Source organism: Dama dama, chromosome 9 (genome assembly GCF_033118175.1).
Source record: "Dama dama isolate Ldn47 chromosome 9, ASM3311817v1, whole genome shotgun sequence".
In the NCBI taxonomy this organism is placed as follows: domain Eukaryota; kingdom Metazoa; phylum Chordata; class Mammalia; order Artiodactyla; family Cervidae; genus Dama; species Dama dama.
The window spans coordinates 62,963,911-63,252,268 of record NC_083689.1 but is presented as its reverse complement, the minus strand read 5'-3'; the positions used below and the strand labels follow the sequence as shown (position 1 = coordinate 63,252,268).

The following is a 288,358-nucleotide window of genomic DNA, read 5'->3' as shown; positions in this document are numbered from 1 at the left end:
ATTTCACATGTCCGAAACTACTATCCTCTTTAAATCTGCTCCTCCCCTACCTTCTCATCTTCGTTCAGGTACCTCTTCTCACCCACGTGTTCATGCTGGAAGTTGGGGTGAGGGCAGCCATGATGCCCCCCCCACCCTCACAAGCTGTCAGTCCCCCCCCAGATCATCACCCTTCCTGTGGGCTCTTCTCCAACATGTGTCTCTAGTCCATTCTGAGCTCTCCATCCCTCTGGACCAACCTCTACTTACCTGGATTCTGTAACAGCTCTACCTTTTCTCCCTCAGACTGCAATGCCCACTTTCTAGTCTAACCTTCATTACTTATTGTGGGGGTGTGGAGGAGGGGGAGAAGGGGTATCCAAGTTTTGGCTCCAATTTGCCTATAAACCACATCCAAGTACTCTGCTGAAAAAAGTAGGTGTGGAGTCAGTCAGGGGCTGGAGCAGTTTCAGAGGGTTTTGTAAAGACAAGGACAAGTCTCTGAGGGCACAGTGGACAGCTGGGGTGTGGACAAAAGAATGTCCAGCTTCAGGGTCATTGATTGGGTCCCCAGGGTTTATTCCAGAAGGCCAGGGAAGTACATGGCTGTGAGGATGTCTGGCATCCAATGTCAGGGGGCAGGGCATACTCACATACTGGCCAGAGTGGAATATACACAGAGAGTCATGCATATATCATAACCGGTAAGTATGACGAATTTGCCTAAACTGGTTGTTGTGCAACCAACACCCAGCTCAAGAAACAGAACATCACCTGTATCCCAGAAGTCCCAATATGCCCCCTCCTTCAGTTTAGTTCAGTTCAGTTCAGTCGCTCAGTTGTATCTGACTCTTTGCAAACCCATGGACTGCAGCACGCCAGGCCTCCCTGTCCATCACCAACTCCTGAAGCTTGCTCAAACTCATGTCCATCAAGTCAGTGATGCCATTCAACCATCTCATCCTCTGTCGTCCGCTTCTCCTCCTGCCTTCAATCTTTCCCAGCATCAGGGTCTTTTCCAACGAGTCAGTTCTTCGCGTCAGGTGGCCACAGTATTGGTGTGTCAGCTTCAACATCAGTCCTTCCAATGAATATTCAGGACTGATTTCCTTTTGGATGGACTGGTTGGATCTCCTTGCAGTCCAAAGGACTCTCAAGAGTCTTCTCCAACAACACAGTTCAAAAGCATCAATTCTTGGGCACTCAGCTTTCTTTATAGTCCGACTCTCACATCCATACATGACCAATGGAAAAACCATAGCTTTGACTAGACAGACCTTTGTTGGCAGAGTAATGTCTCTGCTTTCTAATGTGCTGTCTAGGTTGGTCATAACTTTTCTTTGAAGGAATAAGTGTCTTTTAATTTCATGGCTGCAATCACCATCTGCAGTGATTTTGGAGCCCCAAAAAATAAAGTCAGCCACTGTTTCCACTGTTTCCCCATTTATTTCCCATGAAGTGATGGGACCAGATGCTATGATCTTAGTTTTCTGAATGTTGAGCTTTAAGCCAGCTTTTTCACCCTCTTCTTTCACTTTCCTCAAGAGGCTCTTTAGTTCTTCTTCACTTTCTGCCATAAGGGTGGTGTCAACTGCATATCTGAGGTTATTGATATTCCTCCCAGCAATCTTGATTCCACCTTGTGCTTCATCCAGCCCAGCGTTTCTCATGATGTACTCTGCATATAAGTTAAATAAGCAGGATGACAATATACAGCCTTGATGTACTCCTTTTCCTATTTGGAACCAGTCAGTTGTTCCATGTCCAGTTCTAACTGTTGCTTCCTGACCTGCATACAGATTTCTCAGGAGGCAGGTCAGGTGGTCTGGTATTCCCATCTCTTTCAGATTTTTTCCCCCCCACAGTTTATTGTGATTCACACAGTCAAAGTCTTTGGCATAGTCAATAAAGCAGAAATAGATGTTTTTCTGGAATTCTCTTGCTTTTTCGATGATCCAGTGGATGTTGGCAATTTGACCTGTGGTTTCTCTGCCTTTTTAAATCCAGCTTGAACATCTGGAAGTTCACGGTTCACGTATTGCTGAAGCCTGGCTTGGAGAATTTTGAGCATTACTTTGGTAGCATGTGAGACAAGTGCAATTGTGCAGTAGTTTGAGCATTCTTTGGCATTGCCTTTCTTTGGGATTGGAATGAAAGCTGACCTTTTCCAGTCCTGTGGCCACTGCTGAGTTTTCCAAATTTGCTGGCATATTGAGTGCAGCACTTTCTCAGCATCATCTTTTAGGATTTGAAATAGCTCAACTGGAATTCCATCACCTCCACTAGCTTTGTTGTAGTGATGCTTCCTAAGGCCCACTTGACTTCACATTCCAGGATGTCGGGCTCTAGGTGAGTGATCACACCATTGTGATTATCTCAGTCGTGATGCCCCCTGTCCCAGTCACCCGCATTACTCTCCCAGGACAATTACCATCCTTATTTCTAATATCATAGATTCATTTTGCCCCTTTTTGAACTTTACATACAAGAATCAATACAATGTGTATTTTATACCACTGTGTTTGAGAGATCCACCCACACTGCTCTCTATGTAGTTAGTTTGCTTGTGTTCGTTGTTGTATAGTATTCCATTGCCTAAATTATCGTTATTTGTTCAGTCAAACACTGAGAGACATTTGAGTGGTTTATAGTTTGAGACTTTCTCAAAGTGATGTCGATATTTTTGTCTTCGGTGTATGTCAGTATGTATTTGTGTTGGGTATCTACTTAGGAGAAGAATTGCCTCATCATAGATTATATGTATGTTCAAAGAGTGATATCTTTACAGCATAAGCAGATGGCAGCATTCCTTCACTTAAACCCTCCATGGCTTCCCATTGGCTTTAGAATAATGTCCCGACTTTTTATGTCAACTCACTTGGGCTTTGCATGCTCTGCCATCGCTTACTTCTCCCTCCCTGCCTCAAACCCTGCTCTTATACAAGGTGTTTTTCCACCAGATCAGTGTTCTAGTCCATTCTTTCACCTTGCCAAGCTTCTTCCTCTGCCAAAGGGCCCACTTGCTTGATGTGCTGCAGTTTCCAACTGGTCAGTTATTCTTTATGTTGCTGGTCAGATAGAATCCTCAGAAAAACCTCTCCTGATCCGCTAACGTAACTGAGCAATCACTGTTATTGTTTCTCATTGCCCAGCTCATAATTGCACGGAACTGAATGTGAAATTGTCTCATTGTTAATGACTGCCCCACCCAGCAGACTAGGCAACAAGGGACTGGGACTGTCATGTTCACTGTTAGATCCTCAACACTTTGCACCAGGTAGGAACATAGTAAGGGGTCAATAAGTAACAATACTCTTGGGACTTCCCTGGTGGTCCACTAGCTAAGACTCAGTGCTTCCAGTGCAAGGGGCCTGGGTTCAGGCTCTGATCAGGGAACTAGATCCCACATGCCATGACTAACAGTTCACGTGCTGCAATTAAAGATCTCACATGCTGCAATGAACAAGACTCAGCACAGCCAAATAAATAAATATTTAAAAATTAAAAACAAATAAATAGGAGCTTTCTTGGTGGTTCAGTGGTAAAGAATCCACCTGCCAATGCAGGAAACATTGGTTTGATCCCTGATCTGGGAAGATCCTACATGCCTTGGAACAACTAAGCTCATGAACCTCAGCTACTGAGCCTGTGTTCTAGAGCCTGGGAGCCACAGCTACTGAGCCCATGTGCTGCAACTACTGAAGCCCGTGCACCCTAGAGCCCATGCTCCACAAGAGAAGCCACCGCAGTGAGAAGCCCATGCACTGCAACTAGAGAGTAGCCCCCACTCTCCATAACTAGAGAAAAGGCCACGCAGCAGCAAAGCTCCAGAACAGCCAAAAATAAAAATTAATAAATAAAATTTAAAAATAAATAAATAAGAAGTAGCAACACTCTTACCTACTCTGTAGAACTGAGGCCTGGTAGTCACACAGGGATCAGGGTACAAATCTTGGCTCCATTATTCACTACTCTTGTGCAGTTAGGCTAGTTACCTAGGTTCCCTGGGCCTCCATTTCCTCCTCTGGAAAATAGGGATAATTCTGTAGCTTGAGAATGTATGTGAGTACATCACCTAACACAGTGTCAGTCGCTTGGTGCTAATTAAGCAGCAGCTTTCTATGCACCAGCTCTTTGAAGCCTCACTACAATCCCAGGGCAGGAACTATTTTAAATCCCCATCTCATAGATGAGGACACTGAGAAACTAAGGCCCAAGGAGGTTAAATACTTTGTCTAATCACTCTGGCTCTAGGCCTTAAGCCTTCCTTCATGACAGTGTGGGTGGTAGCATGTGAAAGATAATAAAAACAGAGGACAGGGGCAGAGGTGAGCTCCAAATAGCCAACCCCACTCACTCCCACCCCTTTTACATCCATTCATCCCCATGAAACCCAAAGGTTAGGACCATAGCATGAAAACCCCTGGGTTACACAAACATCCATGGTTATTAATAGCTATGAGGGAAAAAATAGAAAGATCTGATTACAGAAAAAAATTCAAAGATCTATATAACAAAAGACTTCACAAACAAGGTCAAAAGAGAAATGAGAGTGTGGGAGAAAATATCTAAACTTCATATAATAAAGGTTTACTCTGCCTGTTATGAACATACTCCTGCAAATAAACTGGAAAAATACAAATGATCCAATGGAAAAATAGGCAAAGAATATGAACAGAAGAGGAAATGACAGTGGTCAACAAACAATGTGTAAGCAGAGAAATGAAAATTAAATAATGAGCTCCTGCTTGTCTCCTAATATTAGCAAAAATGAAAAATATTGGTAACATTCATGCTGATGAAGGCATAAGAAAAGCAACACTACAATACCCATCATTCAGCTGTAAAAATATTGGAGCTTTTAGGAAACATTTTCTAAAATATTATGAAACAAGTAATATGCAACAACTTTCAGAAATTAAAGCAATAATGGATGGTGATATAAACAGATACAAAAATAGTCATTTCAACATTTCTGTAATAGCAAGAACCTAGAGACACTTCAATTGCATCAATACAGTTATATATTACATAGCTATTAAGTGAGGTAGATCCATATGTGCCAACTTAAAATTATCTCTAAAATGAATAAAGTAAAAAAGAATGTCAAGGAATAATATCTATGGCTTTAGTCTTCTGTTTCACAGAAAACAAAAATAAACATAACCAAATCACCCCAAACACTTCTTTAAGCAGTTATTCAGTACTCTGGTGACTTAAATAGGAAGGAAATCCAAGGAAGAGAGGATATATGTATACACGTAGCTGATTCACTTTGATGGACAGCAGAAATTAACACAGTATTACAAAACACCTATATTCCAATTTTAAAAAAAAAAGCAGAGAAAAAAGTAGGAAAATCAAATTTCTAATTACAGTGTCAAAGGAGTCAGACTGGAGGGTATTTGGCTTAAGACACATCTTTAAGTTTAAATTGTTGCAATGAGCATAAATTTTATTAAAAATTAATTAATAAGCCCTGATCATTAATAATGACTCAAGAAATACTGCCTACCTGTCTATTCTTATAAAAATCTTTCCTGATTTAACATTTACTTTGCTTCAATTCCTACAAATAAGCTGCTGGATTGGAGAGAAGGTGTTAATTGTCTTCTGAACAACTTCCTCTGATTAACCTTTTGGCTTACTCTGCTGCCCAGCCTCTCAGGAAAAAGAAAACTGATATCATTATTATTCTAAAAAGAAACCTATGTTCTGAACATACAGTACATGCACGCAATAGAAAATTCAAAATGAACAAAACAGTATATAATAAAAAATGAGTCTTTTTCTCTCCCTAGTATCCAGCCACCCAGTTCTACACTGTTTCCTTACCTATATTTTCAGAGATATTCTAGGCATGTATATGTATATAGTCTATTTTTTAGAACACTAATGCTATACATAATGTCTATATATATGTATAGATTTTGTGATTTCTTCTAGCCAGAGCCTGATTAGTTCCAAGGTTGCACTTCTTTCCTGCTTGAGAAGTCAAATTTCCATAGCAGTGGCAGTTTATCAATCCATTCATCCATCCATCAGTCTATCTGCCCATCCACCGTTCATCTAATAGCATCCACTGACAAGGGTTTGGTGACCACTCATTCTGTGCCAGGCACTAGGTTAGAAGCTGGAGATAAAGTGATGAAAAGATAAGGTCCTTGCTCTCACCCAGCTGGCCTTCTGTAAAACTAACAAATTATGTAGAAGACAAATAATAAAAGAAAACTAACATATTTCAGAAAATGGAACATGCCTTGGAGAGACTCATTCTCAGTTAAGAGAGGAGGGAAGGAGGAGAGCTAAAAAGGAGAGGGGAGGGAGAAACAGGGCTTATTTTAGGTGGATGGTCAGAGAAGATCTCCCTTGTGAGGTGACATTTAAGCTAAGAACTGAGTGACGAGAAGGAGCAAATGTTGCAGGTTTCCCTACTCTGCTGACTTTAGAATGAGCAATTCCAAGGGCAGAGTCTCAGCCTAATCTGAGTGGTGATGAGGGTAGGCTCTGAAGACCTGGTGGCATTCACTCGAACCCCAGCTCTGCCACTGAAAGCCAGGGGAGCCTTGGGCAAAATGCTTAAGCTCTCTGTGCCTCAGTTTCCTCACCTGTAATACAAGGTCATATAAAAATAGTACCAGCTTAAAGGATCACAGTGAAAATTAAGCGGGTTAAGCAATGTGGTCTGCCGAGGCTGGCACAAAGAAAGTGATCAAAATATGATAAACTTTTTAAAAATTATGTAAGGTATAGTTCTCAGATGAAGAGTCAAAAGCATGCTCTATAAAAGAAGACAGTGATAAAAGTTTTTATCAAAATTAGAAATATTTGCTCTATGAAAGACATTGTTCAGAGAATGAACAAAGAAGTTGCAACCTGAGAGAAAATATTTGCAAATCACTTATTGGACAAAAGGCTTATATCCATAATATACAAAGAACTCTCAAAACTTAGTAAGAAAACAATCCAACTAAGAAATGGACCAAAGACTTGACCAGACACTCCACCAAAGAGGATGCATTATACAAAAACACATGAAAAGATATTTAACAGCATTAGCCTTTATGAAAATGCAAAATAAAACCATTATGAGATACCACTACACACCTATAAGAAGAATCTGATGGGATTTCCCTGGTGGTCCAGTAACTAAGACTCTGTGCTCCCAATGCAGGGAGTAGTTCCCTGCTCAGGGAACTAGATCCCACATACCACAGCTAAAGAGCCTACAAGCTGCAACTAAGACCCAAGTGCAGCCAAATAAAAAAATAAATAGTTGTTGCTTTTTCTTAAGAATCTGACCATACCAAAATTAAAAAAAAAAAAAAAAGAATCTGACAATAGCATGTGCTGACAAGATACAGAGAAACTACAATCCTCATGTATTGTTGGTGGAAGTCCAAAGTGGTACAGCCACTCTGGGAAACAGTTTGGCAGTTTCTTATAAAGTTAAGCCTTTACTTTACATATGCTCATTCCTAGGTGATTACCCTAGAGAAATGAAAACTTATGTTCACATACAGACCTATACACAAATAGCAGCTCTATTCATAATCCTCAAAAACTAGAAGCAACCCAAAGGTCCTTTAAGGGATGAACAGATAAACATACTGTGGTAAGTTCATACTACTAGAAAGTGAAAAAAAGTACAAACTCCTGATACATGCAACAGCTGAATGAACAGGAAAGGAGCCAGTCTCATATGGTTATGTACTACGTGATCCCTTTTATATGACATTCTTGAAAATACAAAGCCACAGCAATGGAGAGCAGATCAGTGTTGTCAGGGGCCGGTGTGGGGAGGAATGTGACTACAGAGAGACAACTCCAGGTGGTCTGGGGCTGATGGAACTTACATGCATCCTGATTATGCTGATGGTTACACAAACCTACATGCACATCAAAATTCAAACAAATATACACCAACAAGTCAATTTCATCACATGTTAATTTTTTTAAATATGAAAAATAAAAAGTGATTAATGATACTGTCATTCTAACTCAGTCACTCACTCACTTCCAATCTCTCCTCCCTCCTTTCTTCTTATTTTCTGTAGCCAGAAACTTCTTCAGGAAGAGGCACTTCTGCCCTCTAAATATGTTAAGACATCCTTAATAACTTGGGCTTCCTCCTGGTGGCTCAGGTGGTAAAGAATCTGCCTGCAATGTGGAAGACCCAGGTTTGATCCCTGGGGTGGGTAGATGCTCTGGAGAAGGAAATGGCAACCCACTCCAGTATTCTTGCCCGCAGAATCCCATGGACAGAGGAGTCTGCCGGTCTGCAGCCCATGGGGTGGCAAAGAGTTGGACACAACCAAGCCACTAACGATAACTTGGCTTTGTTTCTCTGCATACAAAGGTAATACATTTTTGTTGGAAAGAAAAGAAACAGGAAGGGAAAGAGGGAGGGAGTCAGGAAGAATTCAATCATTACAGAAATGTGTGACGTAGAAAGCAAAAGGCATCAGGAATCCTGCCCTCCAGAATTAACCCTTGGGAGGAGCTTCTGCCAGAACCATTTCAAAGTGATTTTATAATGCTGTTTCCTTACAAGGTTCAGAACCCATATGGTGGGATTTCATTTGATTGATTGTTCAGGGAAACATGGAGGGCCTGGGGAGAATGACCTTGAAAGGTCAACATCCAGTCCATTCTCATACCAAGTCAAGCCTTTTCACAGCTGGATGAAGTCTAGGGTGATCTAGTTCATTAAAGGTCATCCAGTCGCTTCCTGCCCCTCTCTGCTATGACTCCTACAAGACTCCATGTCTCTCACAGCAGCCTGTTCCCCTCACCTTGAGCTCTCCCTCTGTGCCCTGGCTACCTCTTCCCTCTCACCCAGCTCCATTTGCAATCACTGTTTGGATCATCCAGTCAACGTGCAACAAATCACTCACTATCTGTTCCTTCCTCCCTTCCTTCAAAGATACTTGCTGAGCACGTGATATGTGTACTGTGCTGAGGCATAGGAATACCTCGGGAACAAGATCCACACAATTCCCACCCTACCAGAGCCTCCATTCTAGTCAGAGAGACAGCAGCCAACTACAAAATGATTCTAACATGTATTCAATAAGAACTATGCTAAAGCCTGGAAAATGCAAATACATGGCATGGTGGGAACAATCCCAGCCGGGGCAGGCTTCCCTGAGGAAGAGCGGTTAAGCTGAGACCTGCAGGAGGAGCAGGAGTTGGTCAGGTTCACAGCAGAGGGAAGGAAATTGCCAATGCAAAAACCCGAGAGGTCAAGGTGGCTACCATGCACCTTGGGGACCAGCAGGTACTGGGGTCACAGCAGTGGACAGGGCACAATGATTGCTCTCCAGGGAAATGTTTTGGGGATATTTGCCACTGGCTTTGTGGCCTTCCTTGCCCTTTCCTTCCCTTAAAGTCCTGCATCTGAAACAGAACTTTCCCTGTAGGGCTTAGGGCATGGGATTTGGAATTGGGTCTAGGCTCCATCACTCCATATGCATGGACAAACAAACAACAGCTTACTCTCTAAGAGTAAGCTCATTTTCCCCCACCTGTAAAATGTGTATGAAGCTGTAACATGGGAGGACTTCATGAGATAACCCACATAAAGTCCTATAAAGTCATGAACAGTGCTTGGTACCTAGGTTCACAGTGGCTAGTGTTATCATTATTCATATTATTAGAGGCCCTGGCTTCTCTGGTGGCTCAGACGGTAAAGAATCCCCCTGCAATGCAAGAGACCTGGCTTTGACCCCTGGCTGGAGAAGCTCCCCTGGAGAAGGGAATAGCTGGCAATCCAAGTATTCTTGCCTGGAGAATTCCATTGACAGAGGAGCCTGGGGGGCTACAGTCTATGGGGTCACAAAGAGTCGGACATGACTGAGCGACAAACACTTTCACTTTTCTTTAGAGGCACCGTGGTCCCTGACCTTGGAGGTGCAGTCTATATAGTCTAACTCTATTCAACTCTATATGGTCAAATACAGAGTTCATACAGAGCCAGGGAGGGGCTCCCAGCCTCTGGATTCCTATAGAACCAAAGTCCAAGTAATGATCCCTTTGGAATGAAATTCTGTGAATCCATCAAGCATGTTTTGGGAGTGGACTTGCATTTGGTTGGAGAGTAGAGGACAGGGAAGACCCAGAAATGTTCCTTAGATGACAAATGTGTGCCGCCAGTTGACATCAACCCACCCTCTTCTCCTCCTCCTGCCCTGAAGGCTGATCTCTCATCCAAAGGATTCCAACAATGCCATTGGTAATGAGAGCCCCAAGAAGTCCTCTCTGGGCCGAGGAGTCACGGGTTCTGCCTTCCCAGAAAAGCACCTTTGCTCCAGCAGGAGCATGCCTTTGGACTGATAAAGACTCGCCGTGTCCAGTTATGGGTAGGAATATTGCAAGGGGGTGAAGCTATTTTTTGCCACATGTTCTATCTCTCCAGCAGGCATAGTGACATTGCTTGGGATCCAAATATTCTCAGCTGTAGAAGGTCACGGAGTTGAAGGCTAGAAGGTCTGGGCCTCAAATAGCCAGGTTGTGGGTGGGGGATTATTTGCATCACTGGTTGGAGGGTCCTAGGACCTTGAGCTGTCATCCTTCCATCCTCTGGCCCAGCCCCAACCACTACCCACAGGACTTCTGTTGAACCGATTCCCCTGGGCCCAGAGGCTGGTGGCAACTGTTTATTTTTAGCCTATGATTCCCTGAGAATGCGGGTGGGCCCCTTGGAGCAGGGGGAGGGAGGAGGGAGGAGGAAGAGTAACTTCAGGGCCTGGAGGGCCAGGGAGGACACAGCCCAGTCCAAGCCCTTAGCTCAGCTCTGTGACCGGCAGTCCTCTCTTGGTCCACCCCAGCTCAGGATCAGGTTGGACTCGTGCCTCCACGTTCCCCTTTTTCTCTTCCCTGAAGGCCCTAGAGACTGTGAGCTTTCCGTTCCTCTTTACAGTCACCCTCCCCACACTGCAAGCCCTTGGTCCTTTGGGGTTCCCTTGCTCAACCACAGTGGATGCGATACAGGACTCCTCAACACCTCCCTTCCTCCTGCCTCTGAAGGGAGGTCTCAGGCCCATCTCCCTGGGCCAGCCTGGCACCAGAGTCAGTGTTTAATACATATGGGTAGACTGAAGGATGGGTTTCAGGGCTCCTCCATATAAGCAAAGGCCTGAGTAATGGAAGAACAAATAAAGGGAAGTTATAGGGGGTTAGAAACTTACAAAACCCTTAAGTCATTGTCTCTGGCTACTAGTTCCTTTCTCCTTTCTGAGAAGTTCCCTGGAGCCCCGGGGCCCCATCTTTGTCTTGTAACCTAGAGGGAAATGCATCTACCCCTTCTTCCTCTTCACTCTACCTTCAGTCATCCCTGACAAAAGGGAAACTGGTGAGCTGACCTCAATCCCGGCACACACTTGCCCTGACACCCAGGGCAAGACGCCCTGCCCCCTGCAAGGAACTATAAAGCACTCTTGTGGGATTGTTGTGAGAACTAGTGAGGGTATGTGTAAAACAGCTGGAATGTAGTTGGTGCTTAATAAATGGTGATTGTTGTTGTATTATCATTAAATAAATGGTGCAGGACACCAAGCCTTTTTTTTTTTTTAATATCTTCTTTCATGGTATACCTGATCATTCTTCTTTATAGAGTACATTAATATTTTATAAGGCACTTTCACATCCATTAGCTCTTCTGATCCCCATACAACCCCTTGAAAAGGGCCAAGTTATTATTCCACGATTATTATTCCCATTATACAGATAAAACCACTCTCATTCCAGAAAACACAGATGACATCATTGCATTGTCAGTGCCTAATGCAGAGCCTGGCACAGAGTAGGTTCTCAAAACAAAACAAAAAAGCAAAATCCATCTGAAGGAATGGCCTATAGAATGTAATCCTATATGCCATTTTGCCTTTCCTCATCTGTAAAATGGGGACTCCTGCTGAAGGATAACACAGGAAATTCAAAGTCTAGGATTCAGGGACTTCCCTGGTGGTCCAGTGGCTAAGACTCTGCATTCCCATTGCAGGGGGTCTGGGTTCTATCCCTGGTTGAGGAACTAGATCCTACCTGCCACAAAGATGATCAGAGATTCCCACATGCTGCAGCTAAAGACCCAGCGCAGTCAAATAAGTAAATAAATAAATATTTTAAAACAAAACAAAGTCTAGGATTCAGCTCCAAAGCAGGGCTTGGTCTTTTTAACAGGCAGAAGGGAGTGAGGTATGTGTGGCACATCTCTCCCAAAGGAGATATTCATTTTTTTAGTTTCAGGAGTATAATTGAGAAGCGCCTCGAACAGGGAGATGGTTATAGCTCATTCCTGGGAGAGCTCAGAAAAGATTCACCATGTCCCCGTGTCCTGAGACTTCAGTTTCTCCAGCTGGAAGCTGAATTTTAGAAAGGAGATGGGCCTATGTGCCTATAGTCATGGGGAGCAAATCCCAGAGGAAGTAGGAAGGATTCTGGAGTAGAAATTAAAATTTCCTCTAACATTGACACTATGGGGAAAAGAGTCTGCCACATTTGGAAGAGATGGGGTGAGGTGGATGAAAACATAGGAGAGAATTTACATATGCACAATCTCTTTTTAGGTCAAAAATCATTTTACTAATTTGGGGACCTAAAAATGTATTATGCATAAGTTGATTTTTGCTGCAAAGGATCACAATCAGTATATTACATTTCAAAGTAAAATCTTTGTTGTCAGGCAATAATTATAAACCTGTGGCTTATTTTTAATTTATTTAATTAAAAAAAAATATGGACATATAGCTGTTAAATTCTAGGGAATCTCTTCAGTTTGCCCATTGAGGAGAAGCAGAAGTCACTCACGCTGAATTTCAAGAAAGCCTCTAATGTGTGGGAGCTTATGGCTTAAAAGAGACCACACAACTTTAAGAAAATTACCAAGACTGTGTAGGAAGAGGAAAACTCAACTCACTGATGACAGCACAAGTCTCTTGAAACTGACCTCATCACTATGTATATATTTTATTTTCTAGTGACTGCAAATCACATTTTTTCCCTCAGAATAATTAACAACGCTTTTAGACTCTTGAAATTGGAAATAAAGTAGATGCTTATTGAGCATCTACTATGTGGTAGAAAATGTTGTGATGACTTTCCATGCATTAATTCATTTAATCCTTATCACAGCCCTATGACAGAGTGCTATGATTATCCCCATTTTATAGATGAGAAAAGAAAGTTCAAGGAAGCAAAGTAACTTGTCTTAAGGTCCCATTGCTACCAAGTGGTGGAACAAAGACTTGAACCTAGGTTGGGAGCAAAGTGGCAAATAGATCAGCATGAACATTAGGTCCCAGTCAGCGCTCTTCATTCAATCGTTACCTCCTTGCAGTGAACTTGGGCAAACTACCCACCTCTAGCCTCACCATCGCATGTAACCACATGAACACTCTTCTCCCCAGATCCTACCCCAACAGGAACATTTGTGATTTAGGGAGCTGAGGAAAACATACCAATGCTCTTTAAATACTGCTTTTTAATTTTTGTAACTCAGAGCAATTTTTAACTCTTTAAATCTTTGTCTTAAAAGGATTCTTTCTTTAATCCCTTTTATGAGGTCACGTGCGTGCTTAGTTGCTCAGTCATGTCCGACTCTTTGTGACCCCATGGACTGCAGGCTCATCTGTCCATGAGGATTCTCCAGGCAAGAATACTGGAGTGGGTTGCCATGCCTTCCTCCCAACCCAGGGATCTTCCCAACCCAGGGATCAAACCCAGTCTCCCACATTGCAGATGGATTCTTTACTGTCTGAGCCACTGGGGAAGCCTTTATGAGGTTGCAGGGATGAGAAAAAGCCTATTTCTAATTCCCTCCCAGCTCCCAACTTCTGTCGTGCTCTCAACTAATCTGTGTGAGGAAGCAGAAAGTAGGATCCCATTTCCATTCCTTCATTCCTTTAACACTTACTAATGGAGCGCTAGACCCTATCCAAGGTGGGGAAGAACACGGATGGCTCTGCCCTCACCCAGTGAACCTTCTTGTGGGTGAAAACTGACAGTAAACAAGGGCACAAAGAGATGGACTGAATTATAGTGACCATGTCTGTGCTCTGAAGGAAATCGCCTGTGTTTTGACCAGGCAATGTCAGTGCCCGGTCAAGTTCACAGTCACCACCAGGGAATGGGTGGGGGCACACCCACCACCAAGACTGAAAGTTTCTAAAAGGAAGCCCCAAGCGAGGGGGCACAGACTTCCCTGTCTTGCAACACCAGCAATTTCCAGGTCCCAGAGGAGCCGTTTCCCCTCGTTGACCCACACTCGGGCCACCCTGCCCTCAATGCCTGGGGACTGCCCAGAGACCACACCAGATACAGCTTTGCCTTCAAAACCTCCCTGTGGCTCAAGTTTCAGACATCCCTTCAGGATAGCAAAGTTTACCTGATAGTCTTTGGACAAATGATCTTAAGTGTTTTATTTGAGGGATATTATTTTTTTTTCCCCCAGATTAGTTTCTTTGAAGAGCCAAAGAGGTCCCTGAAATAAAACGGTATTCAATCGCAGTTCACCCCTCTAACTCCTACCTTCCCAGATGAGACCCAGTGGGAGGAACAGGGCGGAGGTCGCCACCTTTTCTGAGCCTGACAAGAGGACTGTCCCAAGAGCCAGCCCCCATTGGCCTGCACCGCGGAGTCCTGGAACGTTTTTCCTCTCCAAGATGTGATGTTAAGCAATCCATACGACACCTGGGAGGGGGAGGACAGAGGCTCTCATCCCCACTTTCAGAAGCAGAGCAGGTCATTTGCTGACACCTGATTTCAGGGTTCTAAATCCAGCACTCTTTTTATCATCACAGTGTTTCCCGACCTCCGTCACTCAAGTCCTTCCTCTGACTTTTGCCAAATCCCTATATCACCTGTATACCCTGATTAACATATTTCTCAAAGCTGCCTGCTTTTCCCCTTTGGCTTAAACGCCTTTGTTTAAAAACAAAGCTTGCTATCACTGTTCTAATTAGAAATCTGGTTTCACTTACCGTAAAAGGAAGGCAGCCATAAATACAAATGCAAGGAAATGTTAGCAAACCCCAGCTAGACTCTGTGGCCGGCTGAAGGCTCTGAGCCTGAGGTCTGCTCTCTCTTTGTAAAACAGGGAGCACAGCAAGCGTCAGAGGTGTTAAAGACAGGCTAGCTCCCAACTGAGGCTTTCTCCTGGAAGGATGAGGGAGAACTGAGAAAGTGATGAACTTTCTCGCCATGTGAGCCAACAAACACTAGGCCGTGCCTATCCTGAACGCTGGCCACCGGGAGAACTTGTCTTGCCCCAGGGAAAGCCCGTGGTGCAGCACCCCTTCTTGGGGGAAGGGAAGTGGCTCCCTTGCCTTGGAGCCCCTCAGTTTATTTCTCCCGAGTGCCACCCCCAGCCACCCTGACCTGTCTGGGAGGCCATCTTTGCAAATCCTTTTCTCTCTCTGCCTCCTCAGTGTGAGCTCTGTCCTAGGCCCCATCCCTACCTACTTGTGTCCTAGCACAACGTCTCTTCTCTCACCCATACCCTTGCCAGGGGCCAGAGCTTGGCAGGAGTGCTGCAACCCCTTTCGAAACACTCTCTTTTGCTTCTCAGACTTTCCACTTCAATCTGCCCACCAAGCCAGCCTACGGGCCTTTCTAAAGCTCGGCCAGACCTGTTGTGCTACTTCCCTGCCAAAAACCACTTTGTGTCTCCCACTACCCTCAGGATCAGGTCCTTCCTCCCTTACTCCTCCCCGCTTCCCTCCCCCAGTTCTAGGAATTCACCATGTTGGACTTCTTCCTTTCCTTACCAGTCTCTTCCTTGACTTGGGAATTTCATAAACAACATTCCCTCTGCTTCACCCACACATTCTTCCCATCTCCGTTTCAACGTCACTCTCTCAAGGCCGCTGCTCCTGGTCTCCCTCCAGGCAGACCCTGCCCCTTTGATGACCCGGTGTTTCTCTCCTGGCTGCCATGAGCTCATGCTCTATTGGAATCACCTGTGTCTGTTTGCCTCTCTAGCCCAGAGTCTAGCAAAGGTTCTGAACTATGTGGAGTCACATAAATGCTTGTTGATTGAATAGAAGGTTATTATTAAACCCCAGCACCTGTCAATCCCCACGCCCACTTTCTACCTGCCCTGCCTTTGTCTTCACCTAAGTTCTCCTTCTCCCAGCCTTGATATTCCAGGTCAATTCCCACCTCCCAGGAAGCCACCCTTACACTCTAGCCCAGACAAAATTTACCTTCTATAGAACCCCTAGCATTTCCTTTGTTGAATGAGACATGAGTTTGAGAAACAGATGTCATTTAAAACTCACACTCATGGGAATGACTTTATTAAAATGACATTTTTTTAAATGTTTTTTAAGAGGAAAGGCATGATTTCCATCAGTGGAAGAATAAATTTCTAATGATTTCATTGGAGAGGCTAGTGGCAGACAGAGACAACAGACTCAAATCACAAAGCCATTTTTGGTTTTCCTTTGCAGTAAAGGTGAATTCTAAGAAGAAAGTCTCGCTCAAAATGTTACTTGGTTTTTTGGAAATAAATAACAAACATGGTACAAAATTCATAGACATGAACTTGGGCAAACTCCAGGAGATGGTAAGAGATAGGAAAGCCTAGTGTGCTGCAGTCCATTGGGTCTCAAAGAGTCAGATACTACTTGGTGACTGAACAACAACATCAACAAAATTTAAAAAGCAGGTGGCCTTTCTTTAGCATGCCACATTAATGAATTTGAATGTTCGAGGAGATCAGCCTGCATAGAGGTAGAGAATCCATTGTTCCTAATGACACAGTGATAGAAACTGTATTCCTAGGGAAGCCCCAACAGGTGGAAAAGTGAACTCTAAGGGCAAGGGACCAAGCATGCAAATGTGGTTCTAGGGTCTGTGAATGGGGGTGGCCAGAGAGGAGATCTCAGGGTGGGTGACCTAAGGGCCTCCAGGCCCAGGGCTGGCCAGCGGTTAAGTTGCCCTTGCTGTCTTATCGGCTACCAGACTTTCAGCCCTCAGATCCCTGGAGGGAGAGTTCAGGGGGCAAACAAGGAAAGATGGGTCCAGTCACCCTGAAATCAAACAGGCTCAGAGAGAGCAGGAACCCAGGGAAGTCAACTACCCTGGGGACTTGCAGAAACCTTAGGAGGGCATCAGCCTTCCCACTGAGGAGGAATAGGGCTGCAGTCAATGGTATCTTATCTCAAAGGATACATGACCCCAGCTCACACTGGAGTTACAAGCAACCTTGCTTTATATTATTATCTTTCTTATTTATTGACACCAAGATCTCTGAGGCCAGAGAATGGGTCTCTTTTCCTCTGGTTCCAAACCCCATTCCCCTGGCCAATAACAGTGAGCCCAGCACTGAATCCATTTTGGTGGCCACCTGTGACATTCTCATTGAGAGAGGACTGTGATTGTGATCCATACCGACCCCCATACACACACACACACACAGCACCTGGAAACAGCCCAGGGGAGGGCAAAGGCACTGCTGGGCTGCCAGGAGCCCTGGGCCCTAGCCTGGCCCCTACTGCCAGTGTGCCAGCCACTTTGGGCAGTCTCAGGGCAAAGCCCAGGACGAATCAGCTCTTGTTGTCCACACCCGCCAATCAACAGCTCAAGGAAACACAAGGCCATTCTTATGGCTGCTGTCCTGGCTGGATTGTAGGAAGGACAAATAAGGCCATTTCTAAAGAATTCCCAACCTGTTCAGATATGAAGGTTATAACAGTCAGCGATTGGCATGAGTGGGGAAGTCCGGGAAAAGCCAGATTGCCAGGGGCCTTTGTAACTGCTTCTGTGGCTGTACTGATCAGGAACCAGCTCCAAGTCAAATATGTGGACAAAGAGGAGGCTCGAACCACTTCTCCCAGCCCGGGCCTGGCCGTCTTGCTGCCTCCACCGGAGAGATAAGAAAGCAAAGACTCAGGAAAGTTAACACAGTCATGTGAACATCAACAGGGTAGTCAAGAATGAACTCCATTAGGCCAATACTCATTCCAGGCTTCTGAAAGGCTCCAGGTGACTGAATTTCTGCCAAACTGAGGTTCTCATTACTTTCCAGGGAAAAACATTCTCCAAGTGATGTCAGCATTATAATAATAGTGTGGGAAGGTTGGGGGCTTCTGGGCAGATGAGCTAGTCATCAGCTTGGGATTCTAAATTCTTGACATAGCTCAATTTAAAGTTTTGGTTTTAATTGTTTCAAAGTGAACCAGAATTCTCATGGCATGCACTGGTATCATTTTGTTGTGCCCAAATTTAAATCATAGTTCCAGGAGGCTGGTGTCCTGGAAATATTAACAGTAAGCAAGCCCAGCCTGCTGCCCAGAGGCTACATTTCAACATTGCTTTGTTGTTGTCACATGTCATATACCCTGGAATTCTCAGGAGGTTATGTAAAAAAAAAAAAAAAAATTGACTTTTTATAAAATGTGGTTTCTTGAAAAACAAGCCAAAATGTCTTGGTGATAGAAGGGAGGATTAAAAGAAGTAAACATTCCGTTGTTTCTTAAGCCAGAAAGCAGAAGTTTTGGCTAAATTCAGAATAGGAGATTCGAACCAGTAGGAGTTCAGATCCTAAAACTGACAAATTCACCTTTTTCTCTAAACAATAATTTTTTTTAAAAAAAAAGCTATTTATAAAACCATTTCAAGTGATCAATGGCAATAGCAACAGCAACAAAAAACAACTCTTTGATGAGCAAAAGAAGAAACTTTTGAGAAGCTGAAAAAGCATTTGATGTGTAGCACGGAGATGTAACCCTTCCCACAGAAGGCTCTGTATCCGAGAACTGTCCTGTCTTGTTTAAATGGAAGATCAAAGACTTCCCTGGTGGTACAGTGGATAGGAATCCATCTGCTAATGCAGAGGACACAGGTTTGATCCCTGGTCCGGGAGGATTCCACATACTGAGGAAAACTAAGCCCAAGCTCCACGAGTACTGAGACCTGAGGGTTCTAGGGCCTGTGAGCCACAGCTGCTGAGCCTGAGTGCCTGCCGAGCTGCTGAAGCCCGTGCGCCCGTAGCCGTGCTCCACAAGAGGAGTCACGACAATGAGAAGCCCTCACACCACAACGAACAGTAGTCCCTGCTCACCGCAACTAGAGAAAGCCCAAGCAGCGTAATTATTAAAATAAACAAATAAAATAGAGGAGAACTAATTTTCCACACACACACACACACACACACACAAAACATGTAACCCTTGTTGCAGATGAGATTCTGGAGGAATGCAATGACCCGAGCAAAGTTTTCCAAACACACAGGTTTAGGGCTCATGAAGGTATCCAGGTCTTAGTCTGGAGAAGACTGGAAGCCACTAGGGAGTCTGGCCTCCCCACCAGCTAGCTCATCCTTCCATTTCACCCCCACTCCCAGCCCATTCCAATCAGCATGTCATGGTGGCATGTCACCTAGTGGGTGAAATGATCACTGCAAGTAACTGCCTCAGGCTTCCTGTTTCGATTTCCATTACACCTTATTTATTTATTTAATGGATTGTTATGGGGTGCCTGATGCTGAGACTATAATAGAGAACATAGACATGGGCTTTCCTTCAGGAAACTTATAGTCTCCTGAGGGATCAGACACATAAAACAAAATACGAAGGTAGGATCATGATATATGATAGGGAGCTACAGAACACTGACAATGGGACACCTAAACCAGATTTCATGGTTACAGAAGACTTCCCAGAGGAAGTACCATCAGCACTGGGACCTAAAGAATGAGTAGGAATTCATTAAACAAAGGAGGAGAAGAGAAGAGTTTTCCAGGCAGAGGGAACAGTTTGCCTAAAAGCCAAGTGTCAAGAGTACACAACTAGATTTGCTAAGAGTTTTGAACTTCATCCATAGGAACAATGACAGCCATTTGTTTTCTAGGAAAATCAAGAAAGCCTACAGAATTTTATTTTCTCCCAGGCCCTGCCTTACACTTCTTCTTCGAGTCACATCAGTTCACCATCAGTCCATCAGTCACTCAGCCATGTCCAAATCTTTGTGACCCCATGGACTGCAGTACGCCAAGCTTCCCTGTCCATCACCAACTCCCAGAGCTTACTCAAACTTATGTCCATTGAGTCAGTAATGCCATCAACCATCTCATCCTCTGTTGTCCCCTTTTCCTCCCGTTTTCAATCTTTCCCAGCATCAGGGTCTTTTCAAAGAAGTCAGTTCTTCACATCAGGTAGCCAAAATACTGGAGTTTCAGCTTCAACATCAGTTCTTCCAATGAACATTCAGGACTGATTTCCTTTAGGATGGACTGGTTGGATCTCCTTGCTGTCCAAGGAACTCTCAAGAGTCTTCTCCAAGACCACAGTTCAAAACCATCAATTCTTTGGCGCTCAGCTTTCTTTATAGTCCAACTCTCACACCCATACATGATGACTGGAAAAACCAAAGCTTTGACTAGACAGACCTTTGTTGGCAAAGTAATGTCTCTGCTTTTCAATATGCTGTCTAGGTTGTGGTCTGGTATTCCCATCTCTTTAAGAACTTTCCACAGTTTGTTGTGATCCACACAGTCAAAGGCTTTGGCATAGTCAATAAAACAGAAGTAGATGTTTTTCTGGAACTCTCTTGCTTTTTCAATGATCCAAGGAATATTGGCAATTGGATATCTGGTTCCTCTGCCTTTTCTAAATCCACCTTGAACGTCTGGAAGTTCACAGTTCACGCATTTTTGGAGCCTGACTTGGAGAATTTTGAGCATTACTTTGCTAGCATGTGAGATGAGTGCAATTGTCCAGTAGTTTGAACATTCTTTGGCATTGACTTTCTTTGGGATTGGAATGAAAACACCTTTTCCAGTCCTGTGGCCACTGCTGAGTTTTCCAAATTTGCTGGCATAGTGAGTGCAGCACTTTCTCAGCATCATCTTTTAGGATTTGAAATAACTCACCTGGAATTCCACTAGCTTTGTTTGAAGCTTCCTAAGGCCCACTTGACTTCACCTTCCAGGATGTCTGGCTTTGGGTGAGTGATCACACCATCGTGATTATCTGGGTCATGAAGATCTTTTTTGTATAGTTCTTCTGTGTGTTCTTGCCACCTCTTCTTAATATCTTCTGCTTCTGTTAGGTCCATACCATTTCTGTCCTTTATTGAGCCCATCTTTACATGAAATGTTACCTTGGTATCTCCAATTTTCTTGAAGAGATCTCTAGTCTTTCCCATTCTATTGTTTTCCTCTATTTCTTTGCACTGATCACTGAGGAAGGCTTTCTTATCTCTCCTTGCTATTCTTTGGAACTCTGCATTCAAATGAGTATATCTTTCCTTTTCTCCTTTGCCTTTCACTTCTCTTCTTTTCACAGCTATTTGTAAGGCCTCCTCAGACAACCATTTTGCCTTTTTACATTTGTTTTTATGGGGATGGTCTTGATCCCTGTCTCCTGTACAATGTCATGAACCTCCATCCATAGTTCTTCAGGCACTCTGTCTATCAGATCTAATTCCTTGAATCTATTTGTCACTTCCACTGTACAGTCATAAGGGATTTGATTTAGGCCATACCTGAACGGACTAGTGGTTTTCCCTACCTTCTTCAATTTAAGTCTGAATTTGGCAATAAGGAGTTCATGATCTGAGCCACAGTCAGCTCCCAGTCTTGGTTTTGCTGACTGTATAGAGCTTCTCCATCTTTGGCAACAAAGACTACAATCAATCTGATTTCGGTATTGACCATCTGATGATCTCCAAGTGTAGAGTCTTCTCTTGTGTTGTTGGAAGAGGGTGTTTGCTATGACCAGTGCATTCTCTTGGCAAAACTCTATTAGCCTTTGCCCTGCTTCATTCTGTACTCCAAGGCCAAATTTGCCTGTTACTCCAGGTATTTCTTGACTTCCTACTTTTGCATTCAAGTCACCTATAATGAAAAAGACATCTTTTGCGGGTGTTAATTCTAGAAGGTCTTGTAGATCTTCATAGAATCATTCAACTTCAGCTTCTTCAGCATTACTGGTCGGGACATAGACTTGGATTACTGTGACATTGAATGGTTTGCCTTGGAAATGAACAGAGATCATTCTGTCGTTTTTGAGATTGCATCCAAGTATTGCATTTTGGACTCTTCTGTTGAATTGACTATTATGGCTACTCCATTTCTTCTAAGGGATTCTTGCTCATGGTAGTAGATATAATGGTCATCTGAGTTAAATTCACCCATTCCAGTCCATTTTAGTTGACTGATTCCTAAAATGTTGATGTTCACTCTTACCATCTCCTGTTTGACCAGTTCCAATTTGCCTTGATTCATGGACCTAACATTCCAGGTTCCTATGCAATATTGCTGTTTACAGCATCGGACTTTACTTCCATCACCAGTCACATCCACAACTGGGTGTTGTTTTTGCTTTGGCCCCGTCTCTTCTTTCTTTCTGGAGTTATTTCTCCAATGATCTCCAGTAGCATATTGGGCACCTACCGACCTGGGGATTTCATCTTTCAGTGTCCTATCTTTTTGCCTTTTCATACTGTTCATGGGGTTCTCTGGGCAAGAATACTGAAGTGGTTTGCCATTCCCTTCTCCAGTGGACCACGTTTTGTCAGAACTCTCCCCCATGACCCATCCATCTTGGGTGGCCCTACACGGCATGGCTCATAGTTTCATTGAGTTAGACAAGGCTGTGGTCCATGTGATCAGATTGATTAGTTTTCTGCAACTGTGGTTTTCATGCTGTTGCCCTCTGATGGAGAAGGATAAGAGGCTTATGGAAGCTTCCTGATGGAAGAGACTGACTGAGGGAGAAACTGGGTTTGTTCTGATGGGTGGGGCCATGCTCAGTAAATCTTTAATCCAATTTTCTGTTGATGGGCAGCACTGTGTTCCCTCCCTGTTATTTGACCTGAGGCCAAACTATGTTGGAGGTAATGAAGATAATACTGACCTCCTTCAAAGGGTCCTATGCACGCACTGCTGCACGCAGTGCCCCCAACCCTGCAGCAGGCCACCACCAACCCGCGCCTCCACAGGAGACTCCTACCCTCGCCCTAACCGCTAGTCTCAACCCCAAGAATGCCATGAGGTTATTCTTTACTTTTTTTTCTTCCCAGGCATGAGTTGCTCATCTCACATAACCTTGAGGTCTCTTTTCCTTCTGTCAGCAAAGAAGTTTGTTTTGCATTGTAATCATTCTTAAGCCAGGGAAGAAATTCAGATCCTGCACAAATAGGTCTGGGAATGCCAAACTCCTTTCTAAGCACAAAGTCCTTGATGAGGAATCATGGCCACTCTGAGGGTGAGGTCCTGGGAAACTGTGCATCTACAGCCTCTGGGCATTTGTCAAACAGGTAACTTCCCAGATCCCACCTCAGACCTGCTCAGTCCTCACTCAGAAGAGGCCAGCCGTGGAATGGTCACCGGTACCCCATGTGACCCAGTTACCTACCTAATCAGGTAGGAAGCACAGGTACAGTGTCAAGTGCACAAACCTTGGGGTCAGTTCCCTCCATGGTTCAGCCTCAGTTCTGCCTCAACCTGCAAGTGGCTCAGCTGTTTGACCTGAGGCCAACAACTTCATCTCCCCAAACACTGCAACCTCTTCTTCAAAAGGAGAATAAAAATCACAAAACCTACCTGATAGGATATGGATAGAAGTAGATGAGGTTGTAGATCCAAGTAATTCTCTTGGCCAGGGTCTGGCATACAAGAAGTACTCAATAAAGATTAAAGAACAAAGATGGTCATGTCTTAGGCCCCATTTCAGTCATAGTGAGCAAAGAGCTTAAGGCAGCAGGCTTGGATAATCAGAAACTGGAATCTAGGATTAAACACACCCAGAGGAGTGGGTTGGTGCTGGGGACAAAGCAGGAGCCTCAGGGTATCAGACATGTGACTCTGCAGGAGGGTGAGAGCCAGCAGTCCAGACAGGCAGTCCTCCTTTGGGCAGCTGGGAAAGGGCTAAGACAGTGCCCAGCAAACAGGGTGGAAATGAAATCTCTATGAAATGGTCAGAGAATCTGATGGTCTCATAGGAGGTTTGGTTCTGCCAGCTCTGGGTAGCAGTCACAATTCTTGCCACTACAAACCAGCCTAAGCTCATTTAACCTTCGGGTAACTAATCTAGTTTAAACAAAGTCATCAACCAGTCTCCAGTTCTCAGCTCTACTTCCTTCTATGTTAGCTTTGTTGTCAAGCGGGCTTGCTCTTTAGGGTTTCCCAGGTAGCACAGTGGTAAAGAATCCACCTGCCAGTGCAGGAGATTCAGGAGACACGAGTTCGATCTCTGGGTTGGGAAGATCCCCTGGAGTAGGAAATGGCAACCCACTCTAGTATTCTTCCCTGGAGAATCTAATGGACAGAGGAGCCTGGCAGGCTACAGTCCATGGAGCCGCAAAGAGTCAGAGAAGACCAAGCTCATGAGCATCTTAGGCTTGCTCTTTATCTTGACAAAAAGTTAACCAGAAGTTCCAAAGGTAGCTCTGCATGCAACCCCAGCAGAGCAACAACACCTCTTCTGCCATAGCTCCAGCAAAAGTCAATGGTGACATTCATTAGCTTGACCTGGGTCACATGCCCATCTCTGAACCAATCACCATGCACAGGAAAATGGAGTATTCTGATTGGCCAATCAATCTGGAACCCAAACTACTGATACATGAGCTAAACATAAAAAAGGATTCCCTAAATAAAACAGGGGCCTTGATTTTGGAAGAAGGTGTCAACCTAAAAACAAAACCATGAGAGTTTAGTTCAGAGACAAGGTATTCAGTTAGGGCCAAAGAACTACAATTTGGGGTACACAGATTTAGATAGAAAAAAATTAGTGTCCTCATGACAGGAAAGGGCCTCAGGATGTTTATGGGGAAAAAGAGAGGTAGATGAAGTAAGCTGTTTTTTCAGAAGAGTTCACTGATGCAAGTCAAGGTAATTGATCAGGTGAAGTGTTCATTGATAAAAGATGAGGTAAATCCAGATTTGTATTAATACTTTACTGGTCAGGTGAAGCAGTCACTAGATAAAAGTTCATCGATGGATCGTTTCAACAGGACATTCTGGTTTTTCTGCTGATTTGGAATGTTGGTGGTTTTGTCCAGTTTAGAAGTACAGAAAACAGGACATGAAAGGCAGTTCCTCTGGAATGACTGTTTCAGCTCTATTTTATGTGGCTCCAGCTCGTGTCATCTTTCATAGAGGAATGAGGACAAGAGGTGACCTTGTTTTGTCCCTGTGTGAGACACCCCTGTGGCCAGATGTCCCTGGAACTAAGGTACTCGGTCTTCTGACCACCTGTCCAGTTCTGCTGCAGCCCCCACAGCTTGGTCCTCAGGCAGAGGATTCCAGGCAGGGTCCCTGTGTGAGACACCCCTGTGGCCAGATGTCCCTGGAACTAAGGTACTCGGTCTTCTGACCACCTGTCCAGTTCTGCTGCAGCCCCCACAGCTTGGTCCTCAGGCAGAGGATTCACAGCAGATGGGAAGAGTCCTCCCCCCAGGGAGCTATGGCACCATAGATGGCACTTGCTGAGAAAGCAGTGCTGGGGAGAATCAGGCACAGCTGGTTTGCACAAGCCCCCAGCTAGAACCCCCTAGTGTCCTTCAAGAGAGTCTGTAAAGGACAAAAAATGGGGAATCTTATCCGGAGAGGGAAGTGGGGAGATGCTAAAATGCCTCTAGCACTCTAGAAAGCTGGGTCTTCTCAACCACAGTGCCCAAAGACCCCGGGGTTGCTGGCAGCCTTGGACTGGGAGGGCATTAGGGACGGTGCTCCTGCTCAGACACTCTCGCTCTTCTCCCTCCCTTCTTCCCCAGCTATCCTCCACCCCCATCCCAGCACCTTAGGAACTATGCAGGCCTGTGAGTGCACTCTTTCCCTCCTGACACTCGTCTCCTGGGCCCTTGTATTCATCAGGCGGCTCAGCACCCGTTGTGGGCCACATCCTGCACCAACTGCTGCAGTGAGTCCCTGTATGTAGCCCACAACCTGTAGGAACACGCAGTTCTAGAAAGTGTGCATTCTTTACTTTTAATTGCACAAGTTAACATGACTCTTGACTTGACACTTGACTCCACCTTCCTCAGTCACTTGACTCCACTCTCCCCAGCCAGTCACTCCCACTAAGAAGCCTCAGTTATACATTTGATGTCTATCTGTTGAAACATTTTTCTACATATGTACATTATAATATGTTCACTTGTAGAAGCATAAGCTGGGTCAGAAGTTAGTTTTTTTTGTTTTGGTGACAGTTGAAAATTAGGTTCAGGGATGTCCCTGGTGGTTCAGTGGCTAAGACTCCACACTCCCAACACAGGGGACCTGTGTTCAATCCCTGGTCAGGGAACTAGATTCCACATGCCACACACATCTAAGAGTTTGCATGCTGCAACTAAAATCCCCCACACCAAAACGAAGCTCAAAGACCCCGAGTGCCACAGCTAAGACCTGGCAAAGCCAAAGAAATAAATATTAGGTGGGGAAAAAGGTCTAAAAGGGTTTACCATGAAAAGTCTCCCTCCAACCCCATCCCCCAGCCAGGGATGAGCAAACCCCTTTCGGAGCAGCCAGCCAGGTCATCGGTTTCCAGTGCTTCCTTCCAGATAAGCTAGGCCAGAAGTCAACAAATCTTGTCTGGAAACGACCAGATGATAAATATTTTAGGTTTGGTGAGCTTATGGTCTCTGTCACAACTACCCAACTCTGCCAGTGTATTGAGAAAGCAACCATAGACAATACACTAATTCATGAGCATGGCCGTGTGCCAATAAAGCTTTGTTTGTGAACATTGAAACTTGAATTTCATATCTTTTTTGTGTATGGTGAAATAATATTCTTCTTTTGATTGTTTTTCAATTGTTGAAAAATCTAAACATCATTCTTAGCTGGGCTATATCAAGGTAGGCAGCAGGCTGGATTTGGCCTGTGGACTGTAGTTTGCTAACTCTGGTCTATTCACACAAAAAACACAAGTACCCATAAACATCCTTTGTCCTCTTTTTTACATAAGGGGACATGCTATACACACTGTTCTGTACATTGATTTTCTCACTTGGTGATACATAATTTTTTAAAAAACAATTTTATTTATTTATTTATCAGCTGCTGGGTCTTTGTTGCTATGAGGGCTTTTCTTTTTTTTTTATTGTGCTCCACTTTATTGCACTTTGCAAATACTGCATTTTTTTTACAAACTTTCTCTAGTTGCGAGCAGACGCTACTCTCTAGTTACGGTACACAGGCTTCTTATTGCAGTGGCTTCTCTTCTTGCAGAGCACAGGCTTAGCAGTTGTGGCATGTGGGATCTTCCTGTATCAGGGATCAAACCCGTGGCTCCTGCTCTGGCAGGCAGATTCTTTACCACTGCACTAAAGAGAAGTGGCCTTATACATCTTAAAGATCATGCCATGTCAGTTCATATAGAACTTCAGTTTTGCTTTGGCATAGTATTACATTTTATTCCATGGTGGTACATTTACAGTAATTTACTTATTGATGCATATTTAGGTTATTTTCTTTTGTTATTTTAGACAAAATTTCATTGAAAAAATTTGTATTTATTTGTATGTGTGGGCATTTTGAGCTTTATTGAGATACAATCCACACATCATACAACTCATCCATTTTAAGTGTACAATTAAATGGCTTTTAGTATATTTTCAGAGCAGTGCACACAGTAGGGCGTTCAATTTTAGAACCTTGCCATTACCCCAAAATAAAACCCTTACTCTTTAGCTGTCATCCCCTACAAAGTCCTAGGCAACCACTTTACTACTTTCTGTCTCTCTGGATTTGCCTATTTGGAATATTTATAAGGAATCATAAAATATTGATCTTTTATGACTTAGCACAAAGTTTTCAAGGTTAATCCATGTTTTAGCATGTTATTGGTATTTCATTGCTAGTTATGGCAGAATAATATTCTATTGTATGGCTATACCACATTTTACTTATCCATTCATCAGCTTTCGGGTATTTCAGTTGTTTCCACTTTGCAACTATTATGAATAACGCTATGCTATGAACATTTGTGTACACATTTTTTGGTGAACATTTGCTTCCATTTGGGCTTCCCAGGTGGTGCTAGTGGTAAAAACCCACCTGCCAATGCAGGAGATGCTAGAGACACGGGTTCGATCCCTGGGTCAAGAAGATCCCCTGGAGAAGGAAATGGCAACCCACTCTAGGACGCTTGCCTGGAAAATTCCATGGACAGAGGAACCTGGTGGGCTACCATCGATGGGGGCACCATTTTATATTCCCACCAGCAGTGCCTGAAGATTCCAATTTCTCCACAGTCTTGCCAACATTTGCCATTATCTGTCTTTTTTATTATAGCTATCCCAGTGGATGTGAAGCAGTATTTCATTGTATTGCATACATTTTTTTAAGCCAAATATATTGTTCTGAGATTTTTTAAATGTATTTCTATATCTTGGGCTCCCCCCCACCCCACCCCCATATATACATGCAGATCTTCTTTGTGGTTGTTAAACGCTAGGTAGTATGCCAGAGAAAAACTGGAGCCCGGCTCAGTCATTCCCTCCTGATGGCTATCTAGGCTGTTTCCAACTTTTTATCAGTACAAACAGCATAGCGATGCACATTCTTGTTTTACATCCTTGTGCAGAGAGTAAGCATTTCTTGAGGACAGTCTTTGAAGTGGAATTGCTGGATGAAGACGTATGCACATTTGAATTTTTTAAAATGTTACAAACTATCCTCTGGAAAAACTCTACCAATTAACATTCTACCAATAGTGTATGAGAGTGTTCATTTCACTACATCCAGGCCAGCCCTGGATATTACCCCTTTCACTGGTGCCACATCTGGTTTTCATTTGCATTCCCCTCATCAATGTGAGGTTGACTACAGGGCCATATCCCACCTGTGGTTCTCCTCCTCTTTGGCACCAGAGTGCTGCCTGTTCATCTCTGTCTTCCATATTGCCAGTCCAGAGGTGAATGCAGCACCTACTGATAAATGTTGGAGTCAGGCACTGTGATTTTTGTGGTCCTATCTGACAAAAATGTGTTCTGAGACCATACAAAATTTTACAGTGTTTTAGTTCTCCAAGATTTCATTGCAGATGTTAGAGCTTCCATCTGAGCTGTGCTATCTTCTAAGCCTTAAAGAAATGAGGAATCCTTGACTCCTGGTCTAGAGTGCAATTTTTTAGTGAACAGCAGAACAACTTGAATACCTGGTCAGGCTAGAACACGGGAGTATTTCAAAACAGGACCTAGGATCCTGATGAACGAGAAAACTCTTTGGCTAGAAACCTCCTGATACCATCATTCAAATGGAATGGAAAAAACCTTAGGGGTCATTTAAAGCTATCTTATTTGTACAAATCAGGAGACCGAGGCCCCAGCTAGAGAAGTGATTTGCTCCAGGTCACATAAATGAAGACCAGAGCTGTGAGTGCCTCCAAGATTCTGATTCCAGGCCAGGGCTCTTTCCTCAAAACATGTGGAGTCAGAGGATTCACACCTAAACCCCTTCCAAAGCTCCTCTGCTCCTAACTGGAGAGCATCACCTTTCTCAAAGCAGCACAGAGTGGGGATTAAGGGCCCTGGTTTTTGAACCAGACAGTTCTAGATTTAAATCCTAGCACAGCCACCAAGGTCTAGTAACTTTGCTCTTTGATCTTTAGTGTCTTCTTCTTTAACAGTTAATACTACCTACTTCAAGAATTATATTTGTAGTTATTATTATCTACCTTACAGGACTACATCAGATTTTGTTGTTCCGTTGCTCAGTTATGTCTGACTCTGTTACCCCACAGATTGCAGCATGCCAGGCTTCCCTATCCTTCTCTAATTCCCAGAGGTTGCTCAAACTCATGTCCACAGTGTCAGTGATGTCATCCAACCATCTCATCCTCTGTCATCCCCTTCTCCTCCTGCCTTCAATCTTTCCCAGCTTTTTCTAATGAGTCGACTTTTTGTATCACATGGCCAAAGTATTGGCGCTTCAGCTTCAGCATCAGTCCTTCCAATGAATATTCAGGACTGATTTCCTTTAGGATGGACTGGTTTGATCTCCTTGCAGTCCAAGGGACTCTCAAGAGTCTTCTCCAACACCACAACTCAAAAGCATCATTTCTTCGATGATGCTTTCTTTATGATCCAACTGTCACATCCCTACATGACTTCTGGAAAAACCATAGCTTTGACTAGACAGACCTTTGTTGGCAAAGTAATGTCTCTGCTTTTTAATAAACTGTCTAGGTTGGTCATAGCTTTTCTTCGAAGGAGCAAGCATCTTTTAATTTCATGGCTGCAGTCACCATCTGCAGTGATTTTGGAGCCCCCCAAAATAGTCTGTTACTGTTTCCATTGTTTCCCCATCTATTTCCCATGAAGTGATGGGACCGGATGCCATGATCTTAGTTTTTTGAATGTTGAGTTTTAAGCCAGTTTTTTCATTCTCCTCTTCCACCTTCATCAAGAGGCTTTTTAGTTCCTCTTCACTTTCTGCCATAAGGATGATGTCATCTGCATATCTGAGGTTATTGATATTTCTCCCGGCAATCTTAATTCCAGCTTGTGCTTCATCCAGCCTGGCATTTTGCATGATGTACTCTGCATATAAGTTAAATAAGCAGGGTGACAATATACAGCCTTGATGTACTCCTTTCCAAATTTGGAAACAGTCCATTGTTCCATGTTCAGTTCTAACTATTGCTTCTTGACCTGCATACAGGTTTCTCAGGAGGCAAGTAAGGTGGTCTGGTTTTCCCATTTCTTTAATAATTTTCCACAGCTTGTTGTGATCCACACAGTCAAAGTCTTTGGCATAGTCAATAAAGCAGAAATAGATGTTTTTCTGGAACTCTCTTGCCTTTTCTATGATCCAGCGGATGTTGGCAATTTGATCTCTGGTTCCTTTGCCTTTTCTAAATCCAGTTTGAACATCTGGAAGTTCTCGGTTCACATACTGTTGAAGCCTGGCTTGGAGAATTTTGAGCATTACTTTGCTAGCATGTGAAATGAGTGCAATTTAAATGAGCCTAATTCAGTAAGCACTCATTAAACTGCCTTTAATTTTTCCCCTCTAACTGCCTCCTCTCTTGGGTGATTTGGCTATGAGGACATAAAGATTAATTTATCGTAGCATAAGGAATTCCTGGTTCAGACTGCATGCAGTTGCGTGGATCGTGTGTCCCCCACTTTGTTATTTCATCTGGGTTGGCTTGAGTTGCCACCCCCCAAGTCATTCCTTTATTAAACCAACATCACAGCAGAGGGACTGTCCACATCCTTGTTTATCTCCACCGTATAAATTAGGACGAGCTGAGAACAGTGGTTTGGTTTTGTTTTGATTTCAGGGTTCTGTCAACCTTCATAGCCCTTAGAATCATTTGGGAGCATTACAAAGCACCAGAGATGGACCTCATTCCTTCACTTACCCCTTATCCGATCAGATTGGGAGTAGGACCCAGGAGGCTTAAAAGCTCCCCTGATGATTCTCATTGAAGTCAGGCTGGAGAGCTACTGTTCTACATGAGTGCTTCTCAACTTTAACATCCATCTGAGTCACCTATAGAGCTGGGCCCCTTCCAGTCAGTCTGGAGTGGCGTCTATGAATTTGCAGTTCTTACAAGTTTCCACGTAATGTGGATGCTGCCAATCTGGGGAACAGTGCTTTTTATTTTTATTAATTAGTTATTTATTTTTGGCTGCGCTCGGTCTTCACTGCTGCAAGGGCTTTTCTCTAGTCATGGTGAACAGCGGCTACTCGTTGCAGAGCATGGGCTTCTCATTGCAGTGGCTCTTGTTACAGAGCACTGGCTCTAGTGTGTGTGGGCTTTGGTAGATGTTGCCCATGGGCTCAACAGTTGCGGTTCTCGGGCTCTAGAGCACACGTTCAATAGTTGTGATGCACAAGCTCAGTTGTTGCACAGCATGTCTAATCTTCTCAGACCAGGGACTGAACCCATGTCTCCAGCATTGGCAAGTGGATTCTTTACCGCTGAGCGACCAGGGAGGCCCTGGGGAACACTCTATGATAACTGCTGATCTAGATGAACCTGAGTGGACCTTTGGGTTTTTTTCCTTCCCGGCATCATTTTCCACTCTGGTGAGAGCTCATGACTTGCCTTTAGTGAACTACCCATCCTCATATCTTAGGCCACAGACGTAAGTGGCCTCCCAACTTCAGGGGCAAGAACATGACCAAGTCTGGCCAGTAAACAGAATCTACACCCTGGCTCCAGTGAGTGAGTAGTTCAGCAATGGGCATGTCACTTAACAGACAAGTGAGAGTCAGCCCTGGTACTTTTGCTGGAACCCTTGGGAAGAAGTGCTAAGCTGGTAAGATGAAAGCCTGGGGCTGCTGGGGAAGAACCTACCCAAGGATGAAACAGGCAAAAAGAGAGCAGAAAAGACTAGAAGTCCTGATGATAACCTGCTTATCCCCTGGATCCAGCCAAGCCTGAATTCAGAACTAAATATTTCAGTTATCTGGGTCAATAAATTCCCTTTTGGTACATCACAGGGAATATAACCAATATTTTATAATAACTTTAAGTGGAATATAATATATAAAAATATCAAATCACTATGTTGTGTATCTGAAACTAATATAACATTGTAAATCAACTACATTTCAATAAATAAATTCTCCTTTTAGCTTAAGCCAGTTTGAGGTGGGTTTTGTCATGTGCAATTCAAGAAGTGCTGGGAACTACTTGGTGGTCCAGTGGTTAGGACTCTGTGCTTTCACTGCCAAGGGCCTGGGTTTGATCCCTGGTTGGGGAACTAAGATCCCGCAAGCCATGCAGCTTAACCAAAAAAAAAAAAAAACTGCTGCCTATATGGAATATCTAAAGTGCCTTCCCACCCAGAGACTGGGTGGGACTCTAGGTTCTGTCCTGGTTGCTGCTCCCATTAGGCAATAATCTTCCAAAAGCCCCTGGAATGGAGCAGCAGAACTCCTAGAGGTCACTTAGTGCCATTCTCCTCCTTGTTTCTGTGGGGAGACCTGGGGCACAAGGAGGGGTGAGGTCGTGTCCTGAGTCATGCATACAACAAAGCCGAAAGGATATCAGATCTTGGCTCTGTCAATAAATCCACCCAAACCAGTGGGTGATAACAGCCACCAGTGTGATGCCAAAACACTGACAAGTCTCCTTCTCAAGGACACCCACACAGGGACTGAGGCTCCCTCCTTCGGCTTGAGAAAGAGCGTTACTGTGTCTCAGTTTCTCTAATTGCAATTGAACAAACACAGAGGTAAATTCTATTGTTCTTAATAACATGGAGTTTATGGAAATAGGGAAATTTTTTTCCAGGGGACAAATGTGAGCAAAAAGAGGAAAATAAAATCCCCAGTAATCTCACCACTTGTGCTAACATTGACAACATTTGGGGAGCATGTTCCTTTGTGTTTGTTTGCTTTATCTATAAAGATTTACATCAGGTAAGGTGGAGACTGGCCCTGAGACCCAAACTACCTTCAATCAGGAATGAATTGGGGTGAGTGTTGGCAGTGAAAGAGGAGGAGATTTCTTCCAGTCTTGGGGGTTGTATCAGACAGGGTTCTTCGTGTAAGCACCAGAAATGAGAGAGGAGGGGATTCTTTTGGAAGACCAATGGGAGCTTACATAATTGATAAAAGACTAGAAGAGCAGACTTGGGTCAGCAGGAGTTAAGGAAACTCTGAGGGTCAAGAAGAAGAAAGTAGGAAAACCGTCATTCACTTGATAGAGACATAGGTCAGGATGCTATCAGTGATCCACAATGGCTATTGCCACAAAGAGAATGACCAGAAACCATTCCTCTGTCCTTGCCAGAGTCAAAGTCCTGAGGAAAGAGCATTTGAGACCACATGTTCCCCACTAGTTCATCCAGGTGAAAAGAGGAGGGACCTGATCTCTTTGACTTCAACTGAAGGAGGCCAGCAGGGGAAGGAAGGATTCAAGAAGTACTGCTCCCCCAAAATAGTCAGGGAGGAACAATTTTCCTTAATCAAACTAGGGTGCCCTTAGGAGGGGGATGGGAGGTGTACAGCCTCAAACCAAGAGTTACCCACTAGAGAGCTAGAGAGGGTAAGAGCTTGGGGGCTGCTGCTTCTAGGGCCAGTTTATCACTGATGCTGCAGATCAGTCCCAACCCACTACCCCAGCACACTGTTGACATACCTGGGAAATAAAGCAACCATGTTTGAGTGTAGGCGGAAATAAAGAGCCATAACATTGGGTGTCCAAGGTATGTGTCATGGAGTGTGTGCAAGAAAAGTTTCTTCCTTTTTCCAAATCCCCCCGGGGAAGCACCTGCAGGACCAGTGAGATGGAATTTGCCTCCATCAATGAAGTGGTTTCCTTAGAGGGCAGGGGCTGTGCTTGGTGCTGGGTATTGTTGACTGTGTGTCTCCAGGCTCTGGAGATGTGTTAGAGGAGCACTGACTCTAGGCAACCCAGCCGCCCGTTTTTAACGGTGTCCCCATGTATCAGAATTCAGCAACTGCAGGATACACAATGGTCAGGCTTCCAGGTTTTTCTCCTTCAGGAGATGACAACGAGAACTGCCCCTTTGGACTAAGTAACTGCTCTGAGAGTTATCCTGGGAGGGAGGACCCCATGTTGGGGAGAGAGTCATTCTCAGAAGAGGTGAGATGGGAACTCAAGTCATTCAATTTTAGTAATAAAAATCACATGACATATCCTCCTACACAAAACCCAATTCACCAAGATCCTCTGGTACTGATTTCCTACTGACTACAATCTATCCAGCTCTCCTTGAATCTGTCTCACAGTTTTCTGTCATACATAACCATGGGGATAGCATGCATCTGCTTGTCCATTGTCTTGCTCAAGTTCAGACAAACATGCTAACTTGCTTCAGTCATGTCCAACTCTTTGCAACCCCATGGACTATAGCCTGCCAGGCTCCTCTGTCTATGGGATTCTCCAGGCAAGAATACTGGAGTGGGTTGCCATTTCCTTCTTCCCAACCCAGGAATCAAACCTGCATCTCGTATGTCTTCTGCATTGGCACGCAGGTTCTTTACCACTAGTGCCACCTGGGAAACCTATGTTGCTATCATTTCCTTGTCAAAGAGGGACTTAAGGGGCTTACTGAAGGGAAGTGAAGGTACTGAATCCCTGACTTTCAATATCCCCTTTATTTCTATGGGTGGTTTGTTGGAGACTCACATTGCACTGGAAGCTTGGAGTCTTGATCCTCGTCTCTAGCTTGGTCATTAACTTGCTGTGTGATCTAGAGCAAGTTGCTGGAGCTTTCTGAACTCCACATCCTTCCTCAAGCAAATAACTTCCACACTGCCCACTTCAGGGGCTGTTCATTGGTTTGAAAGAAGTTAACGTTGCAGAAACCTAGAATAAGACAAAACAAATAATTATTAACAACAAGTAATATGGGGAGATTTTCTGCTGCAGTACTGGCTTTTCTGTGTCTGCAGAGCTAAGGAAACAGGAAACAGGATTTTGGTTTAGAAAAACAGCTATTAAGGGATATTTCTGTGTGTTGGTGTACATGTGTTTGAATCTCTCTCTGATTCATATTTCTCTCCGGGTGTTCCTCTGTCTCTATATCTCTCCCCTTCCCCCACTCCTTCTGGACCTTTGCCCAGTCTTACCCTGGCCAGAGCTGAAGTGTTATCACGAGTGATAGTCCCCTTTAAATCAGATCTGTCCTGCCCTAATGGTTGCAGTAGGCAAGATCAGGCCAAGTCAAAACAGTACCTGGGCTTTTCTGGCTCCAGACTTGAAAGACAGAGCTTTTCAGTCTCTTGCAAGTCCTAGTTAAATAGGACCTCGGTGGCAGATCAGGGCCGAGGAACCCCAGGCTGCTGTACCAGGCTCCTGGGGATTGGGGTGAAGAGACAGGAGGGGGAGGGGAATTTGCCAGCACTTGGAGACTGACAGTTTCAGGCCAAGGTAGGCAGCACTGATGCCGCCAGCTCGGCCCTGCCTCCTGCCCACCCACTGGCCTCTACTCGCTTTCTGCCTCTAGAGCCTCTGGGATCAAGACAAACCTGGGTGCAAATCCTGACTCCCCCCACCTGCTCAGTGTGTAACCTTGGGCAAGTCATCATTTACCACTACGAATTGGGTTTCTTTGTCTGGGAAACGAAGATGATAAGAGGTAAGGTGTAAGGGCCAGTTTGAACAATAGTATGGCATAGAGCAGGAATCAGCCAAATATGGGCTGCCGACCAATTCTGGCTCACTCCCTATTTTTGTATGACCCTGAAAGCTAAGAACGTGTGTTTGTGTGTGCTCAGTCATTTCAGCAGTGTCCTACTCTTTGCAACCCCATGAACTATAGCCCTCTAGGCTCCTTTGTCCATGGGATTATCCAGGCAAGAATACTGGAGTGGGTTGCCATTGTTTCTAAATGATTGAGGCGGGGTGAGGGTGGGGGAACAAAAGAGAAAGTAATATTTCCTGACACTGAACATGATATGAAATTCAAATTTCAGTGTCTCTAAAGAAAGTTTTATTGGTACACAGCCACACCCACTCATTTTTGTGTTGTCTAGGACAACAGAACTGAGTCATTGGAACAGGGACTGTATGTGATCATAATGCCCAAAGTACTATCTGGCCCTTTACAGAAGAAGTGTGCCTACCCTGGGCACAGGTTTAATAGTACAAACTACCTGGGTTCAAATCTCTGTTCTGTCACTTCCTAATTTTGTAACTCTGGGAAGGTCACTTAATTCATATGTGCCACAATTTCTTCTTCTGTAAAATGCAACTAACAATTGTGATTAGATGTTGTTTTCAGGATGAAATGAGTTAATATTTGTAAAGCACCAGGACCAATGTCTACATGCAGTAATATGTAAACAAACAAACAAGATCATGTATATGAGGAATTAAGCAATGATTTTGTGTTTTAGATTTTGTTGGAAGGAAAATCAGAAGCAATGGTGGCTTTATCCTCAATACCGTCCTGGGCAACAGTTTTTTTTAGTCAGAAACCTCAATGAAGACGTAAGACAGTGGAATACATGGAGGGTATGGTTGGGAGTGACTGGGGGAGGATGGAATTGGATTCCTAGAGACCCTGTCAGGGACAAATGCATGAACTATACAGATAACAATTTAGAGGGCAAAGCCTATAATGTGACTGATTACTCTACAGAGATACTAATGTGTGTTTTGTCATTTTTGTTCTTTGGGTTTTTTTGGGGTTTTTTTTGCTGCTATTGAATATTAAAAAGAATGAAAGCTGGTTTCTTATCTCCTCCTTGATCACCTCACCTCTTCAAGAGCACAAGATTTTTTATTCTTGTAGTCTTAAAAAGAAATTGAAGGATGGAGGCAGTTCTGCCAAGGTGGGAGAGGGTTTGGAAGACTTGAGGTGACTGAGAAGGCATGGCCTGGTAGCAGCACATATAATATCCATTTTAATACAAAGCAAAATGTGCTACACCAAAGTGAGTACAACGTCAGGCCTCATTAATAGAAGTAGGTATGGTAGAAAGAGGGAAGTTATGTCCTTCTTCTTACTCTGGGCAGCCCATTTCCTACCCTGGGCGATTTAAGAGAGATTAGAATAGATGGGAATCCACCTGCCAATGCAGGGGACACAGGTTTGATCCCTGGTCCGGGAAGATTGCACATGCCACAAGGCAACTAAGGCTGTGCACCACATACTGAGCTCATGCTCTAGGGCCCTTGAGCCACAACTGCTGAGCCCGAGTGCTGCCACTACCAAAGCCCAAGTGCCTAGAGCCAGTGCTCCAGTGCTCCACCACAAGGGAAGCCATCGCAACGCAAAGACCATGTACCACAACAAAGAGCAGCCCCCACTCACCACAACCAGAGAAACCCTGTGTGCAGCAATGGGAGAAGACTCTGCACAGCCAAAAAGAAAGAAAGAAACAAAAGGGCTGTCTACGTTTGTTGGTATCCCCCACTTTCTTGTCAGTTGCTCTGGGTTTCTCCCCACCCTCATCATCTCTGGTGCATAGGAGCAGTTGGTAAACTCCAGTAGCTTCCGTCTTCCAAACATTCTCAGTTATGTAGAACTCACCCACTCTTTCCTGTGGAAGGCAGGCCTGGGGGATGAATCCCACTGCAGATCAAGAATTCTACTTTATCAGCAGCTACAAAGGCATTAACCTGATCCCCCGGGCTGGGGTTGGGGTGGAGGGGTTGGTCAAAGTTTAGCTTGTTCAGCAACTCTTGGAATCACCTGGCCTCAGGAAGTCCTGTGTTCCCCAGTGGTCTCAGAGACTGAGTGGCCCATCTCAAAGTCTTCAATGACCTCTGCCATGTGTCTATAGCCTAATTTCCCAGCCTTATCTCCCATTACTCCTCTCTATACTTGCATGACTCAGCCAAAGGAGAGCACAGTTCAGCTTTTTCAAAAGCACATGCTATATTAGTTGCTTTTTGGTTGCGAAGGGCAGAACGCCAACTCAGACTGGGTTGACCAAGAAAGGAAGACTCATTGGCTCATGTGACTGAGATGTACAGGGCTGTCTGGCGTCGGGCCCAGTTGGATCCAGCACCTTAGGATCTCTCTATCTCATTCTCTCGGCTCAGTGTGAGCTTCATTTGCATACCAACTTTCCCTTAGGAAATTGTAAAATGGTTACTGAAAGCTCCAGGCTCAAATCTGGAACTCAACAACCCTAGTATAAATAGAATTTCACTCCCCCAAGAGTTTAAGTTCAAGGCTCAGGAAGTGGCTCTCAGAAAACAGACTGGGGTTATTGTCCATCCCAAATCAAGTCACCTTCCAATACAAGGATTACAGGTTCAATCCCTGGTCAGGGAGCAAAGTTCCCACATGCCTCTCAGCCAAAAAAAAAAAAAAAAAAGTTAGGGGGTACAGTGAGAGTCAGTGTTGCTTACACGCATGATTTGAGAGTGGGAAAGGGTGATCCTTAAAGACAGTGTGCATTCTGTGCTTCAGAGAAGGGGAAAGGGGTGATGGGCAGGCAGTAGCACAGGCCCACAACCACACATGCTGTATCACTCCTCCTGGCAGCCTAGTGAGCTAGTCTGACAGAGAACAAGGGAAGTAAAGCCAGGAGGAGCACCTCTGGGAAAGTCCTGTGTTCCTTTAGGACACCTTGTTGGCTCTGGGAGGGGACTGGAGGGGAGGATGAGGAAGCCATGGGGAGGATTTTGAAATCTGAAAGTTGACCTTCCTGCAAAGATCATGACTAATGAAAAGAAAGACGCCTCTGGAGCCTGGGCCCAGAATCAGGGAGGAAAATCCAGGGAACTGGGGAGGAATCATGCAGCAGACACTACTCAACACACTTCCTCCCCTTCCATCCTTCTTGAAGAGCCCTCCACTGTTCAGGTGTCCACTCAGCCCAGACTCTGGGTGCATTGTGATTGGTCCAAGCCTATCACGATGCCCCACCCTTCTTGCCAACAACTGAACTAAGTCTGAATGTGTGATGTAATTCTGACCAACGACCAATGACTTTTCAGAACCATTTTCTTTACAGACAAAAAGAAACACATAGGAAGACTCAGACCATCTCCCTGTGCTGGACACTGTCATGTTTGGAAGTGCAGCAGCTATCTTGTAAACAAGAAGAGAGTCAGACTGATGGCCTTGTGACTCCTGAAGAAGACAGACAAGAAAAATGGAAAGAACCTGAACCTTTACTTATGACACTGGGCCCCAAATTAATCAATCCTGGAATCATCCTACTTTGGACTTCTTAGAGTGTAGTATGATAAATTATCCTTGTTGCTCAGGCCCATCACATTGGAGTCCTCTCTTACTGTGGCCACAGGACACTAAGTGACTCAGATAGGCTCTGATTATTGAAAGAGCTTCTGAAGAGAGAGGACATTTCCAACACTGGGTGTGGAGGCTCTAAGCATGTTGCACAGCCCCTCTGAGACATGTAGAGTTGTAGAAAGAGGATGTACTTCAGAGACTCATATGCCTAGATCTGTCACTTACTAGCTGTGTGCCCTTGAATACATTCATTCACCACCTCTCTAGGCCTCAGTGTTTTCATCTGTAAAATGGGAAGAATAATCTGTACTTCATTAAGTTGTTGTGAGGGTCGAGACCATGTACAGAGTTCTGACATACCATTATAATGGCCACACATGGAAGGATCACTTTTGTCTGTACATCACTGGACAAGTATCTCAGTGATGTCCACGTAATGATTGATGAAGTGGTGACACTTTATCAGAACCTCCTCAGAAGCTTCTTGAAGAATCCAGATTCCTGGACTCCATCAATGGGAATCAAGAGTCAATAGATCTGAGGTGGGGTCTGTGTATTAGTCTGGACTCTTTCAGTCACAAATTGCAAAAACCCAACTCAAAGTGACTGAAGCAAAAGCAAAAAAAAAAGGAGAAAGAAAACGAAAAAAGAAAAGAGCAATTTATTGGCTCATGCATTTGAATAGCCCAGAGGAATAAACTTCAGACATGGCTGGATCTAGGTGCTCAAAACATGTTATGAGCTCACTCTCTCTCTTCTGTCATTCCTTGTCACAATTTACCTCTGTGTTGATTTCATTGTTAGCCAGCAGTTCCAGTCTGACAGCTACCAGCCTAGAGCCTCTGAAAAAGAGAGCATCTTTTCCCCTACAGCTCTGCCAAAATCCTGGGGCTGCCTACTCTAGCCTAGTTTAGACCCCCTAGGCTTATTACTCTGTGATTGGCCCAGCCTGGGGAACATGCTCACCCCTGGAGACCACCCAAACTCTGTGGGGCTATGTGAGGCAACAATAGCTCTCTAAGGTAACATAGGGGCTCTTTTCAGAAGAATAGGAAATGGTGTTGAGCAGATGAACATGCTACAGATCTCACAATCTGTCTTTTTTACTAAGTCACCTGGTTGATTCTGATGCACAGGCAGATTTGGGAATGACTGCTGGACAGATCACTGGTTTTAGGACTCACTAGAGCCATGGAGGAGAAGGCAATGGCCCCCCACTCCAGTACTCTTGCCTGGAAAATCCCATGGACGGAGGAGCCTGGTCGGCTGCAGTCCATGGGGTCACAAAGAGTCGGACACGACTGAGCGACTTCACTTTGACTTTTCACTTTTATACATTGGAGAAGGAAATGGCAGCCCACTCCAGTGTTCTTGCCTGGAGAAACCCAGGGATGGCGGAGCCTGGTGGGCTGCCGTCTATGGGGTCGCAAAGAGTCGGACACGACTGAAGTGACTTAGAAGCAGCAGCAGCAGCAGAGCCATGGAAGGCGTAAAGGCAGGAGGAGAAGGGGACGACAGAGGACGAGATGGTTGGATGGCATCACTGATTCAATGGACATGAATTTGAGTAAACTCCCGGAAATAGTGAAGGACTGGAAAGCCTGGCGTGCTGCAGTCCACAGGGTCGGAATCAGACACGACTGAGCGGCTGAACAACAGAGCCACGGAATCCCTCTCTTCCTAGAAAATCTTAAACAGAAGCAAATAAACAAAATAGACCCCAAAGTGGTCCTGTTCTGGTGGAAGGACAGGTTTGAGGGCCTTCTATCATTCCCCAAGCAGCCCCTAAAGCCCCCTAAAAGCTCCTTGCTTTCATTGTTTGCTGAGGTCCCTTTCGCTCTATCCTCCAGTCTTACATTTGGTGCAGTGGACCAGGTGGGGTGGGGTGAAGTCTCAAAGAGCTCACCTAATGCAGTCCCTGCTTCCAGCCCCCACCCGTGCCTCGACAGTCAGTGCCAGAGGAGTAAATAGGGCCAGGAGGGGCCAGAGGCTGACTTGGGAGGTGCGTCAGACATGCCACATCGGATGCTTCTAGCTTTGAAAGCCCATCCTGGCCTGAGGCCAAATGGCTTCCAGGGCTCTGCAGAGCGCTGGGCCCTGGGGCTGCGTGGGCGTTGATGACCCGCCTGTCTGCCAGTGACAGAGGGGATGGCGGCAGCACTGTGTCCGCGGTGGCAGGAGGAGACGCTGCGGGGACACACTGGCTGGGGAGACGTGGCGGGGGATGAAGTCAATTTCACACTTTATTAGTCAGTCTGGGGCCAACTGAGGCCATCCTGAAACTGGGCTGAGGCCCCAATTGTCCCTCCTCCCTTTGCCAGCAAGAAAGGCCTTTATCGCCTGAAACTCTTCTTGTTGAAGGAGCAGTATTTTTTTTTTCCTCCTCAAAACCCCACAGCATTCAAACAAGGAGCTGGAATCCCTTTTGTTCTGCAAAAGACCAAGGCAGAGGGGTGAACAAATCCAATGTGTGTGTGTGTGTGTGTGTGTGTGTGTGTGTGTGTGTGTGTGTGTGTGTGATGTGAGGCAGGGAATGTTGAACCATGTTGTTTATTTATTCATGCAGTCATCCATTATCTTTTCAACAGATTTGCATTGAGAGCCTATGTGCCAGCAAACTGAGACCAGTATTTGGTACAATGAAACATAGAAGGGAATCCTCATTCATTACCCAGATTTCACTGAGCACCAACCAGGTACCTGACCCCAGGCCAAGCTCTGGGGATGCAGTGTGAACAGGCAGACACAGCCCTGCCCTCTTGGAGCAAAGGAGAGGCCCTCAAGTAAAAAGGTGATTTCAGTAGAGAGGGATAAGGACCCAATAGAGGCGCACAAAGGAAGAGCCCCTGAACCAAGAAAGGAAGGCTTTCTGGAAGAAGTGACATGTTACTGAGATTTGAAAGATGATTTGGTAGGAGGAGAGGGGAATGGGAAAGGGTGCACCACCCAGGTGAAGGAGTGAGTGCAAAGGGGACCAGAGAGAGCAATGTAGATTGAGCTCAGCCAAAGCACAGAGTTCAAGGAGGAGAAGGGATGAACAGGGGCCAGACCATGAAGCTGACTCTGGTGGTGGCTTTGTGAAGGAGGCCCCAGCCTGGGGGTTTGCTAGCAGTGGGGATGGCCAGAAGTGGGTGTCTTTGGGAGGTCTGAGGGACATCATGCTCTGGAGGGGGCATTCTCTACAGAGGTCAGAGGTTGAGTACAGGGGACAAAGACTGGACTGGCATTCAGATGAAGCTAAGTCCAGAACCCATTCATAACACCTATGTGACCTTCAGCAAGTACCTGTGCCTCCTTCATAAAATGGGACTCCATACCCATCTAATGAGATAGCAGTGCGTGGAAAGGCATGTGCACAGGGTATCTGTAAGGGACAGGAAGGAGCTTATGAAGAGAATGGGAGCTTATGAAGCTTATGAAGAGTTGCTTCACATAGTGGTCAAGCACTGCCTGGACTGGAAGCCCAGAGACTGCCTGAACATGAGCACGTTATTTAACTTCTCTGTTCCTCTGTAGAGCACACAACAGTAACACTCTTATAGAACTGTGTGAGGTGACCGCCTAAAAGAGATAGTGCCTCCAAAGAGCTTGGCCCAGTGCCTGGCACACACAAGTGCTCGAGAATGTTGGCTATTATTTTAAAATGAAAGGGGAATTTATGGGTACCTGTAAACAAGCCAGCAACAGAAAGGATGGGGTGGCACTGACTCTGGGTGGGTCACTGTAAGACGTGAACACTATCAGAGGGTGTCTACTGGTCTACCTGTGACTCTTTTGTCTCTCTCTCACTCACTCATTCTCTATTACTCTCCTGTTCTGTCTTTGCCTGTCTCTCTCCCTCTCCCCCACCCTCTCCCCTGTCTCATTTTCTCTCTTCTCTTCACATACCAGTTTCATCCTATTGGGACCATATTCCCAAGATGTGGGACCATGAGTCTCAAGTAGGGTTGCCAGTTAAATTCAGGGCACCTAGTTAAATCTGAATTTCAGATAAACTATGAATCATTTTTTTTAGTACAAGCATGCTCCATTTGGGACATACTAAACACTATTTGGATTTAGGGCTGAATAAGATGGATAAAAGGGCCTCCCAGGTAACTTAGGGGTAAAGAATCTGCTACCAATGCAAGAGACATAGGAGATGCAGGTTCAGTCCCTGGAGAAGGAAATGGCAACCCACTCCAGCATTCTTGTCTGAACAATCCCATGGACAGAGGAGCCTGGCGGGCCACCGTTCATGGGGTCACAAAGAGTCAGACATGACTGAGCAACTGAGCATGGACACATGGAAGATGGATAAAATCCTTACCTTTTAGGAGCTTACTTTCTAATGAGGAAAGCAAACAACAAACAGATAAACAAGAAAATAAGAGGGAGGGGCACGATCTATTACGATAGGAAGACAGGGTGATGAATAGTGAGTGTTGGGGTCACTCACTATTCATTCCAACTATTCAGAGGGTTGGAAACTACCCAGATGGAGTGGTCAGTGAAGGCATCACTGACCACTGTGGCAAGCTGACCTGTGTGGCAAGAAGCCAGCCAAGGGAAGATCTGGGACAAGAGTGTCCCAGGGAAGGGTAAGGCCAGTGCAGAGTCTCTGAGTCAGGAAGAAGCTTACAGTAATTGAGGAATAGAAGGAAGAAAGCAAGTGTTGGCCAAATCACAGTGATCAAGGTGGAGGGTGGTACGTGATGCCGTGAGAGGGAGGCAGGGTCCATTATACAGGGCCAGTTAGGTCTGAGCTAGTAAAGTAATGCTCAAAATTCTCCAAGCCAGGCTTTAGCAGTACATAAACTGTGAACTTCCAGATGTTCAAGCTGGATTTAGAAAAGGTAGGGGAACCAGAGATCAAACTGCCAACATCCGCTGGATCAACGAAAAAGCAAGAGAGTTCCATAAAAACATCTATTTCTGCTTTATTGACTATGCCAAAGCCTTCGACTGTGTGGATCACAATAAACTGTGGAAAATTCTGAAAGAGATGGGCATACCAGACCACCTGACCTGCCTCTTGAGAAACCTATATGCAGGTCAGGAAGCAACTGTTATAACTGGACGTGGAAAAACAGACTGGTTCCAAATAGGAAAAGGAGTACATCAAGGCTGTATACGGTCACCCTGCTTGTTTAACTTATATGCAGAGTACATCATGAGAAATGCTGGGCTGGAAGAAGCACAAGCTGGAATCAAGAATGCTGGGAGAAATATCAATAACCTCAGATATGCAGATGACACCACCTTTATGGCAGAAAGTGAAGAAGAACTAAAAGGCCTCTTGATGAAAGTGAAAGAGGAGAGTGAAAAAGTTGGCTTAAAGCTCAACATTCAGAAAACTAAGATCATGGCATCTGGTCCCATCACTTCATGGGAAATAGATGGGGAAACAGTGGAAACAGTGTCAGACATCATTTTTTGGGCTCCAAAATCACTGCAGATGGTGATTGCAGCCATGAAATTAAAAGACACTTACTCCTTGGAAGGAAAGTTATGACCAACCTAGATAGCATATTAAAAAGCAGAGACATTATATTGCCAACAAAGGTCCGTCTAGTCAAGGTTATGGTTTTACCAGTGGTCATGTATGGATGTGAGAGTTGGACTGTGAAGAAAGCTGAGCGCTGAGAAATTGATGCTTTTGAACCGTGGTGTTGGAGAAGACTCTTGAGAGTCCCTTGGACTGCAAGGAGATCCAACCAGTCCATCCTAAAGGAGATCAGTCCTGGGTGTTCATTGGAAGGACTGATGCTGAAGCTGAAACTCCAATACTTTGGCCACCTCATGCGAAGAGTTGACTCATTGGAAAAGACCCTGATGCTGGGAGGGATTGGGGGCAGGAGGAGAAGGGGACGACAGAGGATGAGATGGCTGGATGGCATCGCCGACTCGATGGGCATGAGTCTGAGTGAACTCTGGGAGTTGGTGATGGACAGGGAGGCCTGGCATGCTGCGATTCATGGGGTCGCAAAGAGTCGGACACGACTGAGTGACTGAACTGAACTGAAGGAGTTTGGGTCTTGTTCAGATTTAAGCACAGGAGTGACATTCTCTAATTTAGTTTTCCAAAGGATCACTTTGTTCTGTGGAGAGTGGGTGAGGGGGAAACACAAGGGTGGGGATCGAGAGAGTGTCAGGGGGCTCCTTCAGGAGCTCAGGAGAGAGAGGAGGGGTGGAGGGGGTGGAGAGGGGAGAAGTAGACTGACTGGGAAGGTTTTGGAAGTAAAGTTGACAGGCCTTGCTGAAGGACTGAATATACAGGGCTGAGAGGAAGAGAGGAAGTGGAGTGAATCCTGGGTTTTTGGCATGAACAGCTGAGAGAAGACTGCAGGAAGAGTGTTTCTGGGATCACAGAGGCAGATTAGGTATTTGTTGGCACTGTCCCTTACAGGCGCCCAGGGAAGTGTGACAGGCTCTTAGGGGAGAAGAGATACAATTCAAATTCTATAGTCAATTTTATTAAACATAATATATCATGTGCATATTGTAAAACACGAAGAAAGACAAAAGGCACATGCAAAAAGTGCCTTTTCACAAAACTGAAAAGTAAATCTGGACCCAGTACTTTTGGTGGAAAATCCCACGGACGGAGGAGCCTGGCAGGCTACAGTCCCATGGGGTCGCAAAGAGTCGGATATGACAGAGTGATTTCACTTTATGCTTTTTCAGGTGGGGGTGAGGACACATGACTCCTAAGGGGAAGTACCATGCGTTGGAATCTCTGGCTTGGGAGGGGGCATGGGGGGTTGGGGTAGTGTAAAGGGGAAGAAGATAGGTGTTAAGATTTTTCCAGTTGTGTGCATGTAATTGTGTTTGGTTGGTTGGTTGGTTTTTTATGCTTGCTGCTCTGCCTCATAACAGAGGGGTGGGAGAAGGGTGAAAAAGAATTTGAGAAAAAAATATTTAGAAATGTGGCAGGGAACAAAAGTCAGGAGAAAGTATATGCAAAAAGGCGTATCAGCAAGGCTATCGCTACTGTTCTGCCTGGGCTCTGAGGGAGCTTCCTGAGAGGGTGAAGTAATCCAAGATGGCGAGCTCTAATCACCATGGAGTATCCGAGGACATGGTCACATTACATTCCTATGGGGACAACCTTTGGCCTCTTAAGACATCCACTTGCTTTCAGTTTGGAAAGAGCTCACGCAGTGAAGGGGTATTTTTTAGTGCCTGAGGTGGTGAAGGGTCAGGAACACAGACATTAGAGCAAAGGTTGAATGTACTCAGAGTGTTAGCCCAGAGAAGACTCAGGCTGGGGTCACGATGGGCAAACCTTGGGAAGAATCCTTTGGAGGGGTGGGAGCCAGCAAAACTGGCTGTGTCTTCGAGGATTATTCAAGCAGTGTTCCTATGTCACAGACACAGGGCTAACGCCTCCATGAAACAGTGCTAACACCTCCATGAAAGATCCCACCTCGACATTCCAACAGCCCTTTGAGGTAGGACTATTTCCTGGTTTACCCACAAAGAGGAAAGTGAAGTTTTAGGGAGATGAAGCAACTTGTTCGACGAGGTCACACAGCTGGTGGGTGCGGAGTCGGGATTTGAATTTGGACGTTTTGCAATGTGAAGTCTGGGCTCCTGACTCCCATGGCCTCTTCGTCCCATACCCTGTCCATCCCAGCCCCTCGCCCACAGGCAACCCATCTTGCTCCTTAGGTTCAATCCTGTCCTCAGATGGGAGAGTTTCCAGCAGCTCTGGCCCCTAGGGCTCCAAATGAAGTCCCTCGTGCCCAGGGCTGAATCCTGTCTCCTGCCAGTTCCTTGGTAATTTTTAGTGGACCTGATCGCCAAGTCCCCAGAGCCTAGTACTTGAACTTCAACCCAAAGACTGGTACCCACTCTCTGACCTGGCCTTGATATCTTTCCTGTCTGAACATGAGGTGATACTTGTCCTTAAGTGCCCCACTGCAGTTCTGGACACCTACTATCTGTCCCCATATCTCTGGGGCGTGTGTCCTGGGATCACAGTGATCTCCCAACCTCACAACTCATCACCCGACTTGACCCTCTTCCTGGCCCTGGCAGCTGGGACTGTGTTGCCAGCCCCAGCCCTGCTCCGGGGAGAGGCCTGGGTTTCACTGCAAACTAGGCACCAGCCTATTCCATGAAATGCCAACAAAATAAGGTTCACAGAGGCTGGTTGCTGTTGAGATTTGTAGGGGTTATTTTTTGGTTTTGATTTTTCTTTAGCTTGCAGGTCTTGAGAGCTTCCTATGTGCCAGCACTGGATTAATCATGTAAAGTGGATTCCCTCACATCACCCTCAAACAGCCCTCTGAGACATGAACAGAAGCTGCGATGATTGCTATTACTGCACTGGCCTTTCCCTAGGCCAGAGACTCTGCTGATGTGCCCAGAATCACTGAGATCCCGGAATCAAGACAAGCAGGCTCTTCCCTGGCCAGAAGCCCCACCTCCAGATCCTATCTCACTGCCCCTCCCGAGCCTGGGCCAGACTTGAGGCCCTATGGCTAGATGGAGGTGACCCCCTCCTCCTCCTGCATGCAGCCTGGCTCTTCCCTCACACGGTCACCCGTGGGTCTCTTCTGGGTCTGCTTCTCTGGACCCTGTAGGAACAGTTTCAGCTGCCCCAAAGGTTGCCCTGCAGATTTTCACAGCCACTGACCCTGAGCCTGATCCACTCAGCTGCTGTCTACAGCTGAACACTCTTCCAAGAGCTCTGGGTGGGGAGGGCCTGACTGTTCCCTGACCCAGGGAACGTGCAGCAGACTTGATGATGCTCCCAATCTCCTCTTGGAGAGAGAGGGCAGGCTGGGCAGCCCAAGGGGCAGAGGTACCTGGAAGCCCCAGCTCCACTGTCCACCGCCCCCCTGTACCCTTAGCCACTAAGCCACACAAGAGTCACTGTCCAGTCAGAAAGAGAACCACTATGACTTGTGAACAGAGGGACATGGGGAGGGAGTTACACAGGTAAAAGAAGATCCTAGAAGCACCACAGGCATTAACAATAGGAAAAAGACACTCCAGTCTCTAGGTTGGAGGAACGCAGGGAAGCAGCAGTGTTACTAGTGCCGGTATCTGAAGCTATCTGATAAAAACTGGAAGCACACCCAGGCCTTCCCAAGCCCAAGAAGGAAGGAACATCCAGTGGAAGCCGGATCCATGGAAGAGACCAGCCAAGGCAGAGATGCTGCCTGAAACTGAGAGAGGGAGAAATACCTAGAGTTCTCCTCTCCTCCTTCCTGCCAGTGTCTCCTATTGGCCAAACATACCAGAAAATCAGAGGTCAGAGGAGCCTGGGAAATGTAGTTCTCTGTAGTACACAGCAGAGCTGGGCAGGGAATAAATGTGACAGCAAGCAAGCAAATGACTAACCTCTGGAGATGTGAGCTGCTTCGAAGGGGTGGATGCAACTCCTATACCTGCTCTGGCCTCAATTTTTCTGAGGCTCAAGGCTGTTCCAAACCTTCAGCCACTGAGCTCCCTTTCTACGCATAGGCCTCAAGGCTGCCCAGACCGCTGATGACAGATGCATGGGTCCAAGGCAGGAAACCCAGAACCACCACCCGGAGGTGCCCTGGAAGCACAGGAGCCGCCTGAGACCTAACGGAACAGCATTCACTAGCGCTCCTGACCCCAGCATAAATCAGAGCCCACAAGGACAAATCTAATCTCCCCCTCTCTTTGTTCCTGAATCTGCTACTCGAAACTCCAGCAAGGAGCCTTGGTCCCCAAAGCTGCTGGGTCCCCTGGGAGCACCCTGAGAAGATGCTTCTGGATGCAAAGCGCCCTAAGCCTATGAGCAGAGTCCTGCTTCAGTGCACCTGCATGCCTGATTATCGTCTGAATCCCTGCCTGACTTGTCCTGATGCAGTGAACCTCAGAAAGTCCTATCACTGGGGAGAGGCAGGAGAATCTAGGACAGTCCTGCCTGTGACTGGGATTGCCCTGGATGGGAACGCTGCCCACCCTGACCCAGGTGCAGCACCAGGGATCCAGACCAGGGGAAGTCCCAGGAATGCCTTTGGGGTGTGACAGCAGCCACTGAGGGAAGGGCTGGAACCAGTCTCCACCAGGACCTCAAGAGCTGGGGGCTTTATCTATATAAGGGAGTGGCCAGGCCTTGTCACCATCCCCCGTACTGAGAGAAAGACAGGCCCTGCAAACCTTCCTTCAAATGTCATGTCATCTCGCCTCATGTCTCCATAATAATGATAAGTATATTTATTGAGCGCTAATAAGCCAGGCTGTGGCTCATTTATTCCTCAAAAGAACCTTGTGAAATAGGTACTATGGAGATCCCCATGAATGGTCAGAAAATATGACCCACAGTCTAACAGAAATTTGATGACAACAATAGTAACAATAGCATAAAAGAGAACAGTGCTCCCCAGAGATCCAAGGAAGGAAAATTAATGTCTGATGAAGTAGTGAGTGAAGTGGAGACACATGAAGGGCTTTCACAGGAAATAGACATGAAGCTAATTCTTCAGAGGAGATTCTCCACCAGGGCAGCCAACCCACACTCTTGCAGAAGATGTACTAGAGGGGGACCTTCTGTGACCTGCACAATCTCCACACAGAAGAGTTCACATCAACAAAACAAAACAAAACCCTGGTATTTGACTTCTCTTGAAAAATCAGAATGCCTGGCACCACTGGGCCCTCATTCTGATGTGGCAACACTGGCTGAAGCCGAGCAGCTGCAAGCTCCTGTGGCTGCAGTGTGTTCGCGCTGGTCCATCACAGCCCCTGCCACTCCCTAGGGTCTTTCACCTGGCCCTTCCTCCCATCTGCACCACCTGCCTGGCAGCCTCTGTATTTCAATTTGACTGGGGGCGCTTCCAGGCCCAATCTCAGCTGATAGAGCCCTGCTGCCACCTAGCGATCAGAGTTCATAAGTTCCCTCACTACACAGCAGTGACGCTCCCATTGTGATCAACCACTGTCCACAAGCGTTTCCTTCAGTCCTCTCACTTGCCCTGCGAGAAGAGGAATTGTACACTCTCTACAGATGAGAAAAACATCTGGGACACTCCTGCCCATGTCTGGGATTGCCCTGAATGGGAAAGGTGCCCACCCTGACTCAGAAAAAGGAAGTTTGAAAATTACTGATAAGAAAAACAGAAGACCAAAGGGCAGGTTGGGGACCCTCATCAAACTTCTTCACATGCAGAAACTTGTAGTAAATGAGTTTGCTACTTGCCTATGGCCATGTAGGCCCTGAACTCAGGGGTTTTAAGACCAAGTGCTGGACACTTATACCACGATGCTGCTTCCCTAGGCCTGAGAAGTCTTCCCTTTCCCCTTCCCCAATCCTGTGTGCTTAATCACTTAGTTGTGTCCGACTCTTTGAGACCCTATGGACTGTAACCTGCCAGGATCCTCTGTCCATAGAATTCTGCAGGTAAGAACACTGGCATGGGTAGTCTTGCCCTTCTCCAGGGGATCTTCCCAACCCAGGAATCGAACCCAGGTCTCCCGCATTGCAGGCAGATTCTTTACCACTGAGGTACCAGGGAAGCCTGGTGGCTCAGAGAGCTCCCCAATCCTACTTATCCACAAACGCAGCACCAGCCCCACTTCCTCCAGAAAGCCTCCCTGACCCCCTCAGCATCTCCAAAGCTCCTCCTTGTCTGAACATCTAGAAGCCTGGGCCATAACAACTTCTGGGGCTGACAGCATTCTGCCTTGTGGTGCCAGGTAACTGCTTGATGCTCATATGTCCTTTATAGCTGGATGGGAGACACTTGGAGGCAGGCTTTGGTGTTCCGATCCCATCTGGGTATTATCTAGCAACGTGTATTGAACATCTATAACTTGAGGCATGTGACAGATGCCTAGGGAGATCCAGGGATGAACTAGCACTTGCATCCTAAACCACAATCCCGCGTGTGTCACTCTGCTGCTTGACACCCTTTAGTGCCCCCTGACTGCCTTCACAATAAACCCCAAAGCTCCTTACCAGGCACAACTCACTAAGCCATCTCCCACTGCACCCACCACCCCTACACACACCATGTGCTTCAGCCTTACAGCACTTCAGTTCCCCGATGAGCCGCGCTTGCTCTTATCTCTGGACCTTTGACATGCCCTCCCTCCCACCTTCATCTATTCCATTTCCTGTCAGCTTGGATATCACTTCTTTCAGGAAGCTCTCCTTAGCCACCAAGTCTAAGTCAGGGGCTGGCCTCCCCCTGGGCTCTGGTGGTACCTGTTATCACCCCTAACAACTAACACTGTGTTTAACTGTTGCCTTGCCTGCCTCCTTCATCAGACTATAGGCTTTGGGAGGGCAGGGCCCCGATCTGGGACTTCTCACTGCATCCCCAACAGCCAAGGCCAACTCCTGGAGGCACTGAAGATATGCAGTAGACACTCATTAAACGAACACATGAATAAATGAGGTGCCATTTTTATACATAGCAAGTGTCTAGTGAACAAAGGTCACACTGACTGGCCCTCCAATGATTAGAGTCACACAAATTTCAGCGACATTTCATCTTTAAGACCTTTATTCCCAGTAGTTGACATCAGTTATTCACCAAGCTAGAACTCACATTAACCAAGAATTTGCTCATCTTTTTGAGCATTGAGATATTGTAATCTGGTCCCCATGTCTAAAACTAGGTTGGAGCCCAAAAGGTTAAACTCCATTGCAGGGAGCTAGAGGCACCCTCGTGAATCAGTCTTCAACTCTTGGAAGTGTTGTTCAAGTCACAGGCAAATACCTTTGCAAGTCTAATATGTGATGGCCCAGCATTGAAATAAATAAGACACAGTGCAATGGTTCTAGGCATCTGGAGGGGAAAGGCACATTACACCGAGTCCTCTGGAGAAAATTCAGGCCATTCTCCATATTCTCAGTTGTGCATTTCCTCACCCTTCAGTGACTTTTAATCTCATCCCCTGGTATGAAAAACCACAACCCATGTGTTACTGAATACATTTTTATCTTCCTTTCGTGAGATAGATTTGGTTCCAAGTATATTTTGGTTTCCTCCCTTATGCCTACAAGAACATCCAGTTTTGTTCAGGTCCCTTTTAATGGCACTTAATAAATATACATTCTAGGACCTGAAAGAACAGGCTGTCCTGATTCAAACGTCCTCTCAAGCTTTCTGTTTAAAGCATCTCAGTAAGTACAAAGTTCGGATGGGGCACATCCCTAGGTCAGAGCTCGTGACCATTTCTGACCCCAGGTCTATCTCGACCAGCACTGTGTGTCCAGGGCAGAGGTCCCCAACCCTGGCCACACACTGGAAGTACTTGAGGAACTCTCTGAATTTCTGAGGCTGGGCCACACTCCAAACAAATTGCATCAGCATCTCTGAATGGGAACCTTGCTTCAGTCATAGTTGAAAGCTGCCCCAGTGCAAAGAGTAGGCTCTCAAAAGTACTGTAGAACCACACTGGTTCTACCACAGCTGGATTTCCTATTTTATTACCTGCTCTCCTGTGCTTGTTGTTTGCATCAGAAATCTGAGCAGGGAAGAGAAAGGAAAATGAGTCATAAGCATCTTAGAGTTAATTTTGTGCTGGGTGAAAGGTTGTGGGGACTGAGTTTCTCTTGCATTATGTATGCAGCCTTCATGCTTTCACAAGCCCAGAGGAGGTAAGTTACAGACTGTCTGACACAGACATGTATACACTTATTAAATGTTCTCCAAAAACCAGAGCTAACAATTTTAGGCACTACAGTTATAATACAGAGATGTTCTTGGAATCAAGTCTAAACTGCCACCTGTTTTTACACATAATCTAATGTGGATTTGTTCTGAAATTTGTCATTTGTTTTAAAAGGTACACTGAATCACCTTTTCTCTCTCCTGTGAATCTTACAACTTATCTGAGCCCAAAGCGACAACTTAGAAGTGATGATCCAACAGCTGCTGCACCCAAATTTGCCCCAGTGGTCAGTCTTCCTTGAACAGGAACTCTTTTGAGAGGCTTCAATTTCTAGGTTCTAGAAAGGGATGACAATTAATGTGATCTCACCAAGTTCAAATGTTTGGTTACCTAGAATGCAGCACTGGGAGGGATCATGGGTTTAAAGGAAAGGATGCCACACTGATTATTAATGTTGGTCATGGCCATGGGCATGGAGAGTGGCCAGTTGATGCCTCGGGCCATCCTGAGACCACTTCCTGCACATCCTGCAATTTTACATTTATGTCACACTTCCTGATTGACAAGGAGCTTCCACAACTTTGGCATCTCCTCATTCTCATCACAAGCCTGGGTTAGGTCTTAATAGATGTGAAAACTGAGGTTGTGTCCTATGTCTGAGGTTCCACAGCCAACTGACATCACCTCCACTGTGGCCTCCAGGCCTTAAGCACCCTTCTGAAACCACCAGGGGTTCCCCTGGCTCCCCTTCTTCCAGAAACAGGAAACCAAGGCATAACCCACCCACCAGGCCTTTAGTTACCTGCTTCACAGTTTCCTCTGAGATTTGCATGGCCCTTTGTCTCCTAGTCCAGAGAACACAGCAGCAGTGTACTACTGCTGCCAACCTAACATTCACCTCAACTGTACAACTTCACACACCCCACCTAACACACCCTCAAAAACCCCTCTCCCCTGGAGCAGCCTCTGCACTTGCCTACACACATTCCAGAATTGTGACTTGCTCACACCCACTCCAGGCCCAGCCAAAAGACTCCTGGGAACCTTTCTACTGCCCTGACAAGCCCTCACTCCCTGCTAGAGAGGGCTCCTGTGTGTTCACTGCCTAAGGTAATTCAGCTCCCACTGTGGAGAAATAAAAGCCGACTGGTCGGCTATGGTGTCTCTATGTCACAGGAAGGAAGTGAGCTGTCAGGCCAGGCAGTTCTGGACTCTCCAGGGGCCCTCCATGCAACCACACAGCACACAGGTAATGCTCATCTAGGTGACCTACTCCCATGGACAGGCTGGGGCAGGAGCACAGGTAAGACTGGCCACAAGCAAGTCCTGGCGCATCAGCTGGGACCTGCCATCCAGGGTGCTGTGACTCAGGTTGGAACGCCCTCTCCAGACAGACAGAATGAGCTGCCCTGGCTGGGGCCTTTCATGCCCACCCACACCGGGCATTTCGCAAGGCTCATTTCCCTCTTCCGGCTACCTTCTCTGTGCCCTTCACCCCGCCCTAACCTGATCTCCCTATCCACCCCCAACTTTTCTTTGCTTCCTTTCCTTCCCAGGGTCACAGCCTCTAACCCTCCTGGAACATGAACTTCAAGGAGGGCACCCTAAGAAGGCAAACTCCAGCCCCATGGAGCTGGACTTGGGGCCCTGGCCAGGAAGCTGGAAGGCACGTAGCCCCTCTGTCCGTTCACTTCCACGAGGCTCCATTCTGGGTTCCCCTTCTTGTCCTGGGCCTCCAGCACAGTCACCCGCTGGCCTGCCTGCAGACTCACTTCATGGCTGCTTCTGGCCACAAACGGGTACATGGCCACCACCTGAAACACATGGGGAACGACACAGAAGTGGTCAGGCTGAGAGGACAGATAAGCCCAACCCAGAGAAGCTGTTTACCCTCTTCCCTGCCACGTGACTCAGTGGCTGGGCAGTCACTGCCTCCCAAATGTGTCCTTTGACCAAAGATGTCAGCTACCTCCACTCTGCTAATACCTACTGGATGGCAGGCTCTTTGTCTGGTTTTGATTTTCACAGTTCTATAATTCTATTTCCTCCTTTTTTTCAGATAAGGAAATTAAGACTCAGAGACATCAAGGAACTAATTCAAAATCACATAGCAGTGACGCGGACCTGTCTGACCTCAGGAGGGGTGCTCTCAGCCCACTGCTGCCATCCTACTCAGCAGAAGACTCAGAGTCCCTTCCTCACTACCCTCCTCAGATCCAAGGGTGTCATCTGTCCAGGCCAATTTCCCAGTTTGGTGTAGAGACAGGAGGGATGGTTGGGCAACTCTGTTACTTTTTAGGGAAAGGGTCCCCCCAAAAAAATAATAATGGAGAGGAGGGCACTTAGGCTGATATTTTACCTCCCTGGGCCTCAGTTTCATCATCTGTAAAATGGAAGGATGATATCCTTCCCTCCAGATAATTGTGGGAACTTAATGGATGTATTGCCTGTGCCTGGTACATAGTAAGGGCTCAACAAATGCAGGCTGCTTTGTTAATAATATTAATAATAATATTATTATTATTATTATCTTGGTCATGCCATGCACCTTGAGGGATCTCAGTTCCCTGAAGAGAGATGGAACCCAGGCCTAATGAGTGAAAGTGCCGAGTTCTAACCACTGGATGACCAGGGAATTTGCTGCTTCGGTTATTTTTACCACGACTTTTTTTTTTTTTTTTGGCTGCGCTGGGTCTTTTGTTGCTGTGGTTTTCTCTAGTTGCTTTGTCTCTCTAGTTGTGGTGTGTGGACTTCTCATGGAAGTGGCTTCTCTTATTGCAGAGCACGGGACCTAGGATGTGCAGGCTTCAGTGGTTGTGGCTTCCGAGCTCCAGAGCACAGGCTCAACAGTTGTGGTGCATGAGCTCAGCTACCTCATGGCATGTGGGATCTTCCCGGGTCAGGGGTCACACCCGTGTCTCCTGCACTGGCAGGCGGATTCTTTACCACTGAGCCACTAGGGAAGCCCCTACCATGACTTTTATTACTATGGGCCATGAACAGTCAGAGGCAACGGGGGGCTGGAATGACCCCATGTGAGTCCCACTGAGCAGACGCACAAAGAGGAAGCAGCTAATGTCTCTGGCCTGATGGACAGCTGAGCTCTCCACATGAGCCCCTAGGTGAGGGTTCTGGGACACCATCCATGCTGGCTGGTGATGGGGTTGAGTTGGGTGGCCAGGCTCCCTTGTGGGACCTTTGTGGGTCCTTTGCTGATGGGTGGGTGTGTCTAGCTGGAGGCAGCCCTGGTGTAGCACTTCTAGCTAATTCTCCTGGAACTGGCCTGAGAACCTTCTCAGCACGTGCCAGAGCTGTACATCACAGCTTCCATGGGCTTCTATGCAGCCCTCCCTCAGCCCATTCCAGGTCCCCAACTATTCACTGCAAGCCTCTGGGCACCTGCCTCTGGGCCTGGGTCCTTTCTGCTGCTCATTCATCACCTTTGGAGCTCCTCCTCCATAACTGTGCGTGCTGCCTCCATTTACTGATGATCCCATGTGCCAGCCGCTAACTACCTAAATCAACCCTCACAGCGACCTCACTAACCTTCTTCCCCCTAGGATTTGGCTCTGCAAAGCCTTCCCATCACTTTTTGTTTTGAGATATAATTCACACACACACACTCTACCCTTTCAAAGTGTACAATTCAGTAGTTTTTAGTATGTTCTCAAGGTTGTGCCACCACCATCATTATGTAATTCCAGAACATCTTCATCATCCCAAAGAGACCCTAGACCGCTTAGCAGTCACTTTCCACTCCCCTTGCCCCTAGCCCCTGACAACCACTGATCTACTTTCTGTCCCAATGTAACTGCCTATCCTATACATTTTGAATAGAGAATCACACATTACACGGTATTCTGTATCGAGCTACGTGTGGTAGCATGTGTCAGAACATCATTCTTTCTCTTGGCTGTATAATATTTGAAATTGCATGGATATGCCAGATTTTGTTTATTCTTTCATTAGTTGATGGACATAGGTTGTTTCCACTTAGGGGCCGTTATGAATAATGCTGCGATGAACATGCATGTACAAGTTTCCCATGGCATTTTATGAGAAAGATCAACACCCTCAGTAAGGCCACAGGCCCCAATGGCTGGCCCCACCCCACCTCTTCAACAGCACCTCACTGCCCCTATCTTGCTTGCTGGCTCCACTCAGTTCCTTACTAACCGTGTCCTCCCCAGCCCTGGGCTTTACATTTGCTGGGCATGTTTTCAGGGAAGTTCTTCCCATTCACACCCCTTTATCCAATTACTTCCTATTCATCCTTCAAATCTGAACAAAAGCATGATTCTTTTCAGAAAAACCTTCCCTAATCCTCTCCCTCACTTAAGGCTCTGGCACCTATCACTAATAGGAATTTGAGATCATTTATATGATTATTTTATTAATCACTGTTTCCCCTACCTCCTAGATTATAAATTTGAGGAAGGCAAGGGCCAAGGTTGACCTCTGCTTATCATTGTATCTCTCATCTAACACAGTGCCTGGCGTATACTGAATAATGAATGCATGAATAAATGAATGAATGAAATAATCCCACTTGCTCTGCTTACTGGAGAGTAAAGGATTAGCTCTCCTCCTGACATGGCAGAGATGAGAGTCCCTTTTCTCCAGGTACACGCCTGGCCAGGACACTGGTGTGGCCACTGCACAGGGTGGTAACTCCTCCTGACAGGATGAAAATCAAAGCCCCTCTCCACATGGCCCCCACCCCTCTTCTAGGCTCACCTGGGTCACAGTTGGGACAGAGGGGACCGGGGCTGAGACGGACTCTGGTGTCTGATGTTGGAAGTCTCTGTGAGGCCTCGCCTGTCCTCTGAGCTCCTCCTCACTGGGGACCACGTGGTACACCTCCAGTTTTCCAGCTGGCACATACCCTCGATGTCCTGCAGGACATATAGAATGTTATCTGGCTGTGGATCGCCCCTTTCAGTGGTAGAGGAAGTCACCGCCATTCGTGGATGTGACTGCCTCCAATACAGCTTCTCAGCACTACAGTGGACCTTGAAAAGTCATCTCAGAACCTCACAAAACCACTCACCCCACCCTGCTCTCACTCTCTCTAGCTTCTGCTTGTTTACCCCAGTGACAGGGCGCTCATTCCCCACAGAGGCAACCCAGTTCATTTGGAACAGCTCTAGCAGAGACAAAAAGTTCTTCCTTGGACTGGAATGAAAACTGTTTTCCTGGTGCTGGCACCTCTGGTCCCCTGTCCAAGCAAGGCTCCTCCTCACTGCAGGACTGCCTTCCCAGGAGGCAGAAATTGCCTTTCCCTTCTCCAAGTGCCCCAAGTCCCTTCTTGTAACAGCTACCCCAGGGGTGTTCTGGCTGCTGTTACTGTGAATGGCTGTCACCTTCTGAGAGCTTGCCTGGTGCTGAACTGCACTGGACCACCTAGTCTTCATATCAGCTCTCAAGGTCAGTATTGTTATCTCCATTTTATTGCTGAACCAACAGGGCTCAGAGAGGCTCCATAACTCCTCCAGGATCATGCAGTTAGTAAATTGCTGAGTTGGGATCCAAACCTGGTCTTCTTGACTCCAGGAGCCTTGTTTTAATCTTCATCCAGCTCAAGTTTTTCAACTAGAGTCCAGAGTTTCCCTTTTTATGATTTTTGCCAGATCTGTACCATCTTAATTATTTAATAAACTCACTTTTTAAAACTTAGTGTTGTACTATACATTGATAACAATGAATAAAATCATGGGTTTCTGTACTAGTTATATTTTTTCTAATAAACATTAAAATACTGAATTAAAATAAAGTATCTGAAGTGGGGGGAAAACTGTCTGCAGATCCCCTCCCAATAGTTCTGTGTAACCCTCATCTGTGGATCACATGCCCCTCTGTGGAAGACAGTGGAGATGCTGGGGCATCTTGTCCTGGGTTCATGGTGCCCCTTGCTGCCTGCCCTGATGCCTCCTGGGGCACCCACATCTGAGCAGCACACCCAGGGACCTGACCAGAGCAGAGGGAGCAGGATAACATCAACTTCATTCTCGATGTCAGACTTCTGTCCCTACAGTTGGGATCCAAGTGTTCCTTCTCTACGTATTGCCATTCTTCAAGGTGATCCACAGAACTGCGTCTACACCAGTGACTTGTGAGGTCCCCAAGGCAGAGTCCTTGCGAGTCCTTGCCTTCCTTACACAGTGCCCAGCACATAGGAGGTGCTTGATACAGATGTTGCAACATAAGACAACTTCTCTTTTTGGCATCTCATACACCACACTAAGCTGGCTATGTCCCCAAGCCCTCCAAGTTCACCTGTGTTCATTCCTATCCTGGATCTGCATAGCCAGACCCCACTCACAAGAGCACCCATGTCTCCCCATTGGCTCTCATTGGGTGGTTTTCCCAAAGGGCGGGGAAGTGCCCCCTGCAGTCCCACGTACCTCCAGTGTCCACCAGCCATCGGCTGCTGTTGCCTTTGGTGTCCTTGTTTTGAAGGCGGGCTACTATGTGGCCCCGCGGCAGGGTCAGGTCCAGAGTCCCAGCCCCGCTGACGTTGCTTGTCACCTGGTAGAGCTTTCCCGGGCCATACTTGCTCAGGAGCGCCTGCACCTGGCGTTCAGCCCCTGGAAGGAGTGGCTGGGAGAGGGAGAGAGACAGACAACAGTGCTGGAGCTGGAGGGTTAAAGCTAACACCAGTGCTGGCTGACATGCTGACAGCCAGGAGTCCTGGGCCAAGTCCATCTCTGCTCCCCACAGACCCATCCCAGCCAGGGCAACAGCCTCCTCAACAACAAATGGATGGATCAGATGAAAAACACATGCTCTTGGTATCCAAAGGCATTTCAGAAGAAATGCATTCAGAAGAAAGGCATTTTAGAAGAAGCTTCTAAAATCCTTCTCTGGTCTCAATTTCTTGGGATTTCTAAAATCCTAAGTCAGTTTCTGAATCTCCCAGCTACAGAATTCCAGGACTGGGCCCTAAATTCTCCCCATAGCATTAAGCTAAGCTGTCCCACAGGAAAATGCCTTACACACATCTTTCAACACCAATGAGCAAGACTATGAGTGTCATGTCAGCACCAGCTCTTACTCACCTGGGATCTTAAATAGCCAGCACAGGGCTGACACATGTAGACCCCTCACACACGGGTGAACAAAGGAAATTCAGGGTTTTATTCTATGGGTTTTGAGTCCACAAGCCTTTATTGAGCCCCCTACCATTTACAAGGCACGGTAAGCCTTGTGAACGACAACAGAGTTTTTCCTTAATGGAAATTGCCATCTAGCTAAGGAGAATGATTCAGTGCATTTTCAGAGCATCTAGAAATTTGGCACTGTCTTTGTTTTTTCATTCACTGCTTCCAACTAAAGTATTAACAAGAAGGGACTCAGGAGATTGTCCCCTTTTGTAAAACAAAGAAGCTAAAAATATTGAATATAGACTTATTATATATTCTCTCACTAGATATATATGAGTGGACATATATTCACTATATTCTATATGGTGATTTCCAGGTGGAGAGGTGCTAGGTGTAGGGAGGTAGGCAGAGATGCCCTTCAGGGGCACTTGGGCATGGACTCTGCCATCTCCCATACCTCCAATAGGTTCCTGAATCAGGATCAAGAACCAGGAGAATCCCACGTTTCTAAACAGGCCCACAAACAAAAGTGTAGAGACACAGTAGCTCTTTTTCAGAATGGTGGTGTTAATGCAAGTATGGGGTAGCAAACGTTTGTCTTCTTTCTCAAGTCTCTGCCCCTCCCTGTGCGAAGAACAGCAGCACTCCCTGGAGGCACTGGGGAGGGCTGCAAAGATCGCACTGGTACTCTCATGCCCTGGGGGGTGACCCCATTCCTCTGGGCTCTGTACCCGTAGCCAAGTAAGTCAGGAATTTATAGGGAGGTGTGTGTCTGTGTATCTGTGTGTGTGTTGCAGGGATACATGAGAGGAGAGATGGGGAAGCTGGGGTGGGGCTGGGGTCATGGGAGTCCCTTCTCTTCCTACCAATCTGCAACACATCAGGACTATGATGTTCCCATTTCTTTCTATTTTTATGTATCTTCTCTTCTTTTTCCTGCAATCACCATGGCTTGCTTTTCCAATAAGAAAAATGTTATTTTGTCTTAAGTAGAAAAAGATAGAAGTTTCCACGGCTCACCTGAGTGGCCGCTCTGTTCTTGATTTCCTTCACCCTTCCTCCCCTCGGGTGGCAGAGCCCATGTAACAGCCCCAGTGAGTCCTCTGCTGGGCGTCTCAGTGTGGGCAACGAAGTGGGGACAGCTCACTCCCAGGTGGAGGCCACCCCACTTGAAGTGCACATACCCCTCTGATGCTCTTTGACGTCCTCTACGCTCTGGTCAGGTGCAAAGGCCACCTGTCTCTGCTCAGTTCTTCTGGGCTCCTTTAATGTTCCCCCATGTCTCTTGGGCCCCCTTCTCCCTTTGGGGGAATCTTGGACCCGTCTTCTGACCCTCACGTCACATCTCACGTGTGACTGAATACAGTTTCAGTTTTCTCAAACCCAGTTTTCATCATACTCTGAGAGCCTCTTTGCCCTTCAGCTACTTCAATTACTAAAACATACATGATATTTTATATATTCTTTTAAAAACTTTTGAAAGTTTATATATCTTTTTAAAATTATTAGGCTGATTTTATTCTTTTTTATGATTCTGTCTTTATGTTTAATTGGAAGATAATTGCTTGATAATATTGTGTTGATTTTTGCCGTACAACAATGTGTATCAGCTGTAAGCGTACATATATTCCCTCCCTCTTGAATTTCCCTCCCACCCCGCCCGTCCTACTCCATTATTTTATATATTCTTGAAGAATTCTTCAAGTGGACTGCAAGATACCCTTCCATTATATTTTAGAGAAAAACTATTTTACCACCCAAAAAAGCCTTTGGCCAGCCAAAGTTCTGTCAACCACAATGCAGCTGAAACACTGTCTTTCGCAGTTAAAAATTTCATAGCAAAAAGAAAATCTAAATTCTTCTAGTTCAAACATTTTATTTATCCTGAATGCTTGTATTTGAAGCAAGTTCTATGAGAAAGTGATGAGGAAACAAAGTTAATTTTGCTGAAAAATCTGAAGAAGTTGCAGGTTTCAGGGTGTTAATGTCACTTGCCTGTTATGACGTCATTAAGAGCAAAATGTTTAGGTTATCTTCTTAACCCGCTTTTATACTTATCAACCATGAAGAGAATGTGTGTGTGTGTGTGTGTGTGAGAGAGAGAGAGATTTCCACCCCACCCTCATCCCCAGGTCACAGAAAGGAGAAAGGGAAAGGCAATGTGTTTCTGGGATAACAGGGGACAACTGGGAAAAGAAAAGGGGAAGGAAATAGGGGGCTGATCTCACCCCACCGGCAGGTGAAGGACTGGACAGTCTTTGAGGGGGAAGGAGGGACACTTACTTGTGTGGTGGGAGGTGGCAGCACTTTCTCGAAGTTCTCTTGAAAGGAGTGAAGCTGGTGACTGGTCTGGCCTAGCGCATCCTCCACCAGCTTCCTGAAGGCCGGCTCGGACAGGTGGTGGTGGGGGAGCTGGGGAGCACAGACACTGTCATCAGAGCCCTCCTTGGCAGAGAGGAGACCTCTCTGTCAGGGAAACCCTGACAGCCACACTCCAGCCCCAGCTGTTAGGATGGGCCTTTATGTCTTTGTCCTGGTTTGACCTGGGTACTGCCCCACCTTCCTTTATGAAAGCATTCCTCTACAGGGGTCCAGTGGTATTGTCCCTCCTGGTGCCTGGCCATAAGACTGGCAGTCACAGCATCCCTTTTCTTATCTATCGTGATTGCTCAAGGAGTGGACAGTGGACTAGAGCAAGGCCAATCGGAATCTTCCTATCAGATTTAGTACATGAAGGCTGCGAGTGACAGGGTGATTCTTCTTTTAGATCCTGAGATGTTAAGGTAAACACTTGGAGCTGTTGAGAGCCACTCTCTCCCACCTTGCAGAAAACACCTGCTTGACAATAAAGCCAACCCAGAGAGGGAAACAGCCAGGAGATACAGTGAAAGCCAGAGCCTCAACAACATTGTTTGTTGGGTCTCCCAGTTATACAATTGTATAATGTGTTCTTTATGCCTAAGCTGGTTTGGAGCCCAAGGAGTTCTGAACGATGCTCCATCCTGGGACCTTGGCCCTGCTGGGCAACTCTTGCATTTTCATCAGACAGTCTAGAAGTGACCATGGCCCCATAGCTAACAGAGACATGTCCTCTCTGCTGGTCACAAAAACCACCAGGGCCTTTCCTCTGCCCCCAGGATGCAGACAGATTGAGGTTCTACCATGTGGGCCTTTCCCAGGTTCCAGAGGACTTTCCAGGAGAATGGGGCATGGGACACAGGAAGCTGTATTCAATCATTAACAGGCCCTAAGATTCTATATTACAAAATCAATCAAGAAATGCCGTCTTTCTGGGACTTCCATGGTGGTTCAGTGGTTAAGACTCAATGCTCCCAATGCAGGGGGCACAAGTTCAATCTCTGGTGGGAGAACCCAAATGCCACATAACACAGTCAAAAAAAGAAAAAGAGAAATGCCTTCTTTCTGCTCTTATGAAGTTGACCTCCCCACTACAGTATCCTAGAATACTCCCCAGCCCGTATTCAGTTAATTCAGTTCAGTCCAGTTCAGTCGCTCAGTCGTGTCCGACTCTTTGCGACCCCATGAACTGCAGCACGCCAGGCCTCTCTGTCCATCACCAGCTCCCAGAGTTTACTAAAACTCATGCCTATCAAGTCGGTGATGCCATCTAGCCATCTCATCCTCTGTCGTCCCCTTCTCCTCCTGCCCCCAATTCCTCCCAGCATCAGGGTCTTTTCCAATAAGTCAACTCTAGCCCTGCATGAAGTGAAGTGAAGTTGCTCAGTCATGTCTGACTCTTTGTGACCCTACCAGGGTCACCAGGTGACCTACCAGGGCCTACCAGGATCCTCAGTCCATGGGATTTTCCAGGCAAGAATACTGGAGTGGGTTGCCATTTCCTTCTCCCTAGCCCTGCATAGCCCAGTGTAAATACAAGAGGGTCTGGCTGCCCCAGATGGAAGACTAGAGGGTGAGAAGAGAATGAGAAGATTATCTGATCAGATTTACCCTCTGCCTTCAGGAAAGAGAAATGCTTCTTTTTGCAGATGGTTTGGGCTTAATTCAAAAACAGTGTCTGACCACCAGCCCAGGTTGGATGCATGAGACAAGTGCTCAGGGCTGGTGCACTGTGAAGACACAGAGGGATGGGATGGGGAGGGAGGTGGGAGCGGGGATCGAGATGGGGAACACATGTAAATAAATCCATGGCTGATTCATGTCAATGTATGGCAAAAACCACTACAATATTGTAAACTGATTAGCCTCCAACTAATAAAAATTAATGGAAAAAAAAAAAAAAAGAAAGAGAAAAAAAAAAAAGTTGATGTACCCATCAAAAAAAGAAAAAAAACAGTGTCTGAGGACAGGACTCTGTACTAAATGCTATGAGGGCCAAAAAGAAGAGAAGCTTAATGAGGGGAAACAGCTTCATCCATCACCCCAGCAGGATGCAGGCTCTGATAAGAGCTCAAGAGAAGCACATCCTGAGAGCTTCTGGAGTATAGAGGATGGGGAGATGGGTTCTCCCCCTAGAGAAAGGGGATTCTGAGAGCTTCATGGAGAGATTCAATTGTCCCTTATTTGTGGAGGTCTTACCACATGTCCCTGGTGGCTCAGATGGTAAAGCGTCTGTCTACAATGCAGGAGACCTGGGTTCGATCCCTGGTTTGGGAAGATTCCCTGGAGAAGGAAATGGCAACCCACTCCAGTACTCTTGCCTAGAAAATCCCATGGACAGAGGAGCCTGGTGTCCATGGGGTGGCAAAGAGTCGGACACGACTGAGCAACTTCACTCACTCACTCACTACCACATGTCAGGCAGTGTGAAAGGTATGGGGGAGATGGGGAGGGACATTCTAGGCTGAAGAAGGAGTCTATGCAAAGTGGCTGTGATCATACTCAGAAGCGGTGGGAGGCTGCAGCTGCAGAGTGAGACTATGGGCTGGGAAGGTAGTGGAAAGCGTTCAGTTCAGTTGCTCAGTCATGTCCGATTCTTTGTGATCCCATGGACTGCAGCAGGCCAGGCTTCCCTGTCCATCACCAACTCACGGAGCTTGCTCAAACTCATGTTCATCAAGTCAGTGATGCCATCCAACCATCTCATCCTCTGTCATCCCCTTCTCCTGCTACCTGAAATCTTTCCCAGCATTGGGGTCTTTTCTAGTAAGTCAGTTCTTTGCATCAGGTGGCCAAAGTATTGGAGTTTCAGCTTCAGCATCAGTCCTTCCAACAAATATTCAGGGCTGATTTCCTTTAGGATGGACTGTTTGATCTCTTTGCAGTCCAAGGGACTGTCAAGAGTCTTCTCCAACACCACAGTTCAAAAGCATCAATTCTTGGGCACAAAGCTTTCTTTAGAGTCCAACTCTCACATCCCTACATGACTACTGGAAACACCATAGCTTTGACTAAACGGACCTTTGTTGGCAAAGTAATGTCTCTGCTTTTTAATATGCTGTCTAGGTTGGTCATAGCTTTTCTTCCAAGGAGCAAGTGTCTTTTAATTTTGTCTTTTAACTAATGGCTGCAGTCACAAAATCTGCACTGATTTTGGAGTCCAAGAAAATAAAGTATGTCAATGTTTCCATTGTTTCCCCATCTATTTGCCATGAATTGATGGAACCAGATGCCATGATCTTAGTTTTCTGAATGTTGAGTTTTAAAGCAGCTTTTTTACTCTCCTCTTTCCCTTTCATCAAAGGCTCCTCAGTTCCTCTTCACTTTCTGCCATAAGGGTGGTATCATCTGCATATCTGAGGTTATTGATATTTCTCCCAGCAATCTTGACTCCAGCTTCTGCTTCATCCAGCCCGGCATTTCACATATAAGTTAAATAAGCAGGGTGACAATATACAGCCTTGACGTATTCCTTTCCCAATTTAGAACCAGTCTGTCGTTCCATGTCCGATTTTACCTGTTGTTGCTTCTTGACAGATTTCTCAGGAGGCAGGTCAGGTGGTCCGGTATTCCCATCTCTTTAAGAATTTTCCAGTTTGTTGTGATCCACACAGTCAAAGTGGTATCACACAGTGATAAGGGTAGGGGGTGTAAAATTTCAGCAGGATTTTTATGCAGTAAACTGTATGGAGAAAGCTGAGCTGGAGCACTGAGGCACAGGAAGTACCATGTGGAACGAGCAACACTGACATTTCTCCAGAGCTTAGACCCACAGGCCACTGAGCTCTGATGCTGATATCAGAGAGAGACTGAAGAAAAGCTGAGTGTTCTTTCCTATACCAACCCCAGTCTTCAAAATTCTAAAATCAAAGTTTACACTTAGAGATTTGTTTAAACCTCTCTGTGCCCTATTTATGCTTTCAGCAGATGGCTGTTTTTAACAGGCTGTCAGGCATTGTGGTTCAGGCTCTAGAGTTCACCTGCCAGGATTTAAATTTAGCCATGAGCTATACGGCTTGGGCAAGCTGCTTAACATCTGTGGTCCTGGCTTCATTTTGAAATGAGAATAATAACAATACCTCCTCTGTGGGGTTATTGTGAGGATTAAGTGAGACAATATATGGAAAGTGTTCCAAACCCAGTGCGCAGTAAGGGCTCACAGGGAGATGGCTGCTAGAAGTAGTAGCAGGGGCAGGAACACCAGCTTGAAGCATTTACAGGGGCCCTGTCTCTTGTCATCTGCTTCTAATACGCTCCAGGGAATGGCCCCAAGGCCTGTTATTTTCCCAGGCGAGCCTCCTGTGTTTCTGAGTCCCAGAGCCTGCAAGTGGCCTAGAGTCCCAGTTCTATACTATCCTTGCTTCCACGGTCTGACTCTATTAATGGAGGGAGAATAGGCATGAGAGAGATCCAGAAGGTCCGCTGGCCTCCTCTTGAGCACCTGGTAGCCTGTTTGGGAGGCCCAACTTCACTCCACCCCAGGCCATTCAAACAACCCGCTGAAGGGATGAGGAGGCCCAGCCAGGCAAGTTCCCAGACATACCCCAGCCCCAGAGGCCTTACCTGGGCCAAGCTGTCCTCTGCCCTCTGCAGCACTTGCTTTGCAAGGTCCCTCTGGAGAGTCACAAATGTGCAGAGGATCTGGCCGAGCCACCGCATGGCCAGCTGGTTAAACTGTGGGAGTTCAGCCACTAGCAGGGAGTTGAGTGCCTGGTACGTGTGCCGGGCTGCCTCCTCCTCGTAGGTCATGCTGCCCACCTCCAACAGCTTCTCTTCCACCCTCTCAAAGTCCAGTAGTTTGTCTAGACGCTTCTTGATCAGGTTCTGAGGGCCTGCCAAGGCTTTGGCCAGGCTGCACAACGGCTGCCACACCTGGGCTTCCAGCTGCTGCTTCTGTGGGAAGAGGTGAGCTTGGGAGTTGAAGAAGGAAGTGGCAGAGGGTGGCCACAGGAAGAAGGCACTTTGGAGGGAGGCTCTAGTGCCATTCTCACCAAACAGCTGTGACCTCTACCATGATATCTAACCTTTCTGAGCCTCAAGGTGCCCATCTGAGAAATGAGGACAATGCATGTAACAAGCTTAGCAGAGGGCACAGAATAAGTATTCAATATATGTCACTTCTTAATATGCTTACTGTGCAGAGATGTTGAAAAAATTTTGTATAGGATGGTGATCAAAACCATAGTCCTTGGGGCTAAGATCCTAGCTTGCCATTGATCATCTGAATAACATGGGAGGTCACCCTCTCTGAGCCTCATCTGCAGAATGGAGTTATTAACAGCATTTACCCTGTAAGCTATGTTGTGAGGATTAAATGAGTAAAGAATGTAAAGACTTTAGCACAGTGCCTGGCAGATAACATGGCTCAATAAACATTAGCTGGCGCTATTTTTATCAGGAAAATGTACTAATAATAATCTCCACCCTACTGACTACCCATGACAGTTATGGATGTAACAATCGAGGAAAGGGCCTCACTTCTAAATATTATTCTTATAGACTCTGCCACCTGCCTGAAAAAAAGAAAGGAGAAGTTCCACTCACAAACTCTGGGAAGGCCTGGAGCTGCAGGTCTCTTGCCAGGTAACAATACTGTACCACTGGCCCCCCGGGGATTTCCAGATTGCAGTCCTGGGGCCGGAAGCGGAGGAAAGCCTAGATGGGGGTCAAAGGAGAGCTCACTGAGACCATCTCACACCTGAATGCCCAGGCTGTCTGCACACCCTCCAAGTGTCTGCACACAGCTAATCTATCCTTGCACAACTTGGGTGATTAGAATGTTCTTTCTCTAAGCCCACATCTTTCTCCCTATTCCAGTGTTGTCTCCAATTCACACACTTCTCGTTATTACCTTTGTGAATTTTTTTTCTGCAATGTCTGCCCCTCATGTTCTAATAATACTTTTCCTTAAATCAACCTAGCATCCCTATTTAAATCAGTGCATTAAAACAAACAAACAAACAAAAACACCTTATGGGGAATTCCCTGGCAGTCTAGTGGTTAGGAGTCCGTGCTTTCACTGCCGAGGGCCCGGGTTCAATCCTTGGTCAGGAAACTAAGATCCCACAAGCTGCATGGCATGGCCAAAAGAAAACACCTTATGATACTTCCATAAAGGGAAAGCCCGGAGAAGGCAATGGCACCCCACTCCAGTACTCTTGCCTGGAAAATCCCATGGATGGAGGAGCCTGGTAGGCTACAGTCCACGGGGTCGCTAAGAGTCGGACACAACTGAGTGACTTCACTTTCACTTTTCACTTTCATGCATTGGAGAAGGAAATGGCAACCCACTCCAGTGTTCCTGCCTGGAGAATCCCAGGGACGGGGGAGCCTGGTGAGCTGCCGTCTATGGGGTCGCACAGAGTCAGACACGACTGAAGCGACTTAGCAGCAGCAGCAGCAGCAGCAGCAAAGGGAAAGCCAGTAATAACTGCCATAAATAAGCATGTTAAGAATAACTGCTATGAAAACAATGCTATTAAATTCTGTCTGGGCGTCATGGCCAGCTGAAGGCTTCCAGCCTGAGATTGGTTCTGCTGGTTTATTCACACGCCAGCAAAAGAGGATTTTCCTGGACTCTGAGGATTAAAAGAAAGAGTCAATTTCTTGCTATGGGATTCCATGTCAACACTGTATCTGTCATGTAAATCCTGCATTCAGGGCAACTCAGCCTTAATGCTTCTAAGTATCTGTTCTTCTCTGCAAAGCCAGACGTGTCTCTTGGGGGCTTCTGGTTTCTCTCTCTCAAGGCCCCTCCATTCTTTCTCTGAGGGCCTTCCCCTTCTCACTCACTGTGCTGTTATCTTTCCTTGGAGGCTGGGGCAAGATGGAGCAGGAACAAGCAGGGGGTGTGCCCAACACAGAAAAGCATAGAACTACGACCTCTCTTCTACACACTTCCAAAATGCCACCCCAAATCCTATTATCCAAAGAGCCTGTTATCATCTGACTGAGCTGGTCTGTGCAAATGGATGTGACTGAAAACAAAACCACGAAAAAGGGACAGAGTGGATGGAATGAGTCAGCATCGATGACAAGAACGAAGTGGGAATTTGGGCACAAGGAAAGTGATGTGCTGGTTGGGAATGCAAACTGGTGTCCTTGTGGGCTGAATCTGGCTTGCAGAAATGTATTTTCTTGGGCCCACATAACATTTAGATTCTTATTTAATTAGTTGCTCACGTGGACACATCATGAGATTTTACCTAAAGGTCTCAATTTTCAGTTTTCTTCTTCCTTAAAATCAGAAGAACAGGCAGCACTGGGTCCACACTCCCATGTAGCAACAATTCCCGTGAGACAGGGCATTTTATTTTATTTTATTCATTTATGCATTTATTCAGTCATTCAAACTCCAAATATTACTACATATTGAACTCTACCATAAAAGTCTCATAAATAGACACTAGGCCTATACACCTATACACTTCAGTCAATAATATTACCTGCCTGGTCCCTTTGAGCACCTGCTCTAGCGCCGGCCTGGCAGGGTCCTTCCAGAGGACTCTGTTTCCAGTGAATTTGACTCTGCCCAGTGGGAACCAGTCCCTGAGCACTCAGTGAGCTCAGAAGTTGCCCCAGCTGGATAACCTCTGGATTAAGGACTGCTTCCTTCTCTGGCCTCCAACCAGCAACTGTTACGATCTCTTCCAATTGGTTCTTGAGGCTGCTGCCTTTGTCAGGGGCTTGTTCAATGGGCCCCACATACCTGCCCAGGTATCCCAGCCCCGCCCCCCTATTATTTACCACAGGGCCCTCACCTCCAAATTGTCCAGGTAAGCAGCCATGTTGCTCTTCAGCTCGGTCACACACAGCGACACCCAGTGGAACCTCTCTTCTAAGTCATCAAATTCCTTGTCTTCCGTCTGAGAGTAAAGTTACGCTTAGGAGGGCCGAGAGCATCCACGTGGGGGCAGTGTACACCTCTGTCCCAAGTCCTCGCTAGGAACCACCCACACACACACCTTTCCACAGACCCGCGCATCAGAGCCATTCCTCCAGTCCCCAAACTGAGTGGGATGGTTAGAGGCAGTAAGTGCGGCTTAGTGGTTTTGTATTCAGACCATGGAATCAAACACACGAGCTCTGGTTCACTTGCTTCCTGTCTGTGTGACCTTAGGCAAGTGTTTTGCCCTCTTGGAGCCTGTTTCCTCATCTGCAACATGGAGATAATATGAACATTTACTTCATCGTGTGGAACCATTAATGCCTGGTTCAGAGTAAGTACTCAACCTAAGTTTCTACTAGTAGCTATTCAAGGCTGGTTCCTTGCCCAGACCCAGACATAAGTTCTATCTGTATCCAGGGGCTTTGCTGGTGACTAAAAGGTAAAGAATCCACCTGCAGGGCAGGAGACACAGGAGATTCAGGTTTGATTCCTGGTTAAGAAGCATTACTACGAACAAAGCTAGCAGAGGTGGTGGAATTCCAGCTGAGCTATTTCAAATCCTAAAAGATGATGCTGTGAAAGTGCTGCACTCAATATGTCAGCAAATTTGGAAAACTCAGCAGTGGCCACAGGACTGGAAAAGGCCAGTTTTCATTTTAATCCCAAAGAAAGGCAATGCCAAAGAATCTCATCTCATATGCTAGCAAAGTAATGCTAAAATTCTCCAAGCCAGGCTTCAACAGTACTTGAACCGTGAACTTCCAGATGTTCAAGCTGGATTTAGAAAAGGCAGAGGAACCAGAGATCAAATTGCCAACATCCGTTGGGTCATCAAAAAAGCAAGAGAGTTCCAGAAAAACATCTACTTCTGCTTTATTTACTACGCCAAAGCCTTTGACTGTGTGGATCATAACAAACTGTGGGAAATTCTTAAAGAGAAAGGAATACCAGAATACTTGACCTGCCTCCTGAGAAATCTGTATGCAGGTAAAGAAGCAACAGTTAGAACTAGACATGGAACAAAAGATTGGTTCCAAATAGGGAAAGGAGTATGTCAAGGCTGTATATTATCACCCTGCTTATTTAACTTATATGCAGAGTACATCATGAGAAACACTGGGCTGGATGAAGCACAAGTTGGAATCAAGACTGTCGGGAGAAATATCAATAACCTCAGATATGCAGATGCCACTACCCTTATGGCAGAAAGCAAAGAAGAACTAAAGAGCCTCTAGATGAAAGTGAAAGAGGAAGAGTGAAAAAGTTGGCTTAAAACTCCACATTCAGAAAACTAAGATCATGGCATCCGGTCCCATCACTTCATGGCAAATAGATGGGGAAACAATGGAAACAGTGACAGACTTTATTTTTTGGGCTCCAAAATCACTGCAGATGGTGATTGCAGCCATGAAATTAAAAGACACTTATTCCTTGGAAGAAAAGTTATGACCAACGTAGACAGCATATTAAAAAGCAGAAACTTTACTTTGCCAACAAAGGTCCATCTAGTCAAAGCTATGGTGTTTCCAGTAGTCATGTAGGGATGTGAGAGTTGGACTATAAAGAAAGCTGAGCACTGAAGAATTTATGCTTTTGAACTTTAGTGTTGGAGAAGACTCTTGAGAGTCCCTTGGACAGCAAGGAGATCCAACCAGTCCATCCGAAAGGAAATCAATCCTGAATATTCACTGGAAGGACTGATGCTGAAGCTGAAACTCCAATACTTTGGCCACCTGATACAAAGAACTGACACATTTGAAAAGACCCTGATGCTAGGAAAGATTGAAGGCAGGAGGAGAAGGAGATGACAGAGGATGAGATGGTTGGATAGCATCACTGACTCAATGGACATGAGTTTGAGTAAACTCTGGAAGTTGGTGATGGACAGGGAGGCCTGGTGTGCTGCAGTCCATGCAGTTGCAAAGAGTCGGACACAACTGAGCGAATGAACTGAACTGAACAGGAAGCTAAGATCCCACATGCCTTGTGGCCAAAATGCCAGGACATAACACAGAAGCAATATTGAAACAAATTCAAACAAAGACTTTAAAAATGGTCCACAACAAAAAATCTTTAAAAAACCAGCAAACTTAAAACAAAAGAATCAAGTGAGGGTGCCTACTCTGCCCCTTCCTGGTCCCAGTCTCCTCATCTCTGAAAGCAGTCTAAGACTCCGCCTTACCACCACACCGTCTTGCCACTTGGGATGGCTGGCATGCAACCCTTCCTCCAGTCCGTTGCTCACCCTGGGAACGAGCCCCGCCTCCTGCTTCAGCAGCTGGCTCAGCCGGGTGGTCTTCTTGGAGAGGGTGTGTGTGTTGATGCGAGCCAGTCGCTCCCGGAGACTCAGCGGCTCCACCTTGGTATACTTGGAGGCTGCACCAACAGAGGAAAAGGAGGGCACAGGGACCAGAGCTGACCCAGGAAAGTAAGAGTCCCTAACATCCCAGCTGGGTACCTCTTGGGCCCTCTTCTCAAACATCAGGGTCACACCCATTAGAATGGCAAATCTTGGAGGTAAAACACAGGGCTCAGAGTCCTCATTGACTGAAGAGGTTCATGCCAGCTTGACTTCTTGTGCCTCAGTTTCCTCTTCTGTAAATGAGGCCAACCACCTCCCAGGATTGCTGGGAGATCACATAAGATGATGGAAATGGAGCAAACGACTTAAGCTCTCATTTTACCCAACTGTGAAATGGGACTAACAGTGCCAACCTCAGGACTATCATAAGGATCAAACAAAATAATAAGTGAAAAAAACAAGTCATAGCTAGCCCTTAGTAAACATTAGCTAAATTATCATTACTATACTGTCTTAGTTGTGTAAGTTTTTCCTCTACCTAGGACACTGTGACACTCTGCAGATCTTTCTGTATTAGCAACTTGACAGGCAGCAATCTCCCCACTTTCTCCTCCTACCCTCATCCCTGATACATACACAACTCTTTGCCTCCCAGTATTCATTTCTCCTTAGTATAGCAGCCATGTGGTTTGGATAAGAATGATTTTACTTTAGTTCAGGGAGTGGTTGCTGACTGTTATAAGCCAATTCACACGATCCCCACTCCTCTATCACAGTGACAGGTTCAAAGAAAGGCTTACAACCCAGGCCTAAGCCAATCAGTTAGTTCATGGTATTCCCCTAACCATGGCAATTGGTTCAGGGTGAGCATATGACTCAAATGAATCCTATTAGAATGAAGCTCCAATTTACTGTTTATAACTAAGTGGAAAAAGGGTCCATGTTCTCCTGGAAGGTGTGGTGTTCAGATGTGAGTCTTAGGACAGCAATAACCACTTACTGTTATGAGGGAGGCCAGTTTGAAGAGGCAAGTGATACATAGTAAAGGTCAGAGATAAGAGAATTATAGGGAAATGACACCAGCTCCCAGAAAATCTTACTTAAAGCCCATGTTACCTCTGGACTTGTAGGTTACATAAGTGACTGTCTTCCCTTTACTGGTGAAGCCAATTTGAGGTGAGTTTATTGTTAACTAGAAGCATTCTCACTAATGTATCGCCTAAAGGCCCCAAGTCCTTACCCACTTCTTTGCGCCTCTTGTACTCATTGATGTTGGTGACCACATCCTGGAGGGCAGAGGTAGCCCTCTGAAGGGCAGCGTAGGCACTGGTATCAGGGAGTGTGTTCTCCAGAATTTTCTGCAGCAGCAATGGGTATTTGGTAATCCTCTGCAGAGGAATTACCAGCAAGAAACTGAGGCCTGAAGGTCCAGCTTGAGGCCTGAGGGAGAAGGCTGGTGTTAAGTAGGTCAAAGTCCACCCTTGGGGGCACCATGGGGCCTGAGCTCTAGTGGCAGCTCTGCTGTTTAACTCACTGTGTGATCTCAGGCAATTCACCCTCCTTTGGGGGTCCTCAATTTCCTCATCGGGTGCTGCTAGTTCTCATTTTACCTTTTTCTAGGCCTCAGTTCCCCATATGTACTAAATCCAAAGGTCAGTTCTCTGTCCTCAGCTTACTCCGTCTTTCAATAGCAGACATAGCAGACCATTCCCTCTTTCTCAAAACACTTTCTTCTTTTGGCCCCAGAGATGCCCTTTGTCCTGCTTCTCTCACCCCACAGGCCACTCTCCTGGCCTCCTCTGCTGGCTTCTCTCCAATGCTGGAGTGCCCCAGGGCCTCCTCTCTCCACTCACTCTCTTCCTGAGCTCCTTTGGTCCTATGGCTTTAAACACACGGCAAACCCAGATCTCCATTTCTTACTTCTGCCCAGAGCTCCAGACTCACACCGTCAACTAGCCTGTCTGAGATCTCCACTTGGGTATGTCTCAAGCACAACTCCATCTGCTGGACATGCACATGATACTTCATTTAATAAAATGGTCCAGCTGCTTCAAAAAAGAAGCACTTTTAAAATCACAGGAACTTGGGAAATCCCTGGTGGTTTGATGGTTAGGATTCAGAGCTTCCACTGCTGTAGGCCCAGATTTAATCCCCGGTGGAGGAATTAAGATCTCACAAGCCTTGGGGCACAGCCCCCTCAAACTTTTTATTTTTTGTAATCATAGAAATTTAATATTAGAGAGGCATATAAAGTATTTAAGGGTAAAGACTCATAGTATCTGTAATTTCCTTTTACTTAGTATAAAATTAGATGCAGCAAACAGAAGGTATTTATACTTGCTCATTTCAGGTGGTGGGTGTGTGTGTTCATTACATTATTCTATTTTTCTATGGGGCTTGAAATTCTTTTTTTTTAGGGCTTGAAAATTTTAATTTGAAAAAGGAAAATACAAAACACAAGAACTAATAATGTCAAGGTCCCTTCCATATGTATCATTTGATACATAAATGATTATTTCTAGCCCCCTTCCTGAAGATGTCTGGAAGTTTCAGAAAGAGTGCCCAAGTCAATGGTATCTGGGACAAGGCTCCAACAGTCTTTTTTGATCATGACCAGTAGCCCTCAGACCCACCTTCTGAGAAACACACGAGGGTTTCAAACCTCAATGTCTAAGTCCTCCACGAAGACTCACAAATACCTCTCATGACTATTATCTGGCCTCCTCTTCACAGTACCTTTGCCTCTTGCTCTTCTTCCTATGGAAAAAACCTCCAGACCAAATGTCCAGGAAAGATCAGCCATAAGGCCTGGAACAGACAGAGCAGGTGGAAACTACCCCCTCCCTCCCATTAACTTCGGGAGGTTGGAACACAGGGGTGGAACTATCTGTCAGGATATGCCTGTGCTGACCATCTGTTCTCACCAAGGGTTTCCTAGCGCCTGGCTGACTGTGGGCAGGAGAGGTGGAAACAGTGGTCAGGTATTTGCAAAACTCCTGTCCTCTGGGCTTACTTTTCATGGGGAAGCGACAATTGCCTCATAGGGACAACTATTGCCTCACAAATCAGAGATGACAGAGGGCAGGGGGCCGTCAAAGAGATGATTACATCTCTTTTCCACAATCATCAAGAACTACAGAATTATAGCAACCTCTTTCTTTATAGCCTTTCTAAAGTAATTTGGAGAAAACTCTTTATGTAGCCTATCAGATGGGCAATAAAAATTAATTAAAAGACTTGGGACTTCCCTGGTAGTTTGTGGTTAAGACTCTGTGTTCCCAATGCAGGGGATATGGGTGCAATCGTGACTGAAGAAATAAGATCCTGCATACCACATGGTGTGGCCAAAAAAAATTGAAAGACTCACTCAGAGTTGGATGAATATGGGGAAACCAGCCCTCTTACATTCTCTTGGTGGAAGTATCAGTTGGTGGGATCTTTTTAGAGAGTAATTTAGCAATTTGTGAAATATACAATTCCCTCAATCCTACTACAGAAATCTACCCACAGAAATATTAACTCAAGTGAGCATGGATAAAGGTAGAAGTTATTCAGGAACTCTGTGACAGTAAAATTTGGGAGACAACTCAAATATCCATCAACAGCGGATGAGCTGACTATGGAAAAGAACCCTATGTAGCCATTAAAAAAGAACATGGTAAAAAAAAAAAGGAACATGGTAAAATAATTCATGGCTATGGTTAAGTGAAAAAACAAGTCCTAGAATGTAGAGTAAGAGTCCCTTAAAAATTCATTAATTCATTCATTCTTACTATTTATCCATCCGTCCATCCATCCAGCATCTAGACTTTCCCATGGAAAGTCTATTTCTTACCTGTCTGTAAATAGACAGAATCAAATTTGGATCGAACATGTTAACTACTAGGGGGAGGCATGGGAAACAGGAAACCAAGGGGGAATGGACTTATACTTTTACTTTATATAATCTGTGTATTGTTTGAAATTTCCCTTCTTCAATAAGTATGTTACTTTCATACTTAAACAAAAAATGCCAATAAAGGAAAACAGATTATGTGTCTCTTCCCAACACTCTGCCTAAGCTGTTGTGGAACTGCAGGTGCTTTGTGTTGGACTGATCCACCTCTCCTCCCCACGGAAAGCCATGCCATTAGACTGGTCTCCCTAAGGCAAAGCTCCCTGTGGCTGCAAGGACAAGCCTCTGATTCCACTGGCCGCCAGGTGGGAAGCGCTGCCTTAAGAGCTAGATAAACTAAACACCTCACCAACTCACCCACCCAAATAAAAAGTGGGAGGTAGCATATATTTTGGAATCACAAAGATCTAATGAGATGGTGCCATTTATCCTATCTGGATATCCAGCTGGTGTGATCCTAGTCAGCCAGGCTCAGAAAGAGCCCCATGGTCTTCAGCACAGAAAGCCGGGATGACTGTTTCAGGAGGGAGGTGATTAATTGTTCTAGAGCAGCATACATAGTAGGAGCCCCTTAAAATTCATTCACCCACCATCCATCCATCCACCCACCATCCAATGTCTATACTTTCCCATAGGAAGTCTATTTCCTGTCTGCCTGTAAATACACAGAGTAAAATTGGGATGACTGAAAGGATGTCATTCCTGCTGCAACATTAGACCAGAGGATTCCACTGAGGGCAGTCTTAAAACCTGCAGGCTCTGGGGTGCTATAGGCATTTAGCGGACAGGGTCCCAGGGAAGCAGAATATCCTGCAAGGACAGTCTTGCATTATGGAGAATTGTTCTACGCTTCATATGCCCCTCTCAACATTCAGAGACTGAATGAATGCCTTGAAACAGGCTGCAATTTCAAGAACTGAGATATTTTTGTGACACCTGGACTCCATCCAGTCACATATCTTCACACTGGGAATTACTATGATACTAACTTTTGTAAATACGACACAGGCCATCTGTAAGAACATCATTCCTCATTTTCTCTGCCTCCCAGTATGTAATATTATCCCTACTTCAATTATGTTATTTCCTTCTTTCTCTTATCATACACAAGGAAGTCAAGTTTGTATCATTCCAGGGTACACATATTCTCTGCTCTTTTGGTTTTCTGTACTTTGTGTACAGAATGGCTTCTGACTCTTTTTTGCTTATAAACATGTGATTGCTAGTGTAGTGGTGCCCAAGCATTTGCATACTGAAATACATATTACATTATTAGAAATTATTTTCCTTTTATTTCTCCTTTAATTATAGCTAAGCTATTATGTTTATTTTTTTTCAATTATGTATATGGGCAGGAGAATTTTTTTCAGAATGTAACTCAGGATAATAAATTTGTTATAAAAAGGGAGCAGAGAACCACAGTGTGGTCTCAGGGAAGCATAATCCCTTCCTAACCAAGATAACTACCAGAGCTGGGAATTACTGAGTATTACCTGTATGCAATGAGACTACATCCCCAAGAGCTGTTGCTTTTACTCCCACTCTACATGTAGGGAAACTAGGTTCTGAGACACTAAATGGCTCCTGCCAAGGTGAATGAAGAGCAGAGAGCTCGATTCATTGCCAGGCTGCCTGGCACCAAAGCCCATAAGAAACGTCTGGCCTAGTTGGGAAACACCAGAGTGTAGAAGATGTGACAAAGAGCAGTCTCTGTGCCAACTAGGGCCCCCCACACAGTGCTTCTAACATGTCTGAACTAGATGCCAATATTTAACACTGGGGAGACTTACATCAAAGCTTCTGGTTTCTCTTGAAAGATCAGAGGATCTGGCCACAGTGGAATCATATTTCTACACAGCAACTGAGGTAGATGGTTTACCAAAAAAACGGCTGCAATTACTTTACTCTCTATATCTATACCCTTTGAATATGACTTTGAAGCTTCTCCCACCAAGAAGTGCGGACTATTTTCCCACCTCCTGAGTCTGGGACAGCATGCTAATTCTAAGCCAAGATCTCAAAAGGCAGAGCTGAGTCAGCTCCTATGTCCCATGTTCATAGGAAAGTCCAGCCAACATCAGAAAAGCTGACCTATGGTTGATCACAGACATGTGAGGGAGTCCAGCCAGGACTAGAAAAATCATTTACTGAGTCCAGCTAAATTGCTAACATGCATAAATGTGACCTTGAGAAATATTTGCTTTAAATTTTGGAGATGATTTATATTTTAAACTACTATATTTGGGGTGATATGCTATAGCAAAAGCTACTTGATACAACAGTGATCAGCTGAGGCTGGGCTGCAGCTGCACTCTATACAGGGACTGCTGGCTCTGATTTGCCAGAGTCTCCATCACTCCCTTTTGTCTCACAGCTGGCATCCTGCTCCCTTCATTTCTGTTACTTGCCTCACTCCTGTAGAAATGTATTTAGTGACCCTTACAAAAGCCTAAGTTTGTAAGATCCATGAAGGGATCAAAGGAATCCAAGAAGAAAATGAAAGTAGGCTTTTTTGAAGGCTGGGAGGGGCTAGGACATGGCTACTTCAAAAGAAGGCTTCAGGGGGCACAAGGGTTAAGGATAAGATGTGCTGCAGCACATGGTTCCCACCTTCTCACTGCCCTCCCTATGCTGGGCACGAGTGCTGTTAACCAAATGTTTCTGCTTTTCTACCTCTGAACACATGGCTGGAAGGCATGCCCTGGCCTCCTGGTACTGGATGAAGTCAGGTGATTAGTTCTGGACTCTGAAAATTATGAGAAGCAATGGATATTACTTCTGGCCTGGAACATTTAGTAACCAGTGTGAGACCCTCCAGACTTCTTTGTTCTTTGCCAAGTCACCGGCCATGTTCCAGACAGTGGCTGGGGTGAGCTTGGGTTCCAGAGTGAGCATGACACTGGGAAAAGCCCCAAGTTAACCCACATTGGAGCATAAGGAAGGTGGAAACCTCATTGGTTGAAACTACTAAAAGAGTTGGGGATTGTTTGTCTCTGCAGCATAGCCTAGCCTAGCCTGACTAGGACACTCCTGAAACAGTGTGAGCAGCCCCAAGTGAGGGTGAGACTTTAACAGCCCCTGACCTTGGCATCCGTAGGGATCATTCTACTCACAGCACTGCCTCAATGATGCCCTGGATCTCCCGCTGCAGCTCTGGCTCCTTCTGGTAGGTCTCTACCAGCAGCAAGGCCTGTTCATAGCTGGCACAGTACACCTTATAGACTTGTTCCAACTCCTCTTGGAATTCCAGAAATGCGTTACCTGACAGTGAAAAGGCAACAAGTTCTCAAAAGCATGTCTGCATGTCCTCTTGCTTAGAACAGGGAGGCCGTGAGTGACACAGCTAAGCACTTCAGCTCTGACATAAGACTGTCTGGCTTAACCAGCATTGTAACCTTGGGCAAGTCACCTCATCTTCCTCAGTTCCCATTTTTTCATCTCACTTTCAAAAGGCTGCTGTAGGATTAAGTGACAGAATGATGAAGTGTGTGCTTAATAAACACTATCTATAATTACAGCAATAATATTGAAAATTCTCACATTTGGACAATGCTTTATAGTTTACAAAACACGTTCACATTATATCTTTATAAATACCATGCGTAGCAAGTACAACTCCAAACCCTGTTTACAAAGACACCCTACAGGACAGCATGGATAGTCACAAATGTGGGCTTTGGAGTCAGAGAGAAGTACGGCCAGAACTCCAGCCAACCTTTTCCCAGTAGTACAGTCTAGGGTGAGTATCTGGTCCCTCTGACCCTCCATATTTTCATCTATAGACAGGAATACAAATAGTACTCACCTCCAAGTGTTCACTGGGATGATTAATTTTAAAAATGCATAAAAAGCACCTGACACAAACTTCATTTCCCAAAAACTTACCAACTACTTATGTATTGACTGTGTATAAGGCACTCTTGTAAGTTCTTTTTTTTTTTTTTTTTTTTTTGGTGCACCGTTCCTGGAAGTACTGCAACACCAGGTCGATGTGTGGAGTGGACGGAGCAAGCCCCCATTCCAACTCCTAATTCCAAAAATCCATTTAATATATTGTCCTCGGATAGAGGACGTATCAGATATTAAACTGATAAGAACAGATACTACACTTGATCTTAGCCAAAAGGCCGAGAAGCGATTGTTGTAAGTTCTTTGAATGAAATAATGACCCTGCCTCATGGGGCTGATATTCTTGTGGGGAAGACAGACAATAAATAAATATATTTATTTATATGTTACATATGCAAGGCGATCCAACCAATCCATCCTAAAGGAGATAAGTCCTGAATACTCATTGGAAGGACTGATGTTGAAGCTGAAACTCCAATACTTTGGCCACCTGATGCAAAGAGTGGACTCATTTGAAAAGACCCTGATGCTGGGAAAGATTGAGGGCAGGAGGAGAAGGGGGCAACAGAGGATGAGATTGTTGGATGGCATCACCGACTCAATGGACATGAGCTTGGGTAAACTCCGGGAGTTGGTGATGGACAGGGAGGCCTGGAGTGCTGCGGTTCATGGGGTCGCAAAGAGTCGGACACGACTGAGCGAATGAACTGAACTGATGCCAGGTAGTGGTGAATACCACAGATTTAAACAAAGCCAGATAAAAAGTTAGGTGTCACTGTGGTCAAGAAATCTGCCTGCCAAGGCAGGAGACACAAAAGATGTGGGTTCGATCCCTGGGTTGAGAAGATCCCTTGGAGTAGGAAATGGCAACACACTCCAGTTTATTCTCGCCTGGAAAATTCCATGGGATAGAGGAGACTGGCAGGCTACCGTCCATGGGGTCGCAAAGAGTCAGACATGACTGAGCAACTAAGCACATACACACAGGAGATCTATTTAGGAAAGACCTCCATAAAGATGTGGATGTTTATCACAGTCCAAAAGAATCCATCCCTGGGAAAGTCTGAGGGAAGAGCAGTGCCAGGCTTAGGGAAGGACAAATACAAAAGGCCTTAAGGCAAGTGAATGCTTGACATGCAGGTGACACAAGAAGGCAGGTGTGGCTGGAACACAGTGAGCAAGGGCACAAAGTAGAGAAAATAAACAGGAAACTGAAGCCAGATTATGTAGGGCCTTGAAGTAAGTAAGTATGGTATAGCAAGGTGTTCGGGTTTATTCTAATGGTGGCAGGAAGCAACTGGAGGGTTTTGAGCAGGAGCGACAATGATCTAGTTTTTGTTTTAAAAGGATCACGCCCATGCTCAATTTCAATAGCACTTACACTAAAGTTATAACAATATAAGAAAGACTGGCAGTCCCCTGCACACGAATGACATACCAAGTTGTGACATTCTATATTTAAAAACAAAAAACAGAAATTTATGAGATTAGTTACTTGAGGAGACAGAATGGGATGGAAAGAACGGGGAATGGGATAGGATAGTAGGGATGAGAGGGAACAATGCTTTACTGAATATATCTTCTTATATAGCTCTGATCTTGGAACCATGGTAATATTTTACATACTCCCAAAATAAATATACAGCTAAGACCAACCAGGATGTGGAAGGGGAACCTCAAATAGAAAACAAAAAATAAGGAATGAACCTAATTCTACTACAAATGAATAACATAACCACACTGAAGGGTGTAGGAAAAAATTAACATAATTATTTTTCTCAAAGGTACAGGCTAGTAATTCTAATTAAAATATAACATAACCAAAAAAAAATATTCTAAGTGACTACTAACTTCGAACAAATAAGTAAACACACTGTAGATAATGGCAACCATTTCTACCTGTCACAGAAAGATGCTGCAAATAAGAAAAGAGGAAAGATTAGAATGAACCCTGAGATACTGGACTGGAATTGGAGGTATTAGTAGAATCTCATGGTTTTATGTTTTTTAAATATATAAATATAGATGGGCTTCCCTGGTGGCTCAGTGGTAAAGAATCAAACTGCCATTGCCGGAGATCCAGGTTTGATCCCTGAGTCGGGAAGATCTGCTGGAGAAGGAAATGGCAACACACTCCAGTATTCTTGCCTGGGAAATCCCATGGACAGAGGAGCCTGGCAGGCTGTAGTCTATGGGGTCACAAAAAGTTGGACATGACTTAGCAACTAAACAACAACATAGATGGATAGATACAGAAAGAAATGTAGATATGTGTACATGCATGTGTTAGTATATAAACACGTATTTCCTACATATCAGCTAAGAGGGCCTAGAAGCAATGACCCCTCAGGAGCAATGAGCACACCAAAGTTAGGAACCAGGTCTCCCAGGAGAAAAGCTGACTGCAAGGACGGGGCAGGGAAAACACAAGATGAGCTGAGGACACCTTGTTGCGTCAGAAAGCAAGAAAGTGCTCACAAATTGTTAGAGACACGTTGAAAGGACACAGGCATCAACTTGAAAGAGCTCCCCATGGCCAAAGCTGATAAAATTTGAGCAAGAAAATGAATAACAATAGTACTGGATTCTGATTTATGGAATAAAGCAAATATCCATGAATTTATACTTGTATAAAAGTTGAATAAAGAAACGAATGGGTACAGCACAGGGAATAGAGCCAATATTTTATAATGATAAAAAGTCTATAACTATAACCTTTAAAAATTATGAACCGGTGCCACAACTACTGAAGCCCACACACCTAGAGCCCAAGCTCCGCAACAAGAGAAACCACTGCAGTGAGAAGCCTGAGCATAACTAGAGAGTAGCCACCCATCACCTCAACTGGAGAAGGCCTGCGTAAAGCAATGATGATCAAACACAGCCATAAATAAAATAAATAAATAATAAAAATTGTGAATCACTATGCTGTACAATTAAAACATATAACACTGTAAATCAACTATACCTAAAAATTTGAAAACTAAAAATAACTTTAAAAAATGAATGGAAGGGACATTTCTTGCTTATAGAATAAGAATTAATAAATGTAGGAGGAAAGGGGAGTTGGGGGCAGGAAAAATGGTTAAAGGGGGTCAACTGTTTGGTGACAAATAAAAACTAAATTTTCAGTTGTGGGAACACTGTAGTATATATAAAATCAAACGAAATGTTGTACACATGAAACTATTAATATATATTAAGAATATTATAAATCAATTTTAATGCCATCAATCAAGAAATATATGTAGAAGAAAAATAGAGTCCTAACCACTGGGAATTCCTTCTACTTAATTTTTCTGTAAATCTAAAAGTGCTCTAAAAAAATAAAGTCTACCTACAATGTGCGTAGACCCGGGTTCAATCCCTGGGTCGGGAAGATCCTCTGGAGAAGGAAATGGCAACCCACTCCAGTACTCTTGCCTGGAAAATCCCATGGATGGATGGAGCCTGATAGGTTACAGTCTGTGGGGTCACAAAGAGTCGGACACGACTGAGCGACATCACTTCACTCACAGAGTGTGAAAGATGATTCCTAGAACCAACGATTACTTAAGGTGGTATACAGCTAACTAATGAACCACATATAAGAGTTAAGAAGCTGACAAAAATAAAGTCTATTAGAGCTATACTATGTTGAGACTAAATCAGAAGTAAAACATGGGACGAGGAATAGCTATTAAAAGGCTACTCCAGGACTTCCCTGATGGTCCAGTGGATAAGAATCCGCCTTGCAATTCCGGGGACATTGGTGTGATCCCTAGTCTGAGAAGATCCCACATGTCCTGGGACAACTAAGCCCATGAGCTGCAACAGCTGAAGCCCATGTGCTCTACAAGTGAAACCATGGCAAAGAGAAGCCTGTGCACAACAACTGGAGAGTAGGCCCCACTCTCTACAACTAGAGAAAGCCCACACAGCAACAGAGACCCAGTGCAGCCAATAATAAATAAATAAATGTAAAAAAAAAAAGGTAAGACTATTTGGTTGTCTATCTAAGGGGATAGTGGTGAGGGTGAAGAGAAACGTATTAGTCACAAAAGGGCAAGTAAGTCACAGACCACAGGAAGCCCAGCTAAGCCTAAAGCCAGCTGATGCTGTGTGTTGTACCTGTAAAATGCCAGGCCCCCCTTGAGACAGGGAGTAATGAAGGTGGAGGAAAGCAAACTTCCTAGAGCAGAGAGCAGAGCTGTCCAACAGGCAGGAATGCAGGGACACCAAAGACTTATTTCTTCTCCTCTTGTCCTCCTTAGTCACGGATTGGAAAGTCACAGCAGCTAAGAGTTACTCTCAGTATCGAAAGGCCACTATACCTCTGGCTGGAGAAATGAGAAAGGGAGGCAGGATGTTGTCTGAAGGAGCTGCTCAAATCATGACTCTGCCTGGTCAAGCTGTTTGACCTTAGGAAAGTTACTTAACCTTTCTGAATCTCGGGTTTTTCTTCAATAAAATGGGGATGATAATGTTGTTGTTCAGTCACTAAGTTGTGCCCAACTCTTTGGGACCCCATGGACTGCTTGTAGCACACCAAGATCCTCTGTTGTCCACTAATAATAATAATCAATAAGTAACAAGGTCATGAGAATAAAAAGGGCTATTTCATGTTCAGTTCAGTCGCTCAGTTGTGTCCGACTCTGCGACCCCATGCACTGCAGCACACCAGGCTTCCCTGTCCATCACCAACACCTAGAGCTTACTCAAACTCATGTCCATCAAGTCGGAGATACCATCCAACCATCTCATCCTCTGTTGTCCCCTTTTCCTCCTGCCTTCAATCTTTCCCAGCATCAGGGTCTTTTCAAATGAGTCAGTTCTTTGCATCAGATGGCCAAAGTAGAGTTTCAGCTTCAGCATCAGTCCTTCCAATGAATATTCAGGACTGATTTAGGTACCCATAGTCATGGCTGGCACCAAAATGGGTACTGTTTTCATACAGATGGCATGAAACTGAAGCTCAGAGACATGAATGAGATGTGGGTGACAGAACCTTGCAAGTCAGATTCCAAAGCCCCTGCTCTAAACCACTTGACCTATAAGCCATGAGCCATATATGACTCCTGGGAACATGAAATATGGAGAATCCCAATTAAGATGTGCTGTCAGTGTAAACGACACTGGATTGCAAAGACTTTGTACCAAAAAAAAGAAAAAGTAGAACGTATCATGAATAAGTTTTTTTTTTTCATTTATTTTTATTAGTTGGAGGCTAATTACTTTACAATATTGAAGTGGGTTTTGTCATACATTGACATGAATCAGCCATGGAATTACATGTATTCCCCATCCCGATCCCCCCTCCCACCTCCCTCTCCACCCGATTCCTCTGGGTCTTCCCAGTGCACCAGGCCTGAGCACTTGTCTCATGCATCCAACCTGGGCTGGTGATCTGTTTCACTATAGATAATATACATGTTTTGATGCTGTTCTGTCGAAAAATCCCACCCTCGCCTTCTCCCACCGAGTCCAAAAGTCTGTTCTGTACATCTGTGTCTCTTTTTCTGTTTTGCATATAGGGTTATCATTATGAATAAGTTTTATACTAATTATATGTTGAAATATTACTTTGGATATATTGGGTTAAATGAGATATATCATTAAAATTAATTTCACTGCTTTAGTTTTTTTAATGTAGCTACTCAAAAGTCTTAAATTAAATTCAAGGCTCACACTGCATTTCTTTCAGATAACACTGAACTAGAACATGGTGCCTTCCAGTGACAGGAGCCCGTGGGGGAACTCCACTTGAAGTGCTGTATTTGAAATGATTCGTAAGAACACAGAACCTGACTCATTTGGGAGGTTCATGCCTGATGTCCAAAAATCTTTTAAAATGCTGTGGTATGAAACTGGGATAAGGGCCTCCCTTGCATAGCAGGGCCTGGGGGCTGAGAGAGGAACAGGGAGAGCTGGTAGAAACCAGCTCAGCCTTGATCAAGCACAAAGTTGCACCTAGGAAAAGAAAAGCCCATGTGGATTTTTTGTACCTCTTTTTGGCTAACCATAAGGGGCAGAGGATGAGAAGGCTATTTTCTGTACACTCAGTAAAGGCCAGGGGACATGCTTGCCAAAATGGGGGTGGGGGGGAGCGGGGCCGCGCGGGATATAAGATGCTCAGTTAAATTTGAACTTCAGATAAATAATGAAAGTTTTAATATAAGTATGTCCCAAGTATTCCATGGGATAAACTTAGTATAAGTTTAGTATACTTAGTAAACTTAGTATAATTTTCATTGTTTATGTAAAATTCAAATGTAATTGGGCATCCTGTATTTTATGTGGCAAATCTATCAGGGAAACAGGGAAGCCAGGGAATGGAGATGTCACCAGGCTTGGACAAAGTAGCATTTTAACTTTTTGCAGGTTAAACTGGAAGGCAGAGATGAACAAGTGAGGACCCTTAACAAGGAATTAGTTGAATCTCAAACCCATAGCAACAGAAGAAGCTGCCCTCAGAGTCCCCAAACCCCTGGAGTGTCTTCAACCTGAGGTTGTAACAATTTCTACTCAAGGGACTTCCCTGGTAGTCCAGTGGCTAAGACTCTGCACTCCCAGTGCAGGGGACCTGGGTTTGATCTCTAGTCAGGGAACGAGATCCCACATGCCACAACTAAAATCCAGTACAAATAAAATGTAACAAAAAGATTTCACTCAAATAAGTGGTCATCATTAACAGAAATATAGATAAAATGATAAAAGGTAAAAATATCTACCTAGGTACTGTTAAAAAATCTTGTTCCTTAATTTTGTATTCCTCTATCATTTAAAGGAAATAGTCGGGCTTTCCTGGTGGTTCAGTGATAAAGAATTCACCTGTGAATGTAGGAGACATGGATTCAATCTCTGGTCTGGGAAGATCCCATATGCCATGGAGCAACTAAGCCTGTGCATCACAACTTCTGAGCCTGCACCCATCTACCTTTCTCAGCCCATCCACCTTTGTCCTCTGACTCCACCTGAAAACCCCTAACCATAGACGTTTTATGAAGCAGCCCCAGAACAGGAGACGGAAAGGGACTGCAGAAGTTTGAAATTTACACCTACCCTTCCTCCTCCTTTATGTCTGGTCATCCTAACTATTTCAGAATCAGGAGTCCACCTCCATCTCTCACCTAGGTGAAGGAAAAAGCACCAGCTGATCTCATTACTTCCACTCTTGCCACTCTTTCACAATCCACCGTACACAACTACCAAAAGGATCTTTGAAAACGAAATCTGACCAAATCACTCCCCTGCTCAAAATTGTCCAATGATGCCTCATCACACTTAGGAGAAAATCCACACTCCTAGAAGGCCTTGCAGGATCTGGTCCTTCTCTGCCTCTTCTATCCTATCTCCTATACTCTCCCCTCGCTCACTGCCCTGGAGCCTCACCAGCCTTGTCCATCAAATATCCCAGGCTCATCTCTGCCTAAGAATAGGGCCTCTAAATACCTATTTTCTCTACTCTTTGTCCAGATCATCTCATATCTGGCTCCTCCCTAATAGGTCTCAGTTCAAATGTCCTCTCCTCAGGAGGCCTTCTCTTTTCTCAAAAGTTACCATATTTGTTATTCTTTAAATTACAAATTACTACTTAAAATTCTCCTGTTTATCTGTGTATCTTCTGTCTCTCTCACTCACTAACCCAAAAGAACAGAAGATCAGACCCTCTGGTTGACTGGATCCTTCTGTAACCTCAGCACACAGCACAGTTAATGGCACAGTGCAGGTGATCACTAAGTACCTATTGAGTGAACGACTGTGAAAAAAACCCTGGGATAGAGTCTCAGCCACACCACTAACCAATTATGTGTCTATCAGTATGTCCTCTCTGTCTTTAGGCCTCAGTCTCTTCGTCTGTAGTGATAGGGTTGGGCTGGATATCATTTGAGGGTCCTGCCAGCTCTGACATACTGTATTTCAGGGACTCCCAAAACAGCCTCTCATTGAGCTGCATCTCCCTGGAATGCTGGGGAAAGTACAGCAATGACCACATGCCTAGAACAATTCCACGGGAATCTCAGGCTGCCAACTGCCTGGTTTTTTGCTCACCGATCAGCTGCACTTGTTCCTCTTCCCTGGAGGCTGTCTCCTGCAGATCATGAAGCAGTCTTCTGTTCACCTTGATGATATCATCGATGTTTGAGAACAGGACATCCAGATCTCCCTGTGGCAGCTAAAAGGAACAAAGACTCTGTGGAAGGTCGCTCAGGAGTTTGGTAAGAGTGATTTTTTTTTTTTGTAGATTTTGGACAGTAGTCCAGAATAGTCATGCCATCGGGGTTCCATCTCTCTTGGGAAGACCGTTCCAGAGGAATGTTTGAAAGGACTTTGAAATTTTATAAATTAGGTATTTTTATTACTCTAAGAGAAGAGAGGAAGAGATGGAGCACTCAGCATGAAAGGAAAGCTGCACTGCATTATCCTAGGTCTGCTGCCAACTATGATTTTGCTTCTCTCATTTCCCCATCTGTCATATAAGTGTGGGAAGCTGGACTTCTCTCCAGCTCTGACACACTTGGCACCGACCACTATTACCTTTAGATATACTCTGAACTCCGCCCCTGTGGACGAAACCACACCACTGTTGAAAGGAGGCAGGGTATCGGCGTGTGTTGGCTGTGCTCAGTTGCTTTAGTCGTGTCCGGTACAGTCCGTGGACTGCATCCCGCCAGGCTCCTTTGTCCACAGGATTTTTTAGACAGGAATATTGGAGTGGGCTGCCATGCCCTCCTCCAGGGGATCTTCCTAACCCAGGGATTGAACCCACGTCTCCTGTGTCTCGTGCATTGCAGGCAGATTCTTTACTGCTGACCTGCCAGGGAAGCCCTATATAGGATATATATACAGGTAGAAGCCCTGGATGCACAATCAAGTGGGAAAAGCTAACTGTAGAAAAATATCTAGAGTATGCTTTATTTTTGCTAAAATAAGTAACAATCTATATTTGTTTGTTTAATGCCTCCAGAGGAAAAATCCCAATTTCTGGAGGGTGAAATAAGGAAGGGTTTTCATCTACATTATCTGCTTATTTCATTTATTCAATAAATACTAATTGGAGTCCATTATTCATATGTCAAGAACTGGGATTCACTGAACTATTAATAAACAGCCTTTCCCCTTATGGACCTTACATGCTAGGGGATGGTTGAAATTTTAGAAAGAGAGCCTGTGATATTTCTGAAACTGGGGTGAAAAAGATGTAAAAAATGAATACTGAACTATAAATCCATGTAATGATAACTTTTTCATGTTACCACGCTCCAAATGAGACAATTACAAATAGGTCACTTAAAACAATCTGTCCTAAACTTAATAAAGGGCTATTTTATCCATTAGCTCATTTAATTCTCTGAGGTGATTCTTCTCTGCCCATTTAGCAGAAGAATACCCTAAGACTAAGCAACTAACACTTTTTATACTAAGGCTCCAAGGTGTCAAAAGCCTTGCTGAAGGTCGCAGGGCCAGTAGTAGAAGTACCATGACTTCACATACACCACTTTCCCCTCCATCAAGCCTGCCCCAGGAACAGATGTGAGGTCTCAGAAGCTGGGACCCATGTTTGCCTCTATAAAGACAGAGTGTGGCCCCACCCAGGTACCTGCTGCAGACGGCTCCTAATGTCAGAGGCACAGAGCTGGAGCACGTGCAAGTAGGAGACCTCGGTGTCAATGAGTTCCCTGACAGCCAGCCTCTGCTGGAGCAAGGATCTGTCCTCAGAGAGTCGATCATCCCCATCTGGAGCACCAGTTCTAGAGGACAGCGCATCGTCCCCATGATTCGTCATGTCAGCAGGTTCTGGAAAGACAGACACATCCAGATTCACTTCTGGGAGCTCTACTGGAACATGCTGCCTTTAGTTCAGAGACAACTATTCACCGAGTGGCCTAAAAACATCTTTAGCTGCCTACAGAGTCAAGATGAACTATTTATTAGTATCTTAACAAATCTTAAAAGGTAGAACGCAGCTCAGATAATTGTTGACATTTTTTATTCATTTCCCAGGATTCAGACAATGTGCTTGCTTGGCTTTTTCTTCCTTTTTTCCCCCCAGCTCTCAACCCAGATTTCTTTATCTGGTTCACTGACTCTCTCTCACCCTCTTTCTCCCAAGGGTTCCCTCCTTTTCACCTGCCACTACCCTATTCAGGCCACACTACCTATCACCTTGACTATTTCCACAGCCTCCAGAATCATTTTTTCAAATCCAAACCCCTCTCCCACCTGCTGCCACCCACACCCATTCATCTTGGATATGCTTCCAGTTTAACCTTCCTGAAACAAAGCTTGTGATCTGGTATGCTCTGCCTCTGGCCTCATTCTCCCTCTTCCCTGAGGCACTCCAGTGAAAGAAAGTCACATGCTTTTCTCCCTTCCCGCATAGTCATTTCCGGCCTCTATGTTTTTGCACCTGCTGTGACCCCTCCCATGCCTCTCGGCTCTGACATTCATCTCTAAGGCCTTTCCAGATCCTCTCTGCCAGATGTTCTTTTCTCTTCCATCTCTAAGTTTAAAAAGTACAAATGGCAATATTATGGACAAGAAAAATCTCCCTACTACAAAACACCTAGAAATGCAAGATCAGCCATAACAAACTTCCTTTTCACTGGATGGCAAGTATTGCAAGAAAGTAAAGGAAATCAGCAGGGACCCCCAACCAGAGGGAATGGAAAACCACAGCATGAACAGCTAAGCTGATGCAGCTGTAGCCAAAGTGGACAGGTTGGGCAAAGAAGAAAGCACTGCCTAGCTCAGTGATTCAGAGACTTGGGCATTAGTGCCCATGGAGAATCAGGAAACAAGCTCCTTTCCTCAAGCATGCTAGCGAAATGGGGGACTAGAAAAGAAATGCCCCCCTACCTACACAGAAAATGACAAAGATGTTTCTTCATCTTGACTTGGGTCCTGAGTAAAGGAAAAGTCCTTTCTGAAAACTCATAACAGGCCTGCTTTCACTGGATCACAGGTTCAAATGTATACTACACATGTGTTCCAAGGAACTCAATGCTGAGAAATATGCCACAACAAAAAAGAAGTCCTGGACTAATGCTAGTATTAATATCCAGAGGAAAAATAAAATGTCTCCAGGAGGACATATTCTTAACCTAGGCCACATGGTACTCCAAGAGATAACCCTATCCTGAAGATGAGCTTAAAATCCAAAATTACAAGAACTCCAGTGTAAGTGAGCATCATCAGAGACCGCAAGAACAGGATTAGATCCCCAGAACATCAGACAAGCAAACTGTCAGACAGAAACTATAAAATAAGCAGGAAAAGAAAAGACATACAAAAAATAAAGACCTGTATGATTTTTTAAAGCACCTAGCAGAACTTATAGATGTTAAAAATTTAGCTTTCAAAATTAAAAATTAAATGGACACTTTAAACATTTAGGAAAAAGAAATAGGAAAGGAGCAGATAGATATGAAGAAATTATCCAGACTGCTAAAAAGAAAGTGAAAATCATGCAAAATACAAAAGAGAATTAAGAGATCTGGATACAGAAATAAGGTCATGTACCAACTCTGTGTTCCAGGGGACAAGAATAAAGAGAGTGAGAAGAGGCAATATATGAAGACATGAGACTAATAATTGTCCAGAATTTATAAAAGAGATTATTGCTTAGATCTAGGAAGTACAAGTGCCAGGCAGGATAAGTTTTTTAAAAAAATCAAATCTAAACACACTAGGAGGAAATTTCAGAATCCTGAAGGACTGGAGAATTTACCTTATAGTTTCCTTGTCAGGAAACTATGTTCTACCAAAATAAAGAAATAAATCACACAAAAAAAGACATGAGATATAGGAAACTGGTAACCTAATATGTGAGAGAGGCCAAGGAAATTCCCAAGACAGATAAAAGGAAATCCTAAGTTTGACCGTTGGTGACAGACAGCAAACAGTCTGGGCCAGATACTAGAATGTCTTGAGGACAAATTTACTGAAACAGCAGAGAATATGGTCCTTATTTAGGCAATTACACAGACAATACATGTGAAACTAAGAAATAAACCAACAAACAAAAAAATTGTTATAACAATTTTTCTAACAAGATTATGCAGAAAAGATAAAAGTAATTATGCGTCACTACCTGATTCAACTATAAATAGAATCTACACAGGTAATAATGCAAGTGATCTAATTCATATTATGTACTGAGAGGACAGAGTGTTGGAGAAGGAGTCAAAAAGAGCTAAAGCCTAATCGTCCATAGGGGAAATCAAAGAACAATGCCAAAATTGTACTGCTCAAGAAGGAACAGTACATGTGTACAATCAGCTAAAATCAACGGAAGGAACTGCCTGGTAGTGCCTGGAGCAGGCAAGAGAAGAGGACAGGGTGCTTTTTATAACAAACACTGTACAACAGAATTACCTGTTTCTCCTTCTCATCACAAATGTAGAACTATCCATCTCTTTAAATTATATGCTTTTATAGCTTTGAGGGGGCTTCCCAGGTGGTGCTAGTGGAAAGGAATCCTCCTGCCAATGCAGGAGACAAAAGTGATGTGGGTTAGATCCCTGGGTTTGGAAGAGCTGCTATAGTAGGAAATGGCATCCCACTCCAGTATTCTTGCCTGGAAAATTCCATGGGCAGAGGAGCCTGGCAGGTTACAATCCATGGGACTGCAAAGAGCTGGACACAACTGAGCATGCACGCACACACACACATACACACACATCCTGCTTTGAAGTGAACTAAAAATTAAATAATGAAGGACAGAAATGGTATGGACCTAACAGAAGAAGGAAAGTTATGACTAACCTAGACAGCGTATTAAAAAGCAGAGACATTACTTTGCCAACAAAGGTCTGTCTAGTCAAGGCTAAGGTTTTTCCAGTACTCACATATGGATATGAGGGTTGGACTACAGAGAAAGCTGAGCACCAAAGAATTGATGCTTTTGCACTGTGGTGATGGATGAAACTTTTGAGAATCCCTTGGACTGCAAGGAAATCCAACCAGTCCATCCTAAAGGATATCAGTCCTGAGTGTTCATTGGAAGGACAGATGTTGAAGCTGAAACTCCAATACTTTGGCCACCTGATGCAAAGAGTTGACTCATTTGAAAAGGCCCTGATGCTGGAAAAGATTGAAGGCAGGAGGAGAAGGGGATGACAGAGGATGAGATGGTTGGATGGCATCACTGACTCAATGGACATGAGTTTGGGTAAACTCTGGGAGTTGGTGATGGACTGGGAGGCCTGGCGTGCTGTGGTCCATGGGGTCGCAAAGAGTTGGACTCAACTGAGCGACTGAACTGAAATGAACTAACAGAAGCAGAAGATACTAGGAAGAGGTGGCAAGAATACACAGAAGATCTTCATGATCCAGATAACCAGATGGTGTTATCATCCACCTAGAGCCAGACATCCTGGAATGTGAAGTCAAGTGGGACTTAGAAAGCATCACTACAAAGCTAATGAAGGTGATGGAATTCCAGTTGAGCTATTTCAAATCTTCAAAGATGACGTGGTGAAAGTGCTGCACTCAATATGCCAGCACATTTGGAAAACTCAGCAGTGGCCACAGGACTGGAAAAGGTCAGTTTTCACTCCAATCCCAAAGAAAGGCAATGCCAAAGAATGTTCATACTGCTAAACAATTGCTCACAAAAACTCATCTCACACACTAGCAAAGTAATGCTCAAAATTCTCCAAGCCAGGCTTCAACAGTACATGAACCATGAACTTCCAGATATTCAAGCTGGATTTAGAAAGGGCAGAGGAACCAGAGATCAAATTGCCAACATCGTCCGATCATCGAAAAAGCAAGAACGTTCCAGAAAAACATCTACTTCTGCTTTATTGACAATGCCAGAGTCTTCTACTGTGTGGATCGCAACAAACTGGAAAATTCTTAAAGAGACAGGAATACCAGACCTCCTGACCTGCCTCCTGAGAAATCTGTATGCAGGTCAAGAAGCAACAGTTAAAACTGGACATGGAACAGCAGACTGGTTCCAAATTGGAAAAGGAGTACATCAAGGATGTATATTGTCACCCAGCTTATTTAACTTATATGCAGAGTACATCATGCAAAATGCCAGGCTGGATGAAGCACAAGCTGGAATCAAGATTGCCAGGAGAAATATCAATAACTTCAGATATGCAGATGACACTACCCTTATGGCAGAAAATGAAGAAGAACTAAAGATCCTCTTGATGAAAGTGAAAGAGGAGAGTGAAAAAGCTGGCTGAAAATTCAACATTCAGAAAACTAAGATCATAGCATCTGGTCCCATCATTTCATGGCAAATAGATGGAGATGGGGAAACAGTTGAAACAGTGACAGACTTTATTTTTTGGGCTCCAAAATCACTGCAGATGGTGACTGCAGTCATGAAATTAAAAGATGCTTGCTCCTTGGAAGAAAAGTTATGACCAACCTAGACAGCATATTAAAAAGCAGAGTCATTACTTTTCCAACAAAGGTCCATCTAGTCAAAGCTGTGGTTTTTCCAGTAATCATGTATGGATATGAGAGTTGGACTATAAAGAAAGCTAAGCACTGAAGAATTGATGCTTTTGAACTGTGGTGTTGGAGAAGACTCTTGAGAGTCTCTTGGACTGCAAGGAGATCCAACCAGTCCATCCTAAAGGAGATCAGTCTTGGGTGTTCATTGGAAGGACTGATGCTGAAGCTGAAACTCCAATACTTTGACCACCTGATGCGAATAACTGACTCACTGGAAAAGACCCTAATGCTGGGAAAGATTGAAGGCAGGAGGAGAATGGGATGACAGAGGATGAGACAGTTGTTGGATGGCATCTCCGACTCGATGGACATGAGTTTGAGTAAGCTCCGGGAGTTGGTGATAGACAGGGAAGCCTGGCATGCTGCAGTCCATGGGGTCACAGAGAGTCAGACAGGACTGAGTGAACTGAACTAAACTGAACAATTAAATGTAAGGCAAAGTGAAAATTTCTCAATTTTGCTGGAGACCAATATTCCAAAATGAATTATATTCCTGTGCAAACCAACAACGATTTTCAAGAGTTCATTTAAGGAAAAATAGCAGCATAAGAATAAAAAGATTCAGTAACAACGTGTTATTTATTCCTTCCTAAATATCTTAATTTAACAAAAGATGGGGAATTCCCTGGCAGCCTAGTGCTTAGGATTCCAGGTTTTCCCTGTCATGGCCTGAATTCAGTCCTTGGTCGGAGAACTGAGATCTCACAAGCCACATATACAATTAAAGAAAAAAAAAATGTACAAAATCTTTATGGAGAAAATGATAAAGTGAAAGTGAAGTCACTCAGTCATGTCCGACTCTTTGAGACCCCATGGACAGTAGTCTACCAGGCTCCTCCATCCATGGGATTTTACAGGCAAGAGTACTGGAGTGGGTTGCCATTTCCTTCTCCAGGAGATCTTCCCAACCCAGGGACTGAACCTGAGTCTCCCACGTTGTAGGCAGACGCTTTACCATCTGAGCCACCAGATGGTGGCTTTATCTAAAATATATCTAAGAACTAATCAGGAATTCCCTGGGGGTTCAGCTGCTACGACTCTGAGCTTCCACTGCTGAGGGCCTGAGTTCAATCCTTTGTTAGGGAACTAAGATCCCACAAGCCATGCAGTGAAGCCAAAAAAAATCAAGCAAACAGAAACATAATGAGATACCATTCCATGTCGAAGAGATCAGCAAAATATGAAAATAAAATGTTGGTGACACTGTATGAATGGGAAATCTCATATACTGATATGATGATATAAATTGTTGCAACCACCCTAAAGAGCAACTTGGCAATATTTAGAAAAGTTGAAAATTCACACACTATCAGGCCAAGGAGTTCTACTCCAGGATACTCCAGGATACAGTCTACTCTGAGACACTTCTCCATATACACACAAGAAATATAGATGGGAATGTTCACTGCAGTACTGATGAAATAACAAAAAAATCAGAAAAAACATAAATGTCTCAATGAAAGTGAATAAATAACTTGTATAATCATATAATGGAATTCTGAACAGTAAAAAAAAAAAAAACTATAGATTCATGTGTCAACATGGATATCCTCACAGATGTTGTAAACAGGAAAAAATACATATAAGCAAATCCCAGAAGGATACACAGTGTATGTGTTAGTCGCTCAGTCATGTCTGACTCTTTGCAACCCTATGGACTGTAGCCCGCCAGGCTCCTCTGTACATGGGATTTCCCAGGCAAGAATACTGGAGTTAAAAAAAAAAAAAAAAAAAGAAAGAACACTGGAGTAGGTTGCCATTCCCTTTTCCAGGGGACCTTCCTGGGCAGATTCTTTACCCTCTTTACCTGGGAAGCCAGTATGATACCATTTCTTAAAGTTTAAAATGTTAAAGGAAAAAAAATTCCTTTAAGTTTTTAAAAGTTTAAAATATGTGAAACAATGCTATATTTTGTTTAGGGACAAATACATGTAGCATAGGTATTAAATATTTTGTAGATGTAATTAATAATAAATCCAGGTAATTAAAGAAATTTTCACATATTGAGGTATAGGGAAGTCATTCTGGCTTATACATGATTTAACTTGATTTTCTGCTACCTAAAATGGCCTGTTTGTGACTTATCAGACACACACTGTCATATCTGCTTTAATTATTAAAGAAAATGGCACAATGACCACAAGTAAAGAATGTCTATGTTAAGGATTAAATGCCTCCTTTCCTGGAATACCAATGTTGGTATGCCTTTAATGACAAGACTCCCTCCCTAGGAGCCAAGGTCATACTGACTTACTGTGAACATGCTGATCTGTTGGATTTTTTTCTTTAATAATTTATTTAGTTTTTACTGTGCCGGGTCTTCACTTCGAGGGGCTTTTCTCTAGTTGTGGCAAGTGGGGGCTACTCTCTAGTTGCAGTGCTCTGGCTTCTCACTGTAGTGGCTTGTCTTGTTGCAGAGCATGGGCTCTGGGGCATGTGGGCCTCACTAGTTGCGGTTCCCAGGCTCTAGAGCACAAGCTCTGTAGTTACGATGCACAGGCTTAGTTGCTCTGCAGCATGTGGGCTCTTCCCAGATCAGGGATCAAACCTGTGTCTCCTGCACTGGCAGTTGGAGTCTTTACCACTGAGCCACCAGGGAAGCCCCTGATCTGTTTTTTCTGTAACCTTGAAGGAGTATATTCCTGACCTCTTTGATGTTCTTTATTCTGACATAATAATGTAAAACTGTGCTGAAAACCATGCTTCTCTGCAGCAGCTCCTCAGTTATCTGAGGGGCTGTCTCCTAGGCTAAACTTCTCAGTTTGGCTCAAATAAAACTTTTTTTTACTTCTATTATATTTTGTTTATTGATTTATTTCCATCAACATAGGATAAAAGTAACCTCTGGAAAGGGAGCTAGAGCAATGGAATTGGGAAGAGTATCAAAGGGGACTTAATAGTATCTGAGGGGCTTTTTAAGTTACAGTTTTAATTTTGAGATAATCAGAGTTTCACACACAGTTGTAAGAAATAATGCAGAGGTTCTATGTACCCTTTACCCAACTTCCCCACTGACATCATCAGGAAAAACTACAGTACATTGTGACAGCCAATATGTTGACACCAATACAGTCAAGACACAGAACAGTTCTTTCTTAAGGATCCTTCCTTCCTGTTGCCTTTTTACTCACTTGGTTGCAGCCCCATCTCATCCTTAATACCCAGCAAATAAGAATCTGTTCTCCATTTCTGTACTCTCATCAGCTCAAGAATGTATGTAATGTTGACGTATGGCAAGAGTCATCAAGATATTATGAAGTAACTATCCTCCAATTAAAATAGATAAATAAAATTTTTTTTATTAGTTGGAGGCTAATTACTTCACAACATTTCAGTGGGTTTTGTCATACATTGATATGAATCAGCCATAGAGTTACACGCATTCCCCATCCCGATCCCCCCTCCCACCTCCCTCTCCACCCGATTCCTCTGGGTCTTCCAAGAAAGTATGTAAGGAGTTCCCTGGTGGTCCAGTGGTTAGGAACTGGTGCTTTCACTGCCTGGCAGGAGTTTAATGCCTAGTCAGGGAACTGAGATCCCACAAGCTGTGCACTGTGGCCAAAATAAATGAATAAATAAAGTTTCATTTAAAAGAAAGAATGTATGTAAATCACACAGTATCTATATGTGAATTATATAATATATAACCTTTTAGGACTCACTATTCATTCAGCATAATTCCCTGGAGATTGATGTAAGCTGTTGTATGTTATTAATAGGTCCTTCCTTTTCATTGCTGAATATCTAAGAGGTTCTATTTAAAAAAAAAAAAAAAAACAACTAAAGCAGATATGACAAAATGCCAAAATTAAACAAAGCTAGGTAGTAAGAACATGGGCATCTGTTATTTTGTTCTCTGCTGTTTTCTGAACAGATGAAACAGTTCCTAATATTTAAAGTGGCATGCGTCCCACTCAGCCTTGTACTCGGGATAGCTAGGGCTATGCCTCATCTTCCTGGCTAGACACTAAGCTCTTGGAGACAAGATGTGCACCCATTTACTGCGTCTTCTCTCTGTCTCACAATGCTGATACAGATATGAATATGTATTTGCAACATGAATGCTCCTTTTCATGTATTAGTAGCAGAAGTTTCTGTCCTGACACTGACCATGGATCAGATAACTTATATAGGTGCTTGGCAAGAGCAAGGTTGTTCAGAAGGCAGAAGGCCCAGAAAGAGCCTGGAACACATCTGTCTGATGCATAGCTCTAGTCCAGCTCCTAAATGCTGCCTGTGGCTTGCTGACCTGTCCCTGGCCTGAATCACTGACATTTATCACCCAGAGCATTGCTTCTCTAGAAAGATTCCGACAGGATTTCAGGAGAGCTATTAAGGCTACTCTGAACTGTTGCCAAATTAACAAAAGCCATAAGTAATACTTCAGAGAGAACTGCTCAATATTTAAAATAGCACTTACAGTAACTGCAATCTAGACCTCCCACCAGGCCTGGGAGACTCTCACAGAGCAGCACTTTGTTGTTCTCTTAGTTTATATCCCATGTAATGGAAAGAAGCACATTTTTATTTCTTTAAAAATATTATATATTATTTGGCAATGAAAAGGAATGATGTACTAACATGTGCTATAACTACAATAAATGAATCTTGAAGACATTATGCTAAATGAAAGAAGTTAGTCACAAAGAACCACATATTTGATGACTCTGTTTCTATGAAATGTCCAGAATAGGCAGATCTATAGACATGGAAAATGGATTAGTAGCTTACAGGGCTGAAAGGATAATGATTTGGAGTGTAGTGGCTGGATTTCTTCTGGGGATGGTGAAATCTTCTAAATTTATTAGTGGAGATGGTTGTACAACTCAGCAAATATACTAAAAACCATTGATTTGTACACTTTAAGTGGTGAATTATATGATGTGAATTATAACTCAATAAAGCTGTTACCTACCCCATCAAATTAGGAAATGCTGGCAAAGATGTGGAGAAACTGCATCTCTCATACTTTGCTGATGGGATATAAAATGGTGCAGCTACTTTGGAAAATAGTTTGTCTGTTTCTTTAAAAACTAAAACATACACTTAATAGCAGTCGCATCCCAGGGTATCTATTCCAGAGGATGAAAACTTACGCCTATACAAAAACCTGTCTACAAGTGTTTGAGGAAGCTTTATTTGTAAAAGCTAAGAACAAAACAACCAAAATGTTGTTTTAATAGGATTAATAGGTGGATAGCTAAAAAAAAAAAAAAAAAAGTGGTATATCCAGTATCACAGAATACTCAGAAATAAAAAGGGATGAACTACTGATTGACGGCAACAACTGGACGGTTCTTGAGGGTATCATGCTGCCTGAAAAGAACCAACCTGAAAAGCTTACTGAGTGATTTCATTTATAAAACATCTAAAATGATAGAGAAAACAGAGTAGAGATCACCTGGTTAGGGATGATGGTGGAGGGGAGGTGGGCGTGACTATAAAAGAACAGCACAGGGAGAATTTCCTGGTGATAGAATAAATCTGTATTATTGAAGTGGTGGCTACAGAAATCTACACGTGATAAAAGGACATCTAAAATCAAACACATGAATTATATCAAAGCCAACTTCCTGGTTTTGACATTATGTTACATTGAAATAAGATGTAACCATTGGAGGAACCTGGTGAAGATACATCTAACTTCCATACTATCCTTGGAACTTCACTCTTGACTTATAATTATTTCAAAATAAAAAGTTAAAAACAAAGTATTAGATAGCTTAAGTTATCCACTATCTTTGAAAATGCAGCTTAAAAGCCCGGGAGAGCAGGATGGGTGCCTCTGTTCTACTTCTTGGTCTGGTCTGATAAAGAGACTTGTCCTGGAGAATACACTTGGGAAAATATGCCTTTCAATAGAGTCTAGTCTATGCTCAGTTCTGAGATCTACTTGATGTCCTGTGATAGACAATTAAGAACTAAAGATAAAATCAGTCTAGTACATGAAGTAAAGTGAAGTGAAAGTCGCTCAGTCATGCCTGACTCTTTGTCCATGGAATTCTCCAGGCCAGAATACTGGAGTGGGTAGCCTTTCCCTTCTCCAGGGGATCTTCCTAACCCAGGTATCAAACCCAGGTCTCCCTCATTGCAGGAGGATTCTTTACCAGCTGAGCCACAAGGGAAGTCCAAGAATACTGGAGTGGGTTCAGTTCAGTTCAGTTCAGTCACTCAGTTGTGTCCGATTCTTTGCGACCCCACGAATTGCAGCACACCAGGCCTCCCTGTCCATCACCAACTCCCGGAGTTTACTCAAACTCATGTCCATCAAGTCGGTGATGCCATCCAGCCATCTCATTCTCTGTCATCCCCTTCTCCTCCTGCCCCCAATCCCTTCCAGCATCAGGGTCCTTTCCAATGAGTCAACTCTTCGCGTGAGGTGGCCAAAGTATTGGAGTTTCAGCTTCAGCATCAGTCCTTCCAATGAACACCCAGGACTGATCTCCTTTAGGATGGACTGTTGGGATCTCCTTGCAGTCCAAGGGACTCTTAAGAGTCTTCTCCAATACCACAGTTAAAAAGCATGAATTTTTCAGCACTCAACTTTCTTCACAGTCCAACTCTCACAGCCATACATGACCACTGGAAAAACCATGGCCTTGACTAGATGGACCTTTGTTGGCAAAGTAATGTCTCTGCTTTTTTTTTTTTTTTAATTTTTTCATTTATTTTTATTAGTTGGAGGCTAATTACTTTACAATATTGTAGTGGGTTTTGTCATTGTCTCTGCTTTTTAATATGCTGTCTAGGTTGGTCATAACTTTCCTTTCAAGGAGTAAGCGTCTTTTAATTTCATGGCTGCAATCACCATCTGCAGTGATTTTGGAGCTCAAAAAAATAAAGTCTGACACTGTTTCCACTGTTTCCCCATCTATTTCCCATGAAGTGATGGGACCAGAGGCTATGATCTTAGTTTTCTGAATGTTGAGCTTTAAGCCAACTTTTTCACTCTCCTCTTTCACTTTCATCAAGAGGCTTTTTAGTTCCTCTTCACTTTCTGCCATAAGGGTGGTGTCATCTGCATATCTGAGGTTATTGATATTTCTCCTGGCAATCTTGATTCCAGCTTGTGCTTCTTCCAGCCCAGCGTTTCTCATGATGTACTCTGCATATAAGTTAAATAAGCAGGGTGACAATATACAGCCTTGGCTTACTCCTTTTTGTATTTGGAACCAGTCTGTTGTTCCATGTCCAGTTCTAACTGTTGCTTCCTGACCTGCATATAGGTTTCTCAAGAGGCAGGTCAGGTGGTCTGGTATGCCCATCTCTTTCAGAATTTTCCACAGTTTATTATGATCCACACAGTCAAAGGCTTTGGCATAGTCAATAAAGCAGAAATAGATGTTTTTCTGGAACGCTCTTGCTTTTTCAATGATCCAGCGGATGTTGGCAATTTGATCTCTGGTTCCCCTACCTTTTCTAAATCCAGCTTGAACATCTGGAAGTTCACAGTTCACGTATTGCTGAAGCCTGGCTTGGAGAATTTTGAGAGTATGAGATGAGTGCAATTGTGCAATAGTTTGAGCATTCTTTGGCATTGCCTTTCTTTGGGATTGGAATGAAAACTGACCTTTTCCAGTCCTGAGGCCACTGCTGAGTTTTCCAAATTTGCTGGCATAGTGAGTGCAGCATTTTCACAGCATCATCTTTCAGGATTTGAAATAGCTCAACTGGAATTCCATCACCTCCACTAGCTTTGTTTGTAGTGATGCTTTCTAAGGCCCACCTGACTTCACATTCCAGGATGTCTGGCTCTAGATGAGTGATCACACCATTGTGATTATCTGGGTTGTGAAGACCTTTTTTGTACAGTCCTTCTGTGTATTCTTGCCACCTCTTCCTATCCCTTCTCCAGCAGGCCAGGAATCAAACTAGGGTCTTCAGCATTGCAGGTGGATTCTTTACCAATTGAGCTATGAGGAAAGCCCCAGTCTAGCACACAGTAGGTACCAAAAGAAAAATGTTTGTTGAACATTATGCAGTGACGGCTTCTGAGTCTAGCATGGGATAAAACAGTTAATTCTCTTCTCTTCTCTCCTCCTCTGTACACACTGGCACAGAAAATTTGAGCATTCACACATTCATTCAACAAATATTTGGAGCAGCTATTTCCAAAAATCCTATTGCTAAGGAGTTTTCTGGATTGTGAGGATACAAAGTTAAAGGGGGGAAAGGGGGTTCTACAATAAAGGTAGGGCATTTAAAATATCTGGTTATTTGTTGCAAGTATCATTCCACTAAAAGTAGAGGGACTGAGTAAATGGACATCCTGGTCATTTCACCCCTTTAAAGATAGAAGTACCAGGGGAAATGAGGGACTTCACTTGAGGTCCAGTGGCTGGACTCCAAGCTCTTATTGCAAGGGGCCCAGCCAGGTTCAATCCCTGGCCAGGGAACTAGATCCCACATGCCATGACTAAGAAGTTCACACGCTGCAACTAAGATCCAGCACAGCCAAATAAATAAATATTAAAACAAAACAAAACAAACAAGGGAAATGATACTCTGAACCTCATTGTGACCAGTCAGAAGTGAATGGAGAAATGGAAGTAAGCAGGTCCCAGACGAAAGTTCACCTTAACAGTTCCTTCAGAAGCTAAAAATGTCATGGCAGGAAAAGATGAACATCCATCAGCCTTCCACTTCAAGTTATAGAGGGAGGTCAATTTAAACATTCAAGGGAGAAAAAATGGATATAAAACCTCTAGGGAGTAGGGCTCATGGGCAGACTGTCAAAGATAAAGTTAAACACCACACCAACAAAAGACTGTTGAAGAACAAAGGGAGGAAATACCTATAGAAATGAGAATGGCAACACAGGGATACTGGCTAATGAGCCTCGTTTATACAAGAGTCAGAGTGGAGGGTCCTGTACAAAGAACTTCCAGAACTCTAAAACCCAGGAGGATCTGGGATTAACAAAACTGTAATTATGTAATTCCAAAGTTCTGCCCCTACTATGACTGCCAACTAAATTTTAACATTCATGTTCAAGAAAAATAAAAACTAGGCACATTGTTTGAAGACTTTCTTTTCCTCTTCTTAGCCCTAAAGAGTGACTGCAGGGGTCACTCTTTTAAGGTTAGGAGCCCAGACCCTGGAGCTAAAAAACCTAATTTACAATTCTGATTCTGCGATCAATCAGCTGGCCTTCCTAGGACAACTATATAACCTTCCTTATAGGGTTGGTATAAGACTTCTTAAGAATCCACGTAAAGTGTTTAGCAGAGTGCCTGTTATGTAATAAACTTTCAATAACAGTAGCTGCTGTTTTTGTTCCTATTATTGTTAAACAGGAAAGAGTAGCATGACCATGGATCAGAGGAATGACGTCTAAGGACACTTGGCTGATCACACTGAAGCAGATGGTGAAAACACCTAATCATGATGATTATAATAAGTAATAAGAACTACATAGCAGAGTATCACTGATGATGTAGCTAATGCCAATGAAACAGAGCTGAGAGATGGAGAGACCATGAGACTAAGCCCTGAGAGCATTGCTTAGTCCAGCCATGCTGGAGAATGATTCCCTTTGGGGTTTTTTTTATTTTTTATATGAGCTAACACATTTTCATTCCCCACCCCACTTTGGCCTAAGCCACTCTGAGTTGGGTTTCTGCCACTCGATTAAAACAGTCTATCAGCCCTTGGAAAGGGAAACAGAGATCACTTGGAGCTACCACAGGTTAACAGAAAAAAGACAAACGGGTCATGCCAGACTATCCTCATTCCTTTCATGAAAGTCAACTAGATCAGTAGAGCCAAGGAACACCATAAGCTACTGTAACTGGACTAGGAAGTTATTGCTGATCTCTGATGAAATCCTTACAAATAGGGAATAAGATGAGATAATGAAATAAAATGTGGTGATGGCGGCTGGGGGAGAGGGGGAGGCAATAGGACAGTAATATGGACTAAAAACTGATAAAACACCAAATTCAAAGAGTGTTGATCAGTGTCAACCTCTGGGATCTTCCTTGCTTTATTAAGGATATCTGTTATTTCTTTTAGTGCTTCCCATCTCTGAGGCCACCTGAATCTAAACCTCCACCAACTTTCACCTGGATCAGTACAACAGCCTTCTGACCAATGCATAGAACCAGAGGGCAGATGTCATTCTTTATGTTTTTCATAAAAGTGACTGCTTTACTTCTCTATTGAAATCAAGACAAGTCTTCTCTGACTCCCATCCCCCTTCCAAGGAACCACTCCTTTCCCCAGTAGATGCTCTAGATGCTCAATTAATTGAATTAATGAATGAATAACCTGGATGAACACTGGTAGAACAGTGATCAAATTGCTAATGACACTGTTAAAGTGAAGTTAGACACACAACTCTTAGAAACCACCACAAAGTTTGAGGTAAGGTAAAAGAACTCCCCTTGAATTTTATATTGTAATTATATGATACATGCTTTTTTAATCTGGCTTTTTCCTTTCAGCAAAATTATTTTGACATCCATCCATGTTATAGCATGCATCAATAGTTCATAACTTTCTCCTGCAAGTAGTATAACATTATATAACTATACCATAGTTATCTAGGCACTGAATAAAAAATTGGTTGCTTCTTGTTTCTCTATTACAATAAAGCTGGACCTAGGAATGCAATGTTTATTTTTCACTTTTTTTTTTAAGGAATGCAATGTTTAGATCACAAGATAGGCATTTTTTTTTTTTTAATATTTATTTATTTATTCGGCTGTGCCAGGTCTTAGTTGTGGCATGTGGGATCTAGTTCCCTGACCAGGGACTGAACCCTGGCCCCCTGAATTAGGAGCATGGAGTCTTAGCCCCTGGACCACCAAGGAAGTCCCACTGTATATTTTTAAAAGATGTCATACTTTTAAAAAAGTGGTTGTACCATTTTCTTTTCCCACCAGCAGTGTATGAGTTCTATAACCTCAACAACACTTGGCATAGCCAGTTTTTGCATGAAGGGTTATCTGTTTGTGGTTTTAATGTGCATTTCCCTAATGATTAATGATCTTTAGCATCTTTCCAAGAGTTTATCTGCCACCAATATATTTTCTTTGGACATCATGAATTTTTTGTTTGTTTAAATTGCAAAAGACTTCCCTGGTAGTCTAGTGGTTAAGACTCTGAGCTTCCATGGCAAGGAGCACAGGTTTGATCCCACACACCATGCGACATGATAAAAAAAATTACAAAAGAGGTTCTCACTCATTACATAACTAGACAAACAATACAGATGTGTATAAATAATTAATAGTCTCTACCTCCAACCCACACATAAGCAACCAGAGGTGCACTTACTAAGCATGCAAATTCTTTTGTTGTTGTTGTTGTATATTTCTTTTTTTTAATTTTTATTTTGTACTGGGGTATAGCTGATTAACAATGTTGTGATAGTTTCAGATGAACAGCAAAGGGACTCAGCCACGCATATACAAGTATCCATTCTCCGCTCGCCACACCCCTCCCATCCATGCTGCCACATAACATTGAGCAGAGTTTCATGAGCTATACAGTAGGTCCTCACTGGTTATCCATTTTAAATATAGCAGTGTGTACATGTCCATCCCACATTCTCTAACTATCCCTTCCCCTCATTCTTCTCCGCAGCAACCACAAGTTCTTCCTTTAAGAGGCATGCAAATTCTTGCTCAACTCTTGACAACTGTGATTCAGTAGGTCACAGATGGGGCATTTTGACAAGCCCCTAGGTAATTCTGATTCAAGTGAGCTATCGTTTCTTGAGAAGGTCTGCTCTTACTCTTGTCCTCCTAAAGAATAGTTGAAGGAAGGAAGTCAGTGAGTCTGAAGAGGTACATCCCTTCTGTAACGGGTGAGTCCATGTATCCTGTACAGAAGGGGTACATGGACTGGCTTCAAATAAGAAACTTTGTCTAAGTGAATGAGTATGTGTGCTCTGTTGTCCCATAGAGCACCAAGAGTTTGGAACCTAAAGATCAAATTAAAAAAAAAAAAAAAACAAAAAAAAAACTTTCTAAGAGAGTTACTTTAAAACAAAATTAGGCAACAGAGCCAGCAAGGTAAGGAACTTGCCAAAGTCACCAAGCTTGCAGAAAAAGGACTTCTCTGGGTTGAGAAATGACTGATTGGGGGTGAAGAAGAGAGTGGGCAAGAGACAGTCCAGGCATACACATACACATTCTCTCTTTCCTTCTCTCTCCCTGAGGAAGAACTGTCCTTTACAAATACACAGTGAGGAATGTAACCACCAGACAGGTAGTGTGTGTCTTAACCCAAACTAAATAACAGCTATTTGCCCTAAGCCATACTTCCCTGCCTCTATTTGCAAGGCCTAAAATGGTAGAGAAAGGAAACAACACAGTATTTGGAAAGGGCTGTTCTTTTTATAGATAAATTTCCCAGGCCCTGTCCTCATAATTTTGGATCCATAGATTTCAAATAGCTTAATCCTGTCAATAGGCTTTGGACAATCAAGCTCAACAAAAGCCATTTTGCTTCAGTTACAGCACCCAAACAACCACCCTCCCTGATCAGTTAAATAAAAAGCCATTTATCTGTTCTAGAGCAGAATCAACCAAGGCACTGTTTTCCACAGCAAGCAACTGATCCAAGAGGGATCTGAGCCAACTGCCAAGTAACTCCTGTACCCTGGCAGAAACTCAGCTGAGCCTCCATCGCTGGGCAAGATGAGGGGGGAGCCCCGCTTCCCATGTGTGTCCTCCTCTTTTCTCTCATTTAAAAACAATTATACAGATGCTGGCTCCAGTCAAAAGGGGCGTGTGAGGCCCAATAAACAGTCCTTGTTAGAATGTCAGCTGGTTTCTACCTTCAGCATTTGACCTTGGGTCAAATATCGAGTGTAGTACATTATTCTAAATTTGTTGTTTAGTTGTTAAGTCCTGTCTGATCTTTTGTGGCCGCATGGACTGTAGCCCGCCAAGCCCTTCTGTCCATGTGATTTCCCAGGTAAGAATACTGGTGTGGGTTGCCATTTCCTTCTCCAGGGATCTTCCTGACCCAGGGATCGAACCTGTATCTCCTGCACTGCAGGTAAATTCTTTACCACTGAGCCAGCTACTAGGGAAGAATTATTCTAAATAGGTGCACTCTTATTTAGGTTACCATCACCAAGGTATGTGCAGTCATTTGTAAGCCACTATAGGGCTGACTTTACATTTGCAAATTTTTAACTTTTAACTTTTGTTTTCTTTTACTTCGGATACAGCCCATTTTCCCCCAGTTCATCACCCTTTCTTAAATGGCATGGCTTTGACTCACTGGGTTGTTTGCACCAGCCCTTTTATTGATCATCCACTACTGTCAGGCACTGGACTTAATATTCATCTGTAGTCTGACAACAACATGAAAGATGAAGCAATCTTTCCTCCAGTTTACAAAGAAAACAGGGCCTTGGAATGGGTAAACAGAGTGTCCGAGATCAGGCAGCTAGGGGCCTCAGAACGTTGTTTCAACTCAGAGCAGGAACTCACTCCTTCACCAGCTGCCTCCCTTTAAAGCAAATAAATTGTTCTGAAACAGCGCAGCCTGAGGGCCAGCCTTCAGTCATTCCTCACAGCAGGAATGCTTCATCCTGCCATCAAATCTGAAACTGTGTGCAAGGTTATGTGTGAAACCTGGGAAGGAGACTCAGATTTTTAAGGAGTCAGTGATCCCAAGAAGGCCACGAGCCACTGCCTGGGCAGGTGGTCAACTTACCCATTCTCTTAAGTTAGTGGTGCTCACTGTCCAGGGAACACTGCAGCGGGAGCCAGAAGTTCTGGCTTCCAGTCCCAGCCTTAGCACTATTTCTCTGAGGGCTCTTGGCCCAGGCAGCTCACCTACGGACCACAAATTTCCGTTTTCTTTTCCCCTGGTCTTGATTGCCTATTTATAACTATATTTTCCTTGTCAAGAATTTTTTTAAAAAACCATCGTTCGTATTATTCCATTGTTTTAACGTATATGGAGTCTCATTAAAAGTCCTCCCCAATTTTACACTGAAGCAGGGAGGGATAAGCAGACATAAGGAACAATAGTTTTTACCAAGCCAGCTTACCTCTCTGGGCCTCAGTTTTCCACCTGTAAACTGACCCGGTTGGGTCAGACGTATCAGATTGCTCGCATTCCCACTAGGCTCAAGACACAAAGCTAACTACCCAGCAATCGGCAACCCGGACGGGCATAGTCGCTCGCTCGCTCCCCCACCTCCCTTTCAGGATCTCAGCAGCAGCTGTTTTCCCGAGAGCCTCCCTGGCCCTATCCTGCCGTCCCAATCGCCCGAGTGGACTCACCGCGCTCGCAAGGTGCCAGCTCCCACGGGGAGCTCGGCTGCCCTGGGGATTGCGCAGCCAGGGTGGGAAAGGCGCAGGACTCCCGGATCCGCGCAGCACTGGAGTCTGCGCGCACTGTTCCCACAGAAGGCCGGGGCGGGCGCGGCTCTGCCCACTGCTTACGTGCGTGCGCCAAGAGGAGGCGGCCCTGGCTCCTGCCTTTGTTAATTGTCCATATGCAGGCAGGTTGTTTTCCACTGTGTGCTCCCTAGAGCGGGCCCCAGCGGGGGTGACCGGGCGACAGCAGCAACAGCCGTGCGCTGGCCCGCAGCCAGAAGGAAGCCATGTAAGTGGATGTCAGTGCTGCACCGGGTGGCCCGCCCACCCGCGGCTTCTGTTAAGGCACCTACTCCTCCCTCAGGCTCGTCAGCCTCAAAACAGGGACAATCAGTTAGGCCATCTGGTAGCAATATTGACCCTAAGATCACTGAATATCTGTGCTCTCGCCCGAATCACCAAATTTTAGGGCTGGGCCTTTATTTAATTCTCAGTATTGGCTGCCCAGGACTTCTGGGTTCCTATCCTAGCTCTTGATAGGGAGCCCTTTGCGCAAAGTTAGATAAATCTGCATCTCCTGAGAGGGTAACAGGCAGGAAGACCAGGGGTCTCCAAACAGAGGAAATAGGCTGCAAGTGTCTTAAAATTCTGTGTTGCTATGAGGACACCTGGTTCCACCTGACCTTAACTTTTCTCAATCCTTGAGCTAACCAATGCATTTTTCTTATGGAAATGTTTTTCTTAAGCTATGTTCATGAAACTATGTATTTGCTTTGGAATTTGCCTCTCTTCAAAATGGTTCCACCTAAGACTAACTTTTGGCTGATAATAGCTCAACAAACCAGTATTCATATCAATTGTTTTAAGGCTGGGGGATGACGCACCTCGTGCCATCCTATCTCAAAGCTGCATATTGTGGGAGAGGGGCCCGGTGAAACTCAGTCAGCCTTGAGGTGTCTCTCTTATCTGATTTAATAGCTTTCTAACAGACATAAAACAGCTTGCTAAAACTAGCAGGGGGGCATTTTCCGTCCCCCTTCTGATGTTTGTGTCAGAAGCATTCTCTGTCCCCTTTTCACTTTAATAAAACTCTGCTATACAAAAGCTCTTGAGTGATCAAGCCTGGTCCCTGGTCCCCAAGGTAAATCTTCTTCAGAGATCATGAATCTGACATGTTTACCGTAAACTATCACTCCCTGCACCCCAGTTTCCTTTTCTGTGACTCATAGTAGTGAGCGGGACACTGAATGTACCAAGTATTCAGCAGTCAACACCACGGACAAGGTCCCTGCCCTCTTGGGGTGAGCCAGATGATGAACACACACTTGAAAGCGAGCATTACATGAAAAGTACGGAAAGTTTCATGTCAGGGCAACTAAGTCTTGTTTATGGAGTCATGAAAGGACTAGATTAACTTTTCTAAATCCTCCAGTTCTAATATTCATTCTTATTCTCATGTGAATTTTATCATTATTATTAATGATAGCTCTAGTAATATTGCTTACTCAGTGCCAGGTACTATAGTAAACATTTTATTTGTATTTTCTCATCTATCAGATTCAAAACTTCTCTCAGAGAAAGGTATACTTTTATTATCCTCATTTAGAGAGAAAAATTGAAGCTAAAGAAAGTATAATAACTTGTCCACTATCACACAGGACCAGTACTCAAATTCAGACTGTCTGAGGCTTCTGGTTGCTTAAGCACTACTCTACACCCACAAAAATATGAAGACTAAAATGGTGTTGCATCTTGAATATGATGGATGAGAACAATAGAAGAGGAGGAGCTGGTTTTAGTCTGTAGAGGAGAAAAGCAAAGTTAAGAGCTTTCTTAAAGAGTTTTCCATGGATCAGACTTCACCTGTATGACCTTAGATATCACTAGCCTGGGGAACGCTATTACAGAGACAAATTGCAAATATGTGAGGAAGAACTTATCTACCAATGACAGTGTTTCAAAAATGACATCAGTTGCATGGGGAGAGTGGGCATCCTGTCATTAAAAGTCAGAATTCAACCAGAGAGGCTTACTGGGGATGCTTCAAAGAAGAATACAAAAGTTAAAGACTAGTTTAGGTGATCTCTAAGTTTCCTTCCAATTCAGAAGGAAATTTGAAGAGAATTTGAGTCCTAGAGTGGTTAAATGACTTTTTCAAAGTCACCCAGGGAGTGAAGACTTGATCCCCAAAACTAGTCTGACAGCTACATCAGACTTCCAGTTTGTGAGTGAGGGTCTTGTGAGTGCTCAGCACCTCACTTTATGCTCCCGTGTGTGTATGAGAGAGACCCCTTATCCCAGGTGTCTGGGATCATCTAATTTACCTGTTTTACTTTCCATTACTAATATAATACCCTTCTTCCTTGCTTGTGTTGAATATTCTGATTTAAGACAGAAGTCTCAAACCTTCTGGACAGATTACTATAATATAGGGGTTCAAGAGGTAGTGGGGTTCCTGCTTCCCTGGATTAATATTTGGTAATTTAAGGTTAATGAGAGAAGCTGGATGGTATTTTTATTTGATTTTTTAAAATTTTATTTTAGGACTTAGAGTTATCTTGAGTTAAATTTCTGATGCATTGGCACTAATTCCCCATCTTTCATCCTAGTCACAAATATTCTGATGAGCAGAAATCTAGCTGTCAGCTTCAGAAGAGGTATTCTTTTCTCAGAGCTTTTGAGAGCTACTTTGTTTTGACTGGAAACCTCTAACAAAGGAATCCAGTTGCCTTTTGGGATTGATTTCTAGAACATTTACAAAGAAATGAACATCAACTTATCCCCAGGGATACTAACTCAAAGAGTTCCCTTCACTTCTACCCTCAACAGAGTGATAGATTTTTTAATTTATTTATTTAAGAAAATATATTAACTTGTTCAAAATTTCAAAGTATACTGCCAGGGCTACAGATTATTGATCTTTGGATTCTTCTCAGTGCCGGGCATATTGCTTTGTATGTAGTAGGCACTGAATAAGTGATTGTTGACTGGGTGAGTGAATACATGTGAATTAAGTTTTAGGAGATATAGGGAACTTCCCTATGGACCATTGGTAAAGAATCTACCCACTAATGCAGGGGACATGGTTCAATTCTTGGTCCGAGAAAATCCACATGCCATGAGGCAACTAAGCACATGAGCCACAACTACTGAGCCCACACTCTAAAGCCCGTCCTCCAAAAAAGAATCCACCACAAGGAGAGGCCCACTCACAGCAGTGAAGACTCAGTGTGGCCATGAATAAATTAATTAATTAAAATTTTAAAAAGAAGTCATGGGAGGTAGAGAATAGGTGGTTTACGGTGGGGCAGCAGATATTTTCCCTGAGATGCGTGCGCTTTTAAAAGGAACCAAGACAGAACTCCCAGAACAGTTGCATATTTGACCATGACTTTATCCAGAGATATGTAGTAAAAGCAGCAGCATTGGACTCTTTGGGCTTGAGCATTACCTAAAGACAATGTACTAGCCAGAGTCTTCTGGTTGTACACAACGAAAACAAATTCACTTTAAGTGAAGCAGAAAAGGAATTTACTTTTGGGGTAAATTGGGGAGTATTGGGGAGGTCAAAGAATCAATGGAAAGACTGACTCTAGAAAACTAAGGTAAGAATACAGGAGGCACCAACGGAGGCTGGGTGGCCAGACCCACAGAAGAAACCAGGCCACAGGGAGCATGCTGATGCTGGACACTGGCAATGCCCTGGGGACTGGGTGCCATAGCTGACCCAGATGCCCTCGCTGCGTGATACTGAACGTTGCCACTACCAGAGGAAATTTCACATACTGCCTGCTTCTCTTGACTCCTATCTCCAGAATCACAGTCCTGGAAGGATGGGCTAGTCAGTCATGCTTGGGTTCCAAGCAGACAACAATCAGGGAGAACTGAGACCAGAGCCTTTTGGCTTCCGTGAGTGAGATGTAGGGGCCTGCCCCCCACTGTGGCATGTTCCCCAAACTTCTAAAGGCAATTTGGAGGCTGGACAGCCAGGAATGTGACAAATGTCCACTATACAGTCTTCTAACATTTCGTAGGCCAAAATGGAAAGAAGCAAAGAGTATAGTCTCTACAAAATGCTTAATATGGCACCTGAACTGAACTCTCAAAACCAGAAGAGGTGGCTGTCTTTTAGAGTTTCAGTCTCCTATATGTATTTTTATTTAATTCTATAAAATTTACCACTATAATTTCTACAGTAATAATAAAAATAGATGCTACTTGGACTTCCCTGGTGGTCCAGTGGTTAAGAATCCACCTTGCAATGCAGAGGACACAGTATAATCCCTGGTTTGGGAAGATCCCACAGTGCCATGGGGCAACTAAGCCCATGAGCCATAACTACTGAGCAGCCTCGACCTGTGCTCTCCAATAAGAGAAGCCACTGCAATGAGAAGCCTGTGCACTGCAACTAAAGAGTAGCCTGCACTCGCCACAACTAGAGAAAGCCCACACGCAGCAATAAAGATTCAGTACAGCCAAATAAATAAAGTGGAAGAAAAAAAAAAAAAAAGGCGCTATTTACTGAATGCCTAATACATGCTAGAAATTTTTCATGGATTATTTCTAATCCTGACATTCTATATGATAGATATTATTTGCATTTTACAGATGAGGAAACTGAAGCTCACAGAGATAAAGTAACCTGTCCAAGACATAAAATAACTGATTTACAGGTGATGCGCGCATAGCCAAGTCTACTCCTACTCCATACTTTCTCTCATTTGGTTGCTTTCTCCAAAGATTCCCATCCTCATTCTAAAAAAAATTCTACTAAATCCAAATGTATGTTTCTTGAATCACTTCTTCTATCTTCTGAGGTATTGTCAGAAAGACAAGTCAAGAAATGATTGGTTGCTGGGTCTTTAGCAGAATTAAAGGTTTTATCAAATAGCAGGTTAGTGTATTAACCTCATTACTAACATATAAAATATTTTATAACAAGAGTGTCTGCTTTATTGAGCCCTTATTGTAGGCCAGATACTCTGCTCAAGACTCAAGTGTGCACACTCAGTCATATCCAACTCTTTGTGATGCTATGGACCATGGCCTGCCAGGATCTTTCGTCCATGGAATTTGCCAGGCAAGAATACTGGAGTGGGTTGCTATGCCCTTTTCCAGGGGATCTTCCTGACCCAGGGATTGAACTCATGTCTCTTTCATCTCCTGCATTGGCAGGCAGGTTCTTTACCACTAGCACCACCTGGGAAGCCCAGATACTCTGCTAGTCAGCCCTAAAAGAAAAGTATTACCAACTTGTTTTTGTTTTTTTTTAACAAATGAGAAACCTGAGGTTTAGAGTGATTCAGAAACTTGCTAGAGGCCTTGCTGCTAGAAGTGGCAGAATTGAGACTGCAGCTTCAGCAGTATGAGTCCAAAGCCTGCATTTCTTCCAGTGTGTCACAACCTCTCTGGACCAGTTTGCTAATTTGTACTGAGAAACTCTACTCAGTACCTCTTCTGTTTCTCACTCTTCCTTGTTTCCAATGGCTTCCCCGTGGGTTCATGGCTCTTTGCAGGTATAATAACCCTTCTAAGGACAGAGCTGTTCTCTCTTCCCTTCCGGTTTTTCCAGCTCCCTCTTCCCATGGGCAAGACCATAACTTCCCTACACAGACCCAGTCTTGAGCTCTGGAATAGTCCTGTTCTTAATCTGTAGAAAAGAGTCCCTCTAAATCTACTTTGCTGGAGCTCTATAATTGATTATGTGCCTTAGTTCTAGCTATTGATTTTAACCCATTACCATCATGATTTGTTAGCCCAGTTTGGAGGAACATACTTTGCTTCTACTGTATTCTGTATATTAGTCAGTACTTCTTTGGTTTGAGTATCAGAAATCCAGTTTGTCCACAAGGTTTAATATCCATCAGAAGAAAAGACCATCTCTGCCTGTGTGTCTCTTCAAGAGCTCAAGCACTCCAAAAAGTTCTCCAGCAGACTTCGTCTACATCACTGACTAGGATAGAATGTCCATACATAACCATAACCTAAACCAATCACTAACTGGTTTATATGAATGAAGATTCAACATTGGGCCAGCTCCCTTCTGAAACATTAGTCCTGTACCCTTAACAAAATTGGAGTCTTACTGGAAAAGAGGAAAATTAAGGAGGAATGTTCTTGGGTAGGCTGCCAACAATAGATGCTGCAGGAGGGAGAGAGCAATTCTACAGGGAGCTTGGGCAGCCAAAGATAAGGTGACCCTTCCTGCTGAGTCTTTAAGGAGAATTCTTACCAAGCAGATAAACATATAAAGTTATGCCAGGTGGAAAGGACTATATGCAAGGCATAACAATATGCAACTACCTTGTGTTTTTCAGAAACTGCAATCACTTCATTGTAACTGGATTGAATGACACATATTCGGATGTGCAGTTACAGACAGAACTGGCAAGATAGGCAGGTACCAGATCATGCAAGGCATGTATGCCATGCTAAGGAATTTACTCTTTACCTGTAGGCAATGCAGGAGTCACTGAGGAATGGGCATAGTATGATATTACTAGAATTTTAGGGGACTTCCTTGGTGGTCCAGTGGCTAAGACTCTGCACTCCCAATTCAGGGGGCCTGGGTTTGATCCCTGATCAGGAAATTGGATTACATATGCCACAACTAAGAATTCACATGCTTCAACTAAAGATCCTGCATGTCGCAAATAAGACCCATCATGGCCAAATGAATAAAAATTTAAAAAAAAATTTTTTTTTTAAGAATTAAAAAAAAAAAAAGGTTGGTAGCCTTCACTAAGGAAAAACCATCCTAGAGAAGGAATAGGCTTGGAACAAAGGTTTAGGGGCAAGTAATACAACCAGTTTGGGACTAACTAATCCCTGTGGTTTAACCTAGTGAGGGTGTCCAGTGGGAAGACAGATAGAAGGTTCCAAAACAGAGAAGTTTGACTTAGCAATATAGATTTGGAGGTCACTGGCATGTCTACCTAGATAGCAGAGACATACTTTGCCAACAAAGGTCAGGCTTGTCAAGGCTATGGTTTTTCCAGTGGTCATATATGGATGTGAGAGTTGGACTGTGAAGAAAACTGAGCACCAAAAAATTGATGCTTTTGAACTGTCGTGTTGGAGAAGACTCTTGAGAGTCCCTTGGACTGCAAGGAGATCCAACCAGTCCATCCTAAAGGAGATCAGTCCTGGGTGTTCATTGGAAGGACTGATGCTGAAGCTGAAACGCCAATACTTTGGCCACCTCATGCAAAGAGTTGACTGATTGGAAAAGACCCTGATGCTGGGAGGGATTGGGGGCAGGAGGAGAAGGGGACGACAGAGGATAAGATGGCTGGATAGCATCACCGACTCGATGGGCATGAGTTTGAGTAAACTCCGGGAGTTGGTGATGGGCAGGGAGGCCTGGCGTGCTGCGATTCATGGGGTCGCAAAGAGTTGGACACAACTGAGCAACTGAACTGAACTGAACTGGCATGTCTACTGTATAGGAAGCTGAAAGGATGAATGAGATCAAACTAGGAAAATAGGAAGGACATAAAAAAAAAAAAAAAAGGAAGGCTAAGGACAAAGACCTGGTGAAAACAGCCAAGGGGCAAGCAGAGAAAAGGGAACCAGCAACAAAGACAGAAGGAGCAGTCAGATAAAGCTGGGAGGAGAGTTAGTTGTACTTTTATTAAACTTCCTTAAAAACTACTTCCTTCAGTTGCTGTGTTTCACCTAGTGTGCTTCACACTGCCAAGTAAAACTACAGTTGAAATATCTGAACAGTACCATTTCAAACATTGTTTGAATTATTGGAGTATCAGATTTTTATTCATAGGTGTCTAATAGGAGGTCCCTTTAGTCAGGTCAAAGCAATGCTTTCCTGAAAATTGCATGAGAAAGAGATCTAGGGAGAAAAGGAAACTCCCTCTCTTGCAGTATGCACTCACGGCCCTAGAGTACAGCCTCAGGGGCTTGCTGCCACATGTTTAACAATCAGCAAGGGTAAGGGTATAACCACATTGCAAGAGTATGAGCTGACAAAACCTATCTGACTCATAAATCTCACTTCTGTTAATTTATCCTACAGAAATCCACACACAGGTGCACAAAGATATATGCATATAGTAGTGGTTTGTGACAAAAAAACTCAGAGTGAAAAGCCAGAAACCACTCAAAAACTATCAGTAGAATAGTTCCAATCCAGCATGTCCACACCATGGAATATACACAACCAATTAAAAGAAAAAGGTCCATGTGGAGAAGTCCATGTTATAGATGTATTGTTAGCTGAAAAAAGGCAGGTTTCAGTCATAGAAAGAATATGTATATGTGTAAATCTATATTATATATACATATATTCCATTCAAGAATCCAACAAGTATAATTGAGGTAGGCACTGAACTGGGAATACATTAGTGAACAATACAGAAAGAATTCCTGTCTCATTGAGCAAGTGTTCTAGTAAAGGAAATAAGTCAATAAAAGAGTGTGTTTGTGTGTCAGTAGCTTAGTTGTGTCTGCCTCTTTGCAACCCCATGGACTATAGCCCACCAGACTCCTCTGTCCATGGAATTCTCCAGGCAAGAATACTGGAGCGGGTTGCCATTTCCTACTCCAGGGGAGCGCCCCAACCCAGGGATCAAATCTAGGTCACCTGCATTGCAGGCAGATTCTTTACCATCTGAGCTACCAGGGATATATATTACATGCATGCTAAAGTCACTTTAGTCGTGTCCAACTCTGTGACCCTATGGTTTGCAGCCTGCCAGGCTCCTCTGTCCATGGGATTCTCCAGGTAAGAGTAAGTACTGAAGTAGGTTGCCATGCCCTCCTCCAGGGGATCTTCCCAACCCAGAGATCAAACCTGTGTCTCTTATGTCTCCATGTTTCTTGCACTGGCAGACAGGTTCTTTACCACTAGCAGCCACCATCTGGTGGCTCAGATGGTAAAGAATCTGCCTGCAATGCAGGAGACCCAGGTTCAATCTCTGGGTTGGGAAGTTTCCCTGGAGGAGGAAATGAGGTTCCTCCTCAAGGAGGAAAGAACCCAATATTCTTGCCTGGAGAATTACACAGACAGAGGAGCCTGGCGGGTCGCAAAGAGTCAGACATGACTGAGCAATTAACACTTTCACACTTTCTTTCACATATATATATATATATATATATATATATACATACACACACACACACATATATAGTTTTAGAGACTAGTAAATGCTTGAAGGAAAATAAAGAGCTGAAAAGTAACTAGATGTGGCAAGGGGGTATGTGTAAGGGTCTATTTTAAATAATTTGGTTATGAAAAGTGTCTCTAAGAAGAGAACATTTTATTTATTTATTTATTTTAAGAAGAGAACATTTTAGCAGTGACCTGAATAAAATGAAGGAATGCATTATAGAAAAAGAACCAACAGGATGGGGTGGAGGGGTGGGGGGATGACAAAGAGAGAGATTTATTTTAATGAACTAGCTCATGTGATTGTGAAAACTTGATAAATTCAAAATCTGCAGGGTAGTCCAGCAGGTTGAGACCCAGGGAAGGGTTGCAAAGAGTTCCAAAGGCTGTCTTCTGTAACTCCTTCTTGCTTGGGAGATGTCAATCTTTTTTCTATGAAGACCTTCAAATGACTGGATGAGGCCCACTCATATTATGGAGGGTATTTTCTTTACTCAAACTCCACCTACTTAAATGTTAATTTCATCCAAGAAAAAAAATACCTTCACATAAACATCCAAAATAATGTTTGAGCAAATATCTGGGTACTATGGCCCAGCTGAGATGACACATAAAATTTATTATTATAAGTTCATCCCTTGTCAACTTGGCACACACATGCATCTCCTTAAACACACGCAGCTTAAACTTAGCAGCTGCTAAGTCGCTTCAGTCGTGTCCAACTCTGTGCGACTCCATAAACGGCAGCCCACCAGGCTCTCCCGTCCCTGGGATTCTCCAGGCAAGAACACTGGAGTGGGTTGCCATTTCCTTCTCCAATGCATGAAAGTGAAATGTGAAAGTGAAGTCGCTCAGTCTTGTCTGACTCTTAGCGACCCCATGGACTGCAGCCTACCAAGCTCCTCTGTCCATGGGTTTTCCAGGCAAGAGTACTGGAGTGGGTTGCCATTGCCATCTCCCCTTAAACCATACTTATCTCCAAATAAAGACAATATCAAGGTCATACTTCCACCTACCATGATACATCTTGTATACAATTGAAAACATGTTAACTCTTTCCTCAGAGAGGAAGCAAAGTCCTTGTGTGATGTTTACTTTTCTTGACAGTCTAACTGCTTTCTGCCATGTGAAAATATAAGTTTGCCAAGAAGGCCTTCACCAGAAGCTGACCTTGCTGGAACCCGGATCTCAGACTTTCAGCCTCCAGATCTGTGAGAAAATAAATTTCTGTTCTTTAAGATACCTGGTCTATCTATGGTATTTTGTTATAGCATCTCAAACTAAGAAAGGGAAAAGAAAGTTTTTCAACCAGTGATGCAAGAATAACTGGTTATCCATATGAAAAAGATATACCTTTGTTTTCTTTTCTCTCTTATCCCCTTAACAGGTAATATAAGATATACTGACTTTATATCATATGTATTAGTCATTCAGTCGTGTCCACAGCATTCAAATATTAACAATGCTTGATCTTGTTCAGAAAGCATAATGTGTGTGTGTGTTCAGTCATGTCTGACTCTTTGCGACTCTACAGACTGTCGCCCACAGGCTCCTCTGTCCATGGGATTTCCCAGGCAGGAATACTGCAGTGGGTTGCCATTTCCTCCTCCAGGGGATCCTTCCAACCCAGGGATCAAACCCACTGAGTCATAGAGGAAGCCCCTGGTATTTTGCAGAAAGCACAATAGGTTTGCTCAAACTCGTAACACTTATTTAGCCCCTCAAATGTTATTATAAGTTCCTCAACTCCAGCCCTTTCCTGGGCATTTAACATTTGAATGCTCAGATCCAACTAGCTGATTCTGGGCCACAGAAGCCAGCATATCCACAAGATGGCAGCATTGTATAATTATTGAAAACCATAATCTGGTGTAGACACTTGAACATACCTTTCTGAGGCATATTATGTGATCTGTTAAGTGGATATCTGCTTTTATATCTTCACTTAATCTTGAAATAAATGAGCAGTTCCCTTCCCAGGATGTTTTACAGTCCTGAGACACATGGGCTAGAGAAACAGAAAAAGCAGATTCTTTAGAGTGAGAATAAAAATTTGAGTTCAAGTATAAAATGCACTCTTAAGTCATTTAGTGCACTTAGGCAAGTTAACCAAAATCTCTGGGCCTCAGTCACGCCACCTAAAACTTAAAAATAATGAAATTATTTTCCCCAGAAAACCTTTTTTTTTTTGGCAGAAGATAATAGAATATCAAAAAGCAGAAACATTACTTTGCCAACAAAGGTCCATCTAGTCAAGGCTATGGTTTTTCCAGTGGTCATATATGGATGTGAGAGTTGGACTGTGAAGAAAGCTGAGCGCTGAAAAATTGATGCTTTTGAACTGTCGTGTTGGAGAAGACTCTTGAGAGTCCCTTGGACTACAAGGAGATCCAACCAGTCCATCCTAAAGGAGATCAGTCCTGGGTGTTCATTGGAAGGACTGATGCTGAAGCTGAAACTCCAATACTTTGGCCACCTCATGCAAACAGTTGACTCATTGGAAAAGGCCGTGATGCTGGGAGTGATTAGGGGCAGGAGGAGAAGGGGACGACAGAGGATGAGATGGCTGGATGGTATCACCGACTCGATGGACATGAATTTGTGTAAACTCCGGGAGTTTGTGATGGGCAGGGAGGCCTGGAGTGCTGCGATTCATGGGGTCGCAAAGAGTTGGACATGACTGAGCGACTGAACTGAACTGAATATGGGTAAGAACAAGACTGTATACAATGCTGTATAAACACTGAAAGTAATTATTACCTTGGCATGGGAAAGTCAATCAGAGTAGGTGCTGTCTGATAACTCAGTATCTTCAGGTTGATTAGAGGAAAGCTTCTGAGACCTTTAAAATAGCCTAGAATATTTTATTTCTGTTTTCTATGACACATCTGAAATGCCTGTGTTTGTGACCTTGTCAGAGGAATCAACTACATAAAGAATTCAGTTGGGGTAGTGTCATAGATGTTACACTTGTCTTATTTTTGGTTTGGGTGATAACTATTAAGTTCCTATTTCAGCTGACAGCCTGTCTTCCTCCACCAGAAAGGTTAGAAACACCTCTGACTTGAATTGCCTAATAATAACAGCAGGGTACATTTGTATGAGGTTTATGGCTTAAACACAGTGGTTTTACATATCCCATTTCAACTAAGCAGAAGGTATGGTAACCAGTGACATAGTGTGGGCCAAGAAAATATAAGCTAAGAAAGTCAAGAATTTGAAATTCTAAGCAACAAAAGAAAATATTAAAAACACAAGTTTCATATAGGTTAGAAGGGGCTATCATTTGCCTAGCCTAGAAGAACATGGATAAGAAACAGTCTTAGGAGTTCAGATCAGGTTCAGAGTCTGAGAGAAAGTACGGAGGGTCTGGAAAGTCTGATTGGGAACTAACATTTAGAATATGAAAGGGGGAGAGGCAGAAGTAATTAACACTGGTGAGGTAAAAGTATGCAGCACTGTCGAGGAGGGATGACTGGAGGTAAATAATTGAGGTCAGGTAGCCAGGGTCAATGAACTAGTTGTACAGCCAAAGACTATAGGATTTGAGCTGTCAGCTGGTTCACTGATTCTAGCAACTTAACATCAGACATGGAGGAGATGGGGGTCAACCCTCAGAAAGTATAGTTCAGACACAGATGGACGTCAGGACCCGGATCCTGCTTGAGCACCAAGTGACAGAACTTTGATGCTGAGAGGTCAGTTGAGCTGCAGATGGGCTGGGTCAGGGGGAGGGGGATGATTTAAGTCAACTGTACATCCACTGAGGTAGTGACTGCTAATATATTCCCTATCCAGATCTAGAGCAGGCACCAGGGTCTGAACAGGACACGCTAACTGTGAGAATGAATAGGGATTGCTATGGATCTTAGGGAGTTCACAAAGGTTAGCGCTGCTGGGTAAGTCACCAAACCTCTCCAGAGCTTCAGCTCTCTCAGACAGAAGATGAACATGTTACTAAAAGCTCAGCCTCTCTGTATGGTGCCGAATCTAATCTTGGCGACAGCTTTGGGTGAAGTAGAAAAGGACAGCTTTATTGCTTTAGCAGGCAAAGGGAGACACACTGAGCTTCTGCCTCAAAAATCTATGTCTCAACCTGGGGAGGATATGATAAAGGTTTTATAACAATGGTTTAAGGGTGAGGTCTCTGACAAGATTAGGATTGACAGTAGGGTTTGCACTCCCTTAATCTCATCTCAGGTGGTCCAGTCTCTAATCTTGATGAGATTCTCTGGTCCCTTTAATCTTGATTCAGATAGTTTCTTGGCTGCTCCTCCCTTAATTGGCAACTGGTTCGAATCTGCACTTTGGAACTCAGGGAAGGTCATGGAGGTTGGAATCTTGCCTATACAAAACAGGGGACAAAAGGTCCTCTGTGCCTAGAAGCTCCACAGGGCCTTCCTCAGTTTCAAATATAACAAGGGATGATTTACCTATCTCTAAAACTGGTCATGAAAAGTACAACTTAGCGTATGACAAATTATTTTATGAACTTTATGAGCCCTTTCTAGGGCTCTATAAATACAATTTGATTTCCTTTGCTTTGTGGATTAGGAGCCTACAATCCAGAGTTCTCCCCCGCCCCCCCCCCCCCTCCCCGGCCCCAGTCAGACCCTAGTCTTTGCTTACTGCAGATAGTCTTTTTGCAGTGGTGTCAGGCTTGGCCAAGATCAAATGAAGCAGCTGTTCCACTTTCTGTGATCAGTATCAGTGCTTCTTGGCATTAGCATGGAGAGATGAGAGCTAACAGGATGTGCTCTTAGGACCTGTTCTTAGGAATGGCAACTCAAGCATCTTCCAAACTGAGCTTCACAAAGAAAAGTAGATTACTCTAGTGAGTAATAATGAGTCATTGGGAGCGGAGTTTCATGCCCTTGCTAATGAACAATGCAAGGGAAAAGAGGCTGAGAAAAGGGACAGAGCAACCTCAGAAACCCCAAAATGCTGAAGAAATTCTTACAAATAAAAGGTAGCTATATAAATATCCCCAAATGCCATGCATGACAATGCGTGTCCAGGAATTAATAGTTTGTATTATTAAAATAGAAATTGTAAAATATAATTTAATAGGTAAATACTCCTAGGTCACATAGACTGACTGGAACAAGATAAATGGGGGTGAAGTGGGGAACTCAGGGGGAGACTAGGCCTTTCAACTTTTACAGTGCCTTTCAAGGCCTGGCCTTGGTAAGGTCTTTAACCTGTGCATTTAACATCAATGATTTGAATTTCCTGTCAGGACATATCTCTGGCATTCAATTATTACACTGCAGAATGTTCATTGCAGACAAATGAGTTAAAGCCTCAGGCACGATTTCAAAGCAACTCTGAGAGGGAAGGGTTGGGCTAGTGGAAACAGTCTTGAAGAGAATATGAAACAAGTTTTCCTTGATTTTCACTGTTGAATTTCAACCTTGCCAAGAATAAGGCTGTGTTGAAGCGTTAAATCATTTTGTGTTTTCCCTGATGAGAATCCAAGTGGGGATCTTTTTAGACTAAAAGGGACCTACAGAGGTCATTTAAGTAAGGCTCCTCCTCCACCTCCAGGGAGAATTATTTAATTCTCTTTCTTAAATATTTCAAATAAAAGATATTTCCCAAACACTTCTAATTTGGGGATCTCTTCTAGTTTCTATCTATCCATTGTCATGTGTTTCACTGTTAGAGAATTTTATTTTTCTGACAAATATTGAGGAGAACCGGTAAGGACCTGCTGATCAGGATGTTACATTCTGGATTTTAAGAAGCTAATGTTACATATTATCTGGAGTTTAAGTCGACGAGCATGTTAATTTCTTCCTTCTACTTCAAAATACAGGAGTAATCTTTAGTAAATAGTACAACAATAGGTTTCTTAAACCTATAAAGAACTTTAGCATCTGACTTCTCTTTTTAGAAACTACAACATCGAAGCCTCAGAAAACATTTAAGGTAGAGTCACAACGAAGATTCAGTTCTTCTGAATATTTAGGTCAGATCAGGATACATTTCCTTAAACTATTTAACCCAGCCCTTCAAAAGCCAAATAAATGGATATTCAATCTGGTTTCTCCTGTCCCACCCCAAATTACTTTTTAAGAATAAAATAAGGGTCCACTACTCTAGTATCGTTTCCAGGGTCTCTTGTTAAAGTTAGGAAAACTTCAGGTTCCTGGCTACTCTGAAATGTAGATGGCAACATTTTACTCATAATAGGTGGCAAAGGAGGCATTCTCTTCCAAGAAGCACAGTGAAATGCCTAACTCAGGCATTTAAAATACTTCTGTACTAAAGTCTGGGTTAATCTCACTTTTGGAATAGTGACAGTTTAGATTCTTCCCCATCTCTAAGACCTTGCGTATTTATTTTTGTGAGAATAATTTTACATCTGTGGGAATACCTGAGCTCATGCAAAATATAAGAGATCTGAATATATATGAGACTATTCTGTTTTTCATACTTGGATTCTCCTGGCAAGAATACTGGAATGGGTCGCCATGCCCTCCCCTCCTCCAGGGGATCTTCCCAACCCAGGGATGGAACCCACATCTCCCACATTACAGGTGAATTCTTCACTGTCTGAGCCACCACAGAAGCCCAACTCAAGCATTTAAAATACCTCTGTACTAAAGTCTGGGTTAATCTCACTTTTGGAACAGTGACAATTTGAATTCTTCCCCATCTCTAAGACCTGCATATTCATTTTTGTGAGAATAGACTTTTACATCTGTGGGAATACTTGAACTCATGCAAAATATTAGAGATTTGAATATATATGAGATTACCCTGTTTTTCATATTTAGTTAACTATATTCTTGAGTTTGAGGATCCTTTGATCTCTGTTACCTCTAAATTCAGTTCCATCACTTCATGGCAAATAGATGGGGAAAAGTGAAAACAAGGACAGATTTTATTTTCTTGGGCTCCAAAATCACCGCAGACGGTGACTGCAGCCACAAAATTAATAGACGCTTGCTCCTTGGAAGAAAAGCTATGACAAACCTAGATAGCGTATTAGAAAGCAGAGACATCACTGTGCCGACAAAGGTCAGTATAGTCAAAGCTATGCTGTTTCCAGTAGTCATGTATGGGGCTTCCCTGGTGGCTCAGGTGGTAAAGAATCTGCCTGCATTTCAGGGGAATCCAGGTTCGATCCCTGGGTCAGAAAGATCTCCTGGAGAAGGCAGTAGCAACCCACTCCAGGATTCTTGCCTAGGAAATCCCATGGACAGAGGAACCTGGCAGGCTACAGTCCACAGGGTCATAAATAGCCAGACACAACTGAGTGACTAACACACTCATACCTGGTTTTTCCAGTAGTCAGTACGGATGTGTTTTGGACCATAAAGAAGGTTGAGCGCCAAAGAATTGATGGGTTTCAAACTGTGGTGCTGGAGAAGACTCTTGAGAGTGCTTTGGACAGCAAGGAGATCAAACCAGTCATTCCCAAGGGAAATCAACCCTGAATATTCACTGGAGGAACTGATGCTGAAGCTCCAACACTTTGGCTACCTGATGCAAAGAGGTGACTCACTGGAAAAGACCCTGATGCTGGGAAAGATTGAGGGCAGGAGAAGGGAGCAACAGAGGATAAGACAGTTGAATAGCATTACCAAATCAATATACATGAGTTTGAGCAAGCTCCAGGAGAGAGTGAAGGACAGGGAAACTTGGCGTGCTACAGTCCATGGGGTTGCAAAGAGTTGGACAGGACTTAGCCACTCTTACAGGAAACTAATTTGCCCCCTTCCTTCAAATGAATCTACATAGCTAAAGAAAGCAATTGCTTCACCAATTGGGAACAAATGTGTCTTGCTGGCTGTGTCCATAAAAGGGACATTTTCAATCTTATGAGCACAGACTTGTAAACCACAGATTTACAAAATTCTTGAGATTTTGAAATGGATGGGGAAAGGAGTAGGGGAGTTGCAAAAAAAAAAAAAGATCCAATTAATAACAATGATTGGTCAGAAAAGATAATCTTACAACCTCTTTCAAGGACAGAATGAAATGATAAGGATTTAAACTTTTAAGATAAATCTAAATAATGAAAAGATAGGATAGCCACAAATGCTTATTAATTACTTGTTCATCACAAATGACCAAAACAGAATTAGGAGTTGTTTATGAAATAAGGGATTTTAAATGACTCTAGCATTTCTAAAAACAAATTCTAACCAATTAATTCTGGATGTGGGCAAAGATTTAGCTATAGGAATATTCATTGAAATTGTTTATACTAGCAAGATTTTGAAAATAACTAAAATACTCCTTTAAGATTGGTAAATGCAGTTCTATCAATATGATGCATATTTAATATGCAGACACTAAAAATCATATTTTGGGGTACATATGTATACTTATGGCTGATTCATGTTGATGTATGGCAGAAACCTACACAATATTGTAAAGCAATTATCCTCCAATTAAAAATTTTACAAAGTTTTTACAAAATCATGTTTTGGAAGACTAGTTATAGAGAAATATGTCTCCAACAAATCATTAAGTGCAAATCCCATCTTCAAACTGAACAGTGCACTATGACTACTTGTTGCAAGTTTTTTGGAAATAAAATATACATATGTACACATGTTGTTGTTGTTGTTGTTATTTAGTTGCTAAGTCGTGTCTGATTCTTTGTGACTCCACAGACTACATCATGCCAGGCTTCCCTGTCCTTCACTACCTCCCGGAGTTTGCTCAAACTCATGTCTGTTGAATTGATGACACCATCCAACCATTTTATCCTCTGTTGCCACCTTCTCCTCCTGCCCTCAATCTTTCCCAGCATCAAGGTCCCTTTCAATGAGTCAGCTCTTCACATCAGGTGGTCAAAGTATTGGAGCTTCAGCTTCAGCATCAGTCCTTCCCAATGAATATTGAGGGTTGATTGCCTTCAGGATTGATAGGTTGATCTCCTTGCAATCTAAGGGGCTCTCAAGAGTCTTCTCCAGCACCACAAATTCAAAGCATCAATTCTTCAGTGCTACATATGTGTATCAATAAATGTACACACATTCAAGTTATATATAAATAGACACAGAACACACTTAGAAAAAAATACTGGCCATTTATATACAGCAAATTAACATTTCATCATTATCTCTATAAATTCTTATTTTTTTCCTGATTTATCTAAATTTTTCAAATGAATACTTGTCACTTTCATAAGGAAAAGAGAATTCAACATTTGATATGTATAAAAGTTCATTGGGTAGCATATATATGGAAGATACCAACTTTAGAATCTTGAAGCCATATGGGTCAAAAGCACAGATATGTTCAAAGACTTAAGTTAATCGAAATAAATTTATGGTTAATAACACCATAAAAAGAAATGTTCGCAGAAAGTTTCAAAAGTGTTTGAATTTGCTATCATAGATGCAGCTATACACTCTCACAAAAGTTTGTGAATAATGCAGAAGGGGAGAATAGGAACTGAGACCAGAAAGGAAGATAGAAATTGCTGCCATTGTCAAGGACTAGAAAAAAGACTGAATAGATCCAATAGGACACTTCTAATGTTCTCAAGTTTCCAGTCACCTCATTAACCCCCTTATCTGATACTGATTATGCACAAAGCTGTGTAACAGTTAAACACCTGAAACAGCATTTGACATATCGTAAGGCATTCCATTTTTCTACTTATTGGTACCAAACAACCCTAAAAATGGGCAGGTCGCCCTTCTTTAAAAAAAATATTTATTTATTTGGCTGCACAGTAGTCTTAGTTGTGGCATGCAGGATCTTCGGTTGCGGCTTGTGGGATCTAGTTCTCTGACCAGGGATTGAATTTGGGCCCCCTGCATTAGGAGTACAGAGTCTTAGCCACTGGACCACCAGGAAGTCCTCGACCTTATGTTTTTATTTTCTTTCTTACTGCAGCAATCTACACCTCTTATGTTTATCTTTATCACTTTACTTAAAACATACTCTGGTTACCAGTGACCTTTCTTTGCATAAACATTGTGGTTTAAAAAAGTTTTCAATTTATCTGGACATCTCTCTGAAAACAGAACTAATCACAGGGGCATGATTGTCCCAATTCACCTTCTACCCTTTCAATTCTTTTCTTTCAGTTAGAAGTTGGGGTTCTAATCCTTCCTCTGCCACTAAGATCTGTACGATTTGGGGCAAGTCACTTTATCCTAGTTGGGCACAACTAATATGTGTGAAAGCACTGCGTAGATTGCAAAGCATTTAAAAATATGATTATTGGGAATTAGCTGGTTGTCCAGTAGTTAGGACTTCATGCTTCCGCTGTAGGAGGCACAGGTTTGATCCCTGGTCAGGGAACTAAGGTCCCACTCATGGCATGGCCAAAACAAAAATTACTGAACTAGGTGATCTCAAAAATTTCATTCAAGGTCTCATATAAATTATGAAAACATGAAAGTGATAAGTCACTTAGTGGTGTCTGACTCTTCAGTGACTGCATGGACAGTAGCCCACGAGGTTCCTCTGTCCATGCAATTCTCCAGGCAAGAATACTGGAGTGGGTTGCCATTCCCTTCCCCAGGGATGTCCCAACCCACGGATTGAACCTGGGTCTCCTGTATTGTATGCAAATTTTTTACTGTCTGAGCCACCAGGGAAGCCCACTTTACACTCTATTTTTGGTGAATTCAGTTGACCCAGGAGTCAGGAATAACATTTTGGCACATTGTAGAAGACTTCCTCCATTACATTAAAACTGCTGCTGATTCAAAACAACAGAATGATTTATTTGGAACTAAAATAGCACCCAAACAGGTAATCCTTCAATTACTGAGGCTGAAAGTTACCACAAACAACACCTCATTTTAGGAGAAGGCTGAAATTGTAGCCAATACCTAGAACTTCCATTTCTACATTAAAAAACCCCAACTTTTGCCCTTCTTAACCTAATAAATTTAAATCTTCAACTGAAATCACATCTGAAAAGGCTATAACCACTGGCAATATTTTAGTACATTTTGCAGGATAGTGTCAATGTTGGAATGGTGATTACATCAGGAAGGAAACAAGTGAGGAGACACACCAAATATACACATAAAATAACAGACTCTCCAGTTGAAAGGGCTTCTAAAAGTTATTTAGACTAGAGAGTCCCAGAGTACAGAATTTCAAAAGCTTATAAAAGTTTTAAAAAGGGGGTGGGGTGAGGCAGACATAAAGTGTGAACATTTAGTTTTGCCAAACAAGGATATTAACAAAACAACCATCTACCATCAGGACCATTTTATAAAAGGGCACTTTAACAACACATACATAAGAAGATAAAATCTCAGCAGCATAACTTGAAATAAATGAAAAAATGCATTATCCTGCTCTTTTCTAGGTATCTCATGGAAAACTTTGTTAGACTTGCCCCTGTCCACAGAGACCTCTGGGAATCCCTAATCTAGTCTACCTCACGCATATCCTTATTCCCCAATCCCCAGCTGAGCATTTGTGTCCTCACTACTTGGGGAAAAAAAAAAATCTCTTTAAATGTATACCCCACCCCTTATATAGGGAACTCTTCAAGCTGAGGAACCCATTAAATTTTGGATGGCTGTGGTAAAAAAAATCAGCAGAATAAAAGCTATCTTTGGAAACTTGAAAAATTCAAGATGCTTAAACTTGACTTTAAAACAAACACCGGAATCCTGACAGCAGAGAATTTTAAGTAGGCCAGACACACTTAGAATCACCAAAGGAAGCTGTCCAACAGTGCTGATTTGGGAGTCAGGTGGCTTGGGTTGTGTTAGTGCGAAAACTTCACGTAAAATCTTAGTCTTTTCTCCGTTATCAAATTGAAGACATTTAGGTCAGAGCTTTATGAATACAAATATTTAAGCCAGAAATAAAGTACCATGTAGGAATTCCACTTAAGATATCTTCCAGGATGAACTCCATTACTACTTGATCAGCTATTCGAGGCTGCAACTAAGTCTACATTTTTGTCAGTTTTTACAAAATTATCTTATTTGGGATAACATAGGGATAAGACCCTATGTTTTTGGGTCAAGACTGCAGTTTTCAACAAGACCAAGATACGATTTTTCAACGTTTCTTTGTCGGGGTGGGGTTTGGGGGGTTGCGAAGAGAATAACCTTTGTATTTGCAAGTTTTTTCACGGCTCTAAATCTTATTTTCTATTGACTATACACTGGCCACTAACATTACTCGGATTTTTTCCCCCCCTTTGTGTATCAAGTATCAGTGGGTAAACAACACAAAGACTTAGAGGGGCAGGGTTAATTCCTGCTTTCCCTCTTTTCCTCTCTGTTAAAATAGGGAATCCAACACTCCCTAAAGCGCAGAATTCTAGTAAGACTCCTCAGCTAGACTGCTAAAACACCGAGCCCTGAACTAATCCAGCCCGTACAGGCCTGCTTTTCTCTTTCTTTCCACCAGAGGCGACAGCCTCTTTCACAAGAGATACTGAACTGGAATGGGCCGGTTGGGGGAGTAGCCCCGGTAAAGATCAAAAGGTTAAAAACCGCCTCAAACAAAGAGCAAAGGTCAATACCCAACTCTTAAGGCCTGACGCACCATCTTCCAAGAAAAATGAAGGTGACTCCTCCCTAATACGCTCTCTAGGCCTGGGGCCGCGAGGCCTTTCAGAAACCAGGCGGGTCTGAGGTGACTAACAGGTAGTTCACACTGCCACAGTCGACGACCGGAAGTGGAAATGCGCTCGGGGCGGGGATGCGAAGAGGCCACGGCACGCTTGCGCAGTCAGCAGGGTTGCAGCACGCGTGCGCAATTGGGCGGTGACGGAGTGACGTTCAGAGCGTGGGCCGCGACTCTCACGGATCCGGTTCCGCCCTCCCTCTTGCTGTCGACCCTCCGGGGCTAGCGCTCGCGATCCCTTTCCCACAGTGCTCTGCGCTGTGAAGAAGCGGCTCCCGGGGACTGGGGGCATTTTGTGTTGGTTGGAGCCGGAGCAACAAGATGGCGGCGTCGGCGGAGTGACAGGGGTCCCTCCGGGCGGGAGCCGGCGGCAGTGGTGGCAGCGGTATCGCCGCCCTAGCTTCACCGCTCTTCTTTTCCAGCCCGCGACGTCGCCGGGAAAGCGAGGCAGCGGCGGCCGCCAGAAACAAGTGGCTCAGCCTGGTAACCGCGAGAACTCCTTCAACAATCTGCGGCCCGGCCAAAAAACCTGACAGCAGCGGTGATCAGGTTCCCCTTGGCCGATTCTTGGCCCTGTAACGCCGAAGAAGAGCCATCGTTTTCTGTTTCCTGCCGCTCTCCACAGCCTTGTTCCGTGGTCGAGCCCTAGAGGCCTCCATCCTCCCTTTAGAGGTGTCGGGGCTTAGCCCCAGCCTCCATCTTCGTCTCTCAGGATGGCGAGCAGCAGCGGCTCCAAGGCCGAATTCATTGTCGGAGGGAAATATAAACTGGTACGGAAGATCGGGTCTGGCTCCTTCGGGGACATTTATTTGGCGATCAACATCACCAACGGCGAGGTAACCACCTGGGGTGGGGTTCACGACTACGCTGAGCCTGTCCTCATTCCCCCGCCCCGCGAACTGCTTGGGCCTTTTCCCACCGCACTCACGCACTGGGAAGTCCAAAGGGAGCCAGTTTTCCTGTCTTAGGAACCTCCCCCGCTCTCTTTCCCTAAAAGGAAAGAACCCGAGAGAAAGGTTGGGTGTACTAGGAAGTTCCCTAGATTGTTAAAAATACACCTTAATCGAACTTTTAAAAAACCGTTGTTTAAGGTGAGAATGACAAAATCCTATTTCTGGGATCCCCTCGTTTTCTTCCTATGTTTTTAGTTTACTGGGGTTCTTTTTCCCATTAGGCCAGCTACCGGTCGCCTGGTTCCCTCATAACCCTCATTACGTTTTCTGGATGAATCATTTTCTTATACTTTAGAGGACGTGCCTCTTTCGTCACTGCCCCCTGAAGAGGGCTTTGAGGCTGGTTGCCTCGTTTTATAATTACAGAGATCTTTCTCTTCCCAGCCTCTCACCACCTTCTAGTCGAGAGTTGGAGATGTGCTCCTGTTTCCCCCTCTTTTCCCAAGTGACATTGAATCCATAAGGATGTTGATGCCATCATCCCCTCTTTCCCCTGCAGGAGGTGGCAGTGAAGCTAGAATCCCAGAAGGCCAGGCATCCCCAGTTGCTGTACGAGAGCAAACTCTATAAGATTCTTCAAGGTGGGGTTGGCATCCCCCACATACGGTAAGAATCCTTGAGCAAACAGGCGATCTTCTGAGGGAAATACGGAATGGGAGAAAATGTGTAAGAGGCAGGCAGTGGGACCAGCTGAATCCGGCTCTTGGCATTTGAGTTACCTGGGTTTCCTGTGAAGCGTAAGTCACCACAATCACGGTAAATTTTAGTTTGCCAACTTAGTTTAGGATTTCAGTTTGTTAACACTCTGCTCCGTTTAGCTTCCGTCATTCTTCCCGAGGCTTTCATTTGCAGTGGAAAGTATGCGGGTCATCTTTGATCCCAACGCGGAAGGGTTGCCTGCTGCTTTCTTTCACCTCAGCTGTTACTTAGGTTTGTCCAGCGAAGTGGATTTGAGGGTGCCGAAGTGACCGGGCTGGGCCAGTTCGGGTTGCTATTGGAGCTGGCTTGGGAAATGGCTGCTCTTTTGTTGTGTTTTTGTTCCAACATGTCTTCCTCCTCCGCTTAGAAAATGGCGGAACGACGTGACTCAACCACATATTCCTGCCCTTTTCACTGCTTGGGTTCATATGTTATGCTTTCTGGATTCCCTCTTTGGCAGCTCCAAGTTGAGTAAACCTTTGAAAAGCCAAGAATAAAGCCGCAGGCAGTGGTGAGGTTCAAGGAAAGAGATGGCATAGTGACAGCCTGTTTGTGATCTCTGCAGTAGATGAGATGTGAAATTAAGTTTACTATGCAAAATCCCTCATAGTCCTTTCCAGAAGTGTTAAATTAACTCTGTAAAAAATGGTAATGTTTGTTGCATTTCAGTCTGTGTACGAAATTTTGTTTGAAATGACAAAGGCAGTTTGAGCAACACTATGTTGAAATTGACTCAGTTGTATTAAAAGGAAGCTTAATCATGTAACCACAGTTTGACAAGTAACTTTAACCTGTTGAGTTACTTGGTCAATAACTCCTCACATCTGGGAAATTGTGGCTTTTTTTTTGAAGGTGGGATATTGGCGAAGGCAAATAGTAACCAGGATAGATGATGACCAGATGAAGACATTGGGTCCTTTTAAATTAATAAAGGATTTTAGAGTAGTTCGACTTTTAAGATTAAAGAATATCTTCTTAGGATAGAGACTAAAACACAGTTTAAGATCCAGCCCTTTTCCAACAATTATTTGATAATATTTGCAAAAAGATCCAGATATAGTGGAGAATTAACTGGAATGGTATTTACCATAGCCTCTTTTACTATCCTAGCTTTTATTCCTCAAATCTTGAGTTAACTGGGTTATATACATTAATTCTGATGTGAAAACAACCAGAGAGACATTATCCTTAAAAAAATATTGAATGGTCATAAACATTTTTAATGGAGAAATTGAATGATACAATTTCCTATTGGTTGGAAGTCAGAATAAATTGTTAGGAAGAAAATACCAGGTTTATCTTACGAGATAAAGATTAATGTGAAATCTGAGATGATCAGATTTGAGGTTTTTAATGGTTCTCCATTAAAAAAAAACCCTGCTGTGGAAAAATGAAAAACCTTGATTAAAATGCTATCTTTTTTCGTCACAGAATAAAAAAAATTGTGTTAGCCTTAGAATTTTAAATTTCTCTCCTTTTGCTTATATTTTCATTTCTCCGCCCTGGCTCTTGCTGATTTACTTCCCATTACTAGTTTTTCTTAGAATTAAATGGAAATGCAATCATGCAGTATGAGGTCATTTGTGTCTGGCTTCTCTAACCTAATGCATTTGAGGTTGGGAGGTTTTATAAATTTCACAAGTCAGGTTGAATTTAATGTAAAATCATTTTCACAAAAGCAGTAAGTATCTGGTATTTTCAGTGCTAGCTCCAAATTAAGTACTCACAGTTTTATTTGGTAGCTTTTATTTAAGAACAGCACTTAGGAAGACCAATGAGGGCAGTAGTTAATATGCTGATTACCCACATAAATAAATGAAATTGACCTGTGAGCAAAATTCTGAGAAGTTGAGAGCAGAGGGAGTTGTGGAGTTACAAACTGGGTGGAGCTAAGAGATTAACCTGACTTTCAAGCTAAGACTTCTTGGGAGAGGAGATGGGATTTCAGGATCTGAGTGACTCTAAGGAAGAAAGCTTGGTAAACTTGTCAGGGAGGCTGTCCAAGAGTGAAGTCTGGCTACTGGGAGTAGTTTCTAAAGCAGAATGTAGTTACTGAATGAGGGTGAGGAAAGAGTGAACTTGTTTTAGGAGTGGTATAGTCCAGGTACATAGAAACAAAAAGTGGATCATTGGTTTTAAAGTATGAGAGAGAACTGTTTGTCCACTGAAGTGGGAAGGATAAGAAAGACTTATGCATAAGGTTTCTTTTGGGTGGCAGCAGCATCTGCTCTGCTTAGTTTGTTCCCCACTATTTCCACATTAACTGTATGGGTGGGTGTGTGTGTTTAGTTGCTCGGTCATGTCCGACTCTGTCGGCCCCATGGACTCCTCTGTCCATGGAATTGTCTAGAGAAGAACACTGGAGCGAGTTGCCATTTCCTGCTCTAGGGGATCTTCCTGACTCAGGGATTGAACCCTCTCTCTTGCATCTCCTGCGTTGGCAGGCGGATTCTTTACCACTACCTGGGAAGCCCAGTAAATACACTCAATAAATGGGAAATACTAAATTAAATTGTTTGCTTAGCTAAATTAAATAAGGCAGTCTGTTCCCCATTAGAAATTTGGCACCAAGATTTTTAGACTTCACTAATATCTTCCTCCTCCCCTGATTAACCCTCACCCTGAAAATTGTCTTAAGATTCTATGGGATATTCTAAAACAAAGGCTGAAAATTACCAGGCCTATATGTTATAAACTATCCTGCTGTATCAAGTCCTTAGTTTGTAAGGACCTTATTAAGGGATCTGTTGTGCAGAAACACAGCATCCGGTGAGTATAAAGAGCAAGAGGGGGAGGATGGTATTCAGTCTCTAGGTATTTTTAAGAAACTAAAAGCCTTTGGGTCTTGTGAATTGACCTCTGGGAGTTCAAGTTACTGTGTTTCTGTTACAACCCTCCTTTTTTTGTGCTACTTTGAACTGAATTCAATTGTTCTCTAAATCTGCCATGTGGTATTGACTGAGTGATTTGGGGTCAGTCAGTCCCTTAATCTTTCTGGGCATGTCAGTTTCCTCTTTTTTGAAATAAGAGGATTTTACCAAGTTGATAATTTTCTAATTTTGTTGGGGTAGAAGTGTCCTGGACAGAAAAGTTAAGAATTTCCTACTCGTCTGTTGGAAAAAGTTTTGCACACTGAGCTTTTTGGTAGGGTTTGTTTTGTCTTTAGCATTTATTTTATTTTTTTGACTGTGCTGGGTCTTCATTAATTGCTGTACGTAGGCCTTCAGTTGGAGTGAGCAGGGGCTACTCTAGTTGCATTGCACAGGCGTCTCACTTCAACGTCTTTTATTGCGGCGCACTGGGCTCGAAGCACGTAGGCTTCAGCATTTGCCACATGCAGGCTTAGTTGCTTCAAGACATGTGGGATCTTCCCGGACCAGGGATGGAACTTGTGTCCCCTGTACTGGCAGGAGGATTCTGTACCACTGAGCTACCACCAGGAAAACCCAGGTAGGGTTTTGTTTAAACAAGATCCCCTACTTAAATAAGTCACTGGCCTAGTTGATGTTAGGACTTGTGGCTATGAAATTTTAAGATTTATTTTCAGATGATGGTAGCTAGAAAGCATTTCATCACAGTTTGGTGTTTGGTCTAGATCTTACCTTTGAATGATATTTTAGTAGTGAGATACTACTCAGGGCCTTAAAAATACTATCTGCATCAGGTAAACCATGGGTTACTATTTAGGAGGAAGTAAATTAATGGGGTACACTTTTATAGAAAATATGATAAAGAAGATGGGCAAGGGCATAGGATAATTTTGGTTGTCTTGGTTGTTTTCTTTTAACCCACCGCCCCCCCCTTTTTTTTTGCCCTCTCTGAATATCAGAGGTCCTGGGAGATATTTGTAAAGTATTAGTTAATTCTTACTGTTCAGTGTTAAAAGCAACTTAAATTTTAATCTTAACTTTTTGACACTGAGCATATATCCTGTAAATAAATTCTAATATTGTTATCAGAGAACAAAGATGACATCTACATTGGGTATTTCTTTATTAGAGAATGTTAGAGATCACCAGATACATGAGAAATGTGATTTTAATTGGTAGAGTAACTAAAACCATAAAGTAACTGTGATATACTAAATCTGTGATATACTAAAGGTACTTATATTGGCTTATGCTGGATTTCTAGTAATGGAATAATGGAATGATGCTTAGATAGCATTTGGAGCTGGATGAAACTTGAGAGATAATAGCCACACTCGATGGTACAGATTAGACTATTGAGTCTTCTAAAGTACTTCTTACTAGATGTCTCCTAACTTCCAGTTTTCTTGTGAGCAGTTTTCACCTTTATGTCAAGATCAAATTATGTCTGCTTACATACCCCACACCTTTTCACTTGGTGCTGCAGACCCATATTATGCCTCCTTCCTTTGGTCTCATACAGAAAAACTGATAAATGTAAGTAACCTATTGTTTGCACTGTTATTTTAATTGTGAAAGTGTTATGTAGCACACCAGGCTCCTCTGTCCGTGGGATTCACTAGGCAAGAATACTGGAGTGGGTTGCCATTCTCTTCTCCAGGGGAGAATGACCCAGGGATAGAACCCTGGTCTCCTGCATTGCAGGCAAATTCTTTACTGTCTGAGCCACCAGGAAGTCCATTAGATCCTTACAATTCTTATAATCCTTTCTCTCCCTTTTGAGTCCGTGGGTTCCTAGATAGAACTTTTGTGGATGTTATTGATTTGTATCTTAAAGTGGAGTGATACTTGTAAACATTTGTATAGTCCATAGATTTTACCGCCTTGGCTTTAGTCATTTTTTAGAGCTAGGTCATTTTGTTTCTGAGTATACTTAATCTGTGGGGCTGCCCTGCTGAATCTGCCTGCAAATGCCAGAGATATGGGTTTGATCCCTGGGTCAGGAAGATCTCCTGGCGAAGAAAATGACAACCCACTCCAGTATTCTTGCCTGGGAAATCCCATGGACAGAGGAGCCTGGTGGGCTATGGTTCATGGAGTTGCAAAGAGTTGGACATGACTCAGTGACTAGAGTCACTATCTAATATCTAATACTTAATATGTATCTAAGATACGATTTGCTAAGGTTTTCCCATTATCTGTCCTGTTTAGTAGAAACTTCAATGTCAAGAAGTCTGTATAAGAGAATTTGAATTTGAAGCAAATGTTAACTCATTTAATCTTTTTAACTTATTCCATTTTATTTTTTTAAATATAATTTTTGTGTTTATTTTTGGCTGAGCTGGGTCTTTGTTGCTGTGCAGGTAGGCTTTCCTCTAGCTGTGGAGAGTTGGGAATTACGCTGCAGTTGCGGCGTGCAGGCTTCTGGTTGCGGAGCGCAGGCTTCTGGGCGGGCGGGTCTCAGGCTTAGAGCGTGTGGGCTCTTCCCGGATCAGAGCTGAGACACCCGCATTGGTCTCTTGCTTTGGTAGGTGGATTCTTTACCACTGAGCTACCAGGGAAGCTGTATTCCATTTTATTCTTAAGATCAGTTCTTGAATTTTAACAGAAGTTTTTCTGAAGCTAAATGAGTACCTTAATAGCTTTCATAATATAAATGAATACCTAGTCTAAATGAAGTTTTCTGTTACTTTTTTTTTTTTTTAATTAGTTGGAGGTTCTGTTACTATTTTATACAATACAAGTGTCTCTTGAAAATTGTGAAAAAACTAGTAATCACATAACATATACTGATCCATGAATGGAATCTTTTTAATGAGGTGTGGCTTTCATACAGTGTAGTGTATATAGATAGATAGATAGATAGATAGATTAATGTATCATTGAATCAGTTTTGACAAATGCATGCACTGTAACCCACACTCTCTATTGACATAAAGAATATTTTTTTTTTTTAAATACTGCTAATCCTTGATAGGCGACATTTTGTGACAACATAGATTTTATGTATTTTTTTAATTGACCTTTTGAATTATTGTAATGTTATTTTTCTGGATTTGATGTTGATTTGTCAGTATGTACGACTACAAGTTAGTAATATGTTTATCACCGTGATGTATACTAACCATCAGTGGGGTATATTTAATAGGGACTTCAGAAGTGCTGTAGAAAAATGCTTAGTTGGATGGTACATTTTGATCCTTATATTTTATTTTTCTGATCCTCAATAAAAAGGGAAATGGAAAGAGCATTGTATTGAGAGTCAATACTTAGGTTCTGTCTGTGGTGTCATCTAGATTTGAACTTAGAATGAATTCTATCATGAATGTCAGTTTTCCTTTATAAAAGGGATTTTGTAAGACTGTCTTGGTCTTGAGTTTTTTTAAATGCAGTGTATAAATTAGTGGCATCCCTGCACGTGGGGAAAAAAAAAAAAGAACCAATATCCAGGCATTGCCCATGATCTCATTTAATCATTACAGGAATTCTGTAAGTTGAGTCAAAATAGTTAATTTGCCTAAAGTCACACAGTTAATGTGATATTTGAATAGATTTTTACTGTCTCTTTCAACAGTATCAGTGGTTCCCAAACTGAGGTGCACATTGTAATCAATTAGAAAACTTTAAAAAAATATTGACACCTGGCTCCTAACCTCAGATATTTTGAATTAATTGATTTGAGGGTATGACTTCTAGTTTAATTTAGTTTTGGGGTTTTTTGGCTGCACTATGCAGCTTATGAAATCTTCATTACCTAGCCAGGGATTGAAACTGGGTCCCCCGGCAGTGGAAGCCCAGAATCCTAACCGCTGGACCAAATCTAGTATTTCTTAAGTGAACAAATGGAAACATGGCTGTACTGGTTGATTTAGCTTTGAATCCTGATGTAGAGATACTGACATATCAAAATGCTGATATCTGTTAATTTCACAGTAAAGGCTTGCTAATGTGGACCTTTGTCAGCTTCAGTATTTATCAGTGGTTTGTTGGCCTTTTGGAATTTCTTTTGGCTCAAACTTGCAATTTTTTCTACAGGAGAATTTTTTTTTTTTTGTAAGAAAGATGGTGACAGTGACTAAGCATACATGGTATATATCACATGTTTCATTTGTGCCAGCGTTAAGTGTGCAACGACAGAGTTTGCAAATTAACCTGAAATTGAGGCTGTCCTATATTTCAGGTCCTTTGGAGGCTGCTCTGAGTGCTACTTAACCTGCTACACTTTCTTACACTGCCAGACTATTCTATCTACATCTAAGGTGGCTTTTATGGTGAGGGGAGAATGAGATCTGATTTAAAACTGCCTTGTTTGTTGGAAAGTGGTAGCATGAGGTTTTGTACATTTTGTTTCAAATTCCAAATTTTCAAAGTCTTTCAGTTGTACACTTTCCTTGTTCTGCTTTTTTTTGTTCTCTCAATTGAAATTATTCTTAGCACTAAGCTTCCCTGATGGTTCAGCAGGTAAAGAATCTCCCTTCCAATGCAGAAGATATAGGAGACTTGGGTTTGATCCCTGGGTCAGGAAGGTCCCCTGGAGAAGGAAATGCAGCCCACTCCAGTATTCTTGCCTGAAGAATTCCATGGACAGAGGAGTCTGGCGGGCTGCAATCCATAGGGTCACAAAGAGCGAGACCTGACTGAGCATCTGAGCACATATATCTACTTACTGGAAACCTAGTGTTTTCATTTTTTGAGCCTTCATAATATTAATATTTTGTATCCTTCTTAAGGAAGGGAGTGTTGTTGGCTTTTTCTCTGAAAATTAAAGTTCTTTTCTTGGAGAGTGTCAGTGAACTTTACGGTACCTTCTAGAGAATAAGCAAACATTTCTTTTCTTTTATTCAACAAATACATGTATATGTGAGTACTTAACTGTTGTGCAGTTTCAGATAATGGGCACATTTCAACGAACAGATAATTTTTGTGAGGCCTACATTCTTTTTGAATATATACCATGTGCATGACATGTAGTTGTGACTTTGTCCCTTGCTGAAAGTTAGTTGCAGAGATATCTAGATTTCATACTGTGAGGACATAACCTTTCCTTAACATCAGACAGCATGCTGAGCTATCCAGAGATTATCTTGATTGGAGAGGTCAGCAGAGACCCCATTATGTCTCCTTGTGAATCCTGCTTAGTCAACATTTCTCAAACATCAGCCGTGCATAGTAATTACATTCAGAGCTTGTTTAAAATGTAAGGTTTTCTGCCTCACCCCTAGATTTGTTTGACCAGTACTGGACTGGGCCTTGTGAGTGTATTTTCATCAAGTATATTCCTGCTAAAGAATATGAGATAATTCCTGCTAAAGACCAGAGAACCACACTTTGAGAAATACTGTGCTGAGGTTTTAACACTTCATTGTTTTGAGCTGTTGGGGGTAGTTAATGATTATTTTGCTGAGAGGACTCTGACTGTTGTAGGAGATGCTATTGTCTTGTTATTTCATAACTGTTGGGCAACTGCTTTTTGTTATGAAAGTACTCCTTATATTTGTGTAGTGCTTTTATAATCTCATAATTACTAGGAGACCTCTTGATAGATAAGTATATTAAGAATGTTTACCAGTGAGCAAAAATGGCTTAGACAGGCAAGAAAATGACAAAGGAAGAACTGGAACTTGTGTTTTTGACCATCGATGGATTCATTATTCTTTTCATTTTATTGCATGTACTGAGAGTTTAGCTAGCTTTCCATTCTCAAGTCCAACTGCTGGTTTACTGAGCCACTTTTTATTTGTTTAGTCACCGGAGGGCATTTTTATAAGTACACGTTGCATAGTTCTATATTATTAGTTTAGATTTACATAGAATTTAATTTATGAAAAGATATTCATGTGTTTATACGTTACTTTTTTCTTTCATCTTAGATCATTCTAGTAGCTTGTGTTGCCTCTTCCATTTTCCCCTTTCCTATACTTGTGTTAACATTTCAAGCCCAGACTTTGTGTTCTCTTCTATTACTTCCCCTCCTAAAAGATTATATCAAACTTTGGAATCGTTTGTTTTTTGTGTGTGTTCATTTGCTAATGTAGAGAAATTTGAGTTGTTTTCAAAATCTATAATCTGGATTTACTAAGCAAATCAATGTAGTGTGTGTGTGGCGGGGCAGTGTTTCATCCAGCCAAAATTATTTGTTCTCCTAGATCTTTATATGTAAAACTGTCTTAATACAAATGATTCCTATATTGCTAAAAGTACCTTAAAGAAAATGGTACACTATTTGGTCTCTAAATAGTGTACTGAGAGATACTTTGATTTCCGGACTTACTTGCTTTAAGACTTTAATGTGTGTTTTCTCAGACTTTCTCTTAAGGAGTGGAGGTAAGTCATTTTAGCCTTGAGAATTTGAAATTTAATTTAGGAAGAAGGAAAAGGGAACCCGATTTTGTTTTTTGTTTTTATTTGGCTGCACCATGCATAATTCCTGACCAGGGATCCAACCCATGCACCCTGCATTGGAAGTGCAGAGTCCTAACCACTGGACTTTCAGGGAAATCTCTCTGGGGCCTAATTTTGATATTTTGAAAGTAGCATTGATGGTTATATCTTTGGACATGTTGAGTTTAAGGTGATAGGATATCTCAGGCTTAGCTTTTGTATAATTAAGTTAGCAGAGATACAGACAGACCTAAACCTCAGCCAGGGAATTAGGACTGGTGTTTATTTAGATCTGAGCAAGATCAGTGTAGAAGTGATAGTAGCGAAAGGAAATTGAGAGGTAAGGACTGAATTCTTGGGTGGAAATGCAAAGGTAATCAAGGCAAGAGGAGAGTTGCGATAATGGGATGTTGCAGTCAATGGAAGCCAGTTTTAAGGGACAGGCAGAGGCCAGATTTTTGGAGTTTCTTATTGTATATGAAACTTTGCCTTTTTGGTGTATGTAACGGGAGAGGGACGTTGTTTTCACAGCAGAGAAATGGCACCACGAAACTGTCGAGGAATGACTAAAACTAGGGGACTGTAGAAAGGCATCTTTCAATTTAGCTCAGATGCCAACTTTTCTAATAAGCCTTCCCTTTTATCTACTCTGAATAAATTACTTAACTCCTATATTTCATATTTACTTTATTGTTGCTATATTGTACTTGTCACCAGTTCTTCTAGACCTTAAGATGCTTTTGGCATCCTTTTTGACAGTTCATGCACATAGCAGCTGCTTAATAAGTGTTGAGTGAGACTTGAAGAGCAGATTTTAGTAAAGGATTTTTAACAGTTTTGATGAGACTATGTATGTAAGCATCATCAACTTAAAGTGTGCAATTCATTGGTTTTTACTATATGTACAGAGTTGTGCTGCCATCCATCACCATAATCCAATTAAACAATACTTTAATCCCCTCCTGTCCCCAAAAAACCTTGAACATATTAGTGATTACTCTCCATATCCTACTAGGCCTTAGATAGCCACTTGTCTGCTTTCTATATGTTTGCTTATTTAAAAAGATTGGTATTGTGAAAACTACAGATGTACTGTCCCACTTCCCAGTGGAAAAGTATATTTTAATACTTGTATTCCCCTGGAGGTTCCAGTTCTTCACATATTGTCTTCCAGTACTACTGTATCCAAGGCTAGAGAAAGCAATGACAGCAAGAACCATTTGTGATCTTTGAAATATAATATTGGGCAGTATGATGAGGTGAGAATGATAACCGTTATACTGGGAACCAAGAAAAAAAGTAAGATGGCAGATAAAAACTAGATTTTTAACAAGTTACCTGTGAACAAGATAATAGGGTGATCTTGTCTTTTACTATGTACCAACAGTGCTGGCTGTTTTCAGTTCCTTGTGAATAGCAAAGCTTAGTGTGTACTCCTAACCCCTACCCACCTCTTTACCTGGCCATCTTCTGTTTGTGCTTCAAGAATCAACTTTACTTGTTCATCGAGAAGTTTTCCTCAGTGCTTCCCTCTAAAAAATTGATTGGGTCCCCATAATTTGTACCTTTCACCATCAGTTTCTCTTTCATCATTTGCCTACACAGACTGATATAAACTATGAGAGCAAAAATTACTTGGTTTTGTCTTGTTAGCTACCATAAATGTTGAAAAGGTAGAGGAACAGCATTTAGTAGTAGGTAGTACCAAGTATCAAGGCACAATTTTTTGTTTGTGTTTTTAAAAATTTGGAGGTTAAAGAACGTCTATGAATGTTTTAAAGCAGAGGGCAAGGAACAGGAAGACAAATATGGAAATCTTACAGCATAAATCAAAGATCTTAGGGGTCATATTGTCAGCAGAGGGTTAGTAGTAGTAGGTAGGAGGGTTAGGATGAAGAAGGAAAATGAATCATCTTAGTTAACATTATTATTGGCTGAGTGAAACGCGCTGCACAAGTTTTAGATCTTAATCTACAGTCTGTTTACCTTAAAAACAGACTGTTTTTAGAGGGGCTTCCCTAGTGGCTCAGTGGTAAAGAATCTGCCTGCCAACACAGGAGACATGGGTTCAATCCCTGGTCTGGGAAGATCCCACATGCCGCAGAGCAACTAAGCCCCAGCACCACAATTACTGAACCTGTGCCCTAGAGCCTAGTAGCTGCAACTACTGAAGCCTGCGTATCCTAGAGCCCATGCTCTGCAACAAGAGAGTAGCCCCCGTTCACAACTAGAGAAAAGCCTGCACACAGTAACAAAGACCCAACACAACCAGAAATTTAAAAAAAAAAAAAAAAAAAAAAATCTGTTTAGAGCAGGGTTCTTAACTTGATTCAGGGATATCCCTTCTTCTTTTCAAGAGGTCATTGAGTTGGATGAAAAACATTCCAAAGTTTATTTTCAAGTGCCTCACTAGTTTTGACAGTACCTGTGGCTTTGTCACCAATAGAGATCACAGATATTTTTGTATCACATTGTTGCATGTATCTCAAAATAGTCTTTATTCCAATCATACTTCAAAATTATAGTACTAATTAGACCCGCCCCTAAATTTTATTATGTAGTGCTTTAATAAAGAGCATGTATTTTACTATATCAAGATTGATTTTAAAGTAATTTTATGATAACTGAATTGCTCTAAAATTCCTTTCCTTTATAATGCTACATATTATGCTTTTAAAATATTCTGAGAAGGGATCAGTAGGCCTCATTAGACAGTCAAAGCTGTGTGTGGGGGGTCCATGACAACAAAAAAAGAACTCTTGATGTAGAACTAGTGACTCCAACTCCCACCCACCCACACATAACTTGTTTGAGCAAATTCTTGGTGAAAGTGGAAGTTGCTCAGTCGTGTCTGACTCTTTGCGACCGACCCCATGGACTATACAGTCCATGGAATTCTACAGGCCAGAATACTGGAGCGGGTAGCTGTCCTCTTCTCCAGGGTTTCTTCCCAACCCAGGGATTGAACCCAGGCCTACCACGTTGCAGGCAGATTCTTTACCTGCTGAGCCACCAGGGAAGCCCAAGAATACTGAAGTGGGTAGCCTGTCCCTTTTGCAGTGGATCTTCCCAACCTGGGAATGGAACCGGGGTCTCCTGCATTGCAGGCCAATTCTTTACCAACTGAGCTACCACGGAAGCCCAAGTTCTTGGTCATTGTGGCTAAATAAAAAACACTTGTTTGATGCAGGATTGGCCTCTCACTTGGTGGATATCCACTGTTTTGTTTTCCCCTTCTAGACTTGTTCAGTTTTTATCAAATTACTTCCATGCTTGTTAATACCCTCCCCACGGGTGTGAGATTGTAAGGATGGGAAAATTAGCCAGTTAAAGACCTGGGAGAGTTCTGGGAAAGGTTCAGTGAAGTAAAAGATAAAATTAATATCTAAAATTTCTTGAAATCATCACATCAGAATTATTCCTCTGATCACCATATCTACCTCTAAAACTGGTTCTTTTGTTCTGTCTAAACTTTAGTCTAAATTTCTTTACTAAACCTGATTTTCAGACTTCCTTGGTATGGTCCATTGGTTAAGACTCAGCACATCCAGTATACGGGGTGCGGTTCCATCCCTGGTCTGGGAACTAAGATCTCACGTGCTATGTGGCGGTGCAGCAAAGTAAAAAAACAACTTGATTTTCCAGATCTTTACAGTAGCCAAATAGCAACATAGTGTCATTCTCTAGTGAAAATCCTCTGGATCTCAAACCAGTTCAAAGATATTTCTGCAGTTGTTTAAGTCCAAAGGATTGTGAATAAAAATTTCCTGTTACTGAACTTGTGAAATATGAATTGTGTTTTAAATGTGAAATTGTGAGAAGAGGAAATAGATTGATGTTTTGATGGCAAAAGAAGTTTAGATCATTAAATTTTAGGTGTCTTGTATTCAAAATAAAATGAAGGTCACTAATCTAAGGAACAAATAAGGGCAGAGAAGCTTTCGGAGAATGATAGTTACACAACAGTCTTGTGTACCAAGTTAATAGAAAATCAGGAGATGCCCCAAGTTTAGTCCTGTGTCTGGTTCTCTTTCAGAAAGGCTGAAGAGTTATCATGAATAAAAAATATAGTCAAACTGGTACATTATGGTTCTGTTTTTGTGGTGAAAAATGCCATTAGTAAAATAGAGCTTTATAAGTACTAACAGTTTTAGGTTAAAGGAGTTACAGTGTCTTTAACACTGAAGTTCATAGATGGTTCTACCTTTCAGTCAACTATTGAATGCAGTACTAGGAGGACTGGTGACTCTTGAGACTCAGGAATTTAAATTGAGAATTGAGGGTAGCCTCCTGTTGGATTCTGGTAATTTCGGAGGACAGTGGTAGTAGGAAGTGCCTTTCTTAACTGTTGTAAATGAATTGTTAATCCCAATGCACACTCACACCAAAAAACAAAACATGGAAAGAAAAGGCAACATGGCATGATTACGATGAGAAGCAAGAAGGAAGATACAGGAAAAGATGCACTAGAATTGCCTGTAGGTAATTTTTTTGGCCCATGGTAATTTGGGTGCTATTGAAGGATAGGATAGCAAGTGTCTTGTAATTTCATGGCTGCAGTCACCATCTGCAGTGATTCTGGAGCTCAAAAAAATAGTCTGTACTGTTTCCATTGTTTCCCCATCTATTTGCCATGAAGTGCGGGGACCGGATGCCATGATCTTAGTTTTCTGAATGTTGAGTTTTAAGCCAGCTTTTTCACTCTCCTCTTTCACTTTCATCAGGAGGCTCTTTAGTTCTTTTTCACTTTCTGACATAAGGGTGGTGTCATCTGCATATCTGAGGCTATTGATATTTCTCCCAGCATTCTTGATTCCAGCTTGTGCTTCATCCAGCCCGGCATTTTGCATGATGTACTCTGCATATAAGTTAAATAAGCAGGGTGACAATATACAGACTTGATGTACTCCTTTCCAAATTTGGAGCCAGTCCATTGTTCCATGTCTGGTTCTAACTGTTGCTTCTTGACCTACATACAGATTTCTCAAGAGGCAGGCAGGTGGTCTGGTAGTCCCATCTCTTTAAGAATTTTCCAGTTTGCTGTGATCCACACAGGCAAAGGCTTTGCATAGTCAATAAAGCAGAAGTAGCTGTTTTTCTGAAACTGTCTTGCTTTTTCGATGATCCAACGGATGTTGACAATTTGACAATTTGATCTCTGGTTCCTCTGCCTTTTCTAAATTCAGCTTGAACATCTGGAAGTTCACGGTTCACGTGCTGTTGAAGCCTGGCTTGGAGAATTTTGAGCATTACTTTGCTAGTGTGAGAGATGAGTGCAATTGTGTGGTAGTTTGAACATTCTTTGGGATTGCCTTTCTTCAGGATTGGAATGGAAACTGACCTTTTCCAGTCCTGTGGCCACTGCTGAGTTTTCCAAATTTGCTGACTTATTGAGTGCAGCACTTTCTCAGCATCATCTTTTAGGATTTGAAATAGCTCAACTGGAATTCCAGCACCTCCTCTAGCTTTGTTCCTAGGGATGCTTCCTAAGGCCCACTTTACTTATTATTTGGCTTCTTTGTGTCAAAGATGAGTAGATGCTTCCTGGTGAGTTTATACTTTCAGTACAGGGAGTATTTTTTTTATTCCTTGCTTTGTTTTTCTCATCTGCCACGTCAGGTGTGCCCTAGCCTTTTAAAACCTCTGATACAGCTTTTTATTCTTTAATTCAGCAAATGTTACTGAGTATTTCCTGCTTGTAAGGCATTGTGCTGGATGCTGACAATACATAGTTGTGAACAAGACATAAAATGGCTCTTCCTGTTACATTAGGACTCTCTAAAGGAATTGAACTGATGAGTCTTATATACAGGCATATCTCAAAGTTATTCCAGGTTCAGTTCCAGAACACCACAGTAAAGCAAAGTCACACAAATTTTTTGGCAAGTATGTGTATTAATTTTGAAATACCTTATTGCTGAAAAGTGCTAGCCCATCATCTGAGCTTTGAGCAAGAGGTAATTTTTTGCAATAATAGCATCAAAAATGAAGATCCTAGATCACCACAACAATATAATAATAACGAAAATATCAAAAATAATGAAAATGTGATGGACACAAAGTGAGCATGTACTGTTGGAGAAGTGGCGCCAGTAGACTTGCTCCAGACAGGGTTGCCACAAACCTTCAGTTTGTTTAAAAAAAAGTGATACCTGCAGAGAGCAATAAAGAAAGATATGCTTGTATTATAGATAGAGTTTTGTTATGAGGGATTGGCTTACACGATCATGAAGGCCAAGAGATCCCATGACCTGTGGTCCATGTAAGCTGGAGGCCCAGGAAAACCAGTAGTGCATTTCTGCTTCAAGCCTAAAGGCCTGGAAGCCAAGGGAACCAGAGATTTAAGTCCCAGGTTGAGTCCTAAGATCTGAAAACCAGGAGCACGGATGTCTGAGAGGAGGAGAAGGTTGATTATTTCAGTGCTAGCAGAGAGGGAATTTTCTCTTCCTCTGCCTTTTTGTTCTATTCAGGTCCTCCACGCAAGGGAGAGTGATCTTCTTTTCTTAGCCTGTCATTCTGATGCTAATCTCTTCTGGAGACACCTTCACAGACACCCCAAAATAACGTTTTACAAACTTTTCCAGAATCCCTTAGCCCAGTAAGGTTGACACATAAAATTAACCATCACACTAATCAAGCCATAAGAGAAGGCCTATGTTAAACAAATGTTACCTTTTCTGTTACTATTGTTCTAGTCATAGGGATGGAACATTTAGGTGCTTTAATCTGAACTGAGTATATTTATGATGATTACACTGATTTACTATTCTTGGAAGTCGTTGGGTCTCACAGCAATATTTAAAATATTTCATTCTTTTTTAAGATACTTTTATTTTTGTAGATATTTATTAGGGAAAAGAAAGAAACCCTTAGCTCCAAATCTTCTAATTGGTCTTCATGTCATTGTCATTCCTCTTACTCCCTAGTTTCCATATTGCATACTGATTGATACCAAGGCCAGCTTTTAATATTGACTTAATTATATTAGGTCCTAGACATACCCTACTGATATTTTCCCAGTTATCTATAAAACTTAAAGCACTTTAGCCTGGCATTCAAGAGTCTATATAATATAGCCCCAAACTATCAGTCACTTTGATTCTCCCCTTTTTATGAACCTGTGTCTATTCTTGCCCGCTGCCTAAGACATCCTTTCCTACCTTCCCTATTGAAATATTATCCCTCCTTCAGGATCTGATTGGTAATAGACCATTTTCACTACGTTTCTTTCTTTAGACAGATGCAGTTCAACCCATTGATTTTTTTTTTTTTTGCTTTTCTGAATTCTGTTAGCATTTTTTGGTCAGCCCCAGTGACTTGTACATGTGTCATCTTAAGTTTGTGCTTTTTACATGTGTCGTAATTTTTTAGCTAGAATTACTTTGGGTAGGGGTTTAGAAGAACAAGATGAGATCAGAGATGGACCGTGCCTTCTGTTAGAATTTTCTTCAGACCTTAAGGGACCTTTTCTAATGCTGTCAGTAAGTAATGATGATTTTTTTGAATTGCAAACTCATTCTTTGGCCTGTTTCCTTGATTGATCAGGCAACACTGAGTCTAAAGACATTTGAAACAGGAAACGAGAACTTGTACTTTTGTTTTTACTTTCATCCATTAAATTATTTGATTTTTCTGCATGTTTTGAAACTACGTAAGGTCCAAATCAAACCAATTTTTTTTTTTACTCATAAATTATCAGAGTTACCTACAGTGTGCACATTACCATAGTGTGAAGTGAAAGTGAAGGTGTCATTCGCTCAGTGCCCGACTCTTTGCTACCCCATGGACTGTAGCCCTCCGGGCTCCTCTCTCCATGGAATTTCCTAGGCAAGAATAATACTAAAGTGGGTAGCCATTCCCTTCTCCAGGGGATCTTCCCCACCCAGGGATCAAACCCATTTCTCCCGCATTGCAGGCAGATTCTTCTCCCTCTGAGCCACTAGGGAAGCCTCTTAGCACAGTGTATGTACTTAGTAGCAACACATTGTTACGTACATTATAAAAAATGTCTAAAGATATGACCTTCAGTTTCTGGTTGAAGGCAGAAACAGGAGTGAGGCTTTCACTTTGGTGTGTTTCAGGTAGTCTACAAACTTAAGTGACCTCAGAGAATCAGGTTTGTGCTTGCTCATTAGCCAGGTTCTGTGAAGACTTATAAAAAACAAACAGTAAGCCCTATGTTACCAGGTGGAGAGTGAGTGAAGCACCAAAGTAACAGTACCTGAATATTTGTACTGTCAAGGGGTTAGATCTTGGATTTAAGCAGTGGTCAGTGGCTATGGGAATTCTGTGAAATGAGAGATCTGTGTGAGACAGGCTACTTAAGGAAGATTTCTCTGACAGCTGGGTATTAGTATGTTGCGATTGAAAATGGAGAGTTAGAAGCTCTCAGAATAAAAGGAAAACATGGAGGTGAAGGTAGAAACTGAGTGAGTATGATTTGGGTAAGCAGAAGACTGTTCCTGGCTCCTAATCTGTGTGTAATAAGGTCTGGATGGATTGCACAGGTGGAAAACACAGATGGGGAGGGTGTGAGGTCTTAGGTTTCCAGAAATTAGTTATATGTTCCTTGCCCTCCAGGCTCCTCTGTCCATGGGGATTCTCCAGGCAACAATACTGGAGTGAATTGCCAGACCCTTCTCCAGGGGATCTTCCCAAATCAGGGATTGAACCCAGGTCTCCTGCATTGCAGGTGAATTCTTTACCATGCGAGCCACCAGGGAAGCCCTGAGATCAGAAGGGAATATGAAAGATAGAAACACCTGTCACTTAGATTTAAGGAGTAAAAATACCAGTTTCTAAGCAGAAAGGCCTAAGTACTTTAGAAATGCATTGTTGCACTTTGGGGAAAAATGCCTTTGAAACATTTATGTTTTAACTATTTGTTATTGAATGTCTTCTTGACATTGAGAATAGGGGATATGTCTTAAAGTTGTGTGTGTGTGTGTATGTGCGTGCGCGCATGTTCAGTTGGGTCCAATTCTTTGCTACCCTATGGAGTGGGGCCCGCCAGGCTTCTCTGTCCATGGGATTTTCCCAGCAAGAATACTGGAGTGGGTTGCCATTTTCTTCTCAGGGGATCAAACCTAAGTCTCCTGCGTCTCTATTGCACGTAGATGCTTTACTGCTGAACCAGCAGGGCTTAAATTCATACACTTAAAGCAATAAGAAGAAAAATGCCTGATGACTTGATTTTTTTTTTTTTTTAAGTATGTTTCTAAATTCATCTGATTTTTCCTTGTTTCTAATTATTCTGAGAGCATTCTGTTAAAGGCCTGCTTTGCATATGACTTCTCAAAAAGTGCTTTTTGAAATTAGGTGATTACTTGGCAGTGTGACGTATGAATTTGTGCCTTTGACTTGTCAGATTTGTAGTTTGGGTTGGATGCTTGTAAAATTGACTTTATTGTAATTTTGTTAAGGAGCTATTGGTACAAATTTGTTGATGTACTCGTGAGATGTAGTCTTATGAGAGTTAGATTTGTGCTTTCTCTTTTGCCTTTGACTTTTAGTGACTTCCCCTCACTTCCTTAGCATTTTCTGTACTTTGTATTCTTGATTAGAGTCATTTCTTTTTCTTTAAAACCTAGCTAAATTAGATTTATGTTAAAAATCTGCCATAATTCTTAGTATTGGATATTTATAATAGTAAGAATTGGTTTTGAAGTTCCTGATAGCTTCCCAGCACAAATTTACCTCTGCAGTTAAGTACGGAAAGGAGAAAAAAGAAGGAAAACAAGAGGAATCAGGAAAGGAGAACATAACCCTATTTCATTTTGTTCATCACTTATCTTTCAGTATTATTATTTGTTTTGTTTTACCCATCTCTTCCCACGTCCACCCCTATCCCTCAACCCCCCAAAACCCACCACTGTGACCTTTTTTGTGTGTGAGAGAGCTTTTCTTCAAAGTAAATGTTGGAATGAATGTGAAGGGTATTGAATTCCTGTATGGAAAATAAAGGATTGAGAAGAGAATTTTACAGACGCTTTGAACACGGTTTTAGATACAATCTCAGCCATTAGCAGATTGGCACTTCTGTTGCTTTTCTTAGGCTAGTGGGCACAATCTCTGTAAGGTTAAAAAAAAAAACCCTCTTTCTCCACCAGGCTATCTTTTTCAGCAAAGACATGTGAAAATGAATTCCTCTTTGTGTGTTTGGTAGTTATTCATGGTTCCTGTTTGCAAAGTAGTCCTCAGGAACAGGTGAAACAAAAGTGTAGGAAACAATGTGCGCTTTTTAAGTCTAGTCCCTTTCTGATCTTTTACATAAAATTCTAGGGATAGTATTTGTTGGACCTCGATATGGGACCACACTTAAGTAGGACAGCAAGGAGATCAAACCAGTCAGTGCTAATCCTAAATCAAACCGTCTAGTCAAAGCTATGGTTTTTCCAGTAGTCATGTATGGATGTGAGAGTTGGACTATAAAGAAAGCTGAGCGCTGAAGAATTGATGCTTTTCAACTGTGGTGTTGGAGAAGACTCTTGAGTCCCTTCGACAGCAAGGAGATCCAACCAGTCCATCCTAAAGGAGATCAGTCCTGAGTGTTCTTCGGAAGGACTGATGTTGAAGCTGAAACTCCAGTACTTTGGCCACCTGATGCAAAGAGCTGACTTGTTTGAAAAGACCCTGATGCTGGGAAAGATTGAAGGCAGGAGGAGAAGGGGACGACGGAGGATGAGATGGTTGAATGGCATGAGTTTGAGCAAGCTCTGAGAGATGGTGAAGGACAGGGAAGCCTGGCATGCTGCAGGCCGTTCACAAAGAGTTGGACATGATTGAGAAACTGAATGACAACAAAAACACTAAATGTTTAAAACAGATTTTTTAAAGCATTTTTTCCCTGTTTTGAATTTTTTTTCAAATATATGTTTATTTATTTTTATTTGGCTGCACCAGGTCTTAGTTGCAACATGCAGGATCTTTAGTTGAGGCATATGGAAATCTAGTTCCCTGCTGAGGGATCGAACCCAGGTCCCCTGCATTGGGAACCCAGACAGAGTCCTAGCCACTGGACCACCAGGGAAGTCCTGAATATTTTTAAAACACGTAAACTTTTCAAATGGTAAATCCAGATATAGTTTCTTATTAGAGTTATTAAAGACATCACTTCAGTCAGCTTTAAAATAGCTTCCTCTTTTGTTTTGTTTACATTTTAAATAAAAGCCAGTTCTTTTCCAAGCTGGGATTTTGTTTGTTTGTTTTTTTGCTGCACTATGCAGCATGTGGGATCTTTAGTTCCCTGACCAGGGATCAAACCCATGCCCCCTGTAATAGAAGCAAGGAGTCCCAACCAACCATGGACTGCCAGGGAATTCCCTCAAGCAAATTTCATAATTTAGCTAAGTTTAAAATACAAATGATAGTGCATATTTTTCAGAAACTACCCTTATCTGACCTAGAGACATAGACACTTGCAATCACTTACTGCAGTGATTCCTAATCCTTAGAGTCTCTGAAACTAGCAGTTGATATTCCTAGAGTTATTGGGGATAAATGTATATACACAGAAATATAGCAGTGGATAATTAAAGCATGATCCTTCTAATAAAAAGTGAATGTCATCCTTGTGGTAATGGGAGTATTTTCTGTAATCTGGAACTAAGCAAGAATGTGACTCCTTATAAATAGAACTTGGTGGGAAGTGGAACAGGAGTTATAATAAAATGGATATTTACTCTCTGAAACATTTTGGGATGACTGATAAAAATCTCCTTCATTTTTTCAATTAAAAAGTAAGACCAGGTGAGGTTTAGAAACTTGCCCGAGGAATTAATTACAGGATTTAATGGTGCATGGATAGAGAATTCCGCTGCTGTGCTTAAGAAGCATTTTAAGGTTGCCACACAAGTACTAACTTAATGGGACAGTCGGTTGCTTGACAGAAACAAATCCCTTTATACATTATTTTGTGTTGGGCAATGTAGTCAGTAAGTGGGGTCATCAGCTAAATAGAGGAAAACAACCTTAAATAAAAACCTAGAGGGAAACTATCTTACATTTTTAAAATTTGGTGATGTTAAGTGATAATCAGCTTTTTATAATGCCTTCCTCTTTCCCTCTTTGTTAGGTGGTATGGTCAGGAAAAAGACTATAACGTGCTAGTTATGGATCTTCTTGGACCCAGCCTTGAAGACCTCTTCAATTTCTGTTCAAGAAGATTCACAATGAAAACTGTACTTATGTTAGCTGACCAGGTATGTGAAACTTATATGAAAATAAAAGCTAAGAAATACTACTGTTTAGTATTACTTAACTATAATTTCAGTGTAGAAACCAGAGTATTATAATCCTGTATATACTTTTTAAAAAGTATAGTCAAGTCTTGCAGGTGTTTTCCTGTGGTATAAGACAAAAATGAATTAAACTGGTTTATTCACCTATAGCCTGGAGAAGGCAACGGCACCCCACTCCAGTACTCTTGCCTGGAAAATCCCATGGACGGAGGAGCCTGGTAGGCTGCAGTCCACGGGGTCTCGAAGAGTCAGACACGACTGAGCGACTTCACTCTTCACTCATTCACCTATAGACTAAAAGAGTTTTCGAGCTACTCCCATCATATAGTATATTTGTTTTAGTGTTGAGTATAACAGGTTTCTTTGTAAGATTTTGTTTGAAGAAAGGATTTGGAGTGTGTGTGTGCAAATATAAACAAATATGTATATATTGAAATTTTGATTAAGCAAATTGAATGGTATTATGTGTTGAACCCTTATGAAAGGTGTATTTTTGAGGAAAATAAGGTACTGAAGTAATTTATTTATTTATTTATTTGAAGTAATTTAATGAACAGTTTTTGACCAAGTAGATGCTTCTTACAGGATTCTCAGCTATTGGTAATATTTAAGCAAAACCAAGGAAATTTTTATGTCATGAATTGGATTTATGCATTGATTAAGGTTGGATGAAATTGTTTTAAAGCCCAAGGCTAGATTTTTATTTATTTATTTATTTTTTTTAGCTAAAGTTAATAAAAAAGAAAACCAGTTTTAGAGAATTATAAGATGGGAGAATAGGGTCAGGAACAGACCTTGAGGAAACAGTTATTATGGTCAGAGATAACAGGTAAATGTCAAGGACCTTGCATAAAACATGACTTCTTAGTACACTTTAACTGACATGTGAGCGAATCTTAATAAAAGAGTTTGTATTCTGTAGACTCAGTAACATGTAGGCATACATGCAATGAACATTCAGGGTCTGCCACTGTACTTAACACTGGAGTGTACAAAAAATAAGAACTAGTTTCTTCCCTCTTGTAACATAGAGTTAGTGGAGAAAAATGGATGGGTCCTGTCATAGAAGTCTATGTGGGATACTCTGGTAACATCAGAGACATAATGTAATTTAGGGAAGGGGGTTGTAGGAAGGCATCTGTTTAAGAAAGAACCAGCTGATCTTGCTCTGTAAATGACAGGCAACACTTGAGTAGTCTCTAGTTTGTGCTGTTAATTTATCTTTTGCCTGACCTTCCCCCTGAGTTAATACTGATAGTTTAATGATAAGTATTACTTGGCTAGAACAAATACTTAAAGGCTAGAACAAATACTTTATGTACTTGACTGGTACAAAAAGTGAGACAAATGTTTTGTTTTACTTATTTAATATATGAATTACTGCTGTACCTAAAGATGGTATTTGAACATTGTATACATCTATTTCCTTGAGTGTATAGTTTAAGCCAGAGATTACAATTTGCCTTCACAAGCCATTTGCCAAGGTAGAGGAATAAGATTTAGAATTTATATCCTTGGTGATAAAAGCTCTAGAGAAAATGCAGGCAAGTAAAAATAGAATCCTGACATACACTACTAAGAAGAGGAAAAACATATGGGCAGAAAGGTAATTTGGCAGCCTTTGGACATGGAAGACATTTTCAAATACAACTTGTATTTATCCAAAAGGTAGACATAATTGATAACTTAAAAATTTAAACTATTATAGAAGAAATAGAGTTAAATGACAAATTTTTTCAAAATTTAAATCTGTTTACATAACAAATGACTGATAAAAGATTGTCTGTTGTATGCAAAGAATTCTTAAAAACTGATGAGGAAAGGACAAGCCAAAAACATAATGGATGAGTGTGGATTGACCGTGCACAGTATAGCACTAAGTCCAGAAGGTCAGTAAAAGGGAGCATGGTTTTAACTGTTAGGAACTTACAAGTGAAGTCAGTACCTGTGAAAACTGACAAGATTTAGAAAAAAGATAACTGCTAGTGGGAAAAAAACACTACTGCTGAAAAAATGAGTTATCATAGTCTATTTTGAAGGCAATCAGTTTGCCTTCAAAGCAGCAACTCTCCCTGCAATGATAGGGGATTTATAACCCACAGAAATAGAAGTGCTAGTAGATAAGGATATGTAAGTATATTGATAGTGTTACTGTTTGTGGTGAGAGGATATTGAAAACAATGAGCATTAGTACTATGAGTTAGGGGATAACTGGGGACAGTTGGGGAGTACTTCCGTCTGTGCCATAGAATATTTATCGCAATTAAAAAGAATGATAAGACCATACCACTTGACTTGGCAGAATTTCCAGGAAATTAAAAGCTTGTTAGAATGCCATGTTTGTTAGTTTTGGAATATGATCATACAAATATGGAGAAAAATCATGGGAGAGTCGGAAAAGCATGCCAGAAAGGAAACCCAGCATGTATATGTCCCCATTTGTATTAAAGTTACATGCTTACATTGTATGGTATCAACTTCAAGAAATGTTTGGGATATAATTAGTTAAAAAAAGTGAACAGAAATAAAGTGAGTGGACAACTTCTATTTTAGTTTAAAGCAATAACAATGTATAACTATATCTGTCAGTTGGTCAACACCCTGTACTCAGAAGCACATGTAAGTTTGTGTGTGTACATATAGAAGAGGATGAAAATAGATCTGAGTAATACCAGGCTGTTTTTACACAGGTACCTCAAGGGGCATAGAATTGATGTTTACTTTATATAATTTTCAACGACTGAAACAATTCTAAGTTTATTACTTTTGTAATTAAAAAAAAAAAAAAACAGTTCTATCTATCAGGTTAGGTACTGTCATGTTTATAATCATTCACATTGAAAGAATAAGCTCAAAGGAAACTGCTGGTTTATGCTTGTATATCTGTTAGTCTGAAGGTAAATTCAGAGCCTGGTTGTCCTTTTTAATTTTGTCTAGCATTGTCTTTTTGAACTCTAAATAAAGTTAATAAAGTATACTTGTGATCTTGAAAAATGATTGACATATTGAAATAATTGAGACACAATATGTTGCTTTCTTTTGTTTCTTAGTGCAAATCACTTAACTTGATTTTCTCTCCTCCTCTCTTTTTTCCAGATGATCAGTAGAATCGAATATGTGCATACAAAGAATTTTATACACAGAGACATTAAACCAGATAACTTCCTAATGGGTATTGGGCGTCACTGTAATAAGGTTAGTCAAATGTTCTTTGCATGAAAGAACAAAGAGTAAAACTTGCAAGAATTGCTTTGATGAACTTTGGTGAACTTTTTAAGTCTTTTAAAAAGTCATAGTAAGTTGAATTCGCTATTGATAATTGTTTTAAAAGATTGTACTAGAAGGCTAATCCATTAACTTAGTAACTTGAAATAAATTCTCTCCAACTTAACCCAACCAAAGTTAGTTATTTATATAGAAATATAAAATTCCAAGGGCTTTATAATGAAATGTAATCATCTATATTATTGTATGTATTTTTCATTCATTCGAATAGCGAACAAACAAACAAAAAAACCCATATACCATATACTTTTCTTCCTGAATGCTAAAAATCAGATTTTAGCCTTTCTTTCTGAAGTGTGGGTTTTTGCAATATATGTGCTGTGCCAGTGTGGGAACCACTGTCCCGCCCATCGGTCACCATAGCGTTAGCATTTGCTGACTGAGCAAGGTTGATCATGAGAATTCTTCAGTCCTTGGATTTGTGTATTCAAAAGGATAACTTTGGGGCCTGTTTCAAAAGTAGTTTGACAGTTTATTTGGGTGGGGTCTCCACCCCTCTTCTCTCCTGTTCAAAGGAAAGTGTAGACAAGTGAAATTAACTTTCATACAATGAAATTAGTGTTCTGGGGGCCACAGAATGGTTGAATTTACGGGGTGATTGGGTTTTAGCTAGTGACGCATGATTCCAGTTAGAAACTAATTGTGTTGACAATTTTCTGCAATGATTAGTTTTACTGAGTGAATTGCTTTTATTTTCAATTGTTGAGCTCGGGCAGACAGGCAGCATTGGCAATGCACTAAGCATGTTATGATCTGACGATCTGATAGAAATTCTCAACTTCAGGACAACTTGGGGGTTTTTGTGTTTTTTGTTTTGTTTTTGGAAGGAACATTACTATTTGTTTTATTTAGTCATTAGGGAATGTTTGATGTTTTTAGGTCCAGCTGTAAATGTTTACCTTTGTTTGCCTGTATGAATGCCAACTTGGAGCCATTACCATTAGAAGTGGTGTTACTTGTTAATGCGTGAGACATTAATGTTGGTCTGACCAGGTTTTAGGAGTTTAATTTTATTTTTCTTGAAAGCTGAGCTTTAAATGATAGAAGGTGTTTAAGTCTACATGTAACCTTTCTTGCCATTCCCAAATCGCATCTTTTTTCTTTTTTTAAATATTATGTGGCTTCTCTCTTTGAAGCATCCAGGTTCTTGTTATTTTAAAACCTGGTTAATTTAATTGAAATATTACTAGTCTTAATTTTGGCAGGCAGTTTTGTCAGAATGACCCTAATCTTTTGACCATTTCCCAGCCTTTTCTTCCCATTTTCTTCCTGCTAAAGACCCTCTATCCTCATGTAATCCATGTTCTGCATGTTGATGTTGCAGTACATGGTTTGTCTTAAACTTAATGATAGTCCAGATAATGTCTCTGCTTCCCCACCCCGCCCCAAATAGCTTATTAATCACTTAGTTGTGTTAGGAAATCCAGATTGCCCAGTGATATGTAAACCTTTTTAGAATCTTATGTCCTCTTTTAGAGATACTAAAAAGAAGATTGTGAAATTGCTTTGCTGTCACACAGATTCAGAGAGGCCATAGGTTTAGAAGTGCAGTGTTTTACCTAAGATTCTGAATGTTGTTCTTGAACATTTTAGGTTAGTGTTTGTTTATGTAGTTGGTTTTTAGTGTTTTCTGTATTGTAGTTTGAAATATGCCAGTTGTATGAGACTGGATTCTTGGGTCAGCTTGTTGTAGTAGTTTTCTATTTGTGGGTAGAGTTGGGGGTGGGGGGCATTTGAGGTTGATTTTTAAAATCAAATTTCTTATTTGGAAAATTGTTCTGAATTTGATATTTAGGAGTAGTCACTCCAACCGTAGTGAATTTGCTCAACTCTTCCAGTAATCAGCCCTGCATGCTTTTGGAAATAAATTTTAAGGTGACTAAATGCCTTCTACCTCTTCCTTACTGAAGATTTTTTTCCCCCTGTGCAATCTTTTTTTAGGGGAAGGGCAGATTGTGGTGCCAAAGATTGCAGATCCAAATTCCCTGTTTTGTATTAAAAATTAAAGAGCCAAATGTCACCATTGCTATCCCTGTTTCAGGCAGTGACACAATATAGTGGCATTAAAAACCTGAATACTTTCCAGAATTCAAATGTTCTTAAGCATGTGATTCTTATTTGGAAAACTGAGAAGCTACAGTGCTTGGTGGAAGAAGGATGGCATTTGGCTACCCTGTTCTTTCTCTCATGCCTCGGTGTTGCCTGTCTGCGCCGGCCATTGTTGCAATGTAAGCAATACTGTTTGATGCACTGCCACCCTCTATTGTCTGTTTAGTGTTTAGAATCTCCAGTGGGGAAGAGGAAAAGAAGCATGACTGTTAGTACTTCTCAGGACCCATCTTTCTCAGGATTAAACCAGGTCTGAAACTGTCTCCTATTCCAACCTCAATCCCAAATTCATGTGCTTTTCTTTCTTATTGTTTGATTATTTTTGTTTGTTTTAATTCTGGAGAATATAGATCTTGCTCAAGCACCTCTTACGTTGGCATTATTCAGACATACTTGGCAAACATATAACATTACTAAGATATTTCTTTATGGCTTTTGCTTAAAGCTTGTAAAACTTAGGGAAAACCTAAATGAAAACAGGATTATGTTTAAGATCTCTAACATCCACAAGAGGAAATATGTTGGTCTAACATTGATATTGTTTAGCTAGTGGTAGATTTGAGATAGACTGTTCAATTTTTAAAAAATAATTTGGAGTTGCATCACTGCTGAATGATGATATTCTGCCTCAACTCTTCCCCTTCCCTGATGAACTTCAGGAGTTAAGTGTGTATCAGATTTCAGATCTAGTTTTTTTCAGAATCGATTGCTTCAGTATGAGAATTCTCTCAACTTCAACCAAGTAGCATAAAATGCTTAAAGATCATTCTATACTCTGGAACTAGAATGCACTGCATTCTAATGATAACATAATTGAAGCACTTATCAATTAACATTAATAACACATAAATAAGATAAACAGATGTATAACCTAATGATTTATATTTGGCAGGCTAGATAAAACACTCAAATTTTCTAAATTTTTTTTTTTTTTAATGTAAGGAAACTTTTCACTCATTCTTCATTTACTATTGGGAAGCTGGCTTTATTTATTGTATGAATTTTCAGATAAACAAAGGAAAATAAATTTAAAAAAAATCAACACCACCTAGGTGCTTAATTTTTGAAGCTCCTGAATGAACGAATCTTTATCAATAGTATACACTGAGAAGTAAATGTTGACATAAGTATCAACAAAGAAAAAAATTTGCATTTGATGTGTGAGCATACTTTGTAGTTTCTTTATTAAACCGCATGTATCATCTGGGCAATCATTTAATCCTTTTCCAAACTGCCCAGCATTATATCAGGAACTATGTTCTCCTGCTGTTAAAAAGGTTTTAGAAGTTAGGTTTTATTTTTATTCACAGACAAAGAAATAACCAACTGTGTTAACTAGATCTTGACTGGGCAGAGAGAGAATGGTGGGTAATCAGGTACATTGTAAGGCAACTTTACTGCCCTATTTTTCCTTATCCGTATACATTCACACAATTTACTCATATCTTACAGCATAATTACTTATAGTGATAGGTTTTCTGGGGTATAAGGAAAAGTGATCCTGTGAATTCTTGAAAGGACAAGGAAATGTGACCTCTGGTGAAGAGAAAAATGGTTGCAAATACCAAAACCTAAAATAGGCAATAGTATTTCTGAAGAAAATACACCTCTCCTAAATGAGTTATCCCAGTATACCCAACATTAACTCATTTCCGTATGCCTTTGAAGAATATGCTGCTTTCTTTAAAACAGGCACAAATTTTTGAACATGTAGTTAAAAAATCCACAAAAAGGCAGCTTGACCACCAGAGTTTAGATGTCTTGTTTGTATATGCAGACCTATAAAAAAAATATTTTATGACATTGGATATTGACTTTTCCTTGTTTGGTTTTATATATCTGCGGCTATTTTGGTTGTATCCTTGGTATCACATGGTTTCATGTAAACATTTCCCATTTATGTATGTTTTTATTCATTTTAAATTCAATGCATGGAGAGCTACTAAAGAAGCATGCATGAATAGGTACCATTAGATAATGAACTATCAAGAGATGTAAACTTTTTAAATTTTAAGTAGTTTTCAGTTGTTTTGCTCTTCAAATGGAATACCTTTTTATCAGTGACATTACTTTCCCTGACTTACTTTCAGTTTTTATAGGAGGAGAAAATTTTAAATTCATTTGGTTTGTAATTTTTTGCTTTGATACTGAGATTCTTAAGAAGATAGTGTTTCATTTTTGTTTCCTTGATAAGTTAGATTTTGTCCTTTAGAGTTGTGGAAGGAAAGAATTCTCAGAGTCTTCCAGTTGTTAAGAAAGTGGTTATTGAGTTGCACATGAAGCTATTGAATCTAGGCATGAATGAATAACTGTCAGACTTAACCCTATCAGAGTTGGTTATTGTTTTCTCCTCCATTTTGGAGTACTAAAGAAAGCAATCTCAGAAGATAGTCCTTAGAAGAAAATCTGTCCTAATCACTTTTTATTCATAACTCACATAATTCTTAGAGATAGTTTTTAAATGCCATAAAGGTGGATGTCCTTTTGTGTTTGTTTTTCCTTTGTTTTCTTTTCGGTGTGAATCTGTAGAACTTAGTCATAATTTTTGTTTTGCTTAACAGAAATATATATTGCTCATTTTAATATTTGAGTACTGAGCCAGTTTTCATATCAAAAGAAACTTAAAGCTCATACTTTTAAGTCTTTTATTTCTCTTCGTGATTTATAACATTAACTTCTCTGTTCCTATTTTATAGTAACTCAGTTGTTCAGTCATTTAATCATACTAAAGAACTTTCATTATCCAATTACATTTTACTGAAATTTTAATCTTTATTCTTTGTAATAGACTAGATGAAAATAAGTATTTCAATGTTAACGTGGTTACAGAAGCACATATCTCAGTCTTTCCTACCCAGTGTCTTAACTGAGGCTAGATTATAGTGCCTGCCTGCAATAAGCATTTTTCATCTTTCTAAAAGAAGCACTTGGTGGTATCTTTTCCACTTAAATCAATAACTTGCTTTTTTATTTTTTGAGGCAGACCCTAACAGGCTAGGTGATCATGTTTCCCAGTACATCACACACTGTAAACTGTAGCAGAAGGGGCCCAATGTCAGCCTAATAGGAAGAAAAAGTACAAAATTGAGGTGTAACTAGAAAAGAATAATGTAGGGCCACATAGTGTAAGAGCACATAGACCTACTTTGCTTAATAAATTTTGTAGGCATAACTTTAAATAAGTGATTTTATGGTAAAGGCTAAATAAAAATTTTAGTTAAGATTATTTTGCTTTAGAAGGTAGGTAAATATGAACATATTTTGGGCTTTTTCCCCTAAAAATACTTTTGCTTCTTTTGTTCTTCTTATAAAAGTTTTAATCATGGAGAATAAACCTGAATTACTTCTAAAAATTAGCTGCATTATAAATGAGCATCTTATTCCCTGCGTGTCATATAAATGAAACAGCACTAAATGTTATTTTGTTTTGAAATACTATTAATACTTCGGTTTTTAGTTAGCTCATTTAAGCTGCTAATTGTAAGCCACCTTGACTTAAGTAATAGATCAACTTGTTATATTTTCCAGAAGCTTAAGCTGATCACATGTGTAAATGTCATTTGGGAATAAAATGAAGTGTATGCTTGTTTTAAAGTACTTATTTATTATAAATAAAAATCCTGGTTTTATTGTCAATATCAAACTTTCAGAGTTGTCTTATTTCAGATAATGAACATTCTGTTGACATACTAAAGAGTGACCTTTGTAGAATGGAAGAGTTCCAGGTGGCTTATGTCTAGTTTTTTTTTTTAACCCCATGCTTGTTCACCACTAGTAACAGGATGTCAGGCTTCATATGGCACACAGCACACTTGTCAGCAGCTCTGCTGTCGAGCACGTGTACAAGTTCTCCACTATGTTGGAGGTTCCAGAGACAGGCTTCTGAATGTATAGTGAGCTGGGCCTGTGAAATTGTTCAGCTGACAGGGATCAGCCGCTTGATGTAACTGTATTTTTTTTTTAACCTGATTTATTGATGAGGTTTAGTAAAAGCTTATTGGAATGTTAAGTTTGTTCATTATCTGTTCTGCTTACGATGCTTTATTTTGATATGGTTGAACAAAATAGAATAAATGCCATTTAATAAATAAGAAGCAGTTCGACTGAAAAAGATTGGGAATCTAATGTCTCTTTATTTTCTTTTAAAGTTATTCCTTATTGATTTTGGTTTGGCCAAAAAGTACAGAGACAACAGGACCAGGCAACACATACCGTACAGAGAAGATAAGAACCTCACCGGCACCGCTCGGTATGCCAGCATCAACGCACATCTTGGTATTGAGCAGAGGTAAGTCTGGAATGAGTGTGTTTATCAAATCCCTAGCAAAAGCCATTGATGGGTTTTTGAAGTATTTTACTTGGTTTCTTATAATATCTAAATTTGCCTCTTGGCTGAAGATTTGAAAGACACTTATTAATCCTTTACCTGCTTCTTTAGACAGTGCAGAGAAACCAATTAAATGAGGCCTTTTTTCTTTGTTGAAACTTGTCTCTTGAGGAGGAAATACTGCACCGTGGAAGTTAGAAGTTTAAAGGCAACTTTATTTTTGCAGCTAAAAACAATACTTTTTTCCTTAATGGTGATCTTGTGCTTTTTATATATTAGTGATGCAAGCTGAGTTTGGGGAAAGAATGTATTGGTTATTTTCATACGGAAAATATTACATGATTCCTAATAAATCAAAATTTGATTGGTGGACCATCCTCTGTTCTCCTCTTCCACCCCTACATAAAGGATTTGGTTTAAACACTGTCATAATTTCTGTACTCTTTCTGTTTTTTGACTTGAATTCTAGTTTTTCATCTACTTTCATCTTTTGTCAATCATTTTCTTTTTGCCCCTTAAAATAAGCGTAGAAATGACAAATTATACACTTCCAGGTTAGGGAACTTCATGAGAAGAAGGTTAATTTAGCTAAATTCTTTTTTCTCTAAAAGTTAAGTTGCAGGATCATGTTGGATTTTATAATTTTGAATTCTATGAGAAAATTTTATTTAGAAGTAACCCATTTGGAACTTTTTAAAAATTACCTTAACTTGCTCATGATGACAAATTACTCTCTATCCTTGCTTGGAAACATTTCTCCTGGTGTACCTGGCTCTTTCACATGTTCTTCATAATAACTTCAGCTTATAAATTTACATTTTCCTTTCTAGTCGCCGAGATGACATGGAATCACTAGGATATGTTTTGATGTATTTTAATAGAACCAGCCTGCCATGGCAAGGACTAAAGGTAAACCAGACTCAAATTGCCTGCTTTTTGTTTTAGTGTGTTGCCATTATGTTGAAAATGTCTACTTTTCTGTACAGTAGAACTAGTTTATCCAGTAATTCCATATTATTTAATTGTCCTAACATTTACTTGTTTCCATTAGTTAGGAGTTTTGCCATTGCTTTTGTATTCGTAAATTAATGATAAATTACTGTGTTCAAGAATTTAATGGCTATTTAGGTACTTTATTGGTTCTTTCAAGGTAAAGTCTGTATGTTTATTGAGCATCTGTAAGCTTGACAAATTGCTCCGTGTTGTGTAGGTAGCTTTATCCAATGTGAATATTCTTACACTGGAAAAGTAACAACAGTTGTTAATGTTAACTAAATGATGGGCACATTTGTTTGGTATTGATCTGCTTATACCATTGCCCTTGCTGAACATGGGTTAAGAAATCTAATTTAAAATTTGACCCCACCTATTTTTACTTAAATCATACATTTTAATGTTCCTGTTAGACTCAGTCTTTCCTATTAGCTAAAAACATTCTTGAAGCAGAAAGTCATATGAAAAGTTAACAGCTTGGGGGGAAAATTTTAAATGTATTATGCTTTCATTCCTTTTTTCCCTAGGTTATGATTCCTCTTGAATCACAAGTTTATTTTTATGTGTAACATGTTAAACTAATAAGCTTAGTTTATCTTCTCATAATATTGAGTATGTTTGTGTGGTTTGTTTCTTATTCTCCACAGGCTGCAACAAAGAAACAAAAATATGAAAAAATTAGTGAAAAGAAGATGTCCACACCTGTTGAAGTTTTATGTAAGGTAAGTGTACACTGATGATTTGTTTAAAAATATGAATGATCCAAAACCAAAAATGAACATTTTATTTCCCAGCCTCAGAACTTAAACTTCCTATTGAGTAACTGTTTACTGTTTTAACTTTACTTTTGGTTGATTCTTGGTATTTTTAAGAATGACTTGAACATATGAGTCATTTTAAATAATTATGTTTCTGGTTTACATGCTATATGATCCGTTTTAAATTAGAGAAAAAATAAGAGAGCAGGGAAACTTTTCTAATAGAACCTCACTGATAGGTGAGTAAATTCAATTAAGAAATATTCTCCTTATTCCTGAGCTGGTGCCAGAGAAGAAAGAATATCCACAACTGGCATATTGAGGAGTTAGGGAAACAAAGGCAAGCAGATTAGAACAATCCAAAAATAGGAAGTGTCCAGTAGTATATAGATGGCAGTTTGAGTCAGACTCATTTCTCTGAAATCTCGAACATTATAGAGAGAAGCATGTGAGTTGAGAATAGAAAGATACTTGTGTCATGATGTCTCTTCCATAGAAAGAAGACCACATGGTCATCTTTGTGACAGTTGTATACCTGAAATAATTAGAAAACAATATATAATTATATATCTGTCTGGTAGAAGGGAGAAATCAGCATGAGTTGAAATTGCACTTTGTGGAAGGGTATAAAATGGTGATGTCTTTATGTGTCTCCCCACCTACAAATTGGTTTTCACCTTTTCTGCATATCTGCAGGAGTGGAGGGGATGAGTTGAGAAAATAAGACCCTTTCTGAGAGTCTTTGTTTTAAATTATGAAATAAATTTTAGGCTGATGAGTAAAATACTCGTATGTTATAGTTCACCCAAATAACTTACCATGTAACTTATGTTGGTAGTTTTCTTTTGTAAAAGCAAGTTCATATGATAAATATGAAATACTATTACTACAGTCTGTGAATGTATATTAAAAAGTGAAAAGCCCTGTTACGAGTTTTTTAAAAATTAAAATGTGCAGTATGTTTCATTTTTAACTGTCCACCAAAAATGAAATAGCATAAAAGTACTTTGTAAAAATTAAATTTGTTTCTATCAGTATAATCAATAAAAATAAATGTTATACACATTGTATCCTATCTTCTGAATATGAGAAATTTCTCAAAACCATAAGGTTGTGGGAAGAGATTGCCTCTGTAACTCATCACCCTTCACATTCAGATTTACTCAAGGGGAAAAGACTTGGGAGTTTTTGTTTTTTTGTTTTTTGTTTTGTAATTTAACAATGTGTATTAAAATATTAATTGAATAATTATGGGGGAGGGAGTTTTTGTTTTAATAGTTTGCATTTCTACATTCCTAATGGCAAAATCCTTTTGGTGACTAATATATAGATAGCCTTAAAAAAATTTATATACATCTTTGAGAATCTTTGCTAAGAAACCGAACATGGAAAAAATTGATATCCACAGATGTACTTATTAGTATAATAGAGGAAAACTGGAATCCTCCAAATGTCCAATTATAGGGAACAGGTTAATTAGGATATCTTCACTAGGTCAAATAATATCCAGCCATGAACTTCTAAATAGTTTATGGGGAGGTTGGAAATAATATAGAAGAATGTTTTAATGGATTTCTTTTGATGGAAAAGAGAATATGTATATGGACAATATGATAACAGTTATGGAAAAAAATATATAAACCTAGTTTATTCATAGGATGAAGCATTGGATTGATCTGTATCATAATTTTGATTGCTCTGTATGATTGATTGCACCCTTAGTGGTTTTACTTCTTTGTTAATATAGGTCTATACTGCTATTTTTAAAAGTAATTTCAGAATGGAGAAAGAGTACCCATTCATTGTCCTGTTCTGGCAAAGAACATTACAGGCCTCATTTTAGTTATTCTTTGTTGCCATCCAGTTACTGGACGTTGGTAAACTAACAAGTTAAGAAGTCTGGTATCTAAATTATTTAAGAACCTGATACTGTAAGAAAAGGATATGCATTTCCTTTACCAATACTAAAAGATACTATACATAGTAAGGTGGTCTGGATGATGAAATTTTGTTAAATTCGTGTGGATAACAAGTCATATAATTGTTTTTTTAGTTCTCAGATCTTCCAGCAAAGAAGTAAGATACCTAAAATGTGTTTCTTGCTTGTGTTTAAAAACATTGAATTTTCTTAGAATTGAGTTTTTTGTTGTTTTTTTAATGTTATGTTTTAACTATTGAACTTGTAGGGATTTCCTGCAGAATTTGCCATGTACTTAAACTATTGTCGTGGGCTGCGCTTTGAGGAAGCCCCGGATTACATGTACCTGAGGCAGCTATTCCGCATTCTTTTCAGGTCAGTTTTTTAAGACTATAAACTGGTGAGGGAAATTAGTTCAATCCACCCAACATACCTGTTCTGACAAGTTGCAGATAAAAGTGGATCTAACCAATATGAATGAAATGTTAAGGAACTGTGAGGCTGACATTTTTTTATTTCCAAATGTCCTTGAAGTGTTGTAGTTTCAGATGGAGAAACCATTGAATCTTGCTCAAAGTAGAATGTAAGTATTAGATATAAGTAACTGTTGGTGGAACTGGGGACTCTCCAACTTGGTAGAAAATCCTGTTTAATACCAAAATGAATAACAATTAAAAATCGGACAAAGTTTATGATACTGTAGAGGTAGGCCCAAACTCTAGGGTCCCTAGGTAAACAACCCATAATTGGTCTTAAACAAAAGGGAAAAATAAAGTACATGTGACTCAAAAATCTTGGTTGGAAGAGAAGAATTAGGGATAATCCTCTAATCCTACAAAAGTCTTGCATAGACAAAGTCAGCATAGACGTCTGTCTCTCAAACTTTAACAGTTCCGTGTCTACTCTGATTTGTCTTCAGGGGGTACTGTCTGTTATGAATATTCACCCAGATAACTGATAGCTTGACTCAGTATTTTTGTTGTTCATGCTGCCCTGCTTCTTTTTTTTGGCTGCACAGAGCAGCTTTTGGGATCTTAGTTCCCCAACCAGGGATAGAACCACCACCCTTGGCAGTGAAAGCATGGAACCCTAACCACTGGACCATTGGGGAATTCTCTCATGCTACCCTTCATTCCCACGCCCCTGCTCCTTTCAAAAAAGTTTAAAGGCAGCTTCTTTTTGAAAAGGGAGGGGATTTAATTATTCTTGAATACAGCAGACCAAAATGGTGACATTTCCCTCCAATCATAATATGTAAAAAGTGGAATTAATTAATCAAAAAGGAAGGCAACTATAGGGAAAGAAATCTTAGAGGAGCTACCACAAAGAAAAGAAATGCCATCACTGTTTTGAAAGTTCAGTAGAGCATTTAAATTAGACCTTGTTGTTAACGGATTAACATAAAATTTTATATTTTCTAGGACCCTGAATCACCAATATGACTACACATTTGATTGGACAATGTTAAAGCAGAAAGCAGCACAGCAGGCAGCCTCTTCAAGTGGGCAGGGTCAGCAGGCCCAAACCCCCACAGGCAAGCAAACTGACAAAACCAAGAGTAACATGAAAGGTTAGTAGCCAAGAACCAAGTGACGTTACAGGGAAAAAAAATTGAACACAAAATTGGGTAATTCATCCATTTCTAACAGTGTTAGATCGAGGAGGTGGTTTTAAAATACATAAAAATTTGGCTCTTTGTTGTTAAAAAAAGACGTCCTTGGAAAATTTGACTACTAACTTTAAACCCAAATGTCCTTGTTCATATATATATGTATATGTATTTGTATATACATATATGTGTGTATATTATATCATTTCTCTTGGGATTTTGGGTCATTTTTTAACAATTGCATCTTTTTTACTCATTCATTAACCCTTTCCAAAATAAGCATTCGGTGTTGGGAATATGGTATAATCAATCAATCCAAAATCCTAGACCTAACACTTGTTGATTTTTAATAATGAATCTGGTTAGCCATGGTATTTTGACTTTTCAACTAACAGTGTTAAGAATTTTCTGCATGTTAATGCTTTAGCATTTAAAATGGAACATTGAGAACATGATCTAATTTCAAGGGGGGAGTCTGGCATTGCCCCCGGAGTGTCTGTCTTCTCAGTTGCAGAGCACCTCATTTATCTCTTAAATGCTCAAATAACTGAAAAGCTCGACACATCCTTTCTCATCACAAAAATAAATCTCTCTCTCTTTTTTTTTTAAGTTGCTATTTACCAACATGTGTTCTTAAAAGGATTTTTTTCCTTAGGGCTTCAGTTTTTTTAAATTGTACAAATATTCAAGATCTAAAAGGGGGTCTACTGTAGAACTGAATTCTGCAGTTAACTCCTTGCAAATTGGAAAAAAAGGAAAACTGGGGCGAATGCCACTTGGCTTCTAGTTATTTCCCTTCTCTCTCTCTGGCATTCTTAGTACATTCTACTAAGGAGTAGAACTGTTAGGACACAGTACCATTTCTTATCACTGTTGCCACACAGTTCAATTCCTGTGTTATTTGTCTGTCTTTCTTTTCCCCTTTCTGGGGCTTAACTCCTGATACCTGCCTACTTCCTAAAAGTGTAGTGGGTGGGTAAGGTTTGTTTGGGGTTTTTTTTGTTGTTGTTGTTGTTTCTAATAATGTAATTTCTGAATGACTGCTCTAGTCTGAACTTGATCTTCTTTGGTCCTTGTTATTAGTGTTGCATTTTAAAAATTTTGTAATATAAAAATAGGTTCTAAAAAAAAAATAGGTTCTAATCTGAGGATACTGTTCAAGTAGTATAGTTAACTGATGTCATCCTCATCCCAGCAGCTCATCTATTAGAATGAAGTTGAGGTAGTTCACTTCCATGTTTCTGTATTTGGGAAGGATCCAGAGTTGAAAGTTTAATGTAGTGGGAGTTCTTAGAGATGGCAAACACTAATGCTTGTCCAGTGCTCTGCCTCTGCATCATAGTTGGGATTTAATTGTCCCTTTCTAATCATAGTGTCTGGCTCAGACAGTAAAGCATCTGCCTGCAATGCGAGAGACCTGGGTTCAATCCCTGGGTTGGGAAGATCCCCTGGAGAAGGAAATGGCAACCCACTCCAGTATTCTTGCCTGGAAAATCCCATAGACAGAGGAACCTCGTAGGCTACAGTCCATGGGGTTGCAAAGAGTCGGACACAACTGAGCGACTTCACTTAAATCATAGTGTCAACAAATTCTTAATGAGGTAGGAAGCTAGCTAGTATTGCTAAGAAGTGGTTCTGCCATTTAGGTAAGACCACAGAGACTCTATAAACTGAGGACCTGACACCTACAATGTATTTGCTTTTTTTTACAAAATGAAACAAATTTTTGCCTAAAGCTAGCTGGGATAATAGGATCATCACAAGTTGCAGTTTCTAGAACTAAAATTAGATTGAAATCTTATCTGACCTAGAACATCTTCCTTCAGGCATTCAGCAGCCTTCAGAAAGAATAACCTTATTTTGAGCTAGTTTGGTTGTTAGTTTACTGTGTCTCTTACTCAGTAAATAAGCAGAATTTTTGTCCTGCCTTATCCAGGTCTAAAAGATGAAAAGTTGGATCCGCTGAGTTAATATGTTTCCTTCGAAAAAAATTGTAATTAAACTGAAGTTTAATCCCTATTTTGTATTGTAGCCATTTTTCATAAAAGCAACTTAAAATCTTGTAAAAATTTCATAGCGTTATTAGACACTTGGGGTTATACAAATATCACACAAACATGGATGATTCATAAAACATACCACATTATCACCACAGACTACTAAGAACAAAATTCTTTAACTTGTTTTATTTGGGATATAAAACTTAGTGCCCTAACCAGATCTTCCACAAACCCACCCATATATAAAGCCGTGAAAGCTTGAAGGTGGCATGAAATGGAGAATCTATTCCCCCTAACTAACCTCTATACGCAACTCCATTATCTGGGTCATCCAGTAAGAAATCTCCTGTGAAGCCTGGAGTTTCTAAGTAATAAAGGTGTTTGAAGGCATCTCTTCTCTTAGGATCCCCTACTGTAAGTTTTTAGGTAAATCTCTGTATTGCAAGCACATGCATTCTGGGGTGGGGGAGGATCCCCCAAATAGTAGCTTTTACTAATATGTTTTATATAATAATATTGGGGAAATCCATGTCTAACATTTCTTCCATCAAAAGCTATAAGTTGTTCTGGCAGTTGACTAAGAATGTGCAAAGATTTCAAAGTCTGACTTAGCTAAGATGGACTTCCTATGTGTAATAGACTTCTGTTTACTTTTGTAAAAAGATCTTTTGAAATACTCCCATTTCAAAGGCCATCAAAAGACTAAGAAACAAGGCATCTCCTGTAAAGCTGGCTGTGATTACTACTGTTTTTAAGTGCTCAGGTGCCACAAGATTACAGTTACTGTTTTTATACAGATTAAAGAGGAAAAGAAAAGATTTACATCTGGTACACTTCCAAATGCATTTCCACTCCCTTTTATTCAACTGTATTGCTTATAGGGAAGGTACTTTTCAGGACATTTAAGACATAGTAAAGGAAAGAGAAATATTTTTAGGACATTCAGAATTCACCTAAGTTCACTGTTTCTTTAGTATAGGGCAGAGATGGAGAAAATTGCAGAAGGTAGCAAAGCCAAAGGGGGATCCTCTCAGAATTCTATTACTCTCATCATCTTAACCCATCTGTTTACTATTCCACTGGCTACTAAGCATAACTGTATCATAATGTAAATGGATGTCAAATTGTTGGCATTTAATAGATTAGAAATACTTTTTCCATCACATTATGCTACATGTCCATGATCTTCCTTGAATTACCTTCCAGTATTTACTGGGCTTCTCTTACCATTTATGTCCAGTTTAACTTTTTCTGGCTTCACCAATTGCTGCCAGGAACGTGGCTGGTCATTCAGCAGCATAAACCAGATGACAGGGGAAGACCTTGAAATATCTGGAGAGACTGCTTTGCTCTGAATACTCTCAATCCAGAGGAGTGGCAGGGAGCTGCATCTGTTTCAGCTGCTGCTGAAATTTTTATCAGGTGTTTTTTCACTGCGGACAATAAAGCTGGAGAAAAGAGAACCAAATAACCCAACAGGAAATGAAGATGATTGCTTAAGAGTTGATTTGACATGATCTAAAGCCCACATCTCTAAGGCTTGCTGGACCTATCAAACTTTTCAACTTGTCAGATTGGAAACAACGGAAGACCTGGAACAACAGTCAGAAGACCTAGAAGAGCACAGTGCTGCTGACTCAGTGGTGTATAATGCAGACCATCTACCAATTGGGGAAGGAATCAGTTGTAACAGGTATTTTAAAATTCACATCCTTCAAAATCTGTAGCAGAATTTATTGCGTAAAAGAAAAGACAAGAAATCAGATCATCAGTCTTTTTAAAATGCAGTATAAGGATGATGTGTACCGGCTATATTAAGTTGTCATCTATTTTGTTTGTAGTGATAAAAATGTTTCCCTTATCTTTCCCAACTGAATACATTTTAGTTTCTGTGGAAAAGGAAGAATTATTGTAGCTCTTCTTTCTTTGATGTTTTGTTTTTTGTTTTTCTTTAACTTTTATATTGTCAGTCTGATTCAGAATTCTCCAAGCTTGATTCTGATTGTGCACAAACAAAAAAACTGCACAAGTGTGTTATAGGAAAAGGGAAAAAGTTCATTAATATAAATGGCATTCATAGTGAATATAAATATTATAGTCAATATTTTTGTCAAAAGTAATGTCTTATTAAGGAATTCTGAATTTTAAAAGCTCATCACAAACTTCCTAGCCTTACTCTTAGATATCTCTTTGAACTAGTTTGTGGTTCTGTTGAAAAACAAAGTCAAGTTCATATGAAGTTAATTTACAAATAGGATCAAATATATACTTTTTAAGATATCGGACTGAGGGATAGAATCTCCTGGTTAATTGTATACAAATGAGCATTTTTTCTTCTTTTGCAGATTTGTTCAATCTTAAATGTAGCTATTAACTCCTGAATTTGTCACATTAGTCCTCCAGCCTTGTTTTAACTTTTCCCTCCTCCTCTTTTTTTTTTAGGAACAAATGGATTCATTCCTTATTTTAACTGTTGTAATGAAGATGGGTTTTGGACTTTTAGAAGCCAGGAGACAGCACCTGAACTACAAGACAAACCAAGGACTAATGCACACTGGGGAAAAGAATACTTGAAGATTGAATATTGAATACCTGCTGAATGCTCCTATTGAGATTTTTCCTAAACAAACATCTGTGACATTTTAGGACAATTCACTGGAGAAACATTGATCTCTGGGTGGAACATCCTACCATTGTCCTGTCTGAAGAGTTTAATCTGGATTTGACTCCTCTCTTCTACCAGGAATATTATTAGGCCAGCCTTTAACCAGTCCCTAAACAATTGTAATCATTAATTAACCCAGCAGTTCTTCAAATATAAGATTAAAAAGATGAACAGATATAATTCTTATCCTTATTAAAGACAAAAGAGTTTTCTAATATGTTGACTGATGATGTAACTTACGTTTTCTTTTTAGTTTGTTAGTGGTTTTTATTTTAAAGCTGTTTGGATATTCAGCATAGTACAGGTTTGCCCTTTACCTGAAAGCAGGGTGTTCTTGAAACTTTTCCAAAGCTACGTGGCATAAGCGAAAATACAAGTTACCTTAGGATACATGTTGCTGATACACTGAGGTAATGCTTAGATGCTAGCAGACACAGTTCAGAGCTGAGAGCAGTTCCCAGGGAAAGAACTTGGTGGTGCCATTCTTACTACTCCAGTTGCATACTGCTTCTAGGTCTGCTGTGAAACGCTGAACACTGTTTTTGATTTTGCCTTTGTTTTTGTAAAAGCAATAAATCTTTTAATTTCTTCTGGTTAGTTAAAATAGGTACTAATGTAGGTCTTTCCTATGTGAAGTGTCATACAGTGAGCTTTTGAAAAGTTAGGTGGATACATAATTAAATTATACACTGTAATGTAATCGTGTAAGAAGCTGTGATAAATGAAGACCCAGCAATCGTAGTGGTTGTAAAAACATTTTTATTGTATTTTTCAATAATTGCAAAAAAAATAATTGCAAGACTTGAAACCAGACACTCATCAGGATAAGGATCATTGCTATTTAGCTAACCCATAGTACAATCTGCTTCAAAATATTCTGTATTTTAACATTGAAACTAAGTTAAAACTTACGGTCAGAATTTTTTAAATTCAAGTTTGATCTGACAGCCTTTTTGTGGTTATACTGCTAATCCTGATTAAGATGCATCAGCAAGGTGGTATTTGTTGTGATAAACTACATTTTCAGAAAGTTTTTTCTTTCATTTTTAGCATTTGCTTTGTGAACTTAGTACTAGGATGGGTAGCAAAGGCCTCTATTTCACACCTACTTTGTTGTTGGGCATTATGCAGAGACGGAGAAGTACTCACATCTTTCCCTTCGGAGCTTGTCACAATCTAGTTTTTATGTGAATAAAGATGACTTTCTGCCCTTAAATGAAAAAGCAAAGACATACATGCAGGAAAAGTAAATTACAGAACTGTTTCATTTATCGCACAAAACCTGTCAGAGATGGTCCTAAAAATGTTGAAGTACCAAAAAGCAGCTTATTTTTGGCAAAACATAACTTGTGCTGAGGAAGTGAGTGAGTCAATGGAGTAAGCTAGAATTATATATATATATATACACACACACATATATATATATGTATTGGCTTTAAAAGGAGAGATTGGACCAAGAGGGCATTGATGCCTCTAGGTGAGAGAAGGTGCTGATGGGATATTCCTGATGTTGAGAGACAGTATGTTCCTTTTAGCTACACATAAAGCTTATAGGCATTAGAGATAGACATAGTTCCTCTCGTTGTCTTCAGCTGTAGGTAGAACATGGCAATTATATACCTGAAGCCTCCTCCTATTCAAACCTGCCTTTATGTAGTAGCCCTAAGGTCTAATTTGTGAAAGAGGAGGGGTGTATTTACAGAGTGAGGAGGCTTGAAGAAAAGCCAGAAGGCCTCATTCATTTACACATCAAATCAGTGGTAAAAACTAGTGTTTTTAATGTAACTGATAAAGAATTTTTAAAGGTCTATGGTTCCTGTATAAAAATCATATACTTATTGCCAGATTTGTGTTCAGTGAAATAAGTCAGATAATTGTGCTTTTAATACATTTGTTAGTAAAGCCTTTTGTCCCTCATTCATATCAGAAATAATGTATGGAAAAGTTCTTGCTCATAGTGTGATTAAAACTATATTTTCTAGTTGATAAAGCAATCTTTTTTTTTTACTTGACAAACACATATAACGTATTCTAGGTACTAGAAATACAGAAGTAAAGTGAATAGGCTTATTGGAATTAACACTAATTCTCCATCCTGAGAATTGTGTGCTGGACTGGAAGGCTTTGTATACCACTCCTGCCTAGAGGCATCCAGAACAGAAGTTTCCTGTTTTCTTAATTTTAAACAGTTGGCCTGACCTGGTGGTTTTCAAATAGATGAGAATAGCATGAGTTATCATTCTAAAGTAGTTATTTCCCTAATTTGGGTATGGTTAAGAAAATTTACCTAACTTGGATTTTAACCTGTTTTTCTGTTTTGATTTTTTTTTTTTAATAGGTTTCTAAGCATGAATCAAGGAACAGAAGAAGCAGAGCAGATGATCGGAGCAGCATTTGTTTCTCCCCAAATCTAGAAATTTTAGTTCATATGTACACTAGCCAGTGATTGTGGACAACCATTTACTTGGTGTAAAGAACTCAATTTCAGTATAAACTGGCTCTGGGCAGCATTGGTGATGGATGCTGTGTCCTGAGTTGTAGCCGCTGTAATTGTGAATATTAACTGAGATAGTGAAACATGGTGTCAGTTTTCTATTGCATTTTTTCAAGTGGAAAAGTTCACTAAATGGTTGACACACACAAATTGGTGGAGAAATTGTGCATATGCCAATTTTTTGTTAAAATCTTTTATTTTGAACTATACTGCTTTGAGATCTCATTTCAGAAGAACGGCATGAACAGTCTTCAGCCACAGTTGTGATGGTTGTAAATGCTCACAATTGTGCATTCTTAGGGTTTATCCATCCCTGGGGTTTGCAAGTTGTTCACTTAAAACATTCTTAAAATGGTTGGCTTCTTGTTTGCAAGCCAGCTGATACGGTAGCAACCAAAGATTCCAGTGTTTGAGCATATGAAAGACTCTGCCTGCTTACCTGTGCTAGAAATAACAGCATCTAAGTGAAGACTTTAAGAAAAACTTAGTGACTACTAGATTATCCTTAGGACTCTGCATTAACTCTATAATGTTCTTGGTATTAAAAAAAAAAACGCATATTTGTCACAGAAATTTAGTTAACATCTTACAACTGAACATGTATGTATGTTGCTTAGATAAATGTAATCACTGTAAACATCTATATGATCTGGGATTTTGTTTTTATTTTGAAATGGGAGCTTTTTTGTTTACAAATTCATTAAAAACTATAAACTGTTTCTGTAAGGAAATGAGATTTTTTAAAAAACAAAAAAATGCCTTGCTGACTCACTATGAAATCAAAATCTCCCCAATTTTTTAATAGACTACTTCCAACTATTTGTTACATAATATTCCTTTGCAAATCATTTTAGATTTACTGTCATACTTTCTCAAGTTTTTTATTTAAAAAATTTTTTTGCCCTGAAGTGGAAAGGCATTCTTTCATTTTTCTTTTTTTTTTTTAATGACTTGCAGACACAATACCTAGTGCTGCAGCAGCTGCCAGGACTTGGTATTGTAACTTCTGCAGCTTCAGACTAACAGCTGGACTGATTTTGAATAAGAATGAAAGCGTTAAAGGGTTTATCTATAAAATGAAGCTATTCTCTAAATTCCTGGTTGATTGGGCAGATTGACTCCTAATCTTGGAGAGCATCATACCATGAGAGATTCTTGTAATTGCTGATCCTCCCCAGCCCCCACCCATTTCTATAAATTATCTGCAGTTTATCTCTCAGTCTTAAACTGTGGCTCTTTTTCTGACCCAAGAGAAAGAAAAGCTTTCTATGACTCATTCTTTAGTGTAGAGTGAAAGTCGCTCAGTTGTGTTCAACTCTTTGCAACCCCATGGACACAATCCATGGAATTCTCCAGGCCTGAATACTGGAGTGGGTAGCCTTTCCCTTCTCCAGGGGATCTTCTCAACCCAGAGATTGAACCCAGGTCTCCCAAATTGCAGGCGGATTCTTTACCAGCTGAGCCACAAGGGAAGTTAGTGTAATTTATTCATTTATAGCATGTCAGAATAAATTTTAAAACTTTTGTCTGAAAATGCTGCCAGGCGCCTATTGTGTAAATGTAGGTATTTTGTAAAAGATAACCTTGAAATTGTAAATTGACACGTGTTTGGTCAGATTGTGTCAGGTTTGTTTCCTTTTTTTTTTTTTTAATTTGAAAACTACATTAGCAATAATTAATTCAGTGATTACCACATTCTGCCATTAAAGGATATATTAGTACCATCATACTGCAGAAATCTTAATGAATATGAACTTTGGGGTAGGCAGCTTCTTTGTTTTCTTTTTATCCACCCATGTTGGTTAAGGTATTTGTTTCTTGACTAATAAACCCTTTGATACTTTTAGCCAGAAATCAGTCTCATAAAGCTATTTTTGAGTATAGTTTGTGTAAAATAAAAATGTTTAGCTTTGGTAATAACTTTTCCAAGCTGAACTCCCTCTAGCAAGATATTTTTCAGTGCTTTTATTTACTATGCACTTAGACTATGCACTTTTTCTGAAATATTTTTGTAACACTTAACTTTTTTGTATTTTTGCCATTTGAAAAGGTTGTGGTGTAGTTGGTCTGTAATTAAGTTGCAGATTTAAAACTGCTGTTAGCTTTGTAAATCAAAATATAGGTGTTTTTGTCCTGGTATATTGTCGTTCCATCTGCAGCTGGAGTTGGAATCCCATTGATCTTCTAGCTACCATTCATTTTCTTCACAGTTCACGAAAGAAGAATGTGAAATTCAGTGAATGCTGTTACTAATCCTGTCGGGAGATGAATCTCATTTCACCAAAATTAAATTATGTTTTTCCACTAAAATGATGATACAAGTTGAAGACACATCACTCTGAAATTGGAAGACCTCACCACTTAAAGCTCCGCAGTGGCTTACTCAGCTGAACTCTAGGTTACTACTCTTTACTTTGTTCACCCATTGGGGGGTGCAGTTTTTTTAAATGTTGGGAGATGGCCATTCTAACTACTGTTGAATGTCTCTGTTTTGGGAAGGTATAACAAGAAAATAAAAAAGAATATATATGAAGGGAGAGACTGGTTATCTCCTCCCATATGATTGTGCTCATGCTCCTATGGCCTACAAGTGGAATTTTGGAGGGTTGCTTTTACTGTTATTTTCCATCAACAAGAGATTTCCTATTTCTACTAGTCCTTGCAATGTTTTGAGCAAACTATACTTTATAAACTTAATTCCATTGTAATAAAAATACCAACCAAAAGGATTTTAGAAGCCAAGCCACTGAGCTAGTGTTCTCTAACATTTGCTGAGATACCAAGATTACATTCTTGCAACTTGACTAGAATGAACCTTGGAAAGGGGTGTCCTAGACGTTTTCAGCTTAGCTCCTAAAAACTCATTGGTAGTGTGGGAGATAGTTGACTTTTTCTGAGCCAAACTGAAACTTAGCAGTCTTTCAGATTTTCTCTTTGTCACTTTTTAGACAGCGATAACTGTGACCAGTGATTTTATGTATCTGAGATGTGCTGTTCCCTTTGAAGTGAGACTATAATCACATTATGGTTGCTCACAACATATAGTTGCTCACAGCATTTTAGGGATTCCCTCGAAGAAAAAGAGATAACTTCCACTCTTCTCTGGAATATATTTATTGACTTAGTGAACCTCTCATCTTTTGAAACTGCTTAAGACAGTAATGAGTTAGGTGTAACATGACCTGAATCTGCTATGCATTTTGTAGTCAGTCATCAAAAGGTATATTTTTAGTGCTTTGTATTCTGACCTGTTAGGCCACTTTTGAGGATGTGCAGATGTACAGTGGAAATGTTGAGCAATATCAGAGCTGTTAGAGAAATCAGCTGTCTCAAGACATGTTTTAAGTTGGTCAAATTCATTGTGTCTTGCTTGATTGAGGCTGTGGACTCACGGTGTTTGGAGTTCTACAATGAGAACAAAAGTAGGTGGTTCAGTTTCAGATCTCAGTTCTTCAACATGGTGACTGATCTCTTGGAGGAAGTGGAAAGAAGTCATTCTGTTTTAAGATGAAATTTAGCAGCTTATGAATTGCTTCAAAAATCACTATTTGCCTTTAGCAAAATTTAGGTTTTTTAAATCTACATTTCTTAGATGCCATTAAAAATATTAGCACAGGTTGCTTTAATTTTGTACTCAGAAATTAAGATAAAAACTTTACTTTTCATTGATGAAAGAAAATATTTATCTACTAAATAATACAGTCACTGTTCAGACTAACAAGCCAGAGCTTATTTAATGCTAGGTCATCTTAATGAGCTGAATCAAGGCTTTACCCTGTGTTAATGGTCCTTTAGTTGATGAGGTACTTTTAAGCATTTTAATTTTGTAATTTATCTTGATACTATTCAAAGCAGAATTATAACAGTAGTACAGTGATCCCCTTATGCTCTTGACACAGCTTCAACAATTGTTAACATTTTGTCCCATTTACACTTCTGTTTGTACATTTGCTCTTTTAACATATACTTAACTATTTGAAAATAGGTTACAGAGTCATGATCCTTCACACCTAAGTGTAGCATTCCTAAGAAATTAGACATGTTTAATATTGACCCAACTTTCTAGGCCAGTCTGTTCAGTTTCATCAGTTACTCTAATGTTGCATAACTTTTTTTCCCCAAGTCCTGTCATGGATCCAACAAAAGGATCATTGACCCGCTTTGGTTTGTGTGTGTAACACTCTTTAACTGGGAACAGTTCCTCGCCCTTTATCTTGTGTGTCTAGTATTTGTGTGTATCTGTGTAAGGTTTCCTCTACTTCCCAGCTATGTTCACTGAGGGCCTAGAAGACATGATACTGCGCTCACAGTGAGCACATGTAAGACCTCAATCTTGATTTCTAAATACTAAAAGAAAGCATGGCTGCTTGGAGAAATGTCTGACTTCAGGGCTAGAGCAGAGAAAGTACAAAATGAACCTGGAACTTTCTATTGTGCCAGAGAAGAAATCTCAAAAAGTGTTGGGTATGGGTTGGAAGGACACAAGAGTCACTTGAAGGGTTCTTACTGGCCAGATCTATCACTTACTTTGTCAAAATAATGATAGCACGTTAACTTCCTGAAAAAGAACACATGATTTCCATATTGATATAAAAAATGAGAAGGGGGCGTACAAAGCTAATAAAAAAGATGAATGATGCATTAGAGAAGTCATTTAGCTAAAAGCAAGTACAAGTTTGATGAGTAAACATAAAGGTGCAGAATTGAACTTATATAAAACTTTATGATTTTCAAAATTATGTGCAGCATGTCAGTTTTCTTAACAGTGTGTGGAAAAGTTATTGTTGGTCCCATTGGGTAACTGAGGACAGTGGGACTACCTTAGGCAAGACAGCTGAGTAAGTTTTGCAGAGCAAGGACCTAAACCTCATAATCTTTAGTTTTTCATCCTGTTGAACCCTGGTGTTCCTTAAAATCTAATAGAGCACTTCGTCACCATTTTAAACCGTGAGATTGGTAATGTTATTTGGTGCTATATGCCAATCACTTTTCTAAGCGCTTTACCTGGGTATGCCTGATTGTCACAGCTTCCCCTAAGGTAAGTCCTGTCTCCATTTTACTTCCAAAGATAATGAAAGTAAAGGATTGGAGGGGGTATTTACTTTACTCTTGGCTTCATAAGTGAGAGCTAACTATACCCCTTATAATTTATGGTCTCTGTGTCTTAAATGAGTATCAAACAGGATGGTAGTGTAGGAGGAGTTAAAATCCAAAATGATACAATAGGTTTTCATAAGTCACCCACTTAACTGTTTGGGCTATTAGTCGAGTCTGTGTTTAGGACCAAATATTCATACTTGTTATCTTTAGTCTCATGAAGATCAGTTGATGTATGTGAAGCCCAAAAAGATGTACAGATGTGCTCAAGTTCCCACAACCAAGACTAGAACCAAGGTATGACAGTATAGTTCACATTAAAGATAAAATGATCTAGCCGCACTTGCTATTAAGCCAGAGCAATTCTTAATATTGATAGATCACATTTTTCAGCCTTTACCTAGTTATCACCAAGTACTCCGTCTGTGTGTGTATAGGAAAAGAAAATCTCATCCTGTTTTGCTACTAACAGTAAAAATTGAAATTTTTAACAAGTTTAAAATTATTTATTGAGGTGGTTAATATTGGATGAATTTAAGATATGTTATCCACATCTAAGTAGGATACATGAATAAAGTGTGCATTCTGCTGAATAAGAAATTCGATCAGGTTATTTTTGCCTGTGGTAAATATTTCATTTACAATTTTGGAGCATTTCCATATCATCAGGTTTATAGGAGGTATGTAATTCTAATGTATTAGTATATTCACTGACAGGATTTTCTCACTGTCTAGTACCATAGTACATGCGTAGTCTGATTATTTATGGAGTAGAATGTATTAGGTAGAAAAATGTGGCCCTTTCTCACTATTACCATATTAAGACAGCGTTAATAATGCAGGGATGTGAAATAGTTTGAATAACCATTGGAAACAATTTTGTCAGGCAGACATCCATTGGTTCTCTGCCAGTGCACAGTGACACAAATCTTGGTGATGAAGTGCTACGTTAGATTTTTAGGATTGGAAGAAAGGTGGGAGGTGGGTATTTTTAGAAACTGCTCTCAACAGTTGCTAAGTAAATATTTTTTTCATTAATTGCAAAACTGGTTTGCACTATGCTAACATGCGATTCCATTAAAAATGTGATGTTTTAGTCTAGATTTAGACAGTAAAAAGGAATAAATTAGTCTCTAGTGTGTGTGACCACCAAAAAACATGGTTAATACAATTTTTAATATTCTTGACTATACTCGCCCTTTGCAAAATGGTAAAGAAAGTGTTACTGCTTTATCTTGAATTTTATATGATGGTGTAATTTTTTAAGCTTGTGTACAAAAGTTCAAGTTTTGTACAAACAGTAGGGGTTAATTATACTTGAAAATAGATTAATGTTTAAGGAATATTTAATGGGTTTCTTAAGTGCCAGGCACTGTGCCACACCCTGGGGATTCAGGGATTGACAGTTCACATGAGACTGCAATATGGGATGTTAACCAAGATGGATTGAGTACTAGTGGGACAGGTGGCCATCAGAGAAGGTAAATCTCTGAATTGGATCTTGAAGGATGAAGCAAATACCTGAGGGAAATAGTAAGTCATGTAATTTTTTTATACAAAAGTTTGAAATTACACAGAAGTTTAGGGAGAAGGAGAACTTCCATGCAGCCATGTCCATATCCAGACAGTTAAAACAAGCCTTTGCATGACCATCAAGGAGATCTGAGAATAATAAGAAAAATGACCTTAAGTGGTAGAGGCAGAGGAGGGGCTAAGTTGTGAGAAAGTCCAAGCAGCAACATGTAAGGAAATGCATTGGGCCATGTGGGTGGTCAATAGGATTTTCAGAGCAGTCCCAACAGTAGTTTCTAATTCACTTGTGCCAAGTCCAGCCCACTGCAGTGTTCTGTGCACAAAGCTAACTGTGCTTAAGTAACAGCGTCATGAATTAGTGGTCATGAGGACTCCAAGTTCTGTTGTATATTAAAGCAAGTCTTTGTAGGATTTTAAGGTTGTTAATCTGTTCCTATAAGATAAATACATTGTAATGTCTTAAAATGCCACTTGTCTAGTTTCTATCTTTAAAATGTGCTATGTCTTTAACAACAGGAGGAAGGAAAATGCCATAATTCTGTACATAGTCAGCCAGGAGAATATTAAGTCTACTGGATATTTTCCTGCTTGTGACATTTGGGGGTACCCAGCTCTGCTTTTTTGTCTCTATATAGTATAGATGGAGTGACAGCAGGCTAAGATGGATAAATAAGAAAATAGCAGTGCATGGAAAGTTAACAGTAAGATCATTGAATCTTGAAGCCCTCTGATCTTCCTTTGAATAATACCCTGTACCCTGTGACCCTGTTCAAGGTCACAGAGCTGATTAGCGGCAGAGCTAGGAAAGAATCCAGCTGCGGCCTTTTGTCACTGAACCACTACTCTGGGTGCAGGGCAGTGATTCTCCTAAAGAGAGTTCCAGAACTAGCAGCAGTAGCTGGGAACCTGGCTAGCGATGTGACTCTTCATGCCCTGCTCCATACTTAACGGAACTCGGGATGGAGCCCAGCTATCTGTCTTTAGGAAGACCCTCATGTATCCTCATGCTTAGTATAAGCATGAATGACACTGCTTCATAGGTAAAAGATTTGCCACAGATGATGGAAAGTTGGAGCATTCTCTTGGCTCACAAAAACTGCATCTCTTCACCACTCCACATTTGGTGACATGGTGACTGAAAAACTTGGTAAATTAGAAAGCTTACCCACCATTTCCAGTCCATTTATCAGCATTCCACTGGTTCCACATAACAAAGTTTAAAGTTTCTTTGTCCTCAGATCTTGAGTTAAAATTGGTGACTTTCTTAGTGACTGAAGAAGTAGAATCTGTTTACGTTGGAAACTTAATTTAGGGAAGAAATTTGATTTATACATCTTAACAGGACTTCACTCTCTATCCGAAACAATTATCCACAAATCCTTCAAAGCACTCCAGGAGTGCATGTGTGCATGCGCGCACACATATACACACATTGGCGCTCACGTATTTTGAATAGCTTTTAAGGCCAGCAGTGCCCCAAGCTAGAGATATTTGGACTCAACTTTTGATCTGAATGTGACGAGGTTGAGCACAGAACTTGGGTGAAACACAAGTATAAAGAGTAATGAATTACTGAAGAAAAGTGGGGAGCAGTCACAAAGGACATCCAGAAAGTCATCAGGATCATATGGAGGGGTCAAGAAGGAAGCTGCATTGTTTACTAGTCAAGGTACTTGGTGCAGGTACAGGTGCTTGCTGCAGAAGACAAGCTGTGGAGTAATGACTTTATGCAAAGATAAATTCTCTGAGGAGAGGAGCCTTCATCCTCACAGGGTGACGCAGCAGGGGCCGGGTGCTGGAGGTGCACCAGCCCAGCGGTGAACTGCCTCAGCAGGATTGTCACTTTTTCCCCCACAGACCATTGACCAGGACAGGTCAGGCTCAGTCTATTTGCAGAGGAGACATACAAATTCTGGGGCACAGGTTGTTTGCAAGTTCTGTGATGGAGAAAGCTGGGTGTGTCACCAGACTCTGGCCTCTGTACTCTCAGGTATCCAGGCTAGATCTTCCAGGAAGCCAGAGCTGGAGCCAATAACTTCTGATGGCTTGTCTGGCATGGGTTGCTCGCCTCTCTTCAGGGCTTGTCACATAGGGGAACAAGCCATGAAGTCACTGTTGCTAGGAAATACATAAACACAGCAAGAAATAAACTTGCTGAGGGTTTAGCATTGCAACTTTCCCATAAATGACCAACAGCTGTTTGCCCTTGGTGGGAGATATATCCATGTTGGCATAGGAATAAGGAAGAAAAGAGTTTGAATGCATCTACTCTCCTAGAAAAGGAGTTTCTTGTAGAGCAGAAGCCAAAACTTTTTTTCCTCCCTTGTATTCCTAGTTTGGGCTTCCCAGGTGGCTCTGGTAAAGCTGCCTGCCAATGCAAGAGCCACAGGAGAAGATCCCAGGGTCAAAAAGATCCCCTGGAGGAGGAAATGGCAACCCACTCCAGTATTTTTGCTGGGATAATCCCATGGACCGAGGAACTTGGTAGCTACAGTCCATTGGGTTGCAAAGAGTTGGACACCAATGAGTGACTGAGCACCTATGCACGAATTCCTAGTTAGTAAAAGATGATAGTTGGTAAAATCGCTGTTGAATATTAATGAAAACTAGGATAGTATTAGCTTTCTTTCAACAGTAGAATGCTCTTGATTCATTGAATTTGTGGTCATTTAAAACCTGCATTATCTCTTTTTCCAAGATATGTTGCCAGGCCACATCTATTTTGGACCTATGCAAAAAAAAAAAAAAAAATTAAACCCTGTCTGCTGATGATTTTAGATTCAAAAACTTTAGATGACTCCACCATTAATCAATACTACTCCCAGAAGAGATCAGGAAAAACTCACCGGATTAATAGAATTAAAATCTCCCTAACTGTAAAAGGAATTTAACCAGTACTTGATCTGGGGCATATGTGTGTGTTATGTTGTGTTTAACTGTGGCTTTTTTTAAGTGTGTTTTCAAATGGTTCTGCAGGCCTACTTAAATCTGACAACTTTAGTTCTTTTTTTCCTCCAAACTGTGCTGACACTTCAAGTTGACGTGAAAACCGAAGTGCTTTCTTATGTTTGCCTAATGCTTAAGAACCTGCTATTCCTCTACCCCTTCTTTCCAAAAGACCGTGAAAGATGACTTGAAAACTTACTTAGATATGTTTAATATTGGGCTTCAGAGCCCACACTCAAGGTGGCTTGTTACTTTGGTAATATTGTGTACCTAATGATTTGCCACACATAGTGTGTGATAAACTCACCTGTGGCTTTTGTGTAACCTGAAGTTCAAGATTCATGCATTGCAATGACTTAAGTGTCAAGATTGATTAACCATGTCTACAAATGAACCTACTATTTTGCCTCCTTAAACCTGTTCTTTCAATTGTTTAAAAAAATATTTATTTGGCTGTGCCAGGTTAGTTGTTGCATGTGGATTCTTTAGTTGCGACACGTGGCGTCTAGTTTCCTGACCAAGGAATTGAACCTGCCCCCCCCCCCCAACTCCAGCCCCACCCCCACATTGGGAGCTTGGAGTCTTAGCCACTGGACCACCAGGGAAGTCCCTAATTCTCCCTTGAATGGAAACTCCCAAACAGCCCTGGGAGCCATCTTGACTCATCTCTCAAGTCCATCTCCTCGCTTTCCTCATTGGTTCTGCTTAAATTTGGCCTGTATCATCTCTCCTCTGAACTCAGATTAGCATCTAATATAGTCTCCTTACCTGAAATATAACTTCTCCAGTCCACTTTCCATTCAATTCTTGAGTGTGCCACCCCTTTCCCCCCTTACTTTCAGGATAATGACCAAACTCCATAATGTGTCACCTGCTCATCAAGCTATTCAGCCTCATCTCTTGGTTTATATCCCCAGCCCCAGTCTCCATCCCAACACCCTACACTCACTTGCAGTTTCCAGCATTCACTGTGCTTTCATATACTTCTCTGTGCTAAAAAGACTTTCCACTTTCTTCTCCAATATGTCCATTTGTTCAGTTCAAACAGCTCTAGGAAGCAGTGGCATTTAGTGAGGAACTGGGGCCCACACTCTAACTGAGCAGCTCTGCTCGCTATTGGTCCTTTGAATAAAAACACCTGGACAAATGCCAGTCAGAAATTTTACATCATTCGTTTTTCTCTTTGAACTATTTCCATTCCTTTTTCCCAACAGGATTTCATCATACAAACAATTCATTTTCATGCCTTACTGTCTTTTAATGATTGCCATGTTATATTTCTTTGAAATGAAAATATGCATTTAATTTCAATTTTATTTTCTTGTGACCATAAACCTTGAAGTGTTATTTCTTCTGGTAGAGTTGCCATTACAGTTATTACACCTAATTGATCAAAGTCACCTAAATGGATTTTGATAACAATTTGAATATGGAGAGTTAAATTTTATTTATTGAGAAGGATTAAAAAAAATTTTTTTTAATGTTTATTAGAAGTCTTCACAAAATTATATGTAACTGGAAGAGGTTTTGTTATTGTGGTGTTACTGAATTCTTTGCAATCTTTCCAAGATACATGCGTAAATCACTTAGAGATCTTTTACTGAAAAGCAGCAAACAACTCAGAACTTTCTTCAATGTTGTACCATGGAAACCTCTTTTCTCTAAGGCCATTCCCCTGAAAGAGCTTCTAGAACAAGGAAGAGCAGTTTTACAGTATGCCTACTGGTTGGAGGCCCATGGGGCTTCCCAGGTGGCTCCGTGGATAAAGTGCAGGAGACATCGGAGATTGTGGGTTCTATCCCTGGGTCGGGAAGATCCCCTGGAGGAGGGCATGGCAACCCACTCCAGTATTCTTGCCTGGGGAATCCCATGGACAGAGGAGCCTGGTGGGCTACAGCCCATGAGGTGTCCATGAAGAGTTGGACATGACCGAGCAGGCACACAAGCACATGGAGGGCCCTGAGAGTAGAAACTTCCAGGGCAGTGCTCCCCTCAAGGTCTCAGGCTCCTAAGCCCACAAGGGGTCACCAATAGTTTTCTTCTAGCTCTCACTTTACTCCTTTCCCTCTCCAGGTTTGAATCTCTGGATCTGGTACCTGAAACTCTCTTGGTCTGAGTACCTGAATTGTATTCTTCCTCCCACTATTAACAGTTCCTCTTCCTGAGCTGACTCTATGCATGACAAAGATTCAACTGGTATAATTAACAAATCAGCTCGGACCTAAAATGATGGTGCTGACAACATCCACAAAAAGATGGCCTCTGCAGGCTGGCCTACCACATTCACTTCCCAGGCTCAAAATGAGGTGCTTTTTAAAAGACAAGTTTGCTGAAAGCGTTCAGTGTCAGCTTTGTGAGCCATTTACAATCAGCTCTTATACAATGTAGGAAACTAGCAGGCTCTACTCAATTCACTAAACCACTCTAGAAAATTGTGTGGTGCTGGCCCCAACTTGCCTCCGTTAGCGTTTTAGTTCAGGGCATTAGCTTTGGTTTTGAATCTGAGCCTACTTGGATTCGTGCCTCTTTCTGACCACATTCATTGTCTCAGGTTCCACCAGGGCCCTCCTTTTGGCTCACTCCCAGTTCTAATAAAGACGGAGTCACAACATCAAAGCTGTGTACATTGGTGACTTCCTCCAGGTTTGACCTTTGCTGTGAAACAAAAACCAGAATCCTCTGTGTTGTTGCAAGGTGGCTTGATGCCTCAGAAATAGCATGGAAGCTGGTGGAGACAAGATCAAAGTTACACAACTTCACTCTCACCCACAGTTGCCCCTGTTAGCCTTCCTTCACCCCCAACATCTAATTACTGTATCCAAACAATTGGATACAGTTTTTCGCTCTGTCTTATCCTCCTACCCAGAATCAAGAGAAAGGCAAATGTTTTGCTATATTTTGCTACAACAGTGCCAAGCACACAGTCAACTGTTGAAGAATGTCAGCAGCCATTAATTAGTATCCAAGAGGAAGATGTTCCCCAGAATGTGAGGCCCAGCACTGTTCTCATGGTCTCAGGGAACATGGACTATGTGGATTTTGATGGGAGCTCCAACTGGTGGGCAGGCCTAGAGGGTTCAAACACTATCTTCATAAGCCCATCATCAAGGCTAAGGGGCACAGGCTGCTTTCCCAGGTGGGACCAACCCAGCTGGTTTCCACAGCTCTTGGGGCGGGTGCGCGTGAGTCACAGTAGCTGCATGTCTGGGCAGCACTTAGCCTACCTGTCTGGTGAAGGAAATGCTGAGGACACCTGGGAGAGCCCATCCCGCCCCAGGGTGGCTACCCAGAAAAGCCTGCATTCCCAGTCCCGAGGCAGATGATAGAAAATGGTCCGGTGGAGCAAGGGAAAGAGGACATGCTGGACAATCACGGCCCACACCAGGGTGTCTGAGGAGGCCCGGGCCCCACCCTCAGACAATGGTGGTCCATTCAGAGCAGAGACCCATCTGTAGACAGGGGCCGGGAAAAGCAGTGTGAATGGTCATCTCAGCACTGAAATCTCAGGAGGTTTGAGTGTGGCTTCCAGCCACACCGCCTACTAACTGTGTGTGTGTGTGTGACTTTAGGCAAATCGCTCAACCTCTCAACTCTTAAGAAAGGGCTGTCCCCTGGGCTTTTGGTGAGAATTCAATGACATTTTGTAAAACTCACTTCAATGTAAAGGTCTCTGCAGATGTCTGCTGAAGCTGAAGCTCCAATACTTTGACCACCGAATGTGAAAAGCGAACTCATTGGAAAAGACCCTGATGCTGGGAAAGACTGAGGGCCAAAGGAGAAGGAGGCAGTAGAGGCTGAGATAGTTAGCTAGCATCGCCGACGCAAAGCACATGAATTTGAGCAAAATCCTGGAGACAGCAGACGACAGAGGAGCCTGGCGTACTGTAGTCCATGGGATCTCAGAGTCAGACACAACTTAGCATCTGAGCAACAACAACAAGCAGATGCCTAGCTGACAGAGTTGGAGGCTTTCCAGCCAAAGTTGAATTAAGGGTCTGAGGCTGAAAAGTGATGTCCTCCTGAGAGTTGAGAAGGCAACAGAGAAACTCACGGGAGTGGGTTTAGGTGAAGGAGGGCCAGGAGGAGTGGAGGAAGGTGCCTTAACTGTGGGGTTCTTGAAGACCAGGTTGCAGAGACAGACTTCTACTCTTTAGACCACAAGGACTCCTTGAATGTGTCTGGAGAGGGTAGGGATGCCTTCAAAGCACTGGAAGGCAGAGCGGTAACTATATTTTCAAGTGCAAGTTTTGGCACATTTCCTTGGGGAAGTGACAGGGGAAATGAGGACAAGGCAAAACATGAGCCTACCTGGGCCACACCCACAAGCAGGGATCAGCTTCATACTTCACCCAGGTAAGAAGCCAACGGGTGGCCGAGGTTTTGCTCCAGGACTCTCTGGCTCTGAGCTCCCAGGAGGCCCTGGCCCAGTTAGAGACCAGGCTCTCTGGTATAGAATCAAAGAACCAGGAGCCTCTGGCTCTGCCCTGCCATTTTTGAAGGAGAGAGAACAGGCCAGAGTGGGAACTTCATGTGCACAAGTCACATAGCAGGCGGCCACAAATGTAGAAACTCCTCCCTTCACTCCAGCCCACGCCCCCTGTAAATCACACTGCCCCCCCTCCACTTGCTGCCCCCACAGCCAGTGGGATCCCACGCCGACCCCAGGGAGAGGAGGTGAGGGCAGCAGCTCTCAGAACAGGAGAGGAGGGTGTTGCCCTGCCTGTCATGGCCTCACCGTCTCCACCCCATCTCTCCTGGCTATGGTCAGGAGCTTCTGATAAAACTTGCTGGGTGACCTTTGCCTCCTTGGGAAGCTAAGCCCCTGCTTGCATTCTGTTCTCCAAAAGCCTTCATGCTCTCTGTCCAGAGGCTTGGGGCTGTTCTTTACCCCCTTTCCAGCCTGTCCTGGTAGCCTCCACACACAGGGAGGCTCCACACACAGGAAGAAGGCCCTTCTCCTTCTCCCCGCCACGCTGGATGCACTCAGGGTCCACCGGAGAAGCTGGAGGAGGGAGAACAGGCAGTGAATGAGCCTCAGGACTCGCCTTTCGTGGCCCTCTTGCAGCTCCTCCCAGTGCAGCAGCAACAGCCTAGTTCCCCTCTACAGATATCCAGCCAGGTCACATCAGCCCCCAGTCGAAACCCCACCTCTGCCTGGGTAAAGCCCAAGTCTACACAAGCCCTGCCCTTAGGCCTTCTGACACTTCCTTGACCTCATCTATGTGGCTCTCCCTTAACCTCCCCCTTCCCGCCTCTCAACCTCTCACTGCCAGCTTCTCAGGGAGAAGGCCTTCCAGGACCATTCTCTTGGCAAATGCAGATCTTCCTTCATTCCTCACCCCTCTCCCTGTTTTATTTTTCTCCAGCTAACATACTGGCTGGACTTCTCTGATGGCTCAGTGGTAAAGAATCTGCCTGCAATGCAGATGAGGGTTTGATCCCTGGGTTGGGAAGATCCACTAGAGGAGGAAATGGCAACCCACTCTGGTATTCTTGCCTGGAAGATTTCACGGACAAAGGAGCCTGGTGGGCTACAGTCCATGGGGTTTCAAAGATTTGGACACGACCGAGCATGAATGCAACATATTGGTTATTTGACTTATCATTCGCACTGGCTGTTTTACTTATCATTGTAAAGTAACAATCATCTCAGCCCCAGCTATGATGACCGCAACATGAGAGCAAATGCTCTGTCACCGCTATATCCTTGGAACGCAGTTCTGTGCTCGACCCACAGCAGGCCCTCCACAAATGCCTTTGAGCGAGGGGATGCAGAAATTAATTAAGAGAGCAGCATATGCTGTTTTGCCCTCCCAGGCAGGGGAAGTTCCCTCCTGGTTATGGAAATCCTGAAAAATGCCAGATGTGGACTTTCGTAAGAGAGAAGGGGCCACTCCCCCACCCCATCCAAACACACTTCTTTTATATTTTTTACAGAGTGTTTAATCCGCCCCTTTGATCCCAGTTGTCACTCTTGACTGAATTATCTCCAGTTTTTTGTGATTTTTTTTCTGCATTTTTTTAATCAGGGATTCCATAAAAGGTACAGATCTGAAGCCTGCAGCTTGGTGAAATTTTACATGTACACCCACCTGGGTGACCACCACACAATTCAAGATCTGAGCCGTCTCTCCCACCACACAAGGTCTCCCTACGGCTCCCCACCCTCCTGACAACAGAATACAGTATGGACACTTTTGTGTCCAGCTTCTGCTCAGCATTGTATCTGTGAGAATTTCCTACATGGTCTGTCCTGTGTTACGGAGTTGGTTTTTTATTATTATTATTGCTATTTATATTCCTCTTCACACCTTCTTGAGTGTGGATTACATGCTTTTGTTGTTTTGTTGTTGTTTTTTTGGCCGCACTGTACTTCACGCCATGTCTTAGTTCTCTGACCAGATTGAACCCCTGCCGCCTACAGTGGAAGCTCAGATTTCTAACCACGGGACTGCCAGGGAATTCCCTTGAGCATAGATTTTTTTTTTTTTTTTTTTTTTTGCTACCCAACCCCCGCCCCTTGAGCATAGATTTTAAGATCTGGACCAAATCTTTCATTAGCCTCACAAAGGACATGTGGAGCCCCCCACACTGGCTCAGCCCTCTGGTCTCTGGCTTTTCGTGGACACACAGGCTAGAGAGAGACTCAGTTGCTCTGCTCCAGACTTGGGGACCTCATCACAGACCATGGGAGGTGGACCAGTGTTGTAGGAAAGGGCTTGGGCCTTGGAATCAGGTCTGGGTTCAAATGGCTAATCGTCACTTCTTGGCATTATGACCTTGGATGAGTCACTAAACCTTTGTTTCTTGTCTTTTCTGTCTCTCTCTTTTTTTAAAAAATATTTATTTGTTTATTTATGTATTTGGCTGCACCAGGTCCTAGTTGTAGCACTGAGGATCTTCAATCTTCATTGAGGCATGTGGATCTTTAGTTGCAGAATTCGAACTCTTAGTTGTAGCTTGTGGGATCTAGTTTCCTGACCAGGAATTGAACCCGGGCCCCCTGCCTTGGGAGCACAGAGTCTTAGCCACTGGACCTTCAGGGAAGTCTCCCTTTATTTCTTCCATTCATCTGTAAAATGGAACTATAATTACACTACTAACTGTGGCACTGCTGTGAAGATTAAAGAAAATGACGTGTGAGTCTGGTGCTCAGGGCATGGTAGACGCTTGATAAATGCTAGTTGTTTTCATTACTGCTTACACCACCTGATGCTCCTCCAGGACTGTCTACCAGGATCTTTGCCCCACAGGCCAAACCATAGCTCTTTCCTGGCCATCTCTCCTCAGCCCTGCTGAGCTACCTGCTCAGGCCTCAAGTTTCCCAACTTTCAAAGTACTTTTATAAATAGGGACAGGGAAGCAACCGGAAACTAGAAGAAACAGGAGGAAGGACACGTACGTTTACAAGCACCATAATGAAAGCTTTGTATCCTCACTGGCTTAGATTCATTATCAGATCTTTCTGCCAGGACTTTGAACTTGAGCTCCGCAAAGTGCTGAGTGAAGAGGTAGCTTAAATGCAGGAGGCAGGTAGCAATCTGAGATTCAATCTGCCCCTCACCCCTCCAGGGAGAAGCCTGGGCTGCTCCCACCCACCCAGGAGGGGCTGTTGCCTCCCAGCTAGAGAGCTGTGGTCCCCACCTACATGGGCACACATGGAAGGGGCTGGGCACATTGTAGGGTTCCCAAAGTCACCCCATGACTCAGCTCCTGGGGCTCCCGGCCTATCCACAACAACACATTGCACACGCTGTAGCTGTGTCAAAGGTGCCTTGGGAGTGCTTAGTCACGCCACCTCACCGTCCGTGATGACTGAGGAACCATCCCAAAGGACTGATAGCAGTGATGGTTCTAAATAGTGTTTGATACGGGCCACAATTGACAGTCATAGATTAAGTGGGACTCAGAGTGTCTTCAGAATCATTGCGGTCTTTGCTGGTGAGATCGGGGCCGTCAGCGAGAACTGAGCCCCTCCACCCTCAAGGTCCTCCTTGCAGGGAGATTCTGGAGCCATGTTCCAGGAGAATGCTCACACTGTCCCTGTGGCAGTTGCCCCACAAAGACACACTGCAAGACACTAGCAGCCACTGCACAGCAAATAACGATATGATAACGATATGATAATGATATGATAATGACGAACATTTGTTGAGTGAGTGATGAATCTGCAGCAGGCGCTTCGTGCCTTGGCGCACTTAATCCACTCTGCAATTCTGTGAGGTGGTAGTCTGGGTTGAATTGTGTCTCCCCCTAAAAGATGTTGAATTCATAACCCTCCGGTACCTGGCAATGTGACCTATCTGGAAACAGGGTCACTGTGGATGATGAAGTTAAGATGAGATCATAGGCTGGGTCCGCATCCAGTTCAACCAGCGTCCTTATAAAAAGGGGAAATTTGGACACAAAGACTCACAGGGAGAAGGTCATGTGGAGACGAAAGCAGAGATGGTGTGATGAGTCTAAAAACTAAGAAATGCCAAAGACTCTCAGCAAACCCCCAAGAGCTAAGGGAGAGGTCTGGATCCAATTCTCCCCAACAACCCTCAAAAGAAAGTAACCATGCTGACACCTGGATTTCAGACTCCTAGCCTCTAGAAATACGCCTGTTATTCAAGCCTCCCAGTATGTGGTACTTCATTACAATAACCCTAACAAATTATCACAGTACAGACTGAGGCTTGCCCCTCATGGGGCTTTAGAGAGTTGGGATGATGGAGGATCTGAGGTGGGACCAGCAGGGTTCCCGAGGGGCTGTCTGTGCCCTGACAGTTGGGCAGGTGTCCCCCTCTCCTTGCCAGTGGGCGTCCACGCCTACAGCCGCAGGAAGTTTCACACCCAAGCCTGGTGCCTTTTCTGTTCCCTCACATTCTTAAGGCCTAAAGACTGAAGTCAGTGACTGGGGAAGGGAGCTGCTAACACAGTCCAGAGGCTGTAGCGAAAGGAAAGGGTCTCACACCCACAGCGGGAGGGTCTGGCTTGAGGATGGAGGAGCTACCACAATAGCCTTTCCTTTTGACTCTTCAAGATCCTAAATGAAACTCTGGTGTAGGCAAAGACCCTGACAAAGGCCACAGAGTGGAACAGCAAGGGCGCAGGCACAGAAGGAAAGTGTTGCCATGTCAGGAGGATGTGGTGAAGAGGGAGAAGGTGTGCCTGTCCAAACTGTGTTTTTGTCACTTACTGGCTAGGGGGAGTTGGTCAGACCTGGCCCCATCTGTGAAATGGAAATAATAATGTTACAGCCGTACCTTATAAAATAGTGGCAATTAAAAAAAACCCTCACTTAGACTTTCCTGGTGGTCCAGTGGCTAAGACCCCATGCTCACAATGCAGGGGGCATGGATTCCTGGTCAGGGAACTCAGATCCCACATGCTGTGCAGAACTGCCAATAAAAAAGGCAGAAAAACCTCACATAGCACAGCCCGTGGACGTATGAAGGACACAGTGTTATTGATTGTCTTAATGATTGTTACAGGGATGGCCCTGAACCACTCCTGAAAACAAACATGGTGTGGAGGGAGCAAGGTCTCCTGTGTAGGGAAGTAGAGCATGGGGCACCAGCCGCCAGGCCTGGGTTCGTGCCTGACTTAGCCCCAGCTCCTTGGGGGAGCTTGAGTGAGGTCGAGGGAGGCTGGGAGAGGCTGGGAGGGCCAGATTTTAGCTCTTGCAGCCTCTGCATTAGGCTGGAAGAAGGAAGGGGTCCCTGTCAATTCTCAGATGTACATCCTTAGTGCTAGGGCTGTTGCTAGCACCCGAGGCTCTAAATAGCTATTTGGCTTGTCTTCCTCTGGGTGCCAGAAAGAGCGGGGTTTTCCAGGAGTCATCATTTCTGGGTTTGATTTGTTCCCCAGATGGGGTGTACTGGGAGGGGCAGATGATCTGGGCTCTGGTCCTGGCTCATTCTGGACTGGCATTGGAAGACTTGGGCCTCTATCTCCCCACATGTAAACCAACTGATGGTTCCTTTTGGTGATGAAATTTTGGATGTTCTTCCTTACCTCAAATGACAGTAGGTACTCATGGAGTGACTCCTAAGTGCCAGGGGCAAAGGTTCCCACACACTTTATCCATTTACTCCTCATAGCTCTAGGAGGTAGCTGCTATTACTCTCCCACTTTGCAGATGAGGAAATGGGTCTCTGAGAGGCAGGTAGCTTCCCTGAGGTCCTGCAGCTAGTAACTGGCAGAGACGGAACTTACACTTTCATAGCTTTGTTCCAGAACTTGTTCACCACTCCAACCCTCTCTGCTCTCCATCCTCACTCACCACGTGTCACTGGGGCCACTCCCCTGAGCACGTTCTCCAGAAGTGCCTCCTTTTTGACTAATTTTTAAAGATGGCATTAAGAATAAGGTAGGGGGGATGTGCTGCCACAGCCGTGACTCATTATGGAGAGAAGGCATCATGTTTTAATACGCGTACTGCCTCACCAGGTGTGGGCACCACTCCCTTCCTGCCCTCCCCCACCCCGCTCCACCCTGCCCTGAGCACCAGCCACAACCCTGCCTGGCCTGGGAAAGGTCCCAGCTCTGGCTGTAATTCAGGCCTTCTTGTGACCAGAGTAAACCCTCTGCTCCCGTTTCCCAGGACCAGGCCTTCCCTGCACCCTGGGGTCTCAAGGCTCCTCACCTGTTGTCTGATGCTATGTGCTTCCTTGCCACCAGGCTCCTCTGACACCCTCTGGGGCCTTCAGGTGTGGGCTTTCCAGAAGGGTCTACCCACCTGGAGGCATGTCTGGTGTTCAGACCCCAGCCCAGCCCTGCATCGAGCAGTGTCTCTGCAGCAGGGTTCCCACGGTAGGTTTCACAGTGGGTCCAATCTTGTTCTACAGCACCCAGACCCACCCCGTCAGCCTGCTCTGTGCACTTGCCTCACATTTTGATGTGTTGAGATTGCTATGAAATGTTTGAATGGACCAGCACTCCCTGGGCTGGCCTCATGTTACACTCTTTCCATGCCCTTTCCTGGAGCCACCGCCACAAGGGTATGTGTGGGCATCCTGGCTGGTCACTCAGGACTGCAAAACGACCGAGAAGAGAAGCCATGCCCTGGGCTGGTTGGATCTGCCTGGTTTCTATGATGACGAAGTGGGTGGCTCTGGAGCGTGTGAGCACCCAGCAGAGCGTGGCTCTGGGAAAGCCTCTCTGGTCCTCACGGGCATGTAAACACAGTGACACAGCATCCCAGAGGCCGGCACAGATCAGAGCTCTGGCCAAGGGGTGCTGGAATCCGCAGTTTGGTTTCAGGCTCTGGTGTCTTCAGCTCTCGACATGAGAGAAGCTCATAGAAAACCCTGGAGGAAAAGACCTGAGATTCTTCCTCTAAGGATATTAAACACATACACACAAATTGAACGCTCCAAGTGAAAATGTGTTTTCTGAATTACTCACCACAATTTAAAAGTATTTCACAGAGAAATCTGGATTTTTGTCTTCTTTTGAAAAATTGGAAACTCTGGCAACATTGGGACTGGGCTCTTATGTGGAAAAATTAGCAGGAGCTGAGGGTCCTCACTCTGGCTTAGCTTCTCATGTAGGATCGTTTTAACCGTGACCCATTCTCCTATCCAGTCCTCTTCCCTCTTTCTGTTATCTGCATTCTTCCACAGGGAGGTGAATTTCTTTTATTTAAATCCCATGTGGTCCAGCTGCCAAAATAAGCCCAGTAATTTGAGGAAGCCCTGTGTACTCTTCCTGCTCTTATTCATGCACAGACCACATGAATATATTGAGGCTCTGGGAAGTCCTGATATTTCCCAAAGCATAATGGTTCCCATCTGACATAGTGGGTGTCTCCCCAGACAGGGAGTGGGTGCCTCCTCAGACAGTCCTTGTGCCTTTGGGGCAGCTCCCTCTGCCCACTGCACCCCCACCTGGAGAATGCTTTGGCATCTTCTCAAAGGCCTGGGCAGGTCTCCCTAAGCTGGCTGAGGAGCACCTGTTGATGTGGGAGATGTTGCTGTTTGACTCACAGAGAGACAGAGACAAAATGGATCAAGTGATGAAGAACTTCAAACCCAGAGCCAGTGAGTCAGCGTCTCACCCTCAGCCTTTTTCTTGACCTGGACATCCCCTCAGGAGCCTGACTGATGTCAATATCCTAAGGGTTATCAGTACTTAGACTCTCTCCCCTGGGGAGCCCTGACCACTGGTTTCAGGCCCCTCCCAGGCTGGGTGTTCTGCTTAGGTGGGAGCGCTGACTCAGACACAAGCCATGCCCGTGCCTAAAGCAACTCTAGAGATCTTCCCATCCTATCTAGTCCTTTCATGTCAGCTAGAATCACTTGGCAATGGCTTCCTGGAGAAAACTGTTGATTCTGAGTCTGATTCAGTGCTCAGCTCACTGAAGAGATACCTGCACTCCACTGGTATCACCTGCCATGGTGGGAAAAGAAAGAGTGGTGGATTTGCCCCAGATTAACATCCTGACTCTGGTCTGTGGGTCAGTTCAGGGGTCCTTCCTGGGGTCAGGGGCAGCTAGTGAGAGGGAGCTGGGTTCAACTGTTAATAAGGGAGCCAGGCATGAAGGAGACAGTTGAGGGCACAACCATCTGGTAGCACATTGTCCAAGCCAGCCTCAGCCTGCCTGCCACTCCCACAGTCTCCTTCAGAAGCAGTCATGTTGGTGTCACGTGATGCCTCCCCCCACCTCCCTGGTTGCAGCCCACTGGACCGTGGGTGGGGACCCAATCTACAGTCTGATTCACCAGCCTCTGAGGTAACTTGGTAGGAATGGTAGGAAATTAACTGCACCATTCTTTTGGGGGAACAGGAATTGAAGGCAAAGATAATAATTGATGCAAGAACCAAAGCTGATCTGCAGAGAGAAGAGAGAAGCTGTGTGGGGTTAGTGATATACCCTAGAGTGACAACCTCCCAATTCCTGCAGCTGACACTCCAGTTATGGCAGTAACCGTGGGTGAGGGTGTGGGAGGGCAAAAGCCATGCTTGCTGGTTTATCAATAATCAGGGCCCTATTGGGCTTCCCTGGTGGTCCAGTGGAGAAGAATCTGCCTGCTAATGCAGGGGACATGGGTTCAATCCTGGGTGCAGGAAGATCCCACGTGCCACGGAGCAACTAAGCCCGTGCACCGCAACTATTGAGTCTGTGCTCTAGAGCCTGCGAGCCGCAACTACTGAAGCCTGTGCACCTAAAGCTTGCACTCCACAGCAAGAGAAGACACCACAATGAGAAGCCTGTGCACCTCAACGAAGAGCAGCCCCTGCTTGACTCAACTAGAGAAAACCCCAGCACAGCCAGAAAGAAAGAAAGAAAATAATCAGGTCCCTCCAACCCACTGAATCTGTTTCTGACCAAAGGAGTTTTTCTTTCTGCGAGGGCTGGCTTGTCAGGGTGGGCTCCAGAGGGCAGATCATGGGTGGGTTGATTAAAGTGACAGCCAACTTCCATCAGAACTCATGCCAGACGCCTTCCTGGGCCACTGTGGGCAGAGCACTCTCCCCGTGCACCACCTCTCACTCGCAGGGTCTAGTAAATATCTCTTGGGGGTGGGGAATTGGGCCTTAAGAGAACATGTGTGAATTCATCAGAGGCTGCAGCCTGGCTCTACCCTTTCACTATTTCAATAAATATTGAAGATGAGCAGATAAGAGGCTGAGCTTATCAGCCAGATTCCCTGGATATACCACTTACCAACAGTAAGACTTTGGCCAATTCACATAAACTACTGGTGCCTCAGTTTTCTCAGCTGTGAAAGAGGGGCAGTGAGGGCCCCTGACAGGGATGCTGTGAGGGATTAAAGTAGGATGGGCACATAGTAGGGCTACTAAGTGTCAGGCCCTGTACTGGGTGCTGAGGGTACCAAGTGGATTTGGCTCCTGCCCCCACGGAGCCTAGAGTCTAGAATTCAGTGGCTGCTGGGGACTCCTGCACACTTCTGACCTCCACACTGTGGGGAAACTGGGCTTTTCTGGGCCTGGTCTCAGCCAGCCCTGGTGAGGCTGATATTGTGCCCACATGTCTAGTCCTGCTTCTGCCCTCCCACCCAGCCTGGTTGGCAGGTGCTGGCAGAGCCCGTGCTCAAGGAGAGGGAGGCATTCAGAGTTAGGGCTAGGGTTTAGGGTTAGGGTTAGGAAGGAGAAGCACTAACATCACCAGGAGCCACGTGGGGGTGGGAGTCCCTCTCCTGAGTGACCACTGTGTAGCAGATATAAGCATATAGACATCCCTTAGGCATTTTGTAGGGTTGCTGGTGACTTGAAACAACAGGAATTTGTTTTCTCACAACTCCCAAGGCCAGAAGTCCAAAATCCAGGTATCAGGTGGGCCATGCTCTTTCCAAAGGCTCCCGGGAGAAGCCTTCCTCGCCTCTTCCAATCTGGTAGCTTCTGGCACTCTTTGGATTGTGGCTGTAGCACCCCAGTCTCAGCTCCGTCTTCACACAGCCTTCCTCCTACGGGTATGTCAGGCGAGTGTATGCTCCTCAGTTTTTGTCTCGTCACAACAAAGATTTGGAGTGACGGACATTAAAGCCCCCTCGGCGTGTCCCAGCTCTCGGGTCTTGGACAGAGTGTGTTATAGCTCTCAGGTCTCGAATGGACCGTGTTACAGCTCTTAAATAAATCAGTGTTACAGTTCAGTGTTACAACTCTATTTTATTTAGATAATAGCAGGAAAATCCATCTTCGAGGTGTGAGGGCACATCGATCCAAAGACGCGAAGAGAAGAGCACCCCATCACACGGGAGAGAGAGGGAGCTAGCTTTGGCTCCTTTTTTTTTATGTTTTTCTCTCCCTGGGCCTGTCCTATGTAAATTGGGCCAGCCAGGGGTGCTGTTTGTTTTACCTGAGGTTCTCACTCCGGTCCTCGGACCTTCCTTTGTTCTACTTTCACGGGCTTTTCCCTCCCAGGTCTTTCAGCCACTGCCATTCTGGACTCCTTTTCCCTATTCTAACTACCTAACAGGTATTTGTGTTTCATCTCTGTGTCCAAATCTCCCATAAGGACAGCAGTCACAATAGATTTAGGGCAACCCTACTGCACTATGCCCTCTTGATCACATCTGCCAGGACTTCAAGTAAGGTCAAATTCACAGCTTCCTGTGGATATAAATTTTAAGGGGACACTATTCAACCCAGTACAATCCCTTAGCTATCACCTATCAGAACACATTCAGTATTATTTCCCCCATTCTACAGATGAGAAAACTAAGGCACACACCAGCCCAGGGCCATACAGCAAACCCAGATCCCTGACCTACAAAAGGCCTCTGAGTCTGTAATGGTGACCAGATGCTAGGTTGCTAGACGAGAGACTGGAGATACACTTATGAGGAAGAAGGAAGCAACAACAGGAAATTCTTAGGGCAACGTCCAAGGCTGCTTATCAACCCAGGGACTGGACTTCAGCCTCCCAGCCCTCCTCTCTCCTCTTTCCAGGACCAGGACCCTCAGCCCTTCCCAGCAGCAGGCAGGAAGCAGCTTAGCCTGATACTCTGCTGAGATCTGGGCTGTGCTGATCTGGCATGAATAAGCCAGCAACAGCTCAGGAGGCAAAGCTAGAAGGAATGTTTATCTGGGGCCAACAGAAGGGAGAGGGCTGGAGCCGGCAGCCAGAGACACTTGCCTGGGAAGGGCCCCATCTCGTGTGTGTGTGTGTGTGTGTGTGTGTGTGTGTGTTGACCAAAGGCCCTATTGCCTGTGCTGGGGCCCTGCCAGAGCTCGGACAGCTGCTGATTCTGATCACAGGAGTGTGCTCATCAGGGAGGGAGGGTCCTTAGAGAGATCCCAGTGCAGGGGTATCAAATAAATGACAGGTCTACCATCAGAGGAGATGGTTGGATGGCATCACCGACTCAATGGACATGAATCTGAGCAAACTGCAGGAGATAGTGAAAGATAGGGAAGCCTGGGGTGCTGCAGTCCAAGGGGTGGCAAAGAGTCAGACACAACTGAGTGACTGAACAACTATCAGATTTCCTTTCTCTGAATCCTCCTCAACACAGTGCCCCATCCAGAGCTATTATCTACCAACTGGATCTGACAGGAGAGTTAACAGCTGCCCTGTGGTTCCAATTCCAGACCCAGGAGTCTGAGCCTCAGTGATTCCTCTCCAGGGGATTGAAGAGCCTCCACCAGATCCTATAGCTTGGAGAGAGAAGCTGGCCAGTTCTCCCGATCCAGACCCCAGGCTCTTTTTCCTGACATCAGACTTATTACATAGGGTGACACCCAAACCTTCCTGTCTTCCCACTCCCTGTGAATCATTGCTGGCTGCTGCCAAGAACCAGGTTTCACAGCTGCTGTGCTTGCAGCCCTGGCACTGGCTTCCGAGGACAGCTGCTGCTGCTGCTGCAGGGCGTGCCCTGCCCCCAGGGCAGCTGGTTTGTGGGCCGGGAAAGCAAAGAATGGTGCTGAAGTACAGGTAAGAGTTTGCCCAGTCCAGAGAGTTCAAGGAGGACATTCTGGGCAGAAGAATCAGCATATGTAGAAGGGCCTGAGAGAGCTGAAGGGAGAAGAGGGGTGGGTGGGGGCTGGAGGAGGAGCTAGAGGTAGCAGAGTCCTGGCTTCAATGACATGACACCATTGTCCATGGGACCTGGGTTCTGGTCTTGGCTTAGCTACCACCTTGCTGCGGCTCTTAGCGCAAGTCCCCGCCCTTCTGGGCCTCAGTTTCCCCACCTGTTCAGTAAGAAGGAGCTTTTTTCTTTACCGGTGGCTTGGTGGTAAAAATCTGCTACACAGGAACTCCAGATGTGGGTTTGATCTCTCGGTTGGGAAGATCCCTTGGAGAAGGGAATGGCAACCCTCTCTAGTATTCTTGCCTGGAGAATCCCATGGACAGACGGGCCTGGCTGGTTACAGTCCATGGGGTTGCAAAGAGTCAGACAGGACTGAGGGGACAGAGCACATGGACATAAGCACAGTAAGAGGCAGGATCCTGTGCTACTAATGCCATCCTGACTTGTCAGCGGTCCCCAGTGCCCTCCTCACTGTCCTGGCTGGTGGAGGGGACCAGATGCTGATCCTCAGAGAGGCTCAGCCTGGCTAGGAGCTGGCCCAGTGGTCCCTGGGCTTCTGCAGGAGCAGGATGGGGAGAGGGACATGATGTCCTTCTCACCTTTGTGCACTGGGGCAGGAGACAGCTTGGCACAGGGTACCAGCCACCACACACGACTCTGACCCCGGTGAGTCATGCACCTTCTCTGGGCCTTTCCTCCAAAGGGCATCAGATCACTGGACCCAGGGCCCTGGCAGCTGGTGGGGCGGTTGGAGCCGGGGGGATGCCTGCATGGCCAAGGAATGTGTTTACTTCCCCCCCTGCTGAGAGGAAACCCAGCAAGGCCCCTGTTGGATTCCTTCCCAGCCAGACCAGCAGGACTTTCCGCCTCCTCCCCAGGCCGGCCACATGGTTCTAGGCAGCGCCTCCCACCAGCCACTTTTCAGGGCTATCCCGCATCACTTTATCCTTTCACAAATAGAAAACTGGGCCAGTCGGGGCCACTCACTGGTTTTTGGTCCTTGTCCTGGAACCAGGACCCTGCTCTCCCCTAGCTGTGTGTCTAACCACTGTGGAGCCCTCACAGGTGCCTTGCTCTCTCTGGCCTCAGTTTCTCCTTTCTCTTATGCAGGGATAGGATGAGGTAAGGTCTGAGGGCCCCTTCAGGCCCAGAAGTCAGGGGAAATCCTGGGGAGGCAGGGTGATTTGGGGGCTGTGAGCCCAGGCTGCCATTCATTCACCAAGGTTTCAGCACCTGGATGTGCCATGTCCCATTCTAGGTGCTGACAAACCAGCAGCAAGCAAGACAGATGCAATCCCCGGCACCAGCGACGGAGATAGGCATTGAACAGACACCTAAGTGTGTTGAGAAGGAGAAGACTCCATGTGAATAAACTATCAGAGTGGTGAGAGATGGCAGGTGGTGGTCAGGGAAGTCTTCGTCCTGGAGGTGACATTGAAGCTGAGATGTGGGGGAAGAGATGGTGCCCATGTCATCAAGAAACGGGCAGAAGAGAGCATTCCAGGCTGCAGGAGTGGTCTGTCTGAAGGAGTGAGGAGGAAAGACTCGGTAGGGGACATGCAGACCAAGGCGCTAACTTCACCATTAGAGCCCTCGGGACTCTAGAAAGGACCCTTAACCTCCCCGAGGCTCATTGTCATCATCTTAAATTAGCCAAAATATCTAACTTGCAAGATACTCACTAGGATTTAATTACATAGCTTATTCCAGGGCCTTGTAAAGAATAAGTACTCAATAAATAGCAGCAAAGTATCTAGTTATGCCCTGTGTGTATATGACTTCTTTCTTTCTTCCTTTAAAGCTATTGTCTGATTATATTTTGTAATCCATTCTTCTGTTTTTCTTTATTCCTTTGTTCCTAACTTTGCACCTTAATGCTACATTTTACATATTTCTTTAAATTTCTATAATGGGAACATTATTATTATTATTACTAATAGTAGTAACAATAATACTAATAAAATGAGAATGTGGGAGAAAGTATGTAAGCTGCTATGCAAATGGGAGGAATTCTTATCACATATTCCAAATGTCTCAAACTTCATTGATGTATAATACACTGCATCACAGAGTCAAAAGCCGCTTGCAAACCTGAAGCCTCACCCATGTGTGGGGAAGCTGTGGATACTGAGTCTCTTTTCTCATGGGGTTCTGGGAAATGGCATAAGGGATACACAGGCAGATCCTGCGAGGAAGGGAGGGAGTCGGGAATAGAAGCTCTGGGTCCTTGTGAGCACTGTGAGCAGGACTCTGACCCTCCTGAGGGAGAAAATTGGCTGTATACAGACTGAATGAATGAAGATGAGGAAGACTTTTCTAACACATTCCGAACAATTCAGTTCCAAAGATGAAATGACTTCGAGAGGTAGTGATTGTGTGAGCTGTCCTAATCCTTTAAGGAATGGATTCAAGCCTTGGATGGAAAGATGGTATTTTTGAGGGGTGGTGGAGGATATGGAAAATTTGGAAGAGATAATGCCATCAATTAGGAATTGATTCGACTATAGGAAACAAGTTCAAAACAATGGCTTCCCAATATGGATGCTTATTTCTTTCTCTCATAAAAGTATAAAGTAGTCGAATAAAAAAAAAGTATAACATAAAAAATATATAAAGATGGGAAGTCCAGGGCAGTGGTGGCTCTCCTAGCTAGTTCACGTCCTTCTAGTTCATGTCCACCTTCCCTATGGTGCAGCACTCATCCTAGTGGTACAAAAATGTGGCCATCATACCCACATTCCAGGAAGCAAGGCTGAAGAGACAGAGACAGAAAGGTGGACAGACAAAGAAAGAAAGAACAAAGGAAGACTCAGAAGCTGCCTCATCTTGTTGGCCAGAACTTAGTCACATGGCATACCTACTGGCAAAGGGGCATGGGAAATGAAACGTAGTCTTTATTTTAGGTAGTCATTAGCGAAAGCATGTGTACTCAGTCATGTCCAATTTTGTGACCCTAGGGAGTGTAGCCCATCTGGCTCCTCTGTCCATGGAATCTTCCACTCCAAGAATACTGGAGTGGATTGCCATTTCCTCCTCCAGACTGGCATCTCTTGCATCTCCTACTTTGGCAGGCAGACCACTGAGCCACCTGGGAAGCCTGTTGTGTTAAGTCACTTCAGTCAAGTCTGACTCTTTGTGACCCTATGGATTGTAGCCCACCAGGTTTCTCTGCCCATGGAGATTCTCCAGGCAAGAATACTGGAGTGAATTACCATGCCCTTCTCCAGGGGATCTTCCTGACCCAGGGATCAAACCTGTGTCTCTAAGGTGAAACCCCTTAGGTAGCCATGGTTCTAGCTAATAAGTCCTTTGGTGGAAAGAGGGAATCAAGGTTGAGGAGCAATCAGCATGTTTCTGATATTCTTCAGTTCCAAAAGCCCATAAGCTTGTTATTCTTGACCTTCTATCACTGTAACTAAGGTCCAAACCCTTACTTTTGACCCAAAGTGGGTACTGAATAGAATAGGACAGGCTAAGACTGCTAAGGGAAGGCAGGAAGGACCACAGAAATGCTGTATCAGAGAGGAAACTGCCTCTCTCTTCTCCATGCTGAGTGCTGAATCGATATTTGGAAGCCTCTAACCAGGAACCCATGAGCTCAGCAACCTACAAAATTGCCTTTCCTTGAGGTAATGAAATGTTCTGTAGTTTGTTGTGGTTCATGTGCAGGTTGGAAAAGAATTTCCAGACATGAGGCAGAATGAGAGGAGAATAAAGTTTATTAGAGTCGAGACGCTGTTAGAACAGTGTGCTGGCTCAAGGGAGAGCGGAACACTTTTGCAGGCAAGCAGCCAATTTTTATAGTCTCAAATCAGAGAAAATTCCTACCAGAATGGTGATCATCCTGGTCATCCTAACCAGGTTACTGGTTAGGATGCTATAGGGTAGATAATACAATGGGTATTTTACCTAATATTGAGTCAGGAAACTGGCCAGTTTTGATTCAGAAGCTCATGGCAACAGTTGCTGTGGGGCTTGGTCAGTTTCAGAGATTTTTATCATGTGACCTTTGTACAGAGCTTCCACACCTGTGACCTTGGTATATGACTCCAAATTGTTGGCTTTCACAGGTGGGTGATTTACAAAGCACACACTTGAAGGATGTTTCCATATCTATGCCAAAATGGGGGTGAAGCTGTGGTCCACTATGTCAGGAAACAGCACTGGATTTCACCACTGTGTGAAGGGATCCATTTTGGAATTTAGAATCAGGAAAACGCTTATCTCTAGCTGAGCTCACATGATTTTCTTTCTCTGTAACACATCAGATAACATAGTGGCCCTCTGTTGTGTGTGCTATCTTAGCATTACGAGTCCCCTTCCTTTGGTAACGTCACCAGCTTTTATTTGGGGAACACCCCATTCCAACTCCCCACCCCAGCTTCCAGTCCAGGTGGTTCTGCTGGGGCTGGTTCTACCTCCTCTCCTCTTCCAGGGGGAAGGCACGATGAGCAGGCCTGGCTAATTGAAGTCACAGTGATTGCTTCCTGGATTGGATTATGATTCGCTCTGGGATGTTTACATGACGTCCTTGAGACTTTTGCTAATATTATTGAGGAGTGGGAGAAGTACATGCTCTCCACTGGGGACGTTAAGCTGATAAGACACAAATCTGAAGCTGCTGGTGGCCATCTTTGCACCTTGTAGAAAGAGCTTGCTTGAGAATGAGGGAACGAGGCAACACAGAAGATGGCAGCAACACATTCCTGATGACACAGGTTGAGCCTATGAGGCCAGGCCATCCCTGAATTTCCCAGTATTTCCCTAAATTTCCCTGTAAATGAGTCAAAATATTCTCTCTCTCTCTCTCTCTTTTTTTTTTTTTTTGCTTAAGCCAGTTTGAACTCAGTTCCCATGACTTACAAATGAAATAGTCCTCAGTCAAATACTAACCAAACTACAATTCTGCCTGAAAGTGGAGATAAGAGTTTTGTGATTAAGAACGCTAAGTTACCAAAGATTCTTGATTTACCTGCTGCTCAGTTTCTTTCATAGGAAACATGTTGGGAGTTAATGAGCATGCCAACTGTGGCAGAGTGCCTGCAAAAGTGATTGCCAGTGATTCCTCTCATCCCTATGCATGGGTGCCACTCTTCCCATTGGGTTGTGAAATCCATTGTTCTCCTCTTAAACCATGGATCTTGGTTCGTTTTATGAGTTGCTTTGACCCATACAGTTGATTTCAGGGGTGCTGTGATAGTTCCAGGCTTAGGTCTTCAGAGGACTGGCAGCTTTTGCTTTTGCTCTCTTACAACCTGAGGTGCTATATAAAGTCTGGCTAACCTGCTAGAGAGATCCTGTGAGAGAGCAGGTCCAGGCAGCCCCAGATGTTCTAGGCACCACAGCGGAGACACTATGCATGTGAGGAGAGCCATCTTGGACATTTAGCCCCAGGCAAGCAGGGCAAAGAACAGGAAGTGTGGTACATTCCTGCTGATGTTACTTGACCCTCTGGATTTAGCCATGCCTGAAGGCAGTCAGTCCAGTTGGATGCAGCTGAATGCAGTAGCTGAAACTCCAGTACTTTGGCCACCTGATGCAAAGAACTGACTCATTGGAAAAGACCCTGATGCTGGGAAAGTCTGAAGGCAGGAGAAGAAGGGGATGACAGAGGATGAGATGGTCGGATGGCATCACTGACTCAATGGACACAGGTTTGGGTGGACTCCAGGAGTTGGTGATGGACAGGGAGGCCTGGTGTGCTGCAGTCCATGGGGTTGCAAAGAGTCGGACACGACTGAGCGACTGAACTGAACTGAATTGAATTGAATGCAGTAGACTGAGTAGTCCCAACACCAAATAGAGACCAAATAGAGCCCAGATGAGTCCACCCAAACCTAAGGATCACAAGAAAGAACAAATTGCTGCTTTTTTTTTTTTGCCGCAAAGCATGTGGGAACTTAGTTCCCTGACCAGGGATCAAACCCGTGCCCCCTGCTGTGTAACTGTCAAGTCCTAACCACTGGACCACCAGGGGACTACCTCAAATTGCTGCTTTAAGTCATTAAATTTTGAGCCGGTTTGCTACACAGCAATAGCTGACTGAAATGCCCACTTGAGCAACTTTAAAATATCAGGATGTGTTACTGAGTGTTTTGTTTGAATGAGGGCCTTTTTGAGAGATGGCGGTGGGAAAGGTCAGGACTACGGGTCAGATGAGTGGAGCCTGAGGACGATGAGGGGAGGAACTCTGCTTTTCAGTGGCTGGGAACTCAACTGGTGGGAGAGAGAGGCCAAGGTCAGGGTTTCAGCTCAAGAGGCTGACTGCTAGTGGTTGGGAAGGCAAGTACAGAGGGATGGTCATGAGGTCATGAGGCTGACCCTGGGGCTCTGAAATCGCAGGTCATTGGGTCCTTACCAGGTTAGAAGCCTCAGGTCTGGAGAAACAAGGGTTACGCTTTTAAGGCTTCTACCCTCCTGTTTTTCATTATCCTGTTTTATTTAGGATTTAACCTTCTCAATCATCTCAAATCCCTTTTGAAAGTGGGTGGGAGGCAATGGCTCACAGTCTTCTGAGAGCTGGCATTAACCCTGGGACCCAACATGAGGGACCGGAGCTGGCAGGCAGCCCCCTGGCTCCACTGGCTCTTCTTGGGAAAGGCCCTCAGGTGTGTGAATGTGTGAGAGTGTGTGAGTGTACATGTGTACAAGTTGTGTGTGTGAGTACTTGTGAGAGCTGGGTGGAAAAAATGGGTGTGTGCTTGTATGTGCTTGAGTATGAATGTATGTGAGTTATTCGTGCACACAAGTGTGAGTATGAAGAAAGCTGGGTGAACCTGGATGTGCATTCGTGTGTGCGAGCGTGTTTTTGTGAACGTGTGTAAGTGTGATCATGAAATGTGTGTGTTGGTGCGATATGAATGTGTTTGTGTGTATCAGTTGGGTGTGATTTGGGTGGAAATGCGTGTTAGTGTGAGTGTGTTGAGAGCATGCTGATGGGAGAAGAACAGGCGTGTGTGTCTGAGTGTGTGGGGGTTAAGTCCATCCCCATCACAGCATCAGCGTGATCTTCAGAAAACCGTTTTCTGGATTGGTTTACAGAAAAAGAAAGTGCTGAGGGCGAGCTGCTTCTAGGACCAGCCCCCTGCCGGACCCTGTGACCCTTCCCCGACAGACTGTCCCGGCAGCCTCCCCGCCCCCATCCTCACCCCCACCCCCGCCCCCACCCCTGCCTCCCTCTGCCCCTGTGGCCTCCTTCCGCACGCTGATCACAGCTGGTCATTCCCACCTCGCCCCTGCACCGCCCTGCCCCAGCCCCAAGGCTGCTCTGCCCCTCCGGGGGTAGGAGAGTGAGGAGGGGTGGGCCGCCCCGGGGCCGAGATCCAAGAGAATGCCGCTGCGCCAGAGGCCCTTGTGAAACTTTTTCGTGACAGCAGTGAGGCTGAAAATCCCCAGGCCTCCGCCTTCGCGGACTGACGAGTTCACGGCTCCCTTGCGCTGGGATCCCGCTCTCCGCCGCCCTCTTCTGGGCGTCCGTCGCGGGCGAGGGCAGAGGGCAGCCGGCCTCGCACCGCACCCCACCCGCTTCGCTGCCACACAGGGATCAGGGGGACGCTTTCCAAGGCCTAGGATCAGAGTTTATTGTCTCTTCCATGCTTATTGCAGGTCTGACACTCGCTGGATGCCAGGAAGAGAAAATGAATGTATACATTGGCTCACTAGTCGAAGGGGAAACTGAGGCCCAGGTGGGGTAACTCTCAGTGAGCTGGTTGCCCATGCAGAATACATACTATCAAGTGCCCAAGGCTTGCCCTCCCGTAGCTTCATGGGTAGGGGGAAGTGGACGAGTCCTGGCCTTTGCCTACTCAGCATGAACCTTTCTCAGCTCACTGGGCTGCGCTACTTAATTGGAGCAACTGGGCCAGACTGGGGAAGTGGGCGGTGAGGAGCAGAACACAGCCTGCCTCTTCCGGGCGCCCAGGCCAGTCCTACAGCGACTTTCCTGAGCTGGAGGCCCACGCCCGGGCAGCTGCTGACACAGGCACACCCGGGAGCCTAAGGGTATGTGAGTGAGTGTGTGTGTGTGTGTGTGTGTGTGTGTGTGTGTGTGTTGGGGGTGGGACCTAGGCGCGTCCACCTCACCCACTGCCTCTTCTGTAGAGTCATTATCCCTCGGGGTCGAGGGAGACAGGAGAGGCTGAGTTGCCAAGGACTACTCCAGGTGTCCAAGCCTCTCCCACCAGGCCCAGGAGCTCCCCAGGGGGGCTCATTTGCTGCCCTGAGCGTGTCCCTCCCGTGAGACAGGGCCACCTGGTTCCCAGCCTGGGGCTCCCAAACAGAGATAGCCCACTCCCTTCTCTACTAGTTACTCAATGTAGAAAAGGGGGAAGCACAGAGAAGCAGCAAGAAAGCCAAACCACCTGAGGTACCAACCCAAGGATCAGCCCCACTCCCCAAGTAGGCCCATTCATTCTGCCGTTGCTGGAGTCTAAATGGATTCCTCCCCTTCCACCTTCTCCAGGACTGAACCTCTCCTTCCTGACCTCTCTGGGCGGCCTCACCCAGTCCACCCAGCCACTCTCACTTGAACCCAGGTTGTCCCCACCCCAAGGATATGTCTCTGTGCCCTCCCTCCTGTTCTGTTCCTTCACCCATTGTGCCTGCCTCCGTGATGGCCCAGGAGCCCATGTGGGGCGGTAGGGTCTAAGATCTCATTTCTAAGTGAGATGACCGGATCAGCCACTCTCCTGATGTGAAACCTGCCCTGGGTCCTGGGCAGACAAGAGAAGTTCTCAGATTAGTCTGGCCTTCAAGGCTCCACCAATCCTGCCTAACGCCACCCTAGCCATTATTCCTTCCCACTGCAGGTCTACAAGAACGGTTAGTTTCCTTTTGGGCTGGCTTCCCCTGACGTTTTGTGATCTACGTGAGCAGGAGCTGCATCCACTTTATTTCTATGTCCCCAGTGCTTAGCCGAGGGCCTGGCATGGTGTAGCTTCTCAGTAAATGTTTACCGGAAGGAATGTAACTGGCTGGGGCAAACCAATTCACTCCTGTTAGTAATAATAAGAAGCTTTTAGTCAGCATGTATTATGTCCAGGCATTGTGCTGTATGCATTACAAGAATTGCTCATTGTCCTTAGAACTACTTTCTAAGATGATGGTATTATTTATTCACTTATTTATATTTTGGTTGCACAGCTTGTGGGATCTTAGTTCCCCCACCAGGAACTGAACCCAGGCCCTTGACAGTGACAGCACAGAGTCCTAACCACTGGACTACCAGGGAATTCCCTAAGGTGATGCTATTATAATATCCATTTTCCAGATGAGAGAACTGAGGCTGAGAGATACTAAGTGATTTGATCAAAGTTGTATCCAGGATTCCACCCAAGTCCATGACCTGCTGTCCTAGACTGTTGGGTTTGTCTGCTCCTGCCTTGTAAGCGCATTGGCTTTCTGCTCCCTTTTCCCACACTCCTTCGTCTGGGCCCAAAGGCGCGTCCATTCCGCCTTCTCTTCAGGCTCAGCCCCAGGGCCTCAGCAGTGCAGGGCAAGGCTCTGACGAGTCTCAGGTGCCTGGTGCTGTGGCTGAGTGTGCCAAGGAGGCTGCAGGAATGGTTCTGTAGTGAACAGGAACGCCTCTGTCATAGGTCTCAACAAGATTCAACAGGTCAGTTTTAGGTCCTGAAACAAGTTTCTGACATGAGCTTGAACTGATGCAGCAATGGAGAGGTCTGGCCTGGGAATCTCGGTCCAGGCACAATCCCAGACTCTATGTGACTCTGGGCAATGAGCTTAGCTACGCTGAGCCTCAGTTTCCACATCTGTACAATGGGCATGAGAATATCCACTTCACAGTGTCTTTGGGAAGATGAACTGTGAACTGGCATGGGAAGGCACTTTATAAACTACAAAACTGCTAATGGAGGATGAGGGGATAGTGTTGCCTTGTGGGACTGGGATTGGCAGTGGCCTCATTTGGAGGCTGGAAGAAGGAAGGGAGAGGCAGGACAGATGCTGCCCAGACACAGGTTTTTCTGGTTAGGATGTGCAAAGGGGGTGGAGGGAGAAGTGAAAAAGGGGCTGGTGAAGGTGGGCGGGGCCTCTGTTGGGAGCTGCTGGGGATCCCAGAAGAGATGCTGAGTCACTCCCCTCCTCACTTTCCTTCTCTTTTTAGTCTTAATTGCCCTTTTCTGCTTACAAAAGCAGTACATGCCTGTTGTATAAAGTTCAAACAACACCAAACTAATAAAGGTAGTTTCCTGTTCATGCTCCCCAGCTGGAAATGCTGTTGACATTTTGGTGTATGTTCTTCCAGATTTTTCTTTTGATAAATAAATAGATGGGAATTTTTATAGTAATACAAAAGCATGTTCCTTGAAGATAACTCAAAGCAAGGCTGAACTAGAGATTGTGTAGTCCTCATATCCTCCTCAGAACCAGCCACTATTAACAGCTCTGTAGGTATCTCCTTGAACTTTGTATAAGCATTTATATCCATAAGAGGGCATGAATGAGGAGAGGCAGTAATGATTATAGACACAACAGCCAAGACTGCCAGGGTACAAGTCCCAGTCCTAACAGTTACTAGCTGGGTGGCCATGGGAAAGGTATCTAACCTCTCTGAGCCTCATTGTCTTTCTCTGTAAGGTGAGGATAATGATAGCACCTACTTCAAAGTGTGATGGAGAGAATTAAATGAAATAAAGCATGCAGTGCTCAGCATAATACCTCAGTGAAGATTACTATTGTTATAGACACACATAAAGAGAGTCATTTTCTTTCCTATGAAATTAGGATCTTTCCATGCATACTGCCCTGTTTGGTTTGGAGGCAGAATTATGTGGAAAGATTAGTCACAGGGATCCTGAAATTTACACTGAAGACAAGAAGTCTTGCATTTAGAGTCAAAGCATTGGTTGCATAAATGTAGGATGGAAGAAACCTAGATTTCCCAAGCTGAGTCACAGCCATCTCTGTGATGTGGCTGTGATGTGGGCTTGCATCAGTAGATGTTGAGCTTTCCAAACAAAGGAGGTGATGGGCTTTCTGTAGCTTGGGCTTGTTGTCCACCTGAGGCTTCTGTTCTCTTGAAGGTTTTTGGAGGCCTTGCCACATACATCCAGCTACCTTCATGGTAACTTCTGCTTTAAATGTCTACAACTTCTCCCTCCCAATCTCACCTCCTTGGAGCCCCCTTGTCTTCTGATCTTCCCGGACTCAGGGAAGGTACCAAAATCTGCCCATTTGCTCAAAGCAGACCCAGGAATGGTGGTGGCATGCTTTATGAGTGTCCCTCCATCCTGCAATAGCAAAGAGAGATAAGAAATCTTTCCTCAGTGATCAGTGCAAAGAAATAGAGGAAAACAATAGAATGGGAAAGACTAGAGACCTCTTCAAGAAAATTAGAGATACCAAAGGAACATTTCATGCAAAGATGGGCACAATAAAGGATAGAAATGGTATGGACCTAACAGAAGCAGAAGATATTAAGAAGAGCTGGCAAGAATGCACAGAACTATACAAAAAAGATCTTCATGACCCAGATAATCACGATGGTGTGATCACTTACCTAGAGCCAGACATCCTGGAATGCGAAGTCAAGAGGGCCTAAGGAAGCATCGCTAGGAACAAAGCTAGTGGAGGTAATGGAATTCCAGTTGAGCTATTTCAAATCCTAAAAGATGATGCTGTGAAAATGCTGCACTCAGTATGCCAGCAAATTTGGAAAACTCAGCAGTGGCCACAGGACTGGAAAAGGTCAGTTTTCATTCCAATCCCAAATAAAGGCAATGCCAAAGAATGCTCAAACTACTGCACAATTGCACTCCTCACACGATAGCAAAATAATGCTCAAAATTCTCCAAGCCAGGCTTCAACAGTACGTGAACCATGAACTTACAGATGTTTAAGCTGGATTTAAAAAAGGCAGAGGAACCAGAGATCAAATTACCAACATCTGTTCGACCATCAAAAAAGCAAGCGAGTTCCAGAAAAACATCTACTTCTGTTTATTGACTATTCCAAAGCCTTTGCCTGTGTGGATCCCAACACACTGTGGAAAATTCTTCAAGAGATGGGAATACCGGACCACCTGACCTGCCTCCTGAGAAATCTGTATGCAGGTCAAGAAGCAACAGTTAAAACGACATGGAACAACAGACTAGCTCCAAATCGGGAAATAAGTATGTCAAGGCTGTATATTGTCACCCTGCTTATTTAACTTATATGCAGAGCACATCATGAGAAACACTGGGCTGGATGAAGCACAAGCTGGAATCAAGATTGTCCGGAGAAATATCAATAACCTCAGATATGCAGATGACCCCAACCTTATGGCAGAAAGCAAAGAAGAACTAAAAAGCCTCTTGATGAAAGTGAAAGAGGAGAGTGAAAAAGTTGGCTTGACATATACTAAAATTGGAAAAAGTTGGCTTAAAATTCAACATTCAGAAACTAAGATCATGGCATCTGGTCCCATCACTTCATGGCAAATAGATAAGGAAACAAAGGAAACAGTGACAGACTTTATTTTTGGGGGCTCCAAAATCTGCCTCCTTCTCTATGGTCTGACAAGTCTCCCCTGTGTGTCTCTTGTAAGAACAGATGGTGACTGCAGCCATGAAATTTAAAAATGTTTGCTCCTTGGAAGAAAAGTTATGACCAACCTAGAAAGCATATTAAAAAGCAGAGGCATTAGTTTTCCAACAAAGGTCCATCTAGTCAAAGCTATGGTTTTTCCAGTAGTCATGTATGGATGTGAGAGTTGAACTATAAAGAAAGCTGAGCACCAAAGAATTGATCCTTTTGAACTATGGTGATGAAGACTCTTGAGAGTCCCTTGGACTGCAAGGAGATCCAACCAGTCCATCCTAAAGGAAATCAGCCCCGAATATTCATTGGAAAGACTGATGCTGAAGCTGAAACTCCAATACTTTGGCCACCTGATGCAAAGAACTGACTCATTTGAAAAGACCCTGATGCTGGGAAAGAGTGAAGACGGGCGGAGAAGAGGATGATAGGGGATGAGATGGTTGGAGGGCATCACCAGCTCGATGGACATGAGTTTGAGTAAGCTCCCGGGAGTTGGGCAGGGAGTTGGACAGGGAGGCCTGGAGTGCTGCAGTCCATGGGGTCCCAAAGAGTTGAACAAGACTGTGCGACTGAACTGAACTGAACTCGGTCCTGCATGCGATCCTTCCAGAGTCCAGTGGACCTTTACTCACATACATACCTACCTCCCTTCACCTCCCTCCTCTATCTGTCAATGTGCAGTCCTTCTGCCACCCCAGAGCTAGAGCCCCACTTTAAAGTTTACTTTGATCTTATCGGATAGGCATTGTGATGGATTGAATGGTGGCACACCAAAAGGCAAGTCCACACAGTAATTCCTGCAATCTGTGAATGTGACCTCATTTGTAAAAGGGATCTTTACAGATGTCATTAAGTTAAGGATCTTGAGATAAAGAGATTGTACTGGATTATTCAGGTGGGCCCTGATTCGATGATAAATGCTCTTACAAGGGACACACAGGGGAGATTTGTCAGACCATAGAGAAGGAGGCAGAGCAGAGCAGAGTGACGTAGCCACGAGCCAAGGAATGCTCCGAGTCCCCAGATAATGGAAGAAGCAAGGGCAAACTCCCCTAGGATCTTAACAGGGAATCTGGCCCTGCCAACACCTTGATTGTGGATTTCTGGTCTCTAGAACTATGAGAGAATACATTTCTATTGTTTTAAGTCACCTAGTTTATCATAATTTGTTATGGCAGCTACCAGAAACTAACACAAGTAAAATATTCAGGTCATTCAAATGTCAAAGCAAAACAACATAATATGTAAATATTGAGAAATCTTGCTTTTCTAAGTAACCATTCTTTATTAAGTTCTTTTGTATTTTTCCAGAATTTCTGTATGCAGATATAAGGAAACATGAGAGGGGAATACATCTTGATTCCCTTCCCCGGTTTGAGTGATCTTTTCAAATGTATACCTGACTATATCACTCACTGCACTTACATGGGACCCAGACTATCCACTCAGCCTGGCCCTGTGCTCCCCAATCAAGTCTTACACACTCCAGGCTACTTCACTCCAGGCTATAGCCTTCCTGGTCTCCTTCTGCCTGAGTCTTTTTTTTTTAATTATTAACTAATTAATTAATTTGGTGGTGCTGGGTCTTACTTGTGGCACACAGGATCTAGGATCTTTGATCTTAGTTACAGCATGTGGAATCTAGTTCTTGGACTAGGAATCGAATCCTGGACCCCCTACATTGGGATCGCGAAGTCTCAGCCACTGGACCATCAGAGAAGTCCCTCGCCTCAGAGTCTTGACACCCATCCTTGCTCCTGCCTGACCACACCCCCTTCCATCCCAATGTCTTCTGATCTCTACTTAAATGTCAGCCCCATCCCAGCCCCCCAGGACCCTCCCTGACCTTCCAATTTAAAACAGCTCTCCTAATCCTGCCACTTCTCATTGTACCACTCTCCATTTTCTTCCTTGAATTTGTCACAATAGAAAATTAAAGATGTGGTGGCTGATTTGTTTGTGTCTCTCTCCTGCTCCAGATTGTAAATTCTTGGAGCTGAGATTTGTTTTAATCACCCTTCCATCCTGGGCACCAGAAACTGTGCTTGGCATGTGCTAGGTTCTCTGTAAACATTTGTTGAATACATAAATTAGTACTAAAGGCCAACCACTTTCTGGAAACTGTGCCATGCATTAAAGAAAGGGCCTATGGACTCTCTAAAGTAGTGAGTATTGCTATTTTCTTGGAGATGGTTGATCGTTTGTATTAGGCTCTCAAAGGACATCCTGACCGCAAAGGAGGGGTCTTGATTGTGCAGGCAGGGAAACAAACTTAAATTCAGTCTCAGAGGCCCACTGGGAGCCCTGGGCATGTTTATCTTGGGGGAGAGGAAAGAAGCCAGAGCCACTGTTTGTACATCTCTGTGTCAACTGCAAATTGGCACTTACCAAGAGCATCGCAAAGGGCTGAACAACAAAGGCATTTGCCATCTGCCTCTAAGGAGATTGAAACTCATGCTGCTACCACTGTTGACCTTCAACAATCCCTGAGGGAGTTGAGGGTAGAGAGAGACACTCTGTGCTCCAGGGAATCTGGTGGGACAGGTCTTTAGATAGTTGAATGTTTTCTAGGAACAGATTTTTATGATCTCAATCCTTACATCTCCTCATATCTAGAGAAGTACTAAATCCCTTCATAGTGACATTAGATCCTTATGACTAACAAAAAAACCTTTTGTAAAATGAGTACTTCATGGTATTGAACTCCCCCTTCACCAAAACCTTGTATATTGGCCTTCCCCCACTGCCGCTTTGGAGCAGTCTCTCAGAGCTATTTGAGATGCTGCCTCCCAGGCTGCAGTCCTCATTTTGCCCCAAATAAAACTTCACTCACAACTCTCAAGTTGTGCATCTTTTTTAGTCCACATCTGTGGGCAGCAAAGGAGCTAGGGAAAAATGACAGAGCTTTTACTCCAAGAGAAGGACCTCCTAACAATCCCTGCTGATCAAGGACATAGCCTGGCTGGTAAGATGGTGAGGTCCTTGTCACTGGAGGTATGAAAATTGATGTGCATGCCCATCTGTCGGAAATTGTGGCATGAACAGAAAAAGGAAACAGTTTTGGGACTTCAGAGTGGTATATGGATTAAGGCAAGGGGGACAGTTTCTAAATTAATATAGCTATGGTTCCTTCCAGGCTCCCACAGCCTGGAGTGCAACTGACATGGCTCTTGATGTCCCCAAAGTGAGGCCATTTGGGTGCCATCCCCATATTTTACATAGAAGGAGCAAATTCAGACCTATCCCCTTCCTGCTGGGTTGATTTTCACTTTGCTGCTTCCAAGACCAGGAGCGGGGCTGTCTAGGTCTGAAATGCCCAGACAGGCCTGAGTCCCCTCTCTGGCCACTCTCCTTTCACAGCAAGGAGATTGGCTTGCGCAGGCTGCTGGCCAAGCCACTGGGACTCCTGGAGGCGTGCAACCTTCCCTGGACTAGACTGACTGCCTCTCAGCTTCTGGCTCTGGATCCCTCAGGATCAGAGCAGTCCTTTTCATCTCCTTTGCCTGCATCCTCGGACCATGTGTTAGTCGCTCAGTCGTGTCCAGCTCTTTACAACCCCAAGGACTGTAGCCCACCAGGCTCCTTTGTCTATGGGATTCTCCAGGCAAAAATACTGGAGTGGGTTGCCATTTCCTTCTCCAAAAAGCATCCTCGGACCTTAGCCTGTAGCAATTTTGGAATGCCCTTCTTAAAACAAGGATCAAGTGAGATCACGAGATGAGAAGTGTTTTGAGATGCAGTGTGCATACGTGCTAAGTCATTTCAGTCGTGTCTCCCTTTACGACCGCATGGACTGTGTAGCCCGCCAGGCTCCTCTGTTCCTGGGATTCTCCAGGCAAGAATATTGGAGAGGGTTGCCCTGCTCTCCTCCAGGGGATCTTCCCCACCCAGGGATGAAACACACGTCTCTTTTATTTCCTGCATTGGTAGGCGGGTTCTTGACCTCTAGCGTCACCTGGGAAACCCCCTTTTGAGATGCAGAATCCTATGCAAATATGTTAGACAATGGTCATTGATAATAACAAAAAGTCCTTCTAAGTTAGCCTGTCTTTCCAGGGTGGGCCACAAGAGGGCACCGCCTCCTTTTTGCGTGCGTCACGCCGCCTTGGACACGCCCCCAGGAGGCACCTGGTCCCGGCTGCCCTGTCAGTAAAAGGAGATGCTGGTCCTCACTGCGGAGCCTGGTAGGCTGCGGTCCATGGGGTCGCTAAGAGTCGGAAACGACTGAGCGACTTCACTTTCACTTTTCACTTTCATGCAATGGAGAAGGAAATGGCAACCCACTCCAGTGTTCTTGCCTGGAGAATCCCAGGGACAGGGGAGCCTGGAGGGCTGCCGTCTATGGGGTCGCAGAGTCAGACACGACTGAAGTGACTTAGCAGCAGCAGCAGCAGGTCCTCACTGCTGGAAGATCTGTCACCAGGCTTGTCAGGGGGTTCCAGTTCCTTCTCCCCACAGGACAGAGGCCCATGGCTTGCCTGGGCATGTCGGGACGTATTTGAGAGACTGTTACCACGTTATGGCTCTGTTCAGAAGAGGTCTCGAGGCTGAAATTCTGGAAGAGGAGCACGAGACCTCACACCTGTGTGTGTGTGTGTGTGAGCGAGTCCTCACACGTCGGAGTTCTCTGGTTGTCTCGTTCACTGCTGTGTCCCCAGCAGCAGGCGCATAGGGGCACCCAGTCAAGAAGGCTCGCAGAGGTAAATGGAGAGGACACACCTCTGCTGGACATTTGTTGTTGCTCCCACCCTCCACTCCTGGGAAATCTCAAACCACAGAGCAGAACCCGCCTGTGGGAGTCAGGAAGCCGCATCTTAGCAATAATTCCCCAGGGGTGTGAGGGAAAGTTCTAGAAGGACTTCAGCAGGACCAGGCCCGTGAGTTTGGAGGAGGCCCCAGTGACTGTTGCTCCAAAGCTAAACAAGAACAGGGTGTGTCGTCGGGGCGTGGGGTGTGGTGGACGGCTGGGTGGTAGCAGGGGAGCTCTCCCTCCATCCTGCCTCTTCCTCGTCCCTGTGGCTCCCCAGCTGCTGCCGTGGGCCTTGTGGGACCTCGGGCTCCTCTGCCGTGCGGCGCAGGCGTGCAGGCCTTGTTTTGGGGCTCAAAGGAGCGTTGAGGGGAGGCCCTGGGCATCTGGGAATCTGCAGGTAGGAAGTCATGTTTATTTTGTCCCCCCTCAGAATGTATCGAAGTTTGGAGGGTCAGTGCCAAAGGTAGAGAAGTGTGTTTAAAATGTCCACAAAGTTGGGCATGATGCCTGTGGTGCAGCTGATGTTACATTCACTCTGATTCCTGGCACTGTGTGAGGTGTGATTTCAGAGCCTGTCTTGCCTCCTCCACCTGGTCAGTCACACCTTTGGGACTGAAGGGGAGAGGCTGCCATGTGGCCCTGCTCCTCAGACTGGGCCTTGGCCCCCGCCTGAGGGGACCTCACCTTGTGGGACGTTCCCCCTCCCCTCCCTCTTTGGTGGGTGTTCTCAGACACAGCCTGGCACCTTCCTAGAGCTTCTGACTATCCTGATGTGGGTCCTGGTTGCTGTGTAGCTGGCCCCTGGAAATGTCCAGCAGTGTGAAGTCACTTTAGGGTTACCTCAACTGGGGTTGTGCTGTGGGCTGGATTGTGTCCCCCTACTTAACCCCCAGTACCTCAGACTCTGACTATATTTGGCGGTAGGTCTTTAAAGAAATAATTTCTGTTAAATGAGACCTGTGGGTGGGCCCTAATCCAACAGGACTGGTGTCCTTGTCTGAAGAGATTGAGACACTGACACGCACAGTGAAGACACAGGGAGAACACGGCTGTCTACAAGACAGAGGGGCCTCGGAGGATGCCAGCCCTGCTGACTGACACCTTGCTCTTAGACTTCCAGACTCTAGAACTATGATAAAATAACATTCTATTGTTTAAGCCACCCAGTCTGTAGCACGTTGTTACGAATGCCCTAGAGAACTAATACAGGCTGTTAGGCTGCCTTCACCTCCCCTCCCCTCCTTTCACATTCCCAGGAAGACACAGGACACAGTCAAGGGTCTCCCACTTTATTATTGTCACAGTACACAGGAGGGACTGCTTGGGTCTCCCTGAAGGCTTGTTTTACCATCTGCCGCAGGGGAAGCCACAGGAGACAGCTCCACCAGCCAGACCAGGCCAAAGGGGAGAGAGGGGGGCAAGGGCAGGTGACGGGTATAAACACAGACTTGATTTGACTCAGCCTTACAACTTGTTAGCTGTGTGATCTTAAACAAGTCTCTTAATGTCTCTGTGCCTTGGCTGCCTCGTCTGTGAAGTAGAAAAAGTGATAGAACCTATCTCACGGAGTTGTTGTGAGGATTGAATGGGACAATGCTTGTGAAAGTGTTTAACACAGTGCCTGGTAAGTTGCAAATACTCAGTAAGTGGAAGATATTATTATCATTTGGAGCAAATCAGATTTCTTCATGGTCAGGCCAGCTCCAGTGTCTGAGGAGGAGAGAGACGGGAATTTGATACTTTATAAATTATCTGCAGCATGGCCTGTTAAGAGAGACAGCCTGATACATAAGTGGGAGCCACCTGGTCCCTGGGAACATGGCTACTAGACCCCAAAGTAAGGATCCTGGGGTCATGGCACCTCTTGTCACTACAAACTCCATAAAAAGCACTGGGAAGATTTTTTGAAAAGTTCTAGTATTAACACCTGGACCACATCAGGTCTCTGGCATTCAGCCAGCATTTTCTACACTTATTCAGATGTCTTCCTTTTATTTTTTATTTTTGTAGTTTTTACTTTTGGCTGAGTCACTGAACTCGGAACAGATCCTCGCTCTGCCTAATGCTATCTGGGTGACCAGGGACTCATCACTTCACCATCTCACTGACCTTCAGGAGTTTTGAGGACAAAGCCAGGTAATGTGAGTTACATTAAACTGTAAGTGATGGAGACATCATTGGTAATGAAATGATGGATGGGTCTGAAGCTGGTTCAAAAGGAGTCTGTGTGTGTGTGTGTGTGTATGTGTAGGACAACCCAGTGTTCCTGGGTTCTCCAGGGTTGTGGCAGGCATCACCACAAGAGGGCAGTCTGAGCTTTTTTGTCTTCTCTACCTTAATGAAAAATTATAAAATTTTTCTGTGGTACTCCAAATCGAACTAAAACTTACAGATTTTTAGTTTACGTTAACCGATCTAGTGAACTTTTAAAATAAATTCACATATATTTATTTGTTTATCACTAACTTGGATTTGATATTGTGACCCCACCCCCACCACTGCTTGGGATGCTGGGAACTGGGATGGAGGTTGGGGGAGGTGGAAAGAGACACAGGCTTTATGGCGTCCTGGTTCAACCACTGCTCAGCTGAGTGTCTGGACAAATTTCCCAAGAGTAGGACAGAGGTGAAGTTCCCATTCCAGCCTCACAGGATGTTGCGAAATGGACAAAATGGAAAGAAAAGCAGTTTAAAGGTCAAGAACACAGTCCTCAAGTCCTCTTACCTCCAGCGCATGGCCTTCCACGTGGCCTCATGATGTGCTTGAGCCCAAGTCCCGCGGGGGCAACTTGGGGTGGGAAGGAGGCGAATCCAGCTGTTAAACCATGACCTCAAGAACAGTATTTCCAGGAATCCCCATCTTAGCATCTAAGGGATTCCTGGGAAAACTGGACCGTGAGGACAAGGTGAGAGAGTGGCCTTCAGCACCAAGGCCCTGCCATATCCCTAAGGACCAGCTGGAGTTTTCTTCTGCATCCAGCCCCATCTGCAGAAGCCAGTGCGGCCACCATGTCTGGCGGGATGTGGATGATTGCTTCAGGGGAGGGGGTAGTGACTGGAACTTCAATGGCCCTGGAAAGTACCTTACTGTAGTCAGAGGCCATGTTGTCGACCAGAAATCATCTGGTAACACCCCACCCCCCTCTTCAGTTGCCGTGGATTGTGTGTATTCCTGAGTCTCCAGCCAGAGGGAGGGTTCTACTTGAAACTACCTGGACAGTTCTGGTTCCCAGTCTCTATTTGGCACCTTCCTTGCAGGTGACCTCCAGCAACTCACTTAAGCTCAGTCTTCCCCAATTATAAAATGGGATGGTATAGGACCTACTTGAAAGGTGAGATAAATACAATGGTGGGGGGTGGGAAGAAGAGGAAGGAAGTCTGTAGGATTATTGGAAAATGTCTCAGTCTGTCTTTGCTAAAAGTGACCCAGGATGTAAGGACAAGACTAGAATAGGATTTATTATGTTCTCCTCCTGCTCCCCCAATCCCAGGTTCCCAAGTCACACACAGTGGGTAAAAACATGAATCTGAAGGCAGACAGATTAGGTTCCAAGCCCAGCTCAATATAATTTATGTGTGACCTTGGGCAAGTTGCTTACCTGAGCCTCAGTTTTCTCATCTGGAAAATGAGTCAATAAAATCCACCTCCCAAGCTTGTAGGGAGGTTAAATAAAATTGTGCTTAGCCCAGTGGTTTTCCTCTGCTATTTCTGACTAGTCTGAAGCCCCTGAGAGGGATCAGATATTTGGGAGATGCCTGGATTAGTTTAGGCCACACCTCAAAGAGTAAAGAGCTGGACTCAGAGCCCAGGACTTTGTCTTCAGTCTGAAAGAGTTTTTAGGAATTGACCAGTTCACAAATGATGAAGTGTTTCAGCTTTTTTTTTTTTTTTTTGAGTGTTTCAGCTTTGAATAAATAGTAGCTCTCTAGGACTTAGCATTAAGGAGGATTCTGAAGCCACATCTGAATGCTTTAAGAAAGGATGCCTTGACTGATTCAGCTGTGTCTGCCAGGGGCTCAGGAGAAAGCAGAGTCAGGGTACTGCGTAATGGCTACCACCGAATGCTCCAAAACCTCATATCACAGATGAACAAACTGCGGTGCACAGAGGAGTCAGGACTTGCCCAGAATCATGAAGCAGATAGTGCTACAGATAGGACTCAAGTCCAATACTTCCTCAGCGGACAGTCTGGAGAATGGAAACACTCCCATCCTTCCTGGTGCCTGCAGGCACCATACCACTTACCACTTCTGGCGACGGCTGCAGAACAACTTCTCCCTTCCCGAGCTACAGTGCTTCATCTCAGACTCCCAACTGACCAGAGATGCAGCACTGCACCTCAGGCTGGGAGACAGGACGCCATGCCGCTCTGCACCAGGGGTCGATGGCAGGGAGTCCACCCTAGGCAGGAGAAGGGGCATTAGAGGGGCCTCAGCTCCTCCCTCCAGCCCCTGCCCCGGAGGCTGCTGCAGCTACACCGGTGTGCTTCCTGTCCTCCGCCTGGCATGTGAGCCCTCTGGGACCAAGCTTCACCCTTCCTTTTCTTTTTAAACAGTTTTGTTGAGATATAATCCTTCTATTCAAATTACACAATGAAATGGTTTTTTAGTTCAGTCACAGAATGGTGAGTTGGGCTTCCCGGATGGCTCAGTGGGACAGAATCTGCCTGCAGTGCAGGAGATGCAGGAGATGAGGGTTTCATCCCTGGGTCTGGAAGATCCACTGGAGGAAGAAATGGCAACCCACTCCAGTGTTCTTGCCTGGAAAATTCCATGGACGGAAGAGAGCCTGGCGGGCTACAGTCCATGGGCTCACAAAGAGTCGGACCCGACCGAGCAAGAATGCAACAACACAGAGTGGCAGAAGCATCACCACAATCAATTTTAGAACATTTCATCATTCCAGAAGAACCCTCTAACGCCCCATCACCCCTCACCCTGGCTGATGTTCTACCTTTTTGACCCCATACCTCACCTTTATGCTTGGTGTATCCCAGCCAAATGGCACATTCATGGTACTTTATATCCTCAAACATTTGCTTCAGCCTCCTACCTGGCTTCCCTTGCTTCTACTCCCACCGACTTCCCACCCATCCTTCCCAGCCATCCTCTCAGAATGATTTCTCAAAATGCAAATGTGCCCATATTTCTCCTGGGCTTAAAATGGTGAAAGGTCTCCCTCTGGCTGAATTCTAAAACCTTCACAAAAGGCTATAGTCCTGCCCTATCTGGCCCAGCTGGGATATTACTCTTGGGCCCTTGCCCCCTTTTCCCACTCCTTCAGGGAGTCCTGTGCCCACCACTTTGGGGCTCCTAGGAACCATGTTACTCCCCCTCACTCCCCTGCCTGTCTCCTCTTGGTGGGATGAGTCTCTACTTAAATGGCCACTTTTTCTGTGAAGCCCTCTCTGATTTTCAGACATCAGAACTCCCTGGTCCACATCCTCACACATCCTTTGCCCTCTTTCTTATTTATTTATTTTTTCCTCTTTCCTTTTTAAAAAAAATTATTTATTTGACTGGCATTAGATCTTAGTTTCAGCACATGGAGTCTTCGTGCGGTACATGGTCTCGCTAGTTGTGGCATGAGAGCTCAGCTGTTCGGTGGGATGTGGGATCTTAGTTCCCTGAGCAGGGATTGAACCTGAGTCCCCTGCTTTGCAGGGCAGCTTCTCCACTACTGAACCACCAAGGAAGTCCTCTCTGCCCTCTTTCTCATCCTTTATTGCATTTGTGATGGTAGATGCTTAATATGTGCTGTCCGAGTGACTGAATCATGTTCTTCAGCTGCATTCTCTCCAGTGTCAGAGCTCTTTGCCTCTGGGTCTGACTGGGGTAGATCTCCAGTTCCCTGAGGACGGCACCCATGTTTGTTCGTGGTGGGGATCCCCGGGCCTTGTGGAGGCTTTTGTATGTGGTGATGGACCCCAGGGAGTGCTGCTGGTAGATGACTGAATGGCCATGTAGATCATTTGTTTCCCTCTTAAGACCTGGCATAGGTGGGAACCTCTGAGTGAGCAGATAGAGCCCTGTACCCCCTTCTCCTGTCCCGCCAAGATCTCAGGGCAGCCCTATTGCACTGCTTATACCATTGTGATGGTCTTGATGCTGGATGACATGTACTTTCAGGGATGTCTGGAGGGCGGAGGGGGCTGGCAGCCTTTTCTCAGGGCTGGGAGAGAGCAGGAAAACACTCACATCCTTCAAAAATTAGCCTCCCTGGTGGCTCAGAGGGTAAAGTGTCTGCCCTCAATGTGGGAGACCTGGGTTTGATCCCTGGGTTGGGAAGATCCTGGAGAAGGAAATGGCAACCCACTCCAGTGCTCTTGCCTGGAAAATTCCATGGATTGAGGAGCCTGGTAGGCTACAGTCCATGGGGTCTCAAAGAGTCAGACACGTCTGAGCGACTTCACTTTCACTTCCACTTTCTTATGCCTCGGACAGAAATCTGACATCAGGCCCCAAACAGCAGCGTGTTTTCCTTTGGTCTGCCACTTGGGGCAGGTCAGCCCCTCTATGAGGTATTCCCACCCAAGGAACTGCCTTCCTCAATAATGAGTAGGAACTTCTTCCAAACTGCATTTGGCTGGGCAGTGATTCCAACAACAGGATCCAGCCTGGGGGGTCCCGGACAGCCCACAGCCTGTCTACTCCACTCGCGGACTGCTCCCACTCGCTCTGCAAGAGAAGACGCCTGGCCTAGCCAACGTGGAGGTTTCAGTAAGAAGCCAGGGAGGGTCGTGCCCCAGAAGTGAGCCTTTGCTGCTGGGAGGCCAGCTGATAGGCCAGGCCCCTGCATTCCTCGGTGCGGGACTCTTTCCAAAGCTCTTTCACCTGACCACTTTTGGCTTCTTGCAATTTTGCTGCATATGTGGCCTGAGCACTGACTTTGGAAAACACAGTGACCCAGGCTGTTCCCTGTCAGTTTGCTTCCAGTCCTTCTGTTTTCCCGGGGTGGGGGAAAGAACCTCAGTTTGGTGCTATCCTGTCTCTGACACTTTTCAGGCTCCTGTTTATCTCCCTCAAGTCCAGAGCGCTGCTGCATATTTACTGTCTCTCTTATCTTTATTATCTCCTAATTATGGACAGTGTTTAGTTACCTATTTATATTTAGGTGTTAAAAAAGACACCTTAAAATTTTAAATCTTATGATTGTTTGCAGATATGGCAAAACTTAAAAAGGGGGCATCTGAAAAAAAAAGGGGGGGGTGGCATCTGAGTGCCTGCCATTTGAAAAACCACCCCACCACGCTTAATCTGCAGAACAGCTGTGCGGTGGTCAGGGGAGCCTTATCACTGCACATGGCGAGCCAGGAAGGGGAGGAGACGGTTCCAGGGTCACAGCCCTGCTTGTACTAGGGGAATTGGCGGCTATTTCCAGCACACCCCATTGGGCTCAGAGTGTTTGCTGCAAAGATAGCAGCTCTCCTGGGTGTAGAGACAGGAAATGGATGGGAGGCAGTCCCACGCTCCTGTGGGAAACTCTGACGCAGGGCCAGAGGTTGAGGCCTTTGACCAGGGGAAGGTATTTGCTTCCGTATCCTCTGTGGCTATAGGCTGCCTGGTTCTGTTCCTTTGTCTCCAGAAAGACTATAGTGACGCTGATGGTAAAAAGAACAGTCATGTTTTGAATGTTTTCATTGTGCTAATCCCTGTGCATCCCAAAGTTCCATGAGAAGGGGATTTTCTAAGGGCACAGAGCTAGGAGCCCAGCTTGGGTTCCTATCAGAACGGCCGCCTCAGGATCATGACTTTTAACCTCCGTGCTGAACATCTCCTCCCCTGACTACTATACCAGTCTGTCAGGGTTGAGGACAGGGTCTAACCATTTCATACATCCATTTAGCAAACCAATTGTGTCTTCTATGTGCCGAGGGGACAGGCCTGCATCTGATATGGTCCTTACCCTGGAGGAGCGCAGTCAGGCTGAGATGGAAGGATAAATGCCCTTGGCGAGTTGAATAGGAGACAGACCCAAGTGGCCTAAGAGAGAGCCCAGAGAGGACTGCTGAGGGCTTAGGTTCCTCCTCCCTGGGGGAGCTAGGAGGGCTTCCTGGAGAAGAAGGTGGTGCAGCTGGACTGGGAGGAGGGCAGAGGTGCAGGAAAGGTGTCATTCTGCTGGCTGTCTGGCTCCAGGAACTCCTCCCTTGAGTTTTGCATCCTTGCTGGGAGGCAGACAGAGCTGACCTTGACCCCATTTCTCTTTCAAATGAGGTCTCACTGAGAAGGGGGTCTATAGCTCTCCTGTTCCACTTACCCCACAAGAGGCCCCTCCTTGCTCTGGGTCCCCAGTCAGGAGATGGGTCCCACTAGGGAGACTCAAGTAGTGTGATCCCTTCTCACAAGCACTTCTTACTGTCTCCCTGTTTCTCATTCCATCAAAAAAATCAGTCGAACAGGTGGCCTCACAATCTTACCTGGCAGAATCTTACCTGGTGCTGGCTGTCCACATCCTCCTACTCCCGGAGGATGGACTGTTTTTCCTTCCCTGTTCCCCACTGTCTTCAGGAAATGTCGCTTGGCCCCGGGGGGCAGCCTGTGTCTTCTGTTGGGAAGCTCTGGGGAGGCTGGGAAGGAGAAAATAAACAGTGGCTGTCTGGATTTTCTCGCCAGGCCTGAGCGAGGAGACCTTCCTGGCTCCTTCCCTTATATGGCCAGGCTGCTCTGGGCTGGGAGCCTGCTGCTAAGCGCCCCCACCCCCCGCCATCTCTGCGGGCGGGGGGCCACTGCTGGTCACCTGGGACTCTGGTGCTGTAGAGGCTGGGCAGGGCTCAAGGAGGAGGGCAGGACCCAGGACATGTCCCTGTGGACCCTGCACAAACTGGCCAGCTATTGTGGCTCTGGGCTGCTTAGGGTGAAGCAGGGTGGGGGGCAGGGGGAAGGGATCCACCTGGTTATGACTTAACCCCCAGTGTGACCCTGGCCGAGCCCTGCACTCTCCAGACCCCTGTTTCTCCCTGTGTCGAATAAGCGTAAGGAAAATAAGAATTAGTCCTCACAGTCAGTCTCACAAGGTGGGAGCTTCTGTATTTTCCATCTTACAGGTGGGCAAACAGGCTTCAAAAGACTAAGACCACAGCCATCCAGTTAAAAGGAAAGCAAGGCAGGATTTGAACTTGGGGATGTCTGACTTCAGGATCTGTGTTCTGAATGGGCTGATTGCTAAGGCTTCTCTTGGTGATAATTTCAACTGCTCACACATGCCATATGGAAAGGGGATTCTGCTGGAGCTGCTCCCCAGGAATATCGGGGGTCCCCCAGTGCCCAGTGATCTGGGCGAAAGGTGACTGTTCCATTAAGCCATGCGGGCAGATGCTGCAAGTTATTCCCCAGCACCCCACATAGGGCCTGGTGCAGACTCAGGGCTCAGGACAGGAGGGCTATGGGATCACTGAATGAATGAAGCTCAGTAGTCACGTCTGTATTATGGGCACAACGTCCTAACTCCCTGACACATTCTGAGGATCAAATAAAACAATGGATGAGAAAGCACAGAGATGCCACTTTTATGGTGGCGTTGTCTCAGTTCGCTGATTTCATCTCCCTTCTGAAGTGCCTGCGTCTCAGCCCCAGGGCATTGCCTCCTGAGTGACCAGTTCCTGCTCAGTCCAGCTGTGGGACCAAGAGTTGGGGGGTAGATCTGCTCGGGGTCTGGGCTCTGGCAGCAGTGACCGGGTGACCGTGGGAGAGGTTGCCGGAGGGGAGGGAGGCAAGGGAGGTGGGGCTGGTTTGCTGGAAACTGTTCAGAAATGAGCCTCGCATAAGCACGAACATCCTGTGTGCTCTTGAGCTAGCCCTGGAACCTCCCTCAGCCCATCCATCATCATGGCATTCTTTGGGACCCAGGCCGCCTTCCCGGGGCCGGGGGGTGGGGAGAGGGGACTGAGGAGGCCGACCTGTCAGCTTGGCCGAGAGACCGCAGCTGGCTGCTCTGCAGGCCTGCTCAGTGTCGGAACCGACAGCGTGGGGGAGGAGGCGCCTGCAGCCCTCCTAATCCAATTTGTTTGGACCCAGTCTCCAAGGTTCATTTGCTAGTGAATGAGGGCCAGGTGTGTGTGCTGTGCTGGGGCTCACGTTTGCACGCACGTGTGCGGTGTGCGGAGGTAAACAGGTGTGCTGTGTTATATAAGCCAGGCCTGGGGCACCCTGTCTTTGGCTTGTCAGCTTCTTCTCGGAGTCTTGCCTCCCCTGTTCACTTCCAAATCTTCCTCTTTTTTCATCTTTGTGAGATCTTGCGCCAGAAACCCCCTGGGCACTTGGGACTGAATGGCTCTGAGTGGTAGTCCCTTTGCCACCCTGGGCCTCAGTTTCTCCACCTGTCTTATGGAGCTGGTCCCTAACCCTGCCTGCTCCACGAACAACTGTAAGCGTGGGAAGAATGTGATGGACGGTGAACACAACCGCTTGGGTTTCTAGAGCTTCACCGTGTTCCAAGCACTGTGAGTCCGCGCGCACACCTGACCCTCCCAAAGCCCTGAGAGTGCTTCTGTTATCAGAGGCTGACAACCTGACAGCCCCACATCTACCTTCTTTCAGAGTCCGACTGCATTTACTCCTTTCCAGGGAAGATGACCACCATCCTCCATAGCACCCTCAAGTCCTTTGGTTTTGGTAGCATGCAGGCCCTGTGTCTGTCTGTTTGTAGGGAGCGTGGGATGGGGGTGGATTCTTGGCTTCTGGTGGGTTTTCCCTTCCTTGGTTCCCTTTCTTTTCACCTACGACCCCAACCCAACAGCCCTGACTTGTCCTCAGCCCATCAATCAACAGGGCCTTCCTTGTTAACACTTCCCATTCTGAGGCCTGCGTTCATGGTCATTCTGAGGATGGGATGGGGAGTTTATTGCCAGCGGGGTGTGGAGGGGAGGTTGTGGGTGCCAGTGGGTGGGGAGGGGTGGCACTCACAGTTCTGTGTCCAGGGAACCCGCCGCCTGCCCTCCTCAGGTCCTCAGGAGGCCCTTCTCTGGGGTGTTTGCTGTGTCAGCGTGAGGGTTGAAAAGGGGTGGCTCCCACCAGCCAGTGCCCTTGCCTGAAAGGAACAAGGATGCCCCCCATCAGAGAATGTTGGGTTGCCTGTGGGTCCTGACCAGGCTGCTGGACTCCGAGGGATTGAGGATGAGCCTGGGCTGCTGCTGGGTCCTTAGAAGCATTAGGCTGAGTCTGCTGGGATTTTCCAGGCCTCGAGGCATCTGTCCTTCTGCCCCTAGGCTTCCATTATCTCTGCAATGCTTACCCGGTTTTCAAAGGGGGTCTTCTGAGGAGCTCTAGGCTCCAAGAGCAAGAGGAGCTGCCTACCCTTTCCGGCGCACTGTCGGCAGAAGTGTGGGTTTGGAAGGAAATTTCCCAGAGGCCCCGGGGACCAATGCCCCCACCTCTAGACTCATCCAGGGATAAGGAGCTGTTTAGGGGTAGATGGAAATTTGTCATTAACACAGTAGCCAAGACTGAAGGGACAGCCCTGGGGCCACCTGTGACCATTTCCAGCTGCACAAGGCTTGCAGCCTGCAGAATGCTCCCTCCTATAGCTTCGGAAATGCTCAAAATCCCTGCCAGAGATAGGGGTGACTTCCTTGCTTACTGAGGCTCTGCAGTGTACTCAGGTCAATGCCTGGTGAGTATCAGAGGCCAGCTTGACCCCTGGGCTATTCACACTCAACCCAGCTGCCCCCTGAGCTTGGGCCACAGTCAGCTGGATGACCACAAGACAGAGCTCACGTCGTCACAGATGTTGCAAAAGGCCCTGTGTCCTCTCCTGGTCTTGCTCATTTCCAAGAAGTCCGAGGGGCTGGGAATAGACCACATCTGCAAGCCAGATGGCATACCCTGGGAGATGGCTGAGGTCGGGGCCCCATGTGAGGACACCCCCACCACCCCACGCCAGTTTTCTCTAGAGGGGCTTCTTTACCCACAGCTCCCCTTCCTCGGCTCCCTCACCCAGGTACATGTCCTCTGACTTGTGTTCTCCTTGGGTTTCAGGGCCCTCGGGTTTCCGGCATATGTTTGGGGAGAATTGAGAAGACACTAGCCCTGGACCCTGGCAGACCTCTGAATTCTCACCCGCAGCACTTTCTAGCTGTGTAATCTCGAGCTGGTGGCTTTGCCTCTCTGGACCTTGGCTTGTTTGTGAAGGTCAAATGAGGTGGATGTCAAGTGCAAGCACGGTTGCTGGCACATTGTAAGCCCACAGTGAGCAGCGGCAGCTTCATTATGAGCCCAACAGTGAGACACAGGCATGGGAGCAAGAGAAGCAGGAAGGATGAGGGCAAAGGTCCAGCGTGGCATCTAGAGAAGATGTGGAAGCTGGGGTGGGAGCTGCCGTGTAGGGCCCCTTCCCGTGTCCCCTCCACTGTGTGGCTTCTCTGGGCCTATGTTCCCAGAGCACCCTCCCACCCCCTTGACAGCCCAGCTGAGTTCACCAGCCTCACACGCTCCCCACTTCCTCCCCAGGGAAGGTCGCTGCCGGGGACTTTTGAGCAAGGCCTGGGAATGCAGTCTGAGGCTGACACAAGGCGATGCAGGAGAAAGGGAAGAGAGGGAAAGAAAGGAGCCCAGCCCCAAGGCCTACAATCCTAAACCCAGCCTTGAGTAGCTCGGGCTCTGGGAGGCTGTGGGGAGAGACCAGGGTCCCCGAGACTCCCCATCACCCTGACTTTCCAGTGTCACAGGTGGAAGAAGAGTGACAGTGGTGACAGCCACCACCCACCTAGGCCACACTGGGATGTGCCGTAATCTTAACAAGGCCAGTGTGTGTTACAGCTGACACTGGGTGTCTTCGATGTGCTCCACACTTGCTAAGGGCTTTATTTCACACAGGTTTTTCTCATCCTCACCATCACTTATGAGTTAGGTACCACTCTTGTCCCGTTTTGTAGATGAGGAAACAGGCTTTCACGAGTTACAGCAGTCCCTTGAGGTCACATAGTTAATAGGTATCAGGATCAGGGTTGCCACCTAGCTTGTGTTTTTCAAGCTCCCCTGTAAGACCAGACTATTCATAGAGACAGCCTGAGTCAGTGAGTCAGTGTCTTAGGACATTCTGTCAAATGTGTGTTATGGAAAAGGGGCTGTGAGCAGAGAGCACATTTTCAGTGTAAGTGAAGGCTCTGTCAGCCCTGGCAATGTGTGTCTCTGGAAACAGGGGACTTCCCACAGCATTTCTCCCTTGTATGCGGTCTATTTGAAGAAAATTCCATGATAAAGGAGTTAGTTCTTTCTCTCCTGTCCACTCTGCAAAGAACTAAGACCTCCAGGGTTCCAGTTTGCTGGGCCAGGTGATATTTTCTGGATAATACAAAGGTTGGTTTTTTCTGGAAGGTTTTGGAAGGGAAGAGCAGTAGGTTATGTACCAGGTCTCCTGTAGGCATGTTGTATGATTGTAGACAAGTGCCTTCCCCTCTCTGGGCTTCACTATGATGTAGGGAAAGGACTGGACTCTGTGCATCCAGAGTCCCCCTGGGGTCACAAAAAGGGAGATGGTTTGGTTCCGCTCCCGCCCCCACCATGAAGGAATGCATAGATCTCCCTGGGGTGAAAGGCACAGGCCTGCAAGGGGAGAGGCTGGAGTTCCCCATATCCCCATCTCACTCTCACTATTCAGCCCAAGGTGGGCCCCAGGGACCTGGACCTCAGGATTTTCTGCACTAGGACATGAAGTCTCAGAGCATTAGCACTGGAGGCATCCTAGTCGTGTTCCCATTGTTCAGATGAGGAAACTGAGGTGTGGGGAGGAGAAGCAACAAGCTCAAAGTGATGCAACCCATCAGAGGCCCAGCAGGGACTGACCCCTTCCACTCACTGAAGAATCCTAATTGGTCAGATCTTAACAAAGGGGCCCTGGAGGGAGGCGGGAGAGAGGAGGGCCTTTATGTTCCTTTGGCTTTGAAGATGGAATAATCATGACTTCCTTTCCTAAATATCTTTTGGCCCTTTCTAGAACCAGATGGCGGATGTTTGGAATTTATGTTGTAAATAGTGTTTAAGAAGGGTGTGGGGGTGCAGATGTGTTACTTTCTCCAACCACCAAAAACAAGATCTGTGGGAGGGATGAGGGGGAGGGGGAGCTGACTGAGAGGAGATCTGGAGAGAGGGGAGAAGTGAGGGGGAAGGAAGAGAGGACGAGAGGGAGAGAAAAAAGGAAGCGAGATTGATGGAGTGAGAGTGAGAGCAAGACAGAGACAGAGAGAGGATGAGGGAGGGAAGAGACAGCAACGGGCAAAAAGGGAGGAATTCAGAGGACAGGTGGGCAAGGGAGATGGGAGAGGGCTCCCCGGGTGCAGGCTCAGACAGGCTCCATCTTGAGTTCAGGAGCAAACCCTAGAGTTTTCTAAAAATAGTTCCGCCTTTCCCCCAGTGGGGCTGGCAGTGGGGACCAAGAGAGGCACACTTGCCCTTTTATGGTAAGAAAAATCCAGATCCTCCAAGGGAGCTGGGCTGGAGCCTGTAGATCTGGATGAAACCCAGCCCGGGGGTCTGGGGTGGGACCAGGCTGGATGGAGGTTGTGACCTGGTGGGGTTTCCTGGCCTGGGTAGCCCCACTCTCTGTGAAGAAAGGGCTGAGGAGGCCACCCTGAGGTCCTGGTGTGCAAGGGCTCCTAGAGACATCTGTTCCGCCCCATCTTCCCGTTGGATAGAAGAAGAAACCAAGTCTCAGAGAGGGGTGGGGAGTGTCAAGTGAGTCAGTGCCTAGGTCCTCATGAGATTGGCTTATGTGTCTATCATCCTGGAAGGCAGTGTGGTCAGTGAAAGCACTGGTCTGAGTGTCAGGAGACCTAAGGCCCACTGCCACGTGACTTGCTGTGTGGCTTTGCTCAGTCTGCGGAAGCTCTCTGGTCTCAGATCTCTCACTGGACTGATCATAAGAGCCTTCCCAGTTTTTTGCCTCTCCGGGAATTCCAAGGCTGGAAAGCAAAGCTAGGGCATGGAGGATGCTGCTCCCAGCAGAGGGGGATCTGCAGGCAACTGTTTTTTTCTTCTGTGCCTCGCCTACTTCCTGTACCAAAGTAAAAGCTAAGATGGCCTGAGAGAGAGGGGAGGCCCTGCAGGAGACTGAGGCAGGTCTTGGATGAAATCTCAGACCATCCAAGCTGGTTGTGTCCAGCCCCTCAGCAAGCACATTGAGGTCAGAGAAGACCCTATCTCAGGCCATATTCAAGGTCATGTGGTGAGTTGGGGCAGAGCCAGAAACAGAATCTAGGGCTTGCCCTCCAGTCTTGGGCTGTCTCTTCTGTAGGAGGCCCCCTCTCTGCAGCAGCTGACAACTCTGGGTACCATGTCTGGCCAGGGAAAGCACCCTCCTGGGCAGAGCTCCCAGGGCTGAAGCTATGATGCTATCCTTTGACTACCTCCTGGAGACAGTTATGTCCTGACAGGGTACCCTCGTTTTCTTTGTCTCCCTCCTTGGTGGGGAGACCATACCATAGTCTCCATCTCTGGCTAGAAGGCAGGGAAGAGGCAAAGAAAGACGCATAGGGCTGGGTGGCCACTCTGGCAGTCTGACTTTAGGCAAGTTTCCTTACATCGTGGACCTCAGGCCTGCATCTGTAACATGAGGAGATGGCTTTGATGCACTTAAAGGTCCCTTTTAGCTCCAATAGGACTTTAATGCTATGGGTTTAGGAGTCAACACCAGAAGTGTTTACTAAGCATCTCCCAGGATCACTAGGGTGAATGAGATGGATTTGGTAGTACTCTGTAGCTTTACAGTCCCTTAAGGCCAGGCCCCAGTGTCCAAGGGTCTCGAAAGAACCGATCCTGATACCATCTGTCTCTTCTGAGAAACTTGGCTGACTCTCTGACCCCAGCTTGAACCCAGAGCTGAAGTAATTCTGGCCTTGAGTGTCCAAGAATGCCTGCTGGTCTCATTATCCCCTTGATTTTGCCCTCCCTGTTGCCCTCTCCCACGTGAAGTCCACCTCCCCAGGCTCATCTGGGTCCCGTCCCTCTCTGCCCTGCACCCCCATCTCTCCACACTGGTCTTCCTGTGATTCTGCCCAACGAGGATGCTTGCTTTCCTCTCCCAGTCTCCTGTGACAGTCTCCCCCTCCCCCCAGTAAGGGGAAAGGAAAGAAAAGGGGACAAAAATAAAGCATTTTGTTCTAAATTGGAATCTTCCCTGTGACCCTCCTGGAATTTCCATGCAGTCTCTATGGGGCGTGTGAACAGGGCCCCCAGGGATGCTGGCCCCCTCTGCCTCATTCCTGCTGGGCAGATTGTTCCCTGGGGATCCAGTCTCACAAGCAGGCTCCAGGTCTCTCTGGTTAGGCCTGGTGCTCTCTGAAAAGGGCAGAAGGCAGCAGAGGGGTGGAAGGAAGTGGGAGGAAGGGTGGGGGCTTGTCCCTGGAGGCCCCTGTGTGAAGTCAGGGCAGAACTGATGTCATGCCCAGCTGGGAATCTGACATCTAGGCGGCAGGGGGGGTGGGGTTCAGCCCCACAAGACTGTCCCAGGGCCGTTAGGGCTGTAATGTGAAGTCTCAGGCTGGTGGTGGGAAAGGCCATGAGGTCCAAGTTCCTCTAATGCTGAGTTCTAGAGTGTCCCTGCTGAGCTTACATACCTCTCTGGTGATGGAAGCTCACTGCTTCCCAATCACCTCATCTCTCTGTGGACAGACTGTCGATGACTTCTTCCTAATATCCTGCAGACACTTGCCTCTCTGGGGCTGCATGCCCTGTGTTTTCAGGCTGCAAAGAACAAATTCCTGATCCCCAGAAAGCTCTTCAAATTTCAAAGATGGTGACTGCAGCCCTTGGGCTTCCTAACCCCCCAGTCTCATATTTGACATCTCAGAGTCAAGAGTGCCCAAATTCCCAGGTCTCCCTCCTCCACTAGGGCTCTTGGCCTGATGGTATTTTGGGGGAGGGTACAAATCTCCCTCCCAGGAACACTTCTTCCATCTTCTGGAGCTTTGTTTTCTGGCGATCAAAGCCACTCCATGACCAGACCTTCACTACTTAACCAGCCTCAAATCATACAAGGTCTTGACCCACTCTTGGTTCTAGCCAAGTGGACTTGTTTGCTGTTCTCCTGAAAATGTTTTTCCAGTCCTGCCTCCCCACCTTTGCAGGGAGAACTCCCCTGGGGTGCTGTCTTCTCTCACCTCTGTCTATCCAGTGTGCCCCTGCTACTCTGACCACCCCTACCCCAGATTTTTCCTCCCTGAGAGTCTGAGTGTCCACTGTCATAAGGGGTGACGGGAACTGTCCTACTTCCATCTCAAATCATGGAACGTCTCACCTTGCAGGGCCCAGAGGGATGGACTAACTTCTGTGTTGGCTGTAGAACCAGGCCAGCGTCTTAACCTGTTTCTTTCCCTTTCTCCCCATCTTGTTCGGCTTATCTCATCAGATGCTCTCAGGCACAGTGGGGTTGTTGGGTCACATGCCTGAGGTTCGGCAGGCTCTGGGCAGACTGACCAGTGGCCTTGGAGCCCAGCAGCCCAGCCAGGATGGTGTCATGGCTACTATGGATGGCCTCCCAAGGCGGCAGCCTGCCTCTGAACACTTCAACCTGAGCTGTTTCCCTGAAGGAGGAGGAGGGTAGGAGCAGAAGCTAGTGGCAGCTGAGCAGTGTCCCTGCCGAGCTTGCAGTGTCCAGTGTGTTTTCCATCTCCCTCGGAGTGTGGCTTGGGTCAGAGGAGGACCTCAGAGGAGGGCACCTAGGCCTCTGGCTGGAATGTGCACTCTCGGGGATGTGCAGGAGTGAGGCGGCTTCTTCCTCAAATAACTGATGAGCTGTGCCAGTCAGGGGCAGCCCAGGACTGACCAGGCCCCGGGGGCACTCAGCCCACAGTAAGGTATGCTCACTGGTGAGAAGCATTGTCTGAAATTTTTTGCCCCTGAGCGGGCATGGGGATGAGAATGGGGGGCTCTGCTTTTATCTTACTGAGCCATCATGCTTCAAATGGCCCCCTTCCTAAATGCCAAGAGTATTCCTACTGGATGAGTACAACCAGAAGTAGCTTTTGCTCACAGACTAGTCAGGACAGTGCTAGGGTTTCTGTGCATGGGTTCTGGAGTCAGCCAGACTTGGGTTTGAACCCCAGCTGAGCCTTTTATAAAGCTGTGTGACTTTGGGCAAATGACTAAATCTCTCTGAGCCTCTGGGTTTCCAGAGGGATCATGGTATTTACTTCAGAGAGTGCTGGGTGGAGAGCTGGTCGCTTGGGAAGACTTAATACATAGTTATTGTTATTTCTGAAGGAGCAAGAGTAGATTATCCCCCCAGGTGGAGGGTGGAGTTGGGGCTTCATATGGCACCGCCTCCCTCCTAAAGAAACTGCCTTCTGTCATCACATTTGGACAGTTATTTATTTATTGAATACTAACTATGTGCCAGTCACTGATCTAAGGACTTCATGAGTTGTAACTCATTTAGTCCAGATGATTCAATAATCTAAGGAGGCTGGTACTCTTACCTTGCCCAAGGTCACACAGCTGTTATGAGGCAGAACTGTGATTCAAACCCAGGCAGCCTGACTCCTCTCTGGCACCTTTAATGGCCAGCCTGCTGCATCTTGAACTGTGGTGTTGGAGAAGACTGAGAGTCCCTTGGACTGCAAGGAGATCCAACCAGTCCATCCTAAAGGAGATCAGTCCCGAATATTCATTGGAAGGACTGATGCTGAAGTTGGAACTCCAGTACTTTGGCCACCTGATGAGAAGAACTGACTCACTTGAAAAAACCCTGATGCTGGGAATGATTGAAGGCGGGAGGAGATGGGGATGACAGAGGATGAGATGGTTGGATGGCTTCACTGACTCAATGGACATGAGTTTGAGCAACCTCCCGGAGTTCGTGATGGAGAGGGAAGCCTGGCGTGCTGCAGTCCATGGGGTCGCAAAGAGTCAGATACGACTGAGCGACTGAAATGAACTGAACTGAACTGCTGCATCTTAGCTCACTCTAGCAGCGCTCTGACCCGCCTGGTCCCCTTATCACCTGGGCATGGGGATTCATTCAGCCCACACTGGAAAGGTCCCTGGCTCCAGAGTCAGCCTCTGTTTTCTCATCTAAACAAAAAGGGGCCTGATGAGTGGGTGATCCATGGGCCACGAGAGTGGGTGACTCATGCGGTGCATTCCTGTTTTGAATTGGAGAAAAGGTTTCTGGTGATGAAGCACTGTCGCCAACAAGCCTCTTTTGCAAGAGGGGAGGGGGCCGGTCTCTGTGGGGTTTCACCATGTGTGGTGAAGCCCCGTGGGGCCTGGGTTGTCTAGACAGGCTGTTAGGAGGTGGCAGACACCCTGGGCTCTTTCCCCACCCCAAATTCCTGCAGACTATCACAGGCAATCTCTGATTGGCCCGAGGCCCCTGTGTACTGCTGGGCTGGGGGAGGGCCACGTGGGCTGTGCCCACCCCCACTCCAGGGCCTGCAGGCTACCCTGCAACTTGGTGCATATAGGGCAAGTTTCTAAATACCCATGTGGACAGTAGCGTTAAAGTATTTCTGTTTCTTCCTTCTTAATTATACATATTCAATAAGAACAAAGTATATAACAAGAATTCAGGTAATTTCAAGGCTTGTCAAGGAAGGGAATGCTCACGTACTGCTGGTGGAAACTGTGACATGGATTGGCCACTTTGGAAAATCATCTGGTGCTTTCCTGTGAAGTTGACAGGCGTGCACGCCAGAACCCAGCAATCCCTCTCTAAATATGAACCCCAGAGAAACTCTGGCTCCTGTGCCCCAGGAGATGTGGACAAAAATGGTCATAATAACCACAACTGGAAAAAGTCTTTATCATGATCCTTTGCACAACCCATGGCCCTGAGCCCCAGGGCCTGTTTAGTCGGGAAATCGCTATTGAGGCAGGACCCAGGCATAGCCTGGAGATGAGGACCTCAGAGGCTGTCTCCCCCAACCCTCAGGGCTCACACAGGGGATCAGACATAGCCCCGCAGGTCAGGGGTGGCACCCGGACTGGCTTTGTATCCCTCAGGGCTGTGTGTGTGTGTCAGCTATTCCCCGGCACAAGCGGCCTGGGAAAGGGCTGACTTTGCCCAAAGAGTGGCCCTGTGGCTCCTAGAGACCAATGACAAGCAGACCCTTTTCTGTCTTGGCAGTGGTGGAGCTAAAGGGAGAGCGATGGCCTTGGAACTAGAAGACTCGAGTTTAAACTCTGATATGGTCACCCACTTAGCCTTGGTCTCCTTGAGAAATGGGATTCCTCATCCTTGCACTCAGAGGTGTCCTGGTGGGCAGACTACAAGCATGCATTTTGCAGAGTGGGTTCAAACCCCCTCCCCCCCCCCCCCCCCCCCCCGCCACTTCTAGCTGTGTGACCTTGGGTAAGCTCCAGTGGTTTCTTCCCCCTATGGATTAGGATGATGGAATGATGCTGATCCTGCCCCAGGGTAATCCTGGGAGGATTAAGTGATAATGCAAGAAGGGGGAGATCCCCTGTACATAATCATGAGGTACTTTGGAGGGTCCCCAGGAAGTTATGGAATGTGGTGTCTAAGCAGCAGGGCAGGAGGTAGGAGACCCCTGGGGACAAAGGGACGGGAGCAGCAGATACACATACTGTGTCCAGGTTTAATAATTCACCAGTTGTGTGACCTTATGCGAGCTACTTAACCTCTCTTTCTCAGTGTCCTCATCTGTGCAATGGGGATAATAGTTGTCCCTACCTTACAGGGTTGTTTGGAAGATGAAGTGAATTATTGTAATTTGTATAAAGGCCTTAGGCCTTCACCGTCATAATCACAGTATAATTTTCCTATCCGCGCCACCTTACTGGCAGAGGCTTGTTGTGCTGTAGCTGTGCCATCAGCTCTCTCTGTGACCTAAAGCAGTACTGTCTTTTTCTGGGTTCAGTGACCTCGACTGTGTTTGTAAGGGTCCCAGGCTACTTGACGTCACAGCATTCTCCAAACTCCATACCCCGGGGTTTCCTGGAGAGGCCGGAGTGCAGCTCCCTGCCCCAGCCAGGATTCCCTGTCAGCTGGTGAGTGTGCAGTGCTTCAGACACCACACTTTGGGACACATGACCCACAAAATGTCCTATTATATATGCAGAAAATGAGACTTCACCTAGCCCTTTACACATCTCAAGCTGACCCCTCTTCTGTGCCTTGTAACTTCTGGCCTCTGAATTCACCCCTCCTGCCTCTTTCCAGACCCTGTTCTCTCTTCAGCAATTCAGGGTGCTCCCTGGCCAGTCCTCACTCTCACTTCTCTCTAAACATAACTAAGGTCATCTTGCTTCACAGGAGGACTAGGGTCCAATTGTAATGAACATGAGCCCCATTTATTCTGCTTTTAGGCTTCCCTGATAGTTCAGCAGGTAAAGAATTTGCCTGCAGTGGAGGAGACATGGGAGATGCAGTTTCGGTCCTTGATTGGGGAGATCCCCTAAAGGAGGAAATGGCAACCCACTCCAGTATTCTGGCCTGGAAAATCCCATGGACAGAGGAGCTTGCTCTTAGGTACATATGTCCCTTATGCCTTAGGACAGCCAAGTGAGGTCAGAACCGAGACCATAGCTGTTCTATAGAAGAGGAAGCTGAGGCTCAGAAATGGCAAGTGACTTGCCAAAGGTCATTTGTTCTGTAAGTAAAAACAAGCCAGAATTGGACCCAGGCAGTTGATTCCAGAGTCTGCTTTTGGACTGTTGTGGCCTTGGGTCTTGTGTAACCAACAGTGGGAGGTGAAAGTGCTGGACAGGCTGACACTGGAGGACTGTGTCCATTCTTGGCCCTGGATGTGGCCAGAGCACATTCAGAAGAGCCGTGTCTTCCAGCCATGCCTCCCACGTTCCCCATTGTAAGTCCTCTGCTTTCCTCTGAATCCCCTGGCTCCACAACCTCACCTCACTGAAACTCTCTGCTGTCCCCATCTCCCTCCAAGATCCTGAACCCTTAGTACACTGAATTTAGAGACCAGCACCTTCCCCAGCAGAGGCTGCCTCAGGGCAGGCTCATCCTGAGGTCTCAGGGCTGTGGGCTGACCCTTCCCTCGGCCAAACCTGCAGTCAGAGATGCTTCAGCTCTTTCCACCTCCTGAGGCTCATCCTCCAAGCACATCCCCGGGCTCTGGGTGTCAGCTTGGACTCTAAGCCTGTTGTCAAATGGCAGACTCAGCTCAGGGCCTACTGGGGAAACTTCCCAACACCAGCTGCCCTCTAGGCTCAAATGGGGCTCAAAAGCCATGTCCTCAGAAGCACAGAGACTGTGTTGTCTGATGGCCTCACAGTACAGATGGGAAACTGCAACCCAGAGAGGGTAGGGTGTCTGCCTGGGGCCACAGGACCAGGCAGTGAGAAGCAGAGCTGAGGTTGGAGCCTGCACCCCCATCCCCCAGCCAGTGTGCCCTACCCACTGCTGCCTCTCCACCAACACCCTGGCCTTCCCGCCTCGCTGCCTGTCTGCTGGAACCTGAGCTGACATCGCTTCTCCAACAGCTTTGTTTCTTGAAACCATTATTTGAAAACAATTTTACTTGCCAGGAGCCCCAGGCTCTTAGGGCTGAGAAATCAAACCTCATAGACAAGGAAGAAGCAATGTCTACAGCGAAGTCAGCAAAACAGAGCACAGACCCGGGTACGGTGGTGATGCTCAGGCGGTGGGACATCGATGCTGTCCCCTCCCTCTGCTCCCACCCCCTGCATTTAACCACAGCCACAAGGAGTCCCCAAAGCCAACAGGATCACAGATCTGCACATCTGGTCAGGGCAAGATGGGTACTTAGAGATCATCCAGTCCAGGCTCTGCACAGATAAGGAAACTGAGGCCCAGAGGGGGTTAGCAAGAGAGCAAGGATCCGAACCCCGACGCAGCATCTCCCAGGGTCTCCCGGGGGAGGAGGATACCACAGAGACCCCCCCTCCCCCCACACACAACTAGACTCACAGACCTGTCTGCCACTGGTTCTTACCTCTCTTGGGGTCCATCCAGGTGTGGCTCCTTGTGGCCTGGAGATGTGGGCCAGCCCGTTTGGGGGATGGTTGGAGGTATCACTGCTTCTCAACTAACTTCACTGGGCCTCTGGCACCCCTCACTGCCACTGCCACAGGGGTACTTTTAAACAGCTGGCACTGGGCCCCCCTCCCCTTAGCCCCTTGCCCGCTGCTCCCTGGCCGCAAAGACCCCTCTGCCTTTTACCTTATATGAGCTGAAGAGGCGAGCCCGGTGTTGGGGCGAGGCGGGTGCTGAGTCTGCTCAGGGGCCCCCATTGGCCCAGGCGCCTGCCACGTGACTGCCTCGCCTTGACCTGCCCCCGGTGCCGAATGTTGCTTTTACCCCCTAAGGAAGGAGTGGTTGACAATTTTCATATTTCTTCTAAATTTGGAGATTTCAGACAATGCTGGGAGGCTTGGCTCCAGCTGCCAGAGGCCCATGTGGAAGTCATTAAGCTGGAGAAGGGGGGCTGGGGGGAAAGCAGGAGGCAGGGAGAGGAGGAGGAGGAGGAAGGGGGTAGGGGCTGGAGTTCTGAGGGTTGCCAGTTGTCAGCCTGGGAACATGAGCAAACTCCCTGGGAGCAAGCTATGTGTGAGAATTTCCTCCCTCTCCCTCGGCCCCTGTGTCCCAGGACTGGAGTGGGAGTGCTGAGATTTTTTTCTGGGAATCTCTGGCAGGGAAGATACCCGTCCTGGCTCCTGGGGTCCAGAGGGTGGTGGGAATGGCAGGGGATGGGAGACCATGAGGAAGTAAATCCTCTCTCTAGAAAGTCGGGACCCTGGGAGGCCAATCCCACCATTGTGCAAAGAAGGCTGGCGCCCCAGAAGGGTAGGGCCTGCCCCGGTCACACGGGAGCCTGTGACCGGCAGGAGAGGAGCCTGAGGACCCGCCTCTAGGGCTCCCCTTCCCCTGGAGTCCTAGTCCAGAGAGAAGCCTGTCCTTCGTCCTTCCCCATTATGCTCTGGCCATCATGGCCTCTCATACGGCCCTTAACGTTTTTCATGCCTCAGTGCCTTGCAGTCCTCTCTGACAAATGTGCTCTCTCCCTAATCTTCCCATGGCTGCTGCTCCTCTGGCTTCTGGTCTCAAAAGTCACCTCCGGGAGAGGCCTTGTCTGGCCATAGTGTTGGTCTCCATCGCTGCCTCTGCTGGTGCCCTCCAGGGCTGTGCCTGTTTTGTCTGTATCTGCTGAAGTAGTCGCTTGTTGTCTAGCTCTTCCCGGAGAGCACGGCTCCCCGGGGGAGGGTCTGAGTCCCCAGGCCTCCTGCAGTGCCTGCGAGGGATGGCCAGGAAGATGTCTGTGGAGCTTGCAGCCACGGGCACAGGAGCAGGATGTCTGTGGAGCTGAGGCCGGCGGAGGGCTCCTCCCAGTGGCCTTGTTGCTCAGAGCTTCCTTTCTGTGGTGAGGCTGGCTGGACCCCAGTCACCTTCACTGAGACTCTCATTCACAGTCCCCCAGACTCCTGGCCCACACAGGACTGCTGCCCCCTCCCCTCCCCTTTCTTGGGGCAGGATTACCTCCAGAATTCCCTCGGGCTGTCTTGCGTGGGGCAGCTAGGTGGCCCCAGGGATGTGGCATGCTGAACCCTACACCGTCCCTGGTCTTAAGAGGCTCCTGGTCTAGTAGGAGGGTCTTCACCCTGACTTTGTTCCTTCTGAGGAAAGAAATCTCTTCTCGGGAGCTTGTGTTTGTTCCTGCCTTTGCAGTTTCTTGGCTGTGAGGTCTGGGTGCAGTTGTTCAGCTGCTGCTCCAAGCCTCTCTTTCCTCCTCCGTGAAATGGGGAACACAGGACCTGCCTTTTGGGGTAGCCACGAGGGTCAGGTGGGTGCAGTCCTGGGGGATGGGTCAAGTCTGGGGCCAGATTGTGCTCAGCACTGCCTCTGCTGCTTCCCGCAGTGGGTGGGGATGGGAACTGTGTTTAACATCTGTGACCCCCACTTTCCTCCTCTGTAAAATGGAGCTAGAAGCAGCCCCCACCTCCCAGGATTGCTGTGAAGATGAAGCCAGACTGTGCTTATGAAGGGGTCAGTCCTGTGTGGCTCAGTAAATGCCAGATATTTATCCTACACCTGACACATAGCAGGTTTTCTATTCATGTCATCTGCTTCCTTCCTAAGCCGAGAAGATGGATGCCATTTACACGTGTACCCCTGGGGTGTAAGATTGTGGCAAGGAAGGCTTGCCACCCCCACCCCCACCCTGCTCACCCTGCCCTGTTCGTCTGACATTCCAAAGCACCACCAGCGGCCCCCAGGGTAAAGATAGAGCCAGCCCGATGGAGCCATCAAAATGATGGAAGGTCCACTTTGGAAGCTGTGAAACCTAAGTTATGTTTCTGTTACTTCTACTGTCACATCAGGATATTACATCAAGACAGAGAAGAAAACAGAAAAATAACCAGTGTAAGTCATGGAGAGACCCAACATTTGAATACTCATGAATTGCGTGCTTGGCCAAGCATGAGTTGCCCACCCTTGTGAGCCAAGTTTCCTTTATCAGGAAGTCTTTTACTAGAGGTCAGAGCAAGGATTTGAAATGACCTGGAGGCAGATCCTAGGAGAGGAGGTATCCCGAAGCCAAAATATCTCAAGAGACTAAATGGCAGCCATTTGCGACACAGTCTCCCTGGATCTGTCTCAAACATTTCTGAAACCATTTCTGTTTGCTTTCATGCCCTCTCTTGGGAGCTGTTAGTGCCTTATGTCTATTAACCATTGTGTGACGTGGCTTTTCTTTCCATACTGTGGCGAGGCAGCCGTGAAACCCCTCCATTCCCAGGGGAAGTAGAAGTGAGACTCCGACTTTGTGAGTAGGCCAGAGTAAGGCATCTGAGGAGGTGAGGGGAGCTTCTTGTTAGGGGCTAAGTATGAGCGAGTTTGGTGAGTTCTGTGTCCTCAGAGAGTGTGTGCTGTCAGGGTCAAGGTAATCCCTAGTGGGAGGGTGAGGGGTCTGGAGACCTGGAGACTCAGGGGAATGGAGCAAAGCTACTCCACCTCTACTGGTGATCAAGGAAGAGGTTGAACTGGTACAGCTGAACCTGAAGGAAGATGGGGTTTAGACCTACATAGGAAAGACTTTTTTTGGCGGGGGCGTGTGGGATCTTAGTTTGCAACTAGGGATCGAATCTGCACCCCCAGTGCAGAGAGCCTTAACCACTGGATTGCCAGGGAAGTCCCAGGAAGGACTTTTTGAGTCAGTGGATTTACTCAAGGAAGAGATGGACTAGTGGGCTATCTTGATAAATTGATAGGTCAGAGAACTCATCACTTTACCAGGACAGCTACAGACTGAATGACAGTTTGACAAGTCCCTTCCAGCCCTTAGATCCTGTGAGCTTTATCTCACACTTAATGTTCTCACCCCAACCTGTCCCTGACCCCTGATTCGGCCCAAAGGCAGAACTCAGAGGTGACCATTTGGGAGACATGTTTTGGAACATTGAAAATCAAGCTCCTCAAGCTCTGTATGTTTCTGTGATGAGCATATGAAACATTGTTTCATTGACTGAGTTTGATTCTGAGAGGTAATAAACAATGAGTGAAGAACTGCTTATAATTGTTATCAAACCAACTTTTAAAAAATACATGTATTTTAAAATATTTATTTATTTCACTTACTTATTTGACTGTGCCTAGTCTCAGCTGTGGCCCATGGGATCTTCATTGTGGCATGTGTAATCTTCAGTTATGGCATGCAAACTCTTAGTTGTGGCATGTGGGATCTAGTTCCTGACCGGGGATCATACCTGCATTAGGAACATGGAGTCTCAGCCACTGGACCACCAGTGAAGTCCCTCAAAAATATTTTATAAATAGCTGTCCACAACATATTACTGAGGTTAAAGATCATGGTATAGAAGAAGATATATGGAATAATACCATTTAAGTAAAATGATGTGATTGCCAAACTGCAATGAGATACCACTTCACACTCTTCAGGATGGATGGCTATGATAATAGTAATAATTATCACCACCACCAAAACCCATAGATACTTAGACACTTGTTCACTGGCCTCTGCAGCAGCATTATTCACAATAGCCAAAATGTGAACACAGCTGAAGTGTCCATAAATGGATGAGTGAATAAACAAAATGTGGTTCATGCATGCAATGTAATGTTATTCAGCCATAGAAAGGAGCAAAATTATGGTACATGCAAGCATGGGTAACATTTGACAACATTATGCTAAGTGAAATAAATCAGATACAAAAAGGATGAATGCTGTATGATTCCACTTATATGAGGTATCTAGGAGACAAAGTCATAGAGACAGAAAGAATGGTAATTGCCAGGCCTGGGGGGAAGAACACGGGGAGTTAATGTTTAATGGCTGTAGAGTTCCTATTTGGGATGATGAAAAAGCTCTGGAAATGGATAGTGGTGATAATTGCACAACACTGTGAATGTACTTAATGTGGTTTAATTGTACACTTAAAAAGTTAAAATGTTCAGTTTTATGTTGTGCATATTTTTACCTTAACAAAATAAATGATGTGTCTGTGTGGAGGAGTAAGTGTGGATGTAGCAAGATGCCCTGCTGGAGGTTAGGTTTGTGTTTCATCTTGCCTTAGTCCACAGCATGGACAGACCAGGACAGAAGGTCACTATGAACTGCCTGAAGGGAGTATTTCTGAGAAAGGCAGGGAGAGAGGGATGTAACAAATCTTTTGTGCTGATCACCGGGGAGGGAGCAGTTGTAGGGGAGGGGCAATGGTGTGGTACAGTCCTTTGATATTTCTGTGACTCTCTGGCATATGAATGCTGTTGGAAAATGGGACAGATTTGCCCTGTTGAAGGGCCCTAGGCAGTTGGCTTGGAGCCCTGCCGGGTCTAGGGAGAATATTAGCTTTCAATTCTGTAGGGCCTTTGGGGATTGTGAACTTGACCCACAGTTCTGGATGTAATTCACCAAGAGCAGCTTCTGCTTGGACATTCATATCCTTCTATCATGGTCGACACATTGATACAGCACCAGGTGGGGCTCGTCACTGCCTATACCCCCCAGACACCTGTAAGGGTTAGGGGACCCCCGGGTGTGTAAGAGAAGGGAAGTAAGAGCCTCCGGGGGAACGGCCGCATTGCACTTTGCTTCGTGCTCTTCCTGGAAAGTCTGAGGAGCAGTTGGGCCACAGTAATCACAACCTGAGAGTCCCTTGGACTGCAAGAAGATCCAACCAGTCCATCCTAGAGATCAGTCCTGGGTGTTCATTGGAAGGACTGATGCTGAAGCTGAAACTCCAATACTTTGGCCACCTCATGCGAAGAGCTGACTCATTGGAAAAGACCCTGATGCTGGGAGGGATTGGGGGCAGGAGGAGAAGGGGACGACAGAGGATGAGATGGCTGGATGGCATCACTGACTCAATGGGCATGAGTTTGAGTAAACTCTGGGAGTTGGTGATGGACAGGGAGGCCTGGAGTGCTGCGATTCATGGGGTTGCAAAGAGTCGGACACAACTGAGCGACTGAACTAAACTGAACTGAATCACAGCGTGAATGGTGCAAAGGAGCTGCCTGTGACACAATATGAGTGTGTGTATGGTTGCACAAGTGTTTGAAAATACACTGTTAGATGTTTGCAAGAATATGGGGATTTGGGGGATTTTGTCTTACTTCATTGTAGTTTTCTGTTTTTGATTTTTTTTCCTGATCTGCACTGAGGTGATGAACTTAACTAAAGGGGTTTAGTTATATTCTATATTCTATTATGTATACAATTATTATAATATATACAATTATTACAATAATATAATATAATTATATTATATAATAATTACAATAATATATAATATATACAATATATATACAATTATTTTTATTTCTATCTAATTTCTTTTTTTGTGTATTAAGAAGATAGAATATATTAGTATAGTAGTACTTTACAAAATTTGTAAAGATTTATTTTTAAAAATAACTTACTTAAAATATATTTATTTAAATAACCATGAAGGTCAAACCAACTCCTAGTCCATATTTCCCCAATGAGAAGGACACTAATCATGACTGCTAATGAAGGGGGTCAGTTTTTTATAGAAGCCAAGAGCAGTGTGATCATTGTGTCACCTGCTTGCCACAGAGCACGTTCAGGTTCACTCCCCTTGTATGAAAGGGTTATGGTAACAGAGGGGAGTTATTGGAGATAATTTCCAGATGGGAGCAACCTGGTTGGTGGGATTAGGCGAAATTACTTTAATAGTCCCCTCCAGGCCTTGGCTTAAGTTGACTTTGCTCATCCATCCCTCCCCTTTGCCACAGAGGCCCCCTCCCTGCTCCCTACCCTTGCCCCTCCTGAGTCTCCACATCTGACACTCCTCAGCAGCCCTCAGGACTGCAGGCTGACTCCAAGCCTTTGTAAACCACCCGGGATTATTAAACAAATCCTATAATTAGAAGCCAGGTTTCCTAAACGAAGTGAAAAATGTAACGTTACCCTTTGTTTGTTCACTGGATGCTCAACGCATGTCCCATGACCCAGAGGAGCTGTGACTTTGGGTTTCCAAGAAGCCTTAATAAGGTAATGTTTATAAAGTTCTTAACTTTACAACTCCATCAGAGTACAACTCTGTGAAATGAGGTCAAGCTATAACTCCGAGATATCTGCCCCACTCCTTGCCCAGTGGTAGAGAATGTTGTTCCCTCATGTGATGTGTGGAAAGCCCTAAGATTGGGATTGAAGGAAGTGAGTTCTGGTCTCAGCTATGACACTGAACTGATGTGTGATATTGTATCATCCCCCTTTCCTCTCTGGACTTGTGTTTACCCTTCTGTGAAAGAGAGGTCAAGATGGGACCTTTTTGTTCTAAAAGTCTCTTGTCACTCTGACATTCTGCAGTTTGATTGCTGTGTTTCTCTACCATAGGGTTGTAACTCAAGCAAGGATTCTCCAGATTTTCTTCTCTTCTCTGGATTCCTCAGAAGGACTTGGTAATGTACCTTAAACTGGATAAATTGGTTGGGGTTGGCAAGACACGTGGATATATCGTTTTGTGCCTCAGCTTTGAACCCTTAAAGGTCTCTCTCATGAGATAAAGTACATTAAAAATAATGTGAAAATGACTTACATCATAAAAGAACTCTTCAAAGGAATTCAAACTGGTCAACATGAGGAACAGTGGAAAGAACCACTGTTCTGTCTGGAGCTGGTAGGCACTATTCAGTTAACATAATTCCATGGTAAAATTATATATAACTGACATTTATTGAGTTCTTTCTATGAACCAGACTCTGGGCCAAGGGTTTACATCCATCCTCTCAGTTAATCTCATATCAAATCTGCGAGATAGGTACTTTCTCATGATCCTCACTTTATAGATAAGAGATAAAACCTTAAAGAGATGAACTAATTTGTTTGAAGAAAATAAATGGTTGGAGCCGAGACTCTAGAACCTGTCATTAACCTTTGTAAATCCACTGCCTGTATACTTCTGATCCAATTATGGTGCTTGTAGAGGCAAGTATCATGATGAAACTTCTACCACACTGTGTTGCTGAGAGATTCTGATGAGCAGAACCCACTCAGGCAGCCTACACAGGACTTGTAGATGAGAAAGGCGCCTTTCCTGGGCCAAGCCTTCAAGAGGTTTACTTGTCACTGCAGCACAACTTGGCCCATCCTGACTGATACTGCTTGTCACAGGAAGAGGGAACAGCTTTATTCTTTGTATTCTCAAGAGCAAATTTGTCATCAGATGAAGAACAGGGGAGACAGACATTTTTAAAAGAAGTAGAGACTAATAAGAAACTGGGAACATCTGATAGGAGTATCACTGAGTCGCCAGCAAAATGACGTGTAAGGTCCCCTTGAGCCTGTGATTCTAAGAAATGGTCTAAAAACAAGATTCGTAAGTGATTCTGGAATGACAGGGTCAGAGCTGGCTCTGTGGTTGAGATAATAAGATAGAATGCAAAGGAATCCCAATATGGAAGACAAAAAATTATGGACATAGTTATGTGATTCCTTGACTGAAGAGCCAAAACCAGTTTTTTCCAAGAGCACACAGTGTCGGGGTGGGGGGTAGGCTGGATGGAGATCACTGTTAGCCTAACCTTTGAACTCTCTCCAGCGCTGACTCAGAAAACATATCCCTTGGGCACCGAGCCCTCTCTTCAGACACATTTCCCTCGAATGTAGGTTTGTCCGTAGAGCATAGCCAGGCTGTGTCAGAAATGATCTGGATGGCTTTTGGTGCTCTGTGCGCACTGCCTAATGACAGAGTGCCCACTTCTAACCACAGCCTACATACAATGCTCATTCCCTAACTGGGGCAAAGGTTAGGGTTGGGTGGGGGTCAAAAGTGGCTTTGGGAGCCCAGCCTTTCATCTCAAGCTCTGCCACCCTTTTACCTACTATATGAACATGGACAGGTTATTTCCCTTCCCTGGGCCTCAGTTTCAACTCCTGTGAAAATCTTTTTTTTTTTTTTTCTTTTTATTCTTTTAATGTATGACCTCTTGTTAAATGTAGAAGTCTAGTTTCTGGTGTTTTCATAGCACAGTAGTGTAATTAAGCAGAGATCTTAGGGAAAAATCTGAATTCTCACTGTTCTGCCTACTTATGAGAGCTCCTGTGAAAATCTTACATTTACATAGGATTGATGCCAGGAATAAATAAAGTCACAGATATAAATGTGCTTTGTAAACTGTAGACTGTGACCAATGTAAGAGGGGTATCGCTAGCACAACTACTTGCAGCATCTGCCTGGGTCCTAGGGCTGGACCACCTCCGTCTCCCAGGGTCAGAAACCTTGAAGCTGTCTTCTAACAGCAGAAGAATGGATTGGGGCTTCTTTCCTGGGAACCAGACTTTGGAAATAGATTCCACCCTAGGCACTTCTTCCTCTTTCCCCACAAATACAGTATTTATGAGAACTGACCTTCCAATGGAAATTTGGCAAGATTTCACATTCTGGAGACATTGTACCTTCCTCCACATGCCCTGAGGGCTGAGGTCATGGGCTTCCCAGGAGATGTAGGAGTTCCCACGGATACAACAGGTACAAGGGACTGAGAAGAGAGGGGCCCAGTAAGACCCTAAGTCACAGGCTTGTCCTCAAATGTTGATACCATCCTCTAAAAGAATATGAGCTCAGGAACTGTTTTAACTGTTCACTGCTGTACACCCAGTGCCGAGAACAATGCCTGGTACATAGTTGGTGCTCGGTATATATTCATTAAATGAAGGGAATAAACCCTTCTCAAGACTTCTTAAGGCTCTTCCTTGCTCCTACCTCGAAGGTCACAGCTCCTAGAAACTTACAGAGCCTCCTAGACAAGGTATGTAAACCACCACTTGGTATGTCTTCTCAATGTTGTCTCCCAAGAGGTTCAGGCCACTGGGACAAGCTTCTGTTGGGAGGCCTGGGTTGAGTTCACCGCAGCTCTAAGAGCCTGCAAGTTTTGGAGGCTGTTTTCTGGTCAGGGGAAGCAGGGTGGGGATGGAAGCCTTGGCTGTGGCCATCAGGGCTCCTTGCTGAAGAGTGAAGGTGATGGATCTTGGAGTCTCTGCCTGTCCCCCAAGTGGCGCATAGTGAGTAGCCTTAGGGTTTCTCTCTTTTCTCAGCAGATCCTGCCCTGGTCACAGCAGGGCCCAGACTCTGGAGCCAGGCGCTTGAGAAGCACATATGAACAAGGTGTGTCCACAGCCTACAAGAAGCTTCTGCCTGATGACTCTTCAAATCAGTATTGAAACAAAACCCACACAGGCAAGACCCCATCCACAAATCTGCAGTCCTGCAGGTATACTCCAAAACCTGGGCAAAAAAAAACAAACCAGAACTATCTGAGCCAGTAGCTGAAGCCAATATGTAAGTCAGACTTTGGTGAGTACCATCCACTATTAGCTGTGTTGGGGGGAGCAGGTCTTTGAACCCAAGCTGCAAGGAAAGTGTCCCCCCTCCCCCTTCCCTTCCCTCCCAGGACTCCTGTCCCATAAGCAGCTGTGAGATACCACCACCTTCTCTGCTCATCCCCCACAGTACAAGCTCCCTCCTCCTCTGGTGTCCAGGCTCTGGGGGTCTGAAGAGAACATTTCTCACCCTTTCCTGCTTCCCCTGGAGGATGGGGCTTCCCACCCAAAGTAGGTGTAGACCCACCCAGCAAGAGGAGGGGCTGACAGTTTGTGGGGAGGAAATCAGAACTCTGGATTTTGTAAGTCCAGACGTCCTGTAAACTCTGACCAGAGTATAAACATCCCCTGGGACTGAGGGGAGGATATGCTGGTGGGCAGGGGGCCCGGCGCCTCCATCTGCCCTGAGGACAGGCTGTTTATCCCACATCCCTCACAGGCCCCCTTGGGCTCCTTCCTGTCTAGGTCTGGGCAAGTAGGGGCAGGCAGGATGGCCCTGCAGGGGGGCCTGAGGCTTAGATGTCAGATTCGACCTCTCCCGGCTGGAAGGGAACTTATAAAGCTCAGAGAGCCCAATTCTCTCTTTTTCTTGAATTTCCCTCACAACTGGTCTTCTGGCCTCCACTAAAACACCTCGGCTAATGGGGAGCTCACTCTTTCCCAGGGCAGTCCATGCTATTACTGGCACTCTGGCAGCTGAAAAGTTCTAGAAGAAAGTGATTCTAGAATTGTTTGGTGTGACCTGATTGAGCACAGCTAAGAAAGAATAATGTGTAGCATGGCCATTCACTGAACCCACACTGTGCCAGGTGCTTTATGTACATTTTCCCATTAAATTTCCCCTCCTCACAAGGAGGACACAGGCTCAGAAGAGTTGGGTTACTTGCCTGAGGTGACTCAGCTGTTTTGTGGTGGGGCTGGGATGCAGTTGCTATATTTCAAAGTGTATGCTTTAAATATTAATCTATGCTGGTTCTTCACGATCAAAAAGCAAAAATAGCACACATACCACAAAAACACCATGTAACAAACACAGTCACACACAAACTAACCACATTACTATAAAAGCAACCCAAACTAGCCAAATCTTAAGTATCCATTGTATGCTGGGCAAATCATAATTTTTATGATGAAGCCATTTTAACAACCCTATGAGGCAACTGAGACTCATTACAGTTAGAAAAAATTGGATGTGGCACAGCAAGTTTCAAGCACCACTTCTGAAGTCTGAAATTGCCACTATACCTTATTGCGTGATAGGAGGGGACTGTAGTATAATGAAAGACGAAACCTTTATCACTGTTCTTTTCAACAACAAAAGCTCCGAAAAGTGGGATGTGCAACCTCAGAGACAAATGATCGCCCTACACTGGAGGTGTCCAGCAAAGACGCTTTAAAAGGAGTTCTTACACTAGTAAGGGCTAACACAAGATATTCCCCAGTGTCAATCTGCAATCCAGAAACACAAACTTGACATTTTCAAGGCTGGATCCTGGGTGGAAGGGTGGCCGCGGTCACCCAGTCCCAGAGCACAAGCCCACTCTTAGAGTCCTACCCCTCCTCCACTCATGTTTCCTTGACTGCCCCTGGAAACAGAGGCATTGGCTCTTGGCCTGGGCAGAGGGTCATGTGGACGTGGTGGGCCTTCTGCATATCCCAGTGGCCGCCCATTCACCCAGGCCTTGCCCTTTTTTGAGAACTGGGAGCTTTCTGGCTGGGTCTGTTCCCACCAACAGCGTTCCCGTCCAGGGAGCTTAAAATAGTGCCTCTTGGCTGGGGCCCTGAAGAGAGCAGTGAGGGAGGCATTTGTGCAAATATGGGCCTGGGAGAAGAACTCCTACCCCGAGAGGGTGGGGGATGGGGTGGGCAGCTCAGCAGGAGAGCCAAGACCTCCAGTGGAGGATGCGCCCTCTTGGCCACAGCCCCCTCCATCTTGCAGCAGAGGCGCCTGCTAGTCTCCTCCTGCCTTCTCTGACCTTACTGGGTCCACTTGGGCAAATCTCTACACTGAATCCCCACAGGCCTTCCTGGCTCAGCCGAGGCTCCAGGGTGGGCCCATGGGGAACAGGGACCTCTACATTCTTCTGCTGGTTCTATCCTTGTCCCCCTATCATAGTGCCCTTCCTACCCAGGAACATCCTAGGTAGCAACCTTTTTTAGAAGAAAGATTATGCATTTAGCTGCACCAGGTCTTAGTTGTGGCACGTGGGATCTTTAATTGCAGCATGTGGGATCTAGTTCCCTGGCTAGGAATCAAACCTGGGCCCCCTGCATTGGGAAGGCTAAGTCTTAGCCACTGGACCACCAGGGAGGTCTTCAGAAGCATGCTTTGGAAGGCCCAAGTCAAAACTTGTTTTAACAATCACAGTGACAATTGCAGCTGCCACTGATTGAGGGCTTACTTTTGTTAGGTGCTCTGCTAAGGGCTATAACATGCACTATCTCGTTTGGTCCCCACCATCATCCACTGAGAGCCAAGTTACTATTATCTCTACTGTGCATAAGAAACTAAGTTCAGAGATGTCAAGTAACTTTCCTGAGGTCACACAGCTCTGAAGTGGCAGAGGCGGAATTAAAACTCAGGTCTGTCAACCTCTGGAGTCTGAACTCTGACCTCCTGGGCTGCATCTCCTCCTCTGGTTCTCCGCTGCTCTGGCCTCCCATGCTCATCCCAGCATTACCACCCTGTGTCACATATACATAGCTGTTTGGATTGAATGCATCAGGTATTTAGTGAATGCCTCCTATGAGCCAGGAATATTGCTGGGCTCCAGACCCACAGCTTGGAAACTCCTAGATCCCTATGAGGACTCTGTTTGGGCTTGAGTTCAGTGACTGCCCCAACATGCAGGATCTGGTTTGATGATGTCAAGGTGTGGCTGAGGCAAGCATAGACCCTCCTCAGTCACCAGCTGACCAGTTGGACATCCCTGCCTCCTTGCTGGCTGTGATGCCCGTCTCCTTCCTGCACCAGGAAACAGCATGCACAGGAATCAAATTTGCTTTGAATCCTCTGTGACTTTGGGCTCTCTGAGCCTCAGTTTCCCCATATGTAGATTCGGAATTAAATTAAGACCTCACCACAGGGTGGTTGGGAGGATTTAATAAAGCAGTGTACGTGGGACTCCCCTGGCAATACAATGGTTAAGACTCCATGCTTCCAATGTAGAAGGCACAGGTTCAATCCTTGGTTGGCAGACTGAGATCCCATATGTTGAGCAGTGTGGCCAAAAGATTAAAAAACAAACAAACAACCACAAAAAACAATGCTCATGAAAGACTTATCACTGTACTAGGTGGTCTAAGTGGAGGAAGAAATGGCAACCTACTCCAGTATTCTTGCCTGGGAAATCCCATGGACATAGGAGCCTGATGAGCTACTGTCCATGGGCTTGCAAGAGTTGGACACGACTGAACGGATGAGCATGCATGCATGCAGGTAGTCTAAGTAAATAGAATTAAGCAGCAGCTATTATTACTTATTGTTTTCCTGAAGACTACGCTGTCCTGGTGCCAGAGGCCTAGGGCCTAACATATGGTAGGTGCTCCAAGTAAAGGCAGTCACTCTCTCAGCAGACAGAAGCCACCACCCGGCCCTTGCCCCCTCACTTCTGGCTGGTTGCGTGTCATGCAGTTCCTGCTCTGATGTGGAAGGTGTCCCAGGCACTGGTCCTCATCAACGCTAGGGTTGCTTGGGCGGCCATGGGCAGGCACAAGGCTTTTACTTACCTGGTTTCCTTGTTTTCATCCAGGGAAAAGGAGTGGCTGGCGTGAAAGTTCTGCCAGGGTTTGCCTGCTCCTCAGGGGACATCTGGCTTTCTGGTGGTGCCACCTGGCGGTGAGTACAGAACTGCTTCTAGCTGGGCGGCCTCCGAGGGACCTGGTGGCTCTGAGCACGACCAGTTCCTGCCCCTTGCTCTCTAGCCCATGTAGCCCTTCCCTGATCCCCTGTATTGGTCACTGACTGTGAGGAAAGACCTAAGGGGTCTCTGTGGGGTCTCTGTTATCATGCCTCCTTCAGGCCTGGCTCTGACCTGTGGGGTAAGGTCCCTCAGTGGTCAGCCAGGGCTCATCCTAAGGATATCCTTCAGGTCTGATGACCTCTCAGTGGTTTCTAGAAACCAAGGTTGGAAGAACAGGCCTGCTTCCTGGCTTGAGCTGGCCCAGGAATGGGAAACCCAATGATGGTGACTGGGCCCATCCTTGACTCCTCACTGTACCTGCTTAAGTATCCACAGATCCCTCTCCCCTCTCTGGGGCCACTAGAGGGACTGGCCTGGCTTCTAGGTTCTCTGTCTTTTAAAAAAATATTTGAATTTATTTATTTGCCTGCGTTGGGTCTTAGTTGTGGCACGTGGGATCTTTAGTTGTAGCATGCAAACTCTTAGTTGCAGCATGTGGGATCTAGTTCCCTGACCAGGCATTGAATCCAGGCCCCCTGCTTAAGAATTAGGAGAATAAATTGTGCTTGAACCAGCCTTACCCAGCTTTGCACCAACATGCTGTGTGAGCTTGGGTAAGGCCTGTCCCTCCCTGGGCCTTGGTCTCCCTGTGGTAGAATGGTGATGGGGCAGGTGATAGGTGAGGAGCCCTGTAGTTCCCTGACTGGGGCCTTGGTACGGTGCAGATTCCTGGGGCTGCCTCATTAGAACTCTGGGGCCAGGACCTTGGAACCTGTGTGAAGTTGGAAGCTGAGGCAGCCAAACCCTGTCTTTGGGAGATGGAAGCCCGCAGTGTGTGTTGCTGGCAGGGAAGAAGAGTGTGGTGGTTTCAGGGGTCTTGAGAAGCTGAGGAACCCCCTTGTAGCCCAATTCCCACCTTTTAATTTCTCCCTTTGTGTGGATGCAGGGAAGGGCCCCCCAGCTGCGTGTCTGTGGGACCCCAGCAGCAGCAGCAGCAGAAGGTCAGCAAGAAGGCTGCACAGGTTACAGCCAGCTTGCCCCCATCCTTTGCCTCCTCATGCTGGCTGTTTCACACGTCCAAAGGACTGTGGTGTTGGGGCTGGGGCAGCCTGGGGTGGGACTGGGGGCCTTTGTTGCTTGAGGAGGTATTTTCAGAGTCCCCCTCCCTCTGGAGTTTCCAACGATAGAATAGAGCCCTGTCTAGTATTTGACCAAATATGGTGGTATCTCTCATGAGCTCGAGCCTCAGCCAGCTTCTCAGTTATGCTGTGGAAACCTGCCCCGGACAGATTAATCTTGTGACATTCAGGAGCGCCTTGCACCCTGCGTTCTTCCCCTCGGCAATTCCTGTAAATGGCCAAGAGTGGCCCCGAACAGGACGGTGCAGTCCTGGAGCCTGTCCTCTGTCCTCTTCACACCCCCTTTCACCTTCTCCTCAGGGGAGCTTGCTTGCTCACATTCAACTGGGTTGCTCACTTGAGGGGAGAGACCCAGACCAGGTCCATCCAGCACATGATTCCTAGACAAGAGGACCCTGGGGTTACCTAAGCTCATGAAATTTTGGCCAGAGCCGGTGAGGGCCAAAGCTCTCAGCTAAAAGGGTGGACCCAAAGAGGTAGAAAGGAGAGTTGGCTGGGTCATGAGAACTGTGCTCACTCTAATGCTGAATAGAACAGCTAACGTTCCCAGGAACAATTACACTATTATTGTACAGTGATAGTCTTCATAATAAACAGCTATGTTTATTGAGCACATACTACATGCCAGGCACTGTGTCAGCTTTTTAATGTGGCTTATTTCCCTTACTCCTAGTAACAACCCCTAGATGTTGTTCTAGACACTGGGGAAATGAGACTCAGAAAGATTTCCAGGAGAAATTTCCAGGCCACCACTGATTCCTGGGCATGGCTCCCATTTTACAGAGAAGGAAACTGAGGCTGAGAGAGGATGGAAGTCATAAGCAGCCACTCAGGGACAGGTCCTTGGAGTGGAGACCTTTTCTATGTGAGGGGGAGCATTGCATCCAGAAGGCTGGGACAATCGGCCGTCAAGTCCTCATGGACCTCATGAACTTGGCCCTTGTAAGAGCACACAGATTCAAACGAACACAAAACATGTTCGTAGCAGGCTGGAACTGTGCAGAAAATATGCCAAGAAAAGCAGCACGGGGGGTTGATAAAGCCCTGCCCGGAGACCAGGTATGAACCCCGGCTCTGGCATCCCTCACTCACTGTATAATCCTAGACAAGTCCCTTCTTCACTCTGGCCTCAGTTTCCCTGCCTGGGAACTATGGGGGTGCGGTGCCGAGGGCCTCTGAGCTCACCTGGGGCTGGCTGAGGCTGGAGTGCCTGAGGCTGTTTCCCTGGGAGATGGGGCCTGTGTCCTGCTCCTGGCCAGCGTGCTCCAAGAACATTTGCTGTCCTGACCAACGGACAGCCTGTCCCTCCTCCACCCTTGCCCCCTTGCCATCCCCCAAACTAACGAAGCTGATTGTCTTAGGTGGCCCTGTGGGTGCTGGCTGGGCGGCCGGCCGCAGGCCACAGGCGGAGGTGCCACCCGCCAGAGCCCCACCAGACACACAGGGCATTGTCCCTCAGTCAACAGCCCCTGGGCACCTCAGCCCGGCTCCTGGCCTGCCCCCACGCCCCTCACCGCCTGCCACTGCGCCAGGCCCGCCAGCTGGGAGCCCAAGGTTCCCAGGCGATGACGAGCCCACCCACCCACTCCCCCGGCAGCCCCCTGACGAGCTATAATTGCTGCGCTGAGTCCTGTTGCTGCCATTCTCGTGGCGGAGGCATCTGGGGTTCCAGGCGGGCAGCAGCTGCAGGCTGTTTGCCTGGCTCGCGGGATGGACTGGCCATACAACCTGGTACGTGGCGATTCCCCACCCCACCCCCACTCCTTTTTAGGGCCTGAGTGTTTCTTTACTTCTTCTCCATTGATTAATGGCCGCCTCTGTTTGGCTTGGAATCTGCAGAGGCAAGTTCTCCCTCTGTCCTGTCCCCCAGGACGAGAGAGAAACAGAGACTGGTCTCAGAGCCTGCAGCTATGGCCAGCGGCTCCGGCTCCTGAGCTGGGCGCAGCCCCACTGCACCAAGGCACTTTCAGGCCAAAGGCAACTGAGGAGATCTTGGCAATCTCAGTTATCGGGGTTTTTCCAGAGTCTCTGTGTCCTGAGATCCAGGCTGTGTGACCTTGGGCAGGTCCTTCTGTTTCTGTTTCCCATCTCTAAAGGGATGAAGGGAGATGGGTTCTCTTCTGAATTTCTCTGAGTGGAGAGCCAGGGTTTAAGAATGCCATGTGAGAAGCTCAGATGAGAAAGCCTATTGTTAGGGAGATGTCTTTCTGTACCAGCGACTTGAATCTGTCATGGGTTTGGTGCCAAGAAACGGTTCTACCAAGAGGGGCTCTGCTGAAACTTGTTTGCAAGGTCAAGAATAGCTGGGTAGGCAGGAGAGATCAGCACGGGCCATGCGGGTGGTGGGGTGAGGGGTCCAGGGCAGGTAGGAGCCTGGCTAGGCTCAGGGAGGAGATGAAGTCCCCTCTGGAGGCTTCTCCCTTCTAACCAGCCTTGGCTCCCACCCAAGTCCTGGCCCTCCTCTCCCAGCTTCCTGTGGAGTCTGCATTCTGCTGGGCACCCAGGTCCTCTCCCATGTGACTGAGAGGCTTTCCTGATGCTGCTTGTTGTGCAGGGAGAGGTGGGCAGAGCGGGTGGGGGTGAACAAGGGGTCGGGAAGGCAGATGGTTGGGGTGTGGAGGAGCAGAGAACCAGTGTCTTGGAGTTCATCAGGGGTCTCTGGCCATGACCTGCACACATCACCAACTTCATCTCCTGCGCTCACCTCCTGTCCACTCTATTTCAGCCCCACCGTTTCCTTTCAGCAAAGTTTTAAGCCACTGAAACTTCCTCTCACACGGTTCCCTCCCCCACCTCCATACCATTTTTAGGCTCCCTCTGCCTACATCTGCCTCTGTCTTATTCTTCAAACCTCACCAGAAATGCCCCCTTCCCCAGAAAGGCTTTGCAAGACCACCCCACTGCCACCAGGCTAAGCGGGTGGTCCTGCTCGTCTCTGACCACAAGCTGTGTGGTCCCATCCTCACCCTGCTGTTAGCGAGACTTAGGTGCTTGTTTCTTGTTCACCATCTGTTTTCCTTGCCAGACTGCAAGCTACAGACGGGCAGGGGTGGTGACACGCATTCATTCATTCAGCAAATGTTCACTGAATACCTAAGTGCCCAGTACCGTGCGGACATGGGGGACAAGGCAGTGTGTGGAAACAGATAGAGTGCTGGCTCTCTCGGAGCTGGTGCTTAGTGGGGCCTGACTTGGGAAAGGATCACACGTACACTGGAGGACGGCAGTCATGAAGGAGGCATGGGGCTGCTGAGAGCCCAAGAAGGTCCACAGAGGCCTCCCTAAGGAAGTGATACTGGAGTCGAGACATGTGGGGTGACTGCAGGAAGCAGCCTGTGCAAAGTCCTTGTGCAAGGAGAGGAAGGTTCGAGAGAAGGCCTGAGGCTGAAGCATGGATGCAAGAGGAAGCCAGGTGTGATTTGAGGAGGGAGAACACAGCAGAGGTCTGGCCTGGGGAGGGGATGTTAATAGGTTGGCATTCCAACCTATTGTTGGGCAGGTGTGGAGAACTGATCGGAAGGAGCCAGGGGGAGATGGGGAGATGTAGAGTACCAGATAGGAGGCTGCTGAGCTGTCCGGGAAACTGACAGGTTAGTGCAGGTAGAGAAGTGGATGGGTGGGGAGGTTTTTAAGAGGTGCAACAGGATTTAGTGACGAATGCGGCATGCACGTGTATCAATACATGTGTGGTGGGCTGGTGGGACCAGGCCAGGGCTTGACAGGTGGCTCCCCTAGAGGCCTTTCTTCTTCTCTCTCCTTCCTTGTGCCTGAGTCTTGGCCTAGACAGTGACCTGTCTCTCCCACCTTTGACCTTTGGCCTTCCTCCCCAGCTGTTCCTTCTCACCATTTCCATCTTCCTGGGGCTGGGCCAGCCCAGGAACCCCAAAGGCAAGAGAAAGGGGCCAGGGCGGCCTGGGACCCTGACCCCTGGGCCTCACCAGTTGCCGCTGGACCTGGTGTCCCGGGCAAAGCCCTATGCCCGCATGGAGGAATATGAGAGGAACCTGGCGGAGATGGTGGCCCAGCTGAGGAACAGCTCCGAGCCGGCCAGGAGGAAGTGCGAGGTCAACCTGCAGCTGTGGCTGTCCAACAAGAGGAGCCTGTCACCCTGGGGCTACAGGTAGGCCAGGCCAGGCAGCCATGGGAAAGTTTTGTGTTGGGGGTTGAAGGGGATGCCCTGCCCACTGTCCTTGTCAAGAGTGAAGACCTTGGATTCAGAGGCTTAGGTTTGCATCCTGGCTCTGCCTGGCTATGCCTGGCTGTAGCATTTTCTACATCTCCACATGGTTAGGATACACTGCTGGGCTTGGGAATCAAGACCCGCTGCCCCTAGGGGACAGCAGTGGTGTCTTACCTTGGTTGTAGCTCCACTTCCCAGCACAGGACCTGGCACACAGAAGGGGCCACGTGTATACATGTTGATTAAATAATAAAGAAAAGGACTGACCTGGAGGGGTCCTCACTCACGAACCCAGGCCAAAGATTTTTAGCCACACAATTTATATCTTGAGACTCTAGAACAGTATGTTCATAGAACTTTCTGTGACAGTGTAAAGTCCAGTGTGGTAGCCACTAGCCTCATGTGGCTCCTGAGCACTTAGAATGTGGCTAGTATCACTGAGGAGCTAGTTTGGATTATTTTAAGCTCGAACAGCCCCATGTTGCTAGTGGCTCCCATACCTGGAATGTGGCAACTGAAAGGGTCTGTAAAGACCCTCTGAAGCCGGGCTTCTCCTTTGCTGTGCCCTTGACCTTCTTGGGGATCTTATGAGTATGTAGGCTTTGATTCAGGAGGAATAGGGTAGGGGGAGGTTCTGCATTTCTAACCAGCTCCTGGGCAATGCTGATGCTGCGGGCCCACACGTCCACTGCCTGTCCTCCACATGGCACATGCTTGCTATGCAGTCGAAACCTGGGCTAGGAAAAGCAGGGGCGTGGTGGTGGGTGCCGGTTTGTCCATCCCGCGATCTTCCTTCTTTCTGCCCTGCGTTCTCTCTTGCCTTCCCACAGCATCAACCATGACCCCAGCCGCATTCCTGCAGACCTGCCGGAGGCGCGGTGCTTGTGTCTGGGCTGCGTGAACCCCTTCACCATGCAGGAGGACCGCAGCATGGTGAGCGTGCCCGTGTTCAGCCAGGTGCCTGTGCGTCGCCGCCTCTGCCCGTTGCCGCCACGCACCGGGCCCTGCCGCCAGCGCGCGGTCATGGAGACCATCGCCGTGGGCTGCACCTGCATCTTCTGAGACAGCCCTCCCCGCACCCCCTTGCCTAGCAAGGCGATGAAAAGTAAAGGCTGTCTTTTGTAAAGCAAGACCTTGGGTTTGCTCCTTGTGGCTCTGAAGCCAAAACTGGGTGGGAGGTAGATTTCGATCAACATGGAGGAAGATTTTCCATCACCCAGAGTTCTTCAACACTGAGATGGGTTATTACAAAAACTGTACATTCATTTTTACCATTTAAGTGTTGGTCGCTCAGTTGTGTCCGACTCTTTGCAACCTCATGGACTATAGCCTGCCAGGCTCCTCCGTCCTTGGAATTCTCCAGGCAAGAATACTAGAGTAGGTTGCCATTCCCTTCTCCAGGGGACCTTTCTGACCCAGGGATTGAACCTGGGTCTCCTACATTGCAGGCAGATTCTTTACCATCTGAGTCACCTAGGAAGTCCTTTCTACCATTTAGGGCAGTCAGATACTTTCTTTGCATTTATAAGCCTTTATTTCAGTCGCGTTATTGGAGCTTTGTTAGTAGAAACCTATCTAGGAGTGAACAAGGGCTGATTCTCCCTGGTGAAGTCAAGGGTCACTGCAAACAAGCCCTTGCATCAGGGGGTTGGGTGGGGCGGGATAGGGAGTGTGCCTCGGAGGGTGGGGAGGGGGGCCTGAGACTTTGTGTTTCTAATGTAGTGGTTCCCAAGTGATACTGATGCTGCTGGTTTGGGGACCACATTTTGAGTACTGCTCACTTATACCAAGACCCTTTGCTGATCAAAAATGCAGTGTGGGGACTTCCCTGGCAGTCCAGTGGTTAAACTCTACCTTCCAATGCAGGGGGTGTGGATTCGATCCCTGGTTGGAGAGTTAAGATCCCACATGCCGTGGGATACAGTCAAAAGTTAAAAAAAAAAAGCCTGTATGGACTGATTTGTCCTAAAGCTCCTGCTGACTTCTAACCCCCGGACACTAATCCCTCCCCCCACCCAACCCATTAGACCCTTGCAATCCAATCCTCCTGTGCCCTCCTAGCCCCTGCAGCAAATCCTAAATCAGCTGTTCTAGGGGCTAAAAATACCTTCTCTCTCTGAAGACAGCTGAGGAGCTCAGGCGGTGTTTTCTGAAGGTAAGAATAGCTGGCACTTTAGAGTTAATTTCGAGAAGACGGCCAACCGTCAGTGTAGAATACTTGGCTGCTCAAACTTCAGCGCCTAAAGCAGCCTTCGTTCTGAATGTTTTCAGGGTCTAATTCATGAAAGGGCAGTGGTTAGGTATGTGCCTGTCTGGGCTGGCAAGTAACTTACCATTTTTGGTATTGTTCTAGAGTGGATACTAGTTAAAATTACCCTAGGAAGCTTCGGCCTGGTTCCAGACACATGGAAAATAGACTTCACGTGCCAGCACGTGCTGATGCCTTCAGCAGCCGCTTCTCCTCCCTGGGGCGTGGCTCTTCCCTGTGGCCCCTGCAGTCTGCTCTCCAGGCCTTAAGACTTCAGCAGCACACAAGGGCCTCCAAGGCCTTTTTGTGGGGTAAGGGCCTGGGAGCCCCTCCGGGTGCCCAGGGCATAGGGATTGGATGAGGAAACTTCTAATGTGGGTGGGACTGCCTGTCCTCCTCCTATGAGAATATCAGACACCTAGAGGCTGGTGCTTAATGAACGCTCGTTAATTTTATATGGATGTTGCCTTTTTGTTTTTCTGGGCTTCAGTTTTCTCAACTGTGAAGCAAGCAGTGGGATTTAGGGATCTCCGGGGTCTTCTTTGGTTTTACCATTCTGTGACTTAGGAGCCTGGCCTCATGAGCTTGGGCTGACGGTTGGCCTTTCCCAGTTCCCTGGTTTAAAGGCAGCGATGGGGAGTTCAAGATCTTCGGAGAGCCAGGTCTACACTTTCCCCAACTTTGTGTGTTCTACGTGGGTTTCCTGTTTTCCACTGTCTGGTGAGAAACTCCCCTTCCACAGGAACAGAGGCCTCATCTAACTCCTTCAGAGCTCCATCTCCAACACTTTGTGCAAAATAGAGGTGCAGGGCTTGGTGAATGAATGCTTGCACTCATGCACAGATGGAGAAGGAAATGACAGTCCACTCCAGTATTCTTGCCTAGAGAATCCTGTGGACAGAGGAGCCTGGTGGGCTACTGCCCATAGGGTCTCACAGAGTCGGACACGACTGAAGTGACTTAGCATACATGCATGCATTGGAGAAGGAAATGGCAACCCACTCCAGTGTTCTTGCCTGGAGGATCCCAGGGACAAAGGAGTCTGGTGGGCTGTTGTCTATGGGGTCGCACAGAGTCGGACACGACTGAAGCGACTTAGCAGCAGTAAGCAGCAGCAGCATGCACAGAAGCCTCTAGGGGGAGCCCACAATCTGCCCTTTGCTCCTGTTGCTTCTTTAAAGGTGGGTCAGTAGCAGGGCATTCCTCTCTCCCTCACTATTCCTCACCTACCCCAAATTCTACCCTCTAACCACCCGCTCCCCACAAAGTGCTGAGATTTTGCTTGGGTTACCTGCTCTAAGGGTGGAGTCTAGGGGGAAAGTTTTACACATCTACTACTTGTTGGAAGAGACCGATGCTGGGAAAGATTGAAGGCAGGAGGAGAGGGGGTTGACAGAGGACAAGATGGTTAGATTGCATCACTGACTCAGTCGACATGCGTTTGAGCAAACTCTGGGAGGTGGTGAAGGACAGGGAAGGTGTGCTGCGGTCCATGGGGTTGCAAAGAGTCTGTCACAACTGAGTGACTGAATAACAATGTTGCACCCAGAACTACTGAGGTGGTGTGACCTCTTTCCTGTTTCATTTGGCAGGTTGTAGGGATCTGTCTTTGCAAAAGCTGTCTTCTCCCAGAGAACTGTGGACCCATGGGGGCCTCTTTCCTGGACTAAGAAGGCTACGGTGGGCTCTGAGGCCAAGGCTTCCTGCTGGTTTCCTCACTCCCTTCTGCTGCCTTCGGGAATCTCTGGCTTTTCCTTATAGGCAAAGAGGTAGTGGGATCCAGCTGTCAGGTTTGGGCTTGTGGAAGCAGGCAGAGTAGCCATCTCGGTCTGTTTTTGTTCTGAGCTGTTCAGGCCTGCCTACCCAGACAGAGGAAGTTTCTGAAGACTAGCGAGCCCACTGCAGTCAGGCTGAGGATCAAGTGTATCTGGCCCTGGTTGGCCTTTTCTGTGCACACACCCTGAGGGATGCGAGGGTTTTTAAGGACAAGTCTGGTATTGGCCTTGGTCCTCCAGCCCCAGTGCCAGTGATCATCAGTTACACCACGACAGCCCACAGCATCCTTATTTCAAACACAAGCCTTGACAAGAAATCATTGCATGTAGGTTTCACTGGAGCTGAGAGGAGGGGAAGGGAACAGCCCCATCCTGCATCTGGTTGACCTCTCCCCAGCACCCTTTCCACCCCTCTGATCTTGTAGTCTGGAGATCACCTCTTCCTCAGGGCTGTTCTAAGCTGATTAGTTTAATCTCATCCCTTGTGTCCCAGGTACTGGTCCAGTAGCTAAATCCTAAGTCACCTGTACGTGGTGTACCACAGGAATTGGTTTAGTAAGGGCCCAGTAGGCCCAGAGCCCAGACTCTGCTTCAGGGGTCATGAGAGAAGACCCTCTGGCCCTGGGAGCTGTTAGCAGCCATCTCTGACCATGAAAGAAGTGATGACGCTGGCACTGCACCACACTCAATGCCTGCCCTGTGCCTGGACTTTAATAAGACCCTTTTATTGCTTAGGCTAGTTTGGGTTTGGCCTTTTACTACTGCCACAACCAAAAGTATTCTTACTGATGTGTGTCGGCTTCCTATTTCCTATAATGACCAATGAGTGCATGCTATGTGCACTTCAAAGTCACCATCTCTTTCACTACCATCACTTCCGCATAGTAAAAGCAACTTCAGACAGATTTGGGCCTCTGCCACCTTGAAGGGTATTTTGTCCTATACTGAATTCAGTTAACTTTTAAGGAGAAGCTCTGGATTTAAATTCTATGAATTCGTCAAGAGACTGGGCAAATTCGTTCCTCACTATGGGCTTTTATCGCCATCTCTACGAAAAGAGGGAAGTTAGCTGGATGATCTCTGGGACTTTTCCTATTAGGAATTTACAATGCCAATGTCATTTGGCAGCATGGTATCCTCCTGGGGATGTGGGCCCTCCTCGGAACCAGGTTTAGCTGGTTTGAATAGGAGTTGGGCATCCAGTCTCCAACAAACTTCATCACACCACCATCTTTCCTCCCTTTTCTTTTCTGGGTAGATGTTTGGGGGTGAGGCACAACTGCCTTCTACAAGCTGAGAACTTGTCTTCTCATAAGACAAGACTCTTAATGGACAGAATGGTCATTTCTTCTAGTTGCTAAGGAAAAAAGTGTTCCTCTTTCTATGGCCTGGATATTCCCCTTTTCCCACTGGTTGCCAGGAGGCTGAGCTAGGCTCCCAGCTCTGCTGGGGTAACCATTTCTTCCTTGCATCCTTCCAGGCATCTCCTCCAATATGCAGTGTTGTTTAAAGACTTCGGTGGTGTCTAGTTAAAGTTCTTAACTAGGTACTTGCATCTAGGAAGTCTAACATATAGGAGCTATTATCCTGTCTTATTTATGTTTTCTCATCTTCCCTCTATTTGTAACCATCTGGTTACAGATGTTTCATTGGAGGTGTTCCTTAGGTACCTGCTGGGAGTAGACAATAAAGAAGCTGGACTCAAAATTCTCTGCCTTATATTCCCTACCACAGTTATCACCATCTTCTACTTAGAAAACAAAGTCAGAAGCAGCTTAAGATGGATTTTTATTTCTTCTTAAAAAAAAATAAAATAAATAAGTGAATACATTGGCTTGAATGTTCTTCCCCTTCTCTTACTCTCCCCCTTCAAAAAAAAGCAACCACTGTGAGAATCCTTAACATGGAAAGGTCATGTTAAGGTGACCCAGAGAGTGGGTCACCGGGACCCACACAGGAGAGGTCAGAGAAGGACTCTGTGGGTGCGCGTGGCTTACACGATCTTGGCTGCTGTGAAGGGCGTCCTTCTTCAGCAGAGGCTGGACATTTCCAGCTCTCCTCGGAGCCCTCACAGCTCGGTCTTCACCTTGTGCATCAAATCCTTTTGGTCAATCTTGTCTAGGTCCTGGTACCAGCGGTTGAAAGCCAGCAGTGCCACGTTCTTGGCAGCCACAGCCGTCACCTCCACGGAGCTGGCCGCCCACTCCAGGGCATTGAGGTGGAAGAGCTGGTCGTGCAGTGTGAACCGTGGGAGCGGGGTGTGGGGGCTGTGGGCGGGGTGGGCCTGCCACTCGGCTGTCTGGACTGAGTAATAGGAGCGAAAGAGTGTCTTCAGCTGGGACCGGAGGAGGGGCTGGGGGGACTGGACTCGCCAAACAGCGGCCTCCTGAGGCTGCTTCCGCCGGAAGCTGGCTGAGATGTTGACAGGACAGATGTTGTCCAGGGCACAGAAGAAGCTGGGAAAATCTGTGGTAAGGATATTGGCAAAGGGGAAAAGCTTAGGGTCGGGGAAGCCAAAGTAGGAAGAGTTGAGGTAGCCGTGGACCAAGGAGACGACGGTGGGCTGGAAAGAGCCCTGGACGACATCGATGGGCGGGTCGAATCCTTCAAAGGCGATGGTGCTGCTGTTGTCCAGGTGCAGGGGGGTGGCGATGACCACTATGTCATAGTTGTCAGAGCCCGTGCCCGCCTCATTCTCATACCTGACCCGATACAAGGGTTTCCCCTCTGGACGGAGAGAGGAGAGAACACAAAAGTCAACTTCTTTCTTGGCTTCTACCCATTACCTGCCATCCAGGGCCCAGCAGCGAGGGGACAAGACCCTGGGTGCAGCCGTGCCGTCCAGCTGCTGTGTCAGCTGGTATGGTGGCAGGGCAAGCCCTGGACCGGAATCAGGAAACCCAAGCTCTTTCTCTGGCTGTGGCGCTGACTAGCTGGGAAACATGGGCAAGGCTGTGAGTCCTCAGTGGTCAAATGAATGGGGCTGGATGAATGCAAGTCTCTGCTTCCTGGCTCTGACATTTGAATCAGGACAACAGTGCCCTCTGGTGTCACTTGGCAGTGCTGGGAACTGCACCCCAGCAGAGGAGTTTTAGGGATAGAGGAGGTGGAAGTGTTCACTGTGTAGGAAGGGAGGGGTCGTGGCCCCAGCTCTGTCTACTTACCTGTTGGCTGCAGGGTCACAGTGGTCACGGTGGCATGGATCACGTTGGCCTTGGTGAGCTTCAGCAGACCAGAACAAACCAGCTTGTTGCCTCCTTCCACAGACCACAGGCTACCTTGGGCCCCGGCTAGAGACATGGCTCCTGGGCAAAGGGGGAGGGAGGGCAACCAGTGGCTTCTCAACCTCTAGGCAGTGGGGCTGGAGAGTCCAGCACCATCCTACCCAGGCCTCTGTCCCAGGCCAAGACTCCTCCCAACTCCGGCTCAGAGAGACAATACACAGAAATAAATATAATAGAATTCACAATGTTGTAAAGTAAAAACATTATCCTCAGTGCAAGAGCTACTATAGAAGACCACAGATTGTATGATTCTATTTAAATAGACTGCCCAGAATGGGCAAATCCATAGAAACACAGAGCAAATTTGCGGTTGCCTAGGGCTGGAAGGCTAGGGGATGCTGGGGGAACTGATGGCTATAGGGATGAGCTTTGAGGGCAGTGAAAATGTTCTCAAATTGATTGTGGTGATGGAGACACAGGTGTATATGTGTGCACGCTTAGTCGCTCAGTCATGTCTGGCTCTTTGCGACCCTGTGGACTGTAGCCCACCAGGCTCCTCTGTCCATGGGATTTTTATTCCAGCAAGAATTCTAGAGTGGGTTGCCATTTCATCCTCCAGGGGATAGTCCCGACCCAGGGATTGAACCCATGGCTCCTGCATTAGCAGGTGAATTATTTATTGCTGTGTCACCAGGGAAGCCAGATGGAAATACAACTCTGAATGTTCTAAAAGCCACTGACTCCTACACTTTAAATGTGTGTACTGTGTGATACATGAATTATATCTCAAAGGATACCTACAAGATGCTGAAAGAGTGAGCAGGGTCGTCTCACTGATGGGACACTAGGCAGGACCAGAAGGCTGGGAAGGAGCTAGCAGCGGCCAGAGGATGAGTATCCTGGGCATGTGGGAGGTACTTGTTAATTATAAACCCTTTCATTCATTTATTCAGCAAAATGGTCTGAGTGCCTATGATGGTCAGCACTGTTATAAGGATATCTCAGTAAACAAAGGGGACAGATTCCCATTGGGAAGCCTGCATTCTAGTGGGAGGAGATAAAACAAGTTAATTCAGTAGCCTGCTAGAAGATGATACTGGCAGGGCAAGGGGACTGAGACTGCTGGGGGTAGGAGAGGTTAGGCAGCTTAGATGAAAAGGCAACATCTTCCCAGAGACATGGGAGGCAAGAGTTTACAATGACTGCGTCTCCAGGAAGATTCTTCCAGGCAGAGGGATGGCCACACAAAAGCCTCAAGGCAGGAGTGTACCCAGGACGCTGGAGACACGGCAAGGAGACCAGAGTGGCTGGCCTGGGGTGCGTGAGTGGTGAGATGGTGAGGCCTAGACCACACAGGGCCCTGCAGACCACTGGAAGGACTTACGATTTTCCTTGAAGGTAAGTAGGAGCCATTACAGTCTTACATGCAGGCCTGTCAGGATCTGTCTTTTGTTTTAAAAGGATCATCTGGGTGATGTGTTGAGCTTGGAGGGGCCAGGGAGAGGGCAGAGGGTGGGGGACCTGGTAGGAGACTTGTAGCAATCCTGGTGAAGGACGCTAGTGCTTAGACCAAGGAAGAGACACTGCTAGGAAGCAGTCAGATTCTAGGTATACATGGAAGGTAAAGCAGATGGGATTGCCTGACACATGACACAAAGGATATGAGAGAAAGCAATGATTCAAGGTTTTGGCTGGAGCAACCGAAAGGAGTAATTACCAGCCAAGCTATGGGGAGGTTGGGAGGGGCAGTCTTGAGGGGAAAGATCAGAAGCTCAGGTTTGGACGCACTGAGTCTGAGACGCCCATTAGCCCTTCCAGTGTGGACACAAGGGTGACGGCTGACACATGAGCTTGCAATTCTGGAGACAGGTCTGGGCTAGAGGTCATGTTTGGGAGTCAGGTGGGTGGAACTGAAGCCCCAAGACTGGCTGAGCTCACCAAGGGAGGCTGAGTAGTTGAGAGTAGGTGAGAGCCTCACCAAGTTGAGGCTGAGTAGAAGAGGACACAGGACTGAGCCTGGGCCTTCCGTGTCAGAAGGCAGGAAAGGAGAGGGACCCAGCCAAGCAGGCCAGTGAGTGACTATGTAGTTCCTTGGCCTTGAATGCCCCTCCCCGGCCCTCCACCGCCCCAGTAAAATCCTTCTGTATCTTTCAAGGCCCAGAATAGTCACCACACCTTGGGGAAAATGTGCCCTGATGTCTCTCTTGGGCAGATCTGTGTCCCGTGCTGGGAGATGGTGGGTGATACATGTGCCCGCCCACCCCAGTAATGAGCTGGGAAGATGCGGTGCTCTCATAAGTGGATACCCAGGGGCCCAGAGGCCTTAGTGGGGCAGATCATGAAACCAATCGAAACAGGAGTGGCAGAAACACCCCGGACCTGAGATCTGAGCTTCCCTTTCGCTGTGAAGTGAGGTGAACACCCTCTCCTGCCAACTGAGAGGACGGATGCCAGAATCAAAGGGTGTTGGGGTGATGTCATGTACTGAGTCAGGTAAATGTAAGGTTATTACAGGGAGGGCTGGGGAAGGGCAGGTGGATAGGCTGAGGGCTGGAGGCTCACCGGCAAAGGCAGGCATCGCTGCTGACTGGCCGTAGCTGGCCCGCAGGACGGCGGAGACTACGTCGTCGATAAAGCGCTGGGTGACGCCCACCTGGAGCAGGGACTCAGCCACAGAGCGCTGGGTCATGTTGACAAAGGCGGATTCCCCCAGCGAGTAGAGCAGTTCCTCCACACCCGAGAAGGCATAACCGTGCGCCTGGTACTTATAGATCCTGGGAGACATGTGGACCCAGAGTCCTTGTGCAGAAAGGCCTTTCTGCTGACCACCTGCCGCTGGGTCACTGCACCTGGGGGCCCACCCCTCCTCTCCATGTAGGGGTAGGAGAGGAAGCTTGTTATGTTACCTTTGGTCTATTTGCTGGCCCCCACCTGGAGGGACAGCCCAGAGAGAAGGGCAAACACTTTGGATCCCACCAGAACCTGGCTTCACATGGTGGCTCCTCTGAATGACAATCATATCACCTCTCAAGCCGCTCCCTAATGAGGATGCAGTCCTCTTCTCACTCAGCTGGGACTGCCAAGCAGTGGGCCATGCCTGCCCCCACTGACATATCCCCTCTCCAGCAACAGCAGCTCTTCCCTGGCTTCTAGGACCACACTGGACCCCATGGCAGCTGCGTTATGCCAAAGTTGTCATGCTTTCTGCTAGCCTGCCCTGTCCTGCCCTGTGGCTCGGTCCAACAAGGCTCCCACTCACCCCCTCACTAATGTCTTCTTCCCACATGACTCTCCCCACCTAGAGGACTGGCATTTTTCTGGAGCCGTCGGCTGATGAACTTTTGGATGGTGGCCTTTGGAATGTTGCGTCTGCTCGGGCTGTTCTGTAAATGTGCCGGGTTTGGTTGTTGACAAGAAGCCCAAATAGAGGTGTCCAGAAAGCAGTGAGAAACTGCTTAGGTAGTGGGTCTGGAACTTAAGGGGCAACTGGAGCTCACAGGTAGAGGCTGTCTCCCACAAAAGGGAGAACTTGGTGCTGAGGGTTTGGATAAAATTGACAAGGGAGAAAACTATGAGAGGAAAGAGGAGTGAAGACCTAACTTTGGGGCTACCCGGAGAGTACAAGGAAGAAGTGCCATAAAAAGCATAGCTACAGGAGCGGGAAGAGCAGAGAAGTGCCAGAAACCAGGAAGGAGACCTGGAGGCCATGAACAAGTGTCGGATCCTGAAGTCTCTGCACCTAGGCCGGGAAACAGGGAGAACCATTGGAAGGACTGACTGTCGGGGAGAGCTGGGGACCAGCCTGGTGAGTGAGTGGACTATGAGGGGTGGGCACAGTGACAACAGGATACTTGCCCTTCTTATCTGGAGTTGATGCGGAGGGGGCTGGGACATGAGGAGGAGATAACTGGTAAAGAAAGGTGTTTGTTCTAGATGGGTCTGGAGGACAGAAGAGTTTGTAAATGGTGGCCCACAGGTTGCTTGTGGCCTGCAGATATGTCTTATTTGCTTTGTAAGATGAACTGGTTGCACGCACTGAAAAACTAATTTCACATACAATTGGATTTCCAGTTTCTTCTGAAAAACTGGAAGATGGTGCCCTGTGAGGCTGGCATTCCCACGTAGCCACAAGGGGCTTGAGCAGAGAGCTAGCTGCCCATTCAGATGCGGCCTGGCTCTTCAGGACCCCTCACTCCTTATCCTTCCCTTTCACTAAACTGCTTCACTTATTCATACCTCAGGGAGGCCCTTGAAGGTGGCTGAGTTTGCAACCCATGCTTTTTTTTTTTGGCCAAAGCACAAGGGATGTGGGATTTTAGTTCCCTGACCAGGGATCAAACCCATGACCCTTGCACTAGAAACACAGTCTTAATGACTGGACCACCAGGGAAGTCCTGCAACCCATGCTTTTATTTACCAGTTCAGCCACGGGGAAGAGGATGCCAGTGTGACAACACGAGAGACCACGTACCGCTGTACTAAAGTCCGTCCCTTGCTGATGCTGGGGGTGTGCTCGGAACCTGGGCGGAATTCTCACACCCAGTGAGTACCTTTTCCATTTCGACAATGTATAGTCAAGTTGGTTTTTTCTGCACCTCTTTTCCTCTCTCCCTCTGGAAGGCCCTCCCCAAGGCTCTGCCCAGCCCTACCTCATGAACTTCTCCATGACCTCCTCCACCCACATCTGCAGTCTCAGGAAGCTGATGCCGTAGTGCCACCAGAGGCGGAAGAGGTTCAGCAGGTACCAGTCCGTCTCCTCCAGCACGAAGTTCTCCCCATTGAAGATGGCACTCCTGCCTCCCACCTCGCGCCGGTGCCGCAGCCCTGAGGAGACAAGGAAGAGGCCCTTAGGTCCCCTACAGAGGCCCCCCCCCCGAACCCCAGGGGAACCTAGCAATGCCCGAAGCTTAAATTCAGGGCCATCCTGAAGGATCACTCCACCGAAGGGAAGGTGACACTATGTTTGGCGCATCTGTGCCGCTTGTTCAAGAACAGTGAACAGTGTGCTGGGGAGATGTCTGGCCTGGCTAGTCAACAAAGAAATGAAAATTAAACTCGTATTCCGTTTTATTTGTTTTTCTAACAGGGATCCACTCAGCCATGAGTGAGGGAGATTCAGTCGTCATCCTGGATCGTCCAGGGGCTGACAGCCATGGCACTTGCTCTGGGATGGTGGCCCGGGGCAGCAAGGCCACAAGGAAGAAATCACAGCTCCTGACAACCACCAGCACTCTACACCCGACAGAGCCCTGGAGCTTCGGATCTCACTTCATCCTCTCGCAGTCTCGGGAGAGGCAGGACAAGAGTCAGTACCCCCCAGGTAAAGATGGATAGATGGAAGGTGAGGCTTAGAGATTATAGGGCCTGCCCTAAGTCATGGGTTTTTCTTTTTCCCTCCTATTCCTGTCCCTAAACCACAAAGTTCCCCTACCCAGAGGCAACCAGTAAGTATATTCCTTCAGCATCCTTCTAGAGATATTTTGTGCCAACACTTATAAATGTGTACACATTTGTGAGCTGTCCCTCCCTCCACCCAACCCCATTTACTATTAATATACACAGTGGCCTGCACCTTACTGACATGTGCATCTTAATAGAGTGTTCTCTACCTGGGCCTATAGGACTTGGCTACTGGATAGTCTGCTATGTGCTTAAAAAACATTTAGTCTCAGATCCTAGTGGATGGGCAGGTAGGATATTTTCAACTTTTTACTATTACAAACAGTGCTATGATGAGTAACCTTGTGTGTCTGCTGCTCTGTACGCCTGTGACCACACTGACAGGATCACTTCTGAGAAGTGGAATTTCTGCATCCAGTGGTATATATATTTGTGGTTTTGACAGATGCTGCTGGGGCTGAATCTCAGCTCTCTCACTTATTAGCTGTAGGGCCTTAGCCCAGGTGTATACACTTTCTGAGTCTCAGTTTCCTTGGGAGGAGATACAGCACCCATCTTGCAGGCTGGTAGGAGGATTAGAGGTAATGTCTATGTACCATCCAGAAGGACGCCAGGTGCTTGGCAAGCACACAGCATGTGGAAGCCATTATGATTATAGATTATTGAGAAGCAGTAAACTGATGGGGAAAGAAACTAGTCTGGGGGTGGGGCTGTCAAACCTGAATTCTAATCCAGGCTCTGCAACTAACTCACTGTGTAACCTCAGGCAAGTTCCTTCCCCTCTCTGGTCTCAGCTGCTCCATCTGTAAAATGAGGAGATTGGGCTACATGACCTTCTGGCCTTGACCATCAGGGTCACCTGGAAGGGCCCGAGGGCTGCCGCCAGCCCCAGGATGGTGCACTCACCCAGCTGCTTGACGAAACCCTGCATGTGGAGGCTCAGGGAGTGAAAGGAGGCGGCACCGCTCTCATAGTGCTGCTTGTTGACGGAGATGGTGGCTAGGCGGCCACCCACGGTCCCCTTCTCGAACACGTCGATCTGCACCCGGGGGCCAAAGTGCTGTTGGAGGAAGTGGGCCACAGCAGAGCCCCCGATTCCAGCTCCAACAACAGCTGTCATCAGGCCCAGGAGGCAGGCGTGAGGAGAGACAGAGCAGGGGCGTGAGACTGTGGGTCACTCCTTTGTAGTCTCCTGGGCCAGTGGTTTCTTAGGTACTCGCATCTCATAGGCTTTTAACATCTCAAAAAGGAAATCTGTAGACTAGTGCTTAGTAAAGTGTTAGCTGCTCAATCATTTCCGACTCTTTGCAACCCCATGAACTGTAGCCTGCTAGGCTCTTCCATCCATGGAATTCGCCAGGCAGTAAAGCTATCAATAAACAGCAAAGTACAACCTTCAAACTATCACCTACTATAACCCTTATTTTATAAAGAAAAAGACAAGTTAGCAGCAAAGGGGCAGGGAAGAATCTCAAAATTTATTTAAGGGAATAAATCTAACTTTATACAAACTCATTGAAAGTCAAAGTGAAAGTCACTCAGTCGTGTTCGACTCTGCAACCCCATGGACTGTGTGTAACCTGCCAGGCTGCTCTGTCCATGGAATTCTCCAGGCCAGAATACTGTTCCCTTTTCTAGGGGATCTTCCCAACCCAGGGATTGAACCCAGGTCTCGCATATTGCAGGTGGACTCTTTTCCATCTGAACTACCAGGGATATTTTACTATGAATTGGTGAATACCTGGTCACTGCCAGGTAAGATTAGTTACTAAGCTTAGGTTAGTTACTAAATTACTAAGATTAGGTTAGATTAGTATTAGGAATCCACTCCTTAATCCAGGGGTTGGCAAACTACAGCCTGAGAGCCAAATCAAGGCAGATTTTTGTTTTTGCAAGCTGAAGCTTTATTGGAATGGAACCATGCCCTTTCTTTAGCTTATTGGCTATGGCTCTTTCATGCCAGGCAGAGGTGAGTAAAGTTGGAACAGAGACTGTAAGCACAGCCTAAAATATTTACTCTCTGGCCTTTAAATTAAGCAGTCAGCCAACCCTTGGTCTATTGCAACTTCTCACCTGACACTTAAGTAATTTCCATATCCATGTTTGTCAAGCCTGGAATTCAGCCTGTGACAGATAACTCATCACCATAGAGGGCACTATTTTTCACTTTGGACTCTTGTTATAGTTTCAGCTTTTTGACATCTTTTTGGGTCTTACCCACTGTCTTTACTTCTCCTCCTTCTTTCCTTAGTTGCAAACTTAGTTCATATACCATCAATATTCTGATCCAAGTCACTGGAAGAGCGTGTGACTGGTCAGGGCTCTTGCTGCTAGGAACCACTGATCAAACAGACAGTAATCATCACACAGCACTGAGAGGACAGTGAAGCAGCTGTGGAGCTCCTGAGCCAGACAGCCATGCTCCCCACAGTTTTTGCCCACCAGGTACCTAAGACACAGCTTTCCTCTCACCTGAAAGTCTAGTAACCTACCAAAGAGAAGGAGATTTGTCCTTACTAGACCCATGGTGGGCTTTCCAGGTGGCGCAGTAGTCAAGAATTTGCCTGCCAATGTAGGAGGTACAAGAGACGCAGGTTCGATCCCTGGATCAGGAAGATCCCCTGGAGGAGGAAATGGTAAAACCCACTCCAGTATTCTTGCTTGGATAAGAAGCAAGAGGAGCCTGGTGGGCTACAGTCCATGGGGTTGCAAAGAACTGGACACGACTGAGCACACTCACGCGTGCACGCGCACACACACACACACACACACACACCCCTGTTGGACCCTAAGACTACTAACTCTTGTCAAGAAGGCAAAACTACAAGGTTCTTTATGATCTGGTCTCCATTTACTTATTCTATGTCCTGCCTCAACCTTGCAACACTCCACCTTCTTGTCTGCCTCAATTTCTTTTTTTGGCCATACCATGCAGCATATGGGATCTTAATTCCTTGACCAGGGATAGAACTCGCGCCCCCTGTGGTGGAAGCACAGAGTCTCAACCACTGGACCACCAGGTTAGTCCCCTGCCTCAGCTTCTTTTGCTGTGGAAGAGAGATGTCGCCCTGTCATGCCTGTGCCTTTGCCCATGCTGTTCCCTTTGTCAGAAACGCTCTGTCATCTTTTGCCTTGCTGACCTCTGTGGCCCTTATATGTAATTCTTAGCTGGCTGACCTGACCTGCCTAAGACAACTGTCCCTCTTGCACTTTCCCACAGCATACTCTCCTTACCCTGGCCTGGTCCGTGGGACACTACTCAAATGATCTGTCAAGGACTGAGGGCAGGTCCCTATGTCCCCAGATTCTGGCAGGCAGTAGAGCTCACTATTCCATTTTGAAAGAAAAAATTACTTCCTTATTCTCAGTGTTTACAAAGCCGCTTCCAAGGATACCCTTTAACCTTTGAAACCAAGTGCTTCCCACCCTTTCCACTTTTGACAAAGCCCTGAATTACCCTCCCCCACCCCCCCACCCCCCACCCCCCACCCCCTCCCTCCGCCCAGAGAAATTGCTATCACAAGACCTAGAAGCTGCCTAAAGGCTATAGGGAAGCAGAAGACCTCGACTCTCTAAGAACTGGCTCCTTCAACACCAATGACCTGACACCCGCTCTCTAGTCTGTGGTAAGATTTGCTGGACATAGAATGAATAAAACAGAGAGGGCCCTGTCCCCCTGAGCACGGGCAGGGGACGAGAGGACAGATTCATGCAGTTAGCAATGACAATGCGTGACCAAGTACAACAGCAGGATTCCAGAGAATCTTGAGGAAGCAAGGAAGTCTGCCTGAGAGCATGGGCCCCATGCTTCACAGGGAAGCAATGTAGATCAGGATCCTGGAGGACAGTGGGTTTTACCAGTGAGCAGAAACCCATTCTCTGCAGAGAGAACAGCATGAGCAGGGCCCGGGTGGAATTACGAGGGAATTTAAAGGGTCCGATGCCACACCAAGGTGTTCAGATTTGATCAAGAAGCAGCCTGAGGGTTATGCCATCTTAATAGGAAGCTCCTCATTCCCATTATGGGTAGAGCCCAAGCCACCAAGGACGAACAGAAGCTCTTATCAGAGCACTGAGGAAAATCAAGAAAGTTGCAGGAAGCTTGGCATTGCCAAGTCTCTTGCCTTGATGATGCCTGGGGTGAGGTGGGTAGGGCCAGCTGGAATGAGGCGGGCAGCAAGTTCTGCATTGGCAGAAATGGTTGAGCTGTGAGGAGGTCCTGCCCCTTCCTCAGTGGTCACTGGGAAATGCCATGCTCTGCTGCCCTTTCTCAAGAGATGCTGGAGCCCTGCACATCAAGACCCTGCCTGCCTTTCTTCTCCATCCTTCAAAGCCTGGCTCCAAATCCATCTCCTTCATCAGGGCTTCTCTCTCCACTCCGGCTCTCAGGATTCTCTCTCCTCTGAAAACCCTAAATGTTCAGCCCTAAATTGATTTCTGGCACGCTTCAGCCTGTCTTAATCCTTTATGGCCTGAGCTGGGGTTTGGTAATGCAGACCTTAGCACTGCACTGGCCCCATTATGTCTGTGGCACTCCCATGGGGCAGCCCTCCCTCCCAATGAGAGGCACTCTGCTCCCACACCAGAAACCCAGCATCTCTGCCTACAGAAATGTGATATATGAGGGACTTGGAAATCTTTGATTCATGTTGAGTCAAAATGACAGATGTTAAGAGGAAAAAAGTATAAACAAATATGGAATGTTAGTCAGTTATATACATGATCAAGTATTTAGCAGTATGTCCTGATGCCTGCAATTTATTTTGAAAAGCATTAAAATGTAAGATGGATTAATGGATATGGGCTAGGTCTGTGATAAAGCAAATATAGTAGCAGTTTCTTAACGCAGAATCTAGGTGCTGGGTAAAGAGATGATCAATGTATAAGTCTTTCAACTTTGGTCTAGGTTTGAAAATTTTCAACATAAAATGTTGAAAAAAAAAAAAAAAAGGCAAATAAATAAGAAGACTACTGTGAAAAATTCCTCACTTTGTCATTCAGCAAATCTGTCCCCAGAGGATTTATCATGGGTTCTGTCTCTCCTAGAACTGTCTCCTACCCTCCATGAGGTTTTTGGCTTAGATGTTACTTCTGGAAGCCCTCCCAGAGCCCACAAAGACTGCGGTGAGTGCCCTTCCTCTATATTCACAGTCTTTCTCAGCCTTAGCACTAACTTCCTTGTATTGTGAAGTCTCTCCTCCTCCGGACAGGAACTATGGACCAGTGCCTGCTACAGACGACCCTCAATAAACCTGTGTGAATGACATCATCCAGACAGGCCAGAGTCCTGGGGGCACCTGGCAAAGAGCCAGGTCGAGGGCAGATGCTCAATGCCCCTGAACCTGCTGGTGAGATCAGTGACCAGTCCTGCCCCAAGGCTCTTTTCTACCCCAGGTAGCCCTGGACACAGACCCACGCCTCCCTCCCCATCAGCACCTTGCCTACTGCGGCCCCCTTCCTCGCCCAGTCGCAGTGCTTCGGCTCTTCTCCACCCAGCTCCTCTGCCGAGGACCCCTCCCTCGTCCAGCTGCCTTGCCCTTCCCCCATCCAGCTGCTCCCGGCTGACAACCCTTTTCCCTCGCAGCCCTCCCCAGATATGCACCCCACCCAGTCCTTCCCGCACCGATTTTACTGGGCCGGGCATCGCCTGTAGCGGCGGCAGCGAGGAGCGCGGCCAGCGCGGCGAGGAGCCGGGCAGCGTGGGCCATGGCGGGCAGCGATGGGGGCAGCACGCCGGGGCTCGGGCACTGGCGGGTTGGCGCTGGCTTCCCCGCCCCGCCCCAGCGCCCAACTGGCTGTTCCGCCTTCCAACCTCGCTGGTCACAGCTTCTTATTGGACAAGCGGCAGTCCCTCTTCGGCACGAGGCCCTCATTAGCCGCATCTCTCTGGGGGCAGGCTCTGTCATTGGCAACTTCTCCGTCCCGCCTCCTGGATGCGGTTTCCTCATTGGCTGGCTTGTCCTGCTCCGGCGCAGGTGTGCGCGCTTTGGGTGCTCAGCATCAGGACCCAGGCCCAGCTCCGGCGAGGCTGATGACCGAGAAAAAACTGAAGCTTTGACGATCTCCGTTCAAATCCAACCCCTGAGCGTTAGTAGCTCTGTAACGTGCCTTCTCTGTCTCATTCAGTTTCCTGCTCTACCTTTCTAGGTGGTTGTGACAACCACGTGAAATAAGGGATGTGAAATCACTTGGCAGTGTCTGCAAGTGCTGGAAATTGCGGACCAACCATGCAGCCAGGATGCTCGAGGCTACTTGTTTCAGCATGCTGAAACAAAGCCAGATGCTTTCCAGATTGCTGTTAGTTACCACGTGCCTTTGCAGCTTTGATACACAGTTTGTGTCTCTGCCTTCTACTTCAAAAACAAAAGGTAAGCGTTTCATCCACTCTTAGAGGGGAGAGGAATGGTAGAAAGGAAGAGATAAGCCCCATTTTCACCCTCTAAGGAAACAAAAGCAGCTTCACTATGGCTAGTTTACACTATAAAGGACAGATTTCCTCTCACAGAAAATAAAATTGGGGGTGAGTTTCAGAATAAAATAAAATTCATGTGTATTCAGCCAGATTATGGCTAAGAATAGGAATAGAAGGGACTCTGAGAAGAGTAAAAGGGCATAGAGCTGAGATTACAGCCAACTTTGTGAGTCTTAACATGGCCAAACTGGATTATTAGTAAAATGGTAGATGAATAAACATGCATTTCCCATATTAAAAAAACCCAAAAAACAAAAACACTTTTGGGCAATATTTGTGTTAAAATGCAAAACCAGACTCAAGATACTCCTTTCAATTACTGTTTTCTTTTTGGCCTCACTCTGTGGCATGTGATCTGCATTCCAACTTGTGCCCCCTGCATTGGGAGCAGTCTTAACCACTGGAATGCCAGGAAGTCCCTTAAATCTTTTAAAACAAGCATTCATTGATCACGTTGTGCCATGTTCTCTTATGTGCTAACAGTATGATCCATGCAGTATTTTTTTAATAGGGTAAAATCATATTAAAACTCAACTTTGCTTTTAATTTTAGTAAGTAAAGTAAATGTCGCTCAGTCGTGTCTGACTCTTTGCGACCCCATGGACTGTAGCCTACCAGGTTCCTCCGTCCATGGGATTCTCTAGGCAAGAATACTGGAAAAATGGATTGCCATTTCCTTCTCCAGGAGATCTTTCCAACCCAGGGATTGAACCCACGTCTCCCGCATTGTAGGCAGACACTTTACCGTCTGAGCCAATTTTAGGGTCCTTGATAATTCTAGATTTTACAGCTGTGTTTTTTTCCTGTTAGGAAAAAATTCTTCTAATCCCACAATCCATGTGTATCAAAGTTGTAGGACAAATTCAAAAAAGCTGTTTAAGAGGAAAACCAAGGAGCCATAATTCTGGTGGCCAAGGTACAAAACAACTAGTAGTGAGACTGAGAGTGAGGTTGGGTGATTCCAGCAGTTATTTATTGCTGCATAACAAACTACCCCAAAACTTAGTGGCTAAAGGTAACACTTTTTTTTGCCCATAAATCTGCACATTGGGCAGGACTCAGTGAGATCTCATCTGTTCCATGTGATGTCAGATGGGGCTGTTCCACTGGGGACTGGAGAGTCCACTTTCAAAATGGCTCACTGAGGTGGCTGGCAGGTTGGTGCTGGCTGTCAGCTAAAAGCTCAGCCCTGGCCCTTGGTTCTACTCCACAGGTTACTTGAGTTGGCTCTTTGGTTTGATGGCTAGGTATCAAGAGTGAGCATCCAGAGACAGGAAGGTATGGGTCAGAAACCCGCAGTGTCACCTCCCTATAATCTACTGGTCCAGATTCAAGGAGATTTCAAAGCTGTGCTTTAAAACCTCCAGTGAATTTGAGAATGGACAAGACTAAGGTAAGGATATACTTGCCAACTAGCTCTGGGAATGTGGGAAACAATGGATTATGGAGCTAGGGTGGGAAGAATGATGAAAATGCAAAGCCAAAACTACAGGAAAGGCTGGCTACAAAGAGGGGCACTTAGCCAGGAGGCTGGGTATGTGGAAGCCAGTGAAGAAGCAGAGGTAAAGACAAGGCTAGGCAAAGGTTGGGAAGGGCACATGGAAGCAGGCGGCCATGTGCCAGTAATCAGATTGAGAGGATGGTCAGAAGTTCTACAGTTTGAGTAAAATGATTAAAGCAGGTAAGATGATTAGAACCAAGAAGCAAGCACAAGAATATAAGGCAGTGCTAGACAGAAAGGCAGAAATAAAGAGGAGTCCAGATTTAAGAAATACATAGAAATCAGAAGGAAGCAAGTCAAGGAGGTAAAAAAAGACAAGGCTTCAACACCAAGGCAAAATGCCTGCACTGCATCCACTTGCCTGGGCAGCTGTGAGACCCCAAGTTCCCTCCACTGAGCGTCAACAAGGTCGGTCAGCAATCAGTGAAGTGACCATGTCAATACACAATATGATTCTGGCAGACAGACAGTAAATACACGAAACAGTAATTTCAATTAAGGTTTTATTAATGTTGTTTCCGAAGATTATATTTCACCTTTGTCTTCTTTGATTTTGCCTTAGTGTTTAAGGACGTTTCTTCACTTATTAAATCCTTTGCCAAGAAAGAGCACCACGTAACTTATGTCAGTACAAACTGAATGATTCCTTTATAGTGGTAAGGAAAATCCACCAAAGATTCATAAAATCCAAGTACTAAGACACCAAGGTCCCTCTTCATATGAGCCAAAGCTTCCTTACACATGTCATCTACAAGCCAATAATATCTTTTTACTTTACCATCAAGATGAAAATAATTAAGAGCACTGAAAAACCTTATTTCTCCAGTCTAAAAATGTAGACTTCCTCATTATAGTTTAAACAGACACACACAAAAAACAGAAGCTGAAAGGAAAACAATTCACTGTGACTGATTAACTTACAATTATTTTTTTATAGTCAAGCACCAGTCTTCCCCTTCCCCTAGACTTTAGGCAACTATGAAAACATACAAAAAACAATGTGTATAAAAAGCAATAAAAATAAATATTCGACGGCCTACTGTAATAGGCAATTTGCACATTTCATTTAATCCTCGTAATAGGTTGAGAATTATAACTATTTTACAAACACGGAAGCAGGCTTAGAAGAGTGAAGTGACTAGGCTGGGAATTATGTTTGAGTTGATGCTTACTAAGCATATGCTCTGTTATGCTGCGCTGGCTCCTGAAAGCCTTTCAACTTTTTGAGATTCTGTTACAGCTCCAGCTTCTAAATTTATACTTTTAAGTCTGCAAAACTACTGAATAATAGAAGAATCTAAAATTATTTTCGAATCTACTTGCTAAAACAGGAGGTTGCAAAGAATACTGAAAAACTCTTCAAGTAATCAGAACATTCCATACCTGAAATTATGGTTATTCTAATTCATTTGTAATGAACAGCTAGTGATCCAAGAACAAATGGAAAATCATAATTGCCTCACTTTCTTATTGTCAATATTTGTCATTCTTAAAGGAATGAAGGCAAAAAAGACATATTCCCATTGTGAAATCTGACTGCTCATTACATTTACAGGATGTATTTAGTGGAAGGCCAAGAGGTTCTGGTTTTTAAATCTCACCACCAGTCTTTTGTTTGCATCTGAGAAGTAGGTATTTGTTTTTTTGTGTCTAAATCTGGTGGAGGTGGTAGTACCCATTAGGGGATGGTTTTGCTGATGCATATCTGTGTAGTGTGCTATAACTATCTAAGATGTCTAAGAGGCTCTTTCACCATCCCACAGAATGGGGTCATAGAGTTCTAGAAGAAATGGATTTATTTTATGGGAAAGTAACTTAAACCTAAACCTGGACAATCTGGACACTTAACAACATTTAATTGTCTGTTGGGGGTATATTTGCATGTTCATTATAGAACTGTTGAATCTTAAGTACTGAAGTTAATATCTAGTTGTTTCTTACTTAAGTTCTCACTGAAATTTAGTTTACTAGTTTTAGAGATTTTTTTTTTTTTCTTTGAGTCCAGTCCTAAAAAGACTATGTTTTCACATAGTCTGAAGAAACTGAAAGGGTAAGATTAGATTATTAAGGCGGCTCCTAGCATTAAAATATCTATAAAGACCTCCTTTCTAATGTTTGATATATATATCATTCATTCACTAACTCATTTACTGAGTAAATTTTTTATAGAACACTATCTATAAGACTGAAATAAAAAATATACACATAGGCTCATTACCTCTAGAAGGTCAGTACATAAAAGGGGAGCTAGATGTTTACATGTGACATAAGACATAGAAAAACTAGGGTATAAAGCTAGTCAATGTAAGAGAGGTAGTGAATTGTGAGTAGCCCCCCCAAAAAACCCCAAAACAAACAAAACAAAAACTCCAAACCCAGCTTAACTAAATGAAATGAGGAATCATAAGAACCTAACATTTTTTGGTCCTGACTACCTCCCTACATAATCTAATCAAGGACCACAAGATAAATCTGACAAAGTGGCAGAGGATTTAAGGGCCAATGGAAAGAGAAATTGTGGTAAACTGCTTGCATAGACCAGCTTAGGTCATTAGCTGTTGGCACTGCCTCAATTCCCCTGAAATGATTATACACCTAAGGAGGCTGAAAATAATTTGAAGACAACTCAGCAAGGAAAGCACAAGGTTTCTTGGCCATACTTGCTTGAAAGGGACCTGGTATCTTGATTTCTTGCCAATCTCTGTCTTCCAAGTCTTTCCTGAGGCCTTAGCCTTGTAAATGGGATTTAAAAAGGGAAATGAATGTGAATATGAAGTCCACCTGGCAGGAACTACAAGGACAAAAGATGGTTAGAAGAAAAATAAAATGAAAAGGGTAGGCTCTGAAAATCTATGTGCATAAAAATCAATCCAAATGATTCAAATTCATACAGCTGTAAAGCTTTATCATTTCAGTACCCAAATGTTAAACCAATCCCTACCACCTCCACTTCCCACCAAATTCAAGATCCTATACAATTTCTGTCATAGGGACTAGAAATGAACATTTAGTTGAAAACACATAAACATACACTCATTTCCACCTTTAAAAAACATTTTGGATTGAAAGTCATCAGAGTACCAATTTTAAAATCATTTTCTTAAACACATTTTGATAAGGCCACAGGAACACTTGTCACACTGTTCAAATGCCCAATGGCAAGACTTCTGATGAGACCAAACAGGTCACATTAAATCAATAGAGTATCTCAGAAATAAAGCCAATATGACTAAATCCAAAACAGATCACATGAAGTACCTCATGTACAATACGAACCTAGTTTAATAAATAAAGGAATCACAGGTGGCTGCACTCTGGGAGAACACGCAGTTCCTCTGGGCCGCTTCACAGTCTTCTCTGAGACTCTACTGCCACTTCAACCCGGGCAAGTCTAATGGTGCGGCCATGAAGCTTGTAGCCGTCTTGCCTTACGAATGCCACGGTGCCAGGCTGCACCCCAACACCAGCTGGCACGTGACAAATGAGTTCATGCTCATGAGGGTCATATTTGTCACCGATGGGTGTCATCTTCTCCAGGCCGTGTTTGGTGAACACACTTTTCAGCTTTGCTTCTAAAAGTGACAATCCTCGGAAGATCTTCTCCAGAGTAAGCTTCTGGTCTGCAGGCTCTGTTTCTTCAGAAATACACTCTGTAGTCTTCTCCAAAATGTCTGCAACCTCCACCAAATCCTTACAGAAACTCTGAATTCCTACAGAGAAACCAGATACTCTTACTGTTTGTAAATCACTCTGTTCTTGAGGGCAGAGTTTGGGGAAGGCTCAAAGAGGTGGCTGGTATACTAGGTACCCCAGGAAATGCAAAGATTGCTACATGGGATTTGAGGATCATCACCAGTGATTACCCGCAACCAAACTGATGAGCCAACATTTCTCTTAGAAGACCTATACGACTAGGAAGCTGCCTAGGAGATGGGGAAGACTGTTAGAACCCAAGAACTAGGTAAGACTACAAAAGGTTCAGAAACCTGTCTTTTTAAAAACTTGACTTAGTTTTATATGCTTCTTTTATCTATGGGGTGAAGGACAGGGAGGCCTGGTATGCTGCAGTCCATGGGGTTGCAAAGAGTTGGACGTGACTGAACAACGCACTAAAGGTGAGTTGTTCATCTTAACATATATTTTCAAAATTCCTGCCTGTCTCATTTGTGCTAAGGCATGTATTCTCAATAGGAAGAAGACATTCACTGATAGGGGAATAAAAGAGGAGTTGAGAAGACTGTGCTGAGGAGTAAAGGAGTGGTTTATTCTTAAGGATTAGCTAAACAGGAACAGGAAAGAAATATACTCCATAGATGAGTTAAGTCTCTAAATGCCTGCTACAAAGTTATATCTTATTGTTTGTGAGGAAATCACTCTGTTCTGTCTGCTGGAGACAGGCCATTAAGCTTGTCTAATTTTTTTAGAATTACATAAACTTTATAAAAGTTAACTCAGTTGTTGAGAAATCTCATTACTTCCAATGCGGCATTCTTCATTTTTCTTACAGAAATGATAAGGAATATCATTTTTGTGTGGTAACACAAAAGCCCTGGTAGGAGCTGGTGAGTGGTGAAGGACTTTGTTGATCTAGTTTTAATCCAGGAACAAGTTTAAGGCCCTGTATCAAAACATGCAGCCAATAAGAGAGATAATGACAGAGGAGAGATTTCCCAGGTACGTACTGTCTGGATGGAAAGGCTTCAGTTTGTTGAGCCCTGATAGTTGGAAATATGTAACTAAAATTTGGATGAAATATCAGAAACACATTTGGGGGTCAGTACTGAGTTATTTAGGAATACAATTTCGGGGTTAGTATTTATTCAGTCTTGAAACATGGTATCTAAAGCACTGAATGAGAATCAGAAGGCTAAGCCAAAGGAATGGGGTTGGATGGGACACGAATGGAGTGAATCTTGTGTATAAACAGCAGATAAAATCCAGAGAACAGGAAGGAGTATGAGTGATACAAGGGAAAGAAAAATAGATTAGGGATCAGGGATCAATGGATTCATATCTACATCTGATGTCAAATAACTTTTTCTAGCTTGCCTATAAGAGGAGACTGGACTAAATAGTATCCAAGGGCCCCTCGGGCACTCCATTCTATGTGCAGTAAAAGTGTAATGCTCCATATTAAATTGTGAGTATAGCATGTAACTCCATAGCTGATTCATGTCAATGTATGACAAAACCCACTTCAATGTTGTGAAGTAATTAGCCTCCAACTAATAAAAATAAATGAAAAAAAAAAATTGTGAGTGTAGCAAGTCATCAAAGATTGCCTTTTACCCTTGAATCTCTGTTATTCAACTAACAGTTTCATGAACAGATCTGGAACAAGATGTGGTGCATTTAGGAAAAGATTTCTGAGAGACTTTGAAATGAACCAAAAAGATTATTCAATGCCATCAGTGAAAAAAGAGATTTGATCTAGCACAGCCATCAGGGTTATCTGATTCCATGTGGTCTGAGCCTTTGAGTTGTAACTCAGCAAGCTGTACAACAGTGAGAGTAACGCAAATGATTTTTGTCTATGGTTGTGAAAGTTGTCTGGTGGAGACACAGTTAGTTACTGCATTCTGAATACAGACCAGTTTTGCTTAGAAGCAAATTTTAGCATTTCTGATTGCCTATGTGTCTGCTCTTTGGATTCTTTTCTGATTAATGATTCACTTCACTTGTTCACTAAATAGTTAAAACAGAAGTGCCTATACAGGCACTAGAATGATAACTGTACATGCTTGAAAAATAACAAAATTCTGGTGAAAATAAAGGCAAACATTATTTCAGCAAATGGTTCATTTTCCAACATTCCCAATAAGCAGCACATAAAACCTATGGGTTTTCTGGAAGGGTACAGTATAGGCTGGTTAAGGACCCAGATGTGTTTTTTGCTAAGTTCAGTGTGCAGAACTGCTAGTAAGTGCCCTAAACTAAAAAGTATTATTAATAAATCTCTCACCAAATATCTTGGCATCTTCTACACATCTCTGGGTTCGCCTTCTTATATTTTCACTGTCAGCTACAGCTCTCTGGTATCTCACCTGAGCATCAGAAGCAAAGTCAAAATAATGAGAAAACCAATGCTTATGGTAGAAAAGAAACTTTTTGTTTATTTTACAAATTT

General features: G+C 44.7%; 5 protein-coding genes, 2 long non-coding RNA genes and 1 other non-coding gene across 25 annotated transcripts in view; 3 read left to right on the top strand and 5 right to left on the bottom strand.

The window, feature by feature from the left end:
• Positions 1 to 52,017: 52,017 nt before the first annotated feature.
• On the bottom strand, positions 52,018 to 109,498 carry ARHGEF37 (Rho guanine nucleotide exchange factor 37). Its single transcript, XM_061151701.1, has 13 exons — positions 109,268 to 109,498; positions 90,136 to 90,332; positions 88,587 to 88,710; positions 79,820 to 79,967; positions 74,052 to 74,251; positions 72,755 to 72,885; positions 70,382 to 70,486; positions 68,166 to 68,276; positions 67,185 to 67,514; positions 62,547 to 62,675; positions 59,565 to 59,760; positions 57,898 to 58,055; positions 52,018 to 54,974 (listed from the first exon to the last, which is right to left on the bottom strand). The coding sequence occupies exons 2-13, from the start codon at positions 90,319 to 90,321 to the stop codon at positions 54,765 to 54,767; spliced, it is 2,028 nt and encodes a 675-aa protein (XP_061007684.1). The 5' UTR covers positions 90,322 to 90,332; positions 109,268 to 109,498; the 3' UTR covers positions 52,018 to 54,764.
• LOC133063050 (U2 spliceosomal RNA) lies at positions 80,655 to 80,845 on the bottom strand. The gene has a single exon (XR_009694356.1). It is a non-coding gene; the product is annotated as a U2 spliceosomal RNA (small nuclear RNA).
• Positions 109,499 to 131,147: 21,649 nt separating the features above from the next.
• Positions 131,148 to 178,839, top strand: CSNK1A1 (casein kinase 1 alpha 1). Of its 11 annotated transcripts, none has more exons than XR_009694202.1 (12): positions 131,148 to 131,842; positions 132,459 to 132,565; positions 153,983 to 154,109; positions 157,245 to 157,343; positions 159,709 to 159,792; positions 163,691 to 163,830; positions 164,700 to 164,778; positions 165,510 to 165,584; positions 167,807 to 167,913; positions 168,960 to 169,072; positions 172,721 to 172,840; positions 173,590 to 174,027. XR_009694202.1 is itself a non-coding variant. In XM_061151693.1 (11 exons), exons 1-11 carry the CDS (start codon positions 131,720 to 131,722, stop codon positions 172,762 to 172,764), a joined length of 1,134 nt encoding a protein of 377 aa, XP_061007676.1. In that variant the 5' UTR covers positions 131,148 to 131,719; the 3' UTR covers positions 172,765 to 172,841. The 11 variants fall into 11 exon arrangements, 8 of the variants coding, with proteins under 8 accessions (XP_061007676.1, XP_061007680.1, XP_061007677.1 ...); XR_009694201.1 differs by having other exon boundaries at positions 168,960 to 169,108; XM_061151693.1 differs by lacking the exon at positions 173,590 to 174,027 and having other exon boundaries at positions 168,960 to 169,108; positions 172,721 to 172,841.
• On the top strand, positions 132,573 to 153,953 carry LOC133062540 (uncharacterized). The gene is made up of 3 exons (XR_009694204.1): positions 132,573 to 136,108; positions 136,945 to 137,064; positions 139,990 to 153,953. It is a non-coding gene; the product is annotated as an uncharacterized LOC133062540 (long non-coding RNA).
• A 22,737-nt stretch (positions 178,840 to 201,576) lies between the features above and the next one.
• On the top strand, positions 201,577 to 262,737 carry IL17B (interleukin 17B). Of its 6 annotated transcripts, none has more exons than XM_061151707.1 (9): positions 201,577 to 202,269; positions 221,664 to 221,789; positions 249,406 to 249,470; positions 252,109 to 252,364; positions 256,143 to 256,228; positions 258,215 to 258,490; positions 259,029 to 259,162; positions 261,262 to 261,551; positions 262,442 to 262,737. In XM_061151707.1, the coding sequence occupies exons 7-9, from the start codon at positions 259,142 to 259,144 to the stop codon at positions 262,671 to 262,673; spliced, it is 543 nt and encodes a 180-aa protein (XP_061007690.1). In that variant the 5' UTR covers positions 201,577 to 202,269; positions 221,664 to 221,789; positions 249,406 to 249,470; positions 252,109 to 252,364; positions 256,143 to 256,228; positions 258,215 to 258,490; positions 259,029 to 259,141; the 3' UTR covers positions 262,674 to 262,737. The 6 variants fall into 6 exon arrangements, with proteins under 6 accessions (XP_061007690.1, XP_061007686.1, XP_061007689.1 ...); XM_061151703.1 differs by lacking the exon at positions 201,577 to 202,269 and adding an exon at positions 210,224 to 210,367; XM_061151706.1 differs by lacking the exon at positions 201,577 to 202,269 and adding an exon at positions 210,224 to 210,367 and having other exon boundaries at positions 252,106 to 252,364.
• LOC133062543 (uncharacterized) lies at positions 220,927 to 242,680 on the bottom strand. The gene is made up of 3 exons (XR_009694205.1): positions 242,521 to 242,680; positions 230,555 to 230,678; positions 220,927 to 228,219 (listed from the first exon to the last, which is right to left on the bottom strand). It is a non-coding gene; the product is annotated as an uncharacterized LOC133062543 (long non-coding RNA).
• Positions 262,738 to 267,404: 4,667 nt separating the features above from the next.
• Positions 267,405 to 280,002, bottom strand: PCYOX1L (prenylcysteine oxidase 1 like). 3 transcript variants are annotated; one of them, XM_061151689.1, is made up of 7 exons: positions 279,882 to 279,990; positions 276,751 to 276,879; positions 275,165 to 275,371; positions 273,508 to 273,682; positions 271,421 to 271,632; positions 268,799 to 268,939; positions 267,405 to 268,361 (listed from the first exon to the last, which is right to left on the bottom strand). In XM_061151689.1, exons 1-7 carry the CDS (start codon positions 279,964 to 279,966, stop codon positions 267,703 to 267,705), a joined length of 1,608 nt encoding a protein of 535 aa, XP_061007672.1. In that variant the 5' UTR covers positions 279,967 to 279,990; the 3' UTR covers positions 267,405 to 267,702. The 3 variants fall into 3 exon arrangements, with proteins under 3 accessions (XP_061007672.1, XP_061007674.1, XP_061007675.1); XM_061151691.1 differs by lacking the exon at positions 276,751 to 276,879 and having other exon boundaries at positions 279,882 to 280,002; XM_061151692.1 differs by lacking the exons at positions 275,165 to 275,371; positions 276,751 to 276,879 and having other exon boundaries at positions 279,882 to 280,001.
• Positions 280,003 to 282,716: 2,714 nt separating this feature from the next.
• The window catches only part of GRPEL2 (GrpE like 2, mitochondrial), a 9,304-nt gene continuing 3,662 nt past the window's right edge, over positions 282,717 to 288,358 (bottom strand). Inside the window, exons 3-4 of the mRNA XM_061151688.1 lie at positions 288,194 to 288,275; positions 282,717 to 285,941 (exon numbers count right to left, since the gene is read on the bottom strand). Coding sequence (XP_061007671.1) covers positions 285,577 to 285,941; positions 288,194 to 288,275 — 447 coding nt within the window. The 3' untranslated portion in view covers positions 282,717 to 285,576. The remainder of the gene's footprint in view (positions 285,942 to 288,193; positions 288,276 to 288,358) is intronic.

Coding starts and splice junctions, on each gene's coding strand:
- IL17B (XM_061151707.1), top strand. CDS start 259,142: ATGGACTGGCCATACAACCTG. Junction 259,163..261,261: donor TGGACTGGCCATACAACCTG/GTACGTGGCGAT, acceptor CTTCCTCCCCAG/CTGTTCCTTCTCACCATTTC. Junction 261,552..262,441: donor CTGTCACCCTGGGGCTACAG/GTAGGCCAGGCC, acceptor GCCTTCCCACAG/CATCAACCATGACCCCAGCC.
- CSNK1A1 (XM_061151693.1), top strand. CDS start 131,720: ATGGCGAGCAGCAGCGGCTCCAAGGCCGAATTCATTGTCGGAGGGAAA. Junction 159,793..163,690: donor CTTTCTCAGGATTAAACCAG/GTCTGAAACTGT, acceptor TTTCTTTTAAAG/TTATTCCTTATTGATTTTGG. Junction 164,779..165,509: donor TGCCATGGCAAGGACTAAAG/GTAAACCAGACT, acceptor TATTCTCCACAG/GCTGCAACAAAGAAACAAAA.
- PCYOX1L (XM_061151689.1), bottom strand. CDS start 279,966: ATGGCCCACGCTGCCCGGCTCCTCGCCGCGCTGGCCGCGCTCCTCGCT. Junction 268,940..271,420: donor AGCGATGCCTGCCTTTGCCG/GTGAGCCTCCAG, acceptor CCCTTTGCCCAG/GAGCCATGTCTCTAGCCGGG. Junction 268,362..268,798: donor TGTGACCCTGCAGCCAACAG/GTAAGTAGACAG, acceptor CTCTCCGTCCAG/AGGGGAAACCCTTGTATCGG.
- ARHGEF37 (XM_061151701.1), bottom strand. CDS start 90,321: ATGACGAATCATGGGGACGATGCGCTGTCCTCTAGAACTGGTGCTCCA. Junction 68,277..70,381: donor CTTACCTGGACAATTTGGAG/GTGAGGGCCCTG, acceptor ACCCCCATCTAG/GCTTTCCTCCGCTTCCGGCC. Junction 67,515..68,165: donor TCCAGGCCTTCCCAGAGTTT/GTGAGTGGAACT, acceptor CTCTTCCCACAG/AAGCAGCAGCTGGAAGCCCA.